Genomic DNA, 288358 nt, shown 5'->3' with positions numbered 1-288358 from the left:
CTTGATAGCCAGACCAGCCTCATGTCTATATCTCAGTGCGTTTTGGAGGAGTAGGGGGAGGGGGAGGAGCAAGAAGAGAAGGGGGAAGAGACAGCTGGCCACACTGCAGAGCATACCCATGCTGCTTGCCTCTCATTTGTTCAGCGTGTATGGGAGGAGGAGGCATAAAGGAGGAGGAGGAAGATCCTGAAGGTCATCTTCCTATTGAGGACAGCGATGTGTTGCGTACTGGTACGCTGGCTGACTTCATGTTAGGCTGCCTTTCCCGTGACCCTCGCGTTAGACGCATTTTGGCCAACACGGATTACTGGGTGTACACCCTTCTCGACCCACTGTATAAGAAGAACCTTTCCACTCTCATTTCCGAAGAGGAAAGGGGTACGAGAGTGATGCAATACCACAGGGCCCTGGAGGAAAAAGTAATGCTAAAGTTCCCATCTGACAGCGTTAGTGGCAGAAGACGCAGTTCAGAGGGCTAAGTAGCAGGGAGGGAGTGGGGATCAGGCAGCATGTCCAGCGCAGGCAGGGGAACTCTCTCTAAGGTATTTGCCAGCTTTATGGCTCCCCAGCAAGACTGTGTCACTACTCTCCAGTCAAGGCTGAGTCGGAGGGAGCACTGTAAAAAGATGACAAGGGAGTACGTATCCTCCGTGATGCCTCTGCTCCATACAACTATTGGGTATCAAAGCTGGACACGTGGAACGAACTTGCTCTGTATGCCCTGGAGGTTCTGGCCTGCCCTGCCGCTAGCATCTTGTCAGAGCGGGTGTTTAGTGCAGCTGGGGGAATCATCATGGATAAGCGTACCCGCCGGTCAACTGCCAGTACCGACATGCTTACACAAAAGCAGCGGAACCTAATGATTCTTTTCGCTGCAACAGGAGAAAAATGCATCCTCTATCACCACAAAAAAGGGGGAATTAGCTTTGTCAATCACTCTCATATATTATTACTCCTCCTCCTGCTACTCCTCCTCCTAAAACAGCATGTCATCACGCTGAACTGCCAACTTTTCTGCGGCCCAAAAGGCTCTGTTTAAAAGTGTTTTACAATTTTTCAACATTTCAAAAGTATTGATACTTTAACAGACACCATTTTTTTTCACAGGGCTGCCTCTAGGCTCTGTTACAAATTAAGCAACAGCAAGCTGTATCTTTAAAAAATGTTTATGGGTTTCACCGCCCCCGCGGTTGGGCACTTTTTCAGGGGTGCACTTGTACTCTTGGTAGACCAATTTTTCTGGCCCTCGGCTATACTGTTATCTAACTAATTTTTCCGGCCTTTGCCTACACTCTTGGTAACCAAATTTTTTCAGGGGTTCGCCTATACTCTTGGTACACCAATGTTTCAGGGGTTCGCCTACACTCTTGCTACAGAAATGTTACTGGGGTCCGCCTACACTCTTGGTACAGAAATGTTACTGGGGTTCGCCTATACTCTTGCTACAGTAATGTTACTGGGGTCTGCCTATACTTTTGCTACAGAAATGTTACTGGGGTCTGCCTATACTCTTGCTACAGAAATGTTACTGGGGTCTGCCTATACTTTTGCTACAGAAATATTACTGGGGTCCGCCTATACTCTTGCTACAGAAATGTTACTAGGGTCTGCCTATACTTTTGAAACAGAAATGTTACTGGGGTCTGCCTATACTTTTGCAACAGAAATGTTACTGGGGTCTGTCTATACGTTTACTACAGAAATGTTACTGGGGTCTGCCTATACTTTTGCAACAGAAATGTTACTGGGGTCTGCCTATACTCTTGCTACAGAAATGTTACTAGGGTCTGCCTATACTCTGCTACAGAAATGTTACTGGGGTCTGCCTATGCTGTGGGTGCACAAAGACTTCCCATCAGTGTTTTACCTATCTGGCACAAATACATTGACTGACTTGGGCAGAAATGTGGGCCAAGGCCGAGGTCCTTGGCGGGGTGAAACTCTGCCATCCTTGGGCACTTTGATTTCTTCCTGTGTAATACTATCTCTGTGCACCGACAGCATAGGCGAGCCCAAGGAACTCAAAGACTTCCCATTGCAGTGTTAAGCTATCTGACACCTACACAGAATGAAGTGTGTGGGGACCCATGGATTTCCCATAGCTATTTAACTCATCGCACCTTGGGTCACACAAGGTGGAGGCTGGGACCGAGCCTGACCCAGGGCCCGCTCACGAACTTCCCACACAGAGTATTGCGGGTCCTACCTCGGTCATGTTTTCTTGGCCTTATTATGCCACCTCCTCCTCCTGCTTGGGGTCTGGGGTTCAGCGCTGGGCAACATGTATTTTCTCTCGTGTTACCACAGTTATCTGAGACACTGGTTTGGGCCAAACAAAAGGAGAGTTACTGCTTTCCGAGTCCGCTTTATGCCTACAATTAATGAGGGTGTGAGCCGAGGCCAAGGTCCTTGGTGGGGTGATACTCTACTATATTTGGGCGCTGTGATTTCTTTATGTGTAATACGATCTTTAAGTTTCTTGGGTTCCCCTATACTGTAAGTGCACAAAGACTTCCCATTGCGGTGTTTTACCGGTCTGGCACAAATACACTGACTGACTAGGGTAGAAATGTGGGCCGAGGTCCTTGGTGGGGTGAAACTCTGCCATGTTTGGGCGCTGTGATTTCTTTATGTGTAATACCATCTTTAAGTTCCTTGGGTTCGCCTATGCTGTGGGTGCACAAAGACTTCCCATTGCGACGTTTTACGGGTCTGGCACAAATACACTGACTGACTAGGGTAGAAATTTGGGCCGAGGTCCTTGGTGGGGTGAAACTCTGCCATGTTTAGGAACTGTGATTTCTTTATGTGGAATACTTTCCTTGGGTTCCAGGGACTCGCCTATGCTGTGGGTGCACAAAGACTTCCCATTGCGGTGTTTTACCGGTCTGGCACAAATACATTGACTGACTAGGGTAGAAATGTGGGACGAAGTCCTTGGCGGGGTGAAACTCTGCCATAGGCGAGCCCAAGGAACTCAAAGACTTCCCATTGCAGTGTTGAGCTATCTGACACGTACGCAGAATGAATTGTGTGGGGACACATGGATTTCCCATTGCTATGTAACTCGCGGCACCTTGGGTCACACAAGGTGGAGGCTGGGACCGAGCCTGACCCTGGGCCCACTCACATGCTTCCCACACAGAGTATTGCTGCATTGTGGAGATGTGTGGAAGTGCTGGCACCTGAGTCCTGTTTATGCCCACGTTTGCGGCTCCTGACAATTTTGTGACGGAGGTGGCACAGGATTGGAATGATGATCGTACGTCAATTTATCATCAATTCTCAACAGCATTGTGGGCTATCGCCCATATTTTCAAAGAATGTCACTGCCTGGCCGTGCCAATCCTCTGCAGTGTGTGCCTCCGGTTCCTCCTCATCCAGTACGCGCTTATAAATAGACATGAGGGTGGTGTGGCTATGAAGCGAACGTGTGGCATGAGGGCAGCTGAACGCTGCGCAGGGAAACTTTTGTGTGCGCTGTGGACGCAGGGTCGTGCAGGGGGGTTGGACAGCAATGCCAGCATGTAACCCAGGAGAAGAGGCAGCGGTATCACCCGCAGGCAGTGATTGTCCTTGGTTGCAGGTAGTGTGGTGCTTAGCTAAGATGTGCCAGCGCGTGTGCCTTTCTCCGAACTAAAATTGTTAGGGAGGTGACCGCCAGACTCTTGCCCCCATTTTGGCTTTAATAGTGGGACCTGGGAGCCTCAGATGCAGCCATGCATGCTGCCCCTGCCCTTCCCTATCCGTTTCTGTGGTGTTTCCACGACTTTCTGATGTTTTCTGGTGTTTGACAAGTCATCAGCTATGCGGAGCATCGGTCCCATACAAAAATGCTCGAGTTCTCTATTGACTTCAATGGGGTTCGTTACTCAAAACGAGCTCTCTAACATTACGAAAAGTTCGACTCGAGCAACGATCACCTGAGCATTTTGGTGCTCGCTCATCCCTAGTGTTTTGCCATGGGCTTACATTGTCCATTATTTGGACTGAATGTAGCCCTGTTGCTACTGACAACTATAGCTTGCTTCTCTCTATCATAACTAGGGCTCAACTACCCTGGGGAAATTCGCCACATGATTCACCTTGCCTATCATTAGGGCTGGTGGTATCTTATGTTGGCTAATTAAAAACATTTATCTTTTTTTAACAAAATTCAAATCTATGTGAAGTTGCAATCACCCTAGCATAATGCTGGGAGGATGTTGTACACTGAGGCTTATATATTAAGGTGTCAGTGTCACATGGAGAGGCCGTCCCAGGCCTCTCACTAGCAAAGCCAGACTCCTACTGTACACTGATGAAAAGCAAAAACCCTGAAACAGCTGTATGTACATGGAGTCTGGCTTTGCATTTAATTCCCAGTCATTGTAACAAGGCTTGTATAAAAAGTCTGACTTTGGCTTGAAGGAATGCTGCCTTTCAATAGGTGGCACTGTGGAAGAGTTATTCCATCTCGCTTATTTGCATATTACCCAGAGGAGCTTGCATGGCCATTTGAGTCTCCTCACTTAGTTTATAGTATAGTTGCTCTCCCTAAGGAGAAAAGATTGCGTCTCTGATTCAGTGTCATATCTGATACCAAGCTATTGGTCCTATGACGACAAGGGCAAATTATCTTTAGATTTTTTAGCTGAGTAGAACTTAATAAATCAGACTGGTGATAATCAGTTTTTTGACGTTATGTACACAGTTGGTACACTACACTGGTCACACCTGGTGGAATATCAGCTCCTGATGAACTGTTTATAACAAAGCAGGGAAATGCGTTAAGCTGTTTTCTTCTTTCTTTTTTAAGATTTATGCCAGCAATATGAGCTGTGAAGCCATGTTTATTTCTAAAACATCTACTGTCAGAAACATGAGCCGCTATCATATATGATAAACTATATGTCAGAATTATCCATACTAATCCGACATACATAATTTTTCTGCCGTCTATCCAAATTGCCATCATATATTGGATGAACAGAGATTATATAGGTATTGCGCCAAATTATCTAAATATATCAGATGAGTCGCTAACCTTAACCATAAACTGTCTCAAATCTGGTGGGTCATCATTGATTCGCTTGTCATAGTCGTGTCTGTTGTTTGTTGGCCCATATACGATGTTTTTAAAGGATAATAATAAAAATATTTTTAGTCTATATCTGTGAAGCATTAATTTTAACATTACCATATAGACTTTCCTTGTCTAAGTGAAATATATATCAAATATGTGCAAACATACTGTACAAATTTCTGATAGGATATAGATTTCCATCTGTTTACTTTATTCTAAAATGCACATTTGAAAAGTTTTCTTTTTTTAACCATTTAGAAGATGTACAAATTTAACATTGATTATCATAAATTTGAGGAACACCTTGTTTTCCTTTACCAAGCCAAGATTGCAAAGGCTCAAAATGATAGCTACCCCCACAAATGACCCCATATTAAAAACTACACCCCTTTATGTATTCACTGAAGGGGGTCATAAGTACTTTTGTAGGGGGGGGGGGGTCAGGAGTTAATGCGCTTTAGAGGAGAAAACATAAAATGTCATATTTTTGCAGGTTTTTATTCTATAGTGCACATGAAAATGAGAATTTACACCCCAAAATCCATACTCCTGTTGGTCCTGTGTCAAGAAAAATACCCGTTGTGGCCTTAATATTATGTCTGTATGTACAATGGGGCCCTAATTGAAAGGAGCAGCAGGTGGCTTTCAGAACTGTCAGAACTTGAAGGTGATTTAGGCCCCATTGTCCAAATGTAGAGCTCTTAAGCGGCCAGAACAATATACTACCCCAACAAATTATCCCATTTGGAAAACAATTTTCATTTTTTGGAGATTGTGTCATTTTAAAAAGAGCTTTTTTGTATAGCACACATATGAATGAAGACTTGCACCCCAAAATGAATACCCCTGTTTGTCCCATGTTTGGAAACATACCCATTGTGGCCCTTATCTACTTACAGGACACAGAAGGAAAAGAATTACAAATTTCATTTTTTTGCCAATTGAGTCATTTTATAAATAGTTTTTTTTTGTACAGTACACATAAGAATGAAGACTTGCACCCCAAAATGAATACCCGTTTTTCCTGTGTTCAGAAACATATCCGTTATGGCCCCAAACATTTTGCTTGAAGGTGATTTTGTTAGGACCGGCAGTTCTCAGGGTCTCCACGTCCGCACCACCAGTCCTATCACTCGAGCTGATCGGGTGCAGCGCAGGGGAGCTCCGGTCTTGGTGACCTCCCCGGACCATTGGGGTCCCGGACACTGGCTCCGGGCGCGCTCCTGTGCGCAGGGGGCGGCGCCTGGGTGGTCAAGTTACCAGACTATATTGCTGAGTTTTCTAATGTTTTCTCCAAACAATTCTCTGAAGTATTGTCTCCTCATAGAGAATTTGATTGTAAAATTGATCTGATCCCAGGTGCTAAACTCCCTAAGGGTCGGATCTACAACATAACTGTTCCTGAGAGGGAGTCCATGAAGGACTATATTCAGGACAGTTTGACCAAGGGACACATTCTCCTGTGGGTGCCAGGTTTTTCTTCGTTGAGAAGAAGTATGGGGGTCTCAGACCCTGTATTGATTATAGAGAGCTCAACCAGATAACAATCAGAAACCAATATGCTCTTCCTCTAATCCCCGACCACCTCAATCAGGTTTCCGGGGCTCAGTGGTTCTCCAAGCTCGACCTGAGGGGAGCCTATAACCTTATCCGTATTCGGGAGGGGGATGAGTGGAAGACGGCTTTCAATAAACCTCTGGGCCACTTTGAATACCTTGTTATGCCTTTTGGGTTGTGTAATGCTCCAGCGATTTTCCAAGGGTATAGGAGTTCGATTTTTCAGGATATCATGGGTGTGTTTGTTGTGGTATACCTGAATGACATCCTGATTTTCTCCCCTGACTGGGAGACACACTATGTCCAGATACGAACCGTGCTAACTCACCTCAGGGCTAACAACTTGTTTGCGAAACTTGAAAAATGTGTTTTTGGGGTTCAGAAAATATCATTCCTGGGATATATCATTACACCATGTGATATTCAGATGGATCGAGTTAGGGTGAAAGCTATCATGGAATGGGCTCAGCCAGTTACCCTAAAAGCTCTGCAGCGCTTCCTGGGGTTTGCTAATTATTATCGTAAGTTCATTAAGAACTTCTCCGCGGTGGCTAAGCCTTTAACGGATCTCACCAGAAAGGGGGCGGATGTGAGTAATTGGTCTCCGGATGCTCTTGCGGCCTTCTCTACCCTGAAGGCTGCTTTCTCTTCGGTGCCCGTCCTCATCCAACCTGATCTATCCAGTCTGTTCGTGGTGGAGGTAGACGCCTCCAAGTTTGGAGTTGGAGCGGTACTGTCCCAAGGTACCTCCACACTCACAAACCTTAGGCCTTGTGCCTACTTTTCCAGAAAATTCTTCTCCACAGAACGAAATTACGACGTAGGTAACCGGGAGTTACTAGCTATTAAATGGGCATTTGAGGAATGGAGGCACTTCCTGGAAGGAGCTCTCCATCAAATCACTGTACTTACAGACCACAAAAACCTCATGTATATAGACTCCGCCAAGAGCTTTAATGCTCGACAAGCCCGCTGGGCCCTGTTCTTTTCACGGTTCAATTTTGTAGTGACTTAAATACCCGGCTCAAAAAATGTTAAAGCAGATGCCTTGTCTAGGAGTTTTGGTACCCCAGAACCTGTAAAATCTGAGCCAGAGAGTATTCTCTCCCCCGGGGTGGTTCTCGCTGCTGTCTCCTCTGACCGTTCACCCCTGATACATGCTGCTCAACAATCTGCCCCTGAAGCCCTTCCCTAAGGCAAACTATTTGTCCCTTTGTCCTTGAGGTTGAAAGTGCTAGAGGAGACGCATGCTTCTGTCCTAGCTATGCACCCCGGTATCAGGGGTACTCAGGAATTACTGTCCAGAATTTATTGGTGGCCTCACTGGGCCAGAGATGTCCGGTCTTTTGTGATGGCATGTCCGGTTTGCGCTAGGGGGAAGAGTCTCAGGAGACGTCCTGAGGGTCTTCTCCCTTTTCCCATTCCATCTAGGCCATGGTCCCATCTGTCCAAGGACTTTATAACTGATTTGCCTCCCTCGCTTGGGAACACTGTCATTTGGGTCATAGTCGATCGTTTCACCAAGATGGCACATTTTGTTCTGCTAGGCAAACTACCTAATGCCAAATTATTATCTGAAATATTTATCAAGGAGGTGGTTCGACTGCATGGGATTCCGGAGAAAATTATCTCGGATAGAGGGGTACAGTTTGTTGCTCGCTTCTGGCGAGCTTTCTGCAAAAAACTAAATATTAATTTCTCCTTTTCATCGGCATTCCATCCTGAGTCCAATGGACAAACTTAACGCATGATTCAAAAATTGATCCAGTACCTGCGACTTTTTGTTTCTGATAATCAGTTTCAGTGGACTAATTACTTATCTCTCGCCGAATTTGCAATCAATAATCATGTCAATTCATAAGATAATGACTGGCAGCACAGGTGGATATGCAAAGGTACAAAAAAACTCCTTTTATTCCCCCATTACACAGATAGCGACGTTTCGGCCTCTATGGCCTTCGTCATGCTAATACATATATCCACTAACACATCATATATAAAGACAGCCTTATTCACAAACAACAAATGACAGTGCAACACATATTACATACACATGTAGGTAATCCATCCTTGATTGCCTCATCATCCGGTCGTTCCATGATCCTCTCCTGTCTGTATGTATTGCAGACGCCGTGCTGCGGGGCTCCTGCACATGCGCGAGATTACCGCGCTCGCAGGATGATGTCATCATAGGGAATTCATTAAAATCACAGAAGAGCTGCTTCTTAGCAGCGCGCAAGCGCAAGAGTGCGAAATATCGCGTGATCGACATTCAGAGCCGCATCGCCATCATTACTATGGTATTGACAGGTTACTAAATTAAAGCATTGCCGCTCACGCTATAATAGCGCACAGAAATAGGATCAGACTTCTCAATGATATATCCGTACAGAAGAGGTTTTCAACAACTTTCCTACTCCATATTAAAGCCATAATACATCAGTCTAACTATTGTTATGCCACAAGACATTGATCTTAAACAAGTGTCAGTTTTAGAAAGAAGCGCATCATATATCATGGGTCACATTTGAAGCGGTACATGTAGTAACCATGCCATATATGGACTTCCACATCAATAGAATTGATATTTTAATATATGTTTAATTTAGATAAGCCTCTATACTCATATAAAGAATGAATCTGTCTGTCTAAAAGGTACAGTACCTCATTGTCTCCATAATTGATTCAATAAATATGCCGGCAATACCATTGAGAGGCCGTGCATCCAAGTTCAAGAGAGATACTCTATATTAGGGACAATGGATATGGCGCAATGTTGATATGGTCGTAATGAAATGAAACCATATTAAATTAATTACATATTATATACCGATTAGAGATGAGCGAACCTACTCGGCCACGCCTCTTTTTCACCCGAGCGCCGCGATTTTTGAGTACTTCCGTACTAGGGCGAAAAGATTCGAGGGGCGCCGTGGGTGAGTGGGGGGTTGAAGCGGGGAGTGGGGGGGAGAGGGAGAGAGGGCTCCCCCTGTTCCCCCCCCGGTAACCCCCGCTCCGTCACGCCTCCCCCCGCCCCCCGAATCCTTTAACCCGAGTATGGAAGTACTCGAAAATCGCGGTGCTCGATCGAGTCATTCGCTCATCTCTAATACCGATCCAAAACACAACAGGTATTAAAGTATCTTATCATAACAGAGACCAAAGAAATCAAAGGTCTCAAATGCATATAGTCTTTATTAATAGAGACACAACACGGTATCAATGGAGTGTTTCATTTGCACGACATAAATCATCGATTAATATTATTGAGATTACAGGGTGGATACGACCATAGACGAGGAAACCAATATGATGAAAGTCGTACAGAAAAACAAAAACATGTGATTAGTATAAAAATCGTTATATACGAGATTTAATCAATACAAACTCTGAAATGAATAAACAGGATAACTACAGGTATGGCTGGAAAACATATTGCTGATTGAGCCCCTTGGGAGACATGGTGTCTAGCTCATATATCCATTTGAGCTCACGTTTTTTTAACAGTGTTTCCCTGTCCCCACCTCTTGGTAATGTGGGTACACAGTCAATCACCCTAAACTTTAACTGACCAATGGTGTGTCCTGCTTCAACAAAATGTTCAGAGACAGGTAATGACTTATTTTTTCTCCTAATTGTGCTCTTGTGCTTCACCATACGTGACCTCACCTCCATGGTGCTTTCACCAACATACCCCATGCCGCTTGGGCAAGTGATGAGGTAGATCCCGTATGATGAAGCACCAGAAAACCTTCCCAAGATTTTGCATTTATTGCCCCTGAGTGGATGACAAAAGTAATCGTCCTTGACCAAGTTATGGCAGCAGTAGCAAGATAAACATGGAAAGTTACCCCGTTTAGGGGGAATCAAGGTGGTTTGAATAGATGTTTTTTTAGGCACAAAGTGCGAATGTGCCTGATTTTTTTCTTCCACAAATGTGGAAGGTGTGAGATGGACGGCTATTAAGGGGTAAGGAGGAGGCCGGATTTTTTTCTTCCACAGATACCAGCTCCACAGTGTCATCAGAGCAAGCTGTGCGCCGTCTAGAAGGCCATCCAGAGAAGACCAGAAGATCTGATGGCCAGCATATACCACGAACCCCTGTATGGAAGAAGACCCTATTACTCTGAAGACACCTCACTGGGGTTGAAGATTCTTGGAGGAGAAGACCAGAGGAGTAGCCAGAAGATCCACCCTGCAGCTGGCGGTAAGTAAGCGCTTTAACATTTGCGCTACAAGTCATAGGCATGTATAAGATATTTTTTTCACTTATTGGTAAATGAATTTCCCCATGCCTATGATAGCAATAGCGTCTAGTGCTGTCTTTGGCAGAGGGGAAATACACAGGTGTGTGATGGCTGGCTATGAAGAGGTGAAGAGGAGGCTGGAATTTTTTTTTTAGCTTCACACCTAAACACATGCCTATTAGTATTTTACATTTACTGGTAATTATATTTCCTCATCCTTATGATAGTTCTATCACGGGTGATAAGGAAAAAGGTGTGAGATGGACGGCTATTAAGGGGTAAGGAGGAGGCCGGATTTTTTCTTCCACAGATACCAGCTCCACAGTGTCATCAGAGCAAGCTGTGCACCATGTAGAAGACCATCCAGAGAAGACCAGAAGATCTGATGGCCGGCATGTACCACGAACCCCTGTATGGAAGAAGACCCTATTACTCTGAAGACACCTCACTGGGGTTGAAGACCAGAGGAGAAGGAGAAGCCAGAAGAACCACCCTGCAGCTGGCGGTAAGTAAGCGCTTTAACATTTGCGCTACAAGTCATAGGTATGTATAAGATATTTTTTTCACTTATTGGTAAATGACTTTTCCCATGCCTATGATAGCAATAGCGTCTAGTGCTGTCTTTGGCAGAGGGGAAATACACAGGTGTGTGATGGCTGGCTATGAAGAGGTGAAGAGGAGGCTGGAATATTTTTTTTAGCTTCACACCTAAACACATGCCTATTAGTATTTTACATTTACTGGTAATTATATTTCCTCATCCTTATGATAGTCGGTAAGTAAGCGCTTTAACATTTGCGCTACAAGTCATAGGCATGTATAAGATATTTTTTTCACTTATTGGTAAATGACTTTCCCCATGCCTATGATAGCAATAGCGTCTAGTGCTGTCTTTGGCAGAGGGGAAATACACAGGTGCGTGATGGCTGGCTATGAAGAGGTGAAGAGGAGGCTGGAATTTTTTTTTTTGCCTTCACACCTAAACACATGCCTATTAGTATTTTACATTTACTGGTAATTATATTTCCTCATCCTTATGATAGTTCTATCATGGGTGATAAGGAAATAGGTGTGAGATGGACGGCTATTAAGGGGTAAGGAGGAGGCCGGATTTTTTCTTCCACAGATACCAGCTCAACAGTGTCATCAGAGCAAGCTGTGCACCATGTGGAAGACCATCCAGAGAAGACCAGAAGATCTGATGGCCGGCATGTACCACGAACCCCTGTATGGAAGAAGACCCTATTACTCTGAAGACACCTCACTGGGGTTGAAGATTCTTGGAGGAGAAGACCAGAGGAGAAGGAGAAGCCAGAAGATCGACCCTGAAGCTGGCGGTAAGTAAGCGCTTTAACATTTGCGCTACAAGTCATAGGCATGTATAAGATATTTTTTTCACTTATTGGTAAATGACTTTCCCTATGCCTATGATTGCAATAGCGTCTAGTGCTGTCTTTGGCAGAGGGGAAATACACAGGTGTGTGATGGCTGGCTATGAAGAGGTGAAGCGGAGGCTGGAATATTTTTATTAGCTTCACACCTAAACACATGCCTATTAGTATTTTACATTTACTGGTAATTATATTTCCTCATCCTTATGATAGTTCTATCATGGGTGATAAGGAAAAAGGTGTGAGATGGACGGCTATTAAGGGGTAAGGAGGAGGCCGGATTATTTCTTCCACAGATACCAGCTCCACAGTGTCATCAGAGCAAGCTGTGCACCATGTAGAAGACCATCCAGAGAAGACCAGAAGATCTGATGGCCGGCATGTACCACGAACCCCTGTATGGAAGAAGACCCTATTACTCTGAAGACACCTCACTGGGGTTGAAGACCAGAGGAGAAGGAGAAGCCAGAAGATCCACCCTGCAGCTGGCGGTAAGTAAGCGCTTTAACATTTGCGCTACAAGTCATAGGCATGTATAAGATATTTTTTTCACTTATTGGTAAATGACTTTCCCCATGCCTATGATAGCAATAGCGTCTAGTGCTGTCTTTGGCAGAGGGGAAATACACAGGTGTGTGATGGCTGGCTATGAGGAGGTGAAGAGGAGGCTGGAATATTTTTTTTAGCTTCACACCTAAACACATGCCTATTAGTATTTTACATTTACTGGTAATTATATTTCCTCATCCTTATGATAGTTCTATCATGGGTGATAAGGAAAAAGGTGTGAGATGGACGGCTATTAAGGGGTAAGGAGGAGGCCGGATTTTTTCTTCCACAGATACCAGCTCCACAGTGTCATCAGAGCAAGCTGTGCACCATGTAGAAGACCATCCAGAGAAGACCAGAAGATCTGATGGCCGGCATGTACCACAAACCCCTGTATGGAAGAAGACCCTATTAGTCTGAAGACACCTCACTGGGGTTGAAGATTCTTGGAGGAGAAGACCAGAGGAGAAGGAGAAGCCAGAAGATCCACCCTGCAGCTGGCGGTAAGTAAGCGCTTTAACATTTGCGCTACAAGTCATAGGCATGTATAAGATATTTTTTTCACTTATTGGTAAATGACTTGTCCCATGCCTATGATTGCAATAGCGTCTAGTGCTGTCTTTGGCAGAGGGGAAATACACAGGTGTGTGATGGCTGGCTATGAAGAGGTGAAGAGGAGGCTGGAATATTTTTTTTAGCTTCACACCTAAACACATACCTATTAGTATTTTACATTTACTGGTAATTATATTTCCTCATCCTTATGATAGTTCTATCATGGGTGATAAGGAAAAAGGTGTGAGATGGACGGCTATTAAGGGGTAAGGAGGAGGCCGGATTTTTTCTTCCACAGATACCAGCTCCACAGTGTCATCAGAGCAAGCTGTGCACCATGGAGAAGACCATCCAGAGAAGACCAGAAGATCTGATGGCCGGCATGTACCACGAACCCCTGTATGGCAGAAGACCCTATTACTCTGAAGACACCTCACTGGGGTTGAAGATTCTTGGAGGAGAAGACCAAAGGAGAAGGAGAAGCCAGAAGATCCACCCTGCAGCTGGCGGTAAGTAAGCGCTTTAACATTTGCGCTACAAGTCATAGGCATGTATAAGATATTTTTTTCACTTCTTGGTAAATGACTTTCCTTGTGCCTATGATAGCAATAGTGTCTAGTGCTGTCTTTGGCAGAGGGGAAATACACAGGTGTGTGATGGCTGGCTATGAAGAGGTGAAGAGGAGGCTGGAATATTTTTATTAGCTTCACACCTAAACACATGCCTATTAGTATTTTACATTTACTGGTAATTATATTTCCTCATCCTTATGATAGTTCTATCATGGGTGATAAGGAAAAAGGTGTGAGATGGACGGCTATTAAGGGGTAAGGAGGAGGCCGGATTATTTCTTCCACAGATACCAGCTCCACAGTGTCATCAGAGCAAGCTGTGCACCATGTAGAAGACCATCCAGAGAAGACCAGAAGATCTGATGGCCGGCATGTACCACGAACCCCTGTATGGAAGAAGACCCTATTACTCTGAAGACACCTCACTGGGGTTGAAGACCAGAGGAGAAGGAGAAGCCAGAAGATCCACCCTGCAGCTGGCGGTAAGTAAGCGCTTTAACATTTGCGCTACAAGTCATAGGCATGTATAAGATATTTTTTTCACTTATTGGTAAATGACTTTCCCCATGCCTATGATAGCAATAGCGTCTAGTGCTGTCTTTGGCAGAGGGGAAATACACAGGTGTGTGATGGCTGGCTATGAGGAGGTGAAGAGGAGGCTGGAATATTTTTTTTAGCTTCACACCTAAACACATGCCTATTAGTATTTTACATTTACTGGTAATTATATTTCCTCATCCTTATGATAGTTCTATCATGGGTGATAAGGAAAAAGGTGTGAGATGGACGGCTATTAAGGGGTAAGGAGGAGGCCGGATTTTTTCTTCCACAGATACCAGCTCCACAGTGTCATCAGAGCAAGCTGTGCACCATGTAGAAGACCATCCAGAGAAGACCAGAAGATCTGATGGCCGGCATGTACCACAAACCCCTGTATGGAAGAAGACCCTATTAGTCTGAAGACACCTCACTGGGGTTGAAGATTCTTGGAGGAGAAGACCAGAGGAGAAGGAGAAGCCAGAAGATCCACCCTGCAGCTGGCGGTAAGTAAGCGCTTTAACATTTGCGCTACAAGTCATAGGCATGTATAAGATATTTTTTTCACTTATTGGTAAATGACTTGTCCCATGCCTATGATTGCAATAGCGTCTAGTGCTGTCTTTGGCAGAGGGGAAATACACAGGTGTGTGATGGCTGGCTATGAAGAGGTGAAGAGGAGGCTGGAATATTTTTTTTAGCTTCACACCTAAACACATACCTATTAGTATTTTACATTTACTGGTAATTATATTTCCTCATCCTTATGATAGTTCTATCATGGGTGATAAGGAAAAAGGTGTGAGATGGACGGCTATTAAGGGGTAAGGAGGAGGCCGGATTTTTTCTTCCACAGATACCAGCTCCACAGTGTCATCAGAGCAAGCTGTGCACCATGGAGAAGACCATCCAGAGAAGACCAGAAGATCTGATGGCCGGCATGTACCACGAACCCCTGTATGGCAGAAGACCCTATTACTCTGAAGACACCTCACTGGGGTTGAAGATTCTTGGAGGAGAAGACCAAAGGAGAAGGAGAAGCCAGAAGATCCACCCTGCAGCTGGCGGTAAGTAAGCGCTTTAACATTTGCGCTACAAGTCATAGGCATGTATAAGATATTTTTTTCACTTCTTGGTAAATGACTTTCCTTGTGCCTATGATAGCAATAGTGTCTAGTGCTGTCTTTGGCAGAGGGGAAATACACAGGTGTGTGATGGCTGGCTATGAAGAGGTGAAGAGGAGGCTGGAATATTTTTTTTAGCTTCACACCTAAACACATACCTATTAGTATTTTACATTTACTGGTAATTATATTTCCTCATCCTTATGATAGTTCTATCATGGGTGATAAGGAAAAAGGTGTGAGATGGACGGCTATTAAGGGGTAAGGAGGAGGCCGGATTTTTTCTTCCACAGATACCAGCTCCACAGTGTCATCAGAGCAAGCTGTGCACCATGGAGAAGACCATCCAGAGAAGACCAGAAGATCTGATGTACCACGAACCCCTGTATGGAAGAAGACCCTATTACTCTGAAGACACCTCACTGGGGTTGAAGATTCTTGGAGGAGAAGACCAGAGGAGAAGGAGAAGCCAGAAGATCCACCCTGCAGCTGGCGGTAAGTAAGCGCTTTAACATTTGCGCTACAAGTCATAGGCATGTATAAGATATTTTTTTCACTTATTGGTAAATGACTTTCCCCATGCCTATGATAGCAATAGCGTCTAGTGCTGTCTTTGGCAGAGGGGAAATACACAGGTGTGTGATTGGCTGGCTATGAAGAGGTGAAGAGGAGGCTGGAATATTTTTTTTAGCTTCACACCTAAACACATGCCTATTAGTACTTTACATTTACTGGTAATTATATTTCCTCATCCTTATGATAGTTCTATCATGGGTGATAAGGAAAAAGGTGTGAGATGGACGGCTATTAAGGGGTAAGGAGGAGGCCGGATTTTTTCTTCCACAGATACCAGCTCCACAGTGTCATCAGAGCAAGCTGTGCACCATGGAGAAGACCATCCAGAGAAGACCAGAAGATCTGATGGCCGGCATGTACCACGAACCCCTGTATGGAAGAAGACCCTATTACACTGAAGACACCTCACTGGGGTTGAAGATTCTTGGAGGAGAAGACCAAAGGAGAAGGAGAAGCCAGAAGATCCACCCTGCAGCTGGCGGTAAGTAAGCGCTTTAACATTTGCGCTACAAGTCATAGGCATGTATAAGATATTTTTTTCACTTATTGGTAAATGACTTTCCCCATGCCTATGATTGCAATAGCGTCTAGTGCTGTCTTTGGCAGAGGGGAAATACAGAGGTGTGTGATGGCTGGCTATGAAGAGGTGAAGAGGAGGCTGGAATATTTTTTTTAGCTTCACACCTTAACACATACCTATTAGTATTTTACATTTACTGGTAATTATATTTCCTCATCCTTATGATAGTTCTATCATGGGTGATAAGGAAAAAGGTGTGAGATGGACGGCTATTAAGGGGTAAGGAGGAGGCCGGATTTTTTCTTCCACAGATACCAGCTCCACAGTGTCATCAGAGCAAGCTGTGCACCATGGAGAAGACCATCCAGAGAAGACCAGAAGATCTGATGTACCACGAACCCCTGTATGGAAGAAGACCCTATTACTCTGAAGACACCTCACTGGGGTTGAAGATTCTTGGAGGAGAAGACCAGAGGAGAAGGAGAAGCCAGAAGATCCACCCTGCAGCTGGCGGTAAGTAAGCGCTTTAACATTTGCGCTACAAGTCATAGGCATGTATAAGATATTTTTTTCACTTATTGGTAAATGACTTTCCCCATGCCTATGATTGCAATAGCGTCTAGTGCTGTCTTTGGCAGAGGGGAAATACACAGGTGTGTGATTGGCTGGCTATGAAGAGGTGAAGAGGAGGCTGGAATATTTTTTTTAGCTTCACACCTAAACACATGCCTATTAGTACTTTACATTTACTGGTAATTATATTTCCTCATCCTTATGATAGTTCTATCATGGGTGATAAGGAAAAAGGTGTGAGATGGACGGCTATTAAGGGGTAAGGAGGAGGCCGGATTTTTTCTTCCACAGATACCAGCTCCACAGTGTCATCAGAGCAAGCTGTGCACCATGGAGAAGACCATCCAGAGAAGACCAGAAGATCTGATGGCCGGCATGTACCACGAACCCCTGTATGGAAGAAGACCCTATTACTCTGAAGACACCTCACTGGGGTTGAAGATTCTTGGAGGAGAAGACCAAAGGAGAAGGAGAAGCCAGAAGATCCACCCTGCAGCTGGCGGTAAGTAAGCGCTTTAACATTTGCGCTACAAGTCATAGGCATGTATAAGATATTTTTTTCACTTATTGGTAAATGACTTTCCCCATGCCTATGATAGCAATAGCGTCTAGTGCTGTCTTTGGCAGAGGGGAAATACACAGGTGTGTGATGGCTGGCTATGAAGAGGTGAAGAGGAGGCTGGAATATTTTTTTTAGCTTCACACCTAAACATATGCCTATTAGTATTTTACATTTACTGGTAATTATATTTCCTCATCCTTATGATAGTTCTATCATGGGTGATAAGGAAAAAGGTGTGAGATGGACGGCTATTAAGGGGTAGGGAGGAGGCCGCATTTTTTCTTCCACAGATACCAGCTCCACAGTGTCATCAGAGCAAGCTGTGCACCATGTAGAAGACCATCCAGAGAAGACCAGAAGATCTGATGGCCGGCATGTACCATGAACCCCTGTATGGAAGAAGACCCTATTACTCTGAAGACACCTCACTGGGGTTGAAGATTCTTGGAGGAGAAGACCAGAGGAGAAGCCAGAAGATCCACCCTGCAGCTGGCGGTAAGTAAGCGCTTTAACACTTGCGCTACAAGTCATAGGCATGTATAAGATATTTTTTTCACTTCTTGGTAAATGACTTTCCCCGTGCCTATGATAGCAATAGTGTCTAGTGCTGTCTTTGGCAGAGGGGAAATACACAGGTGTGTGATGGCTGGCTATGAAGAGGTGAAGAGGAGGCTGGAATATTTTTTTTAGCTTCACACCTAAACACATGCCTATTAGTATTTTACATTTACTGGTAATTATATTTCCTCATCCTTATGATAGTTCTATCATGGGTGATAAGGAAAAAGGTGTGAGATGGATGGCTATTAAGGGGTAAGGAGGAGGCCGGATTTTTTCTTCCACAGATACCAGCTCCACAGTGTCATCAGAGCAAGCTGTGCACCATGGAGAAGACCATCCAGAGAAGACCAGAAGATCTGATGGCCGGCATGTACCACGAACCCCTGTATGGAAGAAGACCCTATTACTCTGAAGACACCTCACTGGAGTTGAAGATTCTTGGAGGAGAAGACCAGAGGAGAAGGAGAAGCCAGAAGATCCACCCTGCAGCTGGCGGTAAGTAAGTGCTTTAACATTTGCGCTACAAGTCATAGGCATGTATAAGATATTTTTTTCACTTATTGGTAAATGAATTTCCCCATGCCTATGATAGCAATAGCATCTAGTGCTGTCTTTGGCAGAGGGGAAATACACAGGTGTGTGATTGGCTGGCTATGAAGAGGTGAAGAGGAGGCTGGAATATTTTTTTTAGCTTCACACCTAAACACATGCCTATTAGTACTTTACATTTACTGGTAATTATATTTCCTCATCCTTATGATAGTTCTATCATGGGTGATAAGGAAAAAGGTGTGAGATGGACGGCTATTAAGGGGTAAGGAGGAGGCCGGATTTTTACTTCCACAGATACCAGCTCCACAGTGTCATCAGAGCAAGCTGTGCACCATGTAGAAGACCATCCAGAGAAGACCAGAAGATCTGATGGCCGGCATGTACCACAAACCCCTGTATGGAAGAAGACCCTATTACTCTGAAGACACCTCACTGGGGTTGAAGATTCTTGGAGGAGAAGACCAGAGGAGAAGGAGAAGCCAGAAGATCCACCCTGCAGCTGGCGGTAAGTAAGCGCTTTAACATTTGCGCTACAAGTCATAGGCATGTATAAGATATTTTTTTCACTTATTGGTAAATGACTTTCCCCATGCCTATGATTGCAATAGCGTCTAGTGCTGTCTTTGGCAGAGGGGAAATACACAGGTGTGTGATGGCTGGCTATGAAGAGGTGAAGAGGAGGCTGGAATATTTTTTTTAGCTTCACACCTTAACACATACCTATTAGTATTTTACATTTACTGGTAATTATATTTCCTCATCCTTATGATAGTTCTATCATGGGTGATAAGGAAAAAGGTGTGAGATGGACGGCTATTAAGGGGTAAGGAGGAGGCCGGATTTTTTCTTCCACAGATACCAGCTCCACAGTGTCATCAGAGCAAGCTGTGCACCATGGAGAAAACCATCCAGAGAAGACCAGAAGATCTGATGGCCGGCATGTACCACGAACCCCTGTATGGAAGAAGACCCTATTACTCTGAAGACACCTCACTGGAGTTGAAGATTCTTGGAGGAGAAGACCAGAGGAGAAGGAGAAGCCAGAAGATCCACCCTGCAGCTGGCGGTAAGTAAGTCCTTTAACATTTGCGCTACAAGTCATAGGCATGTATAAGATATTTTTTTCACTTATTGGTAAATGACTTGTCCCATGCCTATGATTGCAATAGCGTCTACTGCTGTCTTTGGCAGAGGGGAAATACACAGGTGTGTGATGGCTGGCTATGAAGAGGTGAAGAGGAGGCTGGAATATTTTTTTTAGCTTCACACCTAAACACATACCTATTAGTATTTTACATTTACTGGTAATTATATTTCCTCATCCTTATGATAGTTCTATCATGGGTGATAAGGAAAAAGGTGTGAGATGGACGGCTATTAAGGGGTAAGGAGGAGGCCGGATTTTTTCTTCCACAGATACCAGCTCCACAGTGTCATCAGAGCAAGCTGTGCACCATGGAGAAGACCATCCAGAGAAGACCAGAAGATCTGATGTACCACGAACCCCTGTATGGAAGAAGACCCTATTACTCTGAAGACACCTCACTGGGGTTGAAGATTCTTGGAGGAGAAGACCAGAGGAGAAGGAGAAGCCAGAAGATCCACCCTGCAGCTGGCGGTAAGTAAGCGCTTTAACATTTGCGCTACAAGTCATAGGCATGTATAAGATATTTTTTTCACTTATTGGTAAATGACTTTCCCCATGCCTATGATTGCAATAGCGTCTAGTGCTGTCTTTGGCAGAGGGGAAATACACAGGTGTGTGATTGGCTGGCTATGAAGAGGTGAAGAGGAGGCTGGAATATTTTTTTTAGCTTCACACCTAAACACATGCCTATTAGTACTTTACATTTACTGGTAATTATATTTCCTCATCCTTATGATAGTTCTATCATGGGTGATAAGGAAAAAGGTGTGAGATGGACGGCTATTAAGGGGTAAGGAGGAGGCCGGATTTTTTCTTCCACAGATACCAGCTCCACAGTGTCATCAGAGCAAGCTGTGCACCATGGAGAAGACCATCCAGAGAAGACCAGAAGATCTGATGGCCGGCATGTACCACGAACCCCTGTATGGAAGAAGACCCTATTACTCTGAAGACACCTCACTGGGGTTGAAGATTCTTGGAGGAGAAGACCAAAGGAGAAGGAGAAGCCAGAAGATCCACCCTGCAGCTGGCGGTAAGTAAGCGCTTTAACATTTGCGCTACAAGTCATAGGCATGTATAAGATATTTTTTTCACTTATTGGTAAATGACTTTCCCCATGCCTATGATAGCAATAGCGTCTAGTGCTGTCTTTGGCAGAGGGGAAATACACAGGTGTGTGATGGCTGGCTATGAAGAGGTGAAGAGGAGGCTGGAATATTTTTTTTAGCTTCACACCTAAACATATGCCTATTAGTATTTTACATTTACTGGTAATTATATTTCCTCATCCTTATGATACTTCTATCATGGGTGATAAGGAAAAAGGTGTGAGATGGACGGCTATTAAGGGGTAGGGAGGAGGCCGCATTTTTTCTTCCACAGATACCAGCTCCACAGTGTCATCAGAGCAAGCTGTGCACCATGTAGAAGACCATCCAGAGAAGACCAGAAGATCTGATGGCCGGCATGTACCATGAACCCCTGTATGGAAGAAGACCCTATTACTCTGAAGACACCTCACTGGGGTTGAAGATTCTTGGAGGAGAAGACCAGAGGAGAAGCCAGAAGATCCACCCTGCAGCTGGCGGTAAGTAAGCGCTTTAACACTTGCGCTACAAGTCATAGGCATGTATAAGATATTTTTTTCACTTCTTGGTAAATGACTTTCCCCGTGCCTATGATAGCAATAGTGTCTAGTGCTGTCTTTGGCAGAGGGGAAATACACAGGTGTGTGATGGCTGGCTATGAAGAGGTGAAGAGGAGGCTGGAATATTTTTTTTAGCTTCACACCTAAACACATGCCTATTAGTATTTTACATTTACTGGTAATTATATTTCCTCATCCTTATGATAGTTCTATCATGGGTGATAAGGAAAAAGGTGTGAGATGGATGGCTATTAAGGGGTAAGGAGGAGGCCGGATTTTTTCTTCCACAGATACCAGCTCCACAGTGTCATCAGAGCAAGCTGTGCACCATGTAGAAGACCATCCAGAGAAGACCAGAAGATCTGATGGCCGGCATGTACCACAAACCCCTGTATGGAAGAAAGACCCTATTACTCTGAAGACACCTCACTGGGGTTGAAGATTCTTGGAGGAGAAGACCAGAGGAGAAGCCAGAAGATCCACCCTGCAGCTGGCGGTAAGTAAGCGCTTTAACATTTGCGCTACAAGTCATAGGCATGTATAAGATATTTTTTTCACTTATTGGTAAATGACTTTCCCCATGCCTATGATTGCAATAGCGTCTAGTGCTGTCTTTGGCAGAGGGGAAATACACAGGTGTGTGATGGCTGGCTATGAAGAGGTGAAGAGGAGGCTGGAATATTTTTTTTAGCTTCACACCTTAACACATACCTATTAGTATTTTACATTTACTGGTAATTATATTTCCTCATCCTTATGATAGTTCTATCATGGGTGATAAGGAAAAAGGTGTGAGATGGACGGCTATTAAGGGGTAAGGAGGAGGCCGGATTTTTTCTTCCACAGATACCAGCTCCACAGTGTCATCAGAGCAAGCTGTGCACCATGGAGAAGACCATCCAGAGAAGACCAGAAGATCTGATGGCCGGCATGTACCACGAACCCCTGTATGGAAGAAGACCCTATTACTCTGAAGACACCTCACTGGAGTTGAAGATTCTTGGAGGAGAAGACCAGAGGAGAAGGAGAAGCCAGAAGATCCACCCTGCAGCTGGCGGTAAGTAAGTGCTTTAACATTTGCGCTACAAGTCATAGGCATGTATAAGATATTTTTTTCACTTATTGGTAAATGAATTTCCCCATGCCTATGATAGCAATAGCGTCTAGTGCTGTCTTTGGCAGAGGGGAAATACACAGGTGTGTGATTGGCTGGCTATGAAGAGGTGAAGAGGAGGCTGGAATATTTTTTTTAGCTTCACACCTAAACACATGCCTATTAGTACTTTACATTTACTGGTAATTATATTTCCTCATCCTTATGATAGTTCTATCATGGGTGATAAGGAAAAAGGTGTGAGATGGACGGCTATTAAGGGGTAAGGAGGAGGCCGGATTTTTACTTCCACAGATACCAGCTCCACAGTGTCATCAGAGCAAGCTGTGCACCATGTAGAAGACCATCCAGAGAAGACCAGAAGATCTGATGGCCGGCATGTACCACAAACCCCTGTATGGAAGAAGACCCTATTACTCTGAAGACACCTCACTGGGGTTGAAGATTCTTGGAGGAGAAGACCAGAGGAGAAGGAGAAGCCAGAAGATCCACCCTGCAGCTGGCGGTAAGTAAGCGCTTTAACATTTGCGCTACAAGTCATAGGCATGTATAAGATATTTTTTTCACTTATTGGTAAATGACTTTCCCCATGCCTATGATTGCAATAGCGTCTAGTGCTGTCTTTGGCAGAGGGGAAATACACAGGTGTGTGATGGCTGGCTATGAAGAGGTGAAGAGGAGGCTGGAATATTTTTTTTAGCTTCACACCTTAACACATACCTATTAGTATTTTACATTTACTGGTAATTATATTTCCTCATCCTTATGATAGTTCTATCATGGGTGATAAGGAAAAAGGTGTGAGATGGACGGCTATTAAGGGGTAAGGAGGAGGCCGGATTTTTTCTTCCACAGATACCAGCTCCACAGTGTCATCAGAGCAAGCTGTGCACCATGGAGAAGACCATCCAGAGAAGACCAGAAGATCTGATGGCCGGCATGTACCACGAACCCCTGTATGGAAGAAGACCCTATTACTCTGAAGACACCTCACTGGAGTTGAAGATTCTTGGAGGAGAAGACCAGAGGAGAAGGAGAAGCCAGAAGATCCACCCTGCAGCTGGCGGTAAGTAAGTGCTTTAACATTTGCGCTACAAGTCATAGGCATGTATAAGATATTTTTTTCACTTATTGGTAAATGAATTTCCCCATGCCTATGATAGCAATAGCGTCTAGTGCTGTCTTTGGCAGAGGGGAAATACACAGGTGTGTGATTGGCTGGCTATGAAGAGGTGAAGAGGAGGCTGGAATATTTTTTTTAGCTTCACACCTAAACACATGCCTATTAGTACTTTACATTTACTGGTAATTATATTTCCTCATCCTTATGATAGTTCTATCATGGGTGATAAGGAAAAAGGTGTGAGATGGACGGCTATTAAGGGGTAAGGAGGAGGCCGGATTTTTACTTCCACAGATACCAGCTCCACAGTGTCATCAGAGCAAGCTGTGCACCATGTAGAAGACCATCCAGAGAAGACCAGAAGATCTGATGGCCGGCATGTACCACAAACCCCTGTATGGAAGAAGACCCTATTACTCTGAAGACACCTCACTGGGGTTGAAGATTCTTGGAGGAGAAGACCAGAGGAGAAGGAGAAGCCAGAAGATCCACCCTGCAGCTGGCGGTAAGTAAGCGCTTTAACATTTGCGCTACAAGTCATAGGCATGTATAAGATATTTTTTTCACTTATTGGTAAATGACTTTCCCCATGCCTATGATTGCAATAGCGTCTAGTGCTGTCTTTGGCAGAGGGGAAATGCACAGGTGTGTGATGGCTGGCTATGAAGAGGTGAAGAGGAGGCTGGAATATTTATTTTAGCTTCACACCTAAACACATGCCTATTAGTATTTTACATTTACTGGTAATTATATTTCCTCATCCTTATGATAGTTCTATCATGGGTGATAAGGAAAAAGGTGTGAGATGGCCGGCTATTAACCCCTTAACGACCAGCCCATAGTGTTTTTACGTCCTCTCGAAGTGGGCTTTATTCTCTGAGGACGTAAAAACATGTGTCCTGCAGAGAATAAAGCCCCTCGGGCTGTGGACGTGACAGCTCCATGGTGTCGGTGTCCACAGGTAGCTGACAGCATGGAGCTGTCATCCCGGGCTGTTCGGACCCCCCCCCCCCCCCCCCCCGGCATTGCGATCGGCGCTATCCAGTCAATAGCGCCGATCGCAAAAAAGTAAATAAAAGTGCCCAAAAAGTTAAAGATTCAGCTGCTCTGATGGATCGGATCCATGGGGGCAGCTGAAATTACTCACCGAGGTCCGCGGCACGGCTCCCCGCTGTCCGGATGCTTCGGGCCCCGTAGCCGTCCTTCGGTGCATGCGCGCCAGGCGGCGTTACGTCAGCCGCATGCGCAGAAGGCCCGGCGGCGCGGGAAATTTTAAATCTCCTGGCTCCCGGCTCCTGTAGGTAGCCGGGAGGCAGGAGATGTCAGCGGGGACCGCGGTGAGCGGTCCCCGGTACCGCGATCGCCGTTATACAATGGATAACGGCGATCGCGAAAAAGTAAAGAAAAGTGTGAAAAAAACAAAAGCTTCACCTCCCCTCATGGATCAGATCCATGAGGGGAGGTGAAAATACTCACCTCAGGTCCGCCGATGTCCTCCGGGCCGGTGTCGGTACCCCCCGCTGGCTTCTGCGATGTGGCGCGCATGCGCAGAAGCCGGCGAGCCCGGCAAATTCAAAATCTCCCTGCACCCGGCTGTCACAGATAGCCGAGTGCAGGGAGATATGACTGGGGACCACTCTATGCGGTTTCCAGTCATATGATCACCGTTATCCATCAGATAACGGTGATCATATAAAGTTAAAAAGTAAAAAAAAAAAAAGTTAAAAGTTTTAAAAAAGTTTAAATAGTTAACGTTTCATCTCCCCTTATGGATCATATCCGTGAGGGGGGATGAAATTACGTACCCAAGGTCCCGGATTTGTTCCCTGGTGGGATGTTGATCCGTGGACCTTACCCCAGCTTCGGCGCATGCGCCCGTCAGCATGATGGCGAACGCATGCGCAAAAGTGAAAGATTGCCCAAGAAATTTAAAATCTCCCTGCTGCTGGCTACCAAAGGTAGCCAAGAGCCAGGAGATGTCCCGGGGAGCCGCGGTATGCGGTTACTGGTCACGTGATCGCCGTTATACAATGCATAATGGCGATCACGCAAAAGTTCTTAAAAAAGTGGCAGTTTCATCTCCCCTCACCGATGCGATCGGTGGGGGGAGATGAAACATCTTCTCGAAGGCTTCCGCATTTGAATCCAGATGCGATTATCCTCCATGGACCCTTCCGGCTGCTGCGCATGTGCCCGCCGGCAAAATGCCGGACACATTCGCAGGAGCCGGGGAGCCCAGGAAATTTTAAATCTCCTTGCTCCCAGCGACCAACGGTCGCTGAGTGCTTGGAGCAGTGACCAGTGGCCTCGGTCACGTGATAAAGTAGCGATCTAACATTAGGCCGGTCACACATGACCAGAGAGGAATTACAGGTTCTGCATGCGCTTGATCAGCGGTAATCCACGTATCAATCGCATGAATTGGATTACACAATTCCCCCCAATTAGCGGGTCGGAATTACGTAATCCACTCGCAGAAACAGAACACAGCATGCTACATTTTACCGCGGATATCCGCGACCTAGAGCCCATTGTGCTCTATGACCGTGGATATACCGCAGCCCATATGCAAACACATTGTGTACGGGCTGCGGGTACCCTAGTCATCTCTAAGCGATGGGCGGGAAATAAAAACAAACAACGGTGTACTGCGCATGTCCGCCTGTGTGAGTAGGCAGTTATGTGCAGTGCATTACGCGGCCATACGTAGGGTCACAGCTGGGCTCACAGCTGGAATCCGCTGCGGGGCTCCACAAGCAGATTCCCCCTACGGCTACGTGAGCCCGGCGTTATTCAGACCGCTACCTGTAATCTGTAATTTACAAGAAGCCCCGGGAACGCTCGCCTTCCTGCAGTTCCAGGAGCACCTTGTTGAGCGCCTTCTCTGTGAGACCGCCGCACCGCAGCAAAATTACAAAGCCTCACAGAGCGCCACTTTTTACACCCCAAACCCGCCGCTGAGGTTACGAAATACCCCCCAAAATACATGAGAGGAGGGGGGGATACCCGGTTTTCTTGCCCCATGTGCCCATCCCAAGCAGCCTCCGTAATTACCCCTGTCTTCGGACATAAAACGCAGTTTATATTATTACCTTTATCTAATATTTAGGGAATGCCAAAAAAATGGGGATGGCAGGGGGGGAGGGATTATTTTTAGGAAGTCAATTTTTTTTCTGTATAAGTGGGCAATTGGGCTGGAATTTATTCAGTTCTGCCCTGAAATCCAGCGGGCATTCCCTCCATTATGGGCCTAGCCATGTGTCCTGTAAGTAGATTAGGGCCACAATGGGTATGTTTCTGAACACGGGACAAACGGGGATATCCATTTTGGGGTGAACGTCTTCATTCCTATGTACACTGTACAAAAAAAACAGTTTTTAAATTGACAAAATTGCCAAACAAATGAAAATCGTAATTTTTTTCCCTTTGCTTTGCTTAGATTCATTCAAATACTTTGGGGTCCAAATATGCAGTACACCCCTAGATGAATTTGTTAAGGGGTCTAGTTTTCAAAATGGGGTCATTTGTGGGGGTTCTCTATCGTTTTGGCCGCTCAATTGCTCTATAAGTGGGCGATGGGGCCTGGAATTTATTCCGTTGTACCCTGAAATCCAATGGGTGCTCCTTCTATTATAGGCCTAGCTATGTTTCCTTTAAGTAGATTAGGGCCACAATGGGTATGTTTCTGAGCACAGGACAAACAGGGGTATCCATTTTGGGGTGAACGTCTTCATTCCTATGTACACTGTCCAAAAAAAACAGTTTTTAAATTGACACAATTACCAAAAAAATGAAAATCGTAATTTTTTTCCTTCGGCTTGGCTTAGATTCATTCAAAAACTGTGAAGTCAAAAAAGTCATCGTACCCCTAGATAAATTCGGTAAGGGGTCTTCTTTTCAAAATGGGGTCACTTGTGGGCGTTCTCAATCGTTTTAGTCACTCAATGGCTCTACAAGTGTGCAATAAGGCTTAAATCTCCTTCAAGCAAAATTTCTGTTCTGAAAGCCACCGGTTGCTCCTTTCATTTTGGGCCCCATTGTGCATATAGACGTAATACTAGAGCCACAATGGGTATGTTTCTGAGCACAGGACAAACAGGGGTATCCATTTTGGGGTGCAAGTCTTCATTCATATATGTGCGGTACAAAAAAAACCTGCTTTTGAAATGACAGAATTACCAAAAAAATGAAAATCGTAATTTTTTTTCCTTCTGCTTGGCTTAGATTCATTCAAAAACTGTGAAGTCAAAAAAGTCATCGTACCCCTAGATAAATTCGTTAAGGGGTCTACTTTTCAAAATGGGGTCACTTGTGGGCGTTTTCCATCGTTTTGGTCACTCAAGGGCTCTACAAGTGGGCAATGGGGACTAAATCTCCTTCAAGCAAAATTTCTGTTCCGAAAGCCACCGGTTGCTCCTTTCATTTTGGGCCCCATTGTGCATCCAGACATACGATTAGGGCCACAATGGGTATGTTTCTGAGCACGGGAGAAACAGGGGTATCCATTTTGGGGTGCAAGCCTTCATTCATATATGTGCTGTACAAAAAAACTGCTTTTAAAATGACAGAATTACCAAAAAAAATGAAAATCGTATTTTTTTCCTTCGGCTTGGCTTAGATTCATTCAAAAACTGTGAAGTCAAAAAAGTCATCGTACCCCTAGATAAATTCGTTAAGGGGTCTTCTTTTCAAAATGGGGTCACTTGTGGGCGTTCTCCATCGTTTTAGTCACTCAATGGCTCTACAAGTGTGCAATAGGGCTTAAATCTCCTTCAAGCAAAATTTCTGTTCTGAAAGCCACCGGTTGCTCCTTTCATTTTGGGCCCCATTGGGCATCCAGACGTAAGATTAGGGCCACAATGGGTATGTTTCTGAGCACGGGACAAACAGGGGTATCCATTCTGGGGTGCAAATCCTAATTTTCATGTGTACTATAGAAAAAAGTCCTGTCTTTAAAATGACATATTTGCAAAAATATGAAATTTTAGTTTTTCTCTTCTAAATTGCATTGACTCCTGAAAAAAAACTATGGGGTTAAAATACTCATGACACCCCTAAGTGAATACGTTAAAGGGTATAGTTTTTAAAATGGGGTCACTTGGGGGGGTATCTGTCATTGTGACTCCTATGAGCCTTTCCAATCTTGGATTGGTGTAGGAAAACAAAGTGTTCCTCAAAATGCTGAAAAGTAATGTTACATTTGTACGTCTCCTAAATGGTTAAAAAAAAAACGAAAGTTTTTCCAATGTGCGCCCAAAATAAATAAAGGGGTAAAAAAAAAAATCTTAGCAAAAATTTCTATATTGTTTGCACATATTTGAAATATTGCAGTTGGAAATGTGAAAAAATGACGATTTTTTCAAAATTTTACCAATTTTGGCAATTTTGGTTTTAATAAATAAACAAATTCTATTGGTCTTTTTTTTCCCACCTAAATGAAGTACAACATGTGGCGAAAAAACTATGTCAGAATCGCTTGGATATGCAAAACCTTTCTGGTGTTTTTCCATGCTAAAGTGACACGTGTCAGATTTGCAAAATTTGGCCTGGTCATTAAGGCGCAAACAGGCTTGGTCACTAAGAGGTTAAGGGGTAAGGAGGAGGCCGGATTTTTAAAAATAATTTTTTAAAGACACTAGCTCCATAATGTCATCAGAGCAAGCTGTGTCATTCACTAATGGGTTAGTGTGCTGTCCAGATGCACTTTATTACAATTGTGGACAGCAAACAGACATAAAAAGAGCTGATATGATTAAGCCCTAAGGCTAACATCACACAGGCGTTTTTCACCGCAGTATAACTCTCCCATTGAAATTAATTGGGCTTTGCAGACATGCGTTTGATCGCGGTGCTGGACAGCGCTTTTCACTGCTGTGATTTTCAAGTGTTGTCTGCTTTATCTTTGGTCGTTTAGCGCACCTTATTTCCCATCACAATGATGGGGTGCGCTAAAACAAGCAGTTAGCTAAAAACAAAGTCACGGCGCTTTGACGCGTGTATGTGTGAGAGGACCGTAAGTGATAGTCAAATTCCATTCCTTTAGGCTAACTTCACATGGGCAAGTGCAATATCGGGCAATGAATCATGGCCCTATATCGCACTCACCAACATGCGATTTCCCCAGTGAATGCCAGTTTTTTCTACATGATACCGTCTTGCATCACTTCAGGAAAGTAGGATTGTGGAGTGTCCCCTATTGTTTTCAGTGAGAAGACCTCACATCGCAGTCATGTGTACAGGACCAGGTGTGCGACGCTGCCACAGGCCCAATGAGAACGATGGGCAATGTCATAGGAGGGCACGTCCAAAGATAGGACTGCCACGATGTGTTTCCCACATCGCACCGCAGGAAAAGAAATTGCTCACAAGTATGACCCAATTCCAAAGAATGGGGTTCATACTCATGCAAAATATGTGTGTCTTGCAACGCACAAATCTCACGTGAGTTGCTCAGTCTTGTGAAAACGGCCTTACAGCAGAAAAAAATCTTCAGTAGAAGTTAGGCATTCTAAAATGCTGTGGATTTTCACCATAAAATTCATTCGTTGCAGTATGAGTGAATGCCGCTGTGAAAATCTGCACCAAAGTTCACATAACAGTTCACTTGGGGATTTTGGTGTGGATTTTCTCCTTGATGTACTCTTAGCATGCACCCTTAATTGTGGCCCTTGTCCCCCAGCTAGTCATACTAATGGGTGGAGGATGTCCGATATTAAGTGATGTAGGAAGCCAATTGTCTTCTGTTTAATTAACCACACTGTTAGTTCTTCTACATAGATGATAGAATCACCTTCACGAGGTGCGACACATCAGGACAGCCAAGGAAGAGTCCAAGCAGTAGTAGGGTCAACAGACACAATCCATAGAGGAGTTCCACATGAGGAGCATCCGGCTGAACCATTTACTGACCGCTGCTGTGACGGACTATATGGAGGAATTCTGATGGACGGAACGTTGTGGATTTATCTATAATTACACTGAAGATGTGGTTTATATGGAATGTTATTATATGTGGTCAGGTTTATGGAATGTATTATACCATAATGTACATCTAGTCTAGGGCTACATGGCGCCTGTGACTACATCACAGTTTGCATGGCCAATGTTGTTGGGTAACCCTAAACTTATTGTTTTGTATCAATAATAATAAATGATTATTAATAAATATTAGTGTTGTGTATTATTTCATACATTAGGTGATAGATTTACTGTTATTTTCCTGGTGTCAAACCTTAATGGCCTATTTGTAGCATATTGTAGGTCATCAACGTTTGTCTTTAGTACTGCATCACCTTCAAAGCTTCTCCCTGCACAGCGGCGCTTCCTGCACAGGGAGGGCTAGAGGCGCCGCTGTTCACGGAACAACTGGGAAGAGGATGCAGCACTAAAGCAGTGCTAAGCAGCATTGCAGTGCCTGTAATTTCAGGATCTGTGGGCACCTTGTAAGACCCGTAAGGGCTAAAACAGACAAACGCGATTTCATCATGTTCTGCAAGTGTGAAAATCATGGCTGCAAAACATGACCATTGATTTTAATGGTTTAGTCTTGACTAACGTTAATACTATGCGCGAGTAAACAGAGGACTTGCCCTATCTTTTTGCGCACGTAGAAAAACTAAAATCTTCATGCTTTTTTTTTTAACTGTGTTCAATAGCGCAACATTTGAATGGTAAAAAGAAAAAGAATTTTGACTGGTTTATGCGCTAATAAGCTTCGTAGTGGTGAATGTATTTGCGCATGACCCTGTCTGAAGCCGCTCTCCACTTCAGTCCCATCAGTTAATACCTAAGGACTCAATCACATATGCTCGACACTGAGAAGCGTGTTAGTGCATTAACCGTTTTTTGGAGTATCCATGCTTTGTGCTATTTTGCGCAAGTTTGAAAAAACCGGCATGATAGGTCCTGCCTTATCATTCTTGCACGCAGGAAAACTAATCTATATATATAAAATTGAATGTATTCGTATCTGTTTGTCCTTTATGCGCTACTACACCATTCATCCGATCGCCATGAAACTTTCAGAAGTTGTTGAGTACACTCCTGGGAAGATTATAGGCATAGTACATTTATGCTATGATAAATGGCGCACGTGCGAACGTTGTCGAGAGTTATGCCCCCCCCACGTAGATCGTTCGATTTCCATCATTGCCACTAATTCGCTCACTTCCCGATGTCGTAGAAACATGAAATTTGGCACGAGCATTGATTATGTCATAAATAGGAAAAGTTAATAGGTCCCAATTCGATTATTAAATTCTAAGCGCAAAAGAATTAGCATCCAAATTTTACGTACGGAATCTAATTCTCTCCCTTCCCAATGTCATAAAAACTTGAAATTTGGCACGAGCATTGATTGTGTCATAAATAGGAAAAGCTTATGGGTCCCCACTCAATTATTCAATTCTAAGCGCAAAAGAATTAGCTTCCAAATTTTACGTTTGGAATCTAATTCTCTCACTTCCTGATGTCATCTACATATATATATATATATATATATATATATATATATATATAAATGAATGTATGTCTGTCTGTCCTTTATGCATTACTACACCATTCATCTAATCACCATGAAACTTTGGGAAGTTGTTGAGTACACTCCTGGGAAGATTACTGGCATAGTACAACTATCCTACGATAGGTGGCACGCGTGTGAGCATCGTCGACAGTTATGCCCCCCAGACAAAGATCATTTGATTTCCATCTCAAGCACAAAAGCAAAAGGGCATTACGAGCAACGGGATGCGTGTTCAACTACAAAATTATGCATCCGCCGAACGTTTCGCAAGACAATTGCTGCATATTGAGAATGCTGAGGTAAAATGAAAGCTGTGCTGTGATTGGTTGCTATTTCTTATACTGCTGAGGCAACATGAAAGCTGTGCTGTGATTGGTGGCTACTTCTTTTATTACTAAGGTTACATGAAAGCTGTGCTGTGATTGGTTGCTATATATTATACCGCTGAGGTAAAATGAATGCTGCGCTGTGATTGGTTGCTATTTTTTATATTACTGAGGCAGAATAAAAGTTGCGCTGTGATTGGTTATTTCTCTTACTGCTGAGGTAACTTGAAAGCTGCGCTGTGATTGGTTGTTATATATTATACTGCTGCGGTAACATGAAAGCTGTGCTGTGATTGGGTGTTATATATTATCAAGCTGAGGTAACATGTAAGCTGCGCTGCGATTGGTTGTTATATATTATACCGCTGAGGTAACATGAAAGCTGCGCTGTGATTGGTTGTTATCTAGATATATAAAAACGAATGTATGTATGTGTGTCTGTCTTCGCAGCAACGCGCGACGGATAAGCTAGTACTGTATACAAGTGCATACAGGTGCTGGCAACAATGGGAAAGACACAACAATAGGCTCCAGAAGCACTGCAAATGGAGGGACCACAGAGTGCGGCTACAAAGTGGCCCTAATGCAGTCACACTATAGGCATAGTAAACAATGTTTGCTTCACAGAGGTGCTTTCTAGATGTCAGATATTGCAACAAGTCAATCGTATACTGATCATGACAAAAGACATTATCCAAAATACACTCACAATACTTGGTGCGCTGAGCGGACGTGCCATTCTTCCAGCGCTCACCAAAAACCATTTGGGCCACTTCTTGCCAAAGCACCTCTTTGGCCAACCTAATAAGGGATGCAGGTTGTGTCCCATAACCCCAGGCAGACATCAAATTTCCATATCCATATTTTTTTTTTTTGCTGTTGGATGCTCGACTGAGTATGAATGTCTGCCTTGCCTGAATAGATATTAATATAGTGGCTGCCCTGAGAGGCGCAAAAGATCATTTTCCTTGGGGAAACCCGAAGTTACAAATGCAAGCAAATACGGGGGCGTAGTAGATGTTAAAAAATACAGGGCAAAATCTTTTTGCTTTGCATTATTTTTGCGTTTAAAAAGCCCGTTCACACGCTTCCGTCTAACACCCTTCCCATGGATTCGATTGGCAAGTAAATGCCTAATTAGGGCGAGCGGTTTTGTTTTCCCAGCGTAGGATGGAGCTAAACTCCCTCCACCTCCGTTTTTTTTAAAAGCTTCCATAGGTGTCTATGAGAGTCCCCATTATATATCAGCCAAAAGATAGGGCAAGACCTATCTTTTCCTGCAGCGGCGAATTTCAGTCGCCGATTTTGACTGCATATGTGCTATTTTTTCCGGCCCAATGTTTTTACGTGGCTAAAATTCGTTCATCTGAATGAATGCATTGGAATCCATTGCTTCAGATGGTCGCGATTTTCAACCGTCTTATCACGGCTTAACCCTTTCCAATCCACTGTCTGACCCCTGAAGACATTATGATTTAAGGCTGTACAGCTCCCATGTTGGAAGACATCCGTCGGGGTTCTCTTACTGTATATTGCCAGCCTCTCTGCTGTTTGAGCCTATCCACCGTGTCAACTCATGCAGTACTAGCTTTAGCCAGCAGATAGCGCCGTTGTATAATGGCAGAAATAGAGTAAGCCCCCTAGGAAAACCAGGCTACAAATTGGATTGGAAAGAGTTAATGGCCACGTAAAACGCTTGTGTGAATAAGGTCTTACGCTATATTTACTTGTCTGATATTCTTGCCTGCGTGTTGTGTGTTGTTTGCAAAAGGTCTATTTACATGGGTGATTTTACTCTCATTGTGATGCTGTGAGCTGAAAAAAATCGTAATACGTCCTGTTTTTGTGCAAATCTTGCACGGAACAGTTCTGTCTGATGTGATTTGCGATCAAAAATGTTTGGCACAGTTTGCTATTGGCCATGTAGATATGAACTTAATTGTAAGGTAGGTTTTACGTGGCTGCATAGTGTTACCCATACTGACCCGCAGATAAAGTTAACATGCCATTTGTACCACATAGGGCATTTGAAGCTTGGCCATGTAAAACACAAAAAATATGATGAAAAACTTTTTGCACCCCAATGTGGTACCAATGAAAATGTTAGCTCATTGCATAAAAAATAAGCCCCCTCACACAGCTCCATAGATGCAAAAGCAAAAACACTATGGCTCTCTGAATATGGTGATGAAAAATACTTTTATTGAGTAAATGTAGTAAAACAAACTATAGGAATTTGGTATCGCCATAATCATACTGCCCCATTAAATAGGGTTAATATGTCATTTGTGCTACGCAATGAATGTAAGAAAAAATCCATACAAAAATGATGGATATACTGTTTCCTGAAAAAAGAATATCAAGCCCTGATGCACTCTGCACAGCTTACACCCCCACATTATGTATTAAACTATATTACTACTTTACTCCTAGAATGCTGTTCTAAAAGGTGTTATTTCCAAATTGGGGTCACGATTGGAGGGATTCCATTTTTATGGTTCTTCCGGGGTCCTATGCATGTAACATGGCATCCGAAAATTATTTTAGCAACATCTGCGTTTCTTTCTGAGTCCTGCCATGTGCACAAGCTGCAGTTAGAGAATATCAGATGTAAAAGTTGTCAAATTTTGGGGTGCTTTTCTCCTGTTGCTACCCATTAAAATAAACCATTTGGGGCTAAAGCTATGAAAATTGCTGCATTTTTTCACTTTCATGGCCCAATGTTAACAGAATTCTCCAAACACATTTGGGGTCAAAGCTCTTACTATTCCCCCTGATGAATTCCGTGAGGGATATAGTTCCCAAAATAGTGTCACTTTTATGGTGAGCCCGCTGTTCCAGGTACTTCAGAATCATTCATGTCATCCGAAAAGTATTCTATCAAAATGTATACTCCAAAGGCCAAATGGCACACCTTCTCACATGTGCCCATACAGCAATTTATGCCCACAATTGTGGCATTCCAGTACAAGAAGGCAAAAATTGAGTAGCAAATTCTTGGGTGTATTATCAAAAAAATATACAATTTTCCTTGCATGGCCAATATTTTTTTGCAAATTATATTTATTTATTTGCAAACCTTCTAAAATCTAATTTAAAATTATTTTCATGAGAAAAAGTTGGACAAAGTTTGGAAGTCGGTTATTTCCTCATCGCAGGATGCACGGGGAACGCACAGTAATTTGTGTCATGGTGAGATGGCTCAACTAGGTGAGCAGAGGTTTCTGCTGTTTGACCTTGTCATTAAGGCCTCATTCAGACGGGCGCTGTGGGTACACACTATAGCCACGAGAAAAGCTTGCCGCTAAAGTACTGTAAAGATCGCATGAACCGGCTAGTTCAAGCTCCCTGACGCAGCCTATTCACACAATCTGAGGTCCGAGGTGCGTGCTTTCAAGGCTCCAATAGGTGTTTAGGGAAAGCATGCAGCAAAGACAGGACATGCCCTATCTCTGTGCGCACCTGAGAGCCGACGTGTAAGTTTGCACTTGCATTTCCTATCTTTTGTTAGTTGCGCTGGTTCAGTGACAATACGCCCAAGTGTGGAGGAATGCTCATGCTTGATAATCGGGCTTGTATAACTTCATATATATATATATATATGTAAAAACTGGGCGATCCTCTCGGCTCTTCGCACCATCCTCATAATATCTGGTGCCAATCTACATCCTGTAGGCTTATTTATTTGTGTATGAGAATCAGTGTGAGGGGAATGGAAGTGGGGAGGCAATGCCAGAACATCTCAATAATATGTCTGTTGTATTCTTTCCTCAGTGATAGTACCGTGTTTCCCCAAAAATAAGGCACCCCCTGAAACTAAGGCACCCTCTGAAATTTGCAGAAGTCCCAAATATAAGGCACCCCCGATAGTAAGGCATAGTAAAGTGTGCAGGCAAGTCAAGAGACCTGTCCCCTGCTGCCATCCCTGTTGTCTCCTACCTCCAGATGTATAGGTAGATCTGCAGACGGTCTGCTGTTATCCTGTCCCTGCTGTGCTTTACGAGTGTGCTGTTGTGAGCTCCCCTTGCTGGCTGGAAAAGTCCATACTGTACGTTCTGTTCCTGCTGTACTTGTCTGCTGTGATGAGCTCCCCCTGGTGGCCGGAGGCTGCAACACCATCCCTGCTTACAAGTGGTACAGGAACTTCTGTCTGCAGACAGGTACGTTACTTTACAGCCCTTATTTTTTTATGGCTCTGTGTGTGTCAGGCAACCTGTGTGTGATTCTTAAGGCTGGGTTCTCACTGAGCGTATTTCTAGTGGAAATCTCGCAGTTTGGCCACAGCGATAAACAGCGAGATTTCCGCCGAGAAAGCGCTGCTTCAAAACCCACGGCACTCAGCCGCTTGTTTTGAAGCGACCTGGCTGCACGCTTTTCCGTTTCGGTGGCCGGTGAATCCGCACCACAACACCAGCTTCTCCCAGCTTTGCCGTGACAGATTTGCTGTCCCATGTGGACGAGATTTCTGAGAAATTTCGTCCACAAAGCTGGCCAATTGAGGGATTAGCGGCCACAGATGGATTTGCCACGGCGAAATAAGACACCCCCTGAAAATAAGACGTAGCGCATATTTGGGAGCAAAAATTAATATAAGACGTGTCTTATTTTCGGGGAAACAGGGTATGTAGATGGCACGATGCATTTTCATGTCATCCAACATAATCCTATATCAGATCTGTTATTATAATATACTTCTCTTACATACATCAGAAAATTCTAAATGATACAAAATAATGGATGAGTAGTGCCAACCCGTCCGCCCATCCTCCCTGCAAAAACGTCACCCACTTTTATGCACTAAATTAAAATGATCAAATTGAATGATACATTTTCACTGTAGAGAAACAGTACAAATAGAGGTTCTCGCCCGCAGTGACAGAAGACTAAGGTTCTTTTCTCCCAAAGCTCTTTTTTCTGGTAACAATCCCACCATAATACCCCTAGTGACAACCACAGCATCCCTAATGCCAATCGTTTCACTGTTTCATACAAGTATGGATTAGACTAAAACATATTTAAAGTGAACTTCCAATTGTAATATAGAGCATATAAAGCAAGTAACGACATGGAGAGGCACAATATTCTCCATTGTGTAATCTAATCAAAAATTATTATTGTAAGGCCTCGTTCACACGGGCGACAATGACATCGTGGCGACAATATGGCAGCGATATAACGGTGACGTACATGCTGCATTCTCGCAATAAGGACGCGATTTTACCGGGGTGAAATGTCGCATCACAGGCACGTGTGATTTTGTCATGCAACAGACATGTTCATGGACCAGGTGTGGATTTTATAATTAGTGACCCAGACCCTTTGCAATCCCCTCCAAATCTGTACACCTGTTCTCAGAGTTCTCACATTTTCTGTCAGGAAGCAGATTGTTCAGACGGTTTTGTGGAGTGCAGTGAGAAATGTATACGAAATAATGCATGGTTGCTTTGGCGCTGTTTTGGGCCACAGCCCAGACAGCTGGGTGATGCGCCAGGGACACGCGTATGTGGGTCCACATCATATTAGAAGACCATAGGGAACATGGGCATTTCTGGGTGCTTAGCCAACCTGCGGTAATACCCTGAAAAGTTTTTTGCTGTTGTCTGACTGACCCCTGCAGCGTTTGACCACCTCCTTGATCTGATTCGCTGTGACCTCACGCTGGAGGATACCAACATGTGGAGGTGCATTCCCGCCGAGGAAAGGCTACTGCTGACATTATGGTAGATTGTTATTGCTATTTTTGAAATTGTTCCTTTTGCACTGCTCTTTGTCTTGGGCACTGTAATGGGGACTTGGTCGCTGCTTAGCTTGCGATGTTCACAGCTTGTTTTTACCCTCGGTATGGCAAGCAGAAATATATTTCTGGTATTCGTCTTTTGCTTTAAAAACAGTACGATTACCTTTATAGAGAGATGTGATATTGGAATGTCTGGAGGAGGGGGATCTCTCTCTCTTTAAGGGGGTCCACCCAGTTAATATTTAACAGGTTAATGCTGGTTTCGACCTACCAATCTAATAGTACCTCAAGTATAGCCGAAATTGAAGCTATACTATGTAGGTTCCCCCTAACACTAGTGTGCCACGAATACTAACTCCACAGAGAAAGCATTCAAAGTCTGTTCTATTACAAGTTGTTTGAGTTCTAAGTTAGTGGAATACTACCGTAATGTTAACAAACTGTATGCATAAAATGCTCCATGTTGGCTTTAAAGATGTGTCGAAATACTGTTACATGGTATTTGGTAAAAATATAACTAAGTGGTGTGGAGGGACGCCTGACAGTCAGACTGTTGTAAGAAATTCTATCCGGACCCGATTAACCTATCCTTGCCTATGGCGGAGGTAATCTTTGTGTCCTGGAATGTCAGAGGCATGGGATCAGCCAAAATGCGATCAACAATAAATCTCGTAGTACGCTCTTGGCGACCACATGTATTATGTCTGCAGGAGACCCACCTCATACCTGAAACTACAAGAGTTCTGTGAAAGCTCACTCTTATCACACATCATACTCCAGAGGAGTATCTCTATTTGTCGGAAGACAGCTTAGATGGGAGGTGGAGCAGCTAAAATGGGACCCAGAGGGTAGATTCATCTTTGCAAGATCCAAAATTAAAGGGGTTGCCCCCCCCCCCCCCCCCCCCCCCCGTTCGGCGCGAGACAACCCCGATGCAGGGGTTAAAAAAACAAACCGGGTAGCACTTACCCGAATCCCGGCGGTCCGGCGTCTTCATACTCACCTGCTGAAGATGGCCGCCGGGATCCTCTCTCTCTGTGGACCGCAGGGCTTCTGTGCGGTCCATTGCCGATTCCAGCCTCCTGATTGGCTGGAATCGGCACGTGACGGGGCGGAGCTACATGGAGCCGGCATTCTGCACGAGCGGCCCCATTGAAGACAGCAGAAGACCCGGACTGCGCAAGCGCGGCTAATTTGGCCATTAGAGGCCGAAAATTAGTCGGCACCATGGAGACGAGGACGCCAGCAACGGAACAGGTAAGTATAAAACTTTTGATAACTTCTGTATGGCTCATAATTAATGCACAATGTACATTACAAAGTGCATTAATATGGCCATACAGAAGTGTATAGACCCACTTGCTGCCGCGGGACAACCCCTTTAATAACGACCCCTATGTTGTCCTATGCTATTATAATCCGCCACCAGCATCAACAGCTGTCTTAGCTGATGGTATGCACTTTGCTTCATTATCACCAGATGCAACAATTGTTTGCATAGGAGATATGAATATGGTAATGGATCCCCTCCTGGATAGATTCGGAGGTGGTGCTCGGAGGGAGGGAGACACGAATGCAACCCGCCTAGCCTCTATGATCTCAGTGACAGGATAGCTGGATCTATGGCACGTATTCCACCCTCAACAACAGGACTTTTTTGTCATGCAGCCCACAACCATGCACTTAGTCATATAGACTATATATTCGGATCTCCCTCCTTATTCCCAAAAATTGACTCCATAGAATTCCTCCCTCGAGAGATCTCGGCTCATTCACCGATCCGCATGGTCCTAAAAAACCCAGGCCCAACCGCCACTAGGAGACTGAAGATAGATCCATTCTGGCTCTCGTTGCTTGGCCCAAATGACCGCATACTAGACCAGATCCAAATATACTTGATTCTCAGTATGTAGATGGCACCTATCAGATATTATGAGGATGTCGTGAAGAGCCGAGAGGATTGCCCAGTTTTTAAATATATATATATAGTTATACGAGTCCGCTTATCAAGCATGAACATTCCCCCTATCGTTTATTCGCCCACACATGGGCGTATTGTCACTGCATTCAAAATCTGTATTTTTTACATGTTTAATACAAAGTAAGCAGCAAATTCACATGTAGTTTGCACATTTTCTGTGTATTTTCGGCTCCCATAGCCTTCAATGGGCATATTACGAACACTAAATGTAGCAAAATAGGACTTGACACAGGTGTGAGTGGTCCAGTGTAAATCAATGGGCTTTTAGCACTGCGTATTACACACATAAAAAAAGGCTACCCAAGGGTTCCTTCACACAGGCATTTTCGCGTGTGTTTCTGTAGGCATAAAATTTACATACACAATATGCAAAGAGTAGAACCGATTGATACACAATTTCCAGTTTTGCATGTATTCCCGATGTATTCCGGCCCAAACATAGTTCCAGAACTATATTTTGGGCTCGATGTAAAAACGCCCTGCACTATATTGGCCAGCCGGGCGTTTTTACGTCTCGCAAATACGCCTATGTGATCTGATGCATTGGAAACCAATGCTTCAGAATACAGCGCATGTTCGCCTGGCCGTGAAATGGACGGCCGATATGCGCTCATGTGAAAGAAGGCCTTAAACAGCATTTGTTTACATCTGACCAAGAATCGTCCCGCGTAAAACGACCCTTATTTGTGAAAGTGTAAGAGATTATTAAAGGGGTTTTCCAGGTTATTTCTACTGATGATCTATCCTTAGGATAAGTTATGAATAGTTAATCAGATGGGGACCCCGACTGATCAGATGTATAGGTGCCCGCTGTCAGGACCACAACACAGTGTACAGAACAGAAGCCGATTGCTCTGCCCCATGTCTAGTGGCCGCTGTTGGTAATTGCAGGCGCAGCCCTCAATGATTTGATGGAAGCTGTGTCTGCAATCATTAGCACCAGCCTCTACACAGTGGTCAGAGCTATCTGCTACCACTCCGTACACTGTGTTGTGGCGCCCATCCTCGCTGCAAAAATTTCACCTACTTCTCCAGTGCCTAAGAATAACCAAATTCTGTCACTAAATTTTTGGCCTAACTCCTTTTCCCACTCTTTCAGAAGATATGTTTTTCAAAACTAGCATGGTCATGTAGTAATGCATATATAGACCTTGATGCTTTAGTGACTTAGAAAATATATAATTAAGCTGCCCTAGAGAAGTAGAGGTTTATGTGTATGTAGAAAATGCTGTGTTCGCAAATATTTGTATTGGTCTTCTGGGGTCAGATGAATTAATTAGTGAATATAACCTGTAATATTGTAACACTCTTACAGTAAAGAACCCCCTTTTTACAATTACAGTCCTTTGTATAAACAGATCGTGGTAGAGATCTCTATATTGATCCCTGATATAGTTATACATAGGTTGCCCCTCAGTCATCTTATTTCCAAACTAAATAACCCCAATTTTGATCATCTCTCTGGGTACTGTAGTCAATCCATTCCGTTTATTACTTTCGGTGCCCACCTTTCAGCTTGCTCAAGCTCTGATATAGTAACATAGTATGTTAGCCTGAATGAAGACAATGTCCATCTAGTTCAGCCTGTTTTAACCTCCCCTTTGTTGGTCCAGAGGAAGGCAAAAAAAACCCCCAGTGAGCCAATTAGCGCCTGTGGAGGAAAAAATTCCTTCCTGACTCCATAATAGCAGTCACTGTAATCCCTGGTTCAACATTTGAGATCAACAACCCCGCAGGTCACTTAACGTCTATATCCTGTAATATCGTAGCACTCTAAAAAAGACATCTAGTCGATTCTTAAACTCCTCTATGGATTTTGCCATCACCACGCCCTCGGACAGAGAGTGTCACAGTCTCACTGCTCTTACAGTAAAGAACCCTCTTCTGTGTTGGTGATGAAACCTTCGTTCCTCTAGACATAGAGTATGCCCTCTTGTTACCGTCACAGTCCTGGGTATAAACAGATCGTGGGAGAGATCCTTGTATTGTCCCCTAATGTATTTATACATAGTTATTTAAATCATCTCTTACCCATCTTTTTTTCAGTGTGAATAATTCCAATTTTGATTATGGGTATTCCAATCCTCTCATTCCATGTATTAGTTTAGTTGCCCTTCTTTGGACCCCTTCAAGCAATGCAACATCTTTCCTGAGCACCGGTGTGCAGAACTTTACACAGCATTCCATATTAAGCCTTACAAGTGCCTTATATAGTGGTAGAATAATGTTCTCGTCCCTCGCCCCTATACCTCTTATAATGCACCCCAATACTTTATTTGCTTTTGCAGCAGCTGATTGGCATTGATTGCTCTAGTTAAGTTTAGTCAACTAGTACCCCCAGGTCTTTTTCCATATCACTTTTCCCTAGCTGTACCCCATTTAGTGTGTATTGCTAACAGCCGTTTCTCCTGCCCATGTGCATAACCTTACATTTATCAATATTGAACTTCATTTGCCATTTTTTTACCCAATCCCCCAGCTTATCCAGGTCCATTTGTAGTCGTACATTGCCCTCTGTTGTCTTAATTATCTTGTATAATTTTGTATCATCTGCAAATATTGATATTTTACTGTGCAGTCCCTCTATCAGGTCATTGATATAATAAATAAAAGAAATAAATTGAACAGAATGGGGCCTAATACTGAACCCTGCGGCACCTCACTAGCAACGGGCCTAATCAGAGTATGAACCATTTATTACCACCCTCTGCTTTCTATCTCTGAGCAAGTTCTTTACCCAGATATGCAGGTTTTCGCCAAGACCGAGCTGTCTCATTTTACATAGCAACCTATTACCGTATACAGCACGGTGTCAAATGCTTTAGAGAAATCCAGATATACAAGATCAATAGACTCTCCCAGGTCCAGCCTAGAGCTTACGTCATCGTAGAATCTGATCAAATTGGTCTGACATGATCGACCCCTCATAAACCCATGCTGATGAGGAGTTATGCCATTGTTTTCCCTGAGGCATTCTAGGATGGCACCTCTCAAAAAGCCCTTGAATATTTTTCCAATTATTGAAGTGAGACTTACCGGGCTGTAGTTACCAGGCTCTCTTTTAGACCCCTTTTTGTATATTGGAACCACATTGGCAATGCCCCAATCCAGTGGTACAACCCCAATCTCAATATTGTCCTTAAATATAAGAAATAGTGGTCTAGCTATCACGTCAATTAGTTCCCTTAGAACCCTTGGGTGTATTTCATCAGGGCCCATCGTTTTATCGATTTTGATCCTCTTTAATTGGTTCTGCACTTCCTCCTGTATTAAGCAGGCAATATTTAGCTGGGGAGTTGTTTTATTCCCTTGTATCTCGTGTGGCATTTCATTTTCATTTGTGAATACACTCGAATAAAAACTATTTAATATATTTGCCTTCCCCCCATCGTCTTCTCTGGTTTCTCCTGCATTATTTGTTAGAGGGTCAGTGCTCTCAGTGCAAATCCTTTTACTGTTTGTATAACTGAAGAATAGTTTAGTATTATTTTTGCTCTCTTTGGCGATCAGTCTTTCTGCCTCCTCCTTAGCAATTTTGATCTTTTCTTTATATGATTTGTTTTTTTTCCTGTATGATTTTAGCGCTTCTTCGCTGCCTCTTGCTTTAGTAGTTTAAACGCTTTCTTTTTTTATGTTTATTGTCCCCCTTACAGTCTAGTCGAGCCACATTGGTTTCCTTCTACTTGAGGTTCCTTTATTTTTAAAGGGTATGAACTGCTCACATGAGGTCATAAGGATGTTTTTAAACTTCTCCATTGTTTGTACTGTTATTTATGAGGATGTTGTCCCAATTAATTCTACAGATAGTATTTCTGAGCTGATCAAATTTTGCTTTACTAAAGTTTAGTTTTTTGTCGCTCCCTGATAAGGCTTATCATTGAATGACAGCTGGAAATTAATTAAATTGTGGTCACTATTTCCCAAGTGTCCCTCAACCTGCACCCCCGAAATTCTGTCTGGTTTGTAGGTTAATAACACAGATCTGCGACTAAAAAGCGGTTTGATTATTTTCAACTAATTTCCATGTATTTTGGTGTGCTGAAAATGAAAAAAAAAATGTTTTTTAAATCCTACACCTCAGGATTTACCACAAAATGCAAAATTCTCTTCAAATTTAACAAGCGTTTCTCAATTTGTGGTATTTCCGTTTATCTTAGCATTTTTAACTAAATTTAAAGTCAAAATTACTATTAATTAATTCACATCAGTGCATTTAAGATATACAATGCCAAAAAAACATAACTTTCAAAGAAAAAAACTTCCAGTGTGAGCTAATGGAAACCAGCATCAACATGTTGCAAGCTTACCGCGCATACTCTGACGTGCACAGGCTTGATTCGTTTTTTTTTCTTGTTTCTCATTTGTGGTACTATTGTATCTTGACGCCACAAGATACAGGGAGGTGACGCCCCCAGCAGCTGATTGGCTGCCATGAGCAAGGTCCTAGCACCCTGCAGCAATCACTCTCCCCAGAGCAGCCGTCCCTCTTCCGTCTCCCTGTGGCGAACCACTAGGCGGTACCTGCGCTGACAGTGTAATACTGCAGCCGCTCTAGGAATCCCCCCGCTGTGAGATTGGTGAAGCCCTTGCGCTGTTACTTCGAAGCTGCAGAGCATCTCTCCTGGCCATCTGCTCCCTCACAGCTCCCTGTGCAGACGAGTCTGTGCCACTGCGCCACCTCTCAGCTCTGTCCCAGACGCTGGCTCTCTGCTGTTGGGGCTGCTGACAGCTCGCTCGCTTAGTGTCTGCTGCTGCTGCCAGTGACACCGGCTATCGGCTGCTGTGACCGCTGACTCATGGAAAGAGAGGGAGTAACTCCCACAATCTCCTCATGTTAGCTCATCATTCTTAAATCGTGTTTCCCCAAGTTAGAGTTATGGCTCTGCGGAAGTGTATTAATTCACCTGACAGTTTCGGTTTTATTTGTGGTAAATTTAAAGTGTTGAAGCAACAGCTGAATATTAAAGGAGATGTCCCGCGCCGAAACGGGTTTTTTTTTTTTTTAAACCCCCCCCCCCCCCCCCCGTTCGGCGCGAGACAACCCCGATGCAGGGGTTAAAAAAAACCACCCGCACAGCGCTTACCTGAATCCCGGCGGTCCGGCGTCTTCATACTCACCTGCTGAAGATGGCCGCCGGGATCCTCTGTCTTCATGGACCGCAGGGCTTCTGTGCGGTCCATTGCCGATTCCAGCCTCCTGATTGGCTGGAATCGGCACGTGACGGGGCGGAGCTACACGGAGCCCCATAGAGAAGAGGAGAAGACCCGGACTGCGCAAGCGCGGCTAATTTGGCCATCGGAGGGCGAAAATTAGTCGGCACCATGGAGACGAGGACGCCAGCAACGGAGCAGGTAAGTATAAAACTTTTTATAACTTCTGTATGGCTCATAATTAATGCACAATGTACATTACAAAGTGCATTATTATGGCCATGCAGAAGTGTATAGACCCACTTGCTGCCTCGGGACATCTCCTTTAAAGACTTTGTGAAAAAAAAGTATACTTCGCATATTTCAGACTAAAACTTGGAGATCAAGATAAAGTTTGTGCGCCTCATAAAGTGTTCAAAGAGTGTGTTGAGGACCTCCAAAATTGGTTCAAGGGTAAGAAAAAAAGCTTTCTGTTATGGGATTCCTATAGTATGGCGAGAGCAAAAGAACCATAGTGATGACTGTTACTTTTGTTCATGCAATGTGAAAGGGTAGAATTCCAAATTGAAGCATTCCATTTCATACCCTAATCTTCATTCAGCAATTTGTCCCATCCCCCATGGCACAGATATACCAGCACCCAATCCCATTGCTACTTTGGAAGAGATACGTAGCTCCGATGAAGGTGGAGTCATACATGAACAAGATGACAAATCAAGTTCTGACTTTGAAGATGATAGAGACAAACATTTTTTTCCCAGGAGGAGATGAATGATTTGGTAAGAGACTTGAATTTTCCCAAAGATGCCGCTGAGTTATTCTGTTCAGGGCTCAAAAGCAGGAATTTATTATTGTTCAGACATCGTGCAAAGGAGTTTGTTCCTTACTTTGCCCAGGAAGACAGTTGGTTTATTGCATCGATGTCGAATGTTTGATCAATTCAAAATCAAATATGATTCAGCGCAATGGGGTCTTTTCATAGATTCTCCAAAAAGACGTCTCAAAACAGTTTTGCTCCACAACGTTGGTTTTACGCTTCCATCCCTGTAGGTCATTCTGTACACTTGAAGGAAACCTACGAGAACTTGGAATTAGTTCTTTGTAAACTTAAATATGAAGACCACAGTTGGCAATTGTGTGGATTTAAAGGTCTTGTGCAGCAAGCTGGATATACCAAATACCTTTGTTTTCTGTGTCTATGGGACAGTCGAGACCGAAAAAATCACTGGACCAAGAAAAGTTGGTAGCCGAGGGTGCTCAGTCAGAAACTTTGGTACCTCCACATAAGGTTCTTCTACCACCTCTGCATATAAAATTGGGACTGATGAAGCAATTCTTGAAATCACTTCCAAGAGATGGAGAATGCTTCAAATATTAGGTCACCAAGTTTCCAGGCCTCTCGGAGGCAAAATTGAAGGAAGGTGTGTTCGTTGGACCAGACCTTAGAAGGCTTATAGCTGATCAAGAGTTTGTCAATACCATGACAGATTCTCAAAAAGAAGGGTGGATTGCATTTAAAGAGGTCGTAGAGAAATTTTTAGGCAATAAGAAAGATCCTGACTACAAAAAGATCGTCGGACGAATGCTAAAAGGATTTCAAGCTATAGGTTGCCTGATGAGTTTGAAAGTGCATTTCCTCCAATCCCGCCTTGACTAGTTTTCTGAAAATTTGGGAGTTGTGAGTGAAGAACAAGGTGAACGATTCCACCAGGACATTAAAGAGATGGAAAGAAGATACCAGGGAAAATGGAGCATTACAATGATGGCAGACTACTGTTGGATCCTTCAGAGAGACATTCCAGATGCTACTCACAAGCGTAAATGTACCAAGAGAAGCCTCACAGGGAGGAAGAAACTATTTTAGTGTGTTTTAGTGAGCTCATTTGTTGCAGCCGTTTTGAGGCCTGCACTTTGCTTGCAGGCCAGACCAGGTTTTGGGTGTGTCCTTGCTTCTCCTGGAGCTGAGGGGTGTGGTAGTTGCAGGGGTAAAGTCTGTCAGCACCTGGTGCTGAGTAGCTTGGCTCCTACTTAAACAGGGCCAGCATGATCTCCTGTGCTGGTCAATCCTTCAGTTACCTTTGGACAGCGACGGAGGAACACACCTTGGCTGAAGCTCCTAGCTAAGTTCTTTTATGCTTTGGTTTTCTGTTTTCACCCCTCTTTTGTGCTAGGGCTCCCTCACAGGGACTGGTCGGTGGCCCGGGCACGCGTGCGGGCTTGCACTTGTCAGTGCGGTCAGTCCGCCGAGTGGGCCGGGCCCCCTCCCGGGTTAGGGGACGTTGGGGAGAGACTTCCCCTTAGCTTTTGTTTCCTTTTGCACAGCTGTGCCTTTTGTTTGTGTTTTTGAGATTGCACGTCCGGAGGACGCAACAGATTGACCAGCCCTTACCTACTCAGGGAGATTCTGTGCTGTTAACATGAATCCCCTTGAGGTTTTGTCACACCAGCTTGGCACGCTGGCTGTGGAGGTCGCGGAGATTAAACAGCGACAACTTGCGCTGCAGGTTCCCAGCAGGGAGCCAAAAATTGAGCTACCGGACCGTTTTTCTGGTGATAGGCAGAAATTCGGATCCCTTTGGGAGGCCTGTAAGCTCTACTTCAGACTGCGTCCTAGCTCTTGCAGGGGGCGCCACAGGCATGGGCGTTTTCATTACCCCCGGCGTCTGAGGCTCTGACCTCAGTGGATAACTTTTTTGCTGCTTTGGGCCTTATTTACGACGACCCCGATAAGATAGCGGTGGCTGAGGGAAATATCAGACGTTTGCGACAGAGAGATTCCACTGTGGAAGATTATTGTGCTAAGTTTCGACGTTGGGCAGCAGAAACTCAGTGGAATGACCCTGCTTTAAAGAGCCAGTTCCATTGTGGTCTGTCCAATGAGATTAAGGACGTACTGGTAGGACATCCAGTACCTCGCAGTCTAGATGAGGCCATGTCTCTGGCTATTAAAGTTGGGAGACGGATCAGGGAGAGGCATCAGGAACTGTCTACGGATCCCGGCCTCCTACCTACAGGTATGGAAGAGCCCATGCACCTGGGGTCTCTAGCTGGCAGGGTTAGGAGGAGAAGGACCATACAGTTTAATGGCCGATGCCTTGTCTGTAATCGTACAGGTCATATGGCTCAGTTTTGCCCATGTCATAATGCTCAGTGGGAAAAACTAGATGGCCTGGAGGTTAGAGGGAAGGTCCCTCTAGGCCATCAGATTGCTTGGGTATCCTCTTCCAGGCTGGTACTTCCCGCTGAAATTCGTTGTGGCAGTGTTGACAGTCCCATATGAGTCTTTTTGGATTGTGGAGCTAGTATTAATTTAATACATCAGGAGACTGTCAAACGTTTAGGCTTAGAGATGAGTGCTTTGGATGTTCCCATCCCTGTGTCCGCCATTGATGCTGCTCCACTATCTCAGAGAAATCTGAGTTTTTGTGTACCTAATGCCCATTTAAGGATTGGGCTGTTCCACACGGAATTTTTAACACTATATGTCATGGAATCCCTCCCTACGCAAGTAGTTTTGGGGTTGCCCTGGCTGCGCTTACACAATCCAGTAGTGGACTGGGAAAAGGGGGACATTGTTAAATGGAGCCCTGGTTGTCTGTCCGGTTGCATTTCTGCTGATATAGCCTTCATTCAGGCAGAGGAGTTGCCTGAATTTATCGCTGACTTCTCTGATGTGTTTTCCCAAGAGACAAATTACCACCGCACAGAAAGGGGGATTGTGCAATTGAACTTGCGACTCTTGGGGACTGCAAGTTCCCCCAAGAGTCGCATGTTCAACATATCGGCCCCTGAGAGACAGGCGCTCAAAGATTATATCCAGGACAGCTTGAGAAGGAATCATATACGACCTTCTAATTCCCCACTAGCAGCGGGTTTCTTTTTTGTAAAGAAAAAAGATGGCGGGTTACGTCCCTGTGTTGACTTTAGGGAATTGAACAAAATCACGAAACGCAATCCATACCCTCTCCCCCTTATTCCGGATCTGTTTTCACAGTTGAATGGCTCCAACTGGTTTTCCAAACTAGACTTGCGTGGGGCATATAATTTAATCCGGATTAAGGAGGGGGACGAGTGAAAGACTGCGTTTAATACCCCAGAGAGCATTTTGAGAGTCTGGTGATGCCTTTTAGCCTCACTAATGCCCCTGCTGTATTCCAGTCCTTGATCAATGAGGTTCTCTCTTAATTTGTGGGCAGATTTGCACTAGTATACTTGGATGATATTTTGATCTTTTCTCCGGATTTTGAGTCCCATGTTTCTCATGTTCGCCAGGTCCTCCAAGCTTTGCGTGAGAATTGTTTGTTCGCCAAAAGAGAAAAGTGTGTGTTTGCTGTACAAGAGATCACATTTTTGGGGCATATAATTACCCACGAAGGGTTCATGATGGATCCTGAGAAGGTCCGAGCCGTACAGGATTGGGTCCTAACAGAAAATGTGAAAGCCTTACAAAGGTTCTTGGGGTTCGCCACCTATTACCGTAGATTCATTAGGAATTTTTCGGTGATAGTTAAACCTCTCACTGATATGACTAAGAAGGGGTGCTTTCCTACTAAATGGTCGACGGAAGCTATGCAGTCATTTCAGAGATTAAAGAGGTGTTTTGCTACTGCTCCGGTTCTGGTGCAGCCAGATTCTTCCAGGCCCTTTATTGTTGAGGTTGATGTTTCAGAGGTGGGGGTTGGAGCAGTTCTCTCTCAGGGAACGGAGACATTGCAAGATCTCTGCCCGTGTGCATTCTTCTCCTGTAAATTTTCGTCTTCGGAGTGAAATTATGACATTGGGGACAAGGAATTGCTGGCGATTAAATGGGCATTCGAGGAGTGGCGTCATTTTTTAGAGGGGGTGCGACACAAAGTAACGGTTTTCACGGATCACAAAAACCTCAATATCTGGAATCTGCCAAGAGACTTAATTCCAGACAGGCACGCTGGTCGCTTTTCTTTATCCGTTTCAATTTTTTTGTTACATATCTTCCAGGCTGGAAGAATGTGAAGGCTGATGCTCTTTCCAGAATTTTCTTCCAGTAGTTTCTGAGGAACCCCCTGCCCCTATCCTGTCTGAAGGGGTGGTGGTGTCGGCAGTGTCATTAGAGTTAGAGGAGCAAGTCCGTAAAGCACAAAATTTGGCCCCGTCAAAGCTTCTGGCTGGGAAGCTTTTTGTTCCTGTTCATCAAAGGTTACAGGTGCTGTCCGAGATTCACAGTTCGGTGTTGGGCGGGCATCCGGAGATTAATAATACTCGTGAGTTACTCTCGAGAACCTATTGGTGGCCGTCATTACGATGGGATACGTTCAGTTTTGTTTCGTCATGTGAGGTGTGTGCCAGAACCAAGTCATCCCGCAGTCGACCAGCCGATATGTTATTGCCGCTGCCTATTCCTAAGAGACCATGGACACATGGATTTACCACCTTCCGATGGGAACACTGTTGTGTGGGTGGTAGTGGACCGGTTTAGTAAAATGTGTGGCACTCCCCGGTTTACCTAATACCAAGACGTTGGCGAGTTTGTTCATTTGCCACATCGTTAGACTACATGGCTTGCCAGAGACTATAGTCTACAATCGCAGCGTACAATTTGTGTCTAGCTTTTGGCGAATAGTCTGCTCTCATTTGGGTGTCCAGCTTTCGTTTTCCTCGGCATACCATCCTGAGACCAATGGGCAAACTGAGAGGTGTAATCGGAACCTGGAGCAGTATTTACGTTGTTATGCCTCGGAAAATCAGGACTGGTCGAAGTTCTTACCACTAGCCGAGTTTGCTCTAAACAATAGACCACTGGAGGCTACGGGGACTTCACCGTTGTTTTGTAACTACGGATTTCACCCATGTTTTGGCCCCCTTTCCAAGAGGGTTTCGGAGGTAGCAGGAGCAAATGAGTTTTGTTCCGATATGGAGGCCGAGTGGGCGGAGATCCAGAAAAATTTACAGCAATCCGTTCGGCGCAGCAAGCGAGTTGCAGACAATCACCGCTCTGAGGGGGCGGGATTCTGTGTTGGAGACTTGGTGTGGTTGTCTACCAGAAATATAAAACTCAAACAACCATCCGCTAAGCTGGGCCCGTGATTTATCATTCCGTGTAAAATAACTGAGAAGATTAACGCGGTGGCCTTCGGGTTAGAAATTCCCAGCACGATGAAAATTAACGATGTGTTCCACAAATCTTTGCTCAAAAGATTCATCAATTCTGGGAATGACTCACCACCCCCGGCTCCTGTGCTAGTTGATGGGGAGGAGCAGTTTGTAATCAGCCGCATTCTGGACTCCCGTCTAGCCAGGAATTCCCTGCAGTACCTGGTGCACTGGCGCAGTTATGGCCCAGAAGAGAGGTCATGGGTTCCTGCAGCGGATGTCCATGCAGATCGTCTGGTAAAAAATTTTCATAGATCAAACCCTGGTCGTCCTGGTCCTAAGGGTCCTGGGGCCCCTTCTAGAAGGGGAGGTACTGTTGCAGCCATTCTGAGGCCTGCACTTTGCTTGCAGGCCAGACCAGGTTTTGGGTGTGCCCTTGCTTCTCCTGGAGCTGAGGGGTGTGGTAGTTGCAGGAGTAAAGTCTGTCAGCACCTGGTGCTGAGTAGCTTTGCTCCTACTTAAACAGGGCTAGCATGATCTCCTGTGCTGGTCAATTCTTCAGTTATCTTTGGACAGCGACGGAGGAACACACCTTGGCTGAAGCTCCTAGCTAAGTTCTTTTATGCTTTGTTTGGTTTTCTGTTTTCACCCCTCTTTTGTGCTAGGGCTCCCTCACAGGGACTGGTCGGTGGCCCGGGCACGCGTCCGGGCTCGCACTTGTCAGCGCGGTCGGTCCGCCGAGTGGGCAGGGCCCCCTCTCGGGTTAGGGGACGATGGGGAGAGACTTCCTCATAGCTTTTGATTCCTTTTGCACAGCTGTGCCTTTTGTTTGTGTTTTTGAGGTTGCACGTCTGGAGGACGCAACATCATTTCAGTTCAAAAGTGATTTTCATGTAAAGATTGTAATTAAAAATTAATTTTATAAGTCTATTTTTATTTATTTTCAGGTATTGCCTTATATTACATAGATAACTGAATTGTCAGGAAACGTGATGTCCTATGACAAAACGGAGGTCATTTTCGGATTCAGCCTACTGAAAAATATAAAGATTACGTGGAATAACCAAAACAGCTCTTAAAAAATTTTTTTTTGCAGTCCTGTGTAATAAGTCCAGAGTGGCACTCCCTCTACTTGGCTTCGGCACAAGTTGGGTATTACCTTTGTAAGATTTGCAGGTTTTGTCTTCCCATATTATATCCGGTTAATTAAAGTCCCCCATAATAATTACTTATTGTGGTTTGACACCATTTCTATTTGCCTTAATAATATTTCAGTTTCTTCTGTAGTTTTTGGTGGCCTATAGAAAACTCCTATGAGGTTTTTTGTTTTTTTTTTCTCTCTGCATTTCTATCCACAGTGATTCCACGTGTTTATCTCCTACACCTATATCTTCTCATAGCTTCTGCATTAAGTAGGATTTAACATACAGACATACCCCTCCCCCTTTCTGGTTTCCACAGTCTCTTCTGAAGAGATTATAGTTCTGTAAATTCACCGACCAACCACACTTATCATCAAGCCATCTTTCCATTATTCCCACTATATCGTAATTTTCATCAGACATTCCCACTTCAAGCTCACCCACTTTACCGTTCAGACTTGCATTCATTGTCATACAATTTATACAATTCTTGTTCTTTATATTCATTGTGCTACTAATGGTACTATTCGCTGTTCTGTCAGTTCTAACTGTACTAATCCCACCCCTTGCTCGACCTCCGTTTCTATTACTTGGTCCCAGGTCGCTATCTACACTGTCTACCCCCAGTCCCTAGTTTAAAGTTTATATGTGTTTCTTGAGAACTGCTGCCCCAAATTGTACACAATATTCCATGTGTGATCTGAACAGTGATTTGTAAAGAGGAAGAACAATGTTCTTGTCATTGTGCCACTATACCTCTTTTGATATACCCCATGACCCTTTTTGCCTTGGTAGCAGCTGCCTGACACTGGTTGCTTCAGTTATGGTTACAGTTAACTAAAATCTCCTGGTCCTTTTTCATGTCAGTGTTACCCAGTGGTTTCCCACTTAATGTGTAATGGTGACATGTATTTCCCTGCCCATGTGCATAACCTTATATTTATCAGTGTTAAACCTCATTTGTTACTTTTCTGCCCAAGTCCCTAACTTATCCAAATTCACTTGCACTTGTATTAATTATTTTCATAGTTTTGTATCATCTGCAAATACTGATATTTTACTGTGCAATCCTTCTACCAGGTCATTAATAAATATATTAAAAAGAATAGGACCCAATACTGACGCCTGTGGTACCCCACTAGTAATGGTGACCCAATCAGAGTATGTTCCATTAATAACCTGTGTAGACAGACTGAAGTTTGTGTCATTATTGTTGGCTGGCCAACTGAAAAAGCTGGTGAAATATTGGCCAGATCATTCGCAGTCGGAAGTACATTATGATTAAATGAGTGTTGCTGACAGTCGTTTAATCATAATGCACTTTTAGGGGTCTTCTATCACCGTTCAGGGGTTAAGTAATGTGCGTGCGCCTTTAGAAGCTTGCATTTCGTGGCCAAGACACCGTTATTTTTCCAAAGCCTGCCCAATTAGCCCCGGCGATTTGTCCTTTATACTTTCACATGCTGAGCTTTTAAAATGCTTTAACATGTTTTTAATCTATATATATAAAATTGAATGTATGCGTGTGTGTCTGTCTGTTTGTCCTTTATGCGCTACTACACCATTCATCCGATCGCCATGAAACTTTGGGAAGTTGTTGAGTACACTCCTGGGAAGATTATAGGCATAGTACAAATATTCTATGATAAATGGCGCGCATGCGAGCGTCGTCGACAGTTACCCCCCCCCCACGTAGATCGTTCGATTTCCATCGTTGCCACTAATTCTCTCACTTCCCGATGTCGCAGAAACAGGAAATTTGGCAGGAGCATTGATTATGTCATAAATAGGAAAAGCTAATGGGTCCCAACTGGATTATTCAATTCTAAGCGCCAAAGAATTAGCGTCCAAATTTTACGTACGGAATCTAATTTTCTCGCTTCCCAATGTCATGGAAACTTCAAATTTGGCACAAGCATTGATTATGTCATAAATAGGAAAAGTTAATGGGTCCCAACTCGATTATTCAATTCTATGCGCAAACGAATTAGCGTCCAAATTTTACGTACGGAATGTAATTTTCTCACATAGAAACTTGAAATTTGGCACGGGCATTGAATATGCCATAAATAGGAAAAGTTAATGGGTCCCAAGTCGATTATTCAATTCTATGTGCAAAACAATTAGCGTCCAAATTTTACATACGGAATCTAATTCTCTCACTTCCTGATATATATAAATGAATGTATGTCTGTCTGTCTGTCCTTTATGCATTACTACACCATTCATCCAATTGCCATGAGACTTTGGGAAGTTGTTGAGTGCACTCCTGGGAAGGTTACTGGCATAGTACAACTATCCTACGATAGGTGGCGCGCGTGCGAGCGTCGTCGACATTTATGCCCCCCAGACAAAGATTGTTTGATTTCCATCTCAAGCACGAAAGCAAAAGGCATTACGAGCAACGGGATGAGTGTTCAACTACAAAATGATGCATCCGCCGAACGTTTCGCAAGACAATTGCTGGATATTGAGAATGCTGAGGTAACATGAAAGCTGTGCTGTGATTGGTTGCTATTTCTTGTACTGCTGAGGCAACATGAAAGCTGTGCTGTGATTGGTGGCTACTTCTTATACTACTGAGGTTGCATGAAAGCTGTGCTGCAATTCGTTGTTATATATTATACCACTGAGGTAACATGAAAGCTGCGCTGTGATTGGTTGCTATATATAATACCGCAGAGGTAACATGAAAGCTGCGCTGTGATTGGTTGCTATTTTTATATTGCTGAGGCAGAATAAAAGTTGCGCTGTGATTGGTTGTTATTTCTCTTACTGCTGAGGTAACATGAAAGCTGCGCTGTGATTGGTTGTTATATTTTATACTGCTAAGGTAACATGAATGCTGCGCTGTGATTGGTTGTTATATATTATACCACTGAGGTAACATGAAAGCTGCGCTGTGATTGGTTGTTATCTAGATATATAAAAACGAATGAATGTATGTCTGTCTGTCTTCGCAGCAACGCGCGGCGGGTAAGCTAGTCCCAAATAAAACAGCCACTCAATGATCCACTGAGCCTGGATTAGGAAACCGAAGGATAGATTAAGTGTCCTTACTGGCCCAAGAAGGCCAAGATTAAAGGTAGCTCAGAGAGCATGGGAGGAGATGTTGTGTTTAAGAATTGTAGCAACCGCCCCCCGCCCCCGCAGACACCCTGCCCTATATAATTCTGCTTTCCTTTTTTATGATATTTATTGAAGGTCAACGTCACTTACAATTTTCTTTTTCTAACAGTGTGAAAACAGCTTCCCCCTGAAGAGAGGGAGGCTTGGGGGAACATCCAAGCGTGCACTCTACAGGTGCAAGCCATGCAGAGTGTCCTCAAAGGCATTCTTGAGTGCCTGGCCTCCCTAAGGCCGCCTGCACACGAGCGTTCCGGATCCCACTAGCGGATTTTCACGCGCGTATGGTACCTAAATGTGCTTGCGGATAGGTGCGGATGCGTGAAAAATCACGCGCGGATATACGCGGATGTGTTGCGGGAAAAAACGCGCAGAAAAATCCGGAAGACACCCTTATTGTAAACCCAACCCCTAGAGAACTGCCCATTCCCTGGAAAACAGCTTAAAAACCAACACCCAGACTCCGTTTTGCCCCTCTTGCTTGTGCGAGCACCATTAAATTATTCTGGCAACATGCTTTCACCCGGTGAGCAGATGTCTTTGTGGGCATGGTTGATCCATGTAACTTTTTTCGGACGTACTATAAAAATACTATATAAGTTTGGTAACGTAGTAATCGTACTGACCCATAGAATAAAAATATCGGGTCGTTTTTGTTGCACTTTGCGCGCTGCAGAAACAGGACGCACCGAAAGATGGTGGAAAGTCTTTTTTTTTCTCTCCGATTACAATTTTTAAAGGTTTTTCAGTAAATTATATGGTACAATAAATAGTGCCATTGCAAAATACAACTCGTCCCGCAAAAAAATAACAAGCCCTTATACAGCGACGTCGATGGATAAATAAAGGAACTACGATTTTTTAGGGAGTAGGGGGAAAAAAGGAAAAAAGCAAAAAAGCTCCGTCACTAAGGGGTTAAAAGTGGGGATGGAAAAAAGCACAATAAAAACAAAAGTAAAACTGCTTGACCACTAAGGGGTTAAAATGAAAAAAAAAGTACATTTGACGCAATAGCGAATAATACTCACGCAAGTTCTTCTGTTCTGCTTCTACTGCGTTCGTCCACGCATCCCCATAAACCTGCGCGGACAGTAGACGCCAGGATTGTTCCTTTCTGTTCTTGTCGAGGTATTCTGGGGAGTTACTGTCCCATAGGCTGGGGAAGTCCTGCATGATTGCCACAAGTTTCCCCATGTCGAACATTATGGCTTGTGGCAGGCTGGTGTCTGCTGGCTGCTCTCTGATAGATGAGGGGACTGAAAGGACAGATCTGCAGTTGAAATGTGCCTGTGAAGCTCTGTGCTGTGTGTTGGGACGCCTCCTACCATGCCTACTTCCTGTAGTCATAGCAACCAGTGACTCCATCCGCAGCTGCACTGCGGATGTACTGCGTGAAAAAACGCACCCATTCACTTGTATTGGAGGCTTCATGCGCATGATCCGACCAAAATTAGAACAGGTCGCAGATTTTTTCACGCGCGTGAAAAAACGCGATACACATCCGTCCGTCTGGGGACAACTGCGGATCCTCATAGGAGTATATTGGCTGCGGTCTGGGGCGGATTATGTGCCTAAAATCACGCGCTTGAAATTCTGCTCGTGTGCAGGCACCCTAAATCAGTGGGAAGTACATAACTTCTACCTGGAAGATTGAGGTCACTCAATTTCTTGGCCAGTCCCCCCAGTTCCTCTCCATCACATAAAGATTCCTCAGGGGCTTCTGGGAAATCGGGGTCAGATGGGGCCCCTCTCTCCCTTTGTGTTGTGCTGACTCGTTAGCAGGACTAATCATTCAGGTTTCCTAGCATTCCAGTTTGTTATTTTATAATTTGTGAGTTGCAAATTTTGTACTTTTGACAAAAAATATATATATTTTCAACAAATGTACCATCTCAATTATTTATTAGAGAGCAATGTAGCACATACAACTGATACAACTGATGGCGAACCTTTTAGAGACCGAGTGCCCAAACTGCAACCCAAAACCCACTTATTCATAACAAAGTGCCAACATGTCAGGGGGCGGGGCTTATCAAGATGTATGATTTTAATCCCGTCATTTTAAAAAGGACAGGGCTGTTTCAAAATAGACAGTATGCAGATTTTTGGATGCGGAAATGCTGCAGAATTTGCCAGCATTTCCGCCACGTGTAAGCATACCCAAGCGGTAATAGGAACCCCCCACAGCGGCCCCAGCGGTACTAGTGACATCCCACAGAGGCCCCAGCGGTAATAGTGACATCCCACAGTGGCCCCAGCGGTAATATTGACATTTCACAGCGGCCCCAGTATTAATAGTGACATTCCACAGCGGCCCCACTATTAATAGCGACATCCCACAGCGGCCTAAGCGGTAATAGTGACATCCCACAACAGGCCCCAGTGGTACTTGTGACCTCCCACAGCAGCCCCAGCAGTAATAGTTACTTCCCACAGTGGCCCCATTAGTAATAGTGACGCCCCATTAGTAATAATGACGCCCCATTAGTATTAGTGACATTCCACAGCGATCCCAGTATTAATAGTGACATTCCACGGAGGCCCCAGTGGTAATAGTGACATCCCGCGGTGGCCACAGTAGTAATAGTGACATCGAACATTGGCCCTATTAGTAATAGTGATATCAAACAGTGGCCCCATAAGTAATAGTGATATCATATAGTGGCCCCACTAGTAATAGTGATGTCACACAGTGGCCCCACTAGTAATAGTGATGTCACACACTGGCCCCACTAGTAATAGTGATGTCACACAGTGGCCCCACTAGTAATAGTGACATCCCACAGCGGCCCCACTAGTAATAGTGACATCCCACAGCGGCCGTATTAGTAATAGTGACATCCCACAGTGGCTCCATTAGTAATAGTGACATCCCACAATGGCCCCAGCAGTAATAGTGACATCCCACAGTGCCCTACAGTAGTAATAGTGACACTTCAGTTGCCCCAGTAGTAATATTGACATTCCACAGTGGCCCCAGAAGTAATAGTGACATTCCACAGCGGTCTCCATTAGTAATAGTGACATCCCACCATGGCCCCAGTAGTAATAGTGACACTCAATGGCCCTAGCGGTAATAGTGACATCCTACAGTGGCCCCATTATTAATAATGACGCCCTATTAGTAATAGTGACATCTCACAGAGGTCCCAGTATTAATAGTGACATTCCACAGCGGCCGCAGTAGTAATAGTGACATTCCACAGCGGCCCCCAGTGGTAATAGTGACATCCTGCGGTGGCCACAGTAGTACTAGTGACATCGCATATTGGTCCCATTAGTGATATCATATAGTGGTCCCATTAGTAATAGTGATATCCCACAGCGGCCGTATTAATAATAGTGACATCCCACAGTGGCTCCATTAGTAATAGTGCAATCCCACAATGGCCCCAGCAGTAATAGTGACATCCCACAGTGGTCTACAGTAGTAATAATGACACGCCAGTGGCCCCAGTAGTAATAGTGACATTCCACAGTGGCCCCAGTAGTAATAGTGACATCCCACAGCTGCCCCCAGTAGTAATAGTAATTCCACAGCAGCTGTAGTAGTAATAGTGACATTCCACAGCTGCCCCCAGTAGTAATAGTGACATTCAGTATTAATAGTGACATCCCACAGCGGCCGCAGTATTAATAGTGACATTCCACAGCGGCCCCCACTACTAATAGTGACATTCCACAGAGCGTGCAAGTAGGGAGGGCTCTGTGTGCCGCCTCTGGCACGCGAGCAATACATTCGCCACCAGTGGGCTGGAGGGATCTGCACCCCTGTTTACGACACATCATATATTTGTAAAGGAAGGCTGTTTGCTGGTGGAGATGAGTAGATTTGCAAAGATTTTAAAGGTGAAAAACAGTTTGCATTGTTTGAGCTCCTCTATTCCTGCCGTGTTGCCTTTGAGTGGGTACCCCAAATAAAGTTACAAAGGTTAGCTAGGGCAACACAAATGTAGCCATGTCGGACAGTGAGCCTTCCTTACATCTGCCAAACACCCCCCCTCCCCCCCCCCCAGCTAACATTGGCAGAGGTGAATGTCAGCTAGGGGGCACATGTTGTCTGGAGCGATTTAGGCCTTCCAGCTAATAGCTCACACTTCATACCATTGATAAGTATTCACATGACATCATTTGTCTTCAGTTTTTTGATCACTTGTCTCTGTCACCCAACACACATCTCCATCCATGCTGGTGTTTGTCGGATGCAACTTTTCCAATTTTACAATATGCAATCATAATATTGGATACAGTGCCTTGTGATACAGAAAAGCTTCTGCTACCTTTGTTACAGAAGCACCCACCATATGGGCCCCAACAATTTGACCGCGTTGGAATTCCATCAGCTCTGCCATGATTCCCTAACAAGTGCTCAGAACGCTGTCTCGAAGAGAAATTGTGCTTACCACGTATTGGCGCTATTATATCAAAAACTATAGCACCACCTACTAACTCTCCTGTAGCACACATGTATGAATTCCGGACCATTAGGGAAGATCCGCATGGGATTTTAATCATTAGCACTAAGCTGCCCTTTTGTATAGTTAAAATTTACTAGTATTGTGGTAGTATTGTGAAATAAGATGTATAATGCCATACATTTTGTAGTGTTTCCATATTTTTGTACACCGCCTGTATGTGGGCTGTGTTGAGGTATAATTTATGCTCAATTTGCAAATTGAGTGAAAAGTGATTGTGAGATTGATTGAGAGGAAATAGATTAACCCACTGCAGTTTCATTCATGTCATGCGCTGTGCAAACATGTACGTGACTTGTACATTATTTTTTATTCTCTCCTTTCCCCTCACTAGGTTTTGCTAGGCAACGAGTAGTTGATTTGACTTTAGCAAGAACTCTTGGAAAGTAAATTGATTTAGCTGGTAAGCAGTTTTTACTGCAATCCTTCCTGGGAAAAAAGTATGCAAAATAGCAACAACAGAAGCAAAGGAATCAATACCCCCTGACAACCACTACATAGGCATCTCACACAGCCAACCAGAGCCTACACTGCAATGAAGTAACGCACCAACTCCAAAACAGTGCTGTCTACAAATGGGTGTCTCTGGTTCAGCTAATAATCCGAGTAAGGGCGCCTACCCACTGGCGATTTTTTTCCCTGCGATGGCATTTTGTGTTTTGCGATTTTTCTGCATAGCCATTGGGATCAAGTGTGTTCTTGTCCATCTGCGTCTTTAATGTCGTCCCGTCCCGCAATTTAACATCGCATCTGTCATTAGTCAATGTCTCCTTATTTTGTCCTAACAGCTCCCATGCTTTTCAATGGTCTGGAGAAAAATCGCAACGCAACGCAGTTTGCGAGCGTAGCGTTGCGTTTTTTTCACATCGCAGTAGTGGAGACAGAGGAAAGGCGGGCATTCATCACAGGTGCTGTTGGGTGTGGCTGGTTATGGGGATTTCCCAGAAGCGTGGAGGCGGGAAAGAACAGCAACTTAATCAGGGTGTGTCATAACAGCAGCAGCCATTTCACACACATCTTGCCAGCAGCATGAGCACCCCACGTATAGATAAGGAGTGCCTAATTGCCCTTGTGCAGGAACGCCCCTGCATTTGGGACACCAGGACAGAAGCTTTCCACGTCAGAGCCCTCAGGGATGATATGTTTGGCCTGCATTGGCTGCGGTGTCGTTCCCAAGCACGCCTAAAAATGCGTAAGTACCAATGTGCTTATTTTTTAAGCCCAAATGTAGCTTTTGCAGGAATGTTTTGTATGTTTATTATGTTTCAGTCTCACATTGCGCATTGTTTGTGTAGCGTTGTGTGTGGAGGCGTGCGTGCTTGTTGCGCTGGGGTGTGTGCTGTTTGCTGTAGATGCCTTGTCCTTTTTTTGTTTTCTTTTCATGTTTTTTGTCTGCTTTTGTGGCTATGGACCCACATTGCAATTCAGTTAATAGCTCATTTTAAACGTTTGTTTGGGCAGGCATCAAGCAAAATGGGCCAGGCTGCTAGGCATGCAGATATTGCAGCAACATTGCTTGCACATGTGTTTGTGCTGTGAATTTACCTTTTTGTACTGTTAGCATGTATTAGGAGGTGCTGCGTTAGTCCTGCGCAATGTCAAAATCAGTTCTTCTGTTCTTTCTTCTTTGCCTTGAGCAATAATGGACCACATAGAGATGTAGTGTGTGTGTGTGTGTGTGTGTGTGTGTGTGTTTCTGCACCCCTTAATGTGCCTGTTTTTTGTTCACTTAAGGACCATGAACTTCTTCTAGCTGTTTTTTGTCTTTTGGGCCCCGTGTTTGAACCCCTGCCGTTTGCATAGATATGAAATATGGTGTATAAGATGTCATAGTAACATGTCTGATATCTAGTACTATATAGACGTATTTCTTCGAGAATATTGTATTTGAACCGCGTTATAAACGGCCGCATATACGATGTTTCCCCAAAAATAAGACAGGGTCTTCTATGAGGTATAGGCTTGTTAATGTATTTGTGACATGTATATCTGTCTACACAACATCACACATTCATGCAATGACTAACTCTCATGGTTGTTGTTACAGTGAGGGAAGCAATTTTTTTTGTTTGTTTTTTTCCTATTCATTATGTGTACGCCAGTCTGTGATGCTGCGTCATGTAGTTAATTCACTATGTATTTATGTATTTTCATAGCTATGTCTAGCCTAAAGTTATGAAATAGCTCTGGGAGACTATAAGTTGTGTGTTTTTCCAACGTAAACACTTTCCTGCTATAGCTGCACGCTGCATAGGAGTTTGAGGCCACCTTAAATAACGGTAGTCACTGTAGTGAGTGGCAGAGCTGCACACAGAAAAGTAAGACACAGCAGTTCTGCTGGATCTGGGGACTCCTGCCGTGCACATGGCCACACCCCTCCCCCACGTGTGTTAAAGTTGGGAAAGTGGATGTTCCTTTCTATTTTCAGACTCAGGCCTCATGGACTGATGTCTATGAGTCTAGCAGAAGCCATGAATGGTTAAATAGGGCTCATGGCTTCTTATTGGGGTCAACAGCTGTCACAAACATTTAATTACTCCTTCCACCCACTAATTGATTTCCCAAGCAGGAGGTTTTTAGCTCTGCCTATATAACACTTTGGGTGTTGGTTGTAAGGGCCACACCGCACCAGGTAAACGAACTGGCAGTAATCCTAGAAACAACTGGTAAAGCGCTGTTGCATCAGCATACGTGTGTTGCCCATAGATTCCAATTAGAATTTAAAAAGTACACTGTAATGTAATGGGCTTGCCTTGGCTGCAACTTATATATGTTTCTCTTTTCCCTCTCATAGTTGAGGAACTACAAATGAAGTGGCGGAGCGTACGCGACACATATCGAAAGGAGTTGGGCAACAGGCTGCCAAGCGGCTCAGGACGGCGCCGCAAAAGGCCCTATTACTTGGCCCCAGCACTATGTTTCCTGCGCCCTCTTATGGAACCAAGGCCGTAAGTGCTTTAATTCTTAGATGGCAATCATGTTTGGGGTTGGGTGTGTAAGCAACGGGTCCTATATGAAACTAACTAGGCCTGTAAAACTGGCATATAGACACAGTAATTTGGATGTTTCTTATCTAGGTACAATGACCATGACTCACAGGATTATGTGTGCTGCTACCCTCGTTCAGCTTTAGCAAACATTGCATCATTCAGATTTTTATGAATTGCCAGCCATGTTATTGTCTTAAACAAATAAGTGCCTCCAGATGTCAAGAGTATTTTGTTCAGGGCTTTAACAAGCAAATTACTTGTCGTCAGCATTGTAATCTTTTTAGGCTGACACCTTTTTTCTTCTAGTGTTTTTGTAGATATTTTGTAATATTACAGAGACACTTGTTGTTAAGGTTTGCCTTCCGTTCCTTGAAACACCATCCTTGCCGCTATTGTTGTATTGACTTGTTGCACTCTATTTTAGAACTGCCGATAATCTGCCGGAGCAGCAGTCGCACGACGAAGCCACCGACACGGAGGCCAGCTCCCCCACCATATCACTCCACAGTGATGGACTCGAAGCCCCAGAGGCACCCCCTGCTCCTCCACCTCCTTCCGAAGAGACTCCCCCACCAGCTACCCCCAGGCGAACCCCAGCAAGAGCCTGAGGTGCCCGAAGAGCCAACATAAGGCAACATGTACCATTTGCTGGGCGGCTAGTGGACAAGGAGGTTCTTGATTATTTGCGGAGGCAAAAGTAGCTTGACTGGGCTGACACGATGGGGCACTGCATTGCATCTTGTGGCAGGCGCATATCCGAAGAAATCCAAATCGAGTTGCTCAGTGCCATCATAGCTCTTATCAATGTTTCTCAAGATTCTGTGCGCGGGAGGGCACTGTTTGCGGGAATTTGGCAGTTTGCCACAAATAACACATTCCCACAAACAGTGTCCTCTGCCACCAGGGGCCATAATCAAGAACCTCCTCGCCCACAGCCGCAGCAACAACCTGGTATGTTGTTAGGGGTCCACAGACGTGGCCCATATCGCCATTTGCTGGAATGTGATGCAGGGCCCATGGATCTGCCCCAGCCAAGTCGGAGAAACACTGGCAAAGCAAAGTTACCTTCGACGGTCCCGCCTTTGTCAAATGAGGCAGGCATATTGCCACCTCTAGTTCAAGCCAGTATCTCAGTCTTTAAAATAAGGTTAGACTGAGCATTTTGTATTGTAGGCTCTATTGTTATTTTAACACATTTTGTGTGAAGCATTTTTGTAAATGTTATTTTACATCTTATTGGGCAAAATACCCAACATTTTTGTATCCGTTGCAAATAGCATGATTTCCTTTTTACATGTGGCCTTGCCGCGCAAGACGCACAGTTTTTGAAAAATAAAGGATTTTGTTTGCTTAAACTTTGTTGTGGTGACAACATATTGAGCCTGATGTAATAAATTGATTAAGTGACGCTAGGGATTCCGTTTGAAGCACTAATTACAAGGAGCTGCAACACTTTGCCAAGTAAACATTTATTCCACCAGCCTTCACATCTCAATAATAGTTATAGAACTGTAACATAACAATTGACACACACTTCTATGTAGGCTGTGCTTTTGTCACAGTTCAGCAACGTCAGACTGAACCTCCTTTGCCACAAATGTTCCATAATGCCTAAGTGGCGAGCAAGGTTTCAAACACTGCAGATGTTTTACCAAGAGGGCACACTTCATAATGCAGAAGAAGTGAGTTTGTGGGCTTTTTGGGTACATACACTATTGTGCTACATTCATAAGTAATAGAGTTAAAATGCAGTGCTAACACATTAATTGTGTGTACAAAGTATATGCACAAACAGCACACAAGCATTTTGCAGCATTCTGAAACATGGCCCATTAACAGCCAATTTTTATACAGCAGAACAAGTTGCTTAAATAATAATTATTATGTCCAGCCACTAAAAACGCTTTACTCAACTTGCTAAACATGTGGATGGTGCTGCAGTTGACCAAGCACTGGCAATTTGGTAAGCATTATGGCACAATTTAGGCTCTAAACTTTCACACGTGTGCAAAAACATATTTGCCCTCTTGCCTATGCAAATGACTGGGTGTAATTTTTTTACACAAGGCCACAATAACAGATTTTTCTTATTGAGATCTAATCCAAGAACATACTACCATTTTTTGGGCCTTGTATGGGAGCGTTACCATCATTGTGAGCAAGAAACACTAAAGAAACTAACAGGTATGTACAGCGCTATATGGCTGTTAAAGGGCGGAATGCTTTAGGTGAGACATTGCATAGGCCACGACAGCAGAAAGGCTGGAAATAAACAGTAAGACCACCCCAAAGGATGGCTACCAACAGCAGAGCTGTCTAGACTCAATTCCTAATGTATTCCCAAGTCGCCCATTGTTTTGGAATGGGTTTATATAAATACTTTGTGTGCGCGTCTGAAAACAAAGAAACCCAACAAACACATAGTTTCACACTGTCATTTATATCATCACATTTCACACTTCACATCAAAACATCAAGGCGTAAAATAAATATTGACTACCAGGGTACATACAGATTACAACTCAGAATAGGCTCACGCCTTTAGAACAATGAAATGTTTTGATGGCCTTTGCCTCAGAAAAAAATAAATTATTTTAAACATTATGCAATAAGGTGCTTACTGTTGGTCACGCCTTCTTAGTACTCTGGCTTGCCATGGTACAGAGCCCTGTGCAGTTCCAAAATAATGTGACAAATTGTCCCTAATGCGTACCCCTACTGTTTGAGGCTGCGTGGGAGCATTACCAGAAGGCAAGGCATCAAGGTTTGGAACAAGGCGTGTTAGCTCATCAGACAGTGATCCCTCTTCATGGCGTACAAAATTGTGCAACACTACACAGGCCTTGATCACTCCGACTGCACCATCTGGAGTGAAGGGAAGGGTCCGTTCTAACACGCGCCAATGTGAGACAAGGACACCAAAGGTACATTCCACATATCGTGGGGCACGTGAAAGGCGGTAGTTGAAGATCTGTCGCTCAGGCGTTAATTGCCTGCGGGCAAACGGTCGCATTATGTGTTTGCTTAGGGGAAATCCCTCATCAGCAATGAAACAATATGGCATTAGAGGGCCGGCTGTCTCCGGCAAGTTTCTGAGCGGTGGGAGAAATAAAGTGCCTTCCTGCAGTCTCTGGCCAATGCGGGAGAAGGAAAAAGCTTGTGAATCAGCGGTACTTCCATAGGCCCCAATGTCAACTAAAACAAACTTAAAATCCGTGTCTGCTACTACCAGAACCAACACTGAAAAGTAATGCTTATAATTAAAGTACCGTGAACCGGAGTGGGGAGGCTTTCTTATACGCACATGTTTCCCATCTAATGCACCAACACATAATGGGAACTGGGCACGGGTGTGAAAGCCATTTGCGATCTCGAGCCAATGTCCCACTGTTGGCTGGGGAAGATATAGGGGCTGCAGTCGGCGCCAAATAACTTCACATGTATGATGTATAATTCGGGAAATCGTCGTGTAGCCCAAGAGAAATTGAAATTGGATGGTAGCAAAGGAATCACCGCTTGCAAGAAACCTGTCGGGGAAAATGGTGGTGAAAACATTATTTCCAGTTGGCACATCAAATTAAAGGACAAAAGGGGCTGACGACATGTGGCTACGTGGAGTTAAGTCATTAACTGAAATATAACTAGATCAAATAAATCACTAACACCATCCATGAACAAGGCTGGATTATTATTTGGAAGATGTGCAGTAGCACATTAAAGCACTCGCTGCACCAAAACAGCACTTGAACAGAGGTTTGGCTAAAGGTAGTGGCAGATGTGGGGCAAATGCTACCATGGTTGCCAATCAGGATAGCAATGGTCATTTCTGCAAGGAAATTAGCTAATGCTGGGGCCGTCAAAGGCATTGCCCATCCACGGATGCTACTGCCTTTCGCATAATTTTGCTAACATCACTGCAGAAACTAATTATGGACAATCACAGGCATAAAACAAGTAGATAACCAGCTTTCAACAAATGCACATACATTATAACAATCAACACTCCTAACCGGAAGAGGGAGCAGGTGGTTGCCTTGTCAGCCATTCCCACCATCATTGCATTTATAGCAGCTACAATGAAGCACACATCCTCTTCTGAATATATACATGTTTTTCATCAGTAATAAACGGCCCTAAGGGAATGTACATAGATGCTGGCAGAAGGGGAGATGGTCTTAAGCTTGGTAGTCACTGTTGGAAAATTAGATGTTTTTCAAGGGTTGAAGTAATGACTCACAATGTACTTAGGCAGCAAGCGTAGGAAAAAGGTGTACGAAGGCAGAATAGATGTCACACATGAGGCCAAAGGATTGGCTATGCAATGAATATTACATTATGGCCGCTAAGTGAAACATTAAACTAAATTGGACATTGGCCACAAAGCTAGCCTTGAGTGCTAGCAAATTATTGGCTGTGGCAAGTTGCAAACATCATGGGGGGGGGGGGGAATGCCCAAACAGGGAACTTGAGTCTGCAAACACGTGTACAGGGTACTTATAAGTAATAGAGTGGGTAAACATGAATCAAACAAACCTCAGCGTAACTAACAAACGCTCCTCTGCACATATGCACTTCCGCAATCGCGTGTCCTGAAATGTCAAGTCAGCACGCAGAAGGGAAAGCAACATATCAAACATTGCCACCGAAACTCTTGCGTAAGCCTCAAATTTGCCAGGGTGTCGTCGAAGTTCATGGTACAGCACACGAAAGTGCCCTTTAAGTGGCCGCCATTGGAGTAGAGGGTGCACCCACATTCTTCTGGACATTAGCAGGTCACAGGTCCAAAGAAATCTTCGTTCCCCAAAACGCTGTGATATTAGCCAATGAAAAAGGACGCCGTTTGACTGGAAAGCCATTTTAACACGGGCAGCAGAAAGGTTTTTTTTTTTACAAACTCCTTTCAACAGCATAAACTGCCTCAAATCAGCTGTACGCACAATGCACTAAGTACCGAGGGGGCAGGTCTACACCAATTACAATTCCGAGGCAGCACTTGTGCAGGGAGTGTAGGTATAGAAACGCAATGCAACGTTTCTGGATGTGACTTGTTCCGAATTTTGTCTCAGAAAAACGCAACTACGAAAATGCGAAATCGCTGCGTTTTTCACGCACGAAAATCGGCAACGCCAGTGGGTAGGCGCCCTAAGAGAGGAACTTGTTATGCACATTGTACCATTTTCTAACTAACCTTTACCACACCACAAATTAAAAAAAGCACACACAGTGTGTTTTTGGAGAACCACATTTTTATTCACGGGCAATACATTGGGGATCCTAATGTTTATTGTGGCACCATTCCCCAAGGAAATGATCAAGCCCTCACCTGCCACTCTGCTTCATAACTTCAGCTTGTTAGCTGACTTAACATTGACCTTGCTAAGACCCGCTAGCTTCCTGGATTGGCCTCCTCTGGGCAGTAGTATTATTCCACAACATACAGCTTACCTGCCGGCTTAACACTGGCCTGTTGACTGCCGCTTTACTAGCCTGCTTGCTAGCATAAAAGGAACCTGTCTTCACGCTCATGCTGTCTGAACCACAAGCAGCATGAATCTGGGACATGCATGACATTTGCAGGGGTGTGTTATTCTGAAACACAGCAGCATTTCAGAATAAACATTTTAGAAAGCGCAGTTACACTTTAATATCAGCCTGCTGAGGCTCATCTGAAAGCCTGCTTAGTATCCCCGCCACAAGCATTAACCATGCTGCTCAACACAGGACCGCTATGCATGCGGGACCTCTTGACTGCCTTGTCCTAGGATAAGTGCCCCAATTCTGCCAACAACAAAGTCCCCCCCCCCCCCCCTTGTCTATTTTTCCACCATCAATCTCAGACATGCGCCCACTTCCACTAGGTCTGCAGACTCTCCTGCAGGGAGTTATTATATAGAAGCCCCATCTCTGATCAGTGTACCACATCCTGTTCGTCAGCATCTCTAATCAATCAAGTCGTATATTGCCACAGCTTTTCCTGGATTTCTACTATGAAGGACCATATAACCAATAACCCAGGCCACCTTGTAAACTAGAAATTAATGTCTTCAGGGACAAACTACTATAATTTGGTTGATGTCAGGTGGTTACTGCCCATGGGAATAACGAATACATTTGGGGGTGTTGCTATTTACTAGACAAGGTGTTGTAGCTGCCGCCATTTCATGCCTGTTTCTAAACCATTTTACTGCACAGTTTTCTCCTGGTTGACTGAGCTGAAGCCTGGGATTTCTTGACTAGATTGCCTTTGAGGAGATAACAACCTGGCAAATATGATTAGGGCATTGTTCTTCTGATTTTAATGTATTAGAAAGAAGCCTAAAAAAGTCACTAAAGTTCATCCTGGATAGAACGTCTGCTATGCTGTTAACTCCTGGCATATGCTTTGCTGTTCATCGAATGTTAAGCTGCATACATTTTAGTGCCAAATACTTCATCAGATTGTTCACAGAGTATGATTTGGAGGATATGTTGTTTGCTACGTTTACTACAATCATGTTGTTGGTCTAAAAAGTTTCCCGCTGGATCCTGAGTTTGTCTGCCCATACATCCAACGCAGCTATGATGGAGAATAATTCTAGTAGTGTCATGATACGCAGGAATTCGTTGGTTTCTCATGGCCCTGACCACGTTCCTGTGCATCATCATCCCCCAAAATACACTTTAAAGTAGTAGGGCCCTGAAGCATCTATAAAGAGTCATAGTTCGAGACTTGACTTAGGGGTCCTTACTGTTGAATTTTGCTAGCAAGGTCTCCCATACTCTGAGGTTTTTCCTTGATATGTGTTATTCTAAACTTATGTAAGGGATTTTTTAACACCCACTGTAGTTCTTTCAGGTCTTTTGCAGAAAATGTTACCCATTGGTATATCCTTCATGCAGCATTATACAATCCTATCAAAGACTAGATTTCTTTCAATGTGATTTTTTTTTTCCTTTTAGCCATCAACTGCTGATTAGAGCCTGCGCTTTTTCATCTGACAACCTAAACAATCCCTTCTTGAGTTGATTTCAATGCCTAGGTAGACCAACTTCTTGGTGGGTGCCAGTTTTGCTGTGAGACAAAGGCACCTCAAATTTCATGAGTTTCTTAAATTGCCTTTCTGTTGACCTGCAAATGGGAGATTTAACTGGCCTTTTTAGCAAGAAATTGTCTAAATAATGGAACGATGTAGCTCTACTCTGATGTCCTTTGGAGTGTAGGAAGCAGCGAAACATCTCAAGTGTCAGAGTAGCTGGAAAATAACCCACTCAAATAAAAGATTTCCCACTGGAACTTCTCTTTATAGGATAGCTGGAAAGCAAACAGAATAACCACACGCAGACATGGAGTGAAATATGCTCTGGTTTATTGACCGTTATCATGGCATAGTTATAGTTTTTTTTTCTTATCAATAAATGAACTACTGAGCTTGCACATAGAATGTGAGATTTCACATAACAATGGAATTTTTCATATCAGGTAATTCACACATCAGCAAGTTTTTAAGTAGCATTGTGGTCAAAAGGTCAAGAATAAACACTAAGTAGTTCATTATAATTTTCAAAGACGTGAAAACAAAACATCACCTGTAATTCCCAAAATAGCTGTGTGGACCTACGTCATCATTTACATAAATCTGTCAAAATATCAGATGTCTTTTCTGGGTGTAATGGCAACTACACACTGAAGTAAGAGAACCTAATGGCAGCTGCATACCGACCTAAAAGAAGTTTAATTACTCCTTGATTTCAGTCCATTACATTAGACTTTACCTACTCTTCTTCCTATGTTTTTTTATGTTCATCTTCCTCTTTTATCTCTAGCTTTTGCACACATACTCCTAGTTTTTTTCCTAGCAACTTATAGAAACAGTTCCACACACTACCGTATCCTGTAATCAATTTTTGGATATCTAGTGTTGTTTCCTTTTTTTCATTTAGTTCTTCGATATGCTTTGTCTCAAAACGCATTTAGCTAGAAAAATTTACTGATATAATCTAGATCAATAATACTTATTTCAAATGGTTATTTCTATGTTTCTGAATACAAACTGCATGTTTCAGAGTGTACAACTACAGTATCTGGTTTAGGCATTGTTCACAGTAGTGTTCATCTTGGTGCTGATCAGTTGTCCTGTCCCTTTTCAATAGGAAAATGTATGTCATTATTTATCTAAAACAATAATAAGGTGAACCTAAGCTTAAATAAAATGTCAACATAATTGTTAGCTATTCTATGGAAAGAAAAATGTTAAACCTCTATAAAACAAGTTACCAATATAATTTAAGGGCTTTTAAAAACTATTTTCAAACACCATACCTTACAGCATTCTGAGTTAATGTAAGAGATTCCATATTTACTATAAGACCTCCAATAATTAGAATCAGACTGGTAGAGTTGAAAGTGACCTCCAGGGCCATCCAGTCTAATACCTGCTCAATGCAGGATCCACTAAACCCAGCCTTTGTACAACACTTCCATTGAAGGAGAACTCACCACCTCCCGTGGTAACCTGCTCCACTCATTGATCACCCTAACAAGAAAGTTTTTTTCTAATATCTAATTTTTGTCTCCTCCCTTTCAGTTTCATCCCATTGCTTCTAGTCTTTCCTTGTACAAATGAGAATAGGGCTGATCCCTCTGCACTGTGACAGCCCTTCAGATATTTGTAGATCGCTATTAATTCTCCTCTTAGCCTTCCTTTATGCAAGCTAAACATTTCCAGGGCCTTTTACCGTTCTTTGAAGGACAAGATTTGCAGACCGCTCACCATCCTAGTAGCTCTTCTCTGAACTTGCTCCATTTTTGTCTATGTGTTTTTTAAATTGGGGTGCCCAGAACTGAACACAGCATTCCAGAGAGGAAAAATTACCTCACATCTAGACTCTTGTTTGTTTTAGTTATATCAATGATACAGATCATTTTTAAGCATACCTGTCATTTCTGGTGGGAGGAGATTAACTGCTATGATATATTTTATATACTGCAGAATGAGAAAACTGTAGGTTCTACCTTCTGCAGAACACATAGTGTAGCTCTGAGACAGAAAACACTCACTATTAGCTACACCAGCTTCTAAATGAGTTTCTCTGCTTCTCTCTCTTGTAGCAACAGCTTTCTTCCACCCACTTCATAGACTTCTATGGACAGCATAAGACCACACCCACCTCCATTTTCTGTGTTTTATCTCAGTGTCTTTTTTACTAAAGACAGACTTCATAAGACAACAGGCAGTGGACAGTAAAATAGAAGTGAGACCAGACCCCTAAGGTGTTTCACAGGAATTAAAATAAAACGTAGTTGAAATAAGAAAAAAAAAAGTTTAAAGATCTTTAATTTCCATCCATCTTTTCTGAAACAGCAGTTGATAAACAAAACTCTTACCAATTAAGCAGTTTTTAGAAATATTCCATATGTGGCTCAAAGGCCACTCTCGCACAAGCGTACAGAAAACGCAGCTTGAAATCATGACATTTTTACTATGGTTTCAAGCAGCATTTTTGAATGCATGGTACATCGTTTGACAGCGCTTTTTAATGTACCCCATCATTGTGATGACATGCATTAAAAATCTCAAACGCAGAAAAATAGTACAAAATGCGGTCAAAAATCGCTGTGTTTCACTCACTGTTTGCGTGGCCTCATTATACCGCTAATCGTGGTAAAAAGCGTTATGTGAGAGAGTGGCTTTATGTGCAACTTAACTGAAATACAGATTCCTCTCCTCAGAAATAAAGAAGCACCTTATACTTTTAGAACCTTTTTTATTGGAATGTTTTGCAAGTCTGCAGAGGCCTTGAAGTACAAATACAATAATGAAATAAACCAACCTCCTCAAAAGACCCCATTTTAGAGACAGCAATTCACAAGGAATTCATTTAGTTTTGTTAGGGCCATTTCGACCATGCAAGTGTTTCATACTAATTATTGGAATTGGGCTGTGAAAATTAAAAGTTACATTTACATTTTTTCCAATATGTTATTTAGCTCAACATTTTTCTTATTCACAGACAGGAATAGTAGAAAAAGTATTAGACAGTTTGTTACACACTGACTCCACATTATGGCAATATGTGGTCCAAAAGTGCTGTTTGGGCATACGGCAGGGCTAAGGAGGGATGGACTGCAATTTGGCTTGTGAAGCATAAACTTTGTTTTAATGGTTTTTGCACCATCTGTAGAGACAGTGAGATTACAGTGCAGTGGAAACTCCGGAGAAGTGACATTGTTATGGAAAGTACAGCCCTCACAGAATTTATCTAGGTGTGTAGCGAGCATTTTGAATCCACGGGTGTTTCATATTTTTTGAAACAGTGGGTTGAGAAAATTAAAAATGACCCCTTCCCCGATGTGTCACTCAGCTTCTGGTGCATGAAGGTGGTGCTGCATCACTTCTGGTGGAGCAGCTGAAGGATGGACTAGAAGTGCCCTTGCTTCTTTACTCTCTGGGGAACAAATGGCAAGAATCTTGTTTTCTCCATTTGCCACCATCCCTGGTGTGCCGGCTGGTGAGTTTTGTCTCCCTCTAAAAAAAAAAGATTATAAACTGTGCTCTTCTATTGCTGTCCTACTATGCAAGCAGAAGCGACTGTAAAATAAATTAAGTCTATGTTGGGATTTATTGCTTTCTGTACTAAGATTATGCCTACGTCTAGAATTTTTTGTAGGAGGCTTTCAATTTGGTTGTTGGGATCAGGAATCCATTGTTTTCTTTCTGGCAATGCAAAGATGTTAACGAGGTCTTGTTTGTGTAGTTTGAATCTTCTTAAGCAGTTCAATTTAGAAGGATGCATTCTCTTCAGCTGAGTAGCTTCATTTGTTTTCAGACACTGCTATTTTTTGTGGCTTTGGGTTGATATGGGAATTGCATTGGTGTGCTGGCATTCTTCATGCATTGCCATCAGGGTCTGTTAAAGCTTTTCCTTATGCTGTAGCCTTAGCTCTTTGGGGAAAGTATTTTGCCAACAAGATTATTTTGTTACATATGAACAGTAAAAAGATAGTGTTTGCTGTACATTGTTAATCCTCTAAATGTGATGTTATGGTCAAGCTACTGATGCATTTAGTTTTGCTGTGTTTAGATCTAAATATCTGGATTAAAGCCAAACACATTCCAGGATCTACCAATAATATTACTGACCTTTCTTGGTTTCGGTTCTTCAAGTTTCAGGAATTGGTGCAATGACCAGATAAAGAAGGGGAAGAGCATCCAGAACATATCTGGGGCATTATGTGTTCTTAGGAACTGAGTACTTTACATGGTCAGTAGCTCCTTGCACTTGGGTTGCCTTTGTATCTGCTTGATCAGGGTGGCATGTGGATATAATCATAACATGGCTGATCTTGTATTAGCACTGCATTAGCAATGTCCTGTATGAATGACTTTTTTGTCCGGTAAAATGCTGGACAGCTGAACGGAATTATAGTCAATGGGGCCCGTTTAGTGCCAATCGTATTCATCATAAGACTGATCTGTTTGGCCAGGGGATTCCCCTTTCCTGCTCCAACAACAGAGCAGGAAAACAGATCCCCCAAACGCAGGTGTGAACATAGCCTAAGCAGTATACATTATACAATAACTAGTACCACTATACAATATATGTGTTCACACATATCATAGAATGGTAGAGTTGGAAGTCACCTCCAGGATCATCGGATCTAACCCCCTGTTCAATGCAGGACTCACTAAATCATCCTAGCCAGGTGTATGTCCAGCCTCTGTTTGAAGACTTCCATTGAAGGAGAATTCACCCCCTCCCGTGGTAACCTGTTCCACTCATTGACCGCCTCCACTGTCAAAAGTAACATACATACAGATTACACACACATATGCTGTATATACAGTTACACACATACACAGACACCAAAACATACATGTTATGAACAGGTAAAAACAAATGTGCACACATATAGTTACACAAGTGATATACCTCTACAGTTAGTAGGAGCCTGCTGCTGGCAACTTGAGCCCTGAGAAGATGCTTCCTTCCTGGATTGCGCAACACTGTTTGCAGGCTCCCTCCTGCACCTTCCCCTCCTGCCTGTCCCCAAGAGATCTCTCAGATGCTGCCTTGTGTCAACCTACAGGCAAATGAAAAAAATGCTGGAGGTGACAGCAGTACAGGGAAGAAAAGAGAAGACCTGCAGGGAAGGGACTGTGCGCTGCATGCTGCACTCCTCCACAATGCCAGCTTATTCTGCACCTGGGGCATAAGCCCCGCCTGCTCCCCCCTAGCTATGACCTTGCTTCAAAGCCCCGTCACAGGCCTTAGAAGCTATATAGTAATCTGCTCAGCTCCTCGTGCTCTATAACACGATGTCTACAGTTTGGACAGCATGTTCAAACTCACAGTTTCCTTATTGATGCTTTATCTGGTTTCATTTATCTATTTATTAAAGGGCTGTGACCAATATTCACCTCCTCCCAAATCTGTTTCCATGTGTCTTATATATTAATGGATTAGATATTATATAAATGTATTAATATGATTTATAATCCCATGAAATCTGTTACTAGATGCAGGAGGTTGGCAATAAACATATGAAGATTTTCTGAGAGCTGCAGTATTGGCACAAGCATAACACAGCTGTCACAGCAGAGCTGGCTTGTAGAGAGGGAGAGGACAGGCTTTTTATCCAGGAGTGATGGCTACTTACTGTTCAATGCTGAGACAGGAGGGAGATGGGAAATCACAAGGAAGCAGTATCAGCTGGGAAAATCAGAAAGCACAGGCTGTATGTATTATATGGAGCTTTCTTATGCTACCTTCCCCTAAACGTTCTAGAAACAAGCATCACCTAAAAGCAGGCAGTGAGCTGAAAATTAGAGGAAAGGGAGGTCCCTACTGGCTAGCTCTTTAGAAAGATTTTTTAGGCAGAAAACACAATTTTTGGTAAAAAAAAAAAAATTGGGTTATTATATTGACACTCGCTTATAAATTGTATGCTAAAAATTATCCACTAGCGCATAAATCCTCACATACAAATTCTGTACTAAAAAATTACATAGGGATGTTATCTAATGATGAGTAAATTCTTTACTTAGAATTACATACTACAGGTGGCGTGGCTTCGGCATGGCAGCGTGAGGAAGCAACAGATCACGGCTCCGGTCACCTACACCAAACTTAAAGGGGTTGTCCGGCCACACAGGGTAAAAATTTTTATAATGCTGCTGCTTTCCTTTCAGTAAGGATAGTAACAGGCGGCATACAGGGGGTCAAACCGGCCGGCAGATCAGCTGCAATGTCAGTTTCTTACCTTAGATTCTGATCTTCACTGCAGCTTTCAAAGATGGCGCCTCTCTGCGCTCTCCCTCTTCTGTGTGCGCGCTCCCGATGGTAGTAAGAGACATGAAAAGGCAGGATTTCATGGCCTCCCAAAGCTCACGTCCTAGCCCCGCCCACGACACGCCCACCTCTATTGAACTGCTCTACAGTCTCCCCCCGCCCAGGCCCCGCCCCCTGCTGCATACTATAATCAGAGGGGGTGTGGCCAGGGGAGACTGTGTTATACACTCATGTCAGGATAAAATCCTGGCATGACTGTAAACACTAGCACTGTGTATAGTGAATGGAGAGGGGCTGGGGAGAGCCCAGAGAGAACTCTCCTGCAGCCCCCCACTGCAAGGCTACCTACTGCCCCCCCACCCTGCTAAAGTGAAACAAAACATTTCCCCACACACACATGCCCTCAAAGTCCCCCTCCCACAGCGACCCCCCCCCCTCACAATGACCCCCCCCCCCCACAGTGCACTCTCCCACAGTGCCCCCCTAATGATCCCCCACAGTGCCACAAACAGTGCCCTCTACAGTACCCCCTACACATGCCCCCCAGTGTCACCCCTACAGTGCCCTCCAAAGTAGCCCCCCTCATTCCCCCCAACCACAGCATTCTCCACAGTCCCCCCTCAACAGTGCCCCCCCAGTATTCCCCCCCCACAGTGCCCTCCGCAGTACCCCCCCTACACATGCCACCCCCCCCCAGTCCCCCCCACTGCACTCCAAAGTAGCCCCCCTCCACATGCCCCCCATCCACAGCATCCCTATACAGTGCCCCCCCCCTGTGACCTCCCCCAGAGTCCCCCTTTACAATGCCCACACACAAGTACACTAACAGCACCCCCCCCCCCCCTCCCCCCGGGACTTCTGACAGCCGGGTCTCCTGGACATTGCACACACACACATCACTGCCGCTCGCTCGCTCCCCCCCCCCCCCCCCCCGGGACTTCTGACAGCCACTTGCACACACACATCCATCCATCCATCCTCCCTCCTCCCCCCCCCCCCCCACGAGAGCCCGCCCCTCCTCTCATTCTTACCTTGGAGTTGAAGAGCCAGCAGACACGCCTCCCCTGCAGGCAGCTTCCCAGGCTGAAGTTCTTCTGCACATGCGCAGAGCTGTGCTGGAGAGGCGCGTCCCCGGTCGTCCCGACAAGAAGAGGAGAAGAGACTTGTCGGAACCAGGAACCATGGCAACCGAGGAGCAACACAGGGGGGGGGCAGCCAAGAGGTAAGTGAATAACTTCTGTTTGCCTAATTTACAATGCACAATGTATATTACAAAGTGCATTGTATTGGGCAAACAGAAGTAATGAGACCTAAAGGAGATGTCCCGAGGCAGCAAGTGGGTCTATACACTTCTGTATGGCCATAATAATGCACTTTGTAATGTACATTGTGCATTAATTATGAGCCATACAGAAGTTATAAAAAGTTTTATACTTACCTGCTCCGTTGCTAGCGTCCTCGTCTCCATGGAGCCGACTAATTTTTGGCCTCCGATGGCCAAATTAGCCGCGCTTGCGCAGTCCGGGTCTTCTGCAGTCTTCTATGGGGCTCCGTGTAGCTCCGTGTAGCTCCGCCCCGTCACGTGCCGATTCCAGCCAATCAGGAGGCTGGAATCGGCAGTGGACCGCACAGAAGAGCTGCGGTCCACGGAGGAAGAGGCCATCTTCAGCGGTGAGTAGAGAAGTCACCGGAGCGCGGGGATTAAGGTAAGCGCTCCGGTGAGCTTTCTTTACCTCCCTGCATCGGGGTTGTCTCGCGCCGAACGGGGGGGGGGTTGAAAAAAAAAAAAACCCGTTTCGGCGCGGGACAACCCCTTTAATGTTTATGGCCGGACAACCCCTTTAACAGTCTGGACCCCAGCAAACAGTCTCCTACCACCCTCCTGACAGCATGGTGAAGGCTGGCAAAAAGAAGGGGAGCATCTCGCATGCCGCGGACCCCCCGCTCTCAAGGTACCTCTACAGCACTCCTCCCCGCCGGCCGGCAAACATGGCGCCCAGGGACCACGAAGTCGCACTGACAGAGAGGTCTGAGAACTCCCTCTCACAGCACTCACTGCAAGGAAGCCCGGACTCTGCTCTCCCTGCTCAAAACAGCACATCAGAACTCACCAGCAGCGCTGCAAATCTCCTCACAGAGCAGGGAGACATGCTGAGACCGGCTCCAGCGTCACACACCAGCAGGCAGAGGAATGTGTCACCCGATCTGCCGGGTCTCCACAGCAGCAGTGTGCTCACACTACCTCCGGCAGCTAGCACAGGAGAGGCAGTGCAGGAGGGAGGAAGAGAGACAGGAGACTTTGTGACAGGGGCTGCCTGTCCTTCATTGTGGCAGGAGAGCAGGGAGAGGGGCGCACTACAAGCCAGCACCCTGACTAACACGGAGCCGGAGATGCAGGTGCTCCCTCCCCCACTCTACCAAGCTGCAGCTCCTATGCCACAGCAGAGCAAGGATAAATCCATCCCTCTGCAGAAGTGTGATAAAACACCTTTAGTGAACACGGCACCACAAGTCCCAGCAGTAAACATGGCTCTGCAGAGGAGTTCACATATAAGTCAGGGTCCAAGCACCCAGAGGCAATGGCCTCAACCAAGTAATATAAGCACTGCAGCTCCCAGTCCTGGGGCCACTACTTCACAGGTTCACACTAATCTCAGAGACGTTCTCTCCCCCGTAGCCAACACTTCCCGCTACACGGAAAACGCTTCTACCCCTGCCATTTCAGCTTTCTGCCAGCAATCCGGACCACAAACTGCAGTGGACCCTTCCCTCTGCATACCTACAGACCTAAACCATACTTTGAAAGCTATGGAAGATGGTCAGCACCTTACCTACTAAGACTGACCTGGAGCTTTTTTGGGGGCAATTTTTTTTTATTTACCCCATTAAAAAAATTTTAAATAAAATGGAGCGTAGGCGCTACACCGCTGAGCAAGCGTACGCGCTGCTCTTTGCGTCAAGCTCCGGTAGCGATGATACCAGCGAGCCGGAGGTTTTTTTTTGAGAGTGACGACTCTGCCTCCAGCGCTATGGAGGTAGAGGAAGTCGTTGGGGGCAGCGGGGCCAAGTTACGCGGCACCCGCCACTGTGTTGAGTGCCGCAAGTTTGTTTGCGCCGCACATCCCAGAATTTTTAGCGGCTCCAGGCGTTAATCTGGACGTCGCAAATTTCACCCTGTATAATTTTTTTTATTTATTCATTACCGACGGTGTCCTGCAGTTAATTGTCCAGCAGACAAATACATACGCTGGACAATACGTGACCGCGCACCCAACGTCGGTTTATTCAGTGATGTGGACCGCCATAGATGTCCCTGAGTTAAAAAAATTTTGGGGACTTATTTTACTAATGGGACTCGTAAAAAAGTCATCCATACAATCCTATTGGTCCACGAGCGCCATTCACGCAACGCCCGTATTTGCGTCGATAATGCCCGACGCAGATATGAAAACATTCTGCGTTTTTTTCATTTTGCAAATAATGCCCAAATCCCCCCGAGAAGTGACCCAGCGTATGACAGACTGGGCAAATTAAGGCCCCTTATTTCGCTATTAAGGGACGCCTTTAAAAACATTTATACCCCGCAAAAAAATCTGGCGGTGGATGAATCGCTGATGAGTTTCAAAGGCCGTTTATCTTTCCGCCAGTTTATTCCCTCAAAGCGCGCAAGATATGGCGTCAAGCTGTATAAAATCTGTGAGAGCGCCCCAGGTTATACTTGCGACTTTTTTATTTATGAGGACAGGGATCGCCAATTAAATCCCCCCAACTGCCCCGAAGACATTGGCGTCAACGGGAAAATTGTGTGGGAGCTCGTGGGCCCTTTTTTAAATAAGGGGTACCATATTTACACCGACAACTACTATACGAGTGTCCTCCTTTTTAAAGCGTTACACGCCGCAGGTACAGGGGCCTGCGGAACTATCCGCAAAAATAGAGTAGGATTCCCACAACCCCTTGTTTCCAGGCGTGTAGATAAAGGCGCGTCTTACGCACTGGCCTATGACCCCTTGCTGGCAGTTAAATGGCGTGACAGAAAGGACGTCTTTATGCTGTCCACTGTGCACGCAGACACCTCCGTTACAGTTAGGGAGAGAGGGGCTGCAGCGGAGAAAACTAAACCGGTCTGCGTCACAGATTATAATAAATTCATGGGGGGGCGTCGATCTGTCAGACCAAGCTATACAGCCCTACCTTGTAAAACGTAAAACGCGAGCGTGGTACCAGAAGGTAGCCATCTACCTTATACAGATGGCTACATATAACGCTCACGTAATTTTTAAATCGTCTGGGGGCACACTGAGCTTCCTCCAGTTTCAGGAGGCGCTCCTAGAAAATCTTTTATTTGGGACCACCGCACCACAAGACGCATTGCAATCGGAGGAGGTGCGGAGGCTAACGGAGCGCCATTTTATGAATCCCATCCCCGAGACTGCGAGCAAAAAAAAAATACCCCCCAAAAAAGTGTCGCGTATGCACTAAGCAAGGGAGGAGGAGAGATACGCGTTTTTATTGCCCCACGTGCCCATCCCACCCTGGCCTTTGTAATTACCCCTGCTTTGAAATTTACCATACAGTTTTACATTATTAATTTTATTTCACATATAAAAAAACACCAAAAGGGGGTGTGGGTGGGGGGGGGGGTCTTTTTAGGGAATCAGTTTTACTTTTATTAGTCCGTCTCCCCAGTTTTTCCTGCTTGAAACAAAAAAAAAACGTCCTAAAAGTGTCAAATTTGGTGAAAAAAATGAAATCACATTTATATTTCACTCACATTATAATTATTTTAAAAAATAAAAATGTAGCGTCAGAATGCCCAGTACACCCCTAGATAAATTAGCTAAGGGGTCTTGATGTCAAAATTGGGTCACATGTGAGGGGCATTTTATTATTTTGGCAGTTTATTATCTCTACTAGTGTGCAATGGGGCCTGTAAATTATTCAGTTGCGCCCTAAAATCAAACGAGTGCTCCATACACTATAGGCCTAGCCATGCGCCCTCTAAGAAGATTGGGGCTACAATGGGTATGTTTCTGAGCAAAGGACAAACAGGGGTATCCATTCTGGGGTGCAAGTCTTCATTCATATATGTGCTGTACAAAAAAAAAAAAAAAAAACGCTTTTAAAATGACAGAATTACCAAAAAAATGAAAATCGTTATTTTTTTCTTCTGCTTGGCTTAGATTCATTCAAAAACCGTGAAGTCAAAAAAGATATCGTATGCCTAGATAAATTCGTTAAGGGGTCTAGTTTTTAAAATGGGGTCACTTGTGGGCGTTCTCCATCGTTTTGGTCACTCAATGGCTCTACAAGTGTGCAATAGGGCCTAAATCTCCTCCAAACAAAATTTCTGTTCCAAAAGTCACCGGATGCTCTTTTCATTTTGGGCCCCATTGTGCATACAGACGTAAGATTAGGGCCACAATGGGTATGTTTCTGAGCAAAGGACAAACAGGGAGAACCCATTCTGGGGTGCAAGTCTTCATTCATATATGTGCTGTACAAAAAAAACTGCTTTTAAAATGACAGAATTACCAAAAAAATGAAAATCGTAATTTTTTCCTTCTGCTTGGCTTAGATTCATTCATAAACCGTGAAGTCAAAAAAGACATCGTACCCCTAGATACATTCATTAAGGGGTCTAGTTTTCAAAATGGGATCACTTGTGGGCGTTCTCCATCGTTTTGGTCACTCAATGGCTCTACAAGTGTGCAACAGGGCCTAAATCTCATTCAAGCAAAATTTCTGTTCCAAAAGTCACCGGTTGCTCTTTTCATTTTGGGCCCCATTGTGCATATAGACGTAATACTAGGGCCACCCAAGAGAAAAATAAAAAAAGGGAATTGAAAGTGTGGTAGGACATGCACAGTCTGAAAATGTATATAGATATGTGCATAATCCCAAGGGGATTGCGATTGAAAAAGATGCCCACATTTCAATATTCAGAAGCATTCAAGGAGGAATGGGAGAAGATTTTGTCAGAATGTTCACTAAAACTAATGAAATTGATAGTGGATACGGAAGAAATAAAAATACAGGAATTTAAACGGACATTAAAGAAATAGTCTGATTGCATCAACCAGTAAAAGGAAGAATTTGTGCAAATAAATAAAAAGATGAAAGAAAATATAAATAAAATGGAAGAAGCAATCTTAAATGTGAAAAGAAATAAACTGCAGCGGGATGAAATGGACTATCAAGCAAAGGAAGTTTATAATTGGAAAAGAAAATATAGAAACACCAGATCCATATTAAAAAACAAACCACGCTATAGAAAACACAGTAAAGTGACCTTCTCCACAACTGACACTGAGGACTATGCAACTGAGAAAAGATTCCTCTAGCTGTACAGCGTCCAGTCCCGATTCAATAAAGCAATCAAACCGCAGAAACAAATACCAACAGCAAAAAAACGAAGTAGGTTATCCACAAGTCCGGAGGTATCCAGACAGGAGAAAAAGACACTAGGGAATAATGTTATAGTGCTATCCCCATTGATAATTTCGGACAGTCAATTAAAAATTCTAGAAAAAGGATTGAGCTTTGCACCAAAAAACAACTTTAATGTTTTTGAAACAATATTAGACATTAATCGCTTTATAAGATCTCTCACTGTAAAGAGACATTTTCATATAAAAAAAGAACTAGGATATTATGATGAAAAACAATCAAGTGTGGAATGGGATGGGAAAAATGAATACGTGGGAAAAAATATGAAAGAAATTATAGCTTTAATAGATTTGACAGATCTTGAAAAAGAAGGTGGACATACACAAAAAACACAACAACAAGAAAGAAATAAAGTGGATTTCAAGATCTCAAATCCAGAGTTCTATCCTATTGAATCCAGATCGGACCATATGAGTGATTTTCAGTTCGTGCTAGAACAAGAACTTTTAGATTTAAAAAGAAAAGAGGAAAAAATTAGAAATAATGAAGACAATTTAACATCTAAAGAAAGAAAGGAATTGAAAGCACTGATAACGAAAATATAACCATAAAAAAAATCAGATAAAGGAGGGAACATCATAATAATGGACTCTGCATTTTATGCCGCGCAAATAAATAAAATCTTGACCAATGAGACTGTTTATAAAAAAATGGAAGTGGATCAAACAGAAGAATGTTTGAAAGAATTAAAAAATCTTGTATCAAAAGGTCTCAATATGGGCGTGTTGGAGGACAGAGAAGCCAATTTTTTGGTTCCGGAAAATCCAACTATGGCTGTTATTTATGGACTACCAAAAGTCCACAAACAAATTTTTCCCCCTCCCTTCCGACCAATAGTAGCAGGGATCGGCTCACCCTGTGAGCGTCTTAGTTCATGGGTGGACCGATCCCTGCAGGCTCTGGTCGGGAGGGTGCCTGGATATTTGCGTGACAGTAAAATGGTTATACAGCAATTAGAAGAATTTAAATGGGATCCGGATTCATGCTGGATTGTATGTGATGTGGTCGATTTGTACTCGAGCATACCGCACCATGCGGCCCTGATGGCTGTCAAATATCATTTAGATTTTCATAGTGATTATACAATGGAATTAAAAGAATTTATTTTATTATCTATTGAATTCCTTCTTACTCATAATTTTTTTGTGTTTGACAGTAAATATTATTTACAAATATCGGGAGCACCAATGGCCTCCCGTTTCTCACCAACTATTGCAAATTTAACGATGAGTTTTTGGGAGACCAAATTTATTTTTTGTTATGATGATCCATTTAGGGACCGCATGGTGTGGTATGCTCGTTACATCGATGATATTATTATTATCTGGACAAGGAAGGCACAGGAGGATATGAACATGACCTTAAGAGAGTTTGGGGCTTATATTAATAAAAACAGGTATAATCTAAAAATTCACCAGCGAATGGAAGGAAAATGTTGTATCCTTCTTGGACCTAACTATAATAGGATCTAATGAGGATGGGAAAATTATATTTAAACCCTTTAGAAAGGAAACCGCGGGTAACACAATACTGCTTGCACGAAGCGCACATCCACAGCATGTGATTAACGCAATCCCAATGGGAGAATTGATTAGAGCCAAAAGATCTTGCTCTTTAAATAAAGATTACAAAATAACAAGTTGAAATAATTAACAGGTTAAAAGAAAGAGGGTATAAAAAAAGTCTCCTTGGGAAAACATCCCGTAAAATGGAAAAAAAACATAGAAATCAGTTGTTGGAAGATTCACATAATAAAAATAGAAGTGGAGACAATCCACTAGTGTTCTCCACAAGGTTTAGTGAACAGTTTTATAACATCAAAAATTTTTTTTTTAAATATCTACCTGTACTGTACCAAGATAGAATAACTAGAAACATTCTAGGTAGGGGTGTAAGGGTTGTAGCAAAAAGAAGTAAAAATCTATGATACGTTATCTTCCAGTTCATTCTCTTCAAAAACAATAAGTACCAATAAAAACTGGTTAACACATAATGGATTCGTAAAATGTGGAAGTGTAAAATGTAGCACATGTAAATATGCACATAAATGTAATAGTTTCTGTGACAGCTCTGGCGAGAAACATTTCCAGATAAAGGGATATATGAATTGTAATTCCTTTAATATAATCTATATGGTGATGTGCACAGAATGTAAACTCATGTATGTGGGGGTTGCACTATACGTAAACTAAGAACGCGCATGACAGAACACATTAGAAATATAGAAAAGGGCAACAAAAACCATTCAGGAGTAGCGAAACACTTCATAGAAGTCCATGGCGGAAGTATGAAAGATCTGGTATATTTTGGGATAGAAAGGATAACTAGGAAAAGAAAACAAAAAGTGGATCGCTCAGCAGTACTAAAAAGAGAGGGATATTGGATACTCACCCTAAATACAAGACAACCAGAAGGGTTAAATATAAAAACAGATCTATTATATTTGTATTGAGGCTCTTTAAAAATTGAAAATTGAGAATCAATATAACAAATAATGTATTACATATTTCAAGAGAAACAATATGTTAAAAGTTTGATGGGTCTCATCACATACAGTCCACACGTATGTCATATGCGATTACTATGCGGTTATAGTGTGATAAACACAAAGTCATCAAAAGATAAATGTCTATTTATAAACTAAGACATGGAAATGGCTCAGGAAAGGAGATTCTGAGATTTTTTATTTCCATGTGATCTCTATGCGATTGTAGTGTGATAATATTGCGGTTATAATATGACAAACATAAAAACATTAAAAAATAAGTGTTTACTTATAAACCAAGATATTAAGATGGTTTCAGAGAAAATTCTGAGAATCGTCATTTTCATGCGGTTTGTATGCAATCATAATGCGATTACATCACGGTTATAGTGCAATAAGCATAAAATCAGCAAAACGTATATGTCTATTTATGAACTAAGTCATGAAGATAGTTCCAGAGAAGATTCTGAGAATTTTCTCTTTTATGCGTTTTTCATGCGATTATGATGCGATTATATTGCGGTTATGGTACATTAAGCATGAAATTAGCAGGAAATAAATGTCTATTTACGAACTAAGATATGGAGATAGTCTCAGAGATAGCTCTGAGAATTTTCACTTTCATGCATTTTTTGTGCGATTTAATTGCGGTTATGATGCAATGTATGTAAAATTAGCAGGAATTTAATGTCCTTTTATGAACTAAGACATGGAGATGGTCTCAGAGAAAATCTAAAGAGTTCTCACTTTTGTGGGTTTTCCATGTGACTGTAATGCGATTATATTACGGTAAGCGGCAAATTAAATACAAATTATAAATGTCTATTGACAAATTGAGATATGCCAAATCTTGCAAAAAAAAAAAAGAGAAAAAAATTTTGGGGGGCATTCCCATCACATTTATGCGTTTTTCATGCGATTATAATGTGATTATACTGTGATAATTAAACAACTAATAGCTTTTTTCAGATAAAGGTTGATTGTCAGAAAATCACAATATGTAATATAAATGTGTTAGACACACTTATGTACTGTGAAAGTCTGTTCGTGAAAGTCGCATTACTGTCGCATATAGTGGAATCCTATGAGATGTTTTCAATTATAACTAATGATGAATATACACTATATTATATAAGATTTTTGGTGCATAATATAAATGTAGTAATAGAAGATTTATAAATGCCACAAGTGTTCTACAATTGATATATAATGATCTGCACAGGTCAATCATTTAGCAAGGGTTAAGTAGCAGGTTCTGAGGGAAGAGAATAAGTAACGAACCAAATGTAATGAAGGAGTTAATGTATCAGGTAGTTTGAATCAGAAGTAATTGTTTTTAACTTGTAAATCAGGAAGTCATGCAACATACTTTGAGGTGAACAAGGCATTGCGCCGAAACGCGTTCTTGTTTATACTATGTACCTGATTATACGAGCATAAGGAAAGAATAAAGCAAAGAAAAATCATCTGATGTGTCCGGATTCCCATGTATCCACTTATCATGTGAACAAGCCATAGGACCGAATGGCAGAACGGATGTAAGTTTGATTTTCTCCGCATGCACAGACCACAAGCACCGCAAGCAGCTAAGAAGGTGAGACAACTCCTTACTAGGGCCACAATGGGTATGTTTCTGAGCACGGGACAAACGGGCTTATCCATTCTGGGGTGCAAATCCTAATTTTCATGTGTACTATAGAAAAAAAGTCCTGTCTTTAAAATGACATATTTGCAAAAATATGAAATTTTAGTTTTTCTCCTCTAAATTGCATTGACTCCTGAAAAAAAAACGTGGGGTTAAAATACTCATGAAACCCCTCAGTGAATACGTTAAGGGGTGTAGTTTTTAAAATGGGGGCATTTGTGGGGGTATCTATCATTTTGACTCCTATGAGCCTTTCCAATCTTGGCTTGGTGTAGGGAAACAAAGTGTTCCTCAAAATGCTGAAAAGTAATGTTACATTTGTACGTCTCCTAAATGGTTAAAAAAAAAAAGTTTTTCCAATGTGCACCCAAAATAAAGTAAACGGATGGAAATATATATCTTAGCAAAAATTTCTATATTATGTTTGCACATTTTTGAGATATTGCAGTTAGAAATGTGAAAAAATGACGATTTTTTTCAAACTTTTCCCAATTTTGGCGTTTTTAATAAATAAACACAAATTCTATCGGTCTATTTTTTCCGCCTAAATAAAGTACAACATGTGGCGAAAAAACAATGTCAGAATCGCTTGGATATGCAAAACCTTTCTGGTGTTTTTCCATGTTAAAGTGACACATGTCAGATTTGCAAAATTTGGCCTGGTCATTAAGGCGCAAACAGGCTTGGTCACTAAGGGGTTAATCCCTTGATAGTCCAGTGGATTCACAGTTGCATAAAAGAAGCAACAACATTGTTGTGAACAATATGTAAATTCTGAACAGAGATGAGTTGCAAATGGTGATCACAAGGTTCTGTACTCGGCCCTATTATTTTTATTATGTCTATAAGTGACATAGGAAAACATTTAATAAATAAGGTTTGTCAATAACAGAAAAGTGGGTAGCCAGGTTGCTATTCCTCGTGGTATGTGCAACATAAAAATGATTTAGATTTATTGGATAAAAGGGTCAAAACAATGGAAACTGCAGTTTCAAAATGTTAAATAATGTACTCGACAAGAGGGAATACTTAGTCTGAGCATTCTATTGGCTGTTCGGTGCTATCCAGGATTTCAGAAGAGAAGAATTTAGGGTCGCTTGATTTCTGGCAGCTTCAAAATGAGTCAACACTGCGGCCAAGTGCGTACTTAGAGGTATAACCAGCAGCAGAAGGGAGATCGTGATCCGACTGTATAGAGCTCTGAAGAGACAGCATCTGGAATCCTGAGCAGTGCAGACTAACGGGAAACTCTCCACACTGAATCTGCTCTGTACTACTATATGATCAATATATCACACTGTCAGCCCTCCTTCCTGGCCACAGCCAGCTGACAATGCTATGTACACTGCAGGCCAAACGTCTTCTCTCAAGTAACATTCAGCTCCTCCCACTCTCTCCCCCATCATTACGGATTTTAGAAGAATCTCAGTATTTGAACATACTGCAAGAGAAACTCTTAATTTATAAGAACCAATTAAAAAGACACTTTATATCCAAAAAAACATGGATATCATATATTATATACACACACTTTGTAAAAAAAAAAAATCGAGCACCTAGAAGGAATTGTCATTTTTCTGCAAAACACAGCATGCAGTTATATCAGATATGCAAATGATTAGAGTTGTGGTGTGATTAGATGAACGGTCTTCCCACCTGAAGACCTAAAAATCGTTCCCACCTTGGCCTATAAAAGGCTTTCAGAGACTCCTTGTGTGTATTGACCTCATTTTTGGCTTGTGTAGAACTTGTTGACTATTAGACACCTCTACGATGCGATCAAAGGGATTTCGCCCAGTTAACAGAGTCTGAGAGGGGGCGCAATATTGGAATGTGAGAGGCTGGATAGTCGTACCGACGAATTGCCGGCCACCTTGCCCTTCTGACCAGACTGTTAGGATGTGTTGGGACCAGCAGATGCACAGCGTCACGCACACAAAGCAACCAGGGTCAGGACGCCCTCAACAGACCACCAGTAAGGCCTCATATCCACGGGGGGAAATCAGGCCATCATAGATTTCTGCTACGGATGCTTCATAATTTTTTTTTTTTTCATGCGGGAGATCAATTGAGATAGAGCTCCCACATGCGTGATCTGCGCTAAATTGGAGCATGCTGCTGTTTTTTCCTGTGTGTGAAATGCACAAATCACTTAAAATAGCATCCGAGGCTATTTAATTAACCGCGGATTGTCAATGCATTCCTATGGGATGCGGATTTGCATTTTTTCTCCCACACAGATTTGCTAAATATAATTTCCCCGGTGGCTTGCAGGCAACATGGCTAGTCGCACATGAGCTGAGCTCCCGCTGAAACACCCTAATAATCCTGGTAGAATCCTCAAAAAACAACCTACCGTACAGCAGAGCACAACATCAGACTGCTAAGAAGCCCCCTGACAAGCCAGACGAGTAAAAACCGGGAAGACTTAGCTTGCGGAGTACTCCCGACAAGACCCGAGCGGAGCGGAGCGGCACAGACTGCAGAGCGAGAGACCGGCACAGGCACCCCCTCCTCGGCGCTCACCCGGAGGAAAGAAGGAGACACAGCATAGCTGAAGAGGCAGCGCAGAAGAGTCGGGAGAGCCCAGGAGCGTGTACGAGAGCGGCGGTGAGAGATGGGACACGGGGGGTGAGTACACCTACCAGAGCCGAGTGCCAGAACCGAGTGCCAGCGCTGCCGCATAAGTACACAGCTGAGGTTGAAGACAGACTATCGCTGGGTGGAGAGAGGGAACAGAAACCATTCCCATAAGAGTCTGTGTGGCTGGCGTGATGCGGCTGGACCGGCCGCCATTAACAAAAATAGACGCCTAACACGTGGTGCCGCCATTACACAGGCACAGAGCAGCAGTGAGGAGACAGACACCCAGAGACTGCAAACCTCTGTACCTATAAGCTAATACCTGCCCATATCGTAAAGGCAGGTAATATGTAATCCCTCACATAATAAGCACATCTGATAAAGTGCAACAGAAAATAATTGCCACCAAGTACCAGAAACAGTGGAAGCCGCTGATATAAAAGAGGGAGAAGGTCCATAGAAAACAGTGACTGCATAAAAAACACACCGGCATTAGGCAGAACTGAGAACTATAAAAGGACTGTAACCTCAATACGCAAATAACTGTATATTGCTGGATTGCGTGGTATCCTGCACACGGCATAAAACCTCCTTAGCGGATCACCTATACCAGGCTATTAAAGAAATAAGCATATTTTACATAAATACAGAAACAGAACAACTAACATCTACAAATATGAGTAGACGGGCTAAGAATACCCCTGCAATTGACAAACTAAAAGACTACGCGCGAGCGGAAAGCTCTGAGACACCATTCAAAATGTCAAAACCTACACCTGTTAAAAATAAAAGCACTGACGTAGAACCAGAGCAAGAAACAGAACCAAGATTAGGTCAGGTGCTAGAAGCTATCAATACCTGTAAAACGTCTCTAACAGGAAAAATTGAAGAAATTAAAATAGACGTTAACCTGCTCCGTCAAGATCTACAAAACGTTAGAGGACGATTACCAGAAATGGAGGAGAGAGTCTCCGCAGCAGAAGACAAAATACAGCCACTTCCAGCTAAAATACAAACAACAATTAAAAAAGTTGATCTATGCCACTCTAAAACAGATGATTTAGAAAATCGCCTCCGGCGAAATAATATTCGCATTATAGGACTACCAGAAAAAACAGAAGGCTCATCCCCAGAACTCTTTTTACAACAATGGCTAAAATCAACTCTAGGAGACGACGTGTTCACCCCCATGTTTGCAGTGGAAAGGGCGCACAGGGTACCAATGAAACCACCTATACCTGGAGCAACCCCGAGACCACTACTAGCGCAACTCCTTAATTGTCAAGACAGAGATATTACGCTGCGACAGGCCAGGCTGAAAAGTCCAATTACATACAAGAACGCAGTAGTGTCAATATTCCCGGACTTCTCGGCAGAATTACAGAAACAAAGAGCCACATTTTTTGAAATAAAAAAGAAACTTAAACAATGAGAGATCCCATATTCTATGGCGTACCCGGCAAGACAGCGAATATTTTCAGATGGAAAGGTGATATTCCTGCACTCACCGGAAGAAGCTGAGGACTGGTTACGCATGCATCCAGCATAAATAACAGGCGAGAAACTAACAGAACAAAATACTCAATGCTTTATTTGTATAAGAAGGAGAGAAGGAACATAAGGAAGGTTTAAATCGCATACCGATGTTATTGTTTTAATCCACCAAGGAAAAGTTAAATGATTTCAGTTTGAAATGTATGCTGTTCGGAGGTTGGGGAGGGCCCAACGGTCAATCTAAACAGAGCAGATAAATAAACAGACATTATAGAGAAAACGAACAACTATGTTGACAGTTGTACACCATGACCGGGGGCTCCCCTCTAACCGCTGAATAATAGGGTGTATACGAAAAACAGGTTAATATCATAGAGAAGGAAGAAGGAGAAGAAGTGGAATAGAATACCTGACTCCATAGTTGTGGATTTTCAGAAAATCCATAGTTAACTGCATAAGCTGCTTTGTTGATTTAAGTTATGACAATTGATATGTTTGGATATGTATACCTTTTAGTTAATACCAGCTACAAAATACTATATATACTGAAAAACCAATACATAGAAATGTATTATCCTGCTACATCAACTGATAGATATAGATGTCGTTGAAATGTATGACATGGAATGTGCGAGGATTGGGTACTCCAGCTAAAAGAACAGCAGTGTTTTCCCATATTAGACAGTCTGCCCCACATATCATCATCAGCCTACAAGAAACTCACTTAATTCTAGACAAGGTAGACTGTCTTAAAAAACCCTGGATTCAATGGGCCTGTCACTCACTACATACCTCATACTCTAGGGGTGTTTCTCTTTTGATTCATCGTACTTTACGCTGGAATCCGATAAACACCCGTAGAGATCCAGAAGGTCGATTTGTTTTTGTCTATGCTGAAATTAACGCCAAACGATATGTCATTCTAAGCATCTACCATCCCCCACATGATAATGCATTCGTATTACAAGCCGCAATTACATTCGCACACCAATACCCACTAGCAGAGGTCATATGCATGGGTGATTTTAACCAAATAATGGACCCCACAAAGGACAGATTTAGTATACAACAGATACCAGCGATAACTCGTGATACCCCAATGCGGCAGATGTTTGATGGAATAGGATGGATCGATCTATGGCGCTTTAAACATCCAGATGTATGCGAATACACGTCACTCCCTGGGTCGGGGGTCTTTATCTCGTATAGATTACATTTTCGGTTCCCCGACACTCACCAAGTATCTAACATCAATAGAACATGGTACCAGAGGGATATCGGACCATAGTTCGGTTTTGCTCACATTACAATTCCCAGGACAATATTACACCCATACTTGGAAACTTAACCCTTTCTGGTTAAAACTGATAGGGGCACAAGACCATATACCAGATCAGATAGACATGTTCCTCCAGATACATGAACAAGAAACGAGAGAGACTCTGAAGTGGGATACCATGAAAGCATACCTCAGAGGCTGTTTCAGGTCAACTATATCATATATAAAAAGAACCACTTCCCAGACTGACTATCAACTAGAGCAACAGATGATCGATGCCGAAAAACAATATATTGCAAACCCCACAGATACTAATAAAAAGCAATGGCTAGGGCTGAACCGACTATACAAACACCAACTACATGTTAAAACTAAAAGAAAACTTTTTTTCACGAAACAATACTTTTTTGAGATGGGTAATCAATCCAGTCACCTTTTGGCCAATTTGGTCAGACAAAACGGACAATCCAACTCCGTACTAAAGATAAAAGACGCGGATGGACGGATACTGACAGAGGCACAAACTATTGCAACTAGATTTAAAGAATACTACGCTAAATCATACACCTCCTCAAACAGTAAAACAGTAACAGATAATATGGGATATTTAGAATACCTCACCTTCCCATCCCTCACACCAGAACAGGCAGATATACTAGAAGCCCCAATTGAAATAGGGGAAATTCAATTAGCAATCGCAGAGATGGCACTAAATAAATCTCCCGGTCCGGATGGCCTCCCCTTGGAAGTACATCAAAAATACACAGATCAGCTCTCCCCAATATTACACGACACCTTACAATGGGGGTATCAAGAAGACACTCTCCCAGCTTCCTACTATGAAGCATCAATAAAAGTACTATTAAAGCCAGGGAAAGATCCAACAGAATGTGATTCATATAGACCAATATCATTACTTAATGTAGACTATAAAATATTGACCAAAATACTAGCTACTAGACTAAATAAAATAATCCTCTCTATAATTCATGAAGATCAGACGGGCTTCATGCCTGGAAAATCGACCACAATCAATATACGTAAAACTCAAACAATAGTACAGCTGGGTAGGATGCATAATAAACCATGGGCAATAGCGTCATTGGATACTAAAAAAGCATTCGACTTAGTAGAATGGAACTTCCTAGAAGCCTGCCTGATCCGTTTTGGTTTTGGACCAAAATTTCTGGGATGGATCAAACTGCTATACAGGTCACCCATGGCAAATGTAATAGTTAAAGGAATACCATCAACAAAATTCCCACTGTCAAGAGGAACGCGTCAGGGATGTCCCCTATCCCCAGCATTATTCGCAATAGCGATAGAGGCCCTAGCCATCCGTTTGCGTAATACCCCGGCTGTTACAATGGGGAGACAGGGAAAGCAGGATAGGGCTATATGCTGACAACATGGTGTTATATCTACGAAACCCAGAACATTCATTCCCACAAGCCCTAGAGATAATAAATCTATTTTCCCAACACTCTGGACTATACATAAATTGGTCCAAATCAGCCATAATGTATACATTCCGAAACCTAACTACGATCCCCAACGTACTTGCCAGTGGACTATTGGAAGTATCCAAATTTAAATACCTAGGAATAACATAGTACAAGACCATGAAAACACAATAAAAGAAAATATAGATCCATTATATGATCTAATAAACACTAAAGTTAAAATCTGGTCTGGATTGCCCCTCTCGGTAGCTGGTCGAATAAATCTGGTCAAGATGGTAATCCAGCCAAAATGTCTATACTTTTTACAGCATACCTCAGTTAAAATCCCGGAAAAAATTTTCAAAATGCTGCACTCCTTGATCATTAGATTCATTTGGGGCTCATCCAGATCTAAACTAAAACTTACTAGTCTGCAAAGATCCAAATCACAAGCCGGGATGGCGCTATCTGACTTGAAGCTATACTATCTAGCGAGTCAGCTGAAGAACCTTCGATATTGGTTCACTGAAGAAATACCACTGACTGACAATTATTTGGCCAACGAGGTGGCTGGGAAAAATTTGATTGGCTTTCTAGAACATCCAGAATATACTAAACCATCAAAACTTATACCACTACATAAACTAGCCCTATCAGTATGGCAAACAGTTAAAAAGAACCAACAATATACCGACATAATGACTGATACCCCCCACTGGGGAAACCCTACCCTGCCATCGATACAGACAATGCAAGACACTGGATATTGGAAGACACTGGGGATAAAAACACTGGGTGACATATATGAGGACAGTATAATACTATCCTACATGCAGTTACGAGAGAAGATAAAAACCCCTGAAATACAAATCTTCAGATATTTTCAACTGAGACATGCTCTGAATGCACAATTCGCACCAAACACCAGTAGAATATCCAAATACCCAACAGTAGGGATTCTTAAAACACAAGGACCTAAAGGATTAATATCACTACTATATACACACCTGCTATCAACCAAAATGGATCATGAACCATTGCTAGTATACGACAGATGGAAAAATGACATCCCCACACTGACAATGGAGGACTGGCAAGAGGCAATGGGGTCACACCTATTAGTATCACTGGCAGTTAATAACCGACTCACTCAATTATATATTGTACACCACGCCAGTTCGCCTGAACAAAATGGGCAGAACTAATACAACATCTTGTCATAGGTGCCGTCAGCCAAATGCTGACTTTTGGCATTTAATATGGGAATGTACGTATGTCAAAACCTTCTGGGAGGAAGTTATTATCTTTATCTCTGGACTGTTACCAGTCCCCTTGGGATTAGATCCCAAAATAGCGATACTAGGGCTGATAGATGAAGAGGCATGGACCCACTATGATAAAATATTTATCAGAGAAACACTATTTGTGGCTAGGAAAGTGGTGGCTATGAGATGGATGGCAACGAGACCACCCTCCGTCTCATACTGGATGAGAATGGTTGATACTATAATACCATACGAAAAGGTGATATATCAACACAGAGGGTGCCCAGACAAATTTGAGAAAATATGGGGTTTATGGACAAACTCGCACAACACACTATAATTAGAATAAATGTAAGTTTAATAAATACGCAAGGATTAAGAAAATAAACAGGTATATTCACAACGAACCAAACATATCGAAAAGTTTTTTCTTTTACGATATTTTAAATGTTAAATGTTACAAATAAAACTGTGATGTTGAACTATGAAACAAGATACAGAACAAATTGACTGTAATGATTGTTCTGCAATATACTAATAAAAACGAAGTTAAAAAAAAATATATAATTTCCCCATGGACATGAGCCATTAGGAGCATGATGTGAACGTCAGCCAAGCAGGAGCAGCTCCAACTGTGTCATTGACCGCCATCCAGAGACAGGTGGCACCATCATTACAGTCCCCTATGTCTGTCAGAACCATTTCCAGGCACTTGGCTGAAGGACATTTGGTCTCATGGCACCCATTAACACCCACCGTCGCCTCCCTTTGCACTGGACTGCAACAGAGTGGAACCCGGTTGTCTTCAGCAACAAATCCAGGTTTAGTTTGGGCACTAAAAACCCAGGGTTCGTAAAGGGATGAACGTTTCAATCCTGCCTTTGCGGTGGAGCGGCACACTGCCTCCATTGATGGTCTGGTGGCCATTGCATATGACAGTTGGTCACCCCTAGTAGTGGCATGGGAGACAATGACAGCTCAGCGATATGTTTAGGATATCCTGCAGCCGCATGTGTTCCTCTCATGGCGGCTTCCAACAGACATTTTCCAGCAGGATAATACTCAGCTGCACCCAGAGAGGGTGTCACAGGAATGTCTCCACAACATTGTCACACGTCCGTGGCTGTCAGCAGATTTTATTGCTGATAGAACATGTATAGGACCCATCTGAGATGCCAACTTCAACAGCCTATGAGTTTGCACAATCTAGAGGCTCAGTAACTGCAAATGTAGACTGATATGCTGCAAGATACCCTAGAGAACCTGTATGCCTCCATGCCCGACCCTGTCACATCTTGCATCCAAGCTAGAGGCGGTACAACAGGGTACTGGAGCCTCCATGCCCAACCCTGTCACATCTTGCATCCAAGCTAGAGGCGGTACAACAGGGTACTAGAGCCTCCATGCCTGCCCATATCACATCTTGCATCCAAGCTAGAGGCGGTACAACAGGGTACTAGAGCCTCCATGCCCACCCGTATGACATTTTGTATCCAAGCTAGAGGCGGTACAACAGGGTACTAGAACCTCCATGCCTGCCCACATCACATCTTGCATCCAAGCTAGAGGCGGTACAACAGGGTACTAGAGCTTCCATGCCCACCCGTATCACATTTTGTATCCAAGCTAGAGGAGGTACAACAGGGTACTAGAGCCTCCCTTCAAGGGGTCAGTTTTCTGTAATAAATGATCTTTTTGCTCTGATATTGTAATCACTTATAACGTTACAATCAGAAATAGAAAATTGAATTGGATTTCGACAACTCCTTCTAGGGCCTTGATTTATTTTTTTTGGACAATATATATATTCATTCCAAACAAAGGTGTCTACAACCTTTAATTTGTTTAGCCCGGAGGAAATAATAAAAACCTGTAAATATGTTAAAAGTATGAATACAGCTCAAGAGGGAAGTGTTTTATTAGGAAACTTAGCACAAGAACAGGGGGGCACAATCTGGGATCAGTTAGGGGAAGATCAGAAGCAATGTCAGAAAATAGTATTTTAGTGAAAGAATAGAAGATGCTTGGAACACACTTACAGAAGATATGGTTGGATAATAATTAGTTGTAAATGAATTTAAGCATGCCTAGGATCAGAATCTATCTACACTAAGAGAAATAGGATGTAGGGGCAGACTAGATGGACCACCTGGTCTTTTTCTGCCGTCAATCTTCTATTTTTCTAGCAGCAGTTCTAATCACACAAGGTGGTGCGAGGGTTGGGGCACAGGCTAGGAAGAAAAACCTACTTATGCTCCCTTTCTAATGCTATGTGGTCTGTCAGTATTGAAAACATACAGCAATTTCTATGAATGGCTTCCTACCAATTACGTAAATGTACGTTATGGGGAGGGAAGGGACTAATATCAAAGTTTTAATATAAGCAGGATATGAATTAGAAATGTGGCTAAATATTGAATTCTACACTTATTGACGAAAAAAAATTATTCACCAGGCAGTTGTGGGAATTCAATGACATTTTGTGAATGTGATAATGACATGTGATTATAATATTAGAGCAAATGAACAAGTTATGGGAGAAACTGTATAATTCAAAAGAGGCTCCAGTACCCTACTGGCACGCCTTTAGCCTGGATACATGCTGAGATACAGTCGGCCATGGAGGCTGTGTGTGTTATCCTGACGCACATTTTCCACAGATGTTGCAACTGGGGTTCTAGATCTTGCACACTCGAAGGCTGCAGAAGCTGGTGTCCTTGCAGGTCCCATAACTGCTTGTTTGGCGATAAATCTGCCGACCGGGCAGGCCAAGAAGGTGTGGCAACCTGGCGGAGGCATTCCTGGGGAATCCTTGCTGTGTGTAGGCAAGCATTATCTGCTGAAAAATGCCTGTTGGAAGTGCTGCCAAGAGAAACATCACACATATTGCTGAGCTGTTAGTGTCTGTTGTGTTACTACTAGGCATTTCGTTAACTACACCAGTGCAAATGAAGGTGTTGGGGTGCTAATAGTAGGACATGTAATGGAAGCCCTGGCACCAAATTTCCTTTTTGCCAAGCACCTGGAATTGGTGTATGTAATGAAGGTGGCGCCTGTGTCTTGATGATGGACCGCAAAACAGCTGGATCTGCTTGTGCTTGTCGGCGGGTAAAACGATCCCCTTCACTTTTGGTCTTTCTGGGCTGTCCACCGCCTTTTCGCCATGTGTGTGTGCCCTTATGTAACTACTATTCCCAACACCTCCTAACAGCTTGGTCAGAATGGCCTAAAAGGTTGGTAAATCATCGAAACAACCATCCTGCTTCTCTGATTCCAATATTGTGCCCCCTTTCAAAGTCTGTTAACTGGGCAGAATGTCTTTAGTGTGGTAGAGGCATGTCTAGCAGTCAACAATCTCTCAAAAAGCGGTACATGGCCTAAAAGCAGCCTCTCAGAGCCTTCTGTAGGGCAGTGGGGGAAGCATGTTTACAGCCTCTGATGGCAAGACCCTCCATCTAATCATACCACAAATGGAATCATTTACATGTCTGCCTGAGACAACTGCATGCTGAATTTAGCAGCAATGCAAAAAAATATTTTTGAGTGTATATGCAAAAGTAGTCGTCCTCTGTGACAATATCTAAGGAGCATCAGGGCAGAATTAGTGAGGGGGACTCTTGCTGAACAAGAGGGGACAAAAAGGGGAAAGCAGGCTGATTCACGAGCACAACCAGACATGCTTCATAATAAGGTATGGGTGATGCTCACTATTGTATATGTCTGTGATAGTCTTGTAATCGCTGACAGGAGAGCACCATGCCCAATTATGTGTTCAGCAGCATTTATCATACAGCATATTGAAGAGCTCCTCCGAGGACCAGGAATTAAGGAGCCTTCTGGACAGCAGTACGGGTTAATCTGATAAAACACATTTAATTAGGAAAAACCCTTCTGGAAAAGGCACTTTTTTTATTGTAGATTTTGACATTTGTTAACTCAGTTGCCCTAAGTCCGTTCTGACTGCTCATTGCTATAACCCGCAGCCCTGAGAAGCAGTAAATAGTATCCCCTTTTGTGTTCCTGCCAACCATAACTGTTATTTTCTCATCACTGTAGCTGTAGAAGACCTTGTATTTTGCAGGATGTGTTCCGGTTTATATAGGAACCAATTTCAGGTACATATAATGTATTGGATAACTCATTAACCCCTTAAAAACATGCCTATTTTTGGCACAAAGGAAGCAACAATTTTTTGGGTGATTTCATCTCCACTTTCAAAAGCTGTATTTTTCGTCGACACATTATGAGGTCTTGTTTACTGCGTGACGAACTGTAGTTTTTATTGATACCATTTCTGTGGGCATGTGATGCATTGTAAAACTTCTATTATTTCTGTTTTGAGGGCACGGAGAGAAAACATCAATTCTGCCAGTTTGCTATTTCCTGTTTTTCTACTTCTGCACAATACAAACCCTCTGTTCGGAATTTTTTTTTTTTACATCATTGCTCTCTAAGTCTCATAATTTTTTTATTTCTCCATGGACGGGTTTGTTTTTGGCGTGACGAGCTGTAGCTTTTATTGGTACCGTATTGGGGTACATATGGCTTTTTTGATCACTTTTATTGTGTCTTTCCAGGATAAATTGTGTGTTCAAGGTATTGTACAAGTCTTTATGGATACGATGATAACAAATATGAAGGACTTTTTATTATGCAAACTGGAAAGTGTGCTAAGATATTTTTTTTCCTTTGTTTTTCATATTTTTTTATGTCCCTGTAGGTGACATGAGAACAAAAGTCCATGTGGACATACAGAATCCCAGATGGTTCTCTGCTGCCTCGTCCCCCTTTACTCTGCACAGACTGGAGTTGTATATTCAGTATCCCTGCTCATTAACCTCTGCCATTCTGGTTAAGTTGCGGCTAGACACACTTTGTAGAGAATCTTAGGTTTAAATGGGACGGTCAGACAGAAGCGGAGCCGCGGCCACCTGAAGTAGAGCGAGTGAGGTGAAAAATGGGTCACCATAGCAAATTTGGACAAAACCTGCATGTGCGGCGTGTAGCGCCCCCACATGGGGTATTACGGCACACGTGGGCCACCCTCAGCTTGTGCTCCGCTCAGGCTACTGTGGAGGCTTATCACATATAACTGAAGAGGCTACACTATAGTTCAGGTAAAGCTACTGAAGGCTCCATTATCTGTGGCACTACTGCCAGCACTCCTGCAGCCTCACTGGATTTCTGTGACTGGTTTCGCAGCCTCTTTTAGTTAGCAGGTCTAAATGCGACCCCATTAATAACTGTTAGGTGGGACACTGCGGCCCTAGCCCACAATACACGGGAGCAGGCAATAAGCGTGCAGCACCCCCAGGAGCCGCCGAGATAATGGCGGCCGCTCACGACTTCTCCTTCCCGCCCTACACGCAGCGCCGCTCTGTCCCCGCCCACAGGTCAGGTGACCCAGTGTCTCCTCAGCGCCGTTGCCATGGCAGCACGGACGCTCCTCATACCTGGGAGCTCACGGCACCCTACAATCTGTCCTGTGTAGCATCGGCCACCGTGGAGAGACGCCACAGCGGGGGATAAGCAGTAAGGTCCGGAGGAGGGAGAGGGACCCCAGCGCTCATAGGAGAGTCTACTCCGGTCGGACTCCACAGTGCCTCCTGCACGCCCCCCTTATCTCTCTGCTCATTCATTGGAGCTCATCCCGCCTGAGCCCGTGTTTTCCTCACTGGCAGAGGTGGGAGGGCGAGCAGCAGCAGCAGCAGCGCACATCACAAGCCCCGGGCTGCACAGCAGCACATTGCTCTTTCCTTATTCCTAGCCCATTGTGGCTCAGTGTCTGCGGAGTGTCAGCAGTCCCTCACCCTCCCTAACTGTCTTATAGGGGGAGGTAAAAGACGTGAAGATGGCGACAGGGATGAGCTGGCATCAGCAACAGCATTACTATGGTGGAGGGGCTTCTGCCAGTACTGCCAAGTTTGTGCCCTCGTCTCCTGGTGTGATGGCACATCAAGCTGGCCTGAGTATGGAGTATACTGCAGAGCTGCACCTCAAGATGAGCAAGAAGATAGCACAGCTGACTAAGGTGAGGCAGAAGGGGCGCTGCTGCTGGTCTAGGGGGCTCGGACTGGGAAGCATAGGGATGTATGGGGGCTACCATACATCCAATGTGGCTATGGGTTATCCAGAATAGTTTGCAGCAGATAGGATGCTGATGTTTACTTGACAACTTGGGTTTGTTCCTAAGCTGCTGTGATACGTTGTGCTGCGGATATACCTGTACACAGGAGTGCAGGATAGTAACTCTGCTAACTTTACATACAGTGTTACTACTGCATAGAATAGAGCCTCTCCTCTGTTCCAGCATACATTCCCTACAGACGGCACTCAGAGGAGATTAGACCATCCATACATATCTGTATTACTGCTTTGGCTTTATATTAGAGCCTTGTTCATTGTTCTTCCATTGGATGTCCCTTTCCTGAATAGAACTTCTTGGTGGGGTAATGTTTGTCCGGAAGTCTTGCATCAGCATTGTCAGTGACCGGACAACCCGCCCATGTCTTCAGGTTGGCCCGTCCATACATAATATAATTCATGCTGACTGTATGGCCAGACATATACAACCATACGCCTATACGTCTACACTGACCGCCACTACAGGAATGTATACCAGGTGGGAACAGTTTCTCCTCTTTTTCTTCAAACATATTAAAAAGCATAGTGTTCTGCGCTGTTCAGTATAGTTGGGGCTCAGTATATACTAGTCAAGCAAACAGGCTGCCAGCGGACATCTTTTTGGCATCATTAAAGACTCTGCACATACAGTGGATTCTTCCAGATGTAATCACAGTGTCGATTGATCCTAAACGGAGTCAGATTGGTTACATAATACTGAGAATGGGGCAGAATATTTGGTGAAATTGAAGTTTTCTCTGGGAATCCCCAGCTGCACCTGTTCAGATGACAGACCTTCACAAGAGAACATAATATGAATTCCGTCCACAGACTACAGGTCACCATCATGGCCTGATGACAGACTACAGGTCACCATCATGGCCTGATGACAGATGATGACAGACTACAGGTCACCATCATGGCCTGATGACAGACTACAGGTCACCATCATGGCCTGATGACAGACTACAGGTCACCATCATGGCCTGATGACAGACTACAGGTCACCATCATGGCCTGATGACAGACTACAGGTCACCATCATGGCCTGATGACAGACTACAGGTCACCATCATGGCCTGATGACAGACTACAGGTCTCCATCATGGCCTGATGAGACTACAGGTCTCCATCATGGCCTGATGACAGACTACAGGTCACCATCATGGCCTGATGACAGACTACAGGTCACCATCATGGCCTGATGACAGATGAGTGGAGCAACAACCACTTGGAATCTGACCTCCTTGCTGTGTTCCTCAGGAGTAATTCCAGAAATAGTATTAAATTAGGGATGTTACTCTTTTACTATCCCTGTATAGCTCACTGAATGTGTACAAACTAATGAAAAGATGGCATCCCTTGCTTTTATATTAAATGAGTATTGGAAGAGCTTGGCCCATCTGTCTTATCAAAGTTCTTGTCTCTTGAAGCCTCTCTATATACACTATTTAGGGCACTTCATGAATAGGCTTCTCCGCCCAGACCCCTCTCTGTGAGACAGAACGTGGAGTGGCTTCTGTTCCGATGGGCTCCAGGCGTCCTCGTATTACAACTATGCAGTCCATCTGAATGGCCACCATGTAATGCTACATTTCTCCGGCAGCGACTGCTTCAGGGAAATGCCCGGTTGGCCGCAATGTCCCCTGGCAAAATCAGCTGTTTGCCAGAGGGAGCATTTTGAAAGGAGTTCTGTTTTATGAAGTATCTCCTACTACAGAGATTGTTTCCTTCATCGTATTTATGTACTAAGCCTCGGGCATACAGTTTTATATAGGGCAGGCACTGATTCATAAATATGTTTGTTTGATATCCCGATAATGTTAGTTTGATACTGTTGATAATAATAATAGGTTCTCCTGGATATTAAATATCAATGCACATTTTCTATAGAGCATTTATTTCTTAGCACTGGAAGTGTAGCTGAGATATCCCCGATGTGACATTATATTGGTGTACTCCATAGCAGATAAAGCCCAGCAGTGCCTCCACTCGGACATGACTTGTGTCCATACTGCCTTCTACACCCGGCTTCCTCGCTGGAATGCCGAATACACAGGAGACCACTTTCTGCCTGTCTTGTAGAAGGGAAGATGGAAACATATAAATGGCCCTTCTGCATGCTGGTAAATAGAAACACAAATACGCTTTTGCCAATCTCTCCTCATGGATTTAATCCAGCTGCTTCTGTACAGAGCACTACATTAGATTGTCCTCTCATTCCGAGGTATACGCAGTAGATTTATCAGAAACTTGGGGAGACGGCAGCTGGAAGTCTGAAATAAGGGGGCCTGTATGTATAAATGCAGATTAGCCAGAAGGGGAATGTTAGCTGTCCTGCCATCCAGGCTCAGTGGTACATCAAGCTCAGCTCAAGGGTTTCTTACCCAAATGCACAAATTATGCTGGCATTAGGGAAGAAACACAGATTCTAGAAATGTTAATATATGGTAAATATAAAGGCTGTGCTCGTTACTCTTAATATAACGGGCCATTATTTGATTAATATTATGTGATTGAATAAAGAACGGTCTGTTTAGTATTATATTGGGAGAGTGCATTGTATCTGTGCCTCTGTGTGTTTAACATTCTGACATCATGCTGTCAGACACTATGACCTAGATATATCAAGGGTACTAAGCATTAACAATTATTAACTCCTAGTTATGTGAATGAGTGGGAGCGATGGCACTCGTATGTTCAGGCCTACATACCAGGATCTGGATCAGTTGGGGGGAGAACAGTGGCAAATGAGGTTTAACACTGATAAATATAAGGTTATGCACATGGGCAGAAGAAATACATGACATTATTACATACTAAGTGGGAAACCACTGGGGAACACTGACATGGAAAAGGAGTTGGGGATTTTAGTTAATTGTAAGCTTAACTGGAGCAACCAGTGTCAGGCAGCTGCTGCCAAGGCAAATAGGGCCATGGGGTGCATCCAAAGAGGTCTAGGGGCACATGACGAGAGCAGTGTTCATCCTCTTTACAAATCACTGGTCAGACCACACATGGAATGTTGTGTACAGTTTTGGGCAACGGACATATAAGAGCTTGAGCGGGTACAAAGACGGGCAACTGTGGTAATAAATGGAATGGCTGGGCTTCAATACCCAGAGAGGTTATCAAAATTAGGGTTATTTAGTTTATAAAAAAAGACAGCTGAGGGGCGACCTAATAACTATATATAAATATATTAGGGGACAAAACAGAAATCTCCTCCATCATCTATTTATACCCAGGACTGTAACAAGAGGGCATCCTCTACGTCTAGAGGAAAGAAGGTTTCTACACCAACATAGAAGGGGGTTCTTTACTGTAAGAGCAGTGAGACTATAGAACTCTCTGCCTGAGGATGTGGGGATGGCAGATCCACTAAAAGATTTCTAGAGAGGCCTGGGCGCCTTTCTTGAGTGATACAATATTACATTTTATAGTCACTAATTACTTCAGAAGGTTTGTAGATGCAGGGATTATTCTGATTGCCAGATTGGAGTCAGGAAGGAACTTTTCTCTTAAATGGGGAAAACTGTCTTCTACCTCATTGGGGTTTTTTTTTTGCCTTCCTCTGGATCAACATTAGGGGTAATATGCTGAACTGGATGGACATGTGTCTTTTTTTCGTCCTTACATACTATCTTACTATTATCTTAAAGTGGAAATCTGTCAGTGGAATCACAAGTCTTCTGCTGGTATACACGCCCCCGTCTATTTACAGTATATATTTACTTTAGTGCTGGAAGAAGAAGCGCTAGCAGCACTTTAAACTCATTCCACTAGGTCTTCTGTAGCTGTTTGCAGTATTGCAGGTGATACCATGAATCTAAGGGCTCCTTCACACTGGTGAGGAAAGTACGCGATTTTCTCACAATGCGAGAGTGAGTGAAAACACATGATTATGCGGGCGGTCTGCTGATCAGGCGGCTTCCATTGACTTCAATGGAACCCATCTGCGCGGGATCCACAGAAAAATGGAGCATGCCGTGATTTCTTCCAGCGCGTGTGAACCGTGTACTGGGGAAAAAAAATCACATCCGCATGCTTTTCACTGCTTTGTGGGCGCCCATGCATCCCTGTGGGCGGCTTCATTTGCAGATCTCCTGCGCGAATCCAATCCGCCCGTGGACATTGGACCTAACTGTATACAGATTGATCAGTCATTCAATACTATGCAGTTTATTACTAAACAACCTCGGATAACATACTCAGGCTTTGCTTTTATTACCGACAAAAGAAAATATACATTTACAGGCTGCGTATTATAGGATAAACTACTGGTGACATCAATATTGAAAACTAGGTGTTCTAGGTATAATATATACTGTATGTTATTACATCGGCTACATTGTTTTGCTCTAACCTGCCTATAAATAGGGAAATGGTTTGAGGCCTCATTCACATCTGTGTTTGGGCTGCGCTAGGGCCTCTAAAATCAATGATATCATTTAGGAAAACGGAAATGTTTATGTTTCAATTCATTCAGTTTTGTTTTTTTGCAGCAATAAAAAGTGCAGTCTGCCGCGCCATTGTTCCCGTAAAAAAGTCAAACAGAACGGATTCAAACGGAAACATTTACCTTTTTTTCAAACCATTGATTTCAATGAGAAAAAAACGGATCAGTTTAACTTCAGTTTCTCTGTTCCAAACCTGGATGAGCGCTGACAATGCAGGTAGACAGATCCACAGTGTGAGGCCTTAGTCAGACGGGCGTTTTTTCGCACAATTTGCGCATGCGTCCGGCGATTTTTTTTTAAAATCATTGCTTTGCAATGGTATCGGACACATGAGCGCTTTTTATGCGCTCGTCCGATAAATTATAGAACAGAAATCGCAGATCGCACCTATCTGCGATCTGCAATTCCTGTTCTCTATATGCGCTCAATGGGGCCGGCGGCAGCAGCGCCGACCCCATTGAGAACATATAGAAGACAAACGGAGTTCAGCGCGGCCGGCCTGCAGTGGGTGTGAGTGAGAGCTGCCCCTGATTGGCTCAGCGCTGAGCCAATGAGAGGCAGCTCTCACTCACACCCATTCATGAATGAGTGTGAGTAAGAGCTGCCTCTGATTGGCTCAGCGCTGAGCCAATCAGGGGCAGCTCTCACTCACACCCACTGCAGGCCGGCCGCGCTGAACTCCGTCTGCCGGGACAAGGTGAGTATATATATTTTTTTTATTTTTACACATTTCTGGATGAATTGCAGGGAAGGGCTTATATATTTAAGCCCTTCCCGACAATTCATCCCGCGATCGCCGTGAGCCCATTGCTTTCAATGGAGCCGGCTGTATTGCCGGCTCCATTGAATTCAGTGCGCTGGACAGCTCCGGCCCGTTTCTATTGAAACGCGGCTAGGAGCAGTTTTTTCGGGCGATTTTTCGGCCCCGGTCACGCGATTTGCGGATGCGCATCCATCATGCAATCCGCAAATCGCGGCAAAAAACGCCCGTGTGACTAAGGCCTGAGGGTTGGAGAACGATTTTTAGAACAATCGGAGCATATTCTGTGCAGTCACCAAACATCCTAAAATACTGTAAGATTTCAGCTCTGAAGCCTATGTAATTGTAAATGCAGTTCTGGGCTTTAGATCAATGCAAGCTGTGTGGAGATTTGTTTCAATATGCAGAAATGATTTCATCACAGAATAAAGACACTTTCAATATTATAACTGCTATATGTAATTTGACTTGCTATTATTATAGTAGGAAGGCAAACGTCTGGCCTAGCAGAAGTGGACTATAGCTTTGTCCATCTGATGGGGTATTGTACAGCGCAGATACTTTCGTACGTAGTACATAGCTATGTAGGCCTGTGTGCCTTGCAACCTCCATGGCATGTGCACAATATGAAACAAACGGTTTTAAAGGCATGTGTTTTCAAACTTTCCGTATTCCGCAAGCCGAGGAAAAATTGCAGCATGCTCTATTTTAGTGCAGATTATGCGCGGACAGCCTCCATTGAAGTTAATGGATACATGTGTTCTGCCCAAATAATTGCGTATGAGCGACGGAATCGCTCGGAATTAGCTAGTGGAATAACTAGAGAAGCCAGAATTCTGTCTGAGAGAGAGAAAAAAAATATATTGAGTGAATTTTGCCTTGCTGCTGATGATACACTGCGCATATGGGTACATCCGCGCGGAAAATCAAACGCGGCCGCGATCTTCAACGATCATTCACCATTACTCTCTGTGATGTATCACAGATCTTCCGCATGCGGAATTTGACCCGTTCATGTGAGCCTAGCCTAAGACTAATACATTTCCTGAGGATAGGCCATCAATATCTGATTGGTTGGAATCCGAATCATTGGGACCCCACGACCACCTGATTGAAGAGGTCACAGTGCTGAGGTTGCTTCATTATTCAGATCTGTCCGGCGAGCTGCTTTTACTCAGAATTCTATACTTTTAGTAACACCATTTTCCCATTCACTTCGTTCAGCTGATTATCAGGGGTCCCAAGAGTTGGACCTCCATTGATCAGATATCTATGGCCTTTACTAAAGATTAAAAACCTGGATAACCCCTTTAAGTTTCCACCCTTCTACGTACAGGAGAATGGTAACTATAAGATAATTAGTTTTGCATGCATTCCCGTTTTCAAGTGAATTTCCAGTATGTTTGTGGTAAGTCCAGGCAGTCAGATGGTTAAGTGAAAGTAGAATGTTGCACTGGGAGCAGATGATCTGATTGAGTTTGACACTGTTTCCTCTTCTGTAATTACAAGGCTATTGTTTCCTTGCTGTTGAAAAGCGTGATTGGCCAATGTTTCAATTAAATTTGGGATTTAGACCAACATGTAGAAAGTAAAAGGTAATTATTTAGTCATTCTGCGTGGCTATTCCCATGATATGTATCTTCATATATCAGCACCAGTAAATGCATTGCAAATCATGATTATTGCTTTCTTTAATGTGTACAGCTTGTTGCTCATGGACACATCAAGGATAATCAGAAATGAGACATTGATACAAATGGTTTCATATAAAGAATGAAAATAAGGATAATTGGACAGGCAGACAGAATGGTATTATGTAGTGCAATCCGGTTCTGCAGCTTTACAACACAAGCTGAAAAATGTGATTGTTCCCAGCAAGAGTAACCAAGTAATCATGTAGATATGGTACCTATTAATGGCTAACAAAAAGACATGATGTTATAGCGAGCTTTGGAACCTACTCTGGATTCTTCCTCAGGCCTGGGTAGGTTTGAAAGCTCGCTATAACATTATGTATTTTTGTTGGTCATTAAAAGGTATCATATCCACAGGATTACTTGGTTTCTCTTGCTGGGAACAATCACATTTTGCTCTACTGGCTAACACCGTACCAAACTTTTTTCTTTTAGCTGCAAAATAAAATGGTGATGGTGATGTAAAGCAGTTAGGCCGGCTGTCCATGGGCGATGCGGTGTCCCGCGGCGAAGCTCCCCCGCGGGAGACGCCGCCGAATCTCCGCCGGTCAGCCGTCCGCGAGCAGAGAATCGCAATGATTCTCCACTCGTGGACAGGTGCCGGCGCTTTCTATAGCAATGCTATGGGAAACGTCGGCCGGCGTGATTACACTGCCGTGGACAGGGGGCCTTAACCTATAATAAAGTTAAACAGTAACACACTACTTTTTTTTTTTTCTAAAAAGTACAGAGTGGCAATTATAAGCATTTCCGTAATGTTTTTAGCCTATTCTGTACATTTTTCGTAGAAAAGTTCTATTCAGCTGTGCAGCTGGGACATAATATTCTCTTCGGCTAGTTAGCTGAACAGAAATCTCCTATCTGTGCTGTGCCTGCACTGTTATCTCAAGTGCAAGCACAGCAACTTATATAGAATAGCAGAATTAATGGCTGCTTTTAGTTTTATTACATTTATATAGAGATTTCTCCCATAGTGTCCTCTCCTGACCTCTGGACACTGCTCCTGCCTTTGTCCTCTGGCGTTGTGAAGTGTAGAAGTTATCCTGTGTCACAGACAGCTTCTCCTCTTCACAGCGTGCCCGTTCCCCACAACCCTATGCACTGTCAGGGTCTCAGTGCATCAGGTTGCGACATTTTGTTCATACTGTGACTTAATATATGTCACAACCAAATGAGACTCTAAGGCCTCATGTCCACAGGCAAAAGAAGAATTAAACTCCGCAGCGGATTTTAACTCTTGTCCTGCCTGCAGATCCGCATCCCATAGGGATGCATTGACCACCCGCGGGTAGATAAATACCCGCGGATGGTCAATAAAAGTGATTTTTTTAAAATGGAGCATGAAAAAATCTGGACCATGCTCCATTTTCGTGCGGGGCTCCCGCGGGGACGGCTCCCGCGGGCTTCTATTGAAGCCTATGGAAGCCGTCCGGATCCGCGGGAGACAAAAATGGGAATTTACTCACCTGTTCCGGATCTTCCCTTTGCCACGGCTCCAACCGACGTGCCCTGTGCATCCGCCGGGCCGAAGAAAGAAGATCCGGCCGCGACGGAGAGAAGATGAAGCCGCGCGAAGGGAAGATCCGGAGCGGGCGAGAGGTAAGTTTATTCTTATTTTTTGCCTCATGTCCGCGGGGCAGGAGGGACCCGCTACAGATTCTCCATGGAGAATCCGTAGCGGGCCTGATTTTCCCCGTGGACATGAGGCTTAACAGTACATGGGATCCAGTGGATGTGTAAGGGCACGCACGCAAGGCGACCGGGCTCAGGGCGCCCCCAACAGACCACCAGTGGAGAGGATTGTCTGTTCATCCAACAAGCAAGAACAGCTCCATCTGTTTTGTTGTCCGCCATCCAAAGACAGGTGGCACCACCATTACAGGCCCCTTGGTCTGTTGGAACCATTTCCAGGCCATTGGCTGAAAGACTTTTGGTCTCATCGCACCCATTATGTCTACCCACCCACTGTCTCCTCTTTGCCATTGTGTCGTTAATGATGAAACTAGCCTGCTATGCAGTGCCACCGAGTTGTCTTAAACGACATGTCTGGAGAACTCAGGGTGAGCGCCTCAATCGTGCCTTTGTTGTGGATCGGCACACTTCCCCCTGCTGGTGTGATGGTCTGGGGGGGCCATCGCATGCGACAGTTGGTCACCCCTAGTAGTGATACGAAGGACAATGACAGCTCAGCGATAAGTTCAGGACATCCTGCATCCACATGTGTTCCTCTCATGGCAGCTTCCAAGAGGCATCTTCCAGCAGGATAATACTCGGCCGCTCACACACAAGAGTGTCACAGGAATGTCTCCACAACATTGCCACACTTCTGTGGTCTGCGTGGTCACCAGATTTATCACCAATAGATCATGTATGGGACCATCTTTGATGCCAACTTCGAGAGCCTACAGGTTTGCATGATCTAGAGGCTCAGTTACAGTAAATATGGAATGATATGTATAAGATATCCAACAGAATCAGTATGCCTCCATGCCCGCCCGTATCACATCTTACTTATATCAATATTATAAACACACATGTAAATTTTCATTTGATTCTGACAATTTCCTCTAGGTGCTGGATTTTTTTGACAATGAGTGTATTTTCATACCCTTAGTCTTTGGCTCAGATTTTCAGAACTGACTAGAAGTTCATTAGGTATTTATGAATGTACAGTGCAGTGCCAAGGGGGAAGTATGTTGTCCTCTTATTCACGTCACCATGATTCATTATTTCATGATGAAGAGACCACCATTTGCCCATTCATTGAAGTTGGTGAAATCAGGCCTAGGGACTAAAGGTCACCCTATGGCCCCAATTTATCTCTTTAAACATGTGCTGGAGTAAGAGGCATTGAATTGCACATATTTTAATAAATTTGGTACGTCTTATGGCAGTTTGTGCTCAGAAATCAGCGCTATGCTAGTTATAATCTGGCGTACATTTACATCATTATTTACACCCAGTTAGTGGCATGAATTTTGGGAAATAGTCATATTATCTTTTTCCTTATATTATATGAGCTCTAACCTTTTCAGTGAATTTATCCCGTGATCCCAGTCTGAGCCACTTGAAAGGCATTTTACACGTGCCGATTAGGCACAAATGTTCATCTGGAAGTTTGTTTAGCCAATCTACAGGCCATGTAAAAAACACAGTGATCAGCCAATGGCTAAGCAAACACTAGTTCAGCGGCTCATCATTCATTTTCAGCAAGCCCGATAATGCTGGCTGATCGGCTTTACATCTGCCCATAGGGACAAGCAATTGTAGGCATGATTGTTCATCCCCATAAGCGGTTCTTGGTCCAAGTAAAAAGAAATGTAAACGAGCGCTGATAGTAATCCTTGTCAGTTGGCGCTCGTTACAACGGGCCGAGATTTTGGCGCGTGTAAAAGAACCCTTAATCTATGCAAATACAAGATAACGAGAGTAAAAGTTTCTCTTATTTCATGCCCAAAAGTGATCCATCTCACAATATATTGATTACTTTGGTTTAATCAGCCTAAAAATCTATAATGACTAGAGATGAACGAACATACTCGCTAAGGGCAATTGCTCGAGCGAGCATTGCCCTTAGCGAGTACCTGCCCGCTCTAAAGAAAAGGTTCGGCTGCCGGCGCGGGTGACAAGTGAGTTGCGGCAGTGAGCAGGGAGAGCGGGGGGGGAGAGGGAGAGAGAGATCTCCCCTCCGTTCCTCCCCGCTCTCCCACGCCGCTCCCCGCCGGCAGCCGAACCTTTTCTCTCGAGCGGGCAGATACTCGCTAAGGGCAATGCTCGATCGAGTATTTGCCCTTAGCGAGTATGCTCGCTCATCACTAATAATGACCTCTATTTTTTTCTTCCAAGTGTTTTCATGTATTAACTCACCATAAGCCATGATATTTTTTCTTTGGTTATCACACTTTTGATTAAGAAAATATTTGTACAAAATACTTTTGGAAATGAGGAGTACCACCCAGATCCAGAACTGACATTTTTTTAATAATTTGTAAAATGACTATTAGTGTCATTTAACATTCTAAGTCTGATATTTCTTCTACTCTACTCCACCAAATGCAAGTCCCCAAGGTTTTCTAAGTAAAGGATCCAGAAAATAAGCAAAATGCTTGGCTGTCTTAAAAAAGTGTCTTGCTTTATTGAAGTTACCGTACCATAAGATTCAGGACTTCCCAGAGTACGCGTTTCAAACCCTTACATGGGTTCTTGTTCACCTTTCTGAGTAAAGGCCCATTTACATACAAAGATAATCTTTGAAACAATTTAGCGATCTTTCTAAAGGTTTAGCGATCATTTTGCATAAAGTGTTAATGGACACTAATATCCATTAACACTTTATCATCTTCATTTGCATGTAAAAGGGCCTCTGTACACTGCTGCTTTATGCGCAGAATATAATGTAATCGCCTGTCTCCTGTGAAGAACACAGCATGCAGCTGAATACTGGATTTTAATTTCACCTTAAAATCAGCATTCAGACGAAAAGTGCAAGATAGTAAGTGTTTACACGCAACGATTATCACTCATTTGCGGTTGCTTGAATGAATTTTGAGCGATAATTGTTACGTATAAATGGGCCTTTAGGTAAATGTATCTTGACAACTGAAACCATGGCACTTTAGTCGGTATGGCACTGAAGTGAGAAATCTAAGGAATCTTTCTGTTCTTCACCGGGGATCCATGCAGGGACGTTTGGACTTAATAGGGATGTCTCACTTCTGTCTGCTTTGCTGCAGGAGGCGGACAGCTCCATACATTGCGCAGAGGCCCAGGTTGATACTGCTGGCTGAGTCTCATTCAGTTCTGTAGGACTCAGCCTGCAGTACCAACCCAGTCCACTGCGCAGTGTACAGAACTATCTGCTTCCTGCAGCAAAACAGCTAGAATTGACCACTTTAACTAATGAAATCCCCAGTTTGTAGTCCCCTGAATAGTCACTGATTGGCAGTATCAATGCAGCAGCAATGTTGGAACTGGAGCATATTTAGATATAGCCATGTTCAAAAGTGGAATGTCAATCAGGAGCAACAAATCCAGAGGGTGTAATGAAATCAGAGTCAGGAGTCGAGGCCAGAACTTCTGCTGGAGAGGCAAATAGAAGACAACAAATCCAAGGGACAAAACTAGAGGCAAAATCCAAGATAGGAAAACTGGGTCAAAAACATGCAAGCTATAAAATAAATGCAGCTAGAGGTGGCTTCGAAGAACAGCAACTCAAACACTCTGTTAAGGGACAAAAGGCTTTTTTCCCCATGATCTATTTAAGATTTCCAATGGCAACTTGACGCTCTACTCAAGGAGAAACCTCATTCCTCCCAGACCCAGCTTTAAGAGTATTATATCCAAAGTTCATGCAGATGGCAGAGGAGAACTTCAGACTGTTGAGCAGATAGCTTCATAGTGGACGGGCCATAAATGTATAACATGGGAATACCCCATTAATAATAAGCCGTATTCTGATTGCAAAGACATGTATTTCATAAATAATAGCCATTCTCAGGAGGACAAATATGTACAAATTGAAAACTTTTTGTTTCCAAAACTGATGACAGTCTGTTTGATTTCTCCAATTAATTTCCTAAATACCATCAGACAATCCTGCCAGGGGAAGTTTCAGGAATTGGCAGCTTGATCATTGATTCACATGTTGTCACTAATCTTTCCTTTCAGACTTTCCTCACATTTGATGAAAGATGTGCATATAAAACCCAACGAGTTGTGGATTTTAATTTAACCCCTTCCCTCCCCATGACGTAAGGGTACATCATGGGAGGCGGGGTACTTCCCGCAAAATGACGTACCCTTACGTCATAGGGATAGCACGAGATCATAGCAGATCTCGCGCTATCCCACAGCGGGAGCCGGCTGTCAGTGATAGCCGGCCTCTCGCTGCAACAATGGGGGTACATCGGAGATCTATGTAGATCGCGGCATGGGAAGGGTTCACAGAGGGAGCGCGCTCCCTCTGTGACGTTGCTAGGCTCTCGCGATATAATCGCAGAGAGCCCGGCTGGTTGCTATGGCAACAGAATGCCAGCTAGTGGCGTCCTGTATTGCCATAGGCTGTGATCACTGTATAAGCGAAAAGGCATGACAGGACAGAAGTCCTGCCATGCCTTATCACTGCGATCATCAGTGCTGTGCCATAAGTCCCCCAGAGGGACACAAACAGTGTAAAAAATAATAAAAATGTACAAAAAAGAAAAATTTTAAAAAATGGTAAAAAAATACCTTTTTTTGTGCTTTTTGTCATAGCATAAAAAAGGTAAAAAAATTTAAATCCCACATATTTGGTATTGTCGTGTTCGTAACAATGCGTACAATACATTGCACATGCTTTTGACTGTGCACGGAAAAAAGCATGTGCAACAAAACGCTAAAAAAACTGAGGCAAAATGCTAATTTTTAGAGTTTTGCCTCCCTAAAAACGCAATAAAAGTGATCAAAAAAGTCATATGTATCCCAAAATGGTAGCAATAAAAACTAGAGGTCATCTCGCAAAAAATAAGCCCTTACAGAGCTCCGAACATAGAAAAATAAAAAAGTTATAGGACTTTGAATGCAGCGATTTAGAAGAAAAACTTTCCAAAAAAAGGGGTTTTATTGCAGAAAAGTGGAAAAACCTTAAAAAAATGTAAGAATTTTGGTATCATTGTAATCGTACTGACCCGCAGAAAAAATGGATTGTGTCATTTATGCTGCATGATTAACGCTGTAAAAAAAATAAATAAATAAAACGATGGCAGAATTGATGCGTTTTTCTCTCACTTTTATCATAAAAAAATAATAAAAGTTTTACAATATAGTCTATGTACCCAAAAATGGCACCATCAAAAACTACAGTTCGCCACACAAAAAACAAGCCCTTATACGGCCGCGTCAACGGAAAAATAAAAAAGTTATGACTTTTGAAAAATGGAGATGAAAATCCGCCAAACATCGTTGCGTCCTTAAAGGGGTTGTCCCGCGAAAGCAAGTGGGGGTATACACTTCTGTATGGCCATATTAATGCACTTTGTAATGTACATCGTGCATTAATTATGAGCCATACAGAAGTTATTCACTTACCTGCTCCGTTGCTAGCGTCCCCGTCTCCATGGCTCCGTCTAATTCTGATGTCTTCTGGCGTTTTTAGACGCGCTTGCGCAGAAGGGTCTTCTGGCTTTTGTTCGGTCCGGCACGAGCGGCGTTCTGGCTCCGCCCCCTTCTGTGCGTCATCGCGTAGTTCCGCCCCGTCACGTGTGCCGATTCCAGCCAATCAGGAGGCTGGAATCGGCAATGGAACGCACAGAGCCCATGGTGCACCATGGGAGAAAACAGCAGTGCATCCCTGGGAAAGGACCAGCAGCCATCTTAGGCAGAAGATTTTTTAAACTTCATATTTCGTCGGATCGGTGAGTAGCAAGCGGCTTAAAAACCGCTTTATATTGCTATTTTATGCCAGGGGGGTGACAGGGGGAATGGGATAATGTAAAATTTTGATGTTTGCCGCGAGACAACCCCTTTAAGCCCAAAATAGGCCATGTCATTAGGGGGTTAAACAGTTGTTAGCTAGCATACATAATATTGTCAACATTAGGGTGAATGCAGATGGCTGGGTCGGATTCTGACAGCGACCCGCGGCTCACCTCCTCTGGCGTCTTCTCTTGGCTCTGCGATGTGCCGGCTGGTGCACAGCCACACATGCACAGAGCCGGGGCGTCAGCGGTGACATTTCTGTGCGATCCTCTGTGAGGCCCACGCACATATAGGACATGCCACGATTTTGTTACCGTATGAGTTTTCACACGGTCAAATTGCAGCTGTCTACATAAGATTGTATAAACTAATGCAATCCTATGGCAGCGTGACATGGCGGAAATTCTGCGTGAAATCTCGCCGTGGAATTTCCGCCCGTGTGCATTCAGCCTTACTGGTTGGTTAACAGCTTGGTCAGACCGACCTAGAGGGTGGGCAATTCATGGAAATGACCATCCTGCTTCTCTCTTTCCAATGGTGCTCCCTTTCCCAAAGTCTGTTAACTGATGACTGTCGTAGAGGCGTCTAGTAGTCAACGATCTCTAAAAAGAGATACACTATACAAAATTTGCGTCTGAAAGCCTAGGGCAACAAGGAAAGCCCTTTTATGCTCTGGTGGCAATACCCAGTGTCTGATCTCATCACAGCTGTAATCACATATCTGCCTGAGACATAACTGCATGCCGAGTTTTGCAACAATTCGACATTTCTATCTGGGTGCATTTTTGTGATTTTCCTTTTCATCACCATCAATCCTGAACGATCTTACCGGCCAATTCTATTAAGTTGGATTGTGCTAATAATAGGTTAATTAGAACATTTTCTGAGAAATGGTCCTAATGTAAGGATGGGTTCACTTTGTACTGTGAATTCCCACGGTTTTGTAATGCAGTTAATGGACATGAGTCTTTTACAGGTGAAGCGTGGTGAAAGAATGTGTTTCACATGAAAAGTGCAGTAATTGCCTCTGCCATAGGAGTATTGTTTTTTGGGGGAGGGAAAATTAGTTTATTAAAGGGGTTGTCCAGTTTTAAAGTATTGATAGTATATCCTCAGTAGAGCCCACCAATAGTAGATTTGTAGGGATCCGCCACCTAAGACTTCTGGTCACAAATTGTGCAGCAGACTGGTGTGCTATTGACCAGGGCTGATTTCTGCCTCAAGCAGACGGCTCCCATCTCAGTGTAGTGGCCTGGCTTGGTATTGCATGCAAAGTTTCCTTTCACTTCACAGATTATCAATAGTTTGCAACTGGACAACCCATTTCATCTATTAGTGTTTGGTCAGACGAGCATTTTTTTTTCTTAAAGTGCATCAATAGAAGCGGCTCTACTAGAGGATGAGCAGGATGAGCAACTTCGGACTACTAGATGCAGGCACATTTTTTTCTTGCTTAATGTGTGTTTTATAGTTACAAAATGATAGTATTTGTCTTCAAGTGTAGGCCGGTTAGACTCAATCTGTTTTAGTTTTTTTTCATACATCTTGAGCGGTTGATTGGAGTTGACCTGAATAATGAATTCTAGTTTACATTATTAGATAATTAAAGGATCTTTATAAGCTTTGGAGGAATTTTTGGAGAGTTTGATTGTGAGCATGCTAGCCATAATGCCCATTTCATACGCATGGTTGGTCAAGTTACAGGCTTTTGTTAAAGAAGGTGTGTTGGTGCTATATATTGCCAGATTTTAGGCTTTTTAATTGACAGCAATATTTATGAGCTTGCAGTCTTAGCTTGCATTGCGATCTTATCAATAAGAATTAGGGGCCTTGTGTGGCGCAGATCGCTATTGATCTGAAGTTTGTGAGTTCAATCCCCGCGTGGTTCAGGTAGCCGGCTCAAGGTTGACTCAGCCTCCCATCCTTCCGAGGTCGGTAAAATGAGTACCCAGCTTGCTGGGGGGGGGGGGTAATAAATAAATTACCTGAAAGCGCTGCGGAATAAGTTGACGCTATACAAATAACAAGTCCCTTCATCAATATGTAGAACGTATAAAGCTAGTTCACAATTTGGTTGTGTAAGGAATATATTGATTTCCAAAAGGAAAGCGTTTTCATGGTATATGAAAGAGTTGTCTTTTCCTTGTAGGGAAATAAAAAAGCTGGGATTATAATAGGTATTAAGAGCAGAAGATAGAAAATGGTTGGCATAATCATCATTTAGAAAAGTGCAATTTTGCCAAGCTAGGAGAGGGATGTTGGTATATTGTTGCAGTTGTATTGAAATGATTAGACGATGGAAGAGAGGAGGAAGGATTGGGCAGTAAGATCCCCTGTATTTAATATACTCTGCACTCTACTCGATTGGAAGTTCTGTTTTTACGTGCTCTTTTAACCCTGTGTTTATAATATTGGATTTGGCCACATTAATTTTATAATAAGGTTTGGAACCACATTTACTAATACATTTAATCAGAAGTGAGGAAAAGGATTTAGTTAAAGTCAATATGACATCATCAACATATAAGCCAATTTATTATTAAGACCCGTGTTAAGGTTGGAAGGTGTAAGTGATTTACAAGCTGACTTGGTGGGTTTTGTCTTGTTTGAAGTGGGTCTCTCACTCCTTCCTGAAGCCCACTTTATGTTCCATTATGCCTATTTTATAGCAAGTCAGGGGGTGGCCATCCACTTTTGCCGTGGGTCCTCTCGTCATGCCCATATCCAGCAGTTGTCTATAAAAACCTGTTATAGAAATCATTTTCATTAAGCTGTTGTCATTAGTGCAATCAATTGCAAGAGATAATAGATTACTTTGCATTGCAGTTACAAGATTATTTCTAAAATGAACATTTAAAGCTCTGTTGACTATACATGTCATTTTTGTGCTTTTAGATGCAAATCCAGCTGCAATTTGTGAGTCTGGAAAATGTCTTTTGAATAGACGGCTTACTTGATAAACTAGAGAAAATGGCAAATTTCCATTTATTAGAACAGCTGCAGTTTTAACTTCCACTCTAATAATCTTGGGGAAATAAAGAAAATAGAACAATTGTAAAATGGTCCCTTCACTCTGAGGCAACTTTTGCTAATATTATGGCTAATGTGATAACTAGCTAAAGTGCAAATCACTAAGGGCTTACTAACACGAATACATTGCACTGTGTATTATGTGTGCAAAATTTGTACGCAGTGAATAGAACCCATTCATTTCAATGGATCACAGAGACAGAAATGTCTATAAGTACTCGTAGCGGAAGCCCTTCACAGATATAGACTTTAAAAAATGTAATCTTTATTTGGTATGCTTTAAAATAACGTATACGGGCTGACAGACAGACTCAACATAAAACTTGGGGTACAAAAACACCTAATAGAAAACCTGGAAAGATTACGGGATCACATATATTGTCCAAATAGGTGTGATAAGTCAGTTTATATAGATATACAGCTCTGAGTGTCTAACCATGCGGTTGACAGTGTATATAGATGAAAACTTAGAAAGAATCATAAGCTCAGAAAAAGATCAGCAAGGGTATAGCTCAACGCGTTTCCCCCTCGATGAAGAGCGGTTCATCAGGAGCTAGAAGGAGCTGACTCAATTGGATAAACTCAGATGTATTATGTTGTTTTTATAAAATTTGAGAAAAACAACTACCCCTATATCTTGTTACAACCAGATATAAAACAGGTGATGGCTAGTTCTTGAGTATAGATGTAAAGACAGAGACCCAGCGCCGGCCACAGCCTGTGACAGGTGAGGGCAGGGAAGCAAAGGGAGCCCGGGGGAACAACTTACTACGGACAGCACCGCTGAAGGACAGCTAGAGCAGCGGCATATAACAAAGACTCCATGCCGTCGGCAGTCAGCCAATCAGCACCTTTGGGCGTCACCTGGCTGTCAAAATGCCTACACCTACTCTCCTCCCTTACTTCCGGTGTCAACAAGATACACCAGTACCTCTAAGCTTTCTGGGAACTGTAATATAGAAGGACCTCACAATCATCATCTGGAAGGAGGAGGAGGACCGGGGTTGGGGGGAACGTACATATATGAATATACAGGAGCTTCATTGGACTCATCTCCATTTCAGCCCTACAGAGTTTCGAAGGTAAGAAACCACTAAACTGATCAATAAAAGTGACAGACCTCTGAAATCAGTCACCATACCCTGCTGTCTGGGCAGCTCTGGGGCCTGACAGGTTAATTATGGGGTCTGAAAAACATCCTAATATTAGTATGAAAATGAAAAAAGTAAAAGTGGCTTTCACTACAGGGTCCCTTTTAAAATCCGGCTAATAAAACGACTTCATTAAATAAACATTCTTTCTGGAGTAAAATCAAGTTTTTTGTATTTTTTAGCTTTTCTTTTTAGTGTATATCATTTCAATAACTTGCACACTCAGTGACTGCTACGCCATTACATAGTTTGCTTCTCTCGTGGATAATGTGTGCTGTAATTTAGCTGTAGTAGTTATATAAGTGCCCTTGATTTTAGTGTTTGGCTAAGAGCTCACATAAGTACTGTATGCTTGTGTGTGCCAAGGAAGTCTTAATTCAAAGCTACTTGGATATTTCAGTATCATGATCAATTTTCATGTGGGATTTACAATGACATACTGTAGAAAAGGATTTCCTTCCCACACAGAACGAGGTTTTTATAAAGTATTTCACTTTTTTGCAGCTACATATTAAATATTCATCTCAGAATTGGAAGTGAAAAGCATCGACAAACACAGAAGCTTAGTAAGTTATGGTGTCAGACTTTATGAAGTCATTTTAGCTGAGGAATAAGACCCAGAAATTGAAATGCCGAGATTCAAGAGCCACACGGAAAAGTGTATGTGTCAAGTGGGTCATCCCCAACGCTGACTGACAATCACTCATTGACAGTAAGAGGTGGGGACCGCCCACTTGACACATTCACAGCATGGGGAGCCAAACATAAGAATAGCCAGTGTAATGGAACAGAAGTGAGTATCAACAAAAGAAAGACACTGTAGAAGGCAGAGGTGGGCAGCCAGCCATGTTCCACTTATTTTGCCAAATTGTGCCTCGTTAAAGAGTATTAGTGATAGGTTATAGGTAAGTGTCTGATCAAGACGTGTCCAACGACTGGGACCCACACCAATCACAGGAAGAGGGGCTGATGAAAGGAGCAGCGACTGAGGATGCATACTGCTGCTCGACTCAAACTCTGTGGGACTGTCGGAGAGAGCAGAGCACTATACTTTGCTGCATGCAGCCATCTCATAGAGTTTGAATGGGAGTGGCAGTGCACATGCTCAACCGCCACTGCAGGAAAACCGGTTACAAACTTAATATTGAGTATGTTTTGTGTCCTATGTATTATGTTTATGAAAATTCAATAAAAAGTTTGTCATTAGGGACTGCATAGATAGCATACAATAAGTACACCACCAAACTTTAACATCATATTGAAGAATAAGAATAGAAACATTTAGTAACACTTAATTGTTTATAAAAAAAAACCTCTTGTGCTCACAAAAGAAGTTTTTATGTTCTATAAAACAATATTTTTTATTTTAGGAGGGTCTCAGTCATTATACAATACAAGATGCCCAAAATTAGTGACTTATCTAGATATTAAAGGGGTGACATTAAGTTATCCCTTATCTACAAGATGGCAGATAAGTAGCTGATTGGTGGGTGTCCGACTGCTGGGGCCCCCACTGATCACCACAATGGGGGTCCTGTGCCTCCCAAGAGACTGGCAAAATGAATAGAGCTGCGCACATGCTTGGCCACTGCTCCATTCAGTTCAGTGAGAGCTTTAGAGGTTGGCAAGCGCTTGAACTCAGCTATTCTCCATTAAAATTAATCAAGTGGTGGTTGAGCATACATGCTACCACTCAATTCATTTTGGTAGTCCCCTGAGGGGACACAAGACCCCCTTTCTGGCGATCAATGGTTGATAGAGATAAGCGAGCGTACTCACTAAGGCAAACTACTCGAGCGAGTAGTGCCTTATGCGAATACCTGCCCGCTCGTCTCAAAAGATTCGGATGTTGGCGGGGGAGAGCGGTGAGTTGCGGGAGTGAGCGGGGGGGAGAGAGTGAGAGAGAGAGATCTCCCATCCGTTCCTCCCCGCTCCCCGCCGGCACCCGAATCTTTTGCGATGAGCGGGCAAGTACTCGCATAAGGCACTACTCGCTCGAGTAGTTTGGCTTAGCGAGTACGGCTCGCTCATCTCTAATGGTTGACCTCACTAATCAGCTAGATAACCTAATGTTACCAGAATACCATTTAACCCCACTCTAAAAGTAGATGAAGTTTAATACAACTCCATACCACATAGAGGTTGTATTGACACAGACCTACAAATATAATTCAGATGTATGTATGTAGATATATATTTTCTGTTATCTCTTTTTAGAAATGTTTCTTTCCTTATATGAAGAACCAAATTATACAAGTCAACTTCTCCCCTTCTTGAGTGCTGAGCAGGTTACATTTTCTATAGCATCTGTCAGCATCAGATAAATAGAATGGTATAAACCTGAAATACATTTTATTAGTGAAGAAACTATGAAAGTGCCATGGATGACAGGAAGCTTGACCTCATGGAGCAATGTGTCTCGGCTTTTATTAATCTTATGAACAGGCTTCTTCTCTCTCCAGTGTACTCTCTGCTGATCTAGATGTTCATCTGCAAGATTGCATTTCATGTCTACCTTAATTTAAATTTCTACTCTTGTCCCTTTAATATGACAGATAACCTACTTTTCTGCCCTATTATCTCTGGCTCTTTTTTCCCTCTACATTTGCTGTTCAGTCCAATACTCATATATTCGTGTTTGTGAAAAGTCAGCAATTTAGCAACAGCATTATAGAATTAGCATAAAGTCATTTCTCGGCACGTGTGCAATTTCTTTTTCATCTTAGTAGACAAATATCTTATTCCAGCACATGTGTTACATATGAAGGCTCCTTTAGTTGGATATTTAGCACTGCAAAGTCAAAGGCTATGAGGACCATCTTTGAGCTATATTTTTATTGGTGTATATGAGACAATAGTATCCAGTAAATGGGGTATATACAGATGAGAAGAAATGTTGTACCTGGCTGGATCTACTTTCTAATGTAGATTAAACCCTTCTGCATTGCTGCATGCATGTCTATTATAATGGGGATTAATCATTCCCAAGATGCAAGATGAGTGCTATAACTGACAGCTGCACTCCTATGTCAATTGTGGATTCATTAAGGGCAGGAGTGTCAAACTCATTTTTACCAAGGGCCACATTAGCCTTATGGTTGCCTTTAAAGGGCCGATTGTAATACTGTATATTAATGATTTCCCCCCCCCCCTTCCCCCAGTAGGAATAGTGACCCAGTTTGTTGCCACAGTAATAGTGTACCCCATAGTAGCCCCAGTAGTAATAGTAACCCCCATAATGACCCCAGTAATGATAGTGATCCCCATATTGGCCACAGTAGTAATAGTGACCCCTATAGGGGTCGGATTAGTAATAGTGTTCCCCATAGTGGCCCCAGTAGCATTAGTGCCCCCAATAGTAAATGTTCTCTATATTGGTGGTCCCAGTAGTAATAGTGCCCCTCATAGGGGCTCAAATAGTAAGAAGTGTCCCCTATAGTCGTCCAAGTAGTAATACTGACTCCCTTATTCGCCTCTAGCTGGGTAACATCCCCAGAGGCATTCCACTCATCCAGACTGCAGCACTCCTGAGTCTGTGCCCACCTCTTCCCTCGGGATCTATGCTGCATACAGCACAGCGCTTACAGATGCCAGGGTGGAGAGGTCAGCAATCACACACCCTGCACTGCCACCACTGGGCCGCAGCTGCAGGCTGGGTGAGTAGAATGCCTGTTAGGTTACTGCATGGCCAGTGGGCCACGTAAAATTAGGTAGCGGGCCAGATTTGGTGCACCTTGTGTTTTGACATGTGTGATTTAGGGGGTTATAGCTCAGGATGAAAATAGAATTGCATTGACCTGAGGCCTGAGCAAGGTAATGCAGAGCTGTCCCTTATAAAGTACTTGGTAGGATGCTATTACATTATATAATTTTAGAGCGCCTGCCGCTTCTGCTTGCAGTTTGCCGATATTTGCAAAGCTGCACCTGCAACTTCAGCCCAGCAAGTATGGGTAAAATGCAAGAGTTAGCAGCTGATTGCACCTATTTAAGGGACTCTTCAGTGTTATGATGGGCTAGTGTCAGTAGGAATTCTTCTCTTTCTCCTAAACATCTCACAACACCCAACTTTGCTGTCAAACTGGGAAAAGTTAATAAAAATGTAGCTCCCTCTAAGTTTATCTGTTTGTTGGGAATATGAATAGTTAATTCTGAAATTAGCAGTGATGTAATCATTAGTGAAGAGTCCCTACTACACGGCTAGAATGCTGCAGATCCCTTCTCAGCTGCTCCAAACTGTCACAGCACTAGGCAAGAAAGCCATGCCATTTATCCGGGCCATTTATGATCTCGTTGATAAAGTAGTGGCCCCTTTCTATATGTTAGGGCTCCCTCACATAGACGTATGCGCAATGGCACAACATATTTACAGTATGAACGATGTAGATTTGCATGCGTGTATGCACATTTTACTGTACTTCTTGCACATGGCGTGGGACACCCCAACCCATGATTCATAGCCTAATGAGGTCCAGATGTGTTCCTTTTTTCACAGCATATTGCGCATTTGCACATTTATTAAGTGCACATTTTTGCACCTACCATAGACTTCTATGGGGATCTTTGGTGAGCAAATGTGCACAAAAATAAGGCCCCCTGTCCATGGCAGTGTATTTGATGGCGGCAAACCGCCGGCGAATCACGCCGGATGACGCTTCCTATAGCACTGCTATGGAAAGCACCGGCACCTGTTCACGAGCGGAGAATCATTGCGATTCTCCGCTCGCGGCGGGCAATTCGCAGCATGCTTCGAATTGCCCCAATTCTCTGCGGTCAGCCTATCCGTTAGATAGGGTTGACCGGCAGAGATTCGGCGGCGGCTCCTGCAGCGGAGCTTCGCCGCAGGATACCGCATCGCCCATGGACAGCCAGCCTTAAAGGGGTTGTCTCGTGAAAGCAAGTGGGGTTATACACTTCTGTATGGCCATATTAATGCACTTTGTAATGTACATCGTGCATTAATTATGAGCCATACAGAAGTTATTCACTTACCTGTTCCGTTGCTAGCGTCCCCGTCGCCATGGATCCGTCTAAATTCGCTGTCTTCTGGTGTTTTTAGACGCGCTTGCGCAGTCCGGTCTTCTCCCTGGTGAATGGGGCCGCTCGTGCCGGAGAGCTGGTCCTCGTAGCTCCACCCCGTCACGTGTGCCGATTCCAGCCAATCAGGAGGCTGGAATCGGCAATGGACCGCACAGAGCCCACGGTGCACCATGGGAGAAGACCCGCGGTGCATCGTGGGTGAAGATCCCGGCGGCCATCTTGGTAAAGGAAGAAAGAAGTCGCCGCAGCGCGGGGATTCGGGTAAGTAATAAACTTTTTTTTTTTTTTTTTTAACCCATCCCTTGGGTTTGTCTCGCGCCGAACGGGGGGCCTAGTGAATAAAAAAAAAAACCGTTTCGGCGTGAGACAACCCCTTTAAGCCTGTTGCATTTTTTCTATGCACGTAAAATACGTGCGCAAAAGAGAGAAGTTAGAGAGAGCGTCCCCGTTGATATCAATGGGTTCTATTCTCTGCATATTGTACGCACAAATATGTCCTTCTGAAGGAGCTCCTGTTTTTTTTTCCTTGTGCGTCGCGGCCGTATCTCGCGCACGGAAGCAAGCAGCAGTACACAGTGCATTGCATACTTGTTCCGTACCAACAATTCCCGTACACTATATTGGCGTGTATGCACCTGTAATACACGACAAGCTAGTACATGTTGCGACCCTTTTTGCATGTGCATTTCGCGTGCTGTATATGAGAGGCACAATTAATGTAATGTAAGGTTTATCGCATTTTGCGCAGTAAAAAGCCCTCGTGTGAGAGAGCTCGGCTGATCTTTTACTAGGTACTTGTATTGTGTTGCAGATGAATGAGGAGTGAATGATACTAAATTGTTACATGTTTTATAGAATAACGACCTTCATGTGTAGAAGGCAATAAAAGCCACTTAACCAGAATGCAGAGACGTTGTTTATGCTCATAGCTGCCACATAAAAGCATCTTCTTCTTAGCACAGACTTTCCTATCATCAGGCTGATATAAACCAGTGGGAACTAGACAGCGAATTCCATCAATAGTATTGTGATCCCGTAGCATTATAGTCAGACCTCACTAATACAATGCATCAATGGAATTATTTGTAGACTTGTAAGTGGAAATATTACATCTTAGGGCTTATTCACACGCAGATAAAAAAAAAATTCCCCAAATATCGCAACCATACGAAGCATTGGATCCCAATATATTCATTCAGAGGAACAATTTTTGGCTGCATAAAAAAAATCACAGCAGAAAAAAAAGCGCATACGCGACCGGTTTCAGTTGCTGATTTTATATGCTGCGTGAAAAGATAGGTCTTGCCCTGTCTTTTGCCGAAATACGCAGGATGCTCCCATAGACTTCAGTGGAAATTGGAAAAAAGTGTGGAGGAGGAAGTAACTAAACACTATTGGTCATTTCGAGCATTTTACAGTGATTGATGGTTTTCAGCGCCTCTGCATATTTTTTTGTTGATACGCAGCAGCGGCCTGTGTAAATGGTTGAAAATACGTGGCTAAAGTTCAGGACTCAATCACGGCAAATTTTCATTTATGAGATTATACTCTGCGTACGGGCGAACGTATAGACGCATGCAGTCGTGTGAAGGAGGCCTTATCGTCAACTAGCTAGGCTTCAAAAATCTGCCACCATTTGCAGAACATTGTGTTATAGTTAAGGTTCATTTAGACACAACGATTATTGCTCAAAATTCGCTCAAAAGCCGTCTTTTGAGCGATAATCGTTGGGTCTAATTGCACTGACATTGTGGAGTTTTCGTTAACGAATCACTGATCATTCTCTCTCAGCCTGCTGAAAGACAACTATCAGCCTTATCAGGAGTTCACAGCGGGATACAGCTGATACTATTGTCTGCCGGGGTATGAAGAACACAGCGGTCCAGCTGTGTTCTGCATACCCCGCACAGAGTGCACAGCTGTATAACATCTGTGTGCTCCGTGAACAGCCGGGGTATGAAGAATATAGCGGTCCAGCTGTGTTCTGCATACTCCGCAAAGAGCATACAACTGTATACCAGCTGAGGGCTCGAAGAACAGCCCGAGTATGAAGAACACAGCGGTCCAGCTGTGTTCTTCATACTCTGCATGGAGCGCAGAGCTGTATACCAGCTGAGCGCTCTGTGAACACAGCCGGGGCTTGAAGAACACAGTGGTCCAGCTGTGTTCTGCATGGCCTGCTCGGAGTGTTCAGCTATATAACAGCTGAGCACTCCAAGAAGAGAACAGCTGGATGCAGAAGACAAGTATCCCCGCTCGCCTTCTGCATACCCCGCTCGGAGCGCAAACTGATCGCTTAAAACTGTCAATCAAACTACCGTTCGAGTGATCACCTTGCCCTCTAAATGCACACAATGATTATCACTCAGAAGACATCTTTTGACTTTTGACTCATAAAGCTTACGGACTACCTTTCGAGTTGTCAAAATATATGGATCTATGGGAGCATCCGGAGTTCAGGTGGGGTAAAGACAATAGAATATTTTAATTGTGGCGTAGCAGAGGTATTATGACGGTTCAACACGTTCTCCACCAGGAGAAATCTGGGAGATAAATAGGACATGCTGCGATTTTATTTTTTCACTGAATGAGTGAAAACATCGCAAATGAGAATGAAACTATTGGAAATGATTGGTTTCATAATTCTGCGTTTTAACTTACTCTCATATAGCTTAAAAAACGCACAATTTTCCCGTAAGTGTGAAGGCACTCTAAATGGTATAGAGAGTTTGATAGGTGTAAAAATGACGACAGGTTCCCTTTAATCATTTTGTAGTAATGTTCCTTAAAAAAAATCCGCCATGTATTTTTCTGAAATCTGAAGGGGATGGGCGCCTCGTAGAGGGGGACTAATTCTGTACGGTACAGGCCATTACAGTGCTGTCTCCTCTGCCTCCTTGTGAAGTTGCTTATCCAGGAGAAATCAGGGACTCAGGCAGCTCTAGAGGAACTTCTATCTATAGTAGAAAGTGGCATTACACTTTTAGAAAAGGTTTTCCGAGACATAAAAGTAAAAAAAGTAAAAGGTTCTAAAATTAACAAAAATGGAATACTCACCTATTTCTGCAGTTCGGCGTCCAGTTTTGCAACCCACGTGCCCACCGCACGAAACCCAGAAGAAGTGGGGGGGGCGGACTTGTGCCATTTATTGTGCACGTGACTGCTCAGCCATGCACAGGCTTCATTGACCACCACCACTGGATAGGAAACCGTGGGGATATGTGATTATTTAATTTTTGTTCAGTTTAAGCTCTTTTAACTTTTTTTTTAGGTCTTGGAAAACCCCTTTAAGTTTATTTGTTTAATTCTATCTAGAGAGCCTCTTAAACATTAAAATTTGCCAGGGAAATCATTCTATTTAGTTATAAAATGTACCTATTTTTGTATGTTTGCAATTTATTTTCTACAGGTCAAAAATCCAAATGGATATAAATTCAGAAGTAATGAGGCCTGATTTTAAAGGAATTAGAAAGGTTAATTAAAAACTAAGGGGGGATGGGGCATTTAATAATGTAAACTATACAAATGCCATAACATGTGCTGTATGCATACTTAAAGAAGACATCTGTTCAATGGGTACTCGCACAGACCCTAAGAATGGAAGAGCTGCACTGCTGGTTTATTTTTGCACCCCTTTAAAGTTTTTACCTCCTGTAGTTTAGAGAATGGTAGGTAGCATGGCTCCATTCACTCAGATGCGACCATATTCTCAGCATTTACTATTCTTCTAAAGGAAAAAAAATGTATATGAGCAGAATAATACTGATTGGAATGACTTACTTATCAGAAAGACTTGTTATTAAAATTACTTGTGCAATCATCACATATCTTATAGCCAAAAGAAACTTGCAAGTATGTCAGATGCAGTGACTGAGAGTCTCATCACAGATCATTACGGAAGAAAACAGAAAGCCAATGTGCCAGTCCTTTCCCAAAAAGCCACAAGTAGGGAGATGCTGTTTTGTACAATGAGAGCAGAAACCTCTTGTAGTCGGGGATATTCTTGTAATCACTAATGTTTAGAAGAATTTGTTCTAATTAAAAAGAGACTCCAACCAAAAATGAAAACGTAAAAGCTGTTCTTATATAGTAATTAGTGGGCTCTTACTGAACATTGGAAAAGACCTTGTCCTTCCTGTTTTGGCTATTAGGGCACAGTCAAACGAGCATGTTTTTTTGCACGCCTATGTGCGCAGGAAAAAAATGCGCTCCGCACATATGCTGAACACGTGTGACCAGGCAAAGTTTCATATGTGCTGCGCATGAAACTTTGCCCGTTCACTGAAGCAGCTACGCTTGGGGAAGCGCAGCTGCGCTTGGAGAAGCGGGGCTAGAAGGACCTGCCCCCTTAGTCCGGCCCTAGCCATGCCCCCTCCATGGTTTGCTATGGCGATTCTCGCAGAGATCACCCATAGCAAACCATGGAGGGATGGGGCTAAGGGACAGGTACCTCTAGCCCCGCCCCATACTTCCACGCTCTCGGGGAAGCCCTGAAACCCAGTCCCCCTCTCTCTCCTCACTAGAGGGAATTCCCTTGGGGAGAGAGGTGGGCGCAGTCCCCTACTGCCCCTCACTGCTGGAGAATTGCCCAGCAGGGGGGCAGTAGGAATACCCTGCTGCTTAAGGCAGGATATTCAAAAGGTGCTGCCCAGAAGTACCTTTTAAATGTCCCGTTGTAAAATCCTGTCAGTGCCCGCAGGGATTAACGGAACCCACAGCGAGTCCCCTTATCCCCACGGGGACTAACAAGAGTCAACAGCAGGACATTTAAAAGGTGATTCTGGCCAGAATCACCTTTTAAATGTCCTGCTGTAAGAAGCGGGGAATCTATACCCAGCGCAGGAGTTTCCATTAACTCCTACTCCCAAAGGAATTCAATGGAAACTTCTGCTGGCGCACCACGGGTAGAAGGAGATTGCCATACAAAAAAATCACGGCTAACTCATGCAAAAATCACGTGAATGGACGATTTTTTGTGCGCTTAAGTCCCGAGCTGTATCAGCTTTGAAACAACACTGATGAGCGATGGAAAAAATGCACTGCTGTTCGAGAGTGTGGGAATGAGAGAGAGATCACAGCAACCTCGAAGTCATTTTTTAAATGTCTTGCTGTAAACTCCTGTTAGTCCCCAGCGGAGATGAAGGGAGTCCCCGGCAGTGATGAAAGGAACCCATGCTGGGGACTTTTGTCATCACTGCCATGGCTTCCCTTGGGGAAAGGGAATCCCCGGGGAGTCCCCTCATCCCTGCGATTAAGGGAACCCCTGGGCAGATGAAGGGAAACTCTAGGAAGTCCCCTCAACCCCATGTTGAATGGAACCCCAGGGGAGATGAAGGGGGTCCCCCAGGGCTTCCCTTTATCTCTCTCTCTTTAGTGCTTCTAGGTTTAACGTGCGACAGAACTCGCTCCCCCTCCCTTTTTTTCCAGCTCCCATAGGAGTCTACGGACACCCCTGCATTTTGCGCACCAAAGATAGGTCAAGACTTGTATTTTCGTGCAGCAGGGAATTTCAGTTACTGATGTCATATCTTTTTAGATGTGATTTTTTTTTTTTCTTTTTTGCACGCCTAAAATTCCTTTGTCTGAACTTTTCCATAGGAAACCATTGGTACTAATAATCGTGGTTTTTTTTGCGTGTGTGAGTTAGCGCACATGTTTGACAACAGATCAGAAAAGCATGCAAGTGAAAACTTCCCGGTCCATTTGTCAGCGTTTCCGGACTGATAAGAACTTCCTGGATTGACTGGTCACTATGGATGAGACCTGGATTTATTTGTATGACCCTGAAACCAAGGAGCAGTCAAAAGAGTGGAGGCACAGTGGTTCTCCTCGCCCAAAGAAGGTCAGAGTGCAAAAATCAGCCACTAAGGTGATGGCGTCTGTGTTCTGGCATAAGGAGGGCGTGCTGCTAGTGGACTACCTTCAAAATGGTTCCACCATCAATGCAAGGTATTACACTGAATTTTAGGACCAATTGAAGGCAGCTCTGATGGCCAAAATACGCAGCAAGCTGTCCAAAGGAATCTTGTTGCTGCAAGATAACGCCCCCGCTCACACTGCACAAGCGACCGCGGCAAAACTGGTGGAGCTAGGCTTCCAGCTGGTTGACCACCCACCTTATTCACCAGATCTAGCTCCCTCCAACTATCATCTGTTTCCAAACCTGAAGAAACACCTCAAGGGTACCAAATTTCACACCATTTCTGATGCCATGGCACATGCTACGGATGACTGGTTTGAGGCAAAACTGAAATCCTTCTTTTTGCAAGGCTTATAGAACTTGGAATACCGATGTAAGAAGCGTGTTGACATCAGTGCAGAGTATGTGGAATAAATGGAAAGTTTCATCTTCCTATCTCGTTTCTTTCTGGGTAAAGCCAAAGACTTATCAGCAGCCCCTCGTATTTGGTTGGCATCACTATGCTTGAGACAATGAGACAATTAATTTTAGGGGTAAATATTTTTGATTGATCTCAAAACAGCATGTGAAAAAAGATGAAAACTTTTTTTTTATTTTTTTTTGTTTCTGACCATTTTTTCCTAAAAAAAACTAACAAAACATATCTGCTCCAGTTTCAAATAATGGGTAAGCTTCATGTGGCTTGAAAAAAAAAGGTTAAAGAAATGTTTTGTTGTAGCCTTTGAATAGAATACAACATCACAAGCGCCTGTAATGTAACAGCACACAGTTCTGGCTATTGTGCCAGTATTGTCTGGATGTATAGTTTGTTAGGCACAGAACTTGTTCCTACGGAGCATTATCATCTGCGAAAGGAAGGTTATGATTGACGGCTCCACTCATGTACTAATGACTGATAATGCGGAAAATGTCAGAACCCAGGCCGATCCATACAACAAAGGTGCCATGGTGCTTCTGAGCCTCTGTTCATTGTTATCACAGGCACAACACATCATTCATATATTCACTTCAGTGGGATTGAGCTGCTGGTCCAAGCACAACACTCATAGAGATGAGCCACTTTGCCTATATAAGCAAACAGAAATGCCATGCTTGGATTGTGCTGATTGGTGGGGGGAGGAAGTCTTTGTTAAGGCCTCGGTCAGACGAGTATTTTTTCCTGCTCATGAATAGGCGTGCAAAAAGATCGCGTTTATTAGAACCAATGCTTTCCTATGAAATTATTTACATGTACGTTTTTTTTGGAGGCGCCAAATACTCGCTCCTGCCGTGGACAGCGGTGAGAGTCACAGCTGCGATGTCTCCATTGCTTTTTGCTGACTGTGCTGCTTTAGGGTGACGGTTACTTTTCTCCTTAGCCGTATTTTACCCACTGTAAAGCTGATAATGTAAGCCTAAATGGAAAAGCAACCCTCACCCTAAGGCCTCATATCCACTAGGAAATTCGGACCTGCGCGGATTCTCCATGCAGAATCCCACAGCGGGACCCTCCTTTCCCGGGGAATGAAGCCTGAAAATAGATTTTTTTTTTACCTGTCCGGACGCTGCGGGTTCCTGTCCATTGCGGCCAGAACTTCTTTCTCTCTGCCCGGTGGATGCGCTCAGCACACCGGTAGCGTGCCGCGCGCATGCGCCGTGCACTCTTCTTTTTTTTTTTTTTTTTTTCTTTTTGAACTCCTGCTCTCCCGCGCTCCTGCGCCAGAGAGCAGAAATTCAGCTGCGGGTGTACCGCGGGACCGGACGGCTTCCATAGGCTTCTATGGAAGCCTGTGGGAGCCATCCGTGCGGGAGCCCCGCAGAAAATGGAGCATGCTGAGTTTTCTCTCACGTGCGGGAGAAAACGCAAATCCATTAAAATGCCATCCATGGGTGCAAATTACAATTTAATTGCCCACGGATGGCTAATGGATCCCTATGGGCAAAATTGAATGCGGATTCCTCAGCGGAATTCGGTTTTGCCAGTGGACATGAGGCCTAAGGCATCAGGGTCGGCTAAAAGCAACAGAGACGCTCCTAGGACCTTGAAGCCTTTAGCCAAATCGGAACTAAGGGTGTGAGAGGGGCGTTTCTCCTGTCAAACCCCTAACTTCCCGTGGCGTCAAGATACACTAATACCACCTCCAGGATGCAACTGAAGGTCCTGTGTCGGTAAGGGGCTAAAACTTTGATTTCCTGGGAGGTTTGTGCACAATAGTTCCTTTTTTTTCATGTTTTGGTCAAGCATTGTCGGGCCGTCTTCAATAATGTGTAACTTGCACTGCAGGAATCGCTGTGGAGATTCCGCAGCATTTACTGTATAAGCATTTGGGAGGAGATTTCAAAAATCTGCACACTGTGTGTAAATTTTCAGCAACAAATCTGGAATGTTTTTGAAAACGAAGCAGATTCTAAATCCACAACATGTCTACTTAAACTGCAGATTTAGTAAATCTGTAGCAAAATTCATACCATTTACATGGATTTGGCCATTTCCAGTGTATTTGCTACAGATTACCCACTGTGAAGGTTCCTTTATAGTTAACAAAAAAAGGTTCCCAGTTGTTAAAAAAATGCATATTTTGAAATATACATAATAAGAAGAGATGAAAATGGGGAAATCTATGAGTTTAGCATGGCTGCAAGGCTGAATGGGAGCGACTGAATTCCTGTTGATAGCACTGCCTTGTTAATCTTTCACACACAACACAGAAATGTAATCTATGGCTTGCAGCTGTTTCATTCTGCGTCCTCCATAATCGTGCAGAGATCACTGTATAATGAAGATATTTAGGAGGTTATAAATGTAATTTCCAAATATGGAAAACAAATATTTTATAGATCTCAGACTGCAGTGTATATATGGAGTCTCAGTAGCAGACCAAACAGGCTGTCAGCAGTAGTCAGCATGGCGTTGGATTGCTTTTTTGGGGTTTATGGCGTTGTCTAGACAGCACAGGCCTCCTGTTCCTCCTATGTCTGTTTGGATCGTTCAATAAAGGGGAAAAGGTTAATACCGTACATTGGACTCACTCCGTTTTCCTGTGCTTAGGGGACAATGGTATATATCTACATATTAATATGAAGAGTATCACACCTTGCTCATCTTCCTACACCAATTATGGTTCTTGTTGACCTCCGGAAAATTGATCCTCCTGTTTTTCTTGAATCCATGATCTGAAGGGTCTGAAAACCAAGATTTATATATACATTCTAATAATACATAACTTTGCAAAGTTTTGTAAAAATCAGAGATGTACAGGAGTTATCCTTTGGCTGCATGCACACAGGCAGGTTGGATTCTGCATGCAGGAGCCCGCAACGGAATCTGAGCCTGTGCCCAGCTGGCATCCGCACGTACCTGTATTATCTTCTTCTTTTCTGTTCTGTGGATGGTCCGCATGGCTTACCATCGGACGTGCACAGTACAGGTTTTTTTTTTAAACTCCTGCTTTTCCTCCAGAATCCACGGCCCGTCCGTACTGTCAGTTGTGGGCAGGCTGCTGGTCGGACGGCTTCCATTGACTTCAATAGAAGCTGTCCATGCAGGAACCACACGAAAATGGAGCATGCTGCGATTTTTCATCCATGAGTGAAAACCGCAATTGGTTTTCTGCTCGTGTGCATGAAGAATCATTTTTCCATAGAATGCTATGGAGGGTTATTATTGCGGCATCTGGAGGCGGATGATCTTTCTGCATTTCACAGCAAAAATTCGCCCATGTGCATGAGGCCTTTGGGTGATTTGGGGTGGTCAGTCCTGAAATGACCCCTTAGGCAAGTAAACTTTGCTAACTGAAGGAAGCAGCTATGATATTATTAGTCTCCATTCTTAGGGCTTCTTTACACAAGTGCATTTTTCTGCAACTAAACTTTAATAGCACAAGGACCCATAGTTGTCAATGTGCCAAGTCACACATCAGTTTCTCCACTTGAACAGATAGATCACGTAAAAAAAACCCACAACTTACACTGTCCATCTTTTACAGGCACAACATGGACAAGTTTTTAAATACGTGCATGAATTTAGCCCAAAGGGTCGGATTCCAGATGCATGATCGCGCCGTGAAATCCGACACTGTGCCCAGCCGGTGACCCCACGTACCTGTCTTCTTTTTCTGTACTGCGGATTGTCCAGACGGCTTGCTTTACGTGGTCAGGCCGTGGGTCATATACGGCTTTTATTGACCTCAAGCCCTCCAAGCGGAATCCGCTCAAAAATAGAGCATGCTGCGATATTTCCTCCACGAGCAGAAAATGGCAATGGATTGTGCTGGAAAAAGCGCTTTTCCATTGCATGCTATGGAAGGTATTTGCAGCAGAACCTGTGGGCGGACACATGCTCCAGATTCCACAGTGCAAATATGTCCGTGTGCAGGAGGCCTTAAGATGGAACGATTATTGTTCAAAAAATCATTCAAATGAACTAAAGTGAATGATTACACCGGCCTACAAACACAAAACTTTATGCTGATCTAGTAGTATTTCACCTCCTGCTCTCAGAATTTCTCCATCAAGCAGGGTTTTTTTGTGGGTCGGGAAGGGTATCATCTGTTTATCCTGCCACTGATTAGTCATGTAGTCACTGTATAGTCTGTAGAATGGTGATGGGTAAAAGCATTCTTGTTTGTGAACTGACAACTTCCATCATACTTTACCATTGTTCAGGTCATATGTGGAATAAAAAATCAAATAGCAGAGGCTGACTTGACCTAACAGTTTATCCATTCGCTGAGTTTGGTTCTGGTGCTGTATTTATGTATAGAGATTGGTTCTGGTGCTGTTTTTATGTACTGAGCTTGGTTCTGGTGCTGTTTTTATGTACTGAGCTTGGTTCTGGTGCTGTATTTATGTACTGAGCTTGGTTCTGGTGTTGTATATATGTATGGGGGTTGGTTCTGGTGTTGTATATATGTATGAAGGTTGGTTCTGGTGCGGTATTTATGTACTGAGCTTGGTTCTGGTGTTGTATTTATGTATTACACTGTGCTAGTATAAATTATTACAGTATTACATATTGGAGTATTGTAACTGTTTCATTATTTATTATTATCTGATTATTAGTTTAGGGATAACTTGCTGCGGCGTGTACTTTAGAAAGCACTTCCGCCAGAAAATACTGGCACTGTCCATCACTGTGCATTCTGGTGAGTAGAAAACATTTTCGAATTTCACATTCGTTGTATTTACCCAGCAGATAACAACAATTTTTATATATATATATATATGTGTGTGTGTGTGTGTGTGTGTGTGTGTGTGTGTGTGTGTGTGTGAAAAACAGATTACATATGGAATTTAAAAAATGGACAAAAGGTGAGAGGCCGCCATTTCGCTTTTTGCCTCAGGCAGCGAAAAGGCTAGGGGCGGTGCAGATGGCCGCATGCAGCTAAACCATGCCCATTTGCTTCAGCCAATGGCTGCAGAGCTTATTGGCATAAATTAGCACTGTACAGCCAGCTGCAGCATGCATTGCTACTCTTAACCTGTTTATCTACTGTATTTAACATAAACACAGCACAAGAGTTGGCCTCAGTATATACATATAGCCCAAAACGTATGTCGTAAATAAAGCACCAGAACAATTCATAACATACAGTTAGGCCTCCCTCAAACAGGAATTTTTGTACAGCGTTAAGCGCTGCTTTGTCAGCCCTGTGCTAAACGCTGTACAACACTCCCATTCATTTCAATGGGGCTGCTCACACAGGGCTGAAAACGCAGCGCCTTGCAACGCTGCGCTTTGACAGCGATGCAAGTTCTATTTTTGGCCACTTTTGGCCCATTAAAATGAATACGCAGTGATTTCAGCGCTGCCGAAAACACCGCACAACTTGGTGCAGCGCTGCCTGAGTAAAAAAAAAATCAATACTCACCTTGCAGGTGATGTCGCTGTCTCTGGTAGTGCTCTTGGGACTTGTCAGCCTTCTGAGGAACTTTCGCTGGTGACAGAGATTCTAAATCCCTGCCTCTAGCTAGAGATTGCTCCGATTGACAGCCAGCTGAGCCAATCAGAGCCAGCGCTGGATGTGTCCAATTACAGCCATTCATTTATTGATTGGCTGTGATTGGACGCATCCAGTGATGGTTCTGATTATCTTAGCCGGCTGTCACTCAGCTGACTTAGCCAATCACAGCAATCTGCCAGCTTCACAAGGTCCGACAGCGGCTTCACCTGCTAGGTGAGTACTGATTTTTTTTTTATCAGCAGTCCTGGCCGCGTTTTCAGCTATGCTCTGCAAAACGCCAATGAAAAGAATGACAATTATCATTTTGTCCCAGACAGAATTGGGACTCATTACTAAACACAACTGTTCTCCAATCATGTGTCTAGCAGTACACTAAGCTAGTTGTTGTTCCAACCACTGCTCAGATCTTTGCTGCAGTCGCTCATCTATCAGCAACTGCCATCCATACAATTTGGCAGTTTTCATTTGGCATTGTCCTTCTGCATTGAGTTCTGCGAGTACTATAGCCTTCCTGTATCCACTGAGTAACCACTGTCTGTACTGACATTGCTCTATGGCCAGTTCTTCAGGAAATTTCACAACATATTACCTCAATTTCAAACATGTCAATTATCCGACTTCTCTCAAAGTCAGACATTTGGGTGTACAGAGTTCGAACTCTACAATTTGGCATACCTGGTCACCAACAATCTATGGACAAAAAAGACCTTCTTACACTTTCTAACTTATAAACTAACACAACGTAGCATTTTACATAACAGAGGGCCCCATAATTTGTGTACTAGAACACATACTTCATCCAGCTTTTAATCAATCAATACCCTTCTTATGGTGATACTTTGATCCAAGTTTCATAAATTTGCTGAAACTCTATCTGGGTGTAACTAGAAAAATAGAAACATAAAAAATTGATGCCAGAAAAAGACCCCATGGTCCATCTAGTTTGCCCCTATATTATTTCCTTTTTATTTTTCTCTTATGATAGGTCTATGCTATACCAGGCAGTCTTTGGACTTGCTTTATTTTATGTCTATCTGTAGGTGACGTCTTCAGAACTGAACACAGTATTCGAGATGTGGTCTTACCAGAGCTCTATACAGCGCAATCACAATCTCCCTCTTTCTACTGGTTATATTTCTAGCTATGCAGCTGAGTATCCTGCTTATATCTTTGCTACTTGACCGCACTGTGGACTCATTTTGAGGCTGTCAGAAATCAGAACCCCTAGGCCCCCTGTCCATAGCCGAGGCAGAATATCGCTACCAATTTTCCGCCATGGGGGAGGAGAGCTGATAGGTCTCCGAGATGATGCTGCGATTTAAATTCCGCGAGCGCAGAATCACTATGATTCTCCACTCGTGGACGCCGGAGCTGTGCTTTCCAAAGCAACCCTATGGAAAGATTTTCAAAGTGTGGTCTGCGGGCGATAAATCATCGCCCGTGGACAGGCAGCCTAAGCTTTTCTTCTAAAGTCCTGGAAAACACAGAACAACTTATTTGATACTCACTCTGAGGATTTCTTCTCCCTAAGTGCATTATGTTACATTTGGAAATATTGAACTGCAGTTTTCATTGTTTGGACCAAATGGCTATCCAGTAAGGCTTAAGCTTTCTCCATGTTCAAGACACCACCAGGAGTTTCAACCCTATTGACCACTTATCTGCAAACAGACAGATCTTATCTGTTAAACCTTCTCCTATGTCACTTATGAACATACTAAAATTAATATGACCCAGGACAGACTCTTGAGGACACCATGTGTCACTAGTCCCTCCGTTAACAATAACACTGCGATATCTATCTTTTAACCAATTGTGAATCCGCCGGACTATCAAAGAATTCTGTTTAATTTTCAATAAATTATCTAGATGTTCTTTATGTGTAACTGTCTAAAAGTTTTTAGTGAAATCCAGCTAGGTGATACTCTCGGCACCACCTCCATCCACCACACAGGCAAAGAAATAAGTGAGATTAGTTTGACATGATCTTTCCTCAGTAAGCTGTGCTGCTAAGGATCCAACATGTTGCTGTTTTTTAAATCGTCAAGTTTACTCTTTTTTTAGGAGAGTTTCCATTAGTTTAACTAACTACAGATGTCAAACTAACTGTCCTGTAGTTCCTGGCTTCTTCTCTACTACCTTTCTTATAGATAGATACAACATTGACCATTCTCCAATCATCAAGAACACCACCTGTTAGAAGGGACATGATAAACAAACCAGAGGTGCAGCCATCACAAATTCTAGTTCTTTTAAGAACTTTGGGGTGGAAGACATTTGGACCTATCGTCTTATTCAACTTTAAATGTGCAATGTCACCTACAACATCCGCCTCCAAAACTATTGGATCAGAGCCCTTGCAACTACAAGTAGAAGCAGGCCCAAACATATTATTATTCTGAAAACCAGCGTCTGACAATATATAACAAATAAGCTATTCAAATGATTAACCATGGCCTTGTGTCCATTATTATACTTATTACTCCTGGTTTTAATTTTTGTAATTCCTTTGTTTTCATTTTATGTGTCACTAATATACCTGAAACATGTTTTATCCCCCTCCTTAATTGAATTGGCCACTTCTTGCTGCTTTCGTACTTTGGCACCATGTTTTGCCTTGTTCTTCTTATTTTATACAATTCTGTAAGTTACACTCCCAGTTTCTTTAAACCTCTTAATGGCAGATTTCTTTTCTTTTACTATATTACAAACTTCTCTAGTGAATTTCAATTTTCACCAGTGTGTTTAAATGATCTTGATAATATGAAGTACGGTAATTTATTAGAAAATAGATATATTTCTTACCATGAACCTATATGTTATCCACTGTTTACAGCCCTTCTTCATGTCTTGTTTTGTAGCATTCAAGAAAAATGATGTTACTATCAGCACAGCTACACAGTGTCGCCCCAATGTCAGATAACACACAGGAGCTTTCAGTTAATGCAGTTCAATATATTACAGGTAGGATTGCCATCTGGCTACTGCAATAGCAGTTCTGAGAAGGCCAGGCTTTAAATTGAGTTTGGAGACTCCAAAGCCCAAGCGTTTGAAGTTGCTCTTATATTAAGGATTCCTTATCCAGTTTATTTCAATTTGGGGCAAGAGATTACATATAGAAATGATTAAAGCTGTCCTCAATAAAAAAAAATTCAAAATGTAGAAATCAGACTCAATTTTTAATTCTTCTAAGCTAATTCTGAAACCTGGACGAACATGTACCAGTTATGCAGGCTGAGCCAGATGGCAGCTTCATTCCCAGGCCTTCCAACAGAGAAAAGGCTACATTAATTTATTTCCATGAGCTATTAATTCTCATCCGCAAGGTGAAAAAAATAGATTAAAATGTTCATTGGACAGCATAGATGGAAAATACACACAAAGGACACAAATTCAAAATATTGCATTGGTAGGTGAAGGGGTGTCAATAAATAAAAAATACTAATAAAGGCAAAATTTCATTTCCGAAAATAATTATTGTGCGCCGTAAATTAACTTTTATAGTATGACTTTTTATGGACTATCAAATATATATATGTGTATATATATATATATATATATATATATATATATATATATGTTTCTACAGTCTCCTGAAAAAGTATTCACCCCCTTGGAGTTTTTACTGTCTTGCTGCATTACTGCCTGAAATTAAAATGGATTTTAATTAAGATTTTGTGTAATGGACCTGACAAAATAATTCAAATTGTTACAGTGGAATGAAAAAAGAATAAAACTGAAAAGTTGTAAGTGCATGTGTTCTTCCCCTTGGCTGTGACTGCCGTACACCAACACAACCCATCTAACATGAAAAAGTTGGGGCAATTTGTAAAAGTGTCAGTGTCTGGATGTAGTAAGCTAATGGAGACCAACGCCAAGAGACTTGCATCTGTACTTGCAAAAAGGTGGCTCCACAAAGTCTTGACTTGCAGGGGATGAATACTTCTGGACATGAAAGGTCTTTGTTTTTTGTCTTAATTATTATTTGTGTCACAGTACAAAAATATTTTGCACTTTCAAAGTGGTCACAATGATATGTACATTAAATGGTACAGAACGTCCAAAAATCCATTTTAATTCCAGGTTGCAATGTAATATCATTGGAAAAAGACCAAGGTGGATACTTTTTGTTTTCTCCCTTTTTTCCAATTTTTTTAAAATTAGGTTTATTCAGTTTTTATTTAACTTTTTTTTTTTTAAATTACAAGTAGAGATGAGCGAGCATACTTGCTAGTGGGCAATTGCTCGATCGAGCATCGCCCTTAGCGAGTACCTGCCCGCTCAGAAGAAAAAATTCAGCTGCCGGCGGTGGGCAGGGAGCGGCGGGGGAGAGCGGGGGGGAACGGAGGGGACATCTCTCTCTCTCTCGGCCCTCCCCGCTCCCCCCTGCTCACTGCCGCAACTCACCTGTCACCCGGGCCGGCAGCCGAACCTTTTCTTCTGAGCGGGTAGATACTCAATCGAGCAATCGTCCTTAGCGACTATGCTCGCTCATCTCTAATTACAAGCTATTGTTGCCTGTGCATGTACAATGTGTGAATACCTTCCATGCTTGCATGAAATGAACAATGAAAAGCAGCTAACTAATTAGCGTTCATCGCTCGATCGTTGGCTGTGTTAACACTGATCAACTATCTTTCATTTTTGCTCGTGTAAACGATTTTTTTAAAAGAATCGTTCCATACAAGGATCAGGAGGTATCTACCTATAATTGGGCTCGTATGAGGCACAAAAATGCTTTGGAAAAATCAAGAAAAAATATCTAATGACTCTCCCCGGTCCAGTCTAGAACTTACCTCCTTGTAGAAGCTGATCAAGATGGTTTGACAGAAGCGACCCCTCATAAACCCATGCTGATAGGAAGTTATACAGCCATTATCTTTGTGGTACGAGCGGATAGCACCAGCGTATATTTTCCAGGTTCACTTTTTGCCCCCTTTTTGAATATTGTCACCATATTTGCTAATTGCCAATCAAGTGCAACAGATATCCTTCTGCATAGAGTCCTTAATTATAAAAAACAGTGGTTAACTTCCTTATAACTCAGGTGTGTATGCCATCAGGACCCAGCAATTTCTCTATTTTAATCTTTTTTAGGCCGGTCTCACATGACCGGGTTATCATTGCAGAATCCTCGGCCGGTCGTTGGCATGGAGGATCCGCAGCAAAAGCCATGCATTGACAGGTATGTAAAAATTGCTTTTTCCTTCACACTCGCAGAAATGAATTGTGATTTCCGTGAGCAGAGGAAAAATCAGAGCATGCTCTATTTTGCTGCGGACTCCACATGGACGGCTTCCGTTGAAGTGATGGTACCCGTGTCATTACCTACTGACAGCACCGGAAAAACAAACATTAAAAAGAAAAGTAAATCTGAACTGCGCATGACTGACGTCGAGCGTCCATGGTCATCTGCAAGACAGAAGGTACCTGGGGTTTGTCTGCTGAGGTCAGAACCGGATTCCACTGCGGACTCCCGCAAGCAGAATCCAGATAGCCTGTGTGAGACCGGACTAAATCATCTCTGCACTTCTTCCTGAGTTAGACTGGTGACATTTAATGGAAAGTTTACTTTATCACTCTATATTTCACTTAGCATTTCATTTTTCTCTGTTAATACACTGGAGAAAAAACTATTTAATACACTTGCTTTCTTCTCATCACTTCTACAATTATAATGAAAACAAAGATCTGGTACCGTGTTAGCCAGTAGAGCAAAATGTGATTGTTCTCAGCAAGAGAAATGACGTAATCTTGTAGATATGATACCTTTTAATGGCTAACAAAAATACATGATGTAATAATAGCGAGCTTTCGTACCAATGCAGGGTACTTCTTCCGGCTTAAATGGATTGGATCTGAAGAGGCATGCATATTTATACACACTTATAACATACACACTTATGACAAGGCACAGATATGGATGTGATTGGTTCGCACTTAAAAGGAATTCTGCAAACCAGAAAACAAACTTTTTTTGTCTAGGCACTGATAGCGAAGTGAAAGTTTTATGGTCTCTAAATTACTGTTGGAGGGGGGGGGGGGGGAAGGTCAACAGGCTTGAATTGTTATAAGAGATACACAAACATTTTTAGCTAAATACTGATAAGGGAGTGAAAGTTTATGGTCCCTGAATTACTGTTGATGGGGGTCTTATCTGTGCAATCAAGTCTCACACTTCCCATTCACGCATAAATCCTGGGGAATAATTTAACCCCGTATTCAGCGTGTCAAAGGTTGTTATCAATTTATACTCCCAAATTCTTCTGTGGTTTTGTGACTTGAAACCACCCTTCAATATCAAAACTCTCATATCTCCTATGTCATGTCCATGGCTAGAGAAGTGTTCGGCCACAGGTAATTCTCTTCTTCTGTGTTCAATCGTGTGGCGATGAGATCTCATCCTGGCTTTCAGTTTCTGTCCTGTTTCTCCAACATAAAGACCCCCAACAGGACATTTACTGCACATGATCAGGTACACAACATTGGACGAGGAACATGTGAATGTCCCCTGGATCTTATAGTCCTGCTGTGTGTTGGGGATCCGTATCCTGTCCGTAGTCAGTATATGTGAGCAGGTCTTACAGCTCCTTACATTACAGGGATAAGTTCCTGGATACCCAGAAGTCAACTACTCCAATACAAGAAGAAGGAAAGAAACAGTCGTGTGCCTCTAGTAGTGACCTACAATCCGCAACTAGAGGTACTAAGGAAAACCGCAAGAAAACTCCACCATACCCTGCACAAGGATGACCGTCTGAAAACCATATTCCCGGACCCTCCGCTTCTGTGTTACAGGCAACCTCCTAACTTGAGGAACTTTATAATCAGGAGTGCATTACCCTCTGACACACAAAAAGGAACTTATCCCTGTAATGTAAGGAGCTGTAAGACCTGCTCACATATACTGACTACGGACAGGATACGGATCCCCAACACACAGCAGGACTATAAGATCCAGGGGACATTCACATGTTCCTCGTCCAATGTTGTGTACCTGATCATGTGCAGTAAATGTCCTGTTGGGGGTCTTTATGTTGGAGAAACAGGACAGAAACTGAAAGCCAGGATGAGATCTCATCGCCACACGATTGAACACAGAAGAAGAGAATTACCTGTGGCCGAACACTTCTCTAGCCATGGACATGACATAGGAGATATGAGAGTTTTGATATTGAAGGGTGGTTTCAAGTCACAAAACCACAGAAGAATTTGGGAGTATAAATTGATAACAACCTTTGACACGCTGAATACGGGGTTAAATTATTCCCCAGGATTTATGCGTGAATGGGAAGTGTGAGACTTGATTGCACAGATAAGACCCCCATCAACAGTAATTCAGGGACCATAAACTTTCACTCCCTTATCAGTATTTAGCTAAAAATGTTTGTGTATCTCTTATAACAATTCAAGCCTGTTGACCTTCCCCACCCCCCCCCCCCCCTCCAACAGTAATTTAGAGACCATAAAACTTTCACTTCGCTATCAGTGCCTAGACAAAAAAAGTTTGTTTTCTGGTTTGCAGAATTCCTTTTAAGTGCGAACCAATCCCATCCATATCTGTGCCTTGTCATAAGTGTGTATGTTATAAGTGTGTATAAATATGCATGCCTCTTCAGATCCAATCCATTTAAGCCGGAAGAAGTACCCTGCGTTGGTACGAAAGCTCGCTATTATTACATCATGTATTTTTGTTAGCCATTAAAAGGTATCATATCTACAAGATTACGTGGTTTCTCTTGCTGAGAACAATCACATTCTACAATTATTACATCATTACTTTTTAAAGGGGCAACACTATGTTTTAATCTTTTTACTATTTATATAATTGAAGAACAGTTTAGCGTTAGTTTTTCTCTCTTTGGCAATGAGTATCTGTCTCTACTCTCTCTGCTTTTGTTTTTTACACTTCACTGCCTTTTTGTTTTAGTAGTTTAAATCCTGTCTTTGCGTTGTTTATGGCCCCCTTTTCATCCTTACTTAGCCACATTGGTTTTCTCCTTTTGCGAACCCTTTTATTCCTGTAAAGTATGAACCACTCACAGTGAGTATTTAAGATGCTTTATTTTTAAAATTTCCCATTTATTGTCTGTACTGTTAATTTTGAGGACATTGTCCCAGTCAGTAAGGTTAGGTGCATCACTAATCTAATCGAACGTTGCCTTCCTGAAATTTAGAATTTTTGTATCTCCCTGACAAATATCGTATTGAAATGCAAGTGGAAATGAATTATATCATGGTCAGTATTTCCTAGGCCCCTGACCTCCACATTTGTTATTCTGTCTGGTCTGTTTTATTAATTTTAAGTCCAAAATGGCAGACCCTCTAGTTGGGTCCTGCACAGGTTTGGAAAAGTAATTATCTTTAGTTATTGACACAAACTTGTTTCCTTTATGAGATCAACAGGTTTCAATTACCCAGTTTATATCTGGTTAGGCCTCCTGCACACGGGCGGGTTGGACCCCGCATGCAGGATTCACGCAGTGGAGTTCGACCAGGTGCCTGTCCAGTGACCCCTGCTCACCTGTCCAATGTCTTCTGTTCATCGCTGCGGATGTGCCGGTGGCACTCCACTGTGCATGCACAATAGTAACCGGCACTCTGCGATGATGCAGATTCCGCAGTGCTCGCTGCAGAAGGGCCACTGGGCGGATAGCTTACATTGACTTCAGTGGTAGCCGGGCATGCATAGCGCGCACACAATCGCAGCATGATGCGATTTCTCACCTGCAAGTGGAAAATTGCAATCGATTTCCGCGCGTGCGCAGGAAATGATGGATTGTCATTGCATACTATGGGCTGGATTTGCTGCAGAATCCGGCGGCGGAATCCCGCTCTGGATTTCACAATGCAAATCTGCCCATGTGCAGGAGGCCTTAAAGTCCTTCTTAATAATTACCTTATTGTGTTTGCCACTATTTGCCTTAGGGTGCATTCAGCCCCCCCCCCCCCCCTCTCTGCCTCCTCTCCACCCCCCTGCACTATTTTCAATGGGGAGAGGCCGAACGGGGGTGGAGCTCATTCTCGGCACTTAGCCCCACCCCGTCTCGCCTCCTCTCATTGCAAAGAGTGCAGAGGGGCGGAGAGGGGGTGGAGAGGAGGCTCTTCCAGCCTCCTCCCTCCGATATACAGTCGTCTGAATGCGCCCTTAGTAATAGGTTTTAATGGATTTTGTTATATTCGGTGACCTATAGCAAAGACCTATGAGGATTTAATTATTGTTTTTTCTCCATGTGTTTCTACCCATAGAGACTCCACATGTTTATCTCCCTCACATATGCAGCATCTTCCCTTGGTGTGGGCTTTAACCCCTTCCCGCTATAGGGCATATATTTACATCCTGTGGGGTCAGGGTATGTATGAAGGGAGATTGCGGGCGACCTACCTTCATACAGCATGGGTGCCAGCTGTTTATTACAACCGACACCCACCAGCAACAGCTCCACTCAGCCATGTGGTTGAGCAGAGCTATTAACCCTTTAAACTGCGCTGTCAATTCTGACAGCGGCATATAAATTCCCCAAATGATTTTCGGGGGTCCCATATGGCCCCCTGTGAGGAGATCACAGGGAGCTGTGCGAGTGTAATGGCAGCCTTCTTGAAGGCCCCAGGGCTGTATTGGCAGAATGCCTATCAAGCCATCCCCATGGGGTGGCTTGATAGATTGCCTGCCCAATCACAGTAGGAGCGATCAAAATATTGCAAGTTGTTGTACCCTAAAAAATAAATAAATAAAAATGAGAACAATAAAGTTTTACTAATTGTTGAAAAAAAAAAGTACTAAAAGTTCAAAAAAACCCTTTTTTACAATAAAAGAATCTAAATTCTAAAACAAAAATACATATTTGGTATCATTGTTTCCGTAAAAGTCCGATCTTTCAAAGTAACGCATTATTTACCCTGTATGGTGAACGTCTTCCAAAAAACAAAATAAAGGACGCCAGTGATGTGCTTTTTGGTCACCCTGTCTCCAAGAAAAAATACAATAAAAAGTGATCAAAAAGTTGATGTATTCCAAAATGGTACCAACCCAAACTACAGGACGTCCCACAAAAAATGAGCCCCTGCAGAACTATGTCAACAGAAAAATAAAAGTTATTGCACGCAGAATATAGCGGCAGAAAATCATTTTAAAAAGCGTAATGTCTTTCGAAAAAAAATAAAAGTAGTGCAGCAAAAAAAAAAAAAACTATATAAGTTTGGTAGCAATCGTGCTGACCCATAGAATAAAGTTATCATGTCATTTTTGTTGCAGTTTGTGCGCCATAGAAACAAGACGCACTGAAAGATGTTTGTTTGTTTGTTTTTTTCATTTTACTACACTTACAATTGTTTTACATTTTTCAGTACATTATATAGTACGTTAAATAGCACCACTGAAAAATACAACTCGTCCCGCAAAATACAAGCCCTCATACAGCGGTGTAGATGGATAAATAAAGCGGTTACGATTTTTTAAAAAGGGAGTAGGAAAAAACTAAAATTGGAAAAAAAGGGCTAAGTCACTAAGTCAATAGGCCTTTACATAAAGACAAGCCCCTCCCCCTTTCTGTTTTTAAGAGTTGCTGTATTTCATTGGGCTAGAGGTGGTCTTACAGGATGTTAGTTCCTGTCCCCAGACTTTTGGTATGTGGGTCTAGAAGCAAGCACTTACAGTAAACAAGCATATAATAAAGGGCCTTTACTCACTAGCATTTTTTTAAGGCTGCAGTATCGCTGCGTTATTTTCAATAGGACTTTCTAATGTTAAATCACATTGCACAAAATCTCAAGTTTGTTCTTTCCGATTTTCGTGCGATGCGTTTTTAACATTAGAAAGTCCCACTGACAATCATGTTCAAAAAAACGCAGCGATATTGCAGCGTTAAAAAAAAAACTGTAGTGGGTAGTCACCCTAAGGCCTCGGTCAGACGGGCGTTTTTTCGCGCGATTTGCGCATGCGGCCTATCTGCGATCTGCGATTCCTGTTCTCTTCTCTATATGCGCTCAATGGGGCCGGCGGCAGCAGCGCCAACCCCATTGAGAACATATACTAGACAAATCATTCTCCTCTGCCACAGCTGTAACAGCTGTGGCAGAGAAGAATGATGTTTGCCCATTGAATTCAATGGAGTCGGCAATACAGCCGGCTCCATTGAAAGCAATGGGCTGCCGGCGAGCACGGGATGACGTGCTGAGAGCTGCCCCTGATTGGTCCCTGCGCTGAGCCAATCAGAGGCAGCACTCACCCATTCATGAATGGGTGAGTGAGAGCTGCCTCTGATTGGTGAGGGCTGTGACCAATCAGAGGCAGCTCATTCAGCAGGCGGGGATTTTAAATCCCCGGCTGCTGAATACTACTCACAGCAGTTCAGAACTGCCGGCCGGCCGGGGCTGAACTCCGTCTGCCGGGACAAGGTGAGTATATATTTTTTTTAACTTTTTACACAGTTTTTAATGATTTTCAGGGAAGGGCTTATATTTTTAAGCTCTTCCCGAAAATTCATCCTGAGATCGCCCGCAGCCCATTGCTTTCAATGGAGCCGGCTGTATTGCTGGCTCCATTGAATTCAATGCGCTGGACAGTGCTGCACTGCTCTGGCCCGTTTCAAATGAAACGTGGCTAGGAGCAGATTTTTCGGCCCCGGTCATCCGTCATGCGATCCGCAAATCGCGGCAAAAAACGCCAGTGTGACCGAGGCCTAAGGGTGCTTTCCTGAACAACCATTCTGCCAAGGATCACGTAACCTTGTTGGGACAGCTAGTAATGTCTCTTTTGAAATGTACAAGAGACAGCTACAAACTAGTTAGTGCTATAAGTCCTGTTGCTTTTGTAGCAGCTAGCACAATGGCTGGGGACACAGCGACAGAAGATCTGGGCTGCTTTTGCCGTTTGCTAACAGGTTAGTGTCCTTTGTAAAGTTGCATATGGGAGTAGATTATGAACAGATCATGCACTGCTGGTCATCATGCTTACTTTCACTGTTGCATCTTCTTTTCTACTGTTAAATTTATGCCCAAAAGGGCAATAAATGTATGCACCAAAAAAGATACTTTTGTACGATCAGGCACATTCACTTGACTGACTTCACAGAGCCTGTACAATGGTACATGAATAGGACGTGTATTTTGGTGTATTTACAGTTGTATTCTGTTTACTATTGGATCAGTTTTTCAACACCTTTTTTTTTGTTTTTTATTTGGTTGCTCTTGCTGTTATTTGACATTTCCCCTAAGCTGGGTTCACAACGGGCAGAAATCTTGCGGAATGACTGCATGGAAAAACCACAAGATTTCTGTGGGATAAGCGCAGCTTCAAAACCTGCAGCCTTTAGCCGTGGATTTTGGAACGGCTTTGCAGCCTGCATTCCGCTGCGACCATCTCTCCTTATACAGAGCAGAGCGTCTACTGCAGGAACGGAGAAGGAATTGCATTGCTGCGTCTTTTTCATGTCAATTTCAGCGCCGATTGGCCGCAGTGTGTGGACGAGATTTTTGCAAATCTCGTCCACTTTGCTGGCTAATCCCGGAATTAAAAACGCGGGCGGAATTTCCATGCAGAAAGTCCGCTCGGACATTCCGCGGCAATTCTGCCCTGTGTGAACCCAGCCTTATAGTTCTTATAAATGGAAATTTTGAGAATGGAGACCTCATGGTTTTCAACATAACCCTTGACAAGTGTCCCAGAGTCATTGGGATGGTCCCAGATTCTGTACTGTCTGGTTGTTCTTGGACTCACAATGAATGAGAATTCCCAACCCACATCATAGTTCTCTCACCAGCCAAGCCAGAAACCTACTGCAAACCCATAAGGGGCAAAAACCCTGAAACCAATGTCTGTGTATGGATGCTGGCTTGGTTTTCTATTCCCAATAAGTGCTTTAACCCCTTCCAGCTCCAGGGCGTAAACTTACGTACTGGGGATAGCGCGAGAACATAATAGATCTCACACTATACAGCAGCGGAAGCTCTCACTGCAGCAGTAGGGGTGCATCGAAGATGCGCCCCCGGCTGTTAACCCCTTCCCTGCCGTGATCCATGTAGATCGCAGAATGGGAAGGGTTCACAGAGGGAGCACGCTTCCTCTGTGAAGTTGCCAGGCTCTCGCGATGTAATCACAGAGAGCCCGGCTGGTTGCCATGGCAACAGGATTCCAGATACCGGTGTCCTGTATTGCCAATGCCTCTGATCGCTGTATAAGCGATAAGGCATTGCAAGAGAGAAGTCCTGCAATGCCTTATCACAGCGATCATCAGTGCTGTGCTGTAAGTCCCCCAGAGGGACACAAATAGTGTAAAAAAAAGACACTAAAAATGTACAAAAAAGAAAAATGTAAAAAAAAAACTTTTTTGTGCTTTTTCTCATATTAGCATAAAAAAGGTAAAAAAACCAAAAAAAACCCACATATTTGGTATTGACGCGTACAATAAGTTGCACATGCATTTTATTCTGCACAGAAAAAAGCGTTAAAAAAACTGAGGCAAAATGCAAATTTTTAGCGTTTTGCCTCCCTAAAAACGCAATAAAAGTGATCAGAAAAGCTGTATGTACCCCAAAATGGTACCAGTAAAAACTACATCTCGTCTTGCAAAAAACAAGCCCTCACAGAGCTCCGTACATAGGAAAATAAAAAAATTACAGGACTTTGAATGCAGCGATTTGGGGAAAAAAATTTCCCCCCAAAAAGGGGGTTTATTGCAGAAAAGTAGAAAAACCTAAAAAATGTAAGAAATTTGGTATTGTTGTAATCGTACCGGCCCGCTGAAAAAAAATTGATTGTGTCATTTATGCTGCATGATTAACGCTGTAAAAAAAAAAAAAATCTATGGGAGAATTGATGCGTTTTCTCTCACTGTTATCATAACAAAAAAAATAAAAGCTTTACAATATAGTCTATGTACCCAAAGATGGCACCATCAAAAACTACAGTTCGCCACGCGGAAAACAAGCCCCTATACGGCCGCGTCGATAGAAACGTAAAAATGTTGTGACCTTTGAAAAATGGAGATGAAAATCCGCCAAAACTCGTTGCGTCCTTAAGCCCAAAATAGGCCATGTCCTTAAGGGGTTAAAAACTTGTTTAGAGGGTCTGACCTTGATTTGCAGGAATGTTACCATCCAATAGGTGGCGCTGTAGAGGTACTGTTCCATCATCCTTATTTACAACGATATTAAAAGAATGGTGGACCAACTTATCCAATAGCTCGACAGAACTAGAGAGCAATAAAAAACATTTTATAAACACTGTAATACATTAAAGAAAAGAGGCAAATGATGGTCTTACTATGTATGACTGAATGGGGTCAGCGACTTAAAGTGGTAGATCCACTCTGTCTCTTTATGTAAAATCATATTGTTCCAATCACCCCCTCAGGGCAATATCAGTAGCATTGGGGTCACCTTGATGTGATGTCTAAACATGCTTGGCAATTGGAGTATCCCTCTTATGTCATCAACATGCTTTCCAATGCTTTTCCTCAAATGTCGTTTAGTCTTGCCAATATAGTGGAAGGGTACAGTAGCAACAGGTATACGACCCCTTTCTTAGCACATTACAGATATCACGTATCTGATATGGCTTCCCAATAATGTAACTCACAAAGGTCTTTGTAGGCTTTTTAAAAGGTCCAGCCACACAATTGCTACATCGAAGCAGGGCTTACGATCAAGCCAAGTACTTTCGGGCCTAGGTGCCTGATAATCGCTATGATGGCTATGTATCAATCTATCATGAAGAGAGCTCCTTTTACCAAAAAGTGACAATGGGGCGATCAGAGATGGCATCTGCTAAATCCCTGTCATTCACAAGGTTCCCTTCAATATTTATTAAGGATATCCACAGCCTCGTTCAATCTCTAATCAAGTGTGGTAATTACACGTATCAGACTGTCTTTCATATCCATACTACTTTTAGACTTTAAAAAGATATATAGGGGCCCTAACACTATCAGGGGGGGACAGTTGTGTCTTGGATGGGTTTGGTCTCTTAAAGTATCAGCATATATGTACATAAAATCCTACATGGTACGATTTTCTTGCGATGCAACAGCATTACAAATCACATGTATGTGAAGCTCATGCTTCCTATGGGTTCCTTCACATTAGCCAATCATATTGTCCCTGATGCTTAAGCTGCTTTCCCTGTTAATTTAAATAATTTTGCAGTTTCCTTGAGAAATTAAAGTACATGTCTAGTTGGGAGCTTGAAAAACTAGGTACATATAGTGGATGAATACCAGTTATGAATTTTACTTAAAGGGGTTGTCCCGCGGCAGCAAGTGGGTCTATACACTTCTGTATGGCCATATTAATGCACTTTGTAATGTACATTGTGCATTAATTATGAGCCATACAGAAGTTATAAAAAGTTTTTTACTTACCTGCTCCGTTGCTAGCGTCCTCGTTCCCATGGTGCCGACTAATTTTCGCCCTCCGATGGCCAAATTAGCCGCGCTTGCGCAGTCCAGGTCTTCTCCTGTTCTCTATGGGGCTCCGTGTAGCTCCGTGTAGCTCCGCCCCGTCACGTGCCGATTCCAGCCAATCAGGAGGCTGGAATCGGCAGTGGACCGCACAGAAGAGCTGCGGTCCACGGAGGCAGAGGATCCCGGCGGCCATCTTCACAGGTAAGTATAGAAGTCACCGGAGCGCGGGGATTAAGGTAAGCGCTCCGGTGAGCTTTCTGTACGTCCCTGCATCGGGGTTGTCTCGCGCCGACCGGGGGGGGGGGGGTTGAAAAAAAAAAAAACCCGTTTCGGCGCGGGACAACCCCTTTAATGCTTGTTGCTTGGCTGCTCCATTGCGGTACAGCAGTGATTTGTGACTACAGTTTAGCTACAATGTCTGCAGCAAATCTGAGGTAGTCCGAGACACACCTCCTGTCTCATCATTCATTCAGACTTGTGCTCTCTCCTTTTCCTGCAGCTCTATCTCCTCTGATTGGCCACTGTGTATAACACACCTCTATAGGCAAATCAATAAGTCAGTGCATGGAGAGATGATTACAATTACAGCAAGTATGATTACAAATAATGAACTACTAAACCACTTGTCAGAAAACAAGATAATCCTTTATTTGTCACAAAGACCAAGAGAATTGAGCCTTAGGGCTCTTTCACATGAGCTCATAAACGCCAATGTTTTTGCGCCCGGCCGATATACGTGACCATCTGAGCCATTAGTTTCCAATGCATCCATTCACATGGGTGAATATACGGCACAAAAAACGTTGAACCATTAAAATTGGAACATGCGCATCCGAAATATGTGCCGACACATATACGTTGGGCAAAACTATAGTTATGGGACTATCTTTTGACCAATATACGCTGGTGGGTCATATAGACTCCTATGGGAGCAGGCGAAATAAGGGAGGGGGAAACATTTTTACAGCGGCCAAAACTGTGAAAAACTTACAGATGCCTCTATGTAGGCATTAGAAGTCATTCAGAGGATTTAGGCCGAGCGAGGGTTTTCCATGGTGCGACATATTTTTTCACTAAAAACCACGCTTATGGTCGTGTGAATGGGTAAGAAAACGGTAAATACTCTTGTGGAAAAAAGTCCTTTCATGTGATTTTACGGTGCCGGCGAGAAAACGTAAAAACGCCTACGCTGTTCTCTGAATAAATTTCCTTTGCTCTGCCGCGGGGCTGCCAGGGGCTGCCAGCTGAGACAATGTAATCAGCTCTCTCCGGGCAGAACACAGCGTGCGGTCCTTCTTATAAGCTGCTCTGCTGAACGATGGATTTCATGCTGAACTGAAATCCATAATTCGTCAGAAAAGTGAAAGATGAGCACATTTACATGCAACAATTATCGCTCAAAAGATGGCTTTTGAGTGATAATCGTTGTGTCTAAATAGGCCTTCAAACTAGTGTTGAAGGAGATTTGCCTTAGGGCTTATTCACAGAGGTGATTTAACATTGGAGTTCCATCCAAATTGAAATTGAAAGAACTCAGAACTACCATATTAAAGTTAATGTGTGTATTCACAAGTGTGATTATTTTTTTTTTTTAATGAGCCCATCTAAAAAAAATGGCAGCATGTCTGTTCTATTTTCATGTGTTTCTGCATTTAAAAAGCGAGGCATTGCCCATTGAAATGAATGGGGTGTGTTTTTAGTGTTGTTGAAAATGCGTTAGAATTTGGTTGTCACCAAAGCATTTGGTTGCTTTTTCAGCTGTGTTCTTTCACTTCTGGCATTATCAGCTTGGCTACATTTATAAATATAAGCCCTTCCCTAAAAATCATCCCTAGCTGGTGAAAAAAACTAAAAAATTCTTTACTCACATCTCCGCTGCTCAGGTACATTCTCCTAAAAGGGCTGTGCTGATTGGCTGAGTGTTCAGCCAATTACAGGCAGCGCTTAGTTATTTTTTTCTGACAACGTTCATTGTGCGGAGTAAATAATGCATTACTTTGATAGATCGGACTTTTATGGACACAGTGATACCAAATATGTATGTTTGTTTTATTATTTAGATTATTTTATTAAAAATATGGCAAAAGGTTTTTTTTTATAACTTTTATAACTTTTTTTTAATAATTAGCAAAACTTTATTGTTCTTATTTTTACTTTTTGTTTTAGTCCCCAGAGGGGACAACAACATGCGATGCCTTGATCACTTCTGCAGTATGATGTAATGCGATCAGACAGGCAATCTATCAAGCCACCCCACGGGCATGGCTTGATATGATTTCTGCCTAGACAGCCCTGCGGCCTTTCAGAAGACCGCCGGCTGTCATGACACCCGCACAGCCCCCTGTGATCTCCGTGCAGGGGATTTAAATACTTCTGTCAGAATTGACAGCGGCATTTAAAGAGTTAACAGTTCCAATGAGCCGCGCGGCTTATTGGAGCTGTTGCCGCCGGGTTTCGGCTGTAAGAAACAGCCAGCGCCCGTGAAGTATGGAGGGAGATTGTCACGCAATACAAGCCATCAAAAATCATATCGACAGTCTTTAAGGGGTTATATAAGAGCTACACTTTTGTGTACAAGTTCCCCCTGTGCAATTCTCATTGGACAGCATGTGCTGTCCGAGCTCCACGGCCAGTGGACATTGCATGTTCTACTTTTATCTGTGAGGTGAGGTAAATAATCAAATTGTGACCCCTTTAATTTCTATATTTACATACCGAATTTCCAAGATTCACGTTTTGATCGTGAATTATCACCCTTGGACAATACATTTCTAAAAAAAGGCCTGCTTAGTACGCCTCCACGACCTGAAGGTATTGTGTGTGCACAAAATCATTTTGCTAGGCTTTATGGTGTCAGATATTTTTGCTCTTCGAATTGAATAATCAAGCTGCGTCTCCTTTACTTTTTCGATTTAGGACCTAAAGAAAATTTGCGGCAAATTTTAAGTTTGTACGACACCGGGAAGTTAGAGAATTAGTGATGAGTGAGGGCTGGGTGAGTCAGTGAGTGAGGGCTTTAGCATTTATATATACTTTATATATACAGATGTGAGGTCAATTCACCTCAGTATATGCAAATAGAGATGGGGCTGATTCTCATCAGTATATACAGAAGGTGAGTTAGATTTTCCTTAGTATATACACACAGAGGTGAGGTAGATTCTCCTCAGTATATGCACATACAGGTGAGGTAGGTTCTCCTCAGTATATACACATAGAGGTGAGGTAGATTCTCCTCAGTATATACACATACAGGTGAGGTAGATTCTCCTCAGTATATACACATACAGGTGAGGTAGATTCTCCTCAGTATATACACATAGAGGTGATATAGATTCTCCTCAGTATATACACATAGAGGTGAGGTAGATTCTCCTCAGTACATACACATAGAGGTGAGGTAGTTTCTCCTCGGTATATACACATAGAGGTGAGGTAGATTCTAGTCAGTATATACACATAGAGGTGAGGTAGATTCTCCTCAGTATATACACATGGAGGTGAGGTAGATTCTCCTCAGTATATAAACATAGAGGTGAGGTAGATTCTCCTCAGTATATACACACAGAGGTGAGGTAGATTCTCCGCAGTATATACACACAGAGGTCAGTTAGATTCTCCTCAGTATATAAACATAGAGGTGAGGTAGATTCTGCTCAGTATATACACACAGAGGTGAGGTAGATTCTCCTCAGTATATAAACATAGAGGTGAGGTAGATTCTCCTCAGTATATACACACAGAGGTGAGGTAGATTCTCCGCAGTATATACACACAGAGGTCAGTTAGATTCTCCTCAGTATATAAACATAGAGGTGAGGTAGATTCTGCTCAGTATATACACACAGAGGTGAGGTAGATTCTCCTCAGTCTATAAACAAAGAGGTGAGGTAGATTCTCCTCAGTATATATACATAGAGGTGAGGTAGATTCTCCTCAGTATATATACATAGAGGTGAGGTAGATTCTCCTCAGTGTATATATATATATATATATATATATATATATATATATATATATATATATATATATATATATAGAGGTGGGGTAGATAATAAAGTTGTGACCTCTTTACTTTCTCTATTTACATACAGAAAAGATTTGCCTTTTAATCATGAATTTTATTATTTATCGCTGTTGGACATTGAATTTCTCAAAAAGGCCTGCTTTATACGCCTCCATGACCTGAAGGTAGTGTGTTTACAAAAAATCATTTCTCTAGGCTTTATGGTTTCTGAGAAAACAATGATCTCAAGATTGAAATTTGTATAATCAAGTTGTGACCCTTTTACTTTTCTTTTGTAGGACCTAAAGAATGGTTGTGCCAAATTTTAAGTTTGTGCGACACCGGGAAAGTAGAAAATTAGTGGCAAGTCAGTCAGTGAGTCAATCAGTGAGGGCTTTCACATATACCGGTATACATATAGATCTAGATGTACGTGTGTGTGTGTGTGTGTGTGTGTGTGTGTGTGTGTGTGTATATATATATATATATATATATATATATATATATATAATGTATTACATGTATTGACTGCAAATGAAAAGCTGAAGGTACTAAGATAAATCCCAAGAAGCCTTGAACACCAATAAAACAAAAGTTTCTTCATTGAAATGTCACTGAAACTCCATTTTTGCGATTTCCTGCGGTGTGATGTTCCTGGGCATTCATGTTGGATGTTTAAGCAGTAGTCCACAATCAAATGTGTATCCCATTGTCCACAGTCCTGTTCTTCCACAGTCCTTATTTCCTGGTGAAATCCTTCACTCTGTTCATCACTTACATCACCAAGACAATCTGGGAATCGACCCTAAATGACTGCAACCAAGTGTTCAAAAACAGAAGTGATCATGTTCTCCACAAGGTCCCTGTAGTTAGCAGCCCTATAGTTCCCAGGGAGATGCTTTACAACCATACAAAACAACTACCACCACGCGCCTCAATGTTGTCCACTGGATCTTGGAAACGCTGGTCACTCGTGAGTTCCCGGATTTGTGGTCCATCGAATTTACCTGCTTTTAGCTTCTCCAGGCTCATCGCTGGAAATGTTCTACATTTCTAGCTGGAACATCTTCCATTCTCTTCAGTGTCTTTACACATTGTTTCATCAACCGAAGTGTGATGTGCAGCGGTGGTGATATATATCATATATACTAATACTAAGCAAATGCTGGCCGGAAAAAAGTCATTCTAACAAAAATACATAATGACATCCGGAGTATCTCAAAAACTAGAGATCCTAGAATGAAATGGATGGGGTGGTTGGAATCAGCGGCAAAAAATAAAAACCCAGAATAAGGTCTAAAATTCCAGGCACCATGAAAATTTTTTTTTGGTTCTCCAGTGAAATAATCCAACATGAATAGGCCATATATGAAAAGTGTACATATACTCAGCGTCCTGTCGAACCACCTCTCCTGAACAGCATATTCTGTGAGCATCATGCTTCCTGTTAGAAGACAGGAGAGCCAGCTGATAATGTTATGCTTCTTGGGACCTTAACATCTGAAGCAGCAGCTTTAAGACTCTTTCACACAAGCGGAACTATTCCGCAATAGTCATTATAAACCGCGATTTAATCTGTCACTGTAGAATTCTGCTCCAAAACCCACATCATTTTGATGCAGAATTGAAACGCCTCTCATTTACGCATCAAAATATACGCAGAAGCTGTGGATTTTGGTGTAGAATTTACCATATCTTGCTTTACGTAATGTAGGCTAATACCAACCATGAAGAACGGCTACGGATATCAACCCTTGTATGCTAAAGGATGAATTCTGCAGCATTAATAGACGTGCTGTGGAATCACAATCCGTAGTGTTTTATAAAAACGCTGCCGATTCATTGCTGGAATTCTTCGTACCGTATGAAGGGGATGTTTAAAATCCCCTCCATATGGCTTGTTCTGTAAATGTTGCGGAAGCTCCACAGCGGATACGGCCCGTGTGAAGGCGGCCTTGTAGTGTTTTTATATAGAAAAAGCAAATATCTTTAAATTTTCTAGTTGGGAATAAAAGGCGCATCATTTTATATTATAGCAATTGCTAAGGTTCCTGGAATAACGATGGGGGTTGAAATTAAACTGAGGAGACATATCAGATCTTCTCTGCATAGAAAACACAGCTGAAAGCACTTAAAGGAAAGTAAAGAAAGCAGATATTCTCTGTAATGTGACTAAATCCTCTAGATTTTATCTCAAGCGCTTGCTGGAGGGGGGTCTCATCACTGTTATTAATGTCTTGCCTTATAAATGTACTTGTTAAATAGAGTCAGAAGCACTTTCTGCATGACCATGGTCTATTTATTCAGATTGGAGGTAGACGCTGTCTGTTCTTTCCTTAGCCATGACTTCTCCCGTTCTATATGGTTTACAAGCATACGCAACAAACAGCTTGGGACAACATGCGGCCCGTGTTGCCTTTCTCTCTTGCCCATAGCAGGCTGGGCAGTCAGATTTCCGATGTGTCTGCCATGACCTGCCCAGGAAAAAACTGTGGGCTTGCAATAGAATTATTCTGAGGACCTCAACGGAGGGTCGGACAAGAGGTCTGCTATAGAAGGGTAAGGATTGGGCTAGATTGAAATATCGGTCAACTAATGTAGCCATATGAGCATTGCAGGCAGCGGAAGAAGCATGTGATGCTGCCACAGCAGCAGTGGGATGGTTTGCATCTTGTTTGCTCCAGGCAGTATATCACCTTTTACAGACGGAGGTAATGTCATGCTTTGTCTGTTACACCAGGTGATACTGAGATGTGATAACATAACATCACATACTGTTATTTAGGTCCCAGAATAAGCTTAAAGGTGACCTACCAAAATAAAATATCAAAAGGCCACCTAATGTACATAAACAGGCGGAAACTTTTTTTATTCCCATTATTAAAAGCAAATCTGTTATCAGACTGCGCTGCCCTATGTACGGGCGAGCCGTATGGTTTTATCAGGGGGCAACCTTTTATGTCACTTTCTAGCATTAAAAAGTCACAAATACTAAGACATCCTTAAAGGTGTTGCACAGAGCTTATCTCGTTCCTGCGAGGCTCCATTCTATTTACCCATAGGCCTCCAGTTTATGTTTCCGAGGTTGTGATGGCGTGGGCACACACCACCACATTTTAGGGACTTGCCCAATAGCACAGGCCTTCTAGAAAAAGGGTATCTCAACTTATAGCCCCTATTACTGTGAAGTCCTGGACTCAACCCCTTTGTCCTACTACTGGGAGACAAACCTACAGGTATTCGCAATGCTCCCTTTAAACTCCTGCAATACAGTACTATGGCAGAAGGTATCTGAATAGCACAACAGTGACGAAAACTAACTCTCCCATTTGAACCACTCATATCTTGCATGAAGAAGACCCTCCAAAATGAAAAACTTACAGCTATGCCCCAGGATAGAATAGTTTAATTTGAAAAGATATGGGATCCTTGGATAGCCTTTGTTAATGTTCCAAATCTGCCTAATTTTGTAAGATCCTAAGGGCTCCTGCACACTTGCGTTTTTCTTCCGCATTTTTTTCACACGATATCGCTTCGTTTTGTTTTCACGCAATTGTCAATGGGACGTTCTAATGTTAAATACGCATCGCACAAAAATCGCAAAGCACCAACTTGCAATGCGTTTTTAACATAAAAAAGTCAAAAATCAAGACAATCGCGTGAAAAAAACGTGCAAGTAAAACGCAAGTGTGCAGGAGCCCTAATAGGGAGAAAGAACTAGTAAAATGCCTGGAGATTAATGTTAATATATTTGTAAGCGGAACTGGACCTATATGATGTAAACTACTCAGATAATGAAGAGATTCCGATTTATTCCTTCCTCGTACAATATAAAGGATTGTATTTGATTCCCTGCATACATATTAAATTTGTTTTTCCTTTTTTTTGTTATTCTTTCTGTTAAATTGTTATTAGACCTCTGTACTCCACTGAAAACTGGATATATGCCCCTGCGCGGGGTCTCTGCGGCAGAGTGTTGCCACCTTTTTGGTTAAATTCCAATAAATTCTTTTGAAACATAAAAAAGTCGCAAATATTTGCACAAGTGGGGAAGCACCTCTTCATGTATTAGGCACATCGTGCACTAGTGGAAATATTAAGTCTTAAAGGGTATATAAAAATATCAAAGAAGCCCTAGCAGGACTCAGGCCCCTTCCGCGCGGCCGTAGGCATTTTAATGTGCACCCGCCAGCGCTGTAAATACGCGTGAAACAGCACACAAATCTAATGTTTGTGCCCCTGTTCAGAAGGCCCAGCGCATATACACTGTGGCCACAATGCCAATGCCATTTGGCGGGGAGATACAGTTTAGTTCAGCTTAGCTAAGCTGTCTAACCCCCTTCCCTCCCCCTTGCTGGCTCACCGCCTCTCTCCTCCCCTGCGGCTGTTTGCAATGGGAGGGGGTGGGGCGGAGCTAAGCTCTCGCCCCCTCCCTGCCCCTTGTTTGAAGCCAGCAATAGGAGGGGCTAAGCTTACCTCCGCCCCGCCCTTCCCATTGCAAACAGCCGGAAGAGAGGAGAGAAGAGGGGGGAGTTTAGCAGTCACGCTGCTAAACTCCCTCCCACCTCCCTTCTCAAACCACTGTCATTGGCTTCCAAAGGAGTCTATGCAGCGGCCGATGTATTCCAGGCAGAAAGATGGATCCAGGACTATCTTTCCTGCCCGGCGCTATATTGGCCGGCCGGGCGCCTTTATACCGCGTGAATACGTCTGTGTGCATCAGATGGTAGAGTATATCGGCCGGCAGTGAAATTGGCGGCTGATATACTCTTCTGTGAATAAGCCATTAGGATGCCTTCACACATGCGATTGCGATATCGTTGCATTTTTTTAACGCGTATGTCAATAGGATATTGCAAAAATCGCAAGTTTCTGCTTTGCGATTTTTGTGCGATGCGTTTTTAACATTAGAAAGTCCTACTGACATTTGCGTAAAACAAAATGCAGCAATATGGTGATTGCAGGTGTGAAGGCACCCTTTAAGAGAGAACTTGTCACTGAGAGACGTCATAAAACGTAACTCTTACTTCTTCTAGATTAAAAATATATCCAAGCAGGATGGCCAAAGAAAGACAGTACCTAAAACATATATACTGTGGACAGGGTTACTAGTATTATGATTTTTGTAGCCCAATGTCCATATTCACATTGGAACACCCACAGTAGCAAAACCCTACTGATGGAACAGGCTTCAGATGCTGTAATAAAACTATACACCTGCATCTGCCCATTCAAAACCCGCACATATGGGGTGCTTACAACTGAAGCACTTCATACAATGTGGGTACCAGCTGTTTCTTACAGATGACACCCGCCTGCAATAGCCCCGATAAGCAGAGCCACTGACAGATCCCACCCTGCCCCCCGAGATAAGATCGTGGGGTGCCGTGCAGTTGCCATAGCAGCCGAGGGGGGCTTTCTGAAAGACACAGCCCTTTCAGCAGGCAGGGATTTTAAATCCCCGCCTGCTGAAAGAGCTTCAGAGCAGGGCAGGGGTAGCCCATTGCTTTCATTGAGGCTGCTGGCAGCAGAGATGGCCCCATTGAAAGCAATGGGAGAACATTGCGATCCTCTGTCACAGCTGTGGCAGGGGATTCTTTACTCCCCACGGGAGTGCCATCATTACTGAACACTGTGATAGTGCTGTCACAGTGTTCAGTGATGAGAGAACTCCCCGCGGGGAATATCTACACGCAACACGGAACTATGTGCACGCATGTCCTATCTTTTGCAGATGCACGTTTGCACGCCTGTAAAACACGGACATGTGAACACATCATAGGAAACCAACGGTTCTAATAGACACTCAGTTTTGTGCACACGATCGTACGCACATGAACACGTAGTTTGTGAGTCTAGTGTATTAGGATGAGGAGCGCTCCTTCTAGGGCAGTGTAGTCTGATGACAGATCTGCTTTAATATCCTTGTTCTCTGCTGAGATATGATTAGATTATGTTACAAGCCCAATGTCAGTGCTGTAAATCTGTCAGTTTTTGATAGTAACACTTCGTGTTCTGATTTGTGTCAGGCTTAGTGCTGTGATGGAGATCTTATATATGCAGGTCCCCACATAAACTCTCATAACAGCCATTATTCAAGACTGATAGGCTGTAGATAATGTTGTATTTGCTCTATTGATTTCACAAAGGGTCTCCATGACAACACTGCATCGGACGGAAATCAGAAGGGGACATTTTTCATCAATTTCTCTCTATAGCTATTAGTGCTTCAAGTGATCATAGCATAGATTTATACTAGTGGGTAGCAGATTTGTCGCAGAAATTTCTGGAACTGACCTTTTGATCTGAATGGGGCTTGCAGAAATCCATGTGCTTGCCACTGAAACAACTGCATCCAGATGTATGGACCATATCTGTAGTCACAGAAAGCTCTGCAAGAGACTCTGTCAAAAAAAAAAGCACCTAGAAGGAGTTATTTTGCTGCAAAACTCGGCATACAGTTACATCTCAGGCAGATATTATTAGAGTTGTGGTGTCATTAGATGAACGGTCTTACCACCTGAGGACTAAAAGTGGTTCCACCCTTGGCTCCTTGTATATAGTGACCTCTTTTTCCACTTGTGTAGAGCTTGTTGACCCCCAGACGCCTCTATGATGCAGAGAGATTCCACCCAGTTAACAGAGTTGGAGAGGGGCGCATTATTGGTATGTGAGAAGCTGGATGGTCGTATCAACAAACTGCCTGTTTTGACCAGACTGTGATGGGACCAGTGGATGTGTGAGGACAAAAGACCACTAGTAGAGAGGATTGTCCGACAAGGACTTGCAGTTCCAACTGTTTAATTATCTGCCATCCAGATACAGGTGGCACCATCATTACAGGCCCCAGTGTGTGCTGGAACCATTTGCAGGCATTTGGCTGACGAACATTTAGTCTCATGGCACCCATTATGTAAACTGCCTTTGACATCCACTCACCGTTGCCTCTGTTTGCAGTGGTGTCATGAGCAACAAAACTGGACTGCTACAGAGTGGAACTGGGTTGTCTTTAGCGACGATTCCAAGTTTAATTTGGGCACCGACAATGGTCATGTTCATGTCTGAAGACCTTAGGATGAGCACCTCAATCCTGTCTTTGTTGTGCATTGGTACACTGCCCCCACTGATGGTCTGGGTGGGCAGCCATATGACAGTTGGTCACCCCTAGTAGTGGTACAAGGGACAAAGACAGCTCAGTGATATGTTCTGGACATCCTGCTGCCACATGTGTTCCTCTCATGGCAGGTCTTCGAAGAGGCATTTTCCAACAGGAAAATGCTTGGCCGCACACACAAGCGTGTTACAGGAATATCCCCACAACATTTAACACTTCCGTGGTCTGCATGGTGGCTAGATTTATAACTAATAGAACTTGTTTGACACCATGTGGGATGCCAATTTCGACAGCCTATGAGTTTGCATGGTCTAGAGGCTTAGTTACAGCAAATGTGGACCAGTATGCTGCAGGATACCATTCAGAATTTGTACGCCTCCATGCCTGCCCGTATCACATCTTGTATCCGAGCTAGAGGTGGTACAACAGCTTCCCTTCAAGGTGTCAGTTTATCACAATAAATAATATTTTTGCTCTGATATTGAAATCACTTACTTGTATCAACATTACAATCACACATAGAAAGTTTCATATGATTCTGACAACTCCTTCTAGGGGAAGGATTTTTTGGCAATGAGTGTATTTACTGCATGTGATTATGGGATATCTCAAGCTTATCACATTTTAATGTACTCTAAATCATTTTTTGACAGGTCTCCTTTGAAGCAATTATAAAGTTTTATTTAACCCCTTAGTGATCAAGCCTTTTTGCACCTTAGTGCCTAAGCGCTGGTACTTAGCTCCGCCCCCATCCCACCCCTCCCATTGCAAATAGTGGCGAGGGGCGGGGAAGAGGCGGGAGCTCAGTTCCTGCTCCTGGCTCTTCCATCCTCCCCCCCCCCCCCCCACCCTGCAGACAAGGACACCGTATATTGGCTCAGCGTGAAAACCGAGCCGATATACGGTCGTTTAAATAAGCCCTCAGACGGGACAATGGTCATCTAGACGACTGCATTAGTGCTGACGTCCCTGCTAAGGTTGTTAGCGTTCGTGCAGAGCGTTTAGACAGAGTTCACCGTTGGATCGCCAGCTTCTCGCTCAGCACTTCACATTCTATGCTATCCTACACGCAACAGGGAGCCCGCGATCCAGCGATATTTTATGACACTGAAAGTCAGTGATAACGAATAGTGAACAAATAGTCAACAGTGTTTTTCTTCTTACACTGGATGATTATCGCTCAAATTTGTACAAATTTTGAGCGATAATGATCATGTGTAAATGGCCCTTAAGTCATTGCAGACATGTTGCCAAATGTCAAGTCAGCATATACAGTACTGGCCCAGTTACGGAATATGTTGACTTCATGCTGTATTGTCAATTAGCAAATAGAAAAACTATACCAATAATTAGTATAATTCTCTTCATTACCACACAACCAAAAAATGCTCCAAAGTGAGAAAAAAAAGGCACAAAAAATTGTGTTGTGTTTCAGAATTTCCAATTGTTCTACAGCTAACATCTGGATGTGCTCCAAACATGCAAAAAAAACAAGGTGTCTTTCCAGAGACCGTACGTGTAGCATCAGCGTTAGCCCCGGCTCACACGAGCGTAAATTTACTACGTATTAGGTGTGCGATGTTTGTGTGTATGCATTGTGTAATAAAGAACGCAGCATGTACGTTTTTTGCCACGTAGTACGCGCCAGAGAGCCCATTTTAGCTTTGGGCGCATAATCAAGGCCACCCATGTGCAATTATATGGCGGTTTTACGCATGCGGCGCGTGAGCCCGGCCTTACAAACATTTTTGGATGTCTTTTTCTTCTTTTCCCCACATATTGACATTTTGTTTTGCTTCAGGCATAGAAAAATGCCCATACAAAGTGTCCATAACTAAAACACTCTGCATTTCAACTCTTTTTAACACTGTTTTTGGTGCGTTTCATAATTTGCTGTTGACTTACAAGTGACATCCTGCTGTAGCAATCCAATGCTAACCACGGGGCAAATCAGTAACCCTGTAACCCTGCTTTCAAATCAAAACTATCTTCCAATATTAAGAGAACGGTGATGTGTTGTATAATCAGTATTTGCAGACTTGGACTGCGCCACCAGGGAGCCGGTGAATCCCCCATGGGCCCTTCAGCCAACAGTGCACGTCAGTAACCACAGCTGTACCAGACCACTCATGACTTACTAGAACACGGCGTTCCCAGCAGCTGCTGCGCTCCTCACCTGAGCTATCTTATCTATGTGTAAGGCCCCCTGTCCATGGGCGAGGCAGAATATCGCTAGCGATATTCCACCGCCCGGTAGCAGGGGAAAGAGCTGCCAGTTCTCTGCGGTGAGCCTATCTGACAGTTAGGCTTTCCGCGGAGCATCGTGGCAAATCACAGCATGCTGCGATTTGAGTCCCACAAGTGCAGAATCGCTATGATTCTCTGCTTGTGGATAGAAGGCTGCGCTTTCCATAGCAATGCAATGGAAACCGTGCACTGCGTTACTCACGGACGAAGGCTCACAGCGCTATCGCCCATTGTCTACAATGGGGATGGTGGCGGCGGCCCCATTAAAAACATAGGGAGTACTTCACGCTTACCTGCCACAGCTGTCACAGGGGATTCCTTCACAGCTGTGGCAGTGATCCGCCATGCTATCCCATTGCTTTCAATGGGGCTCGTGCCGCTGGGGGCTTGAAATATAAGCTCTACCCCGAAAATCATTCCTAGCTGTAAAAAAAAAAGTAAAAAAAAAACGATCAGCCAATCAGAGGTAGCGCTTTCTGGAGGCAAGGATTTTTCAATCCCCAGACCCAGAAGACAGATGAAGACTGAGCGGGATGGAAAGAATAGCTGGACAGCTCTTGGAGGTGAGTTAAATTTTTTGTTACTTTTTTTTACAGCTAGGGATGATTTCTGGGGTAGAGCTTATATTTCAAGACCACCCTCCCCCTGAAAATCATCACTGCAGGGGATGCCTTCATCCCACTGCTTTCGGCGACAGCAAAGATTTTTAGCGCTGTGAGCCTTGAGTGAACACATCACAAATGAAAATGAAGCCATTAAAAATCATTGGTTTCATAATCATGCGTTTTCACGCACTCTAGCAGCGCAGGAATATCTATCGCCAGTGCGTATGAGCCCTAAGGCTGCATTCACACTTGGGGCTTTTTGCTGCATTTTTGAACCGCAAACACCAAATAAAAAAATTGCATGGAGTTTTCAAAAAACGTGTGTATTTAAAAAGGACAAAAATTGCATATATTGTTTAAAACCACATTGGTTTTTTTTAAAAACTCATGTAATTTTTAACAATGCGTGTGGTTTTTTAAAAAACACATACAATTTTTTTTTAAATTGCATACGATTTCTGGTGTGGTTTTTGTTTGCAGTTGAAAAATGAAAAACAAAATAATCTAGTGTGAACACAGCCTAAAAGTCTACTGATGTGTGTGTAATGTGCGGCTGTGTGTGTATGGCAGTGCGTGTGCGTGCAGGTAACAGTGTATGGGTACGTCCACATGGAGTATAAATGCTACAGGATGTCTGTGCAGAATTTCTGTTGAGGAAATACGCAGTATTTTTAGTAGTAACAAACTGGGTGAGTTTTAGGGCTTATTTACACGATTGTACTTATGCAGGTATTTCAGCACATAAAAAGGTGCCCAAAAACGCAAGCATGTGATGCATCGGATTTGAATTACTTCATTTAGATGAACGGTTTGTTCCTGTGCAAAATATTCACGTGAGAAAAAATAGGAGCTATGCGAATATACGGTGCGTACGGGTGAACATGTAAATGCATACAAATGTTATCCACGTGCTGTGAAATACATATGTACAAAATCCACAGGATGTCAATTTATGTTGCAGGTTTTCATTGCAGGTTTCATCCTTTGCTCTGCATAACGTGAAATGTGTGGAAAATTTGCTGCATTCCCGCACTCAAACCTGTGATAAAAATGCACCATTTGGTGCATTTTTCTATCACTGCAGGTTTCTGCAAATTTGTAGAAAATCCTCAGTGGATCTGCCTCATGCGTCCTTACTATATATATCTGGGTGAAAATGTATTCAGATGGCTGAGTCACAGTTTCTTAATCTGTAATTTAAGCTAGATTTGCACATTTTTTTCAAATGTATCCAGCTATACTACAGAAATAAAGGTATGTAAATACAGTAAAACATCTACTAGCATTAATAATAATAATAATCTTTATTTGTATAGCGGCAAATTATTCCGCAGCGCTTAGCATTGACATCTACTAAGGCCGATTTCGAGTAAGGCCGTGTTTTTAGCCAAAATGTTGCCTTTAATAACACTGGTGTGTGCTGGCCCACGTTACCTTGCTGCTGAACCCACGTGATTTCCTGCTCGGTGTCTCCTCCTCCTCCTCCTGCTGCTAATGCAACCCACCCTTCTCCATCATCACTGACAGGTAATACACTAGTACAGTACTGTACTGTAGAATTGCACTCCAATGTAACAGCACAGAGAACACAGTGATAACACTGAGGACAAATAATGATGTCACCTGCAGTCCTATGTAACAGCACAGGGAACACAGTGATAACGCTGAGGACAGATGATGTACTGTCATACAGCAGATGTTACCTGCAGTCCTATGTAACGGCACAGAGAACACAGTGATAATGCTGAGAACAGCTGACGTAGTAGATATGACCTGCGGTCCTATGTAACACCACAGACAACACACAGTGTTATTGTTAATCTTTTTGGTATTAAAGACCACTAAATTAAAGACCACTTCTCCACTAAATGTGGTTTGGTGTGTTTTTTGGAATGTCTAGAACAAATTAATTGGATTTATATTGATTTCTATGAAAATAATTACCTCAAGTAGCAATGGTTTCAGGTAAAGCCAATTGCTTTCAGACAGATGCATCAGATCACGTTCCAATGCATCAGATCACATGGCCATATTCCCGCAGCATAAAAGCGCCCAGCCAGGCCAATATAGCGCCGGGTGTCTCACGTTGGGCCGAAAAGATAGTCCTGGAACTATCTTTCCGGCTAAAATACGTTGGCTGCTGCATGGCCTCCTATGGGAGCCAATGACAGTGGCCGGAGAAGGGAGGTGGGAGGGAGTTTAGCAGCATGACTGCTAAACTCCCTCCCACTTCTCTCCTCCAGCTGTTTGCAATGGGAGGGAGCGGGGCGAAGCTAAGTTTCACTCTGCTTCGCCCCCTCCCATTGCTGGCTGCGGACAAAGGGCAGGGTGGGGGTGCGTGCTTAGCTCCGCCCTCGTCTTGCCCACTCCCATTGCAAATAGCCGGAGGGAATGAAAGAGGAGGTGAGCCAATGAGGGGGAGGGAAGGGTAGGCAACAGCATTACGGCTTCAGTTTATATGCGCTGGGACCCGTACCGTCTGAACAGGTGCACAGACGTTAGATTTGTGCGCCCGTTCACACGTTTATACAGCGCCGGTGGGTGCACGTAAAAACGTTTACAGCCATGTGAAAGAGGCCTCCCACCTTTTTTGGAATTGGGGCTCTAGATCTAGGAAGGCATTAACATGTTAAGCTCGATTACTTCACATTTGTATGTCATAGTATGCTGGACATGGCAAATATTTTAACGTGTGACATTCAACATGACAGAAGAAATGTCATATCTTGAGCTCTACTCAAATGACAAATGGTACTATCCTAAAAATAGCCTGTTACAGAATCATTACTTCTGCTAGACTTCATAGATGCAAGAATAGTGGATTCAGCTAATGTTTAATATGTGAAAGGAGTCACAGACACACACACGCACATTGTGAGGAGTGCTTATGAAAAGTATTCCACTATCCCTCATTTGTTCAGGTTTGACAACATTAAATCATCACATTGGCTTTTTAAAGGATTTTCTGAAAACCAAAAATTTGCCCAAGTGAGGGAAATACCATAATGTAATAAAAGAATAAAAGAATCATTACTTTCTCAGCATTGCCTGCCATCCTGGATGGTCTTTGTTTACTGTGCTGCAACAGTCGCAAACCCATATACCAATGTGATTGTTGCAGCCAGCCAGTGGCAGTAGCAGTGACAGGAGATGTCAGGTAGCCAGCACAAGGTTGACTCAGCCTTCCATCCTTCCAAGGTCGGTAAAATAAGTACCTAGATTGGTGGGGGGAGACTTACTTGAAAGCGCTGCGGAATAAGTTGGCACTATACAAATAACAAGATTTATTTTTATTTATTTTATTTTGTTCTTTAGACAAGAAGCTAGAAGTTTAAAAACATCATTTCAATATGTAAATTTCAATATATTTCCAAGACAGATGACATTGATACAAAGCTCAGCATTAGGGTGCATTCACACGACCGTGTATCGGCTGGGTTTTCACGCCCAGCCAATATACAGCGTCTCTCTCTGCAGGGGGAGGAGGATGGAAGAGACGGGGGCAGTGCTCTGAGCTCCCGCCCCCTCTCTGCCTCCTCTCCACCCCCTGCTCTATTTTCAATGAGGAGAGGCAGGATGGGGGTGGGGCTAATTCCCGAAACTTCGCCCCGCCCCGTTCCGCCTCCTGTCATTGCAAATAGTGCATAGGGGTGGAGAGGAGGCAGAGATGGAGCGGGAGCTCACAGCACTGCTCCTGGCTCTTGCAGCCTCCTTCCCCTGCAGAGAGAGACGCCGTATATCGGCTGGGCGTGAAAACCCAGCTGATATAGGGTCATGTGAATGCACCCTTAAGGAGTGGGGAGGAGGATTTAGATTTGCCTTTTCCCTTTTTGTGGGGGGAGAGACAAAATATGAAATCATTGGGGGGGTTCACTCACAATATCCCCATTGATCAGCTGATTGGAGGGGTCGCAGCACTTGGACAACTGGCTGAGCAGTGCAGCCTCTTCATTGTTTGCCGGACACAGCTCTGTATATTTTGGTGCAGCTGTGCCCGGTATTGCAGCTCAGTCCCACTCAGTTGAACGGAGTGAGCTGCAGCACTAGGCGTAGCTGCTACCAAATGTATGAAACTGGGCATGGGAAACAATGAAAACAACACAGCACTGACCCAAGCATTGCGGTCTCTCCAACCTGTGATTCACTGGGAGTGCCAGGGTTTTTGGCCGCACAAATCTGATATTGATGGCCAAGATGTTTTTTTAAAACTATTTTTTAATTGAATTTTCCATGCTTGATAAATGTAATATTTTATAGTATGGTATGGATGATGATACTAATTATGTGTAGGGTTTTATTTTTGTTATTTGCATTTATCAATATTTAAAGCCTTATGTAAGGGGAAAAAAGTGTTTACATTGTTTTCTGTAAAAACATTTAGATGCCACTGTCAGCAATGACTACAGCATCTGCTGGTCAAACAGTGTAGAAGAGTAATTAGATGAGCAAGCCCTTATCATTTTACTCATTTTCTGGGAAAACCTCCATATATGACAATATGCTTTCTGATTGATGGGAAGTGATAGCATGAACAAAAGTTCATGTCACCCCCTCCCCTGTAACAGGGAGATATATAGAAGAATCACAGTCTTCTCTGTCTTGGGCTGGTCTCCCCTCACCTACACTCTCTGCTCTGCACACACTGACTAAAAAATGACAGTTGTAAATTCAGTTTTCCCGACTCCAATTCAAAAGCCTGTAACTTCAGTTCTGTAAGAACTACAAATCAGCCAAGAATCTTAACTTTAAAATGACACCAAAACATGTTGGTAGCCCTGACAGAAGCGGCGCTACAGCCGTTTAAAGTAGGACGAGCTCTATTCATCCTATACTGTAATGTCCTTTTCCCTCAGAATGAGCAGAGCTCGTTCTAAGCTGCTGGGGGTTAAATATTCCCAGGTCTGGCTAATGGAGAGAGATTCTTAGTGAGAGTCCCACTCTATAATGTGAGTATTATTCATAATGTACTCTACTGACCTGTAATAGCGTCTCTCAGGATTCGGTTGTGGTTTCCATTACTTTGATGGCAAGGATGGTACTGCATACTGCGCTGTTCTTACTGTGAGATGTGAGAAAACTGCTAAAAGTGGCTGAAGCTATTCGCTGCTGTGACGGGACCCTAATAATGATCATTATTTCAGTGAATGACTAAATTACTTTCTGAAAGCCCCAGTGGAAAAAGAGGATAGTATGAATTTTTACTTTTTTCATCTCTTCTGTGATCACATTCTCAGCAGTCTAGTCACACTGAATGCAGCTTGTGAACAATATAATAAGTAAGAAACACCTAAAAAAAATAGAGATTATTTATTTAAATAAGATGCATTTAAATTACTGTTATTGGCTCCTCCATTTGGTAGTCAGCTACCTGCATGGTGAGAGGAGGCTGCATCTATATGCACTCCTCAGTCAGTAAGTAACGGCCATTTTCTGTGATTGTAAATTACTGATTTAAATTGCCTGAACTATAAAAATATTGTTATTTATTCCACACGATGAATGACATAAAAATGCAAAACAAAACAATGCCGCTGTTGCTGTGTTTTATGTATCTGCCTTAAAAAAATGCAATAAAATATTATTTAAAAATGATATATACCCCAAAATGGGAAGAATTAAAACTACAACTCATCTTGCAAAAATCAAGCCTACACACAGCTCCTTTGGAGGAAAAATAAAAATGTTACAGGTTGGGGAGTACAGCAATGCTAATGCATTTTTTTACATTGGTAGCTGCAAAAAATGTATTTTGAAAGATTAGTTTAAAGACAAACCTCCAATAGATATCCTTTTAAAATTTTTAAAAACTATTAGGCTGCCTGCACACAAGCGGGGCGGATTACGCATGCGGAATCCAGCAGTGGAATCCGGCCCTGGCAGCGATGTCCGCGTGTACCTGCTTTCTTTTTTTCTAATCTGTACTGTGGATGGTCCATACGGCTCATTGTCGAACATGCGCGGTTCAGGTTTTTTTTTTACTGCTGCTTTTCCTGCGTCATTGCCTTGCGATGAATGATGTGGAATCTGCAACCTTTCAAAAGCAATTGTGACAGGGTTTCCATTGACTTCAAAATAGGGGATGTTGGCATTTTTCCTTCGCTAGCGGAAACCGCAGGTGGTTTCCGCTTGTGTGCAGGAAAAAATCAATTTTCTGTAGCATGCTGTGAATGGTATACAATTGGGGAATACAGCGATGCAAATAATTTTTTTTAGAGGGTTTGTATTGTTTATAGAGCTTTACACCTCACCCCAAGTATTATCACTTTCCTCTATACAATCTTTCCCATCTACCTGTATCATCTGACTCCCCCAGAATTTTCTCCCCTCAGTATAATTTCTCCCCAAAGATATAATCCCTACCCCCCAATATTATCTTACTCCCCCTAGTGGCATTCTCCCAATATTATCCACCGATATCTTATTTTCGCCACCTTTATTAACATGATGATATCTCTCCCCCAAGGGTATTATCATCACTATTGTTAACTCTTCGCCCAATATCATTTCTCCCTTTAAGAGTATTATCTCTTCCTTTGAGGTGCATTTACACTCATAGATGATCGCTCAAAAGATGGCTTTTGAGCAATCATTTTGCATAAACTACTGCTTGGTACTAATGCCTATTAGTACCAATTGGTAGTGTGTGAGTCTTCAGGAGATGTATTCAGAGAACAGACCACCTGCTGTACTCTGAATAAATTCCCTTTGTTCTGCCGCGGGGCTGACAGCTGAGACAATGTAATCAGCTCTCTCCAAGCAGAACACAGCATGCGGTTGATCTTATCAGCTGTTCTGCCAAATGATGGATTTCATACCGAACTGAAATTCATCATTCGGCAGAACAGTGAAAGATGGGCAGATTTACACCCAACGATCATCACTCAAAAGATGGCTTTTGATCAAATTTTGAGCTATATATAATCATTGCGTTTAAATGGGCCTTTTACATAGATGTGATGCTAGTTGTCCAGTAACTTTTGCCCATATCGTGTATATAGAGTGATGACTGGTATAACTGTGTTTCTGATTGTCTGCACTTATATGCTGTACAAGCTGTAGCACACTGCACTGAGCATGTAATTTAGAGAATCCTGCCCAGATGCTGCCATGCCCATAATCATGCATGCACACAGCGTACCAGTCTGCACTTTTGTAGCTGTTGATAAATTATTTTGGCAATCTATTTATAAGCTGCAGATTTTTCATTTTATACTCAGCAATGTGACAAATGAAATCTTGCTCCCTGCCAGGACTTATCAGTCATTTCTCTTGCTCCGCTGATTTTTTAAGATAGAAGACTCTTGTATACTATAGCGAGAAGCTATGAGGGGAAGAAATTAAAGGTAGCAAACTACATTCATTTACATATCCAATGTAACATAGATTCCTGTAGAATCAGTAACCTTTCACGGTCTATTGAAATTTTATGTATTTTTGCTTGAAATCTCATTGTGAATTTTGATATATTTGGCCGTTGTCAGTCACTTAGAAACTTACGCTTGCCCATTTTTTCCCCCTAAAATTACATCACTTCAAAAGATGACCATTTGCTGCCTAATATATCCCACCCCTTGACACAGGTACCATTGTGAGAAGGTAATCAATTTATTTCCTTCACTTGTCAGTGTTTTTTTATGTCATGGCTTATTGGTGCATTTACAGTTCATCCCACTTGTTGGAGGCCAAGAATAATCAGCTATAACTTCAAGACTCCAATCAAAAATACCTAATTTGGTTTATTATTACGCTATTTCATTACTTTTTCCAACAGAACTGTATATCAATCTGCTAAGTTCCTACTCTATAATATTTTGCCTGCAGAACGGACTGCATTTTCATGGTGATAGGTGCCCTTTAAATGTGTGTGCAAGAAAATGAAAGAAGTGGGCCGGAGCCATACTTCAAATGAAAAAGCATTGCAACTCAGTTATAAAAGTGTCCATGCCCTGTTAGCCCCTTAAGGACCAGGGTGTTATGGTCCTAAGACCAGACACCTTCTAGGGATATTACCCATGTGGTGGTTTCACTGCCCAATTTTGTTTTTTTCAGCTACTAAAATTATTTTTGCCCACTCTCAATACTTGGCCTCCCCATGCGTCCGGTGCCTCTAGCTCTGCACCAGTGCTGCATGCTGACCAGACTACATTCACCATGTGTTATACGCGTGCATATATTGCTTGCGTAATAAGCAATGAAATTACACTTGTGTGAGTCTGGCCTTAGGGCTTATTCACATGAACGTATGCATTAATACGTTTGCCCATACAGAACGTATATTCACATGATCGAAGGAGGGAGATGGAAACAAGCAGGCTGATATGTCCGTGTAGCCGATCAAGTTTTTCGTTGTTTTTTTTTTTTTTTTTTTAATCAAAATAGCAGTTCACCCACTTGCGTGTTACACCCATGGATTAGAATGGCAATAAAATGCCTAATTAGAGCCAGCTATCTTCTTTTCCCTACATTGTATGCCGAGTACCTCCCTCCCTTTTTTTCAGCTGCCACAGAAGTCTATGGCAGCTTTCTGCCTAACACAGGCAAAGATAGAACAAGACCTATCTTATCACAGAAAAAGATTTTGGATTTTTCATTGTACGGCTAGTGTTCTGTTTAGCAAACTGTGTATTATTTTATAGGATATGTTTTTTCTGTTTCCTTTCCTATTTTGAAATATTTGCTGTGCTATAAAATATCTTCTAAAAAAGATAAAAAATTTTCTGCCTCCATAACTTCTTTATTTTCGCGTCAAAATAGTTGTAAGAGGGCTCTTTTTTGCAGGACATCCTGTAGTTTCCACTGGTACCTTTTTGGAGTACATATAACTTTTTGATCTCTTTTTATACAATTGTTTCTTGGAAGCGGAGTGACAAAAAATGCACAATTCTGACATTGCGGGTTTTTTTCTGATGACGTTCACTGTGCAGGACAAATAATGCGTTACTTTGATCAATACTTAGGATGCAATGATACCAAATATGTTATTGTTTTTAATTGTTTAGACTTTTTTTTTTAAATATGGGAAAAGGGGGCTTTTAAACTTCCTTTTTTTTCTAGTAATTAATAAAAGCTTTTTTTACTCCTTTTTACATTTTTTTTATAGTCCCAACAAGGGACTTGAACTTGTGATCATTTGATCGCTTCTCCAGTATATTGCAATACCATAGTATTATATTATACTGTGCTCTAACAGGCATTCTATCAAGCCATGCCATTGGCATAGCTTGGTCGGCAATCAGCCACTCCAGCACTGGTACCCTTCAGAAGGCCCCAGTTGCCATTGCAACTGAACACCAGCTCGCGATCGCATCACATGGAGGCCTTTCAGAACCCTCAACTTCAATCGAGGATTTACATGCCGCTAGTAGAACTGACTGTGGCATTTAAAGGGTTAACAGCCGAGATCAGCGTTCATGCTGATCACGGCTGTGAGCTGTAAGAAACAGCTGGCACCTGCACTGTATGGAGTAGGATCAGCTCCTAATCCCCCTCCATACAAACTCCAAACGTACACGAGAATGGATTGTGAACCGTGAAATAGGGCAACACAGGTGCCCCATTTGTGGGATCCTAGCAGTTGGACCCTTACCAATCTATCAGTTTTCACCCAACTATTGGATGGGTAAAAGCAAAAAAAAAGGAAATGCCCCATTACCGGAATATGTCTTTAAGCTTCCAGAGGTATTCTGGGTGTATAAGCGTTAGAGGGAAATGTACAGCTAGGTTAGCAACTGGGGCATGAGCAAAAAAATCATAATACCTATTGTACAGTGTTGCAACACATGTTGAGTGGAGTGTTTCCCCACAAAACAAATCCTATTCTTGTGTAGTTATGATAGGCAGAGAAGGAAATAGTCCTTATCATCCTGACAGTAACATTATGCTACTTATGTTGATACAATGCACAAAAACATACCCAAATCAGAACACAATACAAACTCTTTATTACTCCTGAAACTTGGTATATGAAACAAGACAGAAACTGATATTGTTTGCTTTATAAACATACAGTATATGGACTACTTCCGGGTCAACCTCTGTTGAAATCCAGAGACCTATCCCTCCATAGCCATTTCCAATTCACCTTTCCTTGGCTTGATTTATGTGTGAATAAAAAAACTGTACATAAAGAAAATGGGATTTTTTATTTCTATATATTGAGTTATCTAGAACTGAGTCACAATCTTACTAATGTGAATTGTAGTATCCGGTGTAAAACATGCAATTCCTATGAATGTTAGTAAGTCTTGATGTGGTGCTAACTGAGAAGGAAAAATTTAGATCACTCCTTATTTTAGATTTTGTCTTTCATATTAATAATTCTGTATATTCTTTAAATTCCCAGGTCATATATGCCTTAAATACTAGGAATGATGAACATGAATCAGGAGTACAAGCCATTAAAGAAGCCCATGAAGAAGAAATTCAGCAAATCCTTGCTGAAACCAGGGAAAAGATAATGCAATATAAAAATAAAGTATCGGAGGAAACCGACCTAAAAAGGAAAATACAAGCACTGGAAGAGTCACTAGAAGAGCATAAAAAGATAAAGCACCAAGCACTTACTGAATTTGAAGTTTACAAACATCGAGTAGAAGATATGCAACTTTGTGCAGAAGCCCAACATGTTCAGAGAGTTGTTACTATGTCCCGAGAGGTAGAGGAGATAAGGAAGAGATTTGAGGAGAGGATACGGAGTTTTATGCAACTTCAGGTACAATTTGAGAAAGACAAACGAGCTGCCCTTGAAGAACTGAGAGCAACTCATAGAGTAGAACTTCAAGAACTCCTGAAAGCTCAGCACAATCAAAACGCTACTTTAAACAAGGGCCAGGAAACACTTGAGGAAATGCATCGATTACAAGTGGAAGAGCTCAATAAAAAGTTGGAAGACCTACGTCTTGAAAGAAAAAAACTAGTAGAAGATTATGAAGGGAAGTTAAGTAAAGCTCAGGCTTTCTATGAACATGAGTTGGATGCTTTGAAAAGGTCTCAGCACTTTACTGCCGAGAATTTACATGCCTGCAAGCAGAAAGAAGCAGAATTGAAGAGGGAATTTCAAACTCAAGAAGCTATCTTACAGAAGAACCTTGGGATTCTTAAAACTGAGTTTCAGGTTGTACAGGAAGAAGCAGGAAGTCTTAAAGAAAAGTGCCAAAAACTACAATCTTCTCTGTCTACAGCAGAGAACAATGTTCAGGTAAGCCTTTGATGCAAAGTATTTTGTCATAATGTGTAATAGTCTACAACATATAAATTCTACAAGAAAAGCCAACAATAAATTGAAAAATCAACATCAGAAAAAAATACTGACAGTAGTCTACCCCCTTATGTTAAAGCACAACCTATACATTCATACTAGTCCGACTATTGGAGTGTAGAGGAATAGTTTAAGAAAATATAACTGACTAACACCATGAAAAATGTATAACAAATTTTACAAAAATGCATGTAGTCAAAACATACAATAGCCACTACTATGAAGAGAGGTGGTGCTACTGAGCCGTTTTATATCCCTAGTACTGGTTTACTGAAGAGTTACACACAACTCTATTGGTACGTTTTGAGGGTTCTCCATATCTTTCGTTAGCGGGTTTTTATCACATTCATTTGGTGAATAGGTTCTCACTTCGTATTTTATTACATTTTCTATTTTTTTCTCACCAGAAACAGACATTTTTGGAATTCTTTTTTGCCTTGTTTTATAAAAAAAACAGGAAGGCTTCAAAGATCTGCTCTAGATGTTAGTAGAAAGTTATAAAAATGAAAAATAGTGCAGATGTATGCATGCATAATTCAGTGAAGACAAGAAAAAAGACGTAGGGATCGTTGATCTACACCCTAATGATCCCCTTATACATTGGGGAGCAGTCATCAGAACTCTTTGATTTCAACAAGATGAGACAACTCTCATATGTGTATGTAGGCCTCTTGACTTTCTCCCAACGGACGATGTTGGGTGGAAGAAGGACTAGACATGTTAAATTTCAATACCTGATTATTTAGTTTCTCTTAGAGATAAGCTGCAGTCACAGCTATCTGGCTTCAACTTTCTCCACTGTCCCTATATAAAGTGTAGGAACGATCAGCACGAGTGGAGGGTTCATGAGTGTGAGGGACTCGGAGGGAAATAGCTGTCAGCCGAACAAGCATTCATCCGACAGCTATTGAAACTAAATGGGCATCTTAACTCACATTTCTTAGTCATGATCTCAGTGGACGTACCACATATTAATGCGCTATACTGTCTACCATAGTTCAATTGTGTGCATGTACTGTGTTTCCCTGATAATAAACCCTACCCTGATAATAAGCCATGCCCTGATTTTGGGGGGAGGGGCTTGAAATATTACCCGCCCTCCGAAAAATAAGCCAAAGCTACACTACATGTAAAAAAAAAACGCAAAAAACAATACTCACCTAGTAGCCAGTGTTCAGGTCCCTCGTGCTGGCGTGTGGCACTCCAGCAGGCTTCTGCATTCTCCTGCATGCCGACACAGCAGTTCTTCCTGGTAGCGTGGCTTAAATACCCCGCCTCCAACAAGCTAATGCTCAAATCGGTTAATCGAGCGCTGCATCAGCTAATGAAAGCCAGCCCTCGACTAACCAATCAGAGCCATTTAATGATGTCATTCAATGAATGGCTGTGACTGGTTAATCGAGCATCAGCTCTCATTGGCTAACATGGCGCTCAAATAACCAATCAGAACATTAGCTTGCTGGAGGTGGGGTATTCAAGCCCCGCTACCAGAAAGAACTGCTCTGTCGGCACGCAGGAAGACACGGCAGCTTGCAGCAGCGATGGGGACCAACTTGAGGGACTCCCAACGCCGACTGCTAGGTAAGTATTATAAGGCTGTATTGCCGGCTCCATTGAATTCAATGGGCGAACTTTGTTCTCCTCTGCCACAGCTGTGCCACTGCTAGGTGCAGATTTTTCAGCGAATCGTCAGCCCCGGTCACGCGATTTGCAGATGCGCATCCGTTATGCGATCCGCAAATCGCGCGAAAAAACGCCCGTGTGACTGAGGCCTCAGGAAGGATATATTGTGTATTTATGACCTATCATGTTTACCTAAATTTAGTGAAAATGCAAAATATCCAGCTGATGTAGCAGGCTGCTTATGGAAGTGCTGTACACTCAGTGACAAGCATGATAAATGTGTGCAGCTAGCACATGTTCTTTCCTGGGCTGATAGATTAAATCACTGCCACTTTATGATAGAGTTTGCCATTTATTGCTGTAGGATTGGACAGATTCTCTGTCACGACTGTATTCTGTTGTATATTTCATAAACTCTGTATGTTCCCTTAGGTCCTTCAAAAACAGCTGGAAAATGTGAAGCAGGAGGAGATGTCCTTACTTAGCAAGCAGAAAGACTTGGAAAGTGAGCTAGCAGCTGCTCGGGAGCGTCTACAGCAGCAGGCTACAGAACTTGTGTTAAAAGCCAGTGGGTGTTTGTGTCTTTTATTCTGTTAGAAAGTATGATTTGTGCATACTGGAAATACAGCATTTCATTGGAAAGTCAAATTTATGTATTCCATGACATCATTAGCATAAAGGATCATTACTTATATTACCATATGTGCGTAGTTAACCAGTGATTAATGTGTAATATAAATAACCATCTAACTGTGAACATCCATTTTTGTATATATTAAACATTACATAGTGATGTGCTCCACTGTATTCATGGGTGAGGGACTATATTAACAATGCTAAGCCTACATTCTCACATAGTCTAATAAAATCCTTTAGGGTTGTGCCAAAGGCGTAGATGGGTAAATGTTAATATAATCTTTGTTGGATCCTTTGTTGCCTGAACCGTTTTGGATAGGCGCCCGTAAAAACAAATCAGCCCTTAGAGTGGAACCTCCAAAACTAATTTTGTACCCTGGTTCCTGTAATGCCTCAGGGATCTTGAATATAACTTTGTTTTAACCAAGAAACATTATCTAGGAATGGAAATCAAGACTGTCAAATCAGTCATTTAGAAAATATAGTAGTCTATCAAAGAAAGGTAAAAAGAGGTAGAAAGGTGTGTGTGGGGGGAGGGGGGTATTAGTAAGGGTTTCGGTGGGTAGATGGGGGAGGTCTAGAGGACACCCATTCTCTCATCTCCTCCTATCACCCCAGCATGTCCTGAAACTCTGGAGAGTTCTGGAAGGATACCCACAGTTCCCAGTAACCCAGACCTAGGTTAAGGGAGTCTTGTAATTAAAGTGTAATATGACATAGAGTAGTACTGTTCTAACTAGGTCTATAGGAGTATGGCTTGGTAATTAAATCTCTTAATGGGTTGCAATTAGAGTTGAGCGAACATACTCTGCTGAGCTTGATGCTCGTTCAAGTATTAGCGTACTCGATGGTGCTCATTACTCGAACGAGCATCAAGCCGTGTTCGACCCCCGCCCCAGTTTTTGGCCCCTCCCCACCGCAGCGTGCGTCAATGGCAAAGTTTTTGTTTGGCTGGCAGAGGAGAAAGAGAGAGAGAGAGAGAAAGAGAGAGAGAGAGACAAAAAAAAAAGTGCGGCACCTGGCGTCCCACATACAGAAATGCTCGAGTCTCTCATTGTAGTCAATGGAGTTCGTTACTCGAGTAGAGCTCTCGAATTTTACGAAAAGCTCGACTCGAATAACGCGGACCCGAGCATTTGGGTGTTCGCTCATCTCTAGTTGCAATAATTCTGGCAAAAAATTACCCTATCCACTTGCCAACTGATCAGCTTCCTGCATACATCACTCTTACCACAAGTTGCATATGTGTCTGAGCTGTAAGATTACTTTTTTTTGTACCTGCAATGTGGAAAGTGGGTATCATATTTGTTTACCCAACTGCTTTGGTACTATGCCAGTCATTTGAGTGCCTACAATACAGGCTGTTCCATTCAAGCCTTCCGCGTTTCAATCATTCAGTATGATAAAATTATGATGAATGATGGATTGTATCAGCAGAATGTTGTGCCTCATTTATTAAATTTAATAGTTAAACTGTCTTTGTTATTTGTAGCAACCAATCACAACTCAGCTCTTGTTTTACCAGAGCAATATAAGAAAAGAGACGTTGTTCTGTGATTGGTTGCTATGGGCAACCAAGACAGCTTTATTATTAGAAAGGTTGGATAAATGAGGCCCAAAATTCTTTGAGTCTTTCTGTCATGTAGTGCTAATTACAATCCATCATTTGTCATAAATGTGGGAAGTTTGAACAGAATACTCTGTATTATAAACATGTAGAGAGAAGTAACTGACCTTTTCTCTTTGAGGACTCTCGGGCGTAAGCCATCCAGTTCTGGTGCACCATTCAAATTTATATACCCATGTTAAACCCTCAGGTGTGTTAAAGTGGCCATCTACTTTTGACACAAAATGCTGTACCAGGACTGGAGGGGTTGGGGGTATATAGCCTGCAGTTGTCTTTCTCTTCCGTACCTCCAATCTACTGGTGCCAGGTTTCTTTTTCGACTATCCAACACAATCTTCAGACTGCCTAATCCCCACAATGCAGTGGTAATGTTGGACTACCAATTCACTGTACCTGCTCTCTGATTGGCCTGAGCTGCTCACGTGATCAGTATTGGCCTGCCACCAGCCGATCAGAGGGATGGCAGAGAAAACAACTTCAGGTAATATACCACTCACTCCCTTTGGTCTCAGTACAACATTTTGTCCCTAAAGTGGAGGGTTGCTTTAATAACTGTGTTATTAGCATAGATAGACCTTTACTAATAAAAAGGTACATAAGGAATGATAAAAACTTTCACTAATAGAATTGATGGCCTTTTACAGGTCATATTGGAATGCTGCAAGCTACGCAGATGACACAAGAAGCCACCATACAAGACCTGGAATCTGAAAAAGCTAGGATAAAAGAAAAAATAGCCAGACTAGAAGAAGAACGGGCTATGCTGCAAAGTAAAAATCAAAATCTTGATGAACGCCAAAGGCAGCAGATCCTTGCACTGGAAAAGGTTAGAGCTGCATGTGTAACATATCTAATTACAGACGATGTTAGTTCCAGCTGTCTAACTTATAATGAATGGACATGTTATGCCTTTATTAAGTCTTCACAAGGCGAGGTTTGGGTCATTGCTGCTTGTGCAGTTTATTCTTTAAAGGATATGATATGCTTCTGTATTGTTTGGAATACTTGATGTTGAATATGTTAATAGTAGGCAGGTAATGTATAATTTTTTGCAATGTATATTTAGTATATCCCGCTTGTACAAATGCCTAAGGGCGCTATTACACAAGCACCATCAACGCTCAGGTAATAGCACTATTTGCCAGGTTGCGCCTGTGCTTGTAGTTTCAGCTAGACAGTTGTAAAGAAAATGCAAGTGCTAGCATGTATAGATGTAGAATTTGTGGAAATGGCACATAGGAGACCAACAGGAAACACAGCCTCAGGGTGCATTCAGACGACCGTATATCGGCCAGGTATTCATGCCGGCCGATATACGGCGTCTCTCTCTGCAGGGGGAGGAGGCTGGAAGAGTCAGGAGCAGTGCTCTGAGCTCCCGCCCCCTGTCTGCCTCCTCTCCACCCCCCTGCACTATTTTCAATGAGGAGAGGCGGGACGGGGCGGAGCTAATTACGGAACTTAGCCCCCTCCCTGTCCCGCCTCCTCTCATTGCAAATAGGGCAGAGGGGCGGAGAGGGGGTGAAGAGGAGGCAGGAGCTCAGAGCACTGCTCCCTCACTGCTGACCTTTTGCAAATCCACGGTGAATTTGCAGCAAACCTACACATAGTGGATATTCAATGTAGATGTCCAGAAAAAGAGATGTTGTTTAGATGATGTTATATTTTAATTTCATGTCTAAGACATTACCAATATGTACCATATACAACCGTTTTCCTCTAAAATTGATACACCTGTCCTTCGCTCTACCTTTTTGTTGCTTGCTAGTAAATGTGCAGATATTTTGTAAAAGCAACTTAAATCATATCATTATCTATCACTTTATTCTCTACTTGTCCATTAACATGTTTTAAAATGTCTACGTCTGTGTTAATGCACCACTATTGCCCATTACTGCACATCTTCCAGTTGCTTCTGAATTATTAATATAGTTCTGTTTACAGACCTGATCACAGTAATCTGTGTAGTCTTACTGGAATGCTGTACAGTCAAATTGTCAGTTCACTGAAGGTTTTCTGCACCACATAGCCAGACTGCTTTCGGACACTTTGAAACAGGTGACAAAATCATGAGATTTTCTTGCGAGGCGACAGCGCTACAAATCGCATGTATGTGAAGCCCATGCTTTCCAATGGGTTCCTTCACATTAGCGATGTTTTGTAGACTGCTGCATTGTGAGAATACAAAATCACGGCATGCTCTAAGCAGCTGCAATTTGTGATGTTTTGTAGCTTATGTTCCATAGAATCATAGAATGGTACAGTTGGAAGGGACCTCCAGGGTCATCTGGTCCAACCCCCTGCTCCGTGCGAGATTCACGTGATCTAGACTCTATGCTTCTCTTAATACATCCCAGAATTGTGTATGCCTTTTTTGGCTGATGTATCACATTGTTGACTCATGTTCAGTCTGTGATCTATTAGTATACCCAAGTCTTTTTCACATGTGCTGCTGCTTAGCCCAATTCCTCCCATTCTGTATGCGCTTTTTTCATTTTTCTTGCCCAGATGTAGGACATTTCTCCTTGTTAAATACCATTCTGTTAGTCGCCGCCCACTGTTCAAGCTTTCCTAGATCTTTTTGAATACTCTCTCTCTATTTCCTAGTGTTAGCTATCCCTCTTAGCTTTGTGTCGTTAGGAAATTTGATCAGTTTCCCATCAATTCCCTCCTCCAGATCATTTATAAAAGTATTGAACAACACTGGGCCTAGGACAGAGCCTTGTGGTACCCCACTTGATACATTCTTCCACTTGGATGTGCAGCCATTTATGACCAGTCTTTTAGTATGATCACTTAGCCAGTTGTGAATCCACCTAACAGTTGCCTTGTCAATCCCATATTTGGTCATTTTTTCAGTAAGTATGGTATGAGATACTTTGTCAAATGTTTTCCTAAAGTCAAGATATACTATATCCACTGCATTTCCCTGATCAACCCAGTCGGTGCTTCTGTCATAGAAGGAAATTAGATTAGTCTGGCATGATGTTTGTTACAAACCAATGCTGGCTCTGGTTAATTACTCCATTTTTATCAAAGTACTTGCATACATAATGTTTAATAATTTGTTCAAGGATCTTTTCCAGTATAGAAGTCAAGCTCACAGACCTGTAGTTTCCTGGATCCACCTTCTTCCCTTTTTTGAAGATAGGGACAACATTTGCCCTTTTCCAATCTTCTGGAACTTCTCCTGTTCTCTAAGAATTTTCAAAGATTATGGCGAGTGGTTCAGCAATTACCTCTGCTGCTTCCTTTATTGTCCTAGGGTGTAATTCATCTGGACCTTTGGACTTGAATTCATTTAGCTAAGTGTTCCCTCACCATCTCTCGGCTTATAGATAGCCTGCATTCTTTTATTCCCCCAAGAGCACAGGGAAGATCAGTTGATGTTCCATCTACTTACTGAGAGAAAACAGATACAAAATAGGAATTTAAGAGTTCGGCCTTCTCAACATCATTCTTAACCAATTCACCATTTTCATCTTGTAAGCATCCAATAGCATCTTTGACTTTTCTTTTGCTTTTGACATACCCCCCAAATCCTTTTCTATTGCTTTTGGCCTCTGTTGCAAGCCTCAATTCATTATTAGCTTTATCTTTTCTGACACTTGCCCTACAGTTTCTGCAGACCACGTTATATTCTTCTTTAGATATTCACCCCTCTTTCCATTTGATAAACATGTTTTTCTTTCTTTTTAACGTGTGTGTAAGTTCTGTATTCCTCCATCCTGGTCTCTTTAAATGCTTTCCATTCTTCCTTCTTTTAGGGATTGTTAACGATTGTGCTTTGAGAATCTCATTTCGCAATATTTCCCAACCTTCTTGGACATTTCTGTCCTTAAGAACATCCAGCCATTGGATTCTTCCTATCCTCTTTCTGTGCCATTAAAATCTGCCTTTCTGAAATCCAACCATGAGGTCTGAATATTCTCAGGTCTTCCTCCCCTTTTTATGCAAAATTCAAGGATAGCATGCTCACTGTCTCCTAAGGTCTCAACCACGCTTACTTCCTCAACCATTTCCTCCCTGTTGGTAAGAATTAGGTCCAAGATAGCAGATCCCCTTGTTTTCTCTTCTGCCTTTTGCAAGATAAAGTTGTCAGCAAGAGCGGATAAGAATTTGTTGGATCCATTACTTTTAGCTGAGAGAGATTCCGAACAAATGTCTGGATAGTTAAAATCTCCCATGCTCACTCTGTCATGCTTTTTTGAGAACTTGGCCATCTGATGTAGAAGGAGTTCATCAAGATCTTCTGCTTGTCCAGGTGGCCTATAGTAAATGCCTACAATAGTGTCCTTTATGTTGTTCTCTCTTTGTATTCTTACCCAAACAGTTTCTACAGAACTAACATGCTCGGAAGCATGAATCTCATTGGAGATGAAGGTATTCCTAACATACAGTGCAACACCTCCTCCTCTTTTTTAGGTCTGTTTCTTATAAATAAGTTGTATCCTTCAAGCTTTGTATTCCAGTCATGTGTATCATTCAACCAAGTTTCCGTGATGCCTATGACATCATATTTTCTTCCTGTGTTAGGAGCTCCAATTCTCCTTGTTTGTTTCCCATGCTCTGTGCATTTGTGTATAAATATTTTAGTTTGTGATCGGTGTCTCTTACTCCTCTACTTTCCTTCTGAATTTTTTTGTCTCTGTTCTTTCTACTTCTAATAGCTAGTTTCTCAAATGAATGAATTAGCTGTATATTTTTACCTGGCCTTTCCCTTCCCATATTGTTGTAGTTTAAAGCTCTCCTAATGAATGAAGCAAGGCGCTCTCCAAATATATGCTTACCTGTTTTTGTAAGGTGCAACCTGTCTCTGGTAAGCAGTTCATCATATAGGTAATTCACTCCATGGTCTTGAAATCCAAATCTTTGCTGATGGCACCATCAACGTAGCCAGTTACTCACCTCTAGAATCCTGTTCCATCTTCTTTTTCCATGGCCATCCACTGGGAGGATGGATGAGAAGACCACCTGTGCTGCTATTTCCTTCACCTTCTTTCTAAGGTCTTCAAAATCTCTGCAGATAGTTACAAGGTCCTTTTTTTGCAGTGCCATTTGACCCTACATGTTTTAGTAGGAATGGGTGGTGTTCTGTAGGACTGAAGAGTCTTGACAGCCTATCAGACACGTCTTTGATTTGTGCACCTAGATGATAGCACACCTCTCGTGAGCTGTCAGGTCTGCAGACATCGGCCTCTGTTCCTCTCAATAGGGAATCCCCCACAACCACCACTCTCCTTTTCTTCTTCACAACAGCACTTTTCCTCCATTCAAGAGGACTCTGTGTGCTAACTACACAGTTCTTTGTGGGCAGAGTCATTTCTTGCTGTACCTCTTTATTCTCTGCTCTGTTCTTTGTGGGTAGAGTCATTTCTTGCTGTACCTGTTTCTCCTCTGTTCTTTGCGGGTAGTCATTTCTTGCTGTACCTCTTTCTCCTCTGCTCTGTTCTTTGCGGGTAGTCATTTCTTGCTGTACCTCTTTCTCCTCTGCTCTGTTCTTTGTGGGTAGCGTCATTTCTTCCAGTTCACTATTTCTCCTCTGCTCTGTTCTTTGTGGGTATAGTCATTTCTTGCTGTACCTCTTTCTCCTCTGCTCTGTTCTTTGTGGGTAGAGTCATTTCTTCCAGTTCACTATTTCTCCTCTGCTCTGTTCTTTGTGAGTATAGTCATTTCTTGCTATACCCCTTTCTCCTCTACTTTGTTCTTTTTGGGTATAGTCATTTCTTGCTATCCCTCTTTCTCCTCTGCTTTGTTCTTTGTGGGTAGAGTCATTTCTTGCTGTACCTCTTTCTCCTTCCGCTCAGAAACCAGTAGCAGGCCCCCTGCATGAGAACCTTGTACCAGTTCCTGAGCAGTATGGATGCTCGCTGACTCCTGATCCGTTTTCACATGGAAACAGCCTCGCATCCCTGCAGGGCTGAAGGAAATCCCTGGTGTGGCTGTTATAGCTGCAGCAGTGGATTGCGATCTTCTCCCATTGATCTCAATGGGGCTGGCGCTGCTGCTGCTGCCAGCCCCATTAAAAACGTGGAAAACCATGGATGCGAGGTGTTTTCTTGTGAAAACATCCTCGCGTCCCTGCTGGGGTTACCTTCATCCCCACCGTGGCAGTAGATCACAATGTTCTCTCACTGTTTTCAATGGGGCATAGCACTAAAATCTCAAGTACATGCTATGTGATGTGATTAACAAGGAGGCTCCATAGAGAAAAATGGGCTACATAGCATTGCTAATCACAGCAATATTCAGCGTGGCGCTTTTTTTTTTTCTAGCAACATAGCATAAGACAAAACCATGGGCTTTACATGTGACATCGCTACAAAATGCATGTATCTCTACAAAATTGCGCGATTTTGTAGCCCGTGTGAAAGCAGCTGATATCACACATGTTTTTTTCATGACAACGCCACAATTATTGCCTTTTTGACATTGATGTCTTTGGGTTTTTTTGGTGAAAAAGATGTTCACTGTATGTCAATAGTGAATTATAAAACATATTACAAAGAGTACCTTTGGGGAATTTTTCAATGTTGGTGCGTTTTTTCGATCCAAAGCTTTTTTTCAAAATCCTCCTAGCCCCTTTCGTTGAAGGGCTGCTTACATCCACAGGGTTCCCTTTCACTAGATGTTCTTTTTTTGATCACAAACATTCTCCATATACTGTCAACATAGTTGCATGAGAAAACCCCACAATACTGGCAGTCTTTGGAATACTGGCCCCCTCTAGTCTAGCACTGATGACCTTATTTTTTTTTTAAGTTGCCTAGACTGCTCGATTTTTCTCCCATTCTAAAGCTAATTTCACACAAGTGAGTGCGATATCAGGCACTGAAACTCGAGCAATGCCCCTGCAGATGCAAGGCATTTTTGTGTTAAACCCGCCTTGCATCATTGCGGGGAAATAGCAAACCTCTGCCACAGCCTTTAGCAGAGTGTTTCCCATTGTTTTCAATAGGTAAATCTTCCATGTGACAGCCCCATTGGAAGCAATGGACGATGGAATGCGAGGGCATCGCATCACCCAAAGACAGGACATGCTGCAATTTTCTGCATCATATTGCACCATCCATTGTTCATGTGTATGACCCCATTCAAAAGAATGGGGTTCATATTCGTGTGAGATTCTCGGGTGTGTGAAACCACAGTGGACTCGCAGTGAAACTGATCCAATGTAAATTTGTTTGCTTGATTTTATGCTGCACTGCGCAGTTATTTGTCCAGTTTCCATAGTGGGAAGTTCCAATCATGAAAGATCAGGTGTCTCTAGTAAAGTGGCCATTCATTGTATACTCCAGAAAAAGGTCCCAGCATATTCCTTAAAGGGGTGGTCTCGCGAAACAAAGTGGGGTTATACACTTCCGTATGGCCATATTAATGCACTTTGCAATATACATCGTGCATTAAATATGAGCCATACAGAAGTTATTCCACTTACCTGCTCCGTTGCTAGCGTCCTCGTCTCCATGGTTCCGTCTAAATTCGCCGGCAGCTTGCTTTTTTAGACGCGCTTGCGCAGTCCGGTCTTCTCCATTCAGCACGAGCCGCTTCAGTGTGCTCCCCGCTACAGCTCTTCTGCGCATGCGCAGACGAGCTGTCACTGCTCGGGAGCGCACTGGAGCGGCCATTCTGTACCTTCCTCTGTTAGAGGAAGGTGCAGAAACTGGAGCTGCCCAGCGGAGAAGCCCAGCCCAGCCCAGCAGCCCCGAGAAGCGTCCCAGGTAAGTGATGGGTCGCGGGGGGGGCTGCCGCTGCGCCGGGCTGCGCCGGGGGGGGGCTGGCGCCGGGGGAACTAGCGCTGGGCCGGGGGGGCTGTCGCTGCGCCGGGGGGGCTGCCGATGTGATGGGGGAACTAGCGCTAGGCCGGGGGGGCTGTCGCTGCGCCGGGGGGGCTGCCGCTGTGATGGGGGGGGGGGCTAGCGCCGGTTACCTTCTGCCTGGCGGTGGGTGACTGGTCGGCGGCTGCGGGGCGTCCGGTCGGCGGCTGCTTGGCGTCCGGTTGCCATGGAGACACAGCTGGCAGCGTCTCGGGAGCGCGCACGTCGGGCTGCAGCGAGCGACGGGGAAAGAGCCGGCGGCCATCTTGGGGAAACTTTTATAAGTTGCTGAAACGCTGGAACGGTAAGTAGAAACCAGCTAGGAAAGTAATTTACAGGGGGGCTTAGTAATGTATGTTTAATTAGGGGGACTGGGCAAAAAAAAAAAATCACTGCTTCCGCGAGACATCTCCTTTAAAGGTATCACTAGGCCCATTCACTTGACAAGCGGACAAAAGAGTACCTTACCTTTTCCTTTTTTCAACTGTATAGGAAAGCACAGACTTTTTTCTTATATGGAAGGCGACCACAAAAAAAAAACGTGCACTGCATGGTGTACATTTTTACAATGAGTCCCTTTAGGAATGTGTGCAACGGAAATGTGGCTGTGGATTTCACACTGAAATTCTGCAACAACTAACAGTACAATGTGAGTGAATTGGGTTTCAACATAACTCAGTCACTTAGAGCAGAAAAAGTCAGCTACATATTCTACTAATACTGCAAATTTTGAAATTCCCAGCATGCTCTATTGCATGTGGAAATGCTGCAGATTTTCACTAGGGAATGTATTTATTGCAGTCCAGTTTATTCAAGAGGTACTACAAGCCACAACCAACTCCATGAGTGGCAGTTTGCTCAGTATGCAATATTATAGCTAGAAAACTGTCAGGGTTCCTTCACACTGGCAAGAAAATTGTGCGATTTTTCTCACAATGCGAGAGTGAGTGAAAACGCATGCTTATGAAACCAATGATTTTTAATGGTTTCATTCTCACTTGCGATAATTTCATTCCTGCATCACTGCGTGAAAAGAAAAAAGCAGGCTCCATTGAAAACAATAGGAGAACATTGCGTTACCCTGCTGCGGCCGTGACAGCTGTGGTGGGAGATTCCTTCAGCTTCACAGTGATGCAAGGCTGTCGCATCCAAGGGTTCCCACATGTCTTCGATTGGGCCAACGACAGCAGCGTCAGCCCCATTGAAAACAGACAGAGAACATTGCAATCTCCTGCCGCAGCTGTGACAGCCGCAGCAAGGATGAAGGGAACCCCGCAGGGATGCGAGGCTGTCTCCATGTGAAAACACCTTGCATCCAGGGGTTGTCAGAAGGATTGCGAAGTCACATTTTGGGCCGTGAATCGCACCCTCGCTAGGGCGCTTTATCAGGGTGCATGGATCTAGAAACGGCTCATGAATAAACTGGAATCATCTCTTTGTGGGAGCTGCAGGAGCAACCTGTAAGTTTTTAAAAACTACTGGACATAACCTCATAAGTGACGAACTGCAGAAATCCCCCTATCTGTCACTAAGTTATGCTGCCCACAGTGAGGACGACATATAGGACTTGATAGGTTTCTTTTAAGTACTGTTAGCGCAAAATTCGCTATTATAGATATACCATGTGTTCCAAATTAAATAATATGTGTACAGGCCTGGAGAGCCTTCAAAGACCACAAGCCTACATCATGTGTTCCCAAAAAAGTCTCCCTTTATTAAGCGCGCGTAAAACTTAAATAAGTTTCAACACAGGAAGTATACAGTTACATTATTTAGCGTGCTGATTGGTTGTCCTCAGAGGGAGGTATTTGTGAGGTAGCTTGTGATGTCATCCATCTGGGAGGAACTTCGGTGAGCACGCTCAGTTCATTCTTGAATTTGGTCTCATGAGAAGAACATCCTGTTTCTCCTCTCTATCTTTGTCTAAGACAGACATTCCTAGATAGCTTTCTGCCAGTTAGAACCGGTTTTACCAGTATTGGAACAATAGGCACTGCTCCTTAAATTCTTGTGGAGGTGGTGGGGGGTGATCTTCACTTCCCCCAGAGTTTCAGACCATTATAGACAAAATACAGTATATTCACAGTTGACAACAGAAAATACATATAGGATATCTCCCACAGTACACTTCATCACAATGAATGTTTGGAAAAGCTTTCACTAGATAAAGACTATTTTGGCTGAAAAAAACAGTTGTTTGTGCATTTGTAACCTCGGACACATGACATACGCTGAGGAGCTGGGAGGGTAAAGTGTAGGCTTGTCACAGCGGCACTTACCAGGCTCTGTCCCAGAGGGACACACGTAACCAAGGCCAGGGCAGTGTTGGGCCTCTTCTGGACACCCCTGGCATGGGGATGCCCAATAAACAGGGTAACAGGTGTAGAGGAACTTGTCACGGGTGACGTCATCATTCCGATACCCCTCGGCATGACCATCGGTGGGGCAAATAAATGAGCCACAGACAGTTTAAGTACCTCAGGTCCCTAGGAACGGTCAGGGCCTGGAAATAACTTGGAAATTCACTGCAATAGTACAAGGCATAAATTTAAAAGATACACTAGTGCAAGTAAAACAAAAGATGTGAGGTCAGGGAGGAAACTCAGGATGATACCGGCCCTGGAGTCCTTGTTTTCTGTCAGAAACCACTCCTGGAAGGGAAACACTCCAGAAGAGTATAGGAGTAGGAACACTCCACAGACTCTTGGTAAGACAAGTACCTCCACCGGCGGTTCTAGGCTTAAGAACGTGCGGGTGTGCAAAATAGACACTTGCGTACCTCTGCACTAGGCCTTGACAGACTGAACTGGCTTTCTGCTCACTCTCTCGATATAGGGGCTCACTTATAATCCATGCAGACCCTTGCGCTCGGGAAACCTCTCCTCTTCTTCTATCTTCAACATATGAGGGCTGAAGGTGCCCCCATGTGCCTCTGTGATGGGACTTAAGATAGCACTCAAGATGGAACTCCTTTCCTGCTCTCAAGCACTCACAATTATAGCTTCTCTCATACAAGGATAGAATTGTTACATTTAGACTGGGTTCACACACAGCAGAATCCCGACGGAAATCTCGCAGTTTGGCCGCAGCGAAAAACCACGAGATTTCCGCCGGGAGAAGCGCTGCTTCAAAACCCACTGCACTTAGCCACGGGTTTTGAAGCGGCCTGGCCGCTCGCTCTTCCGCTTTGCAGTGGAAGAAGAAAAAAAATGAACATGCTTCTGCCGGCTTTGCCGCGGCGGATTCGCCATTCCGTGTGGACGAGATTTCTGAGAAATCTCGTCCACATGGCTGGCTAATCCTGGCATTAGCGGCCGTAGGCGGATTTGCCGCGACGAAATTCTGTATGGAATTTCCGCGGCAAATCCACCCCGTGTGAACCCAGCCTTACAGGCAGACAGCTCATATTTTGTAGACATTAACCCATCACACACTGCAGCTGTGCAATATACACAACAAAATGACAAGACATTTCACACAGTGCATCAACACAAGACCACACATGTATGATATTATGGAGGCGGCCAAGAAAGTATGTACTGGGCCACTACAGATGGGCATTGGGAAAGTGTAAAAAAACATCCACCGACATGAACATTTTTCCCATGTCAAATATGACTAGGGGTCATATAATTATTATCATAGTCAAAGCAATATGGAGAAAAGCGTGTCTGCACATCCACATATTATATGTTGATCTTTTTGCTTCTCAGCATATTTAAAACAGAACATGAGATTCTTAGTAACATTTTGATCAAATTATATAAACCCATTAGCCACGTCATGCCAACCTCTATTGGCAACCTACACTACTGAGTAGATTCACACAGCGACCCCTGCGACCAGTACACCAGCCGCAGAAGGAGCAACCCAGCTATGTAACAGCACAACTGCTGCCAGGCTAAGCCCCCGTGGCTCTGGGTCATACACGCCATGAACACTGCATCAAAAAGCCCTGAGCTGCCGTTTAGCACCGCACCATGTGAACAGGTCTCTAGAAATCCAAGTAGGTAAAACAGAGCTATGGGGTTTAATCGCATAAATTCACTAGCCACATCATGGCTACCTCTATTAGTGGGTCCCTACACTACAGGGCGTAGCATCACACAGCGATCCCTGCCACCACAACACAGCAGCCGCTGAAGGAGCAACCCAGCTACCCAACAGCATGACTGCTGCCAGGCTAAACCCCCGTGGCTCTTTTTTGCCTACTTGGATCTCAGTCTCGTTCCTAGGATCATTTGGACAGGTAAGCTCTAGAGACCTGTTCACATTGTGCGTTGCTGCATGGTGGCTCACGTTATTGTGCTGTGGTGTCCGAGGGGTGTGTGACCCTGAGCCATGGGGATTTAGCCTGGCAGCAGTGGTACTGTTGGGCAGCTAGGTTGCTCCTTCTATGTATGCTGTGTTGGGGTGGCAGGGGTCGCAGTGAGGTGCTGCGTCCAGTAGTGTAGGGACCCACTAGTAGATGTTGCCATGATGTGGCTAATGGGCTTATACAATTGATCAAAATGTTCCTAAGAACCATATGTTCTGTTTTAAGTATGCTGAGAAGCAAAAAGCACATCGTATAATATGTGGATGTGCAGACATGCTTTTCTCCATATTGGTTTAATCATAGTCAACTACACTTTTCTATCCTTCCAGAGTGACGGAAATAATGGAAACCATGTCAAACACAGACCAAGGTAGTCTCCATTTGACAAAATAAATTGTGCAGTTCTGTCTAGAATTCAGTCTGCATACTATTTTTGGGGGGATTCAATCCCTAAGATGGAAATCCATAGCAGGAAAAAACGCTGCATGAAAAGTGACTAAGCCAAAACCAAGAGTGGGTCACAAACAGAGAAGGGGTAGAAGACTTTCCAGTATAGTTTTCCTTTATGTAGGCTCTACTCCTTGCTTTGGCTTGAAAATGCTTGAAGCCGAACACTGTTGTGTGAAAGTGACTTTAGAGCTGAAACTGAGCTGGCTTTTTTAATAAGTCCATACTAAGTTGGTAAACACATCAGACATTTCGAACGCGTTTAGAGCTAGCCCAACAAGATCTGCCAATGGGCTTTCATCTATTGTCAAAATCTATGTTTCCGTATAACATGCCTGTAGGAGAAATAGAGAATTCAGAATTCCACCTGACATTTATGTGTCTTGACTGTCACTTTTTCCTTTCTCTTCCAGCTCGCTAATAAATCATGTATGGCAAGTCATAGGAAGGAAATTTAAATTATACATCTGTGTATTGTAGCAAGGCAAAAGAACAATGAAAAGCAATATGTGTTAGTTTTCCACAGCTGATTGATAGGCCTAAAAGGTGATATATATGGAGGAGCAATTGCATAAGGTGTTTGTCTTGTCTCATTCTTTGCAGAAGATCAATGAAGCGAAGCAGACCCAACGTGAATGTTATGAGAAAGAACTGATTAACCTGCGCATCAAATTTGAGGAGGAGACTGTACAGCTGAAAGAGGCAAATGCAAAGACGTTAGAGGAGATGTCATGGAAACATCAAGCTGCGCTCGAGGCAGTACAAACCTCTTCAAATAAGGAGAAGAAGAAGCTACAGATGGTGAGTCAGAGTCAATGCAGACATAACACTTAATTGAATGTTGCTATTTCTAAGCTGGAAGTGCAATCTTTATTTTACCGACTTTTAAGCAAATGTTCATCTTTAGACAAAAAATTACTGTGTACATGTTATTTTACATAAAACATTGAGTGACTTTGTAAATACATTGCTTTACCTATCCTGTTCCAAACCTGAGTTATCACCTGCTTTATAGCCCAAAGCTGCATTCTCAATTCTGCAGGCTTTAGAGCCTATAGATTCTTAGAATGGTAGAGTTGGAAGGGACCTCCAGGGTCATCGGGTCCAACCCCCTGCTCAGTGCAGGATTCACTAAATCATCCCAGAGAGATGTCTGTCCAGCCTTTGTTTGAACACTTCCATTGAAGCAGAACTCACCACCTCCCGTGGTAACCTGTTCCACTTATTGATCAACCTCACTGTCTAATATCTAATTTGTGTCTCCTCCCTTTCAGTTTCATGCCTTTGCTTCTAGTCTTTCCTTCTACAAATGAGAATAGGGCTGATCCCTCTGCACTGTGACAGCCCTTCAGATATTTGTAGACAGCTATCAAGTCTTTTCTCAGCGTTCTTTTTTGCAAGCTAAACATTCCAAGATCCTTTAACCGTTCCTCATAGGACATGATTTTCAGACCGCTCACCATCTTGGTAACTCTTCTCTGAACTTGCTCCAGTTTGTCTATGTCTTTTTTAACCCCTTCCCGCCACAGGGCGTAACTGTACGTCCTGGTAGAGGGGTACTTAGCATACAGTTATGCCCTGTGGATAGCACAAGATTAATAAGAGATCCCACGCTATCCATCAGTGGGCGCCAGCTGTCACTGATAGCCGGCCTCCCTCTGCAACAGTGGGGGTGCATCGGAGCAGTGCCTCCCGCTGTTAACCCTTTCCCTGCCACAATATATGTAGATCGCGGCATGTAAAGGGTTCACAGAGAGAGCGCGCTCCCTCTGTGATGTCATTGAACTCTCGCGATATAATTGCGGAGAGTCTGATGGGTTCCCATGGCAACAGCACGCCAGATACAGGTGTCCTGTATTGCCAATGCCTGTGATCGCTATAACAAACGATAAGGCATTGCAGGACAGAAGTCCTGCAACACCTTATCATAGCGATCATAGGTTTGCTTGTACAAGTTCCCTACAGGCACATAAAAAGTGTTAAAAAAAAAAAATAATGGAAAGAAAAATGGAAAAAAAACCCTTTTTTTGTGCTTTTTCCCATAGTAGCATCGTTTTGTTTTTTTTATTAAAATCCCACAAGTTTGGCATCATCGTATCAGTAACAATGCGTACAATGAATTGAACATACTTTTCATCCTGCACGGCAAAAAGCATTTAAAAAAAACTTTAAAAATGAAGGCAAAATGCTTATTTTTTTCATTTTGCCTCCCCCCCAAAAACCTATAAAAGTGATCAAAAAAGACATATATACCCCCAAATGGTTCTAATAAAAACCACAGCTCGTCTCGCAAACAACAAGCCCTCACAGAGCTCCGTACATGGAAAAATACAAAAGTTATAAGACTTTGAATGCAGCGATGAGGTCTGAATAAGGAAGAAAAGAGGGGGCTAATTACCTCACATGAGCTAGACACTATGCTTCTCTTAATGCATTCCAGAATTGTGTTTGCCTTTTTGGCTGCTGCATCACATTGTTGCCTCATGTTTAGCCTATGATCTATTAGTATACCCAAGTCTTTTTCACATCTGCTGCTTAGCCCAATTCCTCCCATTCTGTATGTGCTTTCTTCATTTTTCTTGCCCAGATGTAGGACTTTGCATTTCTTCTTGTTAAATACCATTCTGTTACGGTAGTCGCCGCCGACTGTTCAAGCTTTTCTAGATCTTTTTGAATACTCTATCTCTCTTCCCTAGTGTTAGCTATCCCTCCTAGCTTTGTGTCATCAGCAAATGGGATCAGTTTCCCATCAACTTCCTCCTCCAGGTCATTTACAAAAATGTAGAACAACACTGGGCTTAGGACAGAGCCTTGTGGTACCCCACTTGACACATTCTTCCACTTAGATGTGCAGCCATTTATGACCACTGTTTGAGTATGATCACTCAGCCAGTTCTGAATCCACCTAACAGTTGCCTTGTCAATCCCATATTTGGTCATTTTTTCAATAAGTATGGTATGAGATACTTTGTCAAATGCTTTACTAAAGTTATGATATACTATATCTACTGCATTTCCCTGATCAACCCAGTCATTGATTCTGTCATCGAAGGAAATTAGATTAGTCTGACATGACTTGTTTGTTACAAACCCATGCTAGCTCTAGTTAATTACTCCATTTTTATCGAAGTACTTGTATACATGTTGTTTAATAATTTCTTTAAGGATCTTTCCTAGTATAGAAGTCAGGCTCACAGGCCTGTAGATTCCTGGGTCCACCTTCTTCCCTTTTTTGAAATATCGACAACATTTGCCCTTTTCCAATCTTCTGGTACTTCTCCTTTTTTCCATGAATTTTCAAACTTTATGGCTAGTGGTTCAGCAATTACATCTGCTGCTCCCTGTAGTATCCTAGGGGGTAATTCATCTGGACCTTGAGACTTGAATTCATTTAAGTTACCTATGTGTTCCCTCACCATCTCTCTACTTATAGATAGCCTGTATTCTTTTAATCCCCCAATAGTACAGGGAAGATCAGTTGATGTTCCATCTACTTTCTTTACCAATTCACCATTTTCATCTTGTGAGCATCCAATAGCATCTTTGACTTTTCTTTTGCTTTTGATATACACCCAAATCCTTTTTTATTGCTTTTGGCCTCTGTTGCAAGCATCAATTCATTATTAGCTTTAGCTTTTCTGACGCTTGCCCTACAGTTTCTGCAGACCACATTAGATTCTTCTTTAGATATGCCCCCTCTTTCCATTTGATAAACATGTGTACAAGTTCTGTGTTCATCCATCCTGGTCTCTTTAAATGCTTCCCATTCTTCCTTCTTTTAGGGATTGTTAACAATTGTGCTTTGAGAATCTCATTTTGCAATATTTCCCAACCTTCTTGGACATTTCTGTCCTTAAGCACATCCATCCATTGGATTCTTCCTATCCTCTTTCTGAGGCTATTAAAATCTGCCTTTCTAAAATCCAATCGTGAGGTCTGAGTTTTCTCAGGTCTTCCTCCTCTTTTAATTCAAAATTCAAGGATACCATGATCACTGCCTCCTAAGGTGGCAGTGACCCGTACTTTCCCAACCATTCCCTCCCTGTTGGTAAGAATTAGGTCCAAGATAGCAGATCCAAGATATCCCAGATGTCACTTTACTGACTCCATAGAGCTTGTTCATGTGATTTGTATTCTGGAAAGTGTAGTCTACATATAAGGAATGGTTGCCAACCATCCATAAATTCACAGACAGTCTGAAAAAATACTGGACTTTTGTTGTGACATTTCTAGCTTTTATGCTACAGGAAGCAGACAGCTCCATACGTTTTGCAGTGGCCCGTGTTGGTACTGCAGGCTGAGTCCCATTCACTTCAATAGGACTCAGCCTGCAGTACCAACCATGGGCACTGCTTAAGGTACATAGAGATCTGCTTCCTGCAGCAAAGTAGCTAGAAGTTGACAACCCCTTTTACCCTTTTAAGAATGTGGCCTATTTTGTACTTATGGACATGACAATTTTTTGTGATTTTCTTTTCCATTTTTCAAAAGCCATAGCTTTATTATTTTTGCATTGACCTTGCCATTTGAGGGCTTGTTTGTTGTGTGTTGAACTGTAGTTTGTATTGGTACCATTTTGGGGTACATATAATGTATTGTATTACACCAGACAGTAATCAGACTTACAAAAAGTTAACAGTCCCACTGCATTATTAGGGGTAAAGGCTCTTTTTCACACAACGATCATCACTCAAAATTTGCTTAAAAGCCATCTTTTGAGTGATAATCGTTGTGTGTAAATGTGCGCCCATCGTGCACTTACCATGCACTTTTCGTCCATCGTTGACTTTAGGTCTGCATGAAATCCTAGTCCCTCAGGACGATAAGATAAGACAAACCGCACGCTGTGTTCTCTGCGGTCAGTAACAGCTGATAACAATTGATAACAGTCTTTAATGGCTGTCCCGCTGGAGAACAATAGTGATTTATTTAGAGAACAGACCACCCGCTGTTCCCTAAATACATGCAATGAAGTACTAAAGGGCTGATTAGCCCATTATTACCCATGCAAAATGATTGCTCAAAACTTTAAATGTTTCAACTGTTTTTTATGGAAGAATGCTAATTTCTTTCATCTAAACTGCAGCAATCACAAAACATAAGTCCTTACTGTTTCCACATTGAAAAGCTGTCTGTTTTTTTCTTTTGGAAAAAAAGTTACAGTTTCTGTTAAAGAAGTTATCCCAGGACTAATATTTAAAGTTAAAGAACGTGTGAAACTTAAAGGGATATTCTGCTTACGCAAAGTTGATGTCCAATGAATGATGGCAGTGCTCCTTAGCTTCAGTGATGCATCCGGAATCCTGGGTTCACCTCCAGCAGCAGGCAGAGGAGAACACATGTGCATCTTTATTTCCTGGTTTGCTTCTTCAGTCTCCAATTGGTTGCATCACAGGGAGGTAATAATTCACAGTGCTGTTTAAGAATTGCGAAATTAAGATGCTGCCATCAGTCCCATTGAAAGCCATGGACGCTGTGATGCGAGAGGATGCAGGAAGATACAACAGGAAGCGATTTGTTTCCTGCAAAGCATCGCCTTGTGGGGCCATGCAGGAAAACATCGCTCATGTGCATGACCCTATTCAAAAGAATGGGGTTTAGGGTTGTGCGTCTTGCAACGCACAAATCTTGTGAAGACAGCCTAACATACCTTTAAAAGCAGCAGCAGTCTCATCGAATACATTATACAGCAGTACTGAGCAGTGTAGCAGTGAATCTAGGTGAGATAGAAGACTACCAAGTTGCAGCCGTATCTCTGCTTTTTTGCCTTTATCTCCCTCCTCCCTTTCCCTAACCAAAGACTACTATGGCTGCAGCTGTAACCTGATTTTGCAGTCTATTTACTTCGGTGTACAGATTTTTTCTGGTGAATGATCAATGCAGGGGGCAGAGGAGAGGGAAGGAGTGGCTTTTAAGTGAAGAGTAAGCCATTTTTCTGTATTGAGATGTCTTACAAAGTTTATTATCTTTATTTGTACTGTTGATGTATGTAAAAGAAAATAAAAGCAAAATTACTCTTTACATCTAACTTTTTTCTTAGGATAACCCCATTAAGTCAGGGATCAATCACTTACATTTATTGCCCAACTATGATAAAAGGTCACATGACAGACAGTCAGTTGTCAGTTTGGAAAGGAAGCTGTTAAATTATGTATTCTAGGAGGGCTGAACAGGAATGAACCTCCAATGAACATTTATGAAGAGCTTTTGGATTAAGAAGCAGATGAAATTGAAGAGGATTACAATGTAGCACAATAAATAACCCTGACCTTCCGAAGAAAAAAATATATATCAGATCGTATTTACATGGCTGAGAATGTCGGGTGCAACTTGCATTGCACAGCATACGGATATCCCATTCCTGTGCTGTGCAGTGTGTCGGACACCATACATTTGCATGTACTACTCCTGGGCGAGATTCGTACAAAGTAGGACATGCTGTGATTTTTTTCAACTCGCAGCATTACTGCAAGAGAAAAATCTCCCATGTAAATAGACCCATTGCAAGCAATGGGTTCTATACTCGAGGAACAAAACTCGCATGAGAACATTGGCTATGTAAATACGGCCTTAAACCATACCAAAAAAGTTGAAAACGCCTTATTGATGACTGTTTCTCTAATGATTTTTCCTGCACAGGAACTTCAACAGCAATATGAAAAGGAGAAACTGTGTTTGGAAGACGATAAAAATCAAATGAGGCAACAATTTGAAAGCCTAAAGGAAGAATTGACAAACAAACTAACGAGCGCCAATCAGGAGGTACGTTGGTTACACAACTCAACTCTAATTATTCTATGGCTTAAAGTTGGGTTGTCACGCTTCAGTAACCATATGCATTCGAAACCCTGCCCATCCATGACAGCCAACGGACACATGATCTTGCCACTAATGCCAGCAAGATTGTGCGGCCATTGGCTGCCTCAGGATTCGGGACTTTGAATACATGCGGTCCTCGCTCTGTGAAAACCCAGCCTTAACTTGTCAAATCTTCATTTGTGTTCAGTAATGTTAACATATGAATATTAACCCTTTCCAATCCACTTTCTGCCATCTAAAGACATTATGATTTAAAGCTGTATAGCTTCGATATTGGAAGACGTCCATCGGGGTTCTCTTACTCTATATTGCCAGCCTCTCTGCTGTCGGAGCCTATCTAACGCGTCACCTCATGCAGTACTGGCTTTAGCCAGCATATAGCGCTGTTTTATAACAGCAGAAAAAGAGTAAGCCGCCTAAGAAAACCAGAATACAAATTGGATTGATTGGAAAGGGTTAATATAAGTACACAGAGCACTCTGATTGAATATTTTACTATATATGAACATCTTGCCTTCTCATGTCATCATTGGTCTTTTTACCTTGTAAATATGATATGAACAAAAGGTAATTATACTCGTAATTTCAACTTTTGTATGAAAACTTTTCCTTTGAAATATTTGTGCACAAAACTTAAATGTATATGTGTAATTGATGAAATGTAGGCTGCATTCCCACGAACGTATATCGGCTTGGTTTTCACGCCGAGCCGATATACGTGGTCCTCATGTGCAGGGGGGAGAGGATGGAAGAGCCAGGAGCAGGAACTGAGCTCCTGCCCCCTCTCTGCCTCCTCTCTGCCCCTCTGCACTATTTGCAATGTGGAGAGGCGGAACGGGGGCGGGGCTAATTTGCGCCACTTAGCCCCGCCCCCGTCCCGCCTCCTTTCATTGCAAATAGTGCAGAGGGGCAGAGAGGGGGCGGGAGCTCAGTTCCTGCTCCTGGCTCTTCTATACCCCCCCCCCCCCCAGCACATGAGGACGACGTATATCAGCTCGGCGTGAAAACCGAACCGATATACGTTTGTGGGAATGCAGCCGTAGAGTGATTAAAAAGGGGGTCCAGGATTAGAAAAATATGACTGTTTTCATGCAAAAAACAGTGCCACATCTGTCCCCAAGTTGCGTGTAGTATTGCAGCTCAGTGCCATTCATCTAATTGACACTGACCTGCAATACCACACCCAAACTATAGACAGGATTGGCACTGTGAAAGAAAGAGGCAATGTTTTTGGCTGGGCACTGTGAAAGAAAGCAGTCTGGGAAAATCCTATTAAGGTCTGGGCTGCACTGAAGATTAAAGCTAATGTATCATCAAAAAAATTACTTAATGTTGAAATCCTGTTGGTTTTTTCCGCTAAAGGGATTGTACAGGATTAGAAAAATCTGTCTGTTTTCTTTGAGAAACAGCACTATACCCATCAAATGAATGCTGTTGAGCTACAGTAGCACACACAACCTGTGTACAAGTGTGGCACTGTTCTCTGAAGAAAACAGCCATGTTTATCCCAACCTATACAACTTTTTTAAACATTTTTTTTAAATTTTTTTTTCAAAATATTCCAGGTTATTATCTATATATAAAAAAATCCTCTAGTCATATAGCCTCAGAATATGCTGGCAATATGCAGTCATGTCATTATCATGACATCACGATAATGAAAAATAACACCTCTACTATAAAGCTGGAGGAAGATCAAATGATCCAACATTGACAACAGGTGATGGTCACTGCTCACCTCCTCCTCTTCTCTGTATATTAGCCTCTGCATATGTCATACAGCATGCCTAGAACACTCCCTCATAGCAATTAGTCATCACTAGATATTGTGTTTCCCTGAAAATAAGCCCTCCCCAGAAATAAGCCCTAGCAACACTACATGGAAAAAAATACTCACCTTGCAGGCGCCGTCCCCGTCCCTCTTGCTGCTCTCCAGGCTCTCCGGCAGTCTTCTGTGTAATGCTCAGCGGTGACAGAGCATTCTTTTCCTGGTAACGTGGGTTGAATACCCTGCCTCCAGCAAGAGAATGCTGTGATTGGCTCAGGACCGCAGCCCTAGCAAATCACAGAGGGCGCTTGATGAGCCAATCACAGCCATTTAATGTTGGAAATAGAAAAAATTTTAATCTTTAAAACAGATTAGAACAAAAGAATATGTCTCAATATCTGGTTTTAATTACTACCAGAAAAATGTAGACAATACAGTCCCTAATACTCCAAGCAAATCATTGAGATTTCATTACAAAAATGACCAGCAATGATCATTGGCTCATTGGCAACCCATAACGCTGTACTTTATGGTGCGGTAAGAAACCACTACTGCAATTTAGCCAACAGTTGGCCATTTTATCTACAAGTTATATCCACTGGGAAGTCCTGAATTGTATAAGAACCGATATATGACTGAAGATGACCAGACTCAGGATTTTGGCCATTTAATCTGAGCAGAGTCGCTAGAAATATCTATAATGCTTGGACAGATCAACGGCAAAAGTAGACCCAGCCGCCAAAAGACATGCTGGCTGATACTGTCAGAGCTGATACTGGCATGGATATCACACAACTGAAAGAAGCAGTGCAAAACTAATAAACATGGAGGGAGCTCGCCTTTAGGGTCGCCGAGGGTCGTGAACGACTAAACGGCTAACAACAACAAGCCACTGCATTATGTCCTATGCTGGGAAATAATGAAAAAAACAGCTTGGCCGTTGATGTGTACTACTTAACATGTTACTAATTACACTTCTGGAACAAAACATCCATAATTAGCTCAAGTAAGTATACACTAGAAGGTCCTATAGTGATTTAGGGTACTTTCACACATAGCGAAATATGGTGCAGATTTTCTGCTCAAAACCGGGACAAAAAAAACACATCAAAATTCGCACAGATGCAGATCTGCATCAAAAACCATTTCAAACTGTAAGCTGATCATGGTGCTTTCTTTTCTGCTGGATCCCACATTGATCTACCATAATCTATGAGGCCAGCAAGTATCCAATTCCTCTGCACTACCATCACATGGTAGATTAACACCTTAAGGCCTTAGTCAGACGGGCGTTTTTTTGCACGATTTGCGCATGCGTCCGGCGATTTTTTAAAACCATTGCTTTGCAATGGTATCGGACACATTAGCGCTTTTTATGCGCTCGTCCGATAAATTATAGAACAGAAATCGCAGATCGCACCTATCTGCGATCTGCGATTCCTGTTCTCTTCTCTATATGCGCTCAATGGGGCCGGCGGCAGCAGCGCCGACCCCATTGAGAACATATAGAAGACAAATCATTCTTCTCTGCCACAGCTGTAACAGCTGTGGCAGAGAAGAACGATGTTTGCCCATTGAATTCATGAATTCATGAATGGGTGTGAGTGAGTCCTGCCTCTGATTGGCTCAGGCTAAGCCAATCAGGGGGCAGGTCTGACTCACACCCCCTTCACACCCACTGCAGTCCGGCCACGCTGAACTCCGGCTGCCGGGACAAGGTAAGTATATATATATTTTTTATTTTAACACTTTTCTGGATGAATTGCAGGGAAGGGCTTATATATTTAAGCCCTTCCCGACAATTCATCCCACACTCGCCCGCAGCGCATTGCTTTCAATGGAGCCCGCTGTATTGCCGGCTCCATTGAATGCAATGCGCTGGACAGCTCCGGCCCGTTTCTAATGAAACGCGGCTAGGAGCAGATTTTCGGGCGATTTTCGGGCCCCGGTCACGCGATTTGCGGATGCGCAGCAGTCATGCGATCCGCAAATCGCGTGAAAAAACGCCCGTCTGACTAAGGCCTAAGGATGAAGCGCTATAAATTTATGGTGCTTGGTCCAGGGCTTTAATTCCGGCTGATAGCAAAAATACAGTGCAGGATTAAAGCCTCTGCTCCTGCAATCAAGTAGGAGCAGGTTGAGTCCTCAGCTGTCGGACAGTAGAGGACTCAGAGGAGAAGAGAGAAGCGATTTTTAACCACTTCTGCCTTCTCCTTCCCAGGCTACATAGCGCTTAATGAGCACAATCTGCTGCACAAATCACGTGACCGCCGGGAGCCCCCTGTCACAGCTGAGCTGTAGGGTCCTAGCAGATCCTGATCAGTTCTGCCAGTGACTCTTGTCACTACAGGGGGATGTTTTTCCCTGTAACTGGGGTCCTATGGATGCCCCAGCTACAGCGGAAAAGAATGAAAAAAAACCCCAAAAACGACCATGTGAATGTCCCCCAGAGGTCTTAAATGATGTCATGAGGGTCATGGATGTTAAGAAAAATGTTTACAAAAATATGTCTAAAAAAATTACAAAGTAGAATAAAAATATATACATAACGAAAATGACACACCGCCGACGCCAACCAAAACCGTCGCCATATGCGTCCCCTAATCCAAAACTATACAAATTTTATATCTAAATGTCCAATGCAAAATGAGGAACCCGTTCCTGTACTTTATGTTAGCGTACATATAAAAATTGTCAAAATAAACAACTATAAAAACCCGGAAAAAAAGTCAGTGAAAAAATATATATTAAAAAATAGCCCTATATGTCACGGGGTAAAAAAAAAAGCTGCAAAAATACTTTTTGGTTGCTGAAAAAAATAAAATAAAATAAACATCCTGGTCCTTAAGGGGGTTAAATCAATGAGATGTCCATGTGATATATGGAGATAGGTCCAGCCGATCAGTAGATACACTCTGTTGCCACTTCTTGCTCTGGCTAATAGATGAGAATCTGAATGGAAAAGTGGCCTCTTAACTCCCATTGCCCTAAAACTGTTTTCTAAAGCAGGCAAACCTCCCCCTCAAGCTTATTTCAGTTGAATCACAGGGTAGGGTTTTGTTCAGACGTTAAAGTTTTAACCTTAGTTAAAATGCTATGTCTAAAACTGGCCTTAAAAAGTTTTCAGGTCCAAAGACCCCCTGTCCCCTAAAAAATAAAACTCAACTTTGGTCATTAACAGGAAAACAAATACTACAATACTGAAATCTATTAAAAAAAACTACATTGCAAGAGTTAATAATGAACAGATTTGTAATTAAAATAGAGACGGACAATGACACGTCTTCATTGTACGGAAATACAATCTAAAGTCATTTCTTTTCTCCAATATCCATTGTGGTTTTTTTCTTTTATTGCATTCCATTTGTTTGTAAGGAGACAGACGACCTTTTCTTTTCAGGATTCATTACCTTGGCAAATACCGTCTTGTCCTCAGTATGTAGAAATCCACTATAATGCTTGGTTGTTAACTTCTTGACTCTCTGCTATGATGTACTGCGATCCATGTGATGCTGCAATTACAATGGAAATGAGCATAGTATATTTTAGTAATGTTTTCCAGACAGCCTGAGTAACAATACTTACCCTTGCATATCAATAGATAGTAATAATCTAAGGCAATAATTTGCCCGAATAATCGCTACAAATACCAAATTCGGGTGATAGTCACCCCGTGTACACACAGCCGCTAATGGGACACTGAGCTAGAAATTGCTTACTTGTCAGTCAGTAAAAGCGCCCGAGTGATAGACGCCTGTCAGACGCCTGTACACTATGCAGTTGTCCCATGTAAAGGGTTCTTAAAGAAGGAACCTGCACAGAGAATCTCATGAGTATGAAGAAGCGTTGGCAGATAGGCTGAACACATAATTAGTGTAATAATTAATATACTGCATTCAGTAATGTTCACAGCAGCATAGCAATAACTACATTCTATTTCAAGCATGCCAGCTGACAAAACTTGGGTGAAACAAGCATAAAGGTTGTTGGGGGGTAGAAGATATCCTAGCAGGAGTTTATAGAGCTGGCAGTAGTAGCTATCCATTATTAATATTGATGATGATTTTGTATTCGTTCAGCTGCTCAGTATTTTTTAAAGTTCCTGTTATTTAGTCTTTGTTACAATTTCAGATGCGAATAGACAGTTTTTATAATGTACACTCTTCTTCACGTGATTATTCTCAGTAAGAGGAACCAAGTAATCTTGTAGATATGATTCCTTTTAATGGCTAACGAAAATACATGATCTTATTGCAAGCTTTCGAACCTCTCAGGATCCATCCTCAGGCATAATGAAACAGATCTGTACAAATGTACACACATGAAAAGGCACAGTCATAGCACGACTAATTTGCACTTAAAAGAGTACCAGACAAAATGAGCAGAGAAGTAAATACTTAATTAGTCCCCTCGTAAGGAATGTAACAGTTGTATGATCTCTAAATTGGTATTAGGGGGTCTTAGGCCTGTGTGTTATTTATCCTTCAGACCTGCAAATAAGGATGATGGAACTATACCTCTGCAGCGTCACCTATTGGATAGCAGCATTCCTTCAAATCAATGTATGACTTTTTACGAAGTCTGTAAAGCAATGATTGGGAATAGCACCTCTTCTGGGTGCTCTCCTTTGGGAGAGATGTTGCCATTCCCCGACCCACTCACCCCACCCCACAGGTGTCTCCACACACCCTGTCGTTGCTCTCCTTAAGGACACCCCTCTTTACCTCCTTCAGACCTTTCATTTTCTCCACTGAAGCAAGAATCCCGCTCCGAGGTTCATTCCATTCTTGAGGGTATGAAAAATGGTCATAAATTTATTCTCCCAAATTCTTCTCTGATGCTACGACTTGAAGTTGCCCTTCAGCATGATAATTCTCACATGTTTTATCTTGTTTCTGTGACTCGAAAAATGTTTTGCCACAGGTAATTCCGTTTTTCCCTCTCTAATTGTGTGGCGATGAGATTTCATCCTGGCTCTCAGTTTTTGTCCAGTCTCCACAATATACCCCCCCCCCCCAACAGGACATTCCATGCACAGTCTTAGGTATACAACATTGGATGTGGAACATATGAATATCCCTGGGATCTTATAGTCCTGCTGTGTGTTGGGGATCTGTATCCTGTCCGCAGTCAGTGCATGTGAGCAGGTCTTATAGCTCCTTACATTACAAGGATAAGTTCCTTTTTGTATGTCAGAGGACAATGCACTCCTGATTATAAAGTTGCTAAAATTTGGAGGTTGCTTATAACACAGAAGGAGAGGGTGCAGGAATATGGTTTTCGGACGGTCATCCTTGTATAGGGTATGATGAAGTTTCTTTGCAGTTTTCCTTAGTACCTCTAGCTGTGAATTGTAGGTCACTATTAGAAGCACAACCCAGCCGTTTTGTTGGCAACAGTTGCATGCTGGTCCCAAGCCTGGATAAATGGGGAGGGGTGGGGAAAGCAATGGCAAACTACTCCACTACCACTGCCAAAATACTTTATGGATCAAAACCAAATGAGTCCAAATATGGTGCTTGAAGGTGGGCCCCCTGAGCTAGAAGGCACCGATCATGCCACCAGGGAAGAACAAGGAGGAAACTCGAATAACTTGGGCATTAATTACGTGGGTAGGACAAAGTAATTTGGACATTGGTCTGCTGATGCAGCTCCAAGTGAAAGGTTTCGTTTGCCTTTCTCAAACATTCACAACATCGGTACGTGGAATGTTCGTGGCATGACCACAGTCAAATTGGAAATCCTAAAAAATGAAATGGAACAGCTCAGCATTGACTTGCTGGGTGTCAGTGAGCTTCACTGAACAGGCAATGTTTTTTTCAATAGCGATGATTACAGTGTTTTCTACTCAGACAATGACACCATCAGACGCAATGGAGTGGCATTCATCGCAAACAAGGCAGTCGCCAAAGCTGTCCATTGTTTCAATGCCATAAACGATAGGATCATATCCATACCAATGGGAATCCTAGCTCGATCACAACGCTCAAATGGCGTGCACTGAAACCAAATCAACTACTTCCTATGTCAAATGTGTTGGAAAAGCTCAATTCTAGCCAAGAGAACACTTCCGGGTGCAAACTGTGGCTGTGTTCATCAGCTCCTAGTCACAAAAATCAGGCTCCGATTTGGCAACTTTAAAAGGTCACCAGCAATATGATGTTTTGATGTAGACAACATCCCTTCACGATATGTAGTCAAAGTGAATAACCGATTTGAAGCTGTCAGCACCATCGGAAAAGACCCTGATGAATTATGGGAGGAAATCAAATCCATCACACGGAATATAGCAGGCACCATCATTGAATTCAGACAGCTAAATGCGGAATTTCAAAGAAAAGTCAGACGAGACCAGCGGCTCTCTTTTTTTAACACGTGATGCGTTTTAACTCACTGGAAACAGTACTGATGCTTGGCAAGGTCAATGGAAAGAGAAGATCGATTGACAAAGAACAAGATGGCTAGGTACAATCAAGGCCACCACCAATATGTCAATAGCCAAAATTAAAGAAGCAGTGAAAGACAGGAATGCTTGGAGAACATTGGAGTGACCGAAGGTCGGATGCAACTGAACGGATAATCCTCATCACTAGAGGCACACGTCCATTTTTTTCTTTCTCTCTGTATAGGAGTAGTTGATTCCTGGGTATCCTGGTGGCTCTGGTGATTTGGTCATCAATTGAGGTGGGATGGTATCCCTGTTTTAAAAATGTCTTTTTGAGATTGTATAAATGTTCCTCTCTGTCTTTTGGGTTGGTGCAGATCCAGTTATACTCATGGCCTGGCTGTAGGCAATTGACCTTTTGATGTGCTTAGGGTGGAAACTGTCCCATCTGAGGTATGCGGGCCAGTCAATCGGTTTTCGGCATAGGGATGTCTATTTTGAGTTGTTTGAAATTTTTATGGTGGTGTCCAAAAAGTTGATTTCTGTATACGGGTAGCTTAATGTCAGGTTTATGGTGGGATGAAATGCATTGGATCTCTCATGAAATTTTATTCATTCTTGTTCGGTGTTGGTCCAGATGATTATGAATCATCAATGTAGCAGAAGTAGGCCAATGGTTTGCTGGGACACAAGGACAGAAAGTCACTATCCAGTTTTGCTATGAAAAGGTTGGCATATTGCAGTGCCATTTTACTGCCTATGGCGGTTCCAGTTGCAACAATTTTGCTCTACTGGCTAACATGCTACCAAACCTTTTTTTTTATTCTTCTTCCAAAATGTATATATTTTTAAACTGGTATGATGAGGATTTATAGGGGTGAAGTGCTCTTTGTATGTGGACTTTAGCCACTGTTTATGCGACATTTGGTGTATATTTACTACATCCTGAAGTAGATCTCTTGGGAAATATTATTGTACTAAGTGAATAGACTTAAATAGCCACTCCAGAAAAAACACATTTTTCATCTCTGCCCCCCCCCCCTCACATGATTGCCTGTCACACTTTTGAAGTCATTTCCATGCAGTTCAGCCTTTTGTCTTACTTATCAGACACCATCTTGATGTTACTTTCACAGCAATTCCATGATACAGCATCACATGACCAACCACAGCCTGTACCATCTCAACAAGCTGCCATTACCATCTGTATTCTTTATGCACATAAATAAGCTACAGACCACAAGTATACAGTCAGGAGGAGGAGCTGTGATCTCCTCTATTATAACTGTGTGACAGGTGCTGTGTGATCACCATCAGTAGTTGTGATAGGAGTGTCTATGTTCCTTCTATATAGTTTCTGTGGTAAGGTCCAAGTAACAGCATCACATAGACTGAGAAATTAATTAGTTTCAGACAGCATAACCTCAAGTAAATCTGAGCTGGTCAGACCTGAGATCATAAGGAGAACGAGGACAGGAGTTTCACATAGAAAGGAATAACTAACCAAGGTAACACAATTTTGCTCATATATACTGGGGGGGGGGGGAATCACTGGAGTGGCCCTTTAATTAACAACCTAGTATTATAAAGAATCAGCATTATTATTAAAATGTGTAAATATACTGCCTAGTACTAAGATTTATACTGTTACTTTATGATGAATTATCGAATATAATGTCTTATCAGTTTTTTTAAATCTCTGGCTACCTCCGCACGAAATGCGAATGCAGGAAAATCATATTCAAGTATTAATGATCGAATTTATTGATAAGGATAGAGGGAATATTTTCCTAGAAGATAAACATATACATGTTTCTATACAGCTGTATGTTTATCAATATATGCTTTGTAAAAGTACGGACACCCTGTCTAATGCAAAAATGTTTAATAAAAACAAGTTGATTAAATCTCCGGCCGCCTGAGATAAGGTGGTTCATATAAAATCAGAAAGTGCCAGAGAGAACGGAGCAGCCAGGGTGGTTGGGAGGAGAAATCAGATCCTGTGCATTTCGGTATTAGTGTATCTTGACGCCATCGGAAGCAAGGGGTTTGACAGGAGAAAAGCCCCTGCCACACCCATAGCTCCCGAAAGGGTCAATACTGTAAGGTTCTGGAAGCTGTGAAAGTGTTTTTGTGGGAGTCGTAAGCAATGCAACTGAGCAGCTGTGCTTACCGGCTGTACCAGTTCTCCGCCGCTGTGGCCTCCGAAGTGTCGTCCTTCTGGTCTGGCGTGGCACTAGCTTCCCTGCTCTCCTGAAGCACTGTTGCCAGGAGGGATCAGAGGCAGTGCAGCGCAGCGCTGCAGTGTACCTGCTGTGTCTGCATGCCATCACACAGTTACACCTTCCCCCCCCCCCTCTACCGCTGTGTCCTCCCTGCAGCCGAACACCGGGGGAAGTGAAGCGCCTTCTGGGGCGCTGGAGGGCACTGTGCCTTCTGTCATGCCCACCCCGCTGTTCTACACAGAGCCGGGTGGTGTCTTCTAACCCGGCGCCAGGGAACGGCCTTTCACGTGCCGCAATGCGCATGGAACCCCGCTCTGCTCTTCAACGCAGAGCAGGGTGCAGTGTTCTTAAGCGGCCAGGGAAATGGCCTTTCAGGTGGCAGCCACAGCAGAGTGCATACATGTAAACAGCTGCAGGCACCCTTGCAAAGTTCGGTCTTCCACCTGCATCTTCATGTTAGTGGGCTGCCAGGACCTGTAGGCAAGGCTGCAGCTCAGCCAATCAGCATCAGGGGGCGTCACCCTCTGTCAATCTTGACTCCACCAGGACCTCCTGGTGGCGTCAAGATACACTAGTACCGTGCATTTCTAGGAAGATTGTTTGACCTTGAGGCAGGACTGCAGCTCTGTAGCTGTTACTATAGCACTTGTTACACTGTGTTCATATGGAGCATTTTGCAGTGTTGCTCACTGTGTAATAATGGCTTTTTCAGCTCAAAAATGTTACGGTCAGATGTTAGTCTGATTATTGCCTATATGCAGAAAGTAGAGTGAATAAATTAGGCAGTTGCATTTCAAAACATAAGATTTTGACCAATCATTTGGATTACTTAGAATAACTTTAGAATATTTTTGTTGTTGTCGTTGTAAGTTCTTTTCACCCACTGAACATTTTTCTATAACAGAAATTAATGCATGACAAATGAGAAAAAAGTTTTTAAGATGTGATATATTGAATGGTGAAATGCATCCAGGTTACATGTTTATATAGCACGCAGAATGTGGTGTCATTTGCTCTATTCATTTGGCTCTAGTCTGTAGTGTTATACCATCTCACTGGAAAGCTTCACGAGCTGAAAAAAGAAGGCAGCTACATAAATAAAGTTGGACACATTCTCTATATACTGGATGACTTATGTGTGGTGGTATCTTCAATAAGACATTTTCTACTAACATGAAAATCTTGTTTTTTTACTTTGAAATAGATTTGCCGTCTTCAGGACTTGGTGAAAAAAAGTGAACAAGGACTTGGATCAGCTGAGTGTCACATCACAAATCTTAAGGATGCCCAAGACAGGCTTCAGAATGAGTTGGATGTAACAAGAGAGCGACTAAGGGAGACAAGTGATTCATTGTTTGCTGTTCAGGTAGCCTTTAAAGATCTTTATACAGTGTGGGGCTGTTTTTAGATTTATTCGGCTTCAGATTGCACTGAGTGAAGCTAAAAAATCTCTAACCGGATTTTATGGAATCTGTGGAATGTATGAAGGGACAGATTATGCTGTGAACACATTTTAACATATATACTGTCACCTAGAAGCTACAGGCTCTTTTTCAGATGCACATGGTCCGAACCTTATTATGGACAAGTTCTGCACACTTCAGCCAATACAAAGTTGGAAAAAACATCCACTGTAACAATACAAAAATTCTGATATCTCTGAAACCTGCTCACTGAATGCCGTCTACCTCTTTAATTTTCTAATGCATAACATTTTTATGTTAAAGGGGTTGTCCACTTGTAAACTATTGATGACCTGTCCTCGGAATAGATCATCAATAGTAGACCAGCAGGGGCTTGCAGGCCAGGTCCTCCACTGATCAGCTGTTCTGTGGGCCAGTGCACTCATGTACTGAGATGATTTTTGCAGGAAGCAGACAGCTCTGTTCTCACTGAGGTGGTTAGACTTGGTATTGCAGGCGTTAAATGAATGGTAACTTGGCTTGCAATACCGAGTATTGCCACTGTATTGAGAATGGAATTGTCTCCTTCCTGTAGAAGTCAGCTCAGAAAAAGAACAGCTGATTTGTGGAGGTCCCATGAGATGGACCCCAGTCAATCAACTAATAATCATTTATAGTTTGGATAGGCCACCAGTAGTCTTCATCTGCACTTCAAATCTCTAGTAGCTAAATTAATTTCTTTTCTTCGATCAAGCATTATTATGCTACTTCTAGTGGTTCTGCTTGAAATCATGAATAAAAAAACTAGCTTTTAAAGGAATCTTTACATCATTTTGTGGAGTCTAGTGGAGCTGGAAAAGTGATTTCCAAATGGGAAAATAGAAATAGTTTCTTGGTAGGACCCTTATATTCCAGTGTGATAATACCGTGTTTCCCAGAATATAAGACCCTGTCCTATATTAATTTTTGCGTCAAAAGAGGCACAGTGTCTTATTTTCTGGGGATGACTTATTATACATACCTAGCAGGCTCGGTCCAGGTCCCTCCTACTGATGTCCGGAGCTCCGATGCGCTTCTTGCAGTCCTCGGCCACCCACAGAAGATCACTTACTGGTTAAGGGATTCATAAATCCCACCTCCAGGAAGCAATGGCTCTGATTGGTTCATCGAGTGCTACATTGATTGGTTCTCGAGCACTGCTTAGCCAATCAATGCAGCGTTCATTAAATCAATGCGGTGGCTGTGACTGGTTCATCGAGCGGTACATTAATTGGCTGGCAATGGTCGAAGAACCAATCACAGCCATCATGTTGTGGAGGCAGGGTTTATAATTGGGCTGTACCGTAGCATTACCGAGCCTGCTAGGTAATCTATTTTATTTTTTTATGTACTACAGCTAGGGCTTATGTTTCAAGCCTCTCAAAAATCTTGAAAAATCATGACATGGCTTATTTTAAGGGTAGGTCATATTTTTGGGGAAACGGGGTATGAAGTTCTATTTCCTAGCTTCTACAAGTCTCGTTGTTCATAAATAATTTGTAGTTTATCTTAATGTAGAATCCTCTGATTCCAGCAGGAAAGGAGTTGTATGTGTTGATAAGACACAGCAGAAACTGTCTAGCTGACTGCTTCATTACAGCTGTATTAACTTGCACAAAGATCATTAGATCCTGTTTGTTATTTGTCCCCAAGGAATGAAAAACATCTTGCTAACAAGCCCAGAGAATCCTTCATCTAGCATTATGCTAATTGTGTGCTTGCAGAATAACCAAGACCAGACTTTTGATGAATCCAGAATACTGAATAGTTAGAACATCAAGTAATACAAAGATTTTCAGATACACAGACCCTTACTAGGGGGTTGTTTCATCATGCCTCATTAGGGTTAGGTTTCCGTCTAAAAACAGGAATAATAATGTAATTATAATGTTTCTAATGGTTGTCAATGATAACCTAGTAATCTGACTACAAACATACCAATGTGCTACCAACTTCCACTTCTGACTTCCTTTGCACAGGCCTTTGGCTATATGTCATTAGTCAATATACTTTACATGTTGCCCTCAACAAATAGAGAGTGAATCCAAGCATAGGAAATAGTTTATACGAGGCAATTGCCATTATTGTGGAAATCCTAGTAACTTCATTGTCATCAAGGGCTGCCAGGAAATGCTCTTCGGCCTTGTTGTCTATGAAAGAGTTAAAGGGATTTTTGAGTTTATAAAAAATATAGAAAAATATCTTTATGTGTTGAAATAGTCACAGATGATGCCGCCATAGATCAGAAGTAGTTTTCTTTAGTTTCATGATTAACTTGCCAAGCTCTTTGCTGCACATTTATTTTAATGCTACCATGTCTTGTTGTGCGTGGGATTATTAATGTGCAGGACTGCCGCCCCCATTATTCCTCGTGGGTCTCAGGTATGTGATTGGTAACATGCCATCCCCAAGGACAAAAAGAGACGTCACACAAACAGGAAATAAATGCCAGGCGCATGACCATGTGACTGCATACGAAAATGACTTACGAGGCATTCCAGCTGCAGACACTACATTAGTTAGAGACAAATCATACTGCATATAAACCATGTGCACATACATTTTAAAGGGAATGTGCGATCAAAATATGGCCTGTTCTGCAAATCAAGTTTTTATGTTAAAGATTTTCTTAAGAATTTATTTATTTTTTTACATTTTTGATGTTACAATCTATATTAAAAAGGAAATCTTAAAATCATGCTGTTTTCATACTGACCACTAAGCTTAATAATAGTCTGATACTTCCTATTCTGTGGATAAAACTTTTCAGCATTCATCTCATTATTATTGCATACAGGATTACAGTGAAGATAAATAGATAGATAAATAGATAGACAATGAGAGATACAGTCAAACCTCTAGTTTCATTGTCTTCTAGTTTAGCCAGTTTCCAGTTTCACTGATTTTTCAAGCCAGAATTTCGCCTCTAGTTTCACTGTCTGCTTCTAGTTTCATTGGCAGCTGCTGGCCCACGTGGCTTCGCTGCTGATGTGGTCCACGTGATCTCCTGCTCAGCGTCAACTGCTCCTGATGCTGAAACACTAACCACCCTTCTCCCGCGTCAGTGTAGTGTAATGTAAGTGGCCATGTTTACCCAGATAACAGAGTGATAACTCAGGACAGATAACACAGTGATATCACCTGCAGTCCTAAAACCGCATTTACACTTAAAGATAATCGCTTAAAACTCGCTCAGACAATAGTTTGAGTGACAGTTTTGAGGGATCATCTTTGCATACTTAATAGTAGCTAACTACCTACTATAGAATATGCAGCTGGAGCGGGACACTGTAGTGGCCACTAATAGAACAATACAACTGTTTTGCATAAGCAAACATCTGTATTCTTCTCCGCCCTGACTGCCAGTGTTCCCGCTGTGAATTCACAGCGAGAAACTAGCAGAGAGAATCTTATCAGCACAGCGGCTGTGATAAGCAATTCTCATTGTGTCTAAATGGGCCTTAAGAAATACCACAGATAACACACAGTGATAATGCTGAGGGCAGATAATGATGCCACCTGCAGTCCTCTGTAACAGCATACAGAACACAGTGATAACACTAAGGGCAGAGGATGTAGTAAATGTGACCTGCAGTCCTATGTAACACCACAGATAACACACAGTAACATGTTCAATAACATGTTAAATGTTAATTTATTCTTTACATTAGTCTTTAATATTAATTTATTATTGTTGTTGTTTTTGGTATTAAAAACCATATTTGTTCTCTATTAAATGTGGTTTGGGGTGTTTTTTTGGAATGTCTAGAACAAATTAATTGGATTTACATTGATCCCTATGGAAATAATTGCCTCGAGTTTGGCTGATTGATTTCAGACAGATTACTGACAAAACTAGAGGTTTGACTATATATGATAGATAGATAGATAGATAGATAGATAGATAGATAGATAGATAGATAGATAGATAGATAGATATGAGATAGATAGATAGATAGATATGAGATAGATAGATATGAGATAGATAGATAGATATGAGATAGATAGATATGAGATAGATAGATATGAGATAGATAGATATGAGATAGATATGAGATAGATATGAGATAGATAGATAGATAGATAGATAGATAGATAGATAGATAGATAGATAGATAGATAGATAGATAGATAGGTAGATATGGGATAGATATGAGATAGATAGATAGATAGATAGATAGATAGATAGATAGATAGATAGATAGATAGATAGATATGAGATAGATGGATAGATATGAGATAGATGGATAGATATGAGATAGATGGATAGATATGAGATAGATGGATGGATAGATAGATATGAGATGGATAGATAGATATGAGATAGATAGATAGATAGACATGAGTGATTTATGAAAGATGGATAGAGAGTTAAGATATATAGAGATAGACATGAGAGATAGGTTAAATGATATGATACACAGGATCCACCATTAACTAATAAAAAATATAGGTGATGTATTTCCTTTAGAGACTGTAAACCCCTTTAAGGTCACAGTACATAGAACTAAGCTGTGAACACCAATTAAGGCTCTGACTTTTAATCATAAATCACAATCTGCCCTTCTACTGCATTACAAATTTCCTCCTACAGCGTAGCATAATAACAATTGATTTTGGTAGAAAAGAAAAAACTAAATAACTAAATACCGATGTCTCCTAAATTGGAAAAAAGAACCTATTCATATAATTTATGTGAATACAAATAACACACCGTTCACACAGCAGGGCACATTATTGTTATTATTAGATAATATTGTAACCATACCATTTCTAAACTAAAAGTGACAATAAATGTAAGGCTGTATTAGTGAGCCAAGCACCAGCTACACTCAGTGTGAAAGCATGAAAAGCCGAGAAAAGACTCTGATTTCACACCCTCCCTTAAAGCGCAGTAAATGTTCTGCTGCTGAACTACTGTACTGTTCTTCTTATAGTTAGCTGGGATGAATTAATTGAGGTTAAATGGTATACCTATCTCATCATTAAATGCTGAGTTAACTGCAATAGGGAATTAAGTAGGAAGCTTCAGAATAAAATAAATTGCATGGGTTGGATGTTTGTGTAATCAGTTATAAAAGTCTTTAAAACTCCTTAACACCAAAGCAAGTTCTAGTTTTATGGCTCAACATTTTTTGTCTTATTTTTCATGACTTTTGAGATCCATATCTTTTTCTATTTATCCATCAATGGAGCTGTGTGGTTGCTTGTTTTTTGTGGAAAGAACTGTAGTTTTTATTGGTATTTTGGGGGGGTTCAGGTAGCCGGCTCAAGGTTGACTCAGCCTTCCATCCTTACAAGGTCAGTAAAATGAGTACCTGACTTGGTGGGGGTAATAAATAAATAACTTGAAAGCGCTGCAGAATAAGTGGGCGCTATACAAATAATAAGATTTTATTTATTGATCTCATGAAAAGTTTTGATTGTTTAAAAAATAACTTTATGATTAGAGAGACACGATTAAAGGGCATATTCAGCATAATATGGAGAGCCACATGTTGGATACCACTGATATATAGATATAATTTACATAATAATTGATTAAAGGGCATATTGTTGTGTGTTGTACAAATCTCTGCTCCCTATACCTCAATGTGTCTTTGATTTTATGTGGCAGGATACTGATTAGAGATGAGCGAGCACGCTCGGTTGAGGCAGTTACTTGAGCAAGCATCGCTCTTCTCAAGTAACTGCATACTCGTCCGAGCAGATTCGGTGGGGGCGGGGGGTATTCAGATACAACAATCTTACACTAATCTCCATCACAGGATTCCCCTTGGGCGGCCACACACTTCTGCTACTGCGGAAGCAGCGCTGAAACGCCTCTTTTGAGATGACGTGTAGCTGGTCTTTCGCATTCTGCATAATGTCTTCTCTGGACTGAAATCTGGTTCATTTCAGAGGCATTTACAGCTTGGTGAAAAGCCAGAAGTCACATGGAGCCGCCGGGAGAGAAGGGAGCCTGACTCTCCACTGATGTGCGCCCATCTTTGTAACTGTTGTACCACTCCTGTATCTGTCTGGTGCCCGTGGCTTCATCCCCCAAGGCCTTTTGAATCTTGTGAATCGTTTCCACTTGGGAATTGCCAAGCTTTACACAAAATGTAATGCAGTAGTGTTTCAATTGTTCTGTCATTTTGTCAAAAAAGAGAATCAGACGGCGCTCACTTACGCTCCTACATGCATCGGCTGTCTGCCGGCGATTGGCAGCTTCAGGAGAAAAATCCAAGCATGTATATTAGGCTGGGTTCAGACAGGGCGGATTTGCCGCGGTTTTGCCGCGTGGAATTTCGCCGCGGCAAATCCGCCTGCGGCCGCTAATCTCGGGATTAGCCGGCCATGTGGACGAGATTTCTCAGAAATCTCGTCCACACGGGACGGCCATTCCGCTGTGGTAAGTCCGGCTGAAACCGCGGCTGCAACCGCCGCAGCTGCGGTTTCAAAAGATGCAGCATGTCTGTTTATTGTTTACTTTCATCGTGGCTGCGCTCTACTCTATGGGAGCGCTGGCCGCAACGAAAAAGCAAGCGGCCGGGCCGCTTCAAAGCCGCCGTGGCTTTTTCCGCGGCGCTTCTTCCGGCGGAAATCTCGCAGTTTTTGCTGCGGCCAAACCGCGGGATTTCTGGCGGGAATACGCCCCATGTGAACCCAGCCTTAGGGTCGCCTAAATACATGCACCAAACTGTGCCACCCTAGCTTCATTTGTTTATGCACAAATAGGTTGGATACTTTTTGAACACCTCGTATGTTAGAAATTGTTTTACAAAGCTGCAGAGATAGTGTTCGTAAACCACTATTCAATATGACCAAGAGAGGAGGATTCTGAAGAGATGGCCCCTCTATGAACTCAGAATTACCTAAAAGGGTAGATGAAAGGGATTTTCTCAGCTAGATAACCCCTTGAAAGTGTAGTTTATGAGGTTCATCAAGAATAACCATTATCTTCCATTTGAGCTCTATGATATAGTTGCAGGCAGTGACAGTACTGTCAGAACTCCTGTTTCATCATGTGAATGTGTCAATTTATATCTGTAGGGTGAGCTGGAAAAGGAGAGACAGCAACATGAAGCTGTAATTTGTACCATGCGGGAAGAGGAAAGATTAAAGATTGAGAAAGTTGCGCGTGATTTGGAACTGAAATGGACTGAATCCCTCAGGTATGTTTTTAAAATATAGGCAAGTTTGAATCTTAATGAATATATATATATATATATATATATATATATATCTACTGTGTATATATATATATAAATATATATATATATATATTGTTTGTTTATTTTTTGTTGCACATTTCAGGCAAGAATGCAACAAGTTACGTGAAGAGCTAAGTGTACAGCATGAGGAGAACAAGAAGTCGGCTTTGGCCCAACTACAGCAGCTCAAGGAGCGGGAAATAAACACTGCTAAGGACAACTGGCAAAAGAAAGTGGAGGACCTTCTTGAACAGGTATGGAGATTTCTAACTAGATCTCATAGGGATAATTAAATTGATTTTCTATCCAGATTCTTCTTTCTAGCCAATAAAAATATTTATTACGGCTGGGGTTTTCTAAGGATGCCTATACACAGTTCTTCCCAGCCGGGCTTCACCTGTACTTGCAAGTGAAAAAAAAAATGTCAAGTGCTCTTGCAGGGCTACAGATAGCAATAAATTCAGTTATGCTACCTATGGCCAAGACTCACTTTGCATGTGCAAACCTATTGTGAAAGTTCTGCATAGCTGCAGATGGTACATTTTACAATCAGTGGTTGGAGGAACGAGAGCAGTCACCGCTGCTCTATATGAATGCATACACTGAAAGAGGTGAAATCCATGGTGACGGTCCGCAGCAGCAACTAATATGCTAAACCTGCACCTTAGGTAAGTTTTCATGCAAGTGAATAAGATTTATACTGAAATTCGCTGTGGATTTTCGGTGAGCAAATCCTCGTGGAAAACCTGTAGCATATCCAAAATGTGTGGATGTACCCTAATGTTGTCTTCTAAGCCTGGAAAATAGTTGCAGATCTGGACAATACCCAAAAAGTGGTACCGCATGCAGGCAGTGTGCCCCTCTTTCTCCCTGAAGTTCAGCATAACAGCTGTCAGATGGACAGTCATTTATTTTTTGACCCCTAGCCCTCTTCCTTAACTGCTAGTCTTTAAGGCCGGGCTCATATGAAGGGGTCGGATCCTGCGAGCGTATATCCGCAGAGAAAGAATTGTGTATACGATTTTCCACGCTGATGTACAGCATATGGACAGCATATTGTCCGTGTAGAAGAAAGAACGCAAGCAGGGAATGACATCAGAAAGTTGCCCAGTCCCCTGGAAACACCCTTCTATTGCCCAAGCGACATTTCCTTGTGCTGTCGTGGTGAAAACTGCTCAGAGAGCCTTCAGAATGGGATGCTGCTCTCTGGACTTGGCCGGTTTATACTACTCATTTTGGAAGTAGTATAATCCACTTTCACAAAAAAAAACAAAAAAACCCATTCTTGTGGAGGAAGAGCCCAAAAGAATAAGCAGAGGTTGCAGACAGCAGTCTGGATGGTGTGTTGCTCCCCAGTCGCCGTCCAGCATTGTCTGCCCACAAATTCCTGCTTTCTTTATACTATTTGTTATCTGGTCTCCTAGCAACACGCGTACAAATCTGCGTCCATACACAATGTTAATTGTGTATGTACTGCGTTTCGGACAAACCTATAGAGATCAATGGAGCCCATATGCGTGGAATCCACGGTAAAATAGAGCATGCTGCGATTTTTCTTCCGCTCGCAGAATTTGCAATTCCTACCCACAAGTGTAAGTGAACCGGCTAAAGTTCATGCATTTCAATGACCACGTATTACTGCATATCATATGTGTGGATGGTGATCGCGGAATTCACAATTCAAATCCATTAGTGTGAGACCCCCTTACCTTTTATTTATAGTACATACTTCCTAGCTCTACTCATCCCCTCTCATATATAGTCACACAGTAAGGCTATGTTCACATATGCCATATATTGCATATTTTCTGCCGCAGGTTTGCGCATTGAAAATACACAGTGTATTATATTACAAGCCAAGTGGATGAAGCTTCAAGAAATCTCATTGTCACTCTGTGGGAAAGACCTGCAGTGCGGATTTTAAATCTGCAGCATAAATTGACAGTTATCTCTGCATCCTGGTGTCCATCAATAATGTGTTGTATAGACAAGTGACAGCTGCAGGTTGTGCTTTAAACCGATCTCGAGTGACAAATCTACTACAGATTTGCTGCAGACAAAAATTCCACAGCACTTCCACCCTGTGTGAACATAATCTAAAAGGAGGTGCTTATTGTGCTACCGTATTTCCCTGAAAATAAGGCCCTTTTTAATATTATTTTTTGCCCCAAAAGAGGCACAGGGTCTTATTTTCAGGGGCTGTCTTACCATAATTATCTAGCAGGCGCCGTCCGTGTCCCTCCCGCTGGTCTCTGCAGTTCTGGCAGGCTTCCTTGCAGTACTAAGCTGCCGACAGAAGATTGCTTGCTGGTATCGGGGTTTGTAAACCCTGCCTCCAGCAAGAGATTGCTCTGATTGGCTCTCGAGCACCGCGGCTTGGCCAATCACTGCGGCACTCAATGAACCAATCACAGCCATTCAATGCGATCCTAGGTAAGTATAACTTTTGGTTTTTTTTCATGTAGTGTAGCTGGGACCTATTTTAGGGGTAGGGCTTATTTGGGGGAATATGTGGTACCTACTACATCATCAGCAGGGGGTTGTTCAATGGATTCTTCGTATTTGCTGTTAGAAAGAGGACCAGTACTGGTATAAAGTCATGCTGGCGGCATAACCCTGCAGCTGTGATCACACTGACTCTATCTCTGTTTTTGTCTATACTTGTCTCCGTTTTCCTGGATGGACTCTTCTTAGGTCCGGTGTCCAGCACTGTCACTCTGTCACTTGAGTGGCCCCATAGCTCACTGTCAATGTGTGATGTTAGACTGTCAATTAAAACCTCGATGTCACCCATTGACAGTGAATAGTGGGTACTCCCCAATTGGCAACGCCAGGAGCCGGACCTAAGAAGGGCCAGTACAGGTAAAGGGAGGTATAAAAAAACGAGGATAGAGTCAGCAGGGCCACGACTTCAGAGCTATGCAGCCAACCCCAGTGATTTCACACCATAACACGTCCTCTTTTAAGGGACGTCCTATAGGTGCATTTAAAATCATTGTTTCATTACAGTTTTTTTAAATTAGTTCGGGTTGTCCAATATTTATTATGTGAAGCAACTTAAAAGTATGAAGGCGTCATGCTTGATTAATTTTTTATGTTTTAGAATTACTATGTTTTTGAAGATTAGAGTGAAAAACAGTTTTACAGTCATAGCAACAAGTGAATAGATTAACCCATTACAAATGCAACTTTATATCACACTCAAGGTAAAAGTATCAGTATGTCAAGATGTGCTGAAGGCCCCTTTTCAGAGCCATAAACCTGATGGAAACATTTTTTTGTACCGTCATGTATTGTGCGTAGGAGAATATATAGCAGACAACTTTTTCTTTCCTTTGAAGAACCACTAAACTTGTGAACAAACGCATAACTTTACAGTACATGTATTTGGGTATGTTCACACATAGTAGATTAAGGCCTCCTGCACACGGGCGGGTCAGATCCCGCATGCGGGATTCCCGCAGTGGAGTTCGACTCGGTTCCCTGGCAGTGACCCCAGCAGACACTGCAAATATGGCAGCTGACACTCCGTTGTGCATGCGCAGCAGCCGCTGGCGCTGGAAGGTGACGCGTATCTTGCGATCCTTTTGCAGTTCTCACTTCAGAAATGCCGCGGGACAGACCGCTTCCATTGACTTCAATGGAAGCCGGCTGTGCATAGCCCACACAAAAATCGCAGCATGCTGCTATTTATTATCCGTGAGGTGAAAATTGCAAGCGATTTCCACTCGTGGAGATGAAATGGCGTTTTGCCACTGAACACTATGGGCTGTATTTGCTACATAGTCCGGAGGTGGACGCGCACCGCGGACTCCGCAATGCAAATACACCCGTGTGCAGGAGGCCTTAGTGTGAATTTTCCTTAGTGTGGAAAACCCGCAATAGAATCTGTATCAAAATGTGTACCATTTGCACATTTGAACTCTGATCCACAGCAGACTTCTCACCTTCAGTTACAGTGCTGAAGCTTGCTGTGGATCTGCATCAACATCTGCACCAGATTATGCAGATTTTAATGTGGGTTTCGGTGTGGATTCAGGGTATTTCTAGTCCAGTCTGTATTTCCTAGTCGGCGGTTTGTCTTATCATTTTTTTTTCTAGTGCCCTCTTGTTCTCAGGGAAAGTCTTTCAGAAAGAGATGCCGGTGGGGACAACTAGATATCAGGCTGAGGGCTTATTCAAACGGGCGTATATCAGTCGGGTTTTCACACCCAGCCTGTTGTACACTGCCCCTCTCTGCAAGGGGAGGAGGCGGGACGGGAGCTAGTGCACTAAGCTCCCACTCCTTTTCTGCCCCTCGCCATGGTTTGCAATGGGATGGCCTGGACATGGGGTGGGGCTAAGTTCTGCCCCGTCCCCTCCAGCTGCAAACAGTGGCAAGGAGCGGAGATGGGGCAGAGGTCAGTGCACTAGCTCCTGTCCTGCCTCCTCTCTATGCAGAGAGGAGCAGCGTATATCGTCCGGCAGTGAAAACCCGACCAATATACACCCATCTGAATAAGCCCTGAGACTAGGAAAAGGAGGAGGGAGAGTTAGCAATAAGGACAGCATTTCTCTGGGTGTTATTTCGGCTCCAAACCATCTTCTCCAGTCTTCACTGCCAGTTTCATCAAACTCATCATCTTTTTCCTTATCATCCAATTACTATTACCATTTGCCTTATCATCTAATAGTGAGTCTCCAGTGTCATTTGTGTTTTACTCTATTGATAAGTGTGTCATGTCTAAATTTTTTGTGTCATCCAGTTGTTACACTGTTCTGCTCTACAGTAAGTCCTGGGGATATACGAGTACTTATCTGCAGTGACATCATATGAAATGGAATGACAATCATGCATGCTTTCATTCCCAGTGGGACTGCCGGAAATAGCCAAGCAATTGTATTTGGCTGTTTCCGTCAATCCTATTGAAATGAGTGGAGTGGCAAAGCACATGGCTGACCCCTGCTCTATTCAATCTCTACGTCACTGCGCGTGTGTGCAGAGAGCCTCCAGTGACTATAAGACAGGAACATTGGTCCCTCTTTCTCACGATCGGTGGTGAGACACCCCCACCACCCCCTGATCACACTTTTATCACGTATCTCATGCATAGGTGATAACATTTTTTTAAATTTGAAGGTTGATAGCCAACTGCTACTCCTAGGCAATGAAGAGAGAGGTTTAGTGGGAGATCCAAGGCAAAGTCAGACCTTGGATGCCTAGGGAGAAGAGACTCTTGCTATAAACACATAGTTTCTTTTAAGAGTTTTCCTATCTCATACAATAATGGGTTATTGCTAGGATAGGCCATCACGGTATTATTGTATCTTGTCACCACCAGCAGAATGCCAGGCACACTGTCACCCAGCGCTGTCCCCGGTCCCCTCCAGCCTCCGCTCGCCCCTCCCCCCCCTCTCACTCAGTGCTGTGCTGCCGCCGATTCCCCGTTGATGCTGGGTTCTCACTGCCCTGCAGCCTTCTGCACGGCTTCCCCGTCCCCTCACCCACTCTCACCCAGTGCTGTCCGGCTGCCGATACCCCGATCTCGCTGTGTCCTTGTTCCCCTGCAGCCTTCTGCACTGCCTCCCCGCCCCCCTTCATCACTCAGTCACTGTTAAGCAGCGCCTATGCTGCTGCCGGCGCCGCTCACCCCGTGACCGCTGCTTCCCAGTGCAGGGAGGCTGGCAGGGAAGCCGCTCTGCTGCCACCGCTGCCCAGTCCAGGGAGAAGAAGGCACTGTGCCGCCGGGGAAACTGCTGGAGCGCCGGGTAAGCCACTCTTAGTGACTGCCAGGACCTGAGAGGGGGGCGTGGCCAGCCTGTCAAGCAGACGGTATCTTGTCACCACCCACACGTCCGGTGGTGACAAGATACAAGAATACCGGCCGTCACTTTCTGATTTGTAGGTAACTTCTGGGACCCCCATAATAATGTGTACAAAGGGGTCACAGCACTGTTTTCTTACTGAGTTCCCTGCAAAATCTTTCATTCTTAGAATTGTGGGTGTCTCAGTAGTCAGTTCTCCACCAATCGGAAACTGATTGTATATCCTAGTGATACACCATAACTTCCTGAGATAGAAAAACTCCTTTAGGCCTTAGTCAGACGGGCGTTTTTTCCCACGATTTGCGGATCGCATGACGGATGCGCATGTGCAAATCGCGTGAACGGGGGCGAAAAATTGCGGGAAAAATCAGCACCTAGCCGCGTTTATGGTCGCAGCAAAACGCCCGTCTGACCGGAGTAAAATCGCCGTGCGCATCAAAATGCGCATGAAACTTAGACTGGCCGAAACTTTGTTTTGCGGGACTTTATGCGCACCTTTTTCGCCGTGCACATCAAAATGCGCATGAAACTTAGCCTCCATATTACGACCACCTTGTCAGCCTTTGCCATTTTATTCAAGTTCTCACATCCTACAAGACTATGCACTCGCCAGATGACGGTAGTACAGTGTGGTGTGCTCGCCAGCGAAAAAACGCAGCTAGCTGCAGTAAATGATTTTGGTGCACACATAAAACGCCGAACGCAGATAGGCGCGATCTGCGAATCGTCGTGTCCTATAATTTATCGCATATCCGCATAAAAAGCGGACATGTGACCGATACCATAGCGAACCATTGGTTCTATATATGCGCGAATCGCATTCGCATGCGCAAATCGCGCGAAAAGACGCCCGTCTGACTAAGGCCTTAAAGGGAACTATTTTATGTCACTTAAGCTGGTTGGGCTGCAGGCAGCAGGGTATAGTAACAGACATGCTGATTTCAGTGGTTTATCACTTATCACTTTAGTGGTTTTGCAAATCTTAGTTTTGAAACTTTGCAGGGTTGGACTGGAGATGAGTCCAATGAAGCTGCTGCATATTTATATATGCACATTGCTTTCAGGCCTCCTCCTCCCTCCAGCTGCTGATTGGCAGGTCTCTCTGTATGCACAGTAACACAGAAGGACCTGCCATTCCGCATATGAAGGGAGGAGGAAGGTGTGGGGTGAATATGAATATGCAGGAACTTCATTGAACTCTTCTCCATTCCAATACTGCAAAGTTTCAAAAGTAAGATTTGCAAAACCACTAAACTGATCAGTATAAGTGACAGGAGAGTCTTGTGTGGTGCAGAGTGCTAAGGCAGCAGAAATGCAGTCCTAGGTTCTAGCTCATGACCTGAAGGTTGCGGGTTCTCAATCCCTGCGTGGTTCAGGTAGCAGACTCAAGCATTCCATCCTTCCGAGGTGGGTAAAATGAGTACCCAGCTTGGTGGGGGATAAAATATGCCTAGGGAAGGCAAACCACCCCTCAGAAACAGTCTGCCAAGGAAATGTCACAATGTCAGTCATGACTTTACCCCTGGTGACAGACCTCAGAAATTAGTGTGTCTATCACTATACCCTGCTGGTGCAGCCTGAGCAGCTTAGGGAACCCGACAAGTTTCCTTTAATAAATACTGAATCTATCAGTGCAAAATACTTTAGTCTAATTTTTAGCGATAAAAGGTGTACTTTAAAGAGTTGCCAATGAAGAACTGAAATCGTGAAGCATGAAATGGCAGTATTTACTACTAAAGGGGTTGTCTGGGCTTTTTTTTAATTGGTGATCTAACTTCTGGATCGGTCATTAGCAGTTAATGGACAGGGGTCCACTATTCGGGACCCCCATCCATCAGCTGATCATCCAGCCCGAAGTGCACTGCGGCAGGCTGGGCAACAACATCATTGGTCTGAGGAGCAATTAGAAGTGACAGCTTCACTTCCATTAAAATCAATGAGAGCGCCACTCTGCTCTTCTGCTTCTCTCCTGGTTTGGACTAGATGTGATGTCTTGACCAGGAGAGAAGCAGGAAGTGGAAGAGCAGCGTAGCACACTTAGGGCTCAGTCACACGGGCGTTTATTGCCGTGATTTGCGCATGCGTCCGGCGATTTTTTAAAACCATTGCTTTGCAATGTTATCGGACACATGAGCGCTTTTTATGCGCTCGTCCGATAAATTAGAGAACAGAAATCGCAGATCGCACCTATCTGCGATCTGCGATTCCTGTTCTCTTCTCTATATGCGCTCAATGGGGCCGGCGGCAGCAGCGCCGACCCCATTGAGAACATATAGAAGGCAAATCATTCTTCTCTGCCACAGCTGGAACAGCTGTGGCAGAGAAGAACGATGTTTGCCCATTGAATTCAATGGAGCCGGCAATACAGCCGACTCCATTGAAAGCAATGGGCTGCTGGTGTGCGCGGGATGAATTGTCGGGAAGGGGTTAAATATATAACCCCTTCCCTGCAATGCATCCTGAAAAGTGAAAAAATAAAAAAAAAGGATGTACTCACCTGCTCCCGGCAGCCTGAGATCCCCGCGGCCGTCCTGCAGTGGGTGTGAAGGCGGTGTGACTCAGGCTTGCCCCTGATTGGCTCAGCCTGAGCCAATCAGAGGCTGATCTCAGTCACACCCATTCATGAATTCATGAATGGGTGTGACTGAGACTTGCCTCTGATTGGCTCAGCGCTGAGCCAATCAGGGGCAAGCCTGAGTCACACCCCCTTCACACCCACTGCAGGACGGCGCGGGGATCTCCGGCTGCCAGGAGCAGGTAAGTACATACATTTTTTTTATTTTTTCACTTTTCAGGATGCATTGCAGGGAAGGGGTTATATATTTAACCCCTTCCCGACAATTCATCCCACACTCGCCCGCAGCGCTTGCATTCAATGGAGCCGGCTGTATTGCCGGCTCCATTGAATGCAATGCGCTGGACAGCTCCGGCCCGTTTCTAATGAAACGCGGCTAGGAGCAGATTTTCGGGCGATTTTTCGGCGCCGGTCACGCGATTTGCGCATGCGCATCCGTCATGCGATGCGCAAATCGCGTGAAAAAACGCCCGTGTGACTAAGGCCTTACTGTGCTAACCGCTGATGACACAGTCAGTCTGCTTCATTCACAGCAGGCCAGATGATCAGACCGTTAGGACAGGGGTCCTGAGCACTGGACCCTATCCATCAACTACTGATGTACCTATTTAGAGGATAGGGCAGTAACCTCCTTTAATGCTATTATTACGAGGCAGTTTACCATGTCGCAGAGATACGAATACATAGGTTTACTTGCAGAAGGCATCAAGTCTCCTGTTTTATTTACACAAGTATGGAATGCCTTCCAGAACAGGTAATGAGTGGTATACTTATAGGGCATATATTTTAAGCTAGAACTGCCTCAAGTGTGGTTTGTCGTATTTACCCAACATGACATTGTGACATTATTTAACTGTACATCAACATGTCCACTGTCACTCTTTACCAAATTTAGTTTTTTATTGCTCTCTTTATAACGCGTGGTCACTGCTTTTAACTAATCCTCTTAGAAATAAAATGCTTTATTAATCCATTCTGCTTTTGAACATTTCTTCCCCTGGATTACAGATCTTTACTAGTTAAACTCTTTAAGAAATCATTAAAAAGATGTGTCTCACCATATTTAATTAATAAAATGGGCTTTTAAGTTAATGGCTAGAGAATTTAGATAATTTCTAGATGAAATAGCTAGTATGATATATAATTGGATCGTGATCACAGTTGACATTAAGTGAATACCAAACTGTCTAAAAAAAAAAAGCATTATGAGGTGCTTTTATCAGACTCTGCATTTCATGACATGTGTCTAAAGGCTATATATACCTTTGCATTGAAATTTTTTCGATTGTTCATTTGCTTCCTAAGTACAAAGTTAGGCCTCAGTCACACGGGCGTTTTTTGGTCCGATTTGCAGACGTGCTTGTGATCTGCAGATATATAGACCCAATGCATAGCAATGGGATTGGTCACATGGCCGTTTATGATGCGGATGTGCCGATGATTATATGACACACCGATTAGCAGAACGCATGTAACTGCGTTCTGCGCAAATCGGTGTCCTTGTATATGCGCTCAATAGGGCCGGCGGCAGCAGCGCCGACCCCATTGAGAACATATACTAAAGATTGTTCTCCTCTGCCACAGCTGTGGCAGAGAAGAACAAAGTTCTCCCATTGCTATGGAGAGCACTTCCCCTCTGTCCACAAGCGGAGAATCATCGCGACAGCGGAGATCTGCCTGCCGACTCCTGCTCCCCGTGGACAGGCAGCATTACTGGGAGGGACAGATCCAGATCCGCTGTGGGATACTGAAACGCCCGAAGAGCAGGTTGCAAACTGGATAGCAGGTTGTCTGAAAATGAATGAAGGAATGAAGACTGGAGCTTGAAACTTAGTGTATTTTTAATGCATGGCAACCACTAACATACGGAAAATAATTTTTTCCATGTTAAAAGTGTCAGTAGTATTTTTAAGGTTCTTAAAGTTAACAAACAACAAAACAAAAAAGAGTTGCTTGTGAGAACTTGATGAATCTTACATTGCAAGTATGGTCTATAGATTTCAAAGGGCGCAGTGAAAGGCTTCATTTTCCCTTAAGCAAAATGAATGCTTAGCAGCAAATTCATCCAGCAATAACATCTGATACCCAGGGATCCCAGCAGAGGGATTGCCCTCATTCAGCTCATTGTTAGGAGAAACAGGCGTAGAGCTCTACAAGGTGAACCGAAAAGCTGCTCTGCAGGGGTGCTATAGAAATATGGCCTAAAACCAAATGTGTAGTGCTTGAGATTTCTCAATACACTCTGTGTAAACATAACAGAGCATGACTACAAGAGTGATATGGTTTGCTTAAATACAACTCATCCTTATGAATAGGATCCACACACAGGGCTCTATAGAGGTATCAAAAATGTATAGATCAGCATACAAATAAATTCACATGCAGTATTTTCAGTGGTGGTAGTAACACATGTTCATTTATTTACACAATAAGTATATGAAACTGTAGAAACCACTCAAACCTGATTCTCATGGTCAGAGAAAACATTCAAACGCAGTTAATAATATTGGGGGTTTCCATGATTTCAGTATTGATGGTCTATCCTGAGATCAGGCCACCAGTATCAGAGGATGTTAGTATTCTGTCTGACAGAAAAGTAGCATAGTGTTTTAAACAATGTTTTTGATACAAAGAAAGGGTGCATTCAGACGACCGTATATCGGCCGGGTATTCACGCCGGCCGATATACAGCGTCTCTCTCTGCAGAGGGGGAGCCTGGAAGAGCCAGGAGCAGTGCTCTGAGCTCCTGCCCCCTCTCCACCCCCTCTCCACCCCACCACACTATTTGCAATGAGAGGAGGCAGGATGGGGGCGGGGCTAAGTGGCAGGAATTAGCTCCGCCCTGCCTCTCCTTATTGAAAATAGTGCAGGGGGGTGGAGAGATGGCAGAGACGGGGCGGGAGCTCAGAGCACTGCTCCTGGCTCTTCCAGCCTCCTCCCCCTGCAGAGAGAGATGCCGTATATCGGCCGGCGTGAATACCCGGCCGATATACGGTCGTCTGAATGCACCCAAATATTGTTTGTCAAAGGAAACTGATCTACAGTAAATACATGGATACCAAGATGCACATCAGTGATTTAGTTACTGTTGGCCAGGACCACTTGTTTTAAAGTGTAATTGAACTTTCAAATGACTATAAAAATGAAGATGCTGTGTGTACATATGATGTAACAATGTTCCTGGCCATTACATGACTTGTAACCAGCATTTTTTAGCATTTTTTTCCTTCTGTAGGGTCAGTAACTAACAGTTTTTCCTGAGCTCAGCTCTAGAAGACAGGAGAGTAGCTGCTGTGATTTCCCCCATAGATTGCACACATAAAGGAAATCATGCTCTCCTATCTCTCTGCAGAACACCCACAGCAGCAGCACAGAGGACATTACACAGCAATACTGAGCAGTGTATTGTTAATCCCACATTTTGGTGAGATAGAAAACTTACTAGAGGCTGCAGCAGTGTCTCTACCACTGTCTCCCACCAGTAGCTCCGTCCTCCTCTTCTTCCTCCCCTTTCAATTATTTACTATGGGACGCAGCAATAATCAGATTTTTCTGTGTACAGATTCCTGGTGTATGGATTTTATCAGTACATTCACAGTGAGTGATTAGTACATTAGTTAGAAGAAGAGGAGAAAAAGTTTGCAAAGTTTCTTTTTTTCACTTTTTTTCACTTGCACTGTTGATTTATAATAAAAAAGTCTAGTTGCACTATTTAATACTGAAGATAAAATATCAAACAATTTAATGCTGTTTTCGAATCCACTATTGTAATTGCTTAATTTATTATATATTAACTTTGTCAAAAAAACACCTGTACTCAGTGAATGCAATCTGACTATAAGGGTATGTCCACATGGGACATACTGTCCACAGCAATGAATCTGCTGCAAAATCTGCATGTGTTGCATGCAAATTTGCTAGTGATTTCAGTGCAGATTCGTCATGGCTTTCAACCCCCCGCCATCCATTTGAACAGGTGAAATCTGTGGTGAACACTTTCAGCATAAATTGACAAGTTGTAGATTGAAAATCCACTCTATAGGTCAATTTATGTTTCTTTTCAGTGGCGTGTGCGTGAGATCGACTACGCTTGTACTGTAATACGCTGCATATTTTCTACATGCAAATTCTCTTTTCATAACCCATTTCCATATGCACTGTTAAGCCATAATTGACACCATTATGGGGGTCTCTCTCCAGCAGACTCGAAATGTCCTTGTATCGCTGAGACTTCAATTCATCAGAACGGCCTCCATGTAATACTACATTTTCCCTGTAGTAGTCGTTGCTGGAAATGCCTAACCGGCAACAGCTTTCCCAGCAAGATCAGCTATTTGCCGAGAGCAGGACCCAGGGCAATCATCAACACTCACCTCTGATGAGACAATCCCTTCAAGGGTAAATTCACACAAACACACAGATTTGTTGCAGAAATTTCCGTGACGTGAGAGTCAGTTCCATTCATCTGAATTGGGTTGTTTTGGGGGTAATTACTATACAGGGATTGCTGCAAGTTGCATTCAGATGAATGAGACAGTTGCAGAAATATGGGCATTTTCACTAGTGACAGTTTGGTTTAAAAAACTTCTGCAACTGCTCCATTCATGTGAATTGGGTTTGCAGAAATCCCTGATTAGTCTGCAGGGTGAAATGCAGGCAGATGTATGGAAAAGATTTTCATATGTAGAAATTCTACAACAAATCTGTCACCCCGTTATGTTAGTGTATCAAATCAGTATCCATAATGGGCCATAAAAGGTGTTGCGCCTTTTCTGGCAGACCACTTTGTGTTGTCGGTTTTAGTGACATCACTCCATTGTAATAATAATCACCAATTACATCTTTTATGTACTTAACATATGTTGCGTGTTTTCTGTGCAGAATTACTGTTCTCTTGGTTTCCTATATGTCTGCCCCTTTCTTTTCCTTAGTGTTTTCCTGAATGTTTTCCTTTATTTCTGTAATCTTCTTTTCATAGCGGCACTCTCTGGGTGAAGCTTTACATAAATCCATCAGTAATGTAAGTCAGCTTTGTATACAGCGTTGACATGGACGCATGCTTGCATTATCATTTGCACTGCAGCTTTTCTACAGATTGCTTGCTGCCATTCACTAGCTTGATAAAAGTTTGCTGTCTAAATGCACAGCACTGTCCTTAAAGGGGTTCTCCAGTTGAAAACTATTGGTGGTCTATCCACTGAATGGGCCATCAATAGTAGATTGGCAGGGATCCATGCATTAGAACCTCCACCGATCAGCTGTTATGTGGGCCTATGCAATGACCTCTGTTCTCATTGCAGTGGGTCAGGCTTGGTATTGCAGATATTGCAGTGCATGGGAACTTTGCCTGCAATACCAAGCTTGGCCACTGCAGTGAGAACGAAGCTGTCTGCTCCATGCAGAAATTAGCTCAGTGTGCAAGCGCATTATACCAGAAAATAATTGATCATGGGGGTTCTGGATAACCTACTACTGCTGGTTAATCATGCGGATGGGCCATTGATAGATTACAACTGGACAACACATTTAATCTGTTTCCATCGAACTAGTGGAAATCAATATCTGGACCAGCAGCAGAGGAACGTATTCATTTTACAGCAGCATACGTTAGACGTTACAGTCCCATTATTCTGCTTTGGCAATTGTAAGTTCAGCATTTGCTTTGTGATATCCTAGGAGGCTGGGTGGCTGGCTGTGTTGAGGGTTTGCTAGAAAGCATGATTTAGATTCTGCTAATATAATTGATAAGCGATATAATCTTACATAGCTTTAATGACATAGTAAAAACTTTGGAGGAACAATGTGTCACCTTACTACTCCCAAGCATGATATACAGTCTACTAGTTAGCGCTCACTGTACTAAATGCATGTTTTGCTTTGTAAATACGGTACATTATGTGTCAAATGCAATAAATAATATTGTGAGAAAGAAACCATGCAGTGTAGCAAAAGATCGACTGGTACAGTGAGAAAATATAGAAAACATTCAGATGTAATGAGACACTTCAGAAAACAAATAAGGAGAGGAGCCTAAGGTCATTCTGACCTTATCAGCCAAAGCATTGGTCGGAGCTGGAGACGGAGTCAGCAATTATTGTATGTTCTCTCATGGTGTCTAATCCAATCAAGAGCAAACAAAGCAGATGAAATTGGCAGAAGAGATTTCATAATTGTATCACTAAAAGATGTTCAGACTAGCAGGACAACCAATTAAATTCTATTAAGTGGATCTTTTTGATAAGCTGCCATGTTTGCTCTGCTCAATTCTTTTATGCAAAGACTTCCAACCATTTTGGCTGATAGAAAATAAAATATGCTGTCTAGGGAAAATACTTGCTTTCCTTGGGATTTCATTTTTGTGACAAATGTCTTCTACAGTGTTGGCAGTCAGTGGAGGCCTGGCATTGATAAGCAGCCATCTCTCAAACGCTCATTTGTACCAGTCAATTCTCTTTGCAATTCTTATTGCAATATATTTCCTACCAGACAATTTTGTCTCATTAAGTTCTATTTTGGAGGAAAACATTAAGATGTCTGAGGGTTATTGCTAGAAGATGGAGCAGTCTGATTATTTAGGGGGATGGTTTGAACATTCAAGATGCACCAAGTTTGTTTTAACTGTATTTTCTTGCGCAGATACAAGTTCCACCATCCATTGTTTCATTATATCAACCACTGCAGATGAGGGAAGGCTGACTGTGTTGCTCCTTAATGTGATTAGTGACTGAAACGCAGAAAAACTTCTGCCCCATATTCACGTCTTCACCTCATATATCCGCTTCCAAGAGCCTGCAGAAACATTTTTCAATGATATTAGCAACTTTTGTAATACTTCTGTTTTCTTGTGGGTGATATTGTTGAAGTAGAAAGCTGATAAAATAACTCATTTATTGTCATAGGGCCATTATTCTTTATAAAGGCTTAAAAGGTGCTTTAGGAATAAAATCACTTTGCATTTAACTTGTGTTAGTTTTATTTCAGAGTTGTACCTTTTTAACAACGATAGCAAAATAGGCCTTAGGGCGGCTTCAGAGGGGGCGGAAGCTCAGAGCACTGCTCCCGGCTCTTCCAGCCTCCTCCCCCTGCAGAGAGGGACACCGTATATTGGCTGGGCGTGAAAACCTGGCCAATATACGGTCGTCTGCATAAGCCCTTACGTTATGTTTAGTTATGTAATCTTGTCTTAGGGCCCTTTTAGGCTGGCTGCACACGAATGGGTCGAATTCCATAAGCGGGAGCCCACAGCGGAATCTGGCGGCGTCCGTGTGTACCTCTCTCTTGTCTTCTTTTTTCGCACTGCGGTTTTCTGCTGCAAGCCGCTGTCAGTCAAGCGCAATGCAGATTTTTTTTCAAATGATTATTTTTCCCACACCGTCACTAGGTGATAACGCGGGTACCCGCGACCTAACTGTAATGTCAATTGCAGATAGACTGTAGGTCGGACAGCTTCCATTGACTTCAATGGAAGCCGTCCATGCGGAACCTGCACTAAAATAGGACATGCTGTGATTTTTCCTCCGCGAGTGGAAATCGCAATAGGTTTCCGCGAGTGTGCAGGTAGAAGCGCTTTTATATAGCATTTTACGAACGGTATCTGCTGCAGATCCGCGGTGTGGACGCTGACTGCAGATTACGTAATGCAAATTCCTTTGTGGGCAGGCGGCCATACATGGAACGATTATTTTCAGATAACCTTGGATCCTGTGAATCTGAACAGTAACTGAACGATGAACGATAATTTGTTCGCCCATCGTTCAGTTTAGTTAGGCAGGCAGAAAAATCAAACAATGACCTGCCGTCTATGAATAACTGCCAATTTACTGTGAATGGAGGCTGGTGGCCAGAAGTGATCCCCAGCCTGCTGTACCTTCTTTCACTGAGTGATCATCGCTGGGGTGATAATAACTGGGATGACTGTCTTATGCTTAAGCCCCCCAAAGCTGTCCTGTGTAAAAGGACCCTTTAGGCCTCTTGTACATTACATTCAGGAGTTTTGCTCTTTTGTACATTTGTTTTAATCATGGTTTAGTAGATCAAAGAAAGCCAAAAAGGCAAGGCATCCAATGGAAGCCAAAGAGGAGCAGCACTCTAGAAAGCATCATTCTTCTCCAGCGGTTTGGAAAAAGTCTCTAGAACTGTTTTAGACATTTACTGCACACAATATAAAGTGTGTATTTTTATTTTTCTAACATCACTGCTATGAAAAAGATCAATTAAGTAAAGATTAACACTTAATTACTTGAAACAAGCAACAAATGAATGACTGGTTCAGCACTAAAATGTTGATTTTTTTAATAGCTGACTTTTATAGCTCTCACTTCTGTAAAAATAGCAGCAATGAATTATCTTGGATGTTAATATAGTTAATCCACTGGTTGCTGACAGAAGATGAGCTCTGAAAAGAAAAAGTAATGCTCATTTAAATGTAAATATAGAGCTGCAATCACAGCAGATTTTTCTCCACTTATTCCGTCATTCTTATTTTGTTTTTGTCTGAATATCTTTTTGCTATATGTTAGATCTCTTTACTGAAACAGAACCTTGAGATGCAGCTGTGCCAGTCCCAGAATGCTTTGCAGCAGCTGCAGTCGCAGTTCGGACAAGAGCGACAGCGCCTAACCCGAGAACTCCAAGAGTTGGAAGAGGAGCATCAGCAGAGGCAGAAGTCACTGAAGGAAGCCCACATGTTAGCTTTCCAAAGTATGGAAGAGGCAAAGGATCAAGAACAAAAAGCAAGTACCACTTACAACTATTCCCTGCTCTTTGTTTTAGCCTAGGGCCTTAGAATGACTTAGGCTGGCTTTACACGAGCGTGGGTTTGTGCGTACATAGGTGCGTACATAAGTGCGCACCCATGTACGTGCAAAAACACGCGTGAATGCAGCACCGAATGAATGACAGGCGAGAGCTGCCTGTGATTGGCTGAGCACCTCAGCCAATCGCGTTCAGCTCTTTCAGCACCACAGTGCAGGGCACAGCAGGAGAAGATGCGGCTGAGCCCCGGCAGCTGAAGCAGGGTGAGTATCTATTTTTTTGTTTTTTTAAACCACTTTTACTTCATTTTCAGGGAACGGCTTATATTTAAATCTATTGATGGGGTGCCAGCAGGAGAATCCTCTACCGCAGCTGTCATGTGTGACAGCTGCGGTAGAGAATTGAAGAATTCCTCTGCTGCATCTGTCACAGATGTGGCAGATGTAGCAGCAGGGAATTCTTTTTACTAGCGGGGATAAAGGAAACATCTGCCGCATGCGGCAGATGTGTTCTTCATCCCCGCAGGAAACACAGCAGCAGTGGACAGGTAAGTTTTGGGGTTTTTTTCTTACACTAAAATTTTTGTTTTTCAGGAAATGGGCTTATATGTAAAACCTTTCCCTGAAAAAGAATTTAGGGTGCCAGCAGAGCATTGTTTTCAATGGAGCCGCCGGCAGCAGCTGCGGCTCCATTGAAAACAATGCGTGCATTCACCATGGTGCACAGATGTCCTATCTTTGCAGGCACACGCCTATAAAGTACAGACATGTGGACATACCATAGGGAATGCATTGGGGTTAATAGACGAGTGTTTTTGTGCGTGCGTCTGAAGCCACCCTTACACTGTACATGGAGATTTTCTTTGAAATGTTCTGTATTATGCCGGCAGGGAGTTCACCTCTAGTGTAGTAGTCTCCATAATACTATACTATTATAGATAACTAGTTTAAATATACCTTCTGCAACCAGTGATTTTTCTTAGCTGGTACAAGTAACTTGACTTATCCAATGTCATCAAATGTCATTGTGGACTACACTACGCATGTAAGAGCATCAGATATATATGTCAGTTGGTTCTACCAGGTATAGGACAATAATCACACAAAATTTGTTCAAAAGAATGAATTTGTGCGATAATCGTCGTTGCAAGGCCATCATTTACTATTAATTTACAGTTCGTTGGTCGCTCACTTTCAACCAGCATGAAAAACATCACTGGATCGTTCACTTCTCATCGTTGATGAGTGTAAACAAATGTGAAGCGCTGAGTGAGAAGCCAGCAATATTCTGCTTGTCTAAATGCTGTATGTGAGCGGTAACAACCTAGCAGTGATGTCAGTGCTCATGCTTTGTGGAGTATGGTTTGGAGATCTGCAGTGATTTTCCTCGGGATGTTCATCTGGGGGTTGTACGTGAACACTAGGGGGCACCCTGCTGTTCTCTTCCTTCTGCTTGAATTCCAAGAGGCTTCTCCAAAACGTGTTTCAATTAAGGAGATGAGATTAAAAGTTGGGTTTCACAGGTCCCTTGCCCATTAAATAATGCCACACAAAGCCTGGTTACTGAAATATCTGCTCTCCTCAAAGATTGCTTGAACCATGTCTCGATGCAAACAAATTTAAAAAAGACAGATGTTATAGAGTTACATGAAGCTGGAAAATGCTGAAAAAACATTATTAAAGATATTACTCCATGGTTAGACAAATTATAGAGAAAATTTAGGACTTCTACAACTTTCCCTAGGAGTGGGCATCCCGTTAGTATCACTCTAAGAGCAAAAGGGGTAATCCTGAAAGAGATGAGAAAGAACCCTATGGGAACAGCAAGAGACTTACAGAAATCTCTACAAACTGCAAAAACCTCTGTTCATGTGTTCTGAACAAGAATGGTGTTCCACCACAAAGGAAGCTGCTGTCCAAAGAGAAAAAAATAGATTCTGGCCCATCTCCAGTTTGCCTAAGACCACCTAGATGTTCCACAATGTTTCTGGGGAAATTTTCTATGGATAGATGAGACAACAAATGGAATTTTTTAGCACAAATGTGCAACCAACCTTATGTTTGAAGAAAAAAAGAACAATGTACACCAAAATCTCCTCTCAACTGTGAAGCATTGTGCAGCGAACATCGTGATTTCATGCTGCCTCAGGATCTGGAACACTTTGTGATCACTGAGGCAACTTTAAAGTCTAGGGTGCATCAAAACATTTTACAGGAAAATGTAAAGGCATCCACCCATGACCTTAACTTGAGGAGTCATGATGATGCAACGACAATAACCCAAAGCACACAAGTATGGATGGACAGCTGCCATTTTAATTTTACAGGAGTAATTGCCCCCTAGACAAAAGAAATAAAGGTAATTAGGGATTTATATTGAGATAGTTTATTTTTTATATCCTAGAAGAACCACTTTAACTCTTTCAAAATGCTGGCGGTGACCTGAAGTTAACCGTGCACACAAGGCTTCCCAAAAATGTTGATGGACTGAAATATCTTTGCAGGGAGAAACGGTCCAGAAATTTTATTTGCAACTACAGGAAAAGTTTGATGGGAATTATTGCTGCTAAATGGGGTCCTACTGGTTATTAGATTCAAGGGTTTCCTTACTTTTCTCCTGTGTTGGGGATGTTTGCACAATGTGCAAAAGCCATGAACATAGAGCCAGAAGATTGACGGCAAATAAAGACCACATGGTCCATCTAGTCTGCCTTTGTTTCTTTATTAATTTTCTCTTAGGACAGACATATGTTTATCTCAGCCGTTATTAATTTAATTAGATTCTGTTTGTCTCTAATTGTGAGTTAGATAACAGTCAGACCACATATTTTATTTGTACTCAATACTGAAATCCAGGTAATTCCAAATGGTTCACTTACTTTTTCTCGGAGCTGAACAAGCAGATATAGAAAAAGTTTCTTCCAGTTCAATACATCTAGGTCAGATTTTGACAAATTTCGGATAAATTTAGACTAGCGTTGTCTATCCAGCACAGGACAGGATGCATGATTTACAGAGAAGATTACTTTCCTAGTGGTGAAACACTCTGCTCTTCTACTTAAGATAATTTATCCAATTTTCTTTGTCTAGCCCCCTTATGTGCAAAATATCTTTCAGCTCTGGATACGTATGAGTTATTTTCTCCTGCTGTATACCTTTATTCTACTTCACAGGATCTGGAAGATCGTTTACATCAAAAATACTCTGAGGAGTTGCAATCTGTAAAAGATGCCCACAAACAGGTCATGGACATGCTGAGATTGGAGATGGAGCAGGAGCTGCAAACCCTTCGCTTTGAGTTGGAAGACGAGGGCAAGGCTATGCTAGGTGAGTATGTACTATGTATATTCTCTTTTTTCAGCTATTACAAGCCTTAGAGCATTTCTTTCATTATCACACATTGTATTTTTCTATGAAATCGATAAAAGTAAGTACTGGAGGACTCACTAACGTTATTCACCAAGACTAAGACTAGGAATACTTAGTGAATTTTGCCAACAAGAGAGGTTGCATAAGCAAGAGTCACTGTGTAGCCCTGTAGCGCTGTGTAGTTGCGGTGTAGCAAGTTGCAGGTTGCTGTGGATCAACGGTTGCACAAAATCCATTACATTCACTTACTGTACATGGAAAACCATTTGCTCCCAGAAAGCATCATCTTGGTGAACAAATAGGACATTACATAAAATTTTGTTCTCCTTGGTAAATTCAAATTATGGTACAATCTCCTAAGGATATATCAGACCTACTAATGTATCGATTGCTTGTTTTGCAGCATCCTTGCGTTCTGAACTCAATCACCAGCATGCAGCGGCCATTGACCAGTTGAGGAATCATCACCAGCAGGAAATGGAAGCTGCTGCGGCAGAACTTGAGCGGCATAAAGAATTCAGCAGGCATCAGGTATCACAAAGTATTCTTCCAGAGACAATTCTACTATGAATGTTTTCAGCATTAGGCTATGTTGTTTTGTAATGGAAGTCATGATGTTGTGACAGATCCTCTATGTGGCAGAACTAAATGGTGACCGATAAACGGTCGTTTACTCTTAATGGGATCCTTTGGGTTCCCTTGAGGCTGCATTCACACGAACGTATATCGGCTCGGTTTTCACGCCGAGCCGATATACGTCGTCCTCATCTGCAGGGGGGGGTGGAGGATGGAAGAGCCAGAAGCAAGAACTGAGCTCCCGCCCCCTCTCTGCCTCCTCTCAGAACTTAGCCCCACCCTCATCCCACCTCCTTTCATTGATTGCAAATAGTGCAGAGGGGCGGAGAGGAGGAAGAGAGGGAGCGGGAGCTCAGTTCCTGCCCCTGGCTCTTCCATCCTCCCCCCCTGCAGATGAGGACGACGTATATCGGCTCGGCGTGAAAACTGAGCCGATATACGTTCGTGTGAATGCAGCCTGAAGTTGACATAGTTTTAACAGGCAAAACTAATTAGTTATTGTCGTTCACTCAGATTCATATGAGAATCATTTTTCGCTGATATTAAATATAATAAAATGCACTGCTATGCTAATCGTTATCTTGATTCAGTAATGTGGCCATAGCATAGATGGCTTGCTCATAAGAATTGTATAGGAACAAGAGAATAGAATAAAAGAATTGCTTATTAGTGCACAATATCTTATTTATAGGAATCAGAGTATTTAGGACGAGTAGGAGAACTTGAGAAACAGCTGAAGCATCAAGAGCAACATGTTTCTAGTCTAAATAAGGAGCTGCTGATACTACACGAGAGCATTAACACTCTGACTAAAGAACTGGAATTTAAGGGAAAAGAGATCCTTCGAATACGCAGTGAAGCCAATCAGCAAATAAGGTACGGTATGTTGCCTGATTCCCATTACATGAGATGTATATTAAATGTTCTTCTCAAATTGAACTTTTCAAGAATCAACATGATAAACCATCCAGTGGTTTGCAATTACTATGCAGTCAAGTGTTGCTACAATGAATCTGATCCCTGCTTCTTGCTAACCTACAGACTAATGCATTGGGTGCAAGCTGAAAGGGACCAGTGCAGATCTATGTTATTACAAGCTTTAACATACGAAAGGCATGCATTTATTTTTAACAATAATCATGGTTATAGGTAGTTTTGATCACTTTTGGGGTCATTTGATTTTTATATGTTAATTGTACCCAAAAGGCCGTTTACACCTAACTGCAGGATCAGGCTACACAGGGGTTGTTTGTAGTCTGTAACCTTGGAGACTCATAGATCTGCATAGAAGCTGTAGACACAAAATGCTGTAAGTCAAGACTATCTGCAAAGTTGCTTCATTTTTCTATTTTAGATTAATTGGAGCAATGCAAAGATGGGGTTTTCCAAGTTATTTATTGTTGTTAAAAATAAGCTGTTCGTATTAAAAAATAATAAACCATCCGATACTCACCCTTCCCAACTTCTCACAACTCCAGTGAGGCACCTCTGTTCACCCTGCCAGGTGTGTGTTTACAGGCTACATCCTGCTGAAGCCAATCATAAAGTTCAGCAGTCGACTGCAGTAGTCTGTGATGTACCATCAACAGGCTGACTGCAGTCTGTAAACACACACAGGGGGGGGGGGGGGGGGGTAAACACTGGTGCCGCCATAAAGTTGTAGGGAAGCGGGACAGGTGAGTATAAAATGGTTTGTTATTTTTTTAACATTGGCAGTCTGTTTTTAACCAAAAAAATGTCAGAAAACTCCTTTAAGGAATTCTGTGTTAAGGGAGAGAACACCTTCCAAGAGCCTTCATCTGTTAGATTGGAGAGCAGCACTATTGCCAGGTTCACACACAGATTTCAACTGATTTCCGAGGGCCTCAGCACAACTGCCCCAGTAGAAAAAGTTGTAGAAGCCCTGCTTTACATTAAACTATAAGTGTTTTTTAACACTTAAATACATTTTTCAGACGAGTTTGATGTAACTATTGTAAAAGAATATACAATACACTGGTATTTTGAGCATACCACGTCACTAAATATAAGTTTGCATAGCCCTTGGAACAGAATTGCTGGTATATATTACATGTGGGGCATTAATAAAAGATGCATAACAGTTAAGTAATAATGCTTTTCAGATATGTTTAAGCATGCATATATTGAATCTCTTTGAAAAAAAGGATACATGAGCAAGACTTAAACAAGAAACACGAGGAAGACATCAATGACTTAACAGCAGCCCACATCAGAGAGAAGCAAGTTTTAATCACAGAATTTGCAAAGACACAAACAATGCTTGTGGAAAAAAATTCTGCATTGCAAGTTTCGTAAGTTCAAGTAAACTAAGTTACATTTTATGGAAATTGCTATTAGTGCAGCTATTCTCTTTTCCTTAAAACTAACTTCTTCACAATTAAATCACTGTAAGGCCTCGTTCACACTGGCGAAAATCACAGTGATATCGTATCGCTGGTCCATGCGATATCGCTGCAGTTTCTTGAGGTGATGCTGTGACTTTGTAGTACTACAAAGTCTCATGTCATGTTACAAAGTCATGCGACTTTGTAGCACCACATGCGACGATTTTCAGGGAGGAACGCGGGGCTTGAAATATAAGCCCTACCCTGAAAATAAGCCATAGCTAAAGCAAAAAGAGAAGAAAAAAAGTATACATCACCTAGAAGCACTGTTTGTGGCTCTGTTGCAGATTTTCCCCAGGTCCCCGGCACTGGTCATCTTCTCTTCTTCTGGCCATGGATGTAAAAAATCCCCGCCTCCTGGCTGTGATTGTCTGACGCTTAGCCAATCAGAGTCAGCACTCGATGCATGGCTGTGATTGGTTCATCGAGCACTGGCTGGGATTGGCTAAGCCTCAGCCAATCACAGCCAGCGCATCCAGGAGGCGGAGATTGAAAAATCCCCGGCCAGAAGAGATGAAGAGAAACAGTGCCGAGACCCGAGGAGAAGCTGCGGCAGCATCGGAGAGTGCTTCCAAGGTGATGTATGTGTATTTTTTTATTTTTTCCTGCAGCTGGGCTTAGGTTAGGGCTTTGACAGTAGGCTTTCCTGCTGTCAAAGTTGCATCGCAAATCACGTTTTCGTGTGATGCGATGTAACAGAGAGGAAGGCTCCATAGGGAAACATGAGCTACAAAAAAAAAGAGTCGCGGGCGTATTGCCGGCCCCACGAGGTTTTTGTGTTGGGTTGTTGCATGCTACAAAGCATGGCATGTGTGAAGGAACCCATAGGAATCATGGGCTTCACATACATGTGATTTGTAGCATTGCAGCAACATGACAAAATCGCGGGACTTTGTCGCCTGTGTGAACGAGGCCTAATACTAACCAATGCTAACCAGTCTTGCTGTGGAGCGACTATGAATGCCCTAATTATAGTACCCTGACCATGTTAGTATGTTACAACAGAGCAGTTCCCTATTGGTGACAGCTGATGAGAAAGCAGAAGCCTGAAGTTAGTTGCCAAATCCTTCATGAAAGTTATAGTCTGTTGTATCAGTAGTTCTGACAGACAAAATTTGTATATAAGATATAGTCCTCCCCACACAATGCACATCAGGAAATATAACCACTTTTCCAACTTACTGTACAGCAGAGGATATAGAAGTATAGAAACACATCCTTCTCTGTATTCACATACCTCCAACTCCTCCTGCCCTTAAGTCTATGATCTGCAAACTACAGTATGCATTTGTTTTATCAGCTTGACTTGATTTTTAAAGTAACTTGTCACACACGACAATTGCACCCATGTTACCAAACACAATCCGCTTACTGATATTTTCTCTTGTACTTCCTGTAATGTGTTATATATGACACACAGGTGAGTTAATACAGAGTGTATATTATAAAACAATGCTCAGTAGATTGACACAAGGACTCATGACCACCAGGATTTAGATCTGCTATATGGACTCTGTTTTTACGAGTATGTTATTTTGATTTGTAAGAATTCTGGTCATCTTCTAAAAGGCTTATTCACGAGCGTATATCGCCCACCGTTTTCACAGCCAGACGATATACCCAACCATCTGAGCTACCTTCCCCTTCCTAACCCCCTCGCCGGCTCACCTCCTCTCTCCTCCCCTCCCGCTGTTTGCAGTGGCGGCCGATATACGCTCGTGTGCATAAGCCCTTAAAGGGATTTCCAGGACTTTATCTTGGATAAGCCATCAATAGTTGATTTTTAGGAGCCTAGTTCTTGGAATCTCTGCAGATCAATTGATATTGGGCTGTCAATGCAGACAGAGGCAGAAGCACACAGCTTCATAGTGCAGTGACCTGGTTTGGTAACTGTCATGAACTCTGTGATCGCTAATCCAGGAGGCTCTGCTTTTCTGTTTGTGGCTCTGCTACATCTAACCAGTCAATGAACAGTTAATCCTTTCTTGCTTTGGACTCTACTACCTGTCTCTGATTTAGCTTCTGTGATATATACTCTGCTGGTTTCTTCAGTCTTTGCTTGTTGGTCAATGTCTGTCAGTTCCTATGTCCTGTTCCCTGCTCTGTCCTTTGGGATGCCTGCTTTGTTCCTGACCCAAGCCAGCTTGCCATTTTTGGCTCTGATTCCATGCCCTGTCCCTGTCGGATTCTAACTTGTTCCAGTGTGTTAGTACTGTGAAGCTTAAAGGGTTGTCTCGAGGCAAAAGTGAAATTTTTTTTTTGCCCAGTCCCCCTTCTAAAGCAAACATTACTATGCACAAGTGTAAATGGCTTTTAACGATGGTTTCTACTCACCGTTCTAGCATTTCAGCAACTTATAAAACGTCTTCCAAAGATGGCCGTTGGTCCTTTCCCAGGGATGCACCGCGGTTTTCTCCCATGGTGCACCGTGGGTCTTCTCCCAGGGTGCACCGTGGATGTCTTGCGTTCCACTGCCGATTACAGCCACCTAATTGGCTGATCGGCACACGTGATGGGGCAGAGCTACGCGATGACGTGTAGAAGGGGGCGGAGCCAGAACGCCGCTCGTGCCCGGACCGACCAGAAGGGAGAAGACCCTTTTGCGCAGGCGCGTCTAATCGGGCGTTTAGACGCTGAAATTAGACGGAGCCATGGAGACGGGGACGCCAGCAACGGAGTGGGTAAGTGAATAACTTCTGTATGGCTCATATTTAATGCACGATGTATATTACAAAGTGCATTAATATGGCCATACAGAAGTGTATAACCCCACTTGCTGTGCGAGACAACCCCTTTAAAGCTTTATTTTACCAAGAATCCTGCTACGTCTGTCATCCCTGCAAGGTCTCACCCTAGAAAGGACCACATCCAGTTCCTGGGGGTCCTACGTCCCTGTAACAGTAATGCAGGCACAGCTTCGATTCCGTCAATTCAGTGGTAGCTGTGCCTGGAATACGAACTAGTGTTGCTGTGTCAGGGGAATTTCTGCATACAGCACCAATCAGGCCCACCCCAATGCCCCGCTGCCGGCGGTAAAGAAGAGACACCACACATGGAGGTCTGGTATAGTTCCTCACATGGGGACATAACTGCGCACTTTATTACAGATTACATGGGGTCTTATACCCTTTGGTCATGTCACTAGGAATGGGTAATGGTCTCATTGGCTCAAATTCACCGCATAACCATACATGTGAAGTCCGGATTTCCGCCTGAGACAGTGAAAGTTATATACGTAGTTGAACAGTCGTTATCTAGATACAGCGCTTCTGGGAAAACAGCCAAGCACACGGCCTTCGTATCCGGTTCTTCCTTGCGGTGTTTAAGATACATTTTGTCTTCGCCTTGCAAGGCCTTTGGAATATCTGATGTAAGGCGACATATTAAGTTTTTCTCATTTTAGAATTGAATAGAACTTGCATACAGGTATAAAAGCATAAAAACATATGGCAATATATACATATACCCTCACAGCTGCACTACGGACAGAGCTATCTGCTTCCAGGTCTGTTCTCAACGACAGTAGGCCTGATGAACACCTGATCGGGAGGGATCCCAAGTGGGGAACCTCCAGCAATCAGCTGGATCATCAATAGTAAAATGTCTAGCTGTTTTTTATTTTAAGTTTTTAGGAATTGGCAGCCATCATCCATCGTAATGATGTTGTCATCTAGTTTTGCCAGGCTCCTGGAAAAATATTTGCTTGGTTATAAATTGATATTTTTCTTGTGCGTAGATCACTGTATTTTTTGGCAGATTTGTTATTCAGAAGTTTAGGGAAATGGGTGACAGCCCATATGGTTGTTCTCATACCTTTTAATTCTCTCACTTTTGAAAAAACACAGATGAAAGAGACATATATAATTAAAATGAACTTTGTATAGTTGGATCTCGAAGAAACCCCTTAAAGGGGTTGTCTCATGAAGACAGTCCATCTGTATATGACCTAATAGGGCATGTGGGTTACATAGAGGGTCCTCTATGAGCCATGGAGGTATAGATTTACTAAATGAAGTTCACAGATCAGGTCCTCTGGGCAGTCTTCCTAGGTGGCAAAGGCCTGTCGAAGCAAGGTACAGAGGATGATCACAAGAATTGTTTGGAGAGCAGTAGGCTAGTTTTCAGGCAATTCATAAGGATCAAACATGATCCGAGGACAAGGGCACAAAAATATTAGCATAATCTGGTCAACAACAAGCAGCCCATATAAAGCAAAGTAATAAGTTAAGGACACAAAAGCCAGCAACAGGGAGAATGATCATTTTTCTGGCAATGAGACGGAGACTATCATATTGCTTTAGGTTGGGAAGTGGGCAGTCATGTTAAGAAAGGAATGTCAGGGGGTTGGCTAATCACAAGGGAATGGGAGGTGGTGAGTTCTCTATGGCCCAGATATATCTGTTAACAGTTTTTATGTGTCTTAACAGTTAATCAGAGGATCAATTATTACATCAAATGCCCAACAATTATGGGGGCACTACTATGCATAAAAGTTGCTACTTGCTATTGCAGGATGGAATTATTGTTTGTCTTGTTTCAAATGTAGACCTATATGGCTTTAGGAAAAAGAGTGTACGTGGCTCATAAAACAATGCTGATCATGTTGTTTAGACGTTCAGCATTGAACTTGAGTTAGGTTGCGAATGAGCTACATGGGTGCTGAGGAGACCAGTTGTCTACTATTTACCAGCTATTCTGTGTACAGCTATCGCTTTCAGTGACCTTGTGACCATTGGCCTCTAATTGTTGCTGCTATTTTCTATTTACTATTCAACTTACTTAGTTGTATAGTTGTTCTACAACTATTAATATTTAAAACTTTTCAGAATAAGCAATTGTGTGCACATGAAAAAAAGTACTATTCCTGGCCATTATATGACCTCATGCTGTACAAGGGCATCCAGCGCTACATCCTCCATGCCGTACAACAACATCCATCAAGTACTGTGCTCCTACTATACATGTCCAACTGACCCCCCAAACCACCACCCCAATGCTCACCTATATTGATCAACTCTCTGTGGAACTTGGTCGGGTAGTGTGAGTTGGTCTTGGAGGTGATGCTCTTCAGTATACAGTGTTGTCCCTATGCTCATACCCCTGATTCAGGCCAGACCTTCCTTATCTCCTCTCAGGCAACTGAACTCCGACAGCAGCCTCTGCACTGTGGCCTTCTCCTGGCTCTATAGAGCCTGTGCTAGTCACCGGTCACCCTTTGTAGACACTGGCAAGGCACCTTCCTCCCACCCTGCAATCATCCAGCCGCATGGACCTCATGGACCGAACAGCAGGAAGGAAGTAGCCGCAAGCCAGTAAGCTGTAAAAGCTGAAAAAGCAAATAGACCAGTGATAGGCAGACAAAACATTCCCCCTTGTGGATTCTCTGTCCGATCTCTTATTCCTCTCTCTGGCTGGTAGCAGTAGACTTTCCTGTATGTGGTAAGCGAGCATCAGAGCCAGATTGAACAGATATGCCAATCGTGTAGCATGTCTGTTGTATGCAGGGGAAGAAACATTATTTCTTAAAGTCATAGCTACACAAAAGTGGCCATGGGTCTAGGTGCAAGTGGCAACTAGAATGTATATTCTAGTCACCATTTCCAAAGTCATTGGCAGCTATTTTGGTCACTATCTGAAGCCCTGAGGGTGCAAAAATTCTATATTAAAGCCTAAAATCTTCCTAGGTTAGCTTCATAGACATATATACAGCAGGTAAAGATTTAGCTGAAGCGACACAATTTGAGATATTAATTCCAAATTTTTTAGAACGTGTCTCTTAATCTTTGTCTGTGCACAAAACTCTGGCTGCTGTTCAAGCAATTAGAGAAGCTGCTAGAGCCTCTGAGGAAGCAATCAACCATCAGAGGAGATGAGATCTTTTTGTTGCATATCTTCGTTCTTGCTTTTCTTGCCTTGCATCAGAGTATTGATTTAGTTGTTGTTCCTAAAGTGATGGAAGGCTTGTCATATTTATTTTTCGCAGTACAGCATTGGCTTTATAAAGTAGCAACTTGCAGAAGGCATAGCTTTTGAAAAAGAGCTTACAATATCAGCAACCCAAAACCCACTTATTTATCGCAAAGTGCCAACACGGCAATTTAACCTGAATACTGGGGCTGAGCGCAATATCGGGCCATGAAAATCGGTATGATATCGCGATCAAGCACATGCGATGTACCGGTGGAGGCAAGGTGTTTTTCTGTTAAAAAAAACGTTTCCCATTTCTTCATTGATGCTGCAATCTTCCAATGTGGTTTTCAGCCGAGTCAGAGGATCGGCAAATGTTTTCCATTGTTTTCAATGGAAAACCTCATATCGCACTTGGGTGCTCATCACATACTGTGTGATGTGTTTTCCTGTCCAATTGAAAACAATAGATAGAACAAGCCGCAATTTTTTTCGCGCATCACATTGCAATGCATATGACCCCATTCATATTTGTGTGAGATGCACAAATCTCATGCAATTTTCATAGTGTGACGAGGCTTAAGTAGCTTCAGGTAGGCTGGCACATGCACAGTGGCCTTAGTAGTAATAGTGACTCCCACAGTGGCCTCAGTAGTAATAATGTCTCCTATACTGGCCACGGTAGTAAGAGTGACGCCCACAGTGGCCACAGTAGTAATAGTGACCCCCACAGTGGCCTTAGTAGTAATAGTGACTCCCACAGTGGCCTCAGTAGTAATTGTGTCCCCTATATTGGCCTCATTGGTAATACTATTACTAATAGCGTCTCCTATATTGGCCCCAGTAGTAATAGTGACCCCCACAGAAGCCCTAGTAGTAATAGCTCCCCCCTGAGACCGATATACTTACCTCCTCCTTGTCTTCAGAGCACCACTGCTCCTCTGCTCGGTGCAGCTGCAGGCGGAAGTGTGTGCCCCCTCCTCCTCCTCCATTTTCCCCTCCTCCTGCAGAACCAAGGAGAAGAGGTCAGGGGAGGAGGATCCCAGGTTCACACACGGACATCAGTGTGTGCATCCCGCAGCAGATACACTGAGTGATCACCAGGTGGAGAGCCACGGCACCCCGGCTGGTTATCACCTTTATAGTGACCCGATGCCCTGAAAGTGGAACAAAAGGCTGTCTCGCTTTGGAACCCAGGGCACTGCAGGACACACAGTCCAACAGCAGGACTGTCTCTCCTAAATCATCTAATTACCTTATTCTACTAGCACTATTAACAAACGGCATGCGTGCCCACAGAGAGGGCTATGAGTGTCTCCTGTGGCGCATGTGCCACAGGTTCACCACAACTGACATAGGGTAACGATCAGGAGAAAAAATATTTTTGTGGACTTCCTGTTAGTGATGCTTTTAAAGAACACTACAGTCAACATATCTAAAATGGTTTATATCAGAGAACAGTGCATTTTATTCAGCTGCATAGGTAATGTAGATAATAGACTGGCCAGAGTGAGAACATCGAATTGCTGGAATTTCAGAAGCCAGACCCGCGGTGATCGGCTTAATGTCACAAGCTGATTGTTATCATGAGACAGCCCCTTTAGGGTTATGTTCACACGTAGCTGAAAGGGCTGCGGAAAATTCACAGCATTTTATAGTAGCAGCAGTGTGGATGACATTGCATGAAATCTCATTTAAATGCAGCGGATTAAATCTGCAGCATATATTGATCTGCAGTACAGGTCATTTTATGCTGTAGATTTTCAGCATGGATCTCATCTCTTCAAATGAGGGGGTGAAATCTGCACCAAAATGCACATTAAAATTCACGTGTTGCATGTGGATTTTCTACTGCAGAGAATCCACTACGTGTGAACATAGCCCAAGGCTAGAGCTACACGACCTTTGCTGCAAAACGGGTCACGAGTCCTGCAACCTCATACTCCCATTGAAGTCAATGGGGTCCCAATGTGAATTCCAAGTGGCCATGGCAACATGCAAGAAAAATTGCACAGTCCCCATCTATCCTCCCAGAGCCAATAGGCCAATACATTAGAGCTGTATCAGTATCATGACAGAAATTACGAATTCTTCCACTGTTTTCTACTAGAGAGTGTTAAACTTTATGTTCAAAAGGATTTTATTTACTTTCATAGAAAAATTACAGTCTGCAATATTGAAGTATATGGTATTGATATAAACTGTGCATTAGCAGAAGAACATTTTACAGTCATACATAACATTACTGGATTTGCTCTCTTCTTCCATCACAGAAAATGCTTCACTTTCCTGTATATGTGTATATAAAAACAAACATTTCACCGCTTTCCAATGCTGTGCCCAATGAACACCCGCCAGGCCAAGTCAGGTGTGGATTATAAAATGAGAGGGAAACTGTAAAGCTATGGTATTACCTCTCCTCTAGAGATGAGCGAGCATACTCGCTAAGGCAAACTACTCGAGCGAGTAGTGCCTTATTCGAGTACCTGCCCGCTCGTCTCTAAAGATTCGGCTGTCGGCGCGGGTGACAGGTGAGTTGCGGCTGTGAGCAGGGGAGGGGGGCGGGGGGGAGAGAGGGAGAGAGAGATTTCCCCTTAGTTCCTCCCCGCTCTACCCCGCCCCCTGCCGGCACCCGAATCTTTAGAGACGAGCGGGAAGGTACTCGAATAAGGCACTACTCGCTCGAGTAGTTTGCCTTATCAAGTATGCTCGCTCATCTCTACTCTCCTCTTTTTTTAAATCCACTCTTGGTTTTGGCTTCAAAAACTGCACATGGGAACATACCCTAAGGCCACCTTCACACAGCAGTAAAAGCTGCGGAGTTACTGCGGAAATTAAGCAGAGTTCACAGTACAATGGCAGTGAAGGAGATTTGACAAATCTTCACACATTGATTTTTTTCTGCTACGAAACAACATGACATTTGAAAAACGCTGTGGTTTTGAAATCTGCAGCATGTCTATGTATGTTGCGGAAACCGTGCATATCTCATGTGGATTTTTACCATAGAGATCAATGGGGAAAATAAAATCCACACTGAAATCCGCAAATAGAGTTTTGTTACAGATTTTGAAGTGTTTCCTCTGCAGAAATGCACTCAATCTGCTTGAAAATCTGTAGTTCTTGATCTTTGGAAACAAAGTTTGCCAGCTACCACTACCAGATCGCAAAAGCGCGACACATTCTACAGCAGAAAATCTGCACGTAAAAATATAAGTACATATATAAATTCTACAACATAAAAGGCAACCAAATCCGCAAAGCTTGTTAACTCTGGGCCTCTGCAGAAACAAACAGCAGTAGCGCAGCAGAATTCCTGCAGCTCAGACGTCCTGCGTGAAAGTAGACTATGAGTACTTCTGTGGACGGTGGGAACCATTTTCGCTTAATCTGCAGGTAACAAAAAGGAAAGAGGTAAAAATTCCTTTGGTCCTACAGTACAAATGTGTGTATCCTTTTATCAAGTGTTCTCGTTCTTACCTAAACGAGGCGTGCCCGTGTTGTATTATGTATTAAAGGTTATCCGAAATGGATGAAAAATACCAGAACAGAGAGTCCAGACCAGAGGACCTGCAGGTCATATCTGAATTAAAGGACATGGTTGCAGAACGGGACCAGCTTATCAAGAAACTGATAGTGAGATTTTTTTTTCCTGGGCTTTTTCCCCCTCTTAAACTAAACAATTTGAAAGTGTTTACCACCAAGACTCATTGTCATTAACAATTCAGTGATCTTTAAATAACTGGAGCCTCATAAATAATAGCTGCTCCGATAAATTATTAAACAAAGCGGCATTTACAAATGAACAATTTGTGCTTAAAATATTAATACTTGATGTGTTTGAAAGCAATTATCTGAACGGGGAAAACTGCATGGAACAGGCACAGTCAGAATGACACTTTTATTTTTGCAGGAAGACAAGAAGTTCTACCAGCTTGAACTAGTGAACCGAGAGACCAACTTCAACAAAGTATTTAATGCAAGTCCTAATGTTGGTGTTATCAATCCTCTAGTGAAGGTATGTAATACAATGGACATTGCAGAGGGTTTGTATATATAGTATCAAATTATATCACTCTTGGAAAATGCACTCGTAATTTGCAGCCCCCATCCACCCGTGTGAGTGAGCCCTTACTCTGCATACGTCTACTGCTAAAAGTGATGGAACCTAGACGGAACCCCCAATAAAGAAAGTTTATGGAAACAATAATGTTCTCACTTTTTTGACAAGAAACCTGTCCCACAGGGCTTAAAAATATGCAACATCGTTGTGGAATGTTCAACATTAAAATCCTACTGCGAATGTGCAGATTTTGGTGCAAAACTGGCAATAGCAGAATCCTGCTGCAATTCTGTATCACAATCCTAGCATTGCAGAACGATCTTATGGAATATTCCGGCCCTTATGAAAGGTCCCCAAGGCTTTTTCACAGTAGTTTTTCTTCTGCAGTATTTTACTGCTGTAATTCCAGCAATCACCAAAGACTTCAATAAAAAATTACAATGGGAGGCAGGAAGAGTAAATTTAAATGTCTTAGACATTTTAGTAGGGAAACCTTCACTAATTAGCGTAAGACTTGGAATATTAATAGCCTGCAACTTTAGTTTTCCATGAAGTACTAACTACTTCTAATATTAATTAGTGAAGAATTCACATCCAGGTTATGTTTCCCATTTGAGTCTTTATTTGCAGTCAGTAATAAACTGCATAGTTGGGAGAATTATGAAAGCACATTGGTACCATCTGAATGTTTTCAGCTGTGAGGGTGATGGGTAGGAGGTAACACATATGTGCATTATGACTACACTTGTAGCATCTAGGTAATAGAACTACTCATGGCCAGCAGCTCTCATAGGCAAGATATCGTTAATGAGAGCAATAGACCCTCATGTGTCGCATAATTATTCGGAATGTTTGCACCCTTCCTGATTCACGTTCAGAGATTGTGCGCACAATGGAATAAATAACACAGAGACAGACTGTCAGTGTAGAAAGTCTTCCTGGACTCTGTTTATTAGTAGGGGTATAGCATCTTATATAGCATTGTGAGTTAACTGCCCTTTATGGGCATGCCAGAAGCAATACGTGATTGGCAATCAAAGCATGGCATTGGGTGGGCCAATTAGGGTCTTCTTAGATACGGTCCTGCGTGAGCTTCTGTCGTCATGGACGTTCGACATCACATGGCTTCAGACGGAATGTGGCGACATCTTAGGTGTTCGATGGAGGGGGTAGGGGCGGGATGAGCAGCGTGTCGTCAAATCACGCCTGAGGTTACATGTGAGCAAACTAAAATGTCCCCTAAGGTTATGTTGGTGCATTTCTATCAAGCTGCATATTCTGATAACGGTTAGCAGAACAGCATGTGGCCTTCACATTCCGTTCTGTTGGCCCAGAAAGTTAAATAGACATATATATATCCTCCACACATGTACTAAAGTACATTTCATGCATTAGCTGTATCATGCTTGTAGTTTCCTAAGTACTGAAAGCAGTAATCCTATACAATACTGTATAGGCAAATATATCTTTGGTAAATCTTCACTTTGACATTAAGGAATTGCAAATACAGCAATGTACCCAACTTGCTTCCTTTTTAGACTGGAATCTAACTTTTTGAACTTCCTCTCACTAGATTAGGACTGCCCCAAGAGAGGATCAAAGGATTCTCAGGGAACCCACAGTTTAATACATATAAGCAGTCCCTCACCACAATAAGAACCATAAGGGCCTATCAAAGGACATGCTCATTTGAGCTGACGAGTAGATCATTTGCAGCTGGGGTCTTTTCTAATTAATAGTAAGGTTGAAAAATATCAAAAAATCAATCTCGTTCAAAATGCAGTGTTGATCTATGGAAAGGCAAAACACCCCATTAGGCAAAAGCCAATTTTTTCTCTCATTTTACAGGAAAATTCCTTCCCAGCTCCAATTCTACATTGCAGAATAAATACCAATAAATAATAATCAATGGCCCATTTCCAATAATTTTAATTTAGTACCCAGAACTTGTAATATTATTATAATTAAGAAAGGTATCCAGTTCCCCTTTTAACTCTTTTAATGAACTAACCATGACCACTTCCTCAGGCAGAGTGTTCTATAGTCTCACTGCTCTTACAGTAAAATATCCACTTTTTATGTTGATGTATAAACCTTCTTTCCCATAGTCATAGTTATATTAAATGCCCCAAATCATAAAAATTACCTTCAAAGGTCATAAAAGTTAGAAAAACATAACAAGTAGTAATATATTTTCTGTTTAAATTATGTGCAATCCCCACCATGTCTTGTTTACATTGTCATTGATGTGACATGTCATCCACAACATGTAACCAGCTTACATAATGACTCCACCAGTGCAACCAGTGATTGTCTGCTATAGTCATGTATATGACACATCACAGCAGAGAGGCGCCACTGCATCAATGATGCAAGAATGGTGAAGAATGGAAACAAATTCTTTTGGAGCTTGTTGGGGGTTATTTTTAGAGGTTGCAAATCCCCTTCAATTTGCAAATGACCTGATAAGCTATTGGTAGACTTTGATGAAATGGCCTGTGTAAAGTGATATCTACAAAGTTTATTATGTAATCAAAAGTGACATGCACATCTAACCTGTATAGGTGAGACTTTGGTCCTAAGAATAATAACTATTGGTGCACAGTCTGACACTAGGAGGCATTTATGTGTCAACACACAGAGAAAAGGACTGTTGTACTGCACTGGAAAGATTACTCCAATATGAAAGGTGAAAGATAGGTGGATGAGATGCCTAGATGTTGAAATGTGAGTTATGAGATGTTTAGATAGATGTGAGATATGAAATCGATGGAGAGATATGAGATGGAAAGAGAAATGTGAGACATGAGATGGATAGATAGAAAGATAGATATGTAGATGTGAGATCAATGGAGAGATGTGAGATCGATGGAGAGATATGTGATGGATACATAGATGTGAAATTGATGGAAAGATATGAGATAGATACATAGATGTGAGATTGATCGAGAGATATGAGATGGATACATAGATGTGAGATTGATGGAGAGATATGAGATGGATACATAGATGTGAGATTGATGGAAAGATATGAGATGGATACATAGATGTGAGATTGATGGAAAGATATGAGATAGATACACAGATATAAGATCGATGGAGAGATATGAGATGTACAGATAGATGTGAGATCTATGGAGCCATATGAGATGGATACATAGATGTGAGATCGATGGACAGATATGGGATGGATACGTAGATGTGAGATTGATGGAGAGATATGAGATGAATAGATAGATCTATCCATCTCATATCTTTACATCAATCTCACATCTATCTATCCATCTCATATCTCTCCATCAATCTCACATCTACGTATCCATCCCATATCTGTCCATCGATCTCACATCTATGTATCCATCTCATATGGCTCCATAGATCTCACATCTATCTGTACATCTCATATCTCTCCATCGATCTTACATCTACGTATCCATCTCATATCTTTCCATCAATCTCACATCTATATATCCATCTCATATCTCTCTATCGATCTCAGATCTATCCATCTCATATCTTTACATCAATCTCACATCTGAGATCGATAGAGAGATATGAGATGGATATATAGATGTGAGATTGATGGAAAGATATGAGATGGATACGTAGATGTGAGATCGAGGGAGAGATATGAGATGTACAGATAGATGTGAGATCTATGGAGACATATGAGATGGATACATAGATGTGAGATCGATGGAGAGATATGGAATGGATACGTAGATGTGAGATTGATAGAGAGATATGAGATGGATAGATCTGAGATCGATAGAGGGATATGAGATGGCTATATAGATGTGAGATTGATGAAAAGATATGAGATGGATACATAGATGTAAGATCGATGGAGAGATATGAGATGGATGCACAGATGTGAGATCGATGGAGAGATATGAGATGGATACACAGATGTGAGATCGATGGAGAGATATGAGATGGATACATAGATGTGAGATTGCTGGAAAGATATGAGATGGATACACAGATGTGAGATCGATGGAGAGATATGAGATGGATACATAGATGTGAGATTGCTGGAAAGATATGAGGTGGATATGTAGATGTGAGATCGATGGAGAGATATGAGATGGATACGTAGATGTGAGATTAATGGAGAGATATGAGATGGATACATAGATGTGAGATTAATGGAAAGAAATGAGATGGATAGATGTGAGATCGATGGAAAGAAATGAGATGGATAGATGTGAGATCGATGAAGAGATGTGAAATAGATACACAGTGAGATCAATGAGGAGATATGAGATGTATAGATAGATGTGAGATCGATGGAGAGATATGAGATGGATACGTAGATGTGAAATTGATGGAGAGATATGAGATGGATAGATGTGAGATCAATGGAGAGATGTGAAATGGATACACAGATGTGAGATCGATGGAGAGATATGAGATCTATAGATAGATGTGAGTTCCATAGAGAGTTAGAGGAATATATAGATTAGATTAGTCAGCATATATAGGTACCTGCAGTGGGAGGGCTGTTATTTACAATATGCCTCACTTGTGTTATTTTCAAAAAACAGCAAAAGAAGAAGAACGATAAGCCCACAAACAGGTTTGTGAGTTCCCCTAACCTAAGTGCTGTGGAGACTAGTGGAATGGGCAATGGACACCCTACCCGCCTGGAACCCATTCCAAATTCACCCATCCACGATATTGAGTTCAACAGCAGCAAGCCTCTCCCACAACCTGTACCACCCAAAGAGGCCAAGACCTTTTTGAGGTGAGCGCTGCCTCGCCAGTCCAATTGCTGCTGGTCATTAAAGTGCCGAACTGTTGTCATAGCCTTGAATTATTTTTTTGGTTTAACACGGCATTTGCAACCTCTTTCTAGAGCTCCTTTTTGCACATGTGTTTGTTTAAACCTCATGTCATTATTTGCTGTAAACGCTGTGTTACGCATCCGTTTTCATTATGCACTTTAAGGCTCATGCATGTATGTATTATAACATCTGTTATTACGCAGTACATTCTGTAGATTCAGTCTGAAGTATTATCTTACTAAAAAGGCAGAATGCAATTAGATTAACTTAAAATAAATCCACTGCTGTTTAGAACTTTTGTTTAATCTGTTGTTCCTAAAATAACAGCTTTTCCAGTATTTTTTAAGGCTCTAGCTCTAAAAGATTGTGGGTTACATATAGCAACTGAATGCTTTACTGCCCTCTGGTGGCGAATGTGAATTTTTACATAGCTTCAATTGAATCAGCTAAGACAATACTTCTCATTGAATTGACCAGAGCATGCATATTTATTGTACAGTGTTTTATGACATTCTGTGGTAATCATGTATAAATGTGTTTTCAATTCTGCATGTAAATATATATCCCTTTAACTGATTGTCCCTGTGTGCTTTTTTATACAATGAGAAGTTGCATAACACTTTATTGTACCTTCAGCCCAGCACCGAAAATAAATTTCCTTTCCCTTGTCTATTAAATGTAACCTGGCAGAATATTTGGAGATGCAAATGAGCACTTTCATTGTATTTCAGTCCTATTTGTTGTTTGGGTTGTGTTATAAATAATGCATGACACTGCTGGGTAATATCAGCGAACGGAGTATCCCTGGTCTGCACATTTATTGTGTTTTGTGCTTAGCAGACGAGAAGTATATAGTGCTTGTTTAGCATATCTCCATGGGATGTGAGCCTGGTACTCATACTTCTTACAAATTACTGTTCTAATTAAAAAAGGAGGCTAAAAGAGGGGGTAAAAAAAAAAAGACCAAAAGGCACACGAGATAAATGACCCATTTTACCAAGTCTACATGCTTCCCCAGCATCTGGTAGCTTGTACTGCTGGGGAATTACAAAGTAGTGGATGTGCAGATATGTCACACAGGGACAAGGACAAGAACCGGTATTGATTTTGGCTTTGCTTCTAAACAGATGCTTTATGTTTGCTGACGACTGCTACATCTGCTTTCTTATGGCCGTGTGTGATGTGTTCATGACGTGGATTTCTTGTAATGGCTTTCTCTTTCTCTCTGGGATTTAGCCCTCCCCAGACTGAGACTTCACCGGTGGCATCACCAGACCCACAACGCCAGGAATGGTTTGCCCGCTACTTCACTTTCTAAGAGACTGTATTTGATAATGTCTCTCTTTCTGTTGTGGCACAGCTTTGATGTGGACTCTTTGTACAAGCATGACCTTAACAAACCCTTATGTGACCAAGCTTTGCCGTAACTACTGTTTGTTGGAACACTGTGAACGAGAGTGTTTGTCTCCAATTGGAAATGCACTGTTTAATAACACTCTGTGTTTGCTTTCCTTCCAGTGAAAACAACCTTTACATTTTACAAAACTGAATTTTGTAGAATAACTGTGCTACCTCCTTCCCTGGTTACTCCTTCTTCTTTTTTATTTCTTCTCTGCGAAACATAATTACGTCAGTGCTGGAATAACCCCCACCACATTGCTCCGCACTGATGTTCTTGAGATGCCTTCTCAGTAGATCCGGCCACAAGGCTGAAATGTCTAGGAAAGAAAGAGCATTGCAGTTTCTGTTAAATCATGTTTATTAGTTTGACACCAGAAATAACAATGTGCCTGGAGTCAGATTCTCAGCTTCTGATTGGTATGTATATACTATGTATGGCTATTGTATTCCTATTGTAACAACATCAACCCCGAAGTCCCAGTGTGTTATTTCCTATGGAAGTCACTTTTATTATATATATAAAAAAGATATTTTTTCTTATAAAATTAATGTTTGGTATTGTTATTGGAAAAGCCTGTGTCTTCATTTTCTTTACTAGATTTTACAGGTGCATATAGTATAAAGGTCTTCTTTTCTCAACCACCAGGCTGCATATGCCATCTTTTCCTTACTGCGGGCATTAAGGAGGATCTTTTGGCTATCCAGATATGTCTATTTTAATACTGTGTCCTCCATGCAGTAGTGCAGCAGTTGGGGGTATCGAGTCAGTGCAGACAGGGTCAGACTTTGAGGAGGGGAACAACTAGCTGTCAGTTTAATCATAACTTTCTAGGAAGAACAACATAGGAAGTGCACAATGTAGAGTTGGGAGAGCTGACAGATCCTTTTTTAGATCGGCTCTACCAGTAGTCTCCAACCTATGGCTCTCAAGCAGTTTCAGAATTACAGCTCCAAGAATGTCCTGTCAGCTTGTGATTGTACAGTAGAAATCAGACAAGTGTATCATAGATAATAGCGAACACTGTATCAGACTTAGAATATTAGTAACCAAAAAATGGAGAAACTCCTAATACCAAATTCACACTTTACATATAATATTAATCTGATGTCAGGGCTGTATTTGCCACTATACATTGGATGCCTAGTGCCTGGGGCAACTCCTTGTAGGGGGTGGCTCTATCAGAAAGATATACATATATACCGATATATACACACACACACACACACACACACACACACACACATATATATATATATATATATATATATATATATATATTATTTGCAGCCCCATGGCAAGGAGACAGGCAATACCCCCCTGTCTGAGAGACTACTGATTGGCAGTGGAGCAGTAGAAGAGCTTCCCTTCTGTTGCTCCAATCAGAGCTTGCACACTGAGAGTGGGATAATGGGAAGACTACAGCGAAAACCAAGGAATCCACAGCATGCTTAATAGGAGGACTAGGCAACATCAGTCAAGTTAAGCAGCCTAATTGGCGATGTGTTTCTGCCCTGGAATGGTGCCTTCATCTGGCCATTAACACAGCAGTGATGAAAGTTTAAAAGCAACGGGCAAAAGTGGTGTGTGACGTCACAGCAACAGGCTGCATCTTTCCCATGTTGAAATATGCAGTAATACAATAGAAATGAATAATAATATTGGCCATATAACAAGAAGATGTAATAATAGTAGCAATAGAAAATATTCGATATTATTATCTGATATAGCGTATGATATATAATAAATAAATGATCAAAAGAAATTACAATTATTGGTTCAGTAAAGACAGAGGCTCTTGCTGGTCCTTTCGTGGGGAGGCAGCTGCTGCCCAACAGGCTTGTAAGTATGTTGTACTACTGCACAATCACTGAAGGTACAAATAATCTTATACTGCTGAGAACTAAGGTTGGGACATCGAAAACCAATCGATATATCGCTAATGCTTTGGCGATACTTTTCATCGATATTGTTATGTCTGATATATCGGTAACATCGATAGTTTAAGGCGATATAATATTGATTTTTGTAAAGATGAAACGTGTCTTGTGGTCTATCGACCGGATTTTCTTTCTTTACATTCCGCCCTTTCCTTTGTGTTGTACAGGATGTAGTTTTGCTCGCGGCACTAATGAACTTATAAACAAGTTCTAGAAACTTTTGGAAAGTGTCAGGTGACTCTTTGTCACCAATAGGGTTTGCTCCAGGCAAAACGACTCAGAAAAAGTGGGGTCTTCGGCCCCTTATCCACATGCTTTTGTTCATCGCGTTACACGCAGGTTCTTAACGCTTGTGTCTAACGCGATGGCTGTGGGCAGTGCTTTCTAAATAAAAGCATTTCCACATGCAGATGGAGGGCTGCGCTGAACACACAAAGGTCGCATCCAGAAAAGGAGATGTGACATGTAATACGTTCAGCGTCTAACGTGAATGCAGTGCCCATAGAAAAAAAAAGGAGATCCATCTAACACAATTACAATTGCGTTCGGGGCACTGCGTTCCCGTTACCAGGCCCTGCATTTGTTTACAAGTTGCCATGGAGACCGTTGGTCCTTCAGCGGCAACTTGGAAAAATGCAGGGCAGGCAGTCCCACAAACACACAGAGATCATGCTCACATCCCGTCAGGTCCAGCGGCCAGCTTCTGGCCTCCCTGTAGCTGGCAGGACCTTGTTTTAGTGTCCAATCATCTTTCTGCACTCCCGGTCAAGCTGGTGAAATTCTGTCTGCTCGGAGGAGCATTTTGAAGGGAGAGCATGCGAGCAAATTAATATTTCTTGGCTCATTAGATAACGATTATTGGGGCCAATGATAAAAAACTTCTTTTTATATAGCTAATTTTAATTATATGTTTCATCTGTAATCTTTTATTTTCATTTGTAACTTTAATATTTTCATGTTATTAATAGTTAGAAGTTAATAATAAATTCAACAGTTTAAAGTTTTAAAAGAAAACTATAATTTGTGTTGTTGATTGTGTTGTTTTATTAACCCGAGACCTGTTTTACTTTTATACAGCATTTTAAAAAGTCGATATATCGATATTTTCCACCGTTATTTTACAATAATCGATAGTTTCGACTATTGCTGAATAAACTATCGACTATGGATATTTTTGTGTCGATGTCCCAACCTTACTGAGAACCTTTTTTACTGATTTTTGCCCCTCTGCACTATGGAGCGCTGTTTTTCTAATTCATTTCAGTCTGCACATTGCGAGAGCACTGAAGTACTCCCTGCCGCCTGAGTCAGGTCTAGACTGAAGACTCTGCTGTCTCAGCTGGGTAAAGAGTCAGCACTTACACTGTTAGCCATTTTCTATCGTTTGAGTAGAATGTCCTCATATTGGGGTAGACGAGAGCACAGACAGAAGAGCAGCTGGACCTGACTCCACACATCACTATGCTCCAGCGCTAACTCTAAGACCGGATTCATACGGCTGTATGTGTTTTGTCCCATCTCTGCGGATCCTGCACAGTTCAAGTCCTATAGATGAAAACAGGTCATGTAGAGACTTTTTCACACGGATCATCAATCTGTGTGAAAAAAATAAATAAATCAGATGTCTGAATAGCCTCATAGGCTATTATGGAGTTATGTGCTCTCTATGGACTCTTCAGAGCTGCCCTCAGGGACCACTACTGCACATTCACAGAGTAGTTCTAAACTTAGGAAGCGTCTTTGGATAAGATCTGTACTTTCGGAAATTAAAAAATTGTTTACAACTAATTGAATCTAGCTAGATCTTAGATTAAGTACTTTTCCATGAAAAGCTCATTAGGGAGATCCTGTATAGGAAACCCCCCTCTCTGAGCCTTATGGCTTAAGGCCTCATGTCCACTAGCAAAATTGAATTGCGGATTCCATAGGTGAAATTTTGTCCATAGGAATATCATTGGCCATCTGCAGTCAATTAAATTTAATTTTGCACTTGCAAATAGCATCTTAATTGATTTGCGTTTTTCACGCGCGGAAAAAAAAACGCAGCATGCTCCATTTTAGTGCGGATTCCCCGCAGATTGCTATCACATTGCTAGCAATATGTGCGGATATCCTCATGAAAAAAAAAATTTAAAGCAAATCCTCGCGGAATCTGCAGCAAAAATCTGCGCGGATTGTATTTTTCTAGTGGACATGAGGCTTAACAGAGTATATTGAAATGACTTGTCCTAATAGAGAGCAACTTAAAAGTGTCCCTTTATTAGTCCTCTCTATTTACTAGTGAATATGATGACCTGACATTAGAAGCAAATTGTCGAGGCAAGGCGTTATTATGGATGCATCGTCCATGCAGCTGCTACATCACTGGATGTCACCAGGGACCTGACGTCATCATGCTCACTTGAAAACACCCTGACCATATCTTCAGAACTATCTTGAGAATTGGAGGTTCAGGAATGGATCAAAAATACAAAGTATGTTTTTCATTTTTATGTTTCGGGCCCATACAAGTGTTATCCAGGAAACCCCTTCAGGACTTATCAATGAATATTGGTTTGCTTTGTTCTGCTTTTCTATATTTGCATTTTGTCTACTAGTTGCTTTTGTTTTTAACGCTGCGTTTTTTTACGCGATTGTCAATGGGACTTTCTAATGTTAAAAAAGAAAGTCCCATTAGCAATTGCGTTAAAAAAGGCAGAGATATTGCGCGTTGAAAAAAAACGCAAGTGGGAGGGAGCCCTAATAAAGTACAATTTTAACAGGGAAACTTTCGAAGCCCTCCAATCACACGTAATATCTCCTGTTTTCTTCTTAGACTGTACTATATGCTGTATTAAAAGGTACTTTTTGTTAGACATCAATTAATTAGAGGGCTTTTCGATTTACATCAAATAACCCTCTCACTCCACAGGATACTTTCACACTGCACAGTTAGGTTTCCCTAATATAGCCAAGTCCTTCTGTTGTGCCGCAGCAGGAAAGCCCTTTCTGTGAATGTACGGGTGTGTCATACATTGCAGAGGAACAAAGTGTAAATGAGTCAGAAAATAATGAAGGACTGTAAACTACTCTTATACCCTATACAGGAAAAGTATTAGGCATATGGAATATCTGCTCATTCTACTATAAACTACACATATATCCTATTTATTCCACATTTATTATGCCCAGGAAAATTATTAATCAACAAAATACTAATGACCACCTGTTCGTGAGTTACACGTTAAAATGCCACCATCATGGGATCAGCCACTGGGGCTCTGAGCTCCTACCCTGATCACACGATGATGACGTCATCACAGGTCCTTCACTTTATTAAAAACCTGAAGAGCCAGACAGCAGCCGTTTGCTTACAGCACCTGTGATGATGTCACCATCATGTGATCAGTCACCTGAGTGGGCGGAGTCACATGACCAAGGGGTTATCAGTGTGTGTATGTGATGTGCATGTAGCAGAGGTGTGTGCGTGTGTGTGTGTGTGACGTGCATGTAGCAGAGCTGTGTGGCGTATTGCACCACCAGAAACACTGGTCCTAATAAATACTAGTACACTTATATGGAATATCTGTTCATTACACTATAAACTGTACATACAACCTGTTCATTCCATGTATATCTTGCACAGAAAAATAATTGGGCATCTACTTTGTGGGATAAATGTCCATTCCACTATAAACTCCATTTATATCCTGTTCATTCCATGTTTATGTTGCCTAAAAGGAATTTTATACCTTTCCTTATATTTTCACTAATTGGTAATATTATTCATTCTTATTTTCATTCTTTTTTTCATTCTTTTTATTATGTATCACAGCACAGTGTCTCCCGGATTTCTCAATAGCCAAATGGGATTTACATTTATCAACTGTGCTGCAAATAACATTTATATTAATGATGCTACAATTGATATTCAATGCTATGCCATAATGTTATTGCTGATATTCTTTAACACTGAACAATTTTCATTATTTCTCAGAAGCCAGCATATCCTGTCAAATGTGTAAATGTGGCTGTAATTTGAGTGTAACTAGGCTTTGTGCTGAGGGTAGCATGAGCTGTGAATACAGCCCCGGTTCAAATCCCATATGAGATCTATAAATAAAACAGAAATAAGATTAATAAAGTTTTTTTTTTAACTATTAGTAGATTATAAAAAATATTAAAAGTTTAAAAAAAAATATATTTTCAAATTGTCACATTAACAAATAAATGAATTTATGTTGCTGCACGAGTTAGAGCCCAATCTATTGAAATGTAACTTTTATTCCACACAAACACACGCCATTGGTAAAAAGGAAAAACCTAGAATTGTGGTCTTTTTTGCACACCAAGAAAAAATGAAACAAAAATAAATAAAGTAGATGAAGCAAGAACATAGAAAAGATGCATTATTTTATTATTAGTGGTCATGCAATGAATAGACATGAAATGAGAAACATGATTTTTTTCCATTAATCGGTTCCGTCCTTGGAGCCAAAGAATGAGAACACAGGAACTGCCAGATCTACCCATCCTCGACCCGAACTACAATGGGTTCCCTTCAGCTTCTGGCATTGCTATCCTCACTTTCCTGGATAAAATAGGGTAACGTGATTTGCTATTTCATCCAAGATTTTCTGCCAGATTTACGCCGGAGACTCCGAATGAAGCTTCTGAAGCAGATGTGAATGGGACCTTACAGTGAGGCATACAAAACTGGAATTATCCTTACTTGCAACTAAGTGACCTCTTCTTGCAGAGCCATCTAGGATCACGGCCTGAAGATCCTACATCGCGTGTACTGAGGAGATGCTGATCTTATCTGAGAGTCTTATGCAATAAAGACTGCAGTTCCACGAGTGCATCTGTAATGTCATATACTAAATGTCATACACTATGAGGTCACCAACTGTAGGGATCACTCAGTAAAGAGGTCATTAAAATCACAAAACTTTATTTGGTATATTAAAGTATAGTAATCAAAACCAGTGTTGAATACTTAAGTACGCAGACATACAAACTTTACAAAAAACATCACTATTTTCCACTCCTATCCCCACAGTTGTTCACCGTAGAAGTAAATAGACTGAAGAGAGAGAAGGTACATATATATATGAAATCTCTTTCTCATCCGCTAAGCACAAATATAATTTTTGTATAAGGGCTCGGTCAGACAAGCGTGGTTTAGACGCTGCTACAGGAACCAATAGATTGCTATGGAAGCGCTCACATTGACCCTTTTTAGAAGCACAGAACCTGCGCTTCTAAAAAAGAAAGGACAGCGAGTGCAGGGTGCTTTCCATAGGCACGCAGCCCGCACCACGAATGTGTGACCTGGCTGCTTTACGGAACAAAAGACAGCCCGGTCATGCAATCTTTTTTAGGATGACAGCAGCTTGGTTTACTAGTTGCTTAGCAGCATGTAAACCACGCTCGTCTGACCGAGCTTTAAGGGGAGAGAAGTACTCAAAAAAAATATCTTGACCCTCTAAAACCAAAATTGGTTTCATCAGGGGTCTGTTTCAATCAAACTATTAGTAGTTAATAACACTACCACTTTCAGATGTTTTGGAAAATGTTTCTACATAATATATCACCCATGTGATATACAACACTTACCAACACATACCTCCCAACATTACCGAGAACGGAAGAGAAACGATGAAGGCAGCACACGAAGCACACTGCAGCAATTTTTATAAGCCCCACCCCTAACCAGTCCCGACCCCTGACCATGTCAAACGCCATGATGGTTCTTGGAATGAAAAAAAAAAAATCACTTGGTCAATAAAGGCAAAAAAATGTTCGGTCAATAAGGTGTTAAGATATAGTCTAGCTGGCCACATACAGCCAGTTCATACCCACTGACAGCAGACAATGGCCGTATGATTTGCTGATAAATCATGCAGCCGATGGCCACTACAGCTGGGCGTACTTTGGCCACATGTGGCCAGCTTCAGTCAGAGGACAGATCAGAGAAAAGTGGCTTAGAAGTTCAGCAAAGGTCATAAATGGCTTGAAGGGGTTGTCCCGCGCCGAAACGTTTTTTTTTTTGTTTTTTTTTAACAGCCCCCCCGTTCGGCGCGAGACAAACCCGATGCAGGGACTTTAAAAAAAAAAACGCACAGCGCTTACCTGAATCCCCGCGCTCCGGTGACTTCTTACTTACCTGGTGAAGATGGCTGCCGGGATCTTCTCCCTCGGTGGACCGCAGGGCTTCTGTGCGGTCCATTGCCGATTCCAGCCTCCTGATTGGCTGGAATCGGCACGTGACGGGGCGGAGCTACACGGAGCCGCTCTCCGGCACGAGCGGCCCCATTGAGAAAAGAAGAAGACCGGACTGCGCAAGCGCGTCTAATATGGCGATTAGACGCTGAAAATTAGACGGCACCATGGAGACGAGGACGCTAGCAACGGAACAGGTAAGTGAATAACTTCTGAATAACTTCTGTATGGCTCATATTTAATGCACAATGTACATTACAAAGTGCATTAATATGGCCATACAGAAGTGTATAGACCCACTTGCTTTCGCGGGACAACCCCTTTAAAGTGAAAACAAATACCAAAAGGCATTAACCCTTCTATCAAAATTCCAGAAGACAAAAAATTTTGGTACAACTAGTCCCAGCAAGCCATTACAGTTGCAGGCCAATGACATGCTGGGAGTTGTAGTAGGCAGATCCTGTTTTTTTGACAAAGGCAAATACTTGCATAAATCAGTACAGGTCTGGGGTGCATGGGGCAGATTTATCCAAAACATGACACTGTGTCACAGGCTTCATCCAGAGTAGATCCAACATAACAATTCCGATGAAGAAATCTTGCATGAAGGACTGTTATGTCTTGTAAAATGCTGGACAGGATGCCAGGAATCGAACGGACCCCATTATAGCTAATGGGCAACATTTGATTCCAACATGAGGGTGACTACCCACTACATTTTGTTTTCACTGCGAAATTCGCAGCGTTCTTTTTTCTGCAGGGGTCTATGGGACTTGTAATGTTGAAATTGCGATCGTGGTAAATTGCGATTTTGCGCGATTGAGATTTTAACATTACAAGTCCCATAGACCCCTGCAGAAAAAAAAAACACAGTGAATTTCGCAGTGAAAACAAAATGTAGTGGGTAGTCACCCTTACATGGAACTATTTGGATTCTGTTTTACAACTCTTATAATAGAGCAGGGAAACAGAAATCTTAACGTACATGTGAACTGAGCCTTAGGCCGATGTAACAAAAAGAGCGTAAGGACATTTATACATGCATTTGCACAATAGGCGCGTGAAGAGTGTGCGTGAAAAAGATCACAGCATGCAAGCCAAGAGAATGTATGGGGGATTGTAGGCATGCAGCAATTAGGCCATACATCCCGTACTGCTGTGTGCTCATTTTTTGGGAGATATGCCCACGGTGCACATGTTAACAAGCTTGAGTGAGAGAGCCTTTACTGTACTTCTTCCGCACACAAATCGTGTGCAAACAAAAAAAACACAACCAATTTGTTCAATATCTGCTATTTTGTGCGCAAATGAAGAGGAAAATAAAGCATGCTGCATATTTTTTCGTGGGAATAAAATGCGTGCTCAAAATACACTTATGTGAATTTCCGTGTCAAGAAGCGACATTTTATAGCACATATAGCATACATATATATTGAATACAGATATATACTAACAGGGAGGGATGGCTACTAGGAGGGGTAGTTAAACGCAGGAGTAGAGGGAAAGGATTCAAAAAAATCTGGACAAACTTGGACAGTGGGTGTCAATTAACAGAATTCTGTTTAATGCAAAATCCTACATCTGGGCAAGAAAAATGATAAAAGCACAAGCAGAATGGGAGGAATTGGGCTAAGCAGCATATATGAAAAAGACTTCGGTATACTAATAGATCATAGACTGAACATGAGTCAACAATGTGATGCAGCAGCCAAAAACGCAAACCCAATTCTGGGATGTATTAAGAGAAGCATAGAGTCTAGATCACATGAGGTAATTATCCGCCTTTACTCTTTCTTAGTCAGACCTCATATGGAATATTGTGTCCAGTTCTGGGCACCCCACTTGAAAAAAGACATCGACAAACTGGAGCAAGTTCAGAGAAGACCTACCCAGATGGTGAGTGGGAGGTGGTAAGCTCTCATTCAATGGAAGTCTTTAAACAGAGGCTGAACAGTCATCTGTCTGGGATGATTTAGTGAATCCTGCACTGAGCAGGGGGTTGGACCAGATGACCCTGAAGGTCCCTTCCAACTCTACCAGTCTATATTTGGGGATAACCTTGAAGCTTTTAAGATCTCTCAGTTTAATACTCCAAAGTGATCCCTGTGATGTTGTTTGGTGAAGGGGAAGAGATATCTTATCGGACTTATCAGAGCACTCAAGAACTTAGATGAGGTGGGGGAATGAGTGAAGTGGAGAAGTGACAGGAGGTGGGGATAGGACAGGAGTGAAGTGACAGGAGTGGAGTGAAAGCAAATGATGTAAAGGATAGCAAGAGAAGTAGAAGAGGACGGAAAGGAGTGCTGGAAAGGAAGATGAGAAGTAGGACAGTGGAGCAGTGCTGGGAGCCAACAGCAGATCTCCAGAAGGGTTTGTGGAGGGTTGTTGATGGCGTTGGGAGCCATGCCCTGCAGTTTCCACTGCTGGCCCTCAGTATTGCACTCACACTGACTGATGCTATGTGCAGGATGATGTGGATGCCTGGCCAAACGGGATGTGTATCAGAAGGTGGCCAGGACAAGTAGCAGACCACCTGGTATGATGGGACAGTCCCACCGGATTTGGGACAGTTGGGGGATAAGCCAACATAACATACAGCATCTATCTATATGGTACAAAACACCTAGTGTACCTATATAATTTATTGCACCTATGGCTGGTTTCACACAGCCGAGAACCATGCGCGAGATTTGTACATTGTGAGATGCACTAATCACGCATGAATATGAACCCCATTCTTTTGAATGGAGTCATATACATGAGCGATGCATGTCCTATCTTTTTGCGTTCCTAGAAACGCAACGCCCATTATTTTCAACGGGACAATAAAGCACATCACACAGCGTGTGATGTGTATGCGAGTGCGATGCAAGGTTTCCCACTGAAAACAGTGGGAAACACTTGCCGATTCTTTGACGCAGCTGAAGTGATGGGACGCGGTTTTGCCTAAAAACCGCTTTGCATCGCCATGAAAACACATGTTGGCAAGCATGAGTGTGTAGGTCACCTTACTATTCAATATCCTCACATCTAGTTACATATAGCAGCTAACAATTTACTTACCTAAGGTATTATCCACATATCCGTACATTTTGTCCATGGGTGCAGGATTGAAAGCAGGCTTTACCTGCTGATCTGCAGTGGAATGCCCGCTAAGGAAGGTCTGCTGCAAATCAGCCCCAGCGTACCCACTCTCTTTTATTCCTGTAAGGTATGAACTGCTCGCAGGATTTACTCGATGCATCATGTTACAGTTATCCATGTATGTGACGCACAGCATGGGGTTTGCAACAATTTCCTAAATCACCATCATTTCCCTTTTGGGTTCTAGTACTGTTGTTCCCGTACAGTACACATTGCCGATATAAGAGGTTACAGGAAAGGTCCCAGCTCAGTCCCTTGGGCCACTCTCACACAGGCGTTTGTAAAAACGATGCAGTTTTAAAGGCCACGTTTTACAATGGCGGTTTTGGCAGGGTTTTTAATGCATCTCACCATTGCAATGGGTGATGTAGTGCGTCAAAAAAGGCTGAATGCACAAAAATAGAAAATACAGCGTTGGTTTTAGCACGCATTAGAAACGCTTTGCTAAAACCCTCATCTGTGAAGCCCCTTTGAAATAAATTGATTCTTAATACGCTGTAAAAAAACCCACCTGTTTGATAATGGCCTAATCCTACATGACAGGCAGGCTCACAGTCATCGCAGCAGACTAGTGCTTAACAGAGATTCCTCTGTCACTACCGCTGGTCTGGACAATGCTTGGATCAGGGTAGACACAGATTCCCCCCTCCCTTCTGCTTGGAGTGTAGTACTGCAATTACTATCACTGTGTAGAACTGACATGTCCCCACTATGTGGTAATATCATTTAGATGCATAGTGGAGCCCAGCTGCTGTATCTAAGCCCACCATGATAAACATATGCTATCCCCAATATCATTTTCTTTTAGTGCAATTCTCAGTTTTGCAGTAGACCCCCATGAGGTCTATGTACATCCCTGTCCTTACCACTAATAGGAAATGTCTACAGCATCAATCTATTTCTCATGATCTGTAGGGGCCTTTTTGTCATCCCCTAGTGGTCAGGTCATGAACACATAGTACAGAGCTGCTTCAAATCCTATTCCATTAAAGAGGTTCTGACATTAAAAAAAAAAATTTGTACTCACCTTGCCTGGCCAGGACCGATCGCCAGGCATGTCTCCTCCAGCCGGCATCAGAGCTGGAGCAGTCTAAATGACAGCTTCCCGCTCTGCTCCGTCTGTCAGCCACTTCCGAGGTGAACGGACGGGCGCCACGTCACAAGCAGTGCTTGCTGTGGGTGGCCCGTCCGTCCTGGCTGAACTCCCTGTTCTGTGCGTGCGCAGTAGAGAGGCGGCCCGTCCTGACTCCTGTCAGAGGGCACCTCTCCACTGCACATGCGCGCAATTCCGGAGCGGGGCGGCTCGTCGGAGGAAGAAGAGGAACAGAGCCTGCTGGGAGATGACCCCCCTGATGACGACAACAACAGAAGACAAGGGAAGTATTATGTTTTCATGCTTTAACAGACAAAAATCGTGGGTTCCCTGTGTCCATTAGGCAGACCAGGGAACAATGGCTGTTAAAGCATAAAAACATTATTCGTGTCCGAACCCCTTTAAGGAACTGATAACACAGATATGCAAGGTTTTGTTGTTTTGAAATGAAGAGGTGTATTGGAATTGATTTTTTCCACAGATTCCAAAAATGAACTTTATAATTCCGTATCACGTCAGATTTTTTCACAAATCACAAAAATGTGAAAACTACAAAAAACATTATTTTATTTATGACATTCATATATGACGTTTGTAACATGTGAAAATGCAAACATATCAAACATTTACCACTTGGCTCCCCTTGAAATTTCCTCTCTTCGGATTTTCTTCAGTGTTTGCCTGTACAATCTCTTTTCAACCTCCAACAATAGTCGGCCATCATATGTACAGTCCCCTTTCTCTTATATCACTTTTCCATCACTTTAGCATCGTGATGAAAGCGCTCGCCATGTGTGCTGCTCCAAAAAGGAGAATCCAATTTCCTCATTTAACCCCTTAGTAACGGCCCCATTGCCTTTTTACGTCCTGCTTTTGTGGGCTTTAATCCTCAGGGACGTAAAAACATGCTCCCTCTGAGGATTAAAGCCCTGCAAGCTGAGAATGTGACAGCTCCATGCTGCTGAAGATAGCCAACAACCTGTAGCTGTCATGGGGGGGGCGAAATATCCGACCCCAGGTCATGCAATTGGTGCTATCCAATGGATAGCGACGATCGCATGAAAGTAAAAAAAAAAGTTAAGAAATGTTAAAGTTTCAGATCGCCTCACGGATCGCATCCATGAGGGGGGCGCTAAAACTACTCCCCCTCCCTAATGATCTGGTCCAAAAAGGATCTTCGGCCTTCTTCTATGTATGCACGCCAATGGAAAAATGGCGACGCATGCGCAGAAGACCCAACTGTTGAAGGAAATGGCACCGGGGACCGCTGTGATCAGTCCTGTGATCGCCGCTATCCAATAGATAACAGCGATCATGGAAAAGTTAAAAAAAGTAAAATAAAGTTAAAGTTTCACCTCCCCTCATGAGTCAGATCAATGAGGGGAGGTGAAAATCCTCACCCCTGTCCTTTGCGATGTCCCACAGCGATATGGTCCTTCCAGGACCTTATGTAGTCTTCTGCAGCAATGCGCACCCAACAAAAAATGTTGGGCACGTGCACATAAGTGCTAACTCCCCGGGAGATTTAAAATCCCTCTCCTCTCGGCTAGCATGTGTAGCCGGGAGCAGAGAGATATCACTGGGGACCGATGTATGTGGTTCCTGGTTAAAGGATCACTGTTTTCCAGTGGATAACAGTTATCATGTAAAGTTTAAAAAAAAAAAAAAGTTTAAGTTTCATCTCCCTTCACGGATCATATTCGTGAGGGAGGATGAAGTTACGTACCTAAGGTCCCCGTCTGCCATCCTGGCAGACGCATGCGCAAAAGCGGTGGATTGCCTGGGTAATTTAACATCTCTCTGCTCCTGGCTACCAAACGTAGCTGAGACCCTGATGATTTCACTGGGGGTCACGGCACGCGGTCCCTGGTCACGCGATCGGCGCTATCCAATAGATAACGGCAATCACGTAAAAGTAAAAAAAAGTTAAAATTTCACCTCCTATCACAGATCTGAACCATGAGTGGAGGTGAAATTACATACCTAAGGTCTCCCTCGACAGGATCTTTATCCGCAAACCTTTCCTCAACTTCGGCATATGCGCCCGTTGGCAAAATGGAGGACGCAAGCGCAGAAGCTGGGGAGGGCACGGAAAATTTAAAATCTTCTTGCTCCTGGCTATTACATGTAGCCGAGTGCCTGGAGTAGTGACCGAGGGCCGCGGTGAGCGGATAATGGCGATCATGTAAAAGTTAAAAACTGTTGAACTTCAATGCTCCATTCAGTTTGGGCCCCGTTGTGCATACGGACATAATATTAGGGCCACAATGGGTATGTCTCTGAACACGGGAGAAACAGGGGTATCCATTTTGGGGTGAAACTCTTCATTCATATGTGTGCTGTACAAAAAAAACCTGTTTTTACAAAGACACAATTGCCCAAAAAAATGAAAATTGTAATTTTTTTTCTTCTGCTGTGCTTAGGTTCATTCAAAAACCGTGGGGTCAAAATACAAAGTACATCCCTAGAGGAATGCGTTAAGGGGTCTAGTTTTCAAAACGGGGTCATTTGTGGGGGTTCTCTGTCATTTTGGCCACTCAGGGGTCTACAAGTGGGCAATGGGGCCTAAATCACCTCCAAGAAAATATCTGTTCTAAAAGCCACCGGCTGCTCCTTCGGTTTGGGCCCCGTTGTGCAACAGACATAAGATTAGGGCTACAATGGGTATGTTTCTGAACACAGGACAAACAGGGGGATCGATTTTGGGGTGTCAGTTTCATGTGTGCTATAGAAAAAAATGTGTCTTTAAAATGACATTTTCAAAAATATAAAATTTTATTTTTTCTCCTCTAAACTAAATACTCCTGACGCCTCTCAGTGAATACATTAAGGGGTGTAGTTTTTAAAATGGGGTCATTTGTGGGGCTATCTATCATTCTGACACCTATAACGCTTTGCAATTTTTGGCTTGGTGCAGGAAAACAAAGTGTTCCTTAAAATGATGATAAGCAATGTTAAATTTGTACGTTTCCTAAATGGTTAAAAAAACTAAAGTTTTTCAAATGTGCTTCCAGAATAAAGTAAACAGATGGAAATATATATCTTATCAGAATTTTGTACAGTATGTTTGTACATATTACAGTTGAAAGTCTGAAAAATTTTCTTAAAAATATCCCCCAATTTGGCGCTTTTAATAAATATACACAAATTCTATCGGTTAATTTTTACCACCTAAATGAAGTACAACATGTGAAAAAATATCAGAATCACTTGGATATGTAAAGCCTTTACACAGGTATTCCATGTTAAAGTGACATGTCAGATTTCCAAAATTTGGTTCCGTCACTAAGGCACAAACAAGCTTCGTCACCAAGGGGTTAAGAAGCAAAAAAACCTCTTCCCTGACTCCAATCTGGCGATCGGAATAATCACTGGATCATGGACCATTTTGCTCACAAAAGGCAGCCAGGCCCCACTGGAACTCTTTTAGTGGATCTGCCATCACCACATCCTCAGGCAGAGAGTTCCATAGTCTCACTGCTCTTACAGTAAAGAACCCCCTTCTATGTCAGTGTAGAATACTCCTTTCCTCTAGATGTAGAGAGCGCTCCCTTGTCACACTCCTTGGCATAAACAGATCATGGGAGAGATCTCTGGTTTGTTCCTATATATTTATACATAGGTAATATGTTGCCCCTCAGTTGTCTTTTTAACCCCTTCCCGCTCCAGGGCGTACATTTACATCCTGGAGCATTGGGGTATGTATGCAGAGAGGTCGCGGGGCGACCTCTCTTGATACAATGTGGGCGTCAGCTGTTTAATACAGCTGACACCCGCAGACAATAGCTTAAAAATTGTAAAAAAAAAAAAAAAAAGTAATAAAACTTTAAATCACTCCCTTTTGCCATATCTGTAATTAAAATAATAATACATATTTGGTATTGCCGCGTCCATAAAAGTCCGATCTATCAGAGTAGCGCATTATTTACCACGCACGGTGAACGTCGTCTGAAAAAAAAAAAAAAAAAAACAACGTCAGAAATGAACTTTTTCAGTCACCATGTCTCCCAGAAAAAAAAACCGCAATAGGCCGCCTGCAGACGAGCGGGTCGGATCCGGCAGAATTCTCGCCGCGCGATCCGACCCGAGCGCCTGCAGGGACGAGCGCGTACTCACCCGCGCCTGGCGGCCCCGGCTCTTTCATGTGCCGGCTGCCGCGCAGCCGGCGCATGCGCAGACCGGAGCCGGCGGCCGGGTGAGTGCGTGCCCCGCAGAAAATTAGAACATGCCGCGGTTTGTTTGCCGCGCGAGATTTCGCGCGGCCAAACCGCGGCCGTCTGCATAGGAGTGCGTATTTTAATGCACTCCTATGCAAACTTTCAGCGGCGGAAATCCCGCGGCGGGATTTCCGCTCGTGTGCAGGCGGCCATAAAAAGCAATCAGAAAGTTGTATGTATTACGAATTGGTACTATCGGAAACTACAGGACTTCTCGCAAAAACTATGTCGACGGAAAGATAAAAAAACTTATTGCGTGCACAAAATGACTGCAGAAAATAATTGAAAAAAATGAAATGTCTTTGAAAAAAAAATTAGTAGTATAGTAAAAAAAAAAAGCTATACATGTTTGGTATCGTAGTAATGGTACCGACCCATAGAATATAGTTATCATGTCGCTTTTGTTGCAGTTTGCGCGCTGTAGAAACAAGATGCACTAAAAATGGCGGAATGTCGTTTTTTTTTTTCATTTCTCTCCGCTTAGAATTATTTAATCATTTCTCAGTACATTATATGGTACTTTAAATAGGACCATTGAAAAATACAACTCGTCCCGCAAAAAACAAGCCCTCATACAGCGACGTCGATGGATAAATAAAGGGGTTACGATTATTTTAAAGGGGGGAGGAAAAAACGAAAATGGGAAAAAAGGTGTCATTAAGGGGTTAAAGCCATGTCAGGGACCCGAGGTGTGATTGTTATACTTACCAGGGTCCCCTCTGAAGCTGGTGGCATCCTGCTTTAGTACAGTAAAGTGAGAAGCCGGGCTGTCAGCATGGACCCAGTGAGTGAAATCACATCCTCAGGTCCCTGCCATGTTCCCACAGCACTTTGACTGAGGTTAGGATGCTATGGGGACAGGGCAGGGCAACATACATGCTGTTTTGCCGTTGGTATTAGAATTTTTTTTGATCGGCTGGGCCCCCCAGCTGCACCTCTCACAGCTCGACAGAAGCTTTTCAATTCACCCCTCCAAAACTTCTGCTGTACAACGCACAAGTATAACAAAGCCCCCTGCTGGTGACTGAGCCTCACACCACACTCATCGTCTTGTGCGCCCAGATCCCCCACAGACTCCCCGGTGCCTCCATCACTGCTCTCTAGGAGCAGAGAACTCATTTCATCCCAGCCCGCCTTTTTGTCAGAGTCACGTGACTGGAGGATGTCACATGACGCGCTGACATCAGAAGGTCCTTACAGGCTTCAGTGAGGACAGGTGGTAGTAGGTAAGTGCCGGCCGGGGACGGGTACTGTGTGGGATACTACGCTGTCACGGCCATAGGGGGCGCTACAGGACACGCAAGCTAGCAGTGTGCGGGCAGCGGTGACAGGCGGGCTGATGGAGCCTCGGGATGTGTGAGGTCCCACCTCGTGGGCAGTGCTGTGTAAGGAGTCCTGCGTCTGTAGTAAGCGAGGACGGAGCTGCCGATCTTACCGCTGAGGTGTGGAGTGATGAGGTGTGGACTCCTCCTGCACTGCCCCCTGCAGGCCGTGCAGCGGTGCCGGTATCACCTCCTGTCTGTACATGGGCTGTACAGGGTTACATTGCAGACAGTGCTTGTAGCTGATGAAGCTGCGGCTCGGCCACTGAAGGGTCAAGGGCTAATGCCCACGGCTGGACTTCTGTCACGTTTCACGCAGCGTTATGCCAGCAGCTATTCGGTCCGCCGTGGAATTCCGCAGCATGAAAGAAATCACGGCATGCGCTAATTGCTGCGGAAAAATGCGCGTCCGGCTTCCATTGTAGTTGATGGAAGCCGTCCGTCATGCGATACTTCCGCTGTAGCACAGCATGAGGCGTAACAGTAGGACGTCCGACTGTTTCCCCTAAAATAAGCCCTGGTTACATAAAAAGAAAAATCACTTAACAGGCGCTGTCTGCTCCACTGCACGTCTTAGGCAGTTCGGTGGCAATTATCTGTAGTCTTCAGCCTGTGCTTCCTGGTTAGGTGGGTCATAAATCCCGCCTCCCGCTGGTTATGATTGGCTGAACCATGGCACTCGAGAAACAATCAATGCAGCACTTGATGAACCAATTACAGCCATCGCATTGAATGGCTGTGATTGGCTGAGCCGAGGTGCTCGAGAACCAATTAATGCAGAGCTCGATTAACCAATCGGAGCCAGCGCTTGCTGGAGGCGGGATTTATGAACCCCCTGACCAGGAAGCGCAGACTGAAGCCTACAGACAAGGGACGCAGCACTGTTTCTCCAGCAGTTCCACTCACCTGTTAGGTAATGTATTTTTTTTAAAAATGTAACCAGGTCTTATTTTTCGGGTTAAGGCCACCTGCAGACGGTCGGGTCGCGTCCGGCTGTGAGAATTTGCGCAGCAGGACCCGACCCGCGCCCCTCCAGGGACCAGCGCATACTCGCCTGCTTCCGCGGCGCCGGCTGTGTCGGGCAGCCGGCGCATGTGCAGACCGGAGCCGGCGGCCGGGGAGTGAGATTTCTGTGACCCACCTGATTTCTGTGTGGGGCTCTGCGATTCTCCTCAGTCTGCACACGGGGAGGTGAGAGGGGGTTCTCCTCAGTCTGCACACGGGGAGGTGAGAGGGGGTTCTCCTCAGTCTGCACACGGGGAGGTGAGAGGGGGTTCTCCTCAGTCTGCACACGGGGAGGTGAGAGGGGGTTCTCCTCAGTCTGCACACGGGGAGGTGAGAGGGGGTTCTCCTCAGTCTGCACACGGGGAGGTGAGAGGGGGTTCTCCTCAGTCTGCACACGGGGAGGTGAGAGGGGGTTCTCCTCAGTCTGCACACGGGGAGGTGAGAGGGGGTTCTCCTCAGTCTGCACACGGGGAGGTGAGAGGGGGGGGGGTTGTCTTCAGTCTGCACACGGGGAGGTGAGGGGGGGGGGTTGTCTTCAGTCTGCACACGGGGAGGTGAGGGGGGGGGTTGTCTTCAGTCTGCACACGGGGAGGTGAGGGGGGGGGTTGTCTTCAGTCTGCACACGGGGAGGTGAGGGGGGGGGTTGTCTTCAGTCTGCACACGGGGAGGTGAGGGGGGGGGTTGTCTTCAGTCTGCACACGGGGAGGTGAGGGGGGGGGTTGTCTTCAGTCTGCACACGGGGAGGTGAGGGGGGGGGTTGTCTTCAGTCTGCACACGGGGAGGTGAGGGGGGGGTTGTCTTCAGTCTGCACACGGGGAGGTGAGGGGGGGGTTGTCTTCAGTCTGCACACGGGGAGGTGGTTGTCTTTAGTCTGCACACGGGGAGGTGAGGGGAGGGGTTGTCTTTAGTCTGCACACGGGGAGGTGAGGGGGGGTTGTCTTCAGTCTGCACACGGGGAGGTGGTTGTCTTTAGTCTGCACACGGGGAGGTGAGGGGGGGGGTTGTCTTCAGTCTGCACACGGGGAGGTGAGGGGGGGGGTTGTCTTCAGTCTGCACACGGGGAGGTGGTTGTCTTTAGTCTGCACACGGGGAGGTGAGGGGGGGGGTTGTCTTCAGTCTGCACACGGGGAGGTGAGGGGGGGGTTGTCTTCAGTCTGCACACGGGGAGGTGAGGGGGGGTTGTCTTCAGTCTGCACACGGGGAGGTGAGGGGGGGGGGGTTGTCTTCAGTCTGCACACGGGGAGGTGAGGGCGGGGGGTTGTCTTCAGTCTGCACACGGGGAGGTGAGGGGGGGGGTTCTCCTCAGTCTGCACACGAGGAGCTGAGGGGGGGGGTTCTCCTCAGTCTGCACACGAGGAGCTGAGGGGGGGGGGTTCTCCTTAGTCTGCACACGAGGAGCTGAGGGGGGGGGTTCTCCTCAGTCTGCACACGAGGAGCTGAGGGGGGGGGGGGGTTCTCCTCAGTCTGCACACGAGGAGCTGAGGGGGGGGGGTTCTCCTCAGTCTGCACACGAGGAGCTGAGGGGGGGGGGTTCTCCTCAGTCTGCACACGAGGAGCTGAGGGGGGGGTTCTCCTCAGTCTGCACACGAGGAGCTGAGGGGGGGGGGGGTTCTCCTCAGTCTGCACACGAGGAGCTGAGGGGGGGGGGGTTCTCCTCAGTCTGCACACGAGGAGCTGAGGGGGGGGGGGTTCTCCTCAGTCTGCACACGAGGAGCTGAGGGGGGGGGGTTCTCCTCAGTCTGCACACGAGGAGCTGGGGGGGGGGTTCTCCTCAGTCTGCACACGAGGAGCTGAGGGGGGGGGTTCTCCTCAGTCTGCACACGAGGAGCTGAGGGGGGGGGGGTTCTCCTCAGTCTGCACACCAGGAGCTGAGGGGGGGGGGGGGTTCTCCTCAGTCTGCACACGAGGAGCTGAGGGGGGGGGTTCTCCTCAGTCTGCACACGAGGAGCTGAGGGGGGGGGGTTCTCCTCAGTCTGCACACGAGGAGCTGGGGGGGGGGGTTCTCCTCAGTCTGCACACGAGGAGCTGAGGGGGGGGGGGGTTCTCCTCAGTCTGCACACGAGGAGCTGAGGGGGGGGGTTCTCCTCAGTCTGCACACGAGGAGCTGAGGGGGGGGGGGTTCTCCTCAGTCTGCACACGAGGAGCTGAGGGGGGGGGGGTTCTCCTCAGTCTGCACACGAGGAGCTGAGGGGGGGGGGTTCTCCTCAGTCTGCACACCAGGAGCTGAGGGGGGGGGGGTTCTCCTCAGTCTGCACACGAGGAGCTGAGGGGGGGGGGTTCTCCTCAGTCTGCACACGAGGAGCTGAGGGGGGGGGGGTTCTCCTCAGTCTGCACACGAGGAGCTGAGGGGGGGGGTTCTCCTCAGTCTGCACACGAGGAGCTGAGGGGGGGGGTTCTCCTCAGTCTGCACACGAGGAGCTGAGGGGGGGGGTTCTCCTCAGTCTGCACACGAGGAGCTGAGGGGGGGGGTTCTCCTCAGTCTGCACACGAGGAGCTGAGGGGGGGGGGGGTTCTCCTCAGTCTGCACACGAGGAGCTGAGGGGGGGGGGGTTCTCCTCAGTCTGCACACGAGGAGCTGAGGGGGGGGGGTTCTCCTCAGTCTGCACACGAGGAGCTGAGGGGGGGGGGGTTCTCAGTCTGCACACGAGGAGCTGAGGGGTGGGGGGTTCTCCTCAGTCTGCACACGGGGAGCTGAGGGGGGGGGGTTCTCCTCAGTCTGCACACGGGGAGCTGAGGGGGGGGGATTCTCCTCAGCCTACACACGGGGAGGTGAAGGGGGCTTCTCCTCAGTTTGCACGCGGGGAGGTGAGGGGGGGCTTCTATTCAGTCTACAAATCATTTCCCTGGGCTTTATGGTTTCTGAGAAAAGAACTATCTATTGCAGATTATGAAGGACTTCCAAATAAGACGAACACGAAATACAGAATTTGTACGATGTGAAACCTAACAGGCACTATGACTTGTCCAGAGAAAAAACGAACAGCCCTGCAAAGCTTACATGACAACAGCTTCATTACTATCCGCCCCACAGACAAGGGTGCATCTATTGGTATTCTTGACTGGGACTTGTACGCACTGCAGGTTCACAATATGTTGAATGATGCCTCTACGTATCAGCGTTTAAGGGGAGACCCCACCCTGGTAGTTCAATCCAGTTTGGGCCCAACTGGAGGAGGGACCTAATATGGATTTTATAGAACAGAAACATAGGCATACCGTCAGGGGGCGCTGAGGGGGCCCAGAGGATGTATGTATGTATGTATGTACATTCAGAGCAGCCAGCCTGAGAGTAAGCAGGGCAGAGGAGGAGGGAGGCAGCTACATGTGCCGGCAGGGACTTGAGCACAGTGATGATGTCGTGATAGATAGATCTGCCTGCGGCTGGTATAAGTTATAAATCTCCCTGTTTTTACTGTATATAATTTCACACTTAAGGCTGCCTGCAGACGGCCAGGTCGGATCCCCCTGCGAGAATTCTCGCAGTGGGACCGGCCCCGAGCCCCTGCAGGGACAAGTGTGGCGCTCACCTCTCCCGCGGCTTCGGCTCTCTGTTGCCAGCCGGCACATGCGCAGAGAGACCCGCACAGAAATAGAGCATGCCGCGACTTGTTTTCCGCGCACATCTGCACACGGGCAAATCGCGGCCGTCTGCATAGGATTGCGTATTGGGGCATGGGCGGAACTTCTGCGGGAAATCCCGCTGCAGAATTTCCACACGAGTGCAGGGGGCCTTACACACGATCAAAACCACGTGCAGTTTTTAATAGTGTATGCAGCTTCTTAATAACGTACACAGTCTTTAAATACTGCATGCCGATTCCTTTTATGTGTTTTTTTTTTTTTTTTTTTTTAATTGTGGTTCTAAAGTACAACAAAAACATGAACACACCCTAAGGTTGCTTTCACACATGTGTTCAGAAAACGTAGCTTGAAATCGTGGCATTTTTACCAGAATTTCGAGCAGCATTTTTGAACACATGGTACAGCGTTTGACAGCGCTTTTTAATTCACCCCATTATTGTGATGGGTGAGGAGGTGAGTTAAGAATGCCGAAACCGCAAAAATAAAACCGCTCTCAAAAATCGGGACGTTAGGGGGAAGCACTGCTGGATTGTTGCCGGTGGCAGAGTCCTGAGCGGGAGGACAACAGCAGCTGCTGGCAGTCCTGGGCAGAGTCGCCCAGCTCAGCGCCACAGCTGGCACTCTGGTCTTCGGCATAGCCGCACAGCACCGGAGTGGAGAACAGCTGTGAGTCGGCTCCTCGGCATAGCTGGCCAGCTGAAGCGCCGGTGCGTCTGGCGGCTATCGGTCAGTCTGCTCCTCCAGTCAGGTCCTTTGCATCGCCGGCCAGCACAAGCAAGCGCCTTGGAGCTTGCAGGATCTGACATGCTGTGTGCTGGGAGCTGCCTATCCACTGCTGGGGGCGTTGCCTGCACTTTCCCTGTCACTGAGCCTGAGCCATTTCTCCACCCCCAGTTCCGGTGGAGCCGAGATGCACCAGTACCCGATCTATGTATGGGTATGGAGGGGTTGGGGGTGGAGGCCCGGGGAAGGGGGGGGGGGGGCTGAGTTGAACCTTTTCCCCCTGAGCCATTTCTCCACCCTCAGTTCCGGTGGAGCCGAGATGCACCAGTACCTGGTCTAGGTATAGGTATGGAGGGGTTGGGGGTGGAGGCCCGGGGAGGGGGGGGGCTGAGTTGAACTTTTTCCCCCTGGCCCCTGAGCCTTTAGGTACGCCCCTGAACAAAGGGGTTTTCTTTTAATGGAATTTTCATCTGTTCCCATTTTTCATGCACTGCTGAAGTTCCATAAATGCCAGTTCCTTCCTCTCTTTAGGCCCGTATTTTGGGGCGTGGGGTCTCTCCTCAAGAGATTATCCATGTGGTTGGATGGTTTTCTGCAACCCATAGTAAAGAAGCTGCCTGGATTTGTTGGGGACTCTTTGATGATATGATATGTTTGTAGAACATAACATGGCAGCATAATTATGTGTGGGTTACTTGTGATATTTCAGTGTTGTATACATCCATACCTCATGACAGGGCATTATCTGTGCTCTCACATTGCTTAAATATTACTATTTCAAATGAATTGAAAGAATCCTATTTCTGTCACTTCTTACTTTGGTTTCAATATTTTCATGTTTGATCACGATTTTTGACCCAGCGTAGTCAGCGTGTCTCATTGGGAAAGTACAGTAAGAGTCAATTACAGTCATCTTGCAGAAAGACGAATAGGTCACATGGGTGAGGTAGCACCACATTTACAATGCAATATTCCACAGTGGTCTTTATAATTAAGAAATCTTTCCCTATCCTGCACATGGATCCGAAGCTCAAGAGGATATTTACAAGCAGGTAATAGTTTTGCTCAAAAGAGGTATGCCCATAGGAAATGTAATTTCTCCTTCAGTTATGGAAACTAGGTCCAATGTGAACACATGGCTAACTACCAGGGGTAGTACCATATAGATGTGACATCCACACGTGGGCATGCCACAAGTATATGTTGCCCAGTAAGATGTGTTCTTCCAATGTTAATAAAAAAAGGACTTAAAAATCTTATACACTATACATAAAGTGGAACAATAAAAGATATCAATTGTTGCTTGTGTAAAATACAATATATCGGACCAACCATAGGACTGCTAAAAAACATACAAATGATTCCTTTTTATAGTCTACATTTTGAGAAGCAGTTGCCCAAATGTTGAGCGTCATCTTATACCGCGGGTTCTATTTTATTTCTCTTTCAGAGGAAGATGGACCAACCACTTAGTAGTGCATTCAATGTGTAAATGGATGGACCAATGAAGGACATTTCTTCCAGAATCCATTATTCAAGTGAGTTTCCCCTCCACCTTTCCCGCTGTGTATAGGTGTACATTGGCCTTGACTTCCAGCTCTTCTCAGTTCCAGAATCCCCTGATTCCAGACATGAACCTGCACTCAGAACAAGTGGCTCTGGTGGGCCAGGTGTTCGAGTCGTACGTTTTACAGCACCACCAGAAAGACCTAATGCAGATACTCATGGAAGGTGACGACGATGCCCATTATTCCATGGTTGTCAATGCTATGACTCTTTTTGAAACCAACATGGAAGTTGGAGACTATTTCAATGCCTTTCCCAATGACGTTTTACCAGTCTTTGATAATGCTCTGCGGAGAGCGGCCATGAGCGTTATGCAGTCCAGCTCACAGCAAGACGGCTTGATGATGAAGCAGAATCTGCATGCAAGGATAACAGGTGTGTAAATATTTTAGTAGACGTTTCCTTAAATAAGAACTTTTAAATTAATCTCCGGCAGACAAAGAACCTGTTCTCCCACTAACACGGGGATTAAAACAACCATCTGCTTTAGACACACAGTTCTGTCTGACAATAGTGCTTGTCCAGTTCAACCCCTTCCCGCTGCTGGACGTAAATGTCAGGGTATCTATGAAGAGAGATCGCGGGGCGGTATATTACTTGCAGTTGTTCTATGCCACGTTTTTTGCTGTGGATTTTGTGCAGATTTTCCGCTTCAGAAAACCTGGCCCAATTCCAATACACCCTTAAATATCCAACAAAAAGATTTACATTAATTTTCTACAGCTTCCCTGCAGCCCATCAACCGGTTACAGATATTCTATGCATCTGATCCACAGATGAACCATAAGTTGCTGTAAATGTAAAACTCGTGCAGCAGTTTGAGGGATTCCTGGGATGGTTTAACACGTAGCGTTTTGCATCCCAATGCAGTGTTTTTCATAGGAAACCTGTAAGTTAATACCGTGTTTCCCCGAAAATAAGACAGTCTTATATATATTTTTGCCCCAAAAGAGGCACAGTGTCTTATTGTCAGGAGGCATCTTAATACTCACCTAGCAGGCGCCATTCGGGTCCCTCTCGCTGGTCTTTGGCGGTCCGGCAGTCTTCCGTGTAGTCCTTAGTGCTGAGAGAGCATTCTCTTCCTGGTAACGGGGCTTGAATATCCCGCCTTCAGCAAGAGATTGCTCTGATTGGTTGAGGCGGTGTTCCTGAACCAATCAGAGCCGGTGCTCAATGAACCAATCACACCCATTCAATGATGTCATTCAATGAATGGCTGTGATTGGTTCATCGAGCGCCGCCTCTGATTGGCTGAGGCGCTCGCATCACTTCGGGGAAGTAGGTGTGACACAGGATCGCAGAATGGGCGATGTGATGGCGCGCTCAAAGATAGGATGTGTTGCGATGCAAGGAGGGTGGGGGATCGCTTTTGTGTAATAGAGTGGGGCTCATATTCGTGTGTCTCGAAATGCACAAATCTCAGCTGTGTCAAAACGGCCTTACAGTGCATACTGAAAAAAAGTCAATCCTGGTCGGTTGGCTGAAGTTAGGTCCAGGTTATGCAGCAGGTGCCATATTATCACACAGCGTGCCACATCTTGACTATGTAAATGCGCTAAAACTACACAACATTGGCCTGTTAGTGATAGACTGCTGACGTTGGCAGGTCTCTCACTTCTTTATGCTGCACCCAGTGAGGACAGCAGGAAGTACGACAGGTTCCCTCTAAGTCCTGGTGGTTGTTCACCGGGCTCGGGAAAATGTCTGATGCGCGTCTCTGTGCTGCTTCCTGTGACTGACAGCTGTTTGTGTATAGCAAGAGATCCGCCCAGCATTCATCTATGCTAAACATTTAAATAGGTTTTTTCCTTTACAGTAATTACCTGTTCATTATTACCATAAAGTGCAGCTTTCGTCTTCATAAACTCTTTACCTGTCATAGGGACATGTGAAAAGGTTGGATCCGTGGGGAACCGGGTGCTGAGACCCTGCCGATCGCTAGAAGAAAGCAGTAGGAGTTGTGGTTGAAGCACTGCCACTGCTCACCAACAGAGAATCTACTTCTAGGCTTTCTATTGATCAAAGACAGAGCTCAGATGGGAGCTGCTGCTTCTGCTTTGTTCTAGCACTCAGTGGGGGACTTAGCACCTGGACCCCAGGGATCAAAATGTTTGACATACCAACTTTTTAAGGCTACACTTTAAACTATGTAAACCTTTCCTTCCAGGTCTGCCTGTTTGCCCAGAATTAACAAGAGAGCACATCCCACGCACCAGAGACGTCGGCCACTTTTTATCGGTCACAGGAACTGTTATCCGCACCAGTTTGGTGAAAGTCCTGGAGTATGAGCAAGACTTTATGTGCAACAAATGTAAACATGTCATTACCGTCCGAGCTGATTTTGAACAGTATTACGCATTTTCTCCTCCTGTTTCTTGTACCAATGAAGAAGGATGCAACTCCAGTAAATTTACCTGCCTTTCAGACGTTTCTTCTCCAGCAAGCTGCAGAGACTACCAGGAGATCAAGATTCAGGAGCAGGTGACTTGTTCTGCTTTGTATATTAAGTCCCAGTTATTAAACCCATTATAATATATGTTACACATTATCCATATTGTGAGTCTGCATTTACATTCTGGTGCGGTGAAGAATATAGTGATCTGCGCAGTCCTGGAAGCAGGGCAGGTTGTACTTAAGCTTCATTTCAGTTTCATTATGTAGGTAACCAGGTCTAAACTTTCTGGGTGATAGAGTGATTAAATATAATAATGATTGCATGTCCAGTTACCAAGCAAGTGACTCACATTTGTTTATAAACTGTTTTACAGGTACAGAGGCTGTCAGTGGGCAGTATTCCCCGATCTATGATTGTGGTTTTGGAAGATGACCTAGTTGACAATTGCAAATCTGGTAATTTGTTAATCTGATAACTTTGTATGTACCAAAGGAAATTGGATAATGCCGCCTGTCTAATAATGCTTGTCCAATACAACCCCTTCCCGCTGCAGGGCGTGCATTTACGTCCTGCAGCATCGGGGAATGTATGAAGATTGGTCGCCCCGCGATCTCTCTTCATACAGCATGGGCATCTGCTGTTTATTACAGCTGACACCCACGGGCAATAGATGCAATCAGCCGCAGGGTGCTGTGCGGGTGTCATGGTAGCTGGGGGCTTTCTGAAAGGCCCTAGGGTTGTTTTAGCGATATGCCTATCAAGCAGTCCCTGTCCAATTGCAGTATGATGTAATGCTATAGCAAATAATACAAGTAGTACAGCAAAAAAAAACTATATAGGTTTGGTATCATAGTAATCGTACTAACCCATAGAATAAAGTTATCGTATCATTTTTGTTGCAGCTTGTGCACTGTAGAAACAAAATGCACTGAAAGATGGCGGAATGTCGTGTTTTGTTTTTTTTTTAAAATTATTTTACTCCAAGTTTTCCAGTACATTATATGGTACATTAAATACTACCAGTGAAGAAAACCACTCGTCCTGCAACAAAACAAGCCCTTATACAGCTACGTCGATGGAAAAATGAAAAGGGAGAAGGAAAAAATGAAAATGGGGGAAAAAAAAGCCATGTCCTTAAGCCCTTAATGACCGCTGATACGTCTTTTGACAGCATGTATTGGCAGCCTATGTATGAAGAGAGATTGCGGGGCGACCTCTCTTCATACAGCGCAGGCATCGGCTGTTCATTACAGCTGACACCCGCAGGCAATAGCTGCAATCGCGCGCGCTGCTGATTGCAGATATTAACACTTTTAAATGACAGCGGTGTTTAAATCCCCCGGGGGTCCTGTACATGCTATCGCAGGGAGCCATATCAAGCCGTCCCCGTGAAGTGGCTTGATAGATTGCCTGTCAGATTGCAGTATGATGTAATGCTATGGCATTACATCATACTGCAGGAGCGATCAAAGCATCGCTATTTGTGCTCCTCCAGGGGGGCTAAAAAAAAGAAGTAAAAGTAAGATAAATAAATGAAGGAGTTAAGATTTTTTAAAAGTGGCAAGGAAAACACGACAATGGAAAAAAAAACAAGGACCGTATCATTAAGGGGTTAAGAATGCA

The 288358-nt window shown here is 43.2% G+C and overlaps 2 protein-coding genes and 1 long non-coding RNA gene across 11 annotated transcripts in view; all 3 read left to right on the top strand.

Moving 5' to 3' along the window:
* Positions 1-61535: 61535 nt before the first annotated feature.
* On the top strand, positions 61536-64846 carry LOC136611488 (uncharacterized). Its single transcript, XR_010790282.1, has 3 exons — positions 61536-61693; positions 63296-63449; positions 63916-64846. It is a non-coding gene; the product is annotated as an uncharacterized lncRNA (long non-coding RNA).
* A 36000-nt stretch (positions 64847-100846) lies between these two features.
* Positions 100847-260045, top strand: FAM184A (family with sequence similarity 184 member A). Of its 5 annotated transcripts, XM_066606341.1 has the most exons (20): positions 100917-100935; positions 101234-101434; positions 176691-177545; positions 179661-179796; positions 182136-182317; positions 194674-194871; positions 200710-200832; positions 212472-212633; positions 219745-219866; positions 220009-220159; positions 233264-233305; positions 236805-237017; positions 240212-240365; positions 240811-240938; positions 241675-241859; positions 243149-243295; positions 252814-252931; positions 253209-253313; positions 257906-258105; positions 259382-260045. In XM_066606341.1, the coding sequence occupies exons 2-20, from the start codon at positions 101255-101257 to the stop codon at positions 259461-259463; spliced, it is 3483 nt and encodes a 1160-aa protein (XP_066462438.1). In that variant the 5' UTR covers positions 100917-100935; positions 101234-101254; the 3' UTR covers positions 259464-260045. The 5 variants fall into 5 exon arrangements, with proteins under 5 accessions (XP_066462429.1, XP_066462447.1, XP_066462455.1 ...); XM_066606332.1 differs by having other exon boundaries at positions 100847-101434; XM_066606350.1 differs by lacking the exon at positions 233264-233305 and having other exon boundaries at positions 100847-101434.
* Positions 260046-277306: 17261 nt separating this feature from the next.
* Positions 277307-288358, top strand: part of MCM9 (minichromosome maintenance 9 homologous recombination repair factor) — a 106822-nt gene continuing 95770 nt past the window's right edge. For 2 of the 5 annotated variants that reach the window (XM_066606269.1, XM_066606308.1), the window contains exons 1-5: positions 277307-277368; positions 284225-284312; positions 284382-284715; positions 286508-286821; positions 287109-287190. In XM_066606269.1, coding sequence (XP_066462366.1) covers positions 284406-284715; positions 286508-286821; positions 287109-287190 — 706 coding nt within the window. In that variant the 5' untranslated portion in view covers positions 277307-277368; positions 284225-284312; positions 284382-284405. Of the gene's footprint in view, positions 277369-277566; positions 277585-283630; positions 283716-284224; positions 284313-284371; positions 284716-286507; positions 286822-287108; positions 287191-288358 lie in introns of those variants that run through there. The other 3 variants (XM_066606290.1, XM_066606279.1, XM_066606299.1) reach the window with 3 other exon arrangements.

This window comes from Eleutherodactylus coqui, chromosome 1, assembly GCF_035609145.1.
Source record: "Eleutherodactylus coqui strain aEleCoq1 chromosome 1, aEleCoq1.hap1, whole genome shotgun sequence".
Taxonomy (NCBI): Eukaryota; Metazoa; Chordata; class Amphibia; order Anura; family Eleutherodactylidae; genus Eleutherodactylus; species Eleutherodactylus coqui.
Note: the sequence above shows the minus strand (reverse complement) of the source record. Positions and strands in the feature narration are given on the sequence as shown.

Bases quoted from the DNA above. Each gene is read 5' to 3' on its own strand.
- FAM184A (XM_066606332.1), top strand. From the start codon at position 101,255: ATGGCGACAGGGATGAGCTGGCATCAGCAACAGCATTACTATGGTGGA. The intron at 220,160-233,263 runs GTATGGAGATTT...TTCTTTTCATAG, and splicing joins TGGAGGACCTTCTTGAACAG to CGGCACTCTCTGGGTGAAGC. The intron at 240,366-240,810 runs GTGAGTATGTAC...CTTGTTTTGCAG, and splicing joins CGAGGGCAAGGCTATGCTAG to CATCCTTGCGTTCTGAACTC.